The 204,422-nt window shown below is 36.6% G+C and overlaps 1 protein-coding gene and 1 pseudogene across 2 annotated transcripts; one reads left to right on the forward strand and one right to left on the reverse strand.

Annotated features, from left to right (window-relative positions):
• Positions 1-62,364: 62,364 nt before the first annotated feature.
• On the forward strand, positions 62,365-196,094 carry REV3L (REV3 like, DNA directed polymerase zeta catalytic subunit; the record flags this gene model as incomplete). Its single annotated transcript, XM_084228856.1, has 32 exons — positions 62,365-62,503; positions 104,379-104,568; positions 108,872-108,946; positions 116,592-116,752; positions 125,227-125,323; positions 129,987-130,081; positions 130,883-130,987; positions 131,955-132,039; positions 132,127-132,275; positions 135,254-135,373; positions 137,772-138,009; positions 140,634-140,773; positions 141,356-145,514; positions 148,831-149,741; positions 151,653-151,732; positions 153,046-153,171; positions 156,630-156,822; positions 158,054-158,165; positions 164,408-164,523; positions 165,623-165,741; positions 173,447-173,565; positions 175,915-176,056; positions 177,360-177,604; positions 178,786-178,894; positions 180,652-180,858; positions 183,556-183,665; positions 186,711-186,825; positions 188,793-188,930; positions 190,163-190,353; positions 190,967-191,213; positions 192,575-192,784; positions 195,954-196,094. The coding sequence occupies 32 exons, from the start codon at positions 62,365-62,367 to the stop codon at positions 196,092-196,094; spliced, it is 9,384 nt and encodes a 3,127-aa protein (XP_084084982.1).
• LOC311167338 (large ribosomal subunit protein uL22-like) lies at positions 159,109-159,629 on the reverse strand (annotated as a pseudogene). Its single transcript has one exon. The product of its transcript is annotated as a large ribosomal subunit protein uL22-like (transcript).
• Positions 196,095-204,422: the final 8,328 nt, after the last annotated feature.

Raw genomic sequence — 204,422 nt, forward strand, 5'->3', positions numbered from 1 at the left:
TTGTACTATCACCTAGATGTCTACTGGGTAAGGTGAAGATCTTTGTTTTTAAAAAATAGGAAAAGAAAAGCTGCTATACCCAAGCACTCATTTGTAAAACTCTGTGACAAGTACCTTCAGCTTGGTTGCATTTGAGCCTGGTAGAACTGACTTTTTTGTTAAATGCACCCTCAACACAAACTCTAAGTCTTCTTTCTTTTTATTATCTCTTTTTGGGGTGACACCATCCTTAAGGATTCTATACACAATTGTAAATAACAGGACACTGGCAAATATTTCTCTAAAATATTTCTGGTTTGCAAAGATTTAATAATGTGATATGTTATCCCTTTTCTCTCTTCAGAGACCTTTTCTGAATACTTAACTACTATTCCTAGGCCAGGTGAATGAGGAGGGAAGATCCCTGGTGATGCACAAAAAATATTATAGCAAGTAGCAGTGGTAGACACACACACACACACACACACACACAGAGACACACACACCACACACACACACACTCCACCCCCCCAACCCCCGGCCAAGAAATGAAAGTTTGACCCCTGAAGTTTCTATGAAATCTGATGACCAGGAACACCGCCCTGACACTGAGATTAGCACTAGGTTTATTTAGATATAATCCTGGTTCTCATGCATTCATCAGTAGCTATTTTGGGGGTAGAAGGCAGCTTAGGGCTGACTCAGTAAAAATAACCTCTTCGCCTCAAGACATTATTCAGACCTAAACTGACTTGTGGGTGGGCGTGAGGTATGCAGAATGCAAGATTAGGTTATTGTTTAATACTTAAGGAGTAACAAAATTTTACAGGTAATTTTTAACCTGTGACTGGTGTCTGCCTACTTAAACTTATATTTTGTTTCAAGACAACTCAGACATGCCCACAGAGTACCCGAACCATTTCTCAGTTCAGTACTCAGAAAAACTGTTGCTGTCGATACCCTTTTCTCTTTTTTCCCCTATTAAATGATCTATTTAAAGACTGAGTTTTGCTCAGAGTCAGCAAGGGCAGCAAAATCTCCATTTGGAACATCCTTGACCTTGTTTCACGAAGTTTTGTCAAAAGCGTTTTCTTAACCTCAGCCACATCAACAACCACCTCGTCTGCTTTACCAAACATCCCTTTGTCACCAGCACCTTTCCCAAGTAGATTGCAAAGCCCTACAATCATTGGGAAATGATCCAGAAAGGCTCTCTGAAAACATAGGATCTTTAGAAGAATCAGCAAGACCTACCTCCTCATGGCAAATGAATGAGAAGGAAGGTTAGTTTATGGACAAAATATCAAAAAGAAGAAATGCCTTTCATCCCAAAGAAATATTTTTCCAGATAAACAACTCTACGAGCCCAGGCACCTAATAATCAACAACAATCAAACTCAGAAAGGAAGCAAGCACCAAAAACAATTCTCAGACCATTTATTTCTGCCATGGAATTATCTGTTCTGGAAGGGATCCTAGAATCAAGGATCTCAGCAGTTTTTTTTCAGGCCTGAGGAAAGTAAACCCCAGAGAAAACACCCTAGGGCTAGAACCCAGCTATCCTGGTTTCCAGTCTGTGGACATTTTTTTGGTGAGCTGCAAAGCTTTCAGAGTTTTGATGGTAGATGTGCTTGACAAATGACCCAGGATCTCCCAGAGGTAAACTGAGCTTCATGAACAGAGAAGGCCTGAGGGAAGATGCACCTCTGTCCTCTGGTGGCTGAAGAATTAAATGATCATGTTGCAACTTGTTCTGTGGGAAGTTCTTTGGGGAATTAATTATTGCTGTGATTATATGGAGTGCGACTTTTCTTGAAGTGGTTTGGCATATTTATTCTATGCTGGAATTATAGGAAACCAAGACGCAATTTAAATGATCTTGACACCTTCCTGAAGTTTATAGACAATACCTGCTACTAGTCAGATCAATTTCTTTTAGTTTTATTGGGCCAGTATCCAAAATAACAATGATGGGAAAGTTTTTAATTTTAAATACTGTGCTATTCACCTTTCCCCCACACATCTGAATCTACAAGAGTGGCTCTTCTTGGAATAAAAATGGCACTTTGGGATATCTGCATAAAGAAGAAATGTATGGGTCACACCAACTCTCCATTAGGTAGGAGAAAGATACCTTTTAGCAGGAGTTCAGTTAATACCACTGGCATTCTGGGATACCTTGTGCCAGAGCAGGATAGCATATTCCTAACTTTGCACTGATTTGTTGCATTTTATATTGGGAAAAGCTTCCATATAGAATCCATAGGATACTTAGTGGGAGGTGGAAGGCTTTCTTAGACCCTAGGCAGGGAGTCACGTGCAGCCAGTTCAACTCAGGGGGCTGCTGCCCCTCCACCTGGTCGCACATTCACTCCCAAATCCTTAGCCTCAAGCCAAGCAGGTGAGAACTGTAAGAGGAACACCCAGCATAGCATAGTTCAGCTCTAACTTCTCAGGAGCATAGGGTCACACTTACCCTGATGTTTAGGAAGTGATTTCTGAGCTTTTGCTAAACAATGGAAGTCTTGGACCAAAGCGCACCTGGGCAGTGACCATGTTTTCGGTCGGCCTGCTCTTTTCCAAAAACGTTCACATGAACAGAGTAATTACAGCCCCAGATCTCCCAGGACTTGTAAACTAAAACCATGAGGGCACACATTTCTTGTCCCTTGCCTGACCTCCCTTTGCTCCCTTCACCAGGAAGGCGCTGATGGTAGACAGCAGCTGGGGAGAGAGGGAGGGAGAGAGCGAGAGGGAACTCATGCCTGATGGATCCCATTAGGCTTAGTGTGCAAAGCAAGTTGAGATGAAGTAGCTGCTCTGGTATGCGTCCAAAACTGCTGTTCTATTTTTAGTCTCTCCCGCGTGCTTCTTAGCCCCGCATTGTACGCCTGGGCACCTGGATCGGCAGCAAAACATGGAACTGAGCCACTCATTTGTAAAACTGGAAGGAAGGAGGCCATTGATGCAGGGCTTGTTTATTGCTGACAGAGAAAGGGGACCTGGAATGTTAATGAGGAAGGCTCTCTGAAGCATGCCTTCATGGTTAGGTAGGAGTTCAAAGGAGGAGGCAGGCTCAGTCCTGTGCTGAACAAATGTGAACCACTGAGCGAGGGAAGGAGAAATCAATTACGCTGTTGCAGGCTTCCATGTCATTGTGTTAGAGTTGTTAGGAAAGGTAAGACAAGGACCAGATCTCAAAAGGAAACAAAGCCACATGGCCTTGAAGTGTAACGAGTTTGCCATGGCAACTGATGGAAATGAGCCTCCCGGGCACCGAGCAGGTGTGTTATCTTACAGAATAAACATACTTCTCTCACTCCCTGGTTTTTATAATAAAACCTGTGTTTGGATTACTTTCCCCACCTCTTTGTTACTGGGAGAAGTTGGCTGTTGCTCAATCAGCCCAAGGCTCTACTGAGGGAAATGTAATCAGTGTTATCAAAAGGGCTGCTTTTGAAAGGACTGGCACTCAGCTTGGATGCCAGCCTCATCACTGAGCAACAGCTGGGCCACAGGTACCTGTCTGGCTTTGGCCACCTTCCAGGCAATGCCCTCCACAAAAAGGTGCTTATTCATATAGTCACCACAGCTTCCCTGTGAGGCCGGGCTCTGGTGCTGGAAGTGGTCAGGGGCTGCAATCTTCTGAGGGGAGAGAAATGCATTTAGGCAAGGCTGGGACCTGACCAATTTCTGGCATCCTGTGTTATCTGGGATACGGGCCAAGGGTTCCTTGAGTTCAGGGATTAACTGATTCTATCTTCCAGTCGGTTGGTATCTCCAAAGTTCAGTTACTTAAAAACTTGCAGAGAGCTGCTGTTTTCTTGAGCTTTAAATCCCTCTCAGATGGGTTCTGGGGTGGTAAATTATCAAGTCTGAAATGTACACAAAATGTGGAGATTTTATAAAATCCTCCTAAGTCAAAATGAAAAGTTTACTTTTTATTGTTACAGAGCCAAAAATGATGAGAAAGTCGGGGGTTGTGTATTCTTACTGTTCTCACTTTGTGACTTAAAGAAAACTTTTTCCACTCCAGCTTCAAGATGATTTTTAAACCAAGGTGCTCTTCACAATAGATTTCTAGAACACAGACAATGTTAAACTACTTTGTGGTAAAAACAACTGACCTGGGGAGAACTCGTGCAGCCAATCGTGCAGTGGCCCCGGCCAGCAGCGCCTCTTTTCCTCCAGCAAGATGCCCAGCACCATGGCTCCAGCCCCTCTTGTCCAGCACTATCTGCCCAGACAATGCCCTGGCTGTCTTTCACACATCGCTTTGCCTTTGACCCTATTATGAAAAAAATGTCTGCCTGGAGTACTAAGCACTCTGGAGTCAGTGGTGGAACAGGTTTCATGCATTAACCTCCCAGGCAAAAGAGTATCACAAAGTTCAGGCCCTAAACTACAGAAAGAGGTGAGCTTAAGGGGACATTCCAAAGTGGGCTTTCCACGTTCAGGTTTTTAAAATTCAAAATCCTAACGAGGTCTCTGGACGCCATGAAGCGAAAGTCCCTGACACCCCAGAGTGAGAGTTAGGTTCAGCAACCAATCCCCAGCTACTTAACAAATGCTTACTACATGCAATGTACTGTGCTTGACACAGATTTGTATTCTCACTCTCTGATTATTTAAAACCTAGTTGGATAGATAGAACATAATGTAAAAAAAAAAAAATCAAACACAAGGCAGAATACAGCAGGCCAGCTGGTCCCTTTTCCCTGACCCTCTCAATGACCCAGGACTAAGCTCGCATTTATGTAGTTTCAAAGTCATATCTTCAAAGAAATAGACAACTGGAAATTTGTCCTAGTAGAAGACTGGCTCCCTCCTCCCTCCCACATATCCCTTTCAGATTATTATCGTCAAAGTCCTTATAAGTCACCACACAAATGAGATCCAAGATTAGAAGACACAATGTAAGAGATGGGAACAGTATGGAAAAGCACCATGGAGTGTGCATATTAAACCAAAAAATGACGATATGGCCCATGGGGCATAGATCAGCCCTCTCTAAAGAGCAGCCTCCAAAGAGGCCAGACAATGTTGCAGGAAGTAGGAATGGTACAAGGATGGGGTTTTTACAATGCAACCTCCACATTTGGGAAGGCAGAAGCCCGGCTGGTGCTGGGATGAACTGGGAGAGAACAAATGGATTTCTGCACTCTGCTCAGGAGGGGTGGGGGAGATCTGAAGATGAACTTGTCAGCTAAATAGTAACAATACCTGAGAAGAAAGCAGGAAATGGTAATTGCTGGAATGGTGTAGTAGGGTAAATGGAAGTGATCAGGTTTTTTCTGCCCTCCTGCCATTAGCAGCTACAATCGACACCTGTGGTCTCATACGCATGCCTGATGGCGGACCTGGAGCATGGTGTGGGCATGCGCAAGTGGGTGCACCTGCGCCAAAAGCCTGAGCATATAAGGGCAGCGTCGCAGTGGATGGGAGGGGTATAGGGCCCTGTGGCGGAGTGCAGTGGAGAGCGGTAGAAAGCTTCAGAGATTGGCCAAGAGAAGACAGAGCATATAGAGAGTCACAGGGGGGCCCAAGTTGCTGTCTCCCTGCTGACTTGTTTCCCCTAACTTGTGGGGATGATGCCAAGGGCTCCAAGATTCTCTTACAAGCTTGCTGAACCTATGATGAAGCTACCCCTCCTGGGATGGTTGCAGAACAAATGGGCAAAGAAGCACTCCATCGATACTGGCATTATCCAATTTCCCCAAACAGACCTATGGCAGAAAACACTGACCAGGCTGCGTCTGTGATGGGTCTGAGCACGTTTCTCACCCACACATGCAGTGGAGCTCTGAAATCAGACTCACCTAAGCTTCAGTCCTTGACAAGTTGCGTGACTTTAGACAAGTCACTTTCCTCTAAGTCTCAGCCATAAAATGGGGACGCAGAAGCAACACCCAGGGAATTTGTCAGCATAAGGTAAGAATGATGATATAATATTTCTGGAACAGTGTCTGGCGTGTAATAATAAGAGTTCTTCCCTGTCTTGCCCTTCTCACTTTTCTACCTCATCATTAACAATTCCTTATGGGGAATTTTAGTATTACTTCTTTCCAAAAAGTCAAATAGCAAATTCCAACCAAAAAAATTTCATTTTAAAGGTAAGCCTTAACAGAGGTCAACAAAAGTGCTTTTAAGCATAAAACTTCCCTCTAGATTTTTCGAGGAGATAATCAACAGTTTGTTTTCTCAGTGAGGCCTGACAGAGGTCATAGCCACTCAGAACAATCACAGTATCTGGAGACAGGCTTCTTCCCTCTAATATCTCACTAAGGAGCAAAACTCCCAGCTGCAGTGGTTAAAGGTGTTACACATCTAACTTGGCAACGATGTTTGACTATAAAGGAAAACTAACTTTAGAGATTCACAACGGGGCCTCAAAAATAGGATAATGGATTTGAAAGTATTTTGAAAAGTAATTTGAAAGGCAGTATTGTGTTCATATTATAGCTTTTATTAAAAAGGAAAATTTGAATTCAAGGTGGGAAAACTGCCATGCTCTCCTCCAACTCTGCTTTTCAAAAAAAGGAGGTATCATTGTCATCTCCAACACAGCCAGCGCTAATCTACCTAGCAGAGGAGGAAAACGGGGGAGGGTTGGTTAAACAAACACTCAAATTGAGAGTTACTGCATGGATGAGTGATTCTCAAACCTCTTTTTTTCACAAAAGGAAAAAAGTTCTTAAGAAACTTCTCCCATGTTGACACATAATTTTCATTAAATTACTCCCTAAATATGTACCGATCTTTAATTCAATATAAATACTTTATGCTTATAGTTCATTAAAACTTTTAAGCACAGAAAATGAAAAAGTTCTAGAGATCTGTTGCATAACAATGTGAATGAATACTCAACACTATCTTAATAATGGTTCAGGTGGTAAATTTTAGGTTATATGTTTTTTAGCACAGTTCTTTTTTTTTTTTTTTTTTAATGAGGTATATTTTATTTTATTTTATTTTTTTTTTTTAATAAATTTTATTGTTATATTCCCCATACAATTGCAGCCCCCCATTCTGACCCCAATCCCTCCCCTCCCGCCCCCGCCCCCCTAAAAGTGTCTCTGGTTCATAGTTTTTTGTTGATTTTGATTTTCACTTTCTTATAGTTATTCATTTTCCTGGTCCATTATTTAAGTTTTCTAGATTCCTGCTATGAGTGAGACCATCCGGTATTTTTCTTTTTCTTTTTGGCTTATTTCGCTGAGCATGATCCCTTCCAGCGCCATCCATGTTGCAGCAAATTGCATGTGTTTATCTTTTTTGAATGCTGAGTAATATTCCATGGTATATATGTACCACATCTTCTTGATCCAGTCATCTATTTTTGGGCATTTGGGTTGTTTCCAAAGCTTAGCTATTGTAAACAGTGCTGCTATAAACATAGGGGTGCAGGTGTTCTTTGGAATTGATGTTTCTGTGTCCTTTGGGTACATACCTAGGAGTGGAATTGCTGGGTCATATGGAAGCTCTATGTTTAGTAGGTCCAGAAATCTCCACACAGCTTTCCACAGTGGTTGGACCAGTTTGCACTCCCACCAACAGTGCAGAAGAGTTCCTTTTTCTCCACACCCTCGCCAACATTTGTTGTTGCTAGTTTTTTTAATATGTGCCATTCTCACTGGTGTAAGATGGTATCTCATGGTAGTTTTGATTTGCATTTCCCTGATGACAAGTGATGTTGAACATTTTTTCATATGCCTGTTGGCCATTTGCATTTCCTCTTCAGAGAAGTTTCTTTTAAGCTCTTCTGCCCATTTTTTGACTGGATTATTTTCTTTGTTGTTGTTGAGTCTCATCAGCTCTTTGCAGATTTTTGTGATCAGTCCTTTATCATTAGTGTTGGGTGCAAAAATGTTCTCCCAGTTGGTGGGGTTTCTCTTTGTTTTTGTTATTGTCTCTTTTGCTGTGCAAAAGCTCTTTAATTTGATATAGTCCCAGCTGTTTATCTTTGCCTTCACTATCACTGCTTTGGGTGATGTGTCTGTAAAGATGTCTTTGATGTGCAAATCATGTAGTGTTTTGCCTATATTTCCTTCTATATATTTTATGGTTTCAGGTCTTATGTCTAGTTCTTTAATCCATTTTGAGTTGATTTTTGTGTATGGTGTGAGGTGATGGTCAAGCTTCATTCTTTTGCATGTAGCGACCCAGTTTTCCCAGCACCATTTATTGAACAAACTTTCTTTGCTCCAATGCATAGTCTTTGCTCCTTTGTCAAAGATTAGTTGACCATAAATCTGTGGGTTTATTTCTGGATTTTCTATTCGATTCCATTGGTCTGTATGTCTGTTCTTGTTCCAATACCATGCAGTTTTGATGATTATGGCTTTGTAGTATAGTTTAAAGTCTGGGAGTCTGATGCCTCCATTCCCTTCTTTTTTTTTCAGGAGAGCTTTGGCTATTCGGGGTTTTTTGTGATTCCATATGAATTTCATCAATAATTGTTCTATTTCTTTGAAGAATGACATTGAAATTTTGATTGGAATAGCATTGAATCTGTATATTGCTTTTGGAAGGATGGCCATTTTAATAATGTTTATTCTTCCAATCCATGAGCAGGGGATGTCTCTCCATTTCTTTGTGTCTTCTTCTATTTCTTTTAACAGTGTTTTATAGTTTTCTTTGTATAGGTCCTTTACCTCTTTTGTTAGATTTATTCCCAAATATTTGATTTTTTTTGTTTCAATAACAAAAGGGATGGTCTTTTTGATTTCTTCTTCTTCAGATTTATTGTTTGTGTATAGGAAGGCTACTGACTTTTGCGTGTTGATTTTGTATCCTGCCACTTTACTGAACTGATTGATGAGTTGAATTAGCTTTTCTGTGGAGTTTTTGGGGTTCTCTATGTATAATATCATATCGTCTGCAAATAGTGATAGTTTGACTTCTTCTTTTCCTATTTGGATTCCTTGGATGTCTTTCTCTTGTCTTATTGCCCTGGCTAGGACTTCCAGTATTATATTGAAAAGCAATGGTGAGAGTGGACATCCTTGTCTTGTTCCAGATCTTAATGGAATAGCTTTCAGCTTTTCACCATTGAGAATGATACTGGCTGTTGGCTTGTCATAGATGGCCTTTATGATGTTGAGGTATGTTCCTTGTATCCCAAGAACTTCAAGGGCTTTTATCATGAATGGGTGTTGCACTTTGTCGAAAGCTTTCTCAGCATCTATTGATATTATCATATGGTTTTTATATTTCTTTTTGTTGATGTGTTGGATAACGTTGATTGATTTTCGGATGTTAAACCATCCTTGTGCCCCTGGAATGAATCCAACTTGGTCGTGGTGAATTATCTTATGGATACATTGTTGGATTCTGATAGCTAAAATTTTATTGAGGATTTTTGCATCAGTGTTCATTAGGGAGATTGGCCTGTAGTTTTCCTTTTTTGTGTTGTCCTTGTTCGGTTTTGGTATTAGTGTAATGTTGGCTTCATAGAACGTGTTTGGTATTGTCCCTTCCTTCTCAATTTTTTGGAAGAGTTTGTGAAGGATAGGCACTAATTCGTCTCTGAATGTTTGGTAGAATTCATTTGTAAATCCATCAGGTCCTGGGCTTTTGTTTTTGGGGAGGTTTTTGATTACCATTTCAATTTCGCTAATTGTAATTGGTCTGTTTAGGTGTTCTATTTCTTCTTTATCTAGCTTTGGGTGATTGTAGAGTTGTAGGAATTTGTCCATCTCCTCTAGATTGTTAAACTTGTTTCCATATAACTGTTCATAGTAGTTACTGATTATTCTTTTGATTTCTGCTGTGTCCGTTGTGATTTCTCCTCTTTCATTGATGATCCTGTTTATTTGTGCTTTCTCCCTTTTTTCCTTTGTGAGCCTGGCTAGGGGTTTGTCTATTTTATTTATTTTTTCAAAGAACCAGCTCTTGGTTTCATTGATCTTTTGGATTGTTTTTTTAGTTTCAATTTCATTTATTTCTGCTTTGGTTTTTATTATTTCTTTTCTTCTACTGGTTTTGGGGTTTTCTTGTTGTTCTTTTTCTAGATCTTTGAGCTTCGAGATTAGGTTGTTTCTTTGCGTTCTTTCTTGTTTCTTGATGTGAGCTTCTATTGCTATATATTTTCCTCTTATTACTGCTTTTGCTGCATCCCATACATTTAGGATATTGGTGTCCTCCTTGTCGTTCAATTCAAAAAATTTTTTAATTTCTTCTTTGATCTCCTCATTAGTCCAATGGTCTTCCAGTAGTGTGGTTTTTAATCTCCATGAGGTAGGAAAGTTCCTTGCCTTCTTTTTATGGTTTATTTCTAGTTTGATGCCTTCATGGTCAGAAAAGATGGTTGATATGATTTCAATCTTGGTGTATCTGTTGATGTTTGTCTTGTGCCCCAGTATGTGATCGATCCTGGAGAATGATCCGTGTGCGTTTGAGAAAAATGTGTACTCCGTTTTTTTGGGGTTTAGTGTTCTATAGATGTCTGTTAAGCCCAATTGCTCTAGGTCTTTATTTAGAGCTTTGGTTTCTTTACTTATTTTTTGTCTTGTTGATCTATCCATTGTTGATAGTGGTGTGTTGAAGTCTCCCACTACGTATGTGTTTTCTCTGATGTCTGTTTTCAGAGAGGACAACAGTTGTCTGATATATTTTGGTGCTCCTTCGTTTGGTGAGTATATGTTAATGAGTGTTATTTCTTCTTGAAGTATTGTCCCCTTGATCATAATGTAGTGACCATTGGGGTCTCTTTTTATCTTTTTGAGTTTGAAATCTGTTTTATCTGATATAAGTATAGCTGTTCCTGCTTTCTTTTTTGGCCCATTTGCTTGTAGGATTGTTTTCCATCCTTTGACTTTGAGCCTATTTTTATCTTTTGTAGCTAAATGTGTTTCCTGGAGACAGCAAAAGGTTGGGTTTTGTTTCTTAATCCAGGCTGCAACTCTGTGTCTTTTTATTGAAGAGTTTAGTCCATTTACATTTAGAGTTAATATTGATATGTTAACATCTGTATTTGCCATTGTGTTTGTCTTTCCTTTGATTTTATTTATTTATTCTTTTAATAACTTTTTTTTTTTTTTTTGGCCTTCTTTCATTGTTATTCGTCGCTCTGAGGTTCTGGCTTTAGGACTCCTTGTAGTATTTTTTGGAGTGGGGGTTTAGTTGCAATGAAATTCCGGAGTTTCTGTTTGTCTGGGAAGGTCCATATTCTTTCTTCAAAGAGGAAGGAGAGCTTTGCGGGATAGAGTATTCTTGGTTGGCATCTGTTTTCTTGGAGTCTGTTGACTATGTCCCTCCACTCTCTCCTTGCCCGCAGTGTTTCTTCGGAGAAGTCTGATGTCAGCCTGATTGGTTTTCCTTTGAATGTTATCTGTTTCTTCCCTCTTGCCAGCTTCATTATTTTTTCCTTGTCCTGGATTCTTGGGAGCTTTACTATTATGTGTCTTGCTGTATTTTTCCTTTCGTCGTGGAAGTTTGGTGTTCTTCTTGCTTCTTGTATATCAATTTTCAGCTCCTTCTTCATATTTGGGAAGTTCTCTTCAATTATCTCTTTGAATATTTTCTCTGTTCCTACATCTCTCTCCTCTCCTTCTGGTATTCCTATAACTCTTATATTTCCTTTCCTCATGGAGTCAGATAGTTCCCGAAGTCTTTCTTCGTTCTTTTTCCTTCGTACTTCTCTTTCCTTCTCTGTTTTGGTTCTTTTTATTTCTGTGTCTTCAAGATTACTTATTCGTTCTTCCATTTCATCTATTCTGCTTTCATTGCTTTTCCCAGAATTCTTTAGTTCTTCCATTAATTCTTTGATCTCCTGCATTTCTTTTACTTCCCTCTTTAGGGACTCAATTTCTTTCTTCTGACCATTGTTTTCCCTCTCTAGGGACTCAATTGCATTCTTCTGATCGTTGATTATTTTTCCCTTATCATTGTTTTCCTTTATGACTTCTGTCAGTTTTTTAATCACGGCAATTTTAAATTCTCTTTCTGGAAGGCTCAGAAATTCTTCCAAGTTATTGTCGTTGCAATCTGGGGGCTGGCTTTCTTTTTGTGGTGTGCTTTTTCTCTGGAGAGTTGCTAGGTTGCGTGTGGTTCTTCTCCTCCCTACTGTCTGTTTTCTAATTTGCCGTATGCGTTGGGACACTGTGTTGTTGGGACTTGCCGGCATCTTGGGTGGGCTTCTCTGTTCCCCTCTGGTTCTTCCAGGAGTCATCTGTCAGTTTCAAGCAGCCTTTACTGGAGAAAGGTCCCTGTTCTAAAATGCCGATGTGGGGACACACTCCCCTGTGCGCCTGGTCTGCCCCGGCGGTGGGTTCCTGCTCCCCTCTGGGCTTGGACTGCAGGCCAGAGGGGGTCTGGCGTGGGCGAACTTCCCCCGCTCACCTCTGGCTCCTGGGGAAGCCTTCTGCAGGTAGTCTTTACTGAAGAAATGTCCCTGTTCTAAATTGGTGATGTGGGACACACTCCCTGCGCTTCTGGTCTCAGGCACACTATTCTGCGCGCCTGGTCTGCCCCGGCTGTGGGTGCTCGCTCTCCCTGTGGGCTTAGACTACTTGTTCAGAAGGGGCCCGGTGTGGGCTAACTCCCCAGCTGGCCACTAGCTCCTTCAGTAGCCTGTGCTGGGGTCAAGTCGCTAGGTGGCACCAGAGATCTCTCCTAGAGCCCTTGGGGAGCTGATTTTCCACCCCGTGGGACAGGGAGCAGAGCGGGGATGGTAGGGTACACCTCAACGGCTTTGGGGTGCTGTGTCTGCCTTGTGCCCCACCGTCTTGGGGAACCCACGCCCCTAATTTCGTGCCCCGGGTCTCAGTTCCAAAGCCCTCAGTTCCAGGACGCGGGCTGTAGCCCAGATCAGTGGCGCGGGAATGGCGCCTTTTGAATCCCGCTCCCCTGCCTGGGCGCCTTGTTCCTGCTCACTCAGGGAGGGCCTCCGCCCGGGTCTCAGTTCCAAAGCCCTCAGTTCCAGGACGCGGGCTGTAGCCCAGATCAGTGGCGCGGGAATGGCGCCTTTTGAATCCCGCTCCCCTGCCTGGGCGCCTTGTTCCTGCTCACTCAGGGAGGGCCTCCGCTGTCTCCCCGCAAGCCTAGGTCGCAGGCGCAGGGCCCTGGGCAGCTGCAATCCGAGCGCCGCTTTCGCGCAAGCTTACCGGGCGGCAGGGGCTGTGTGCTGGTGCTGGTCTCCTCCTGGGGGGCGGGGCTCTTTAATGGCGGCTGGAGCTCACCTCCGCGGCGGGTCCTGCAGGGTTCGCCTCAGCTCCCGTTCACGGGGTGTGGTGGCTGAAATAGTTCCTTTCCACTCACAGTCCCGCTTGCTGCATCCGTTTTTCTTGTTGGGCGTTTTGGTTTGTTGTTTCCCTTGTCTCTGCCGGTCGGAGAGTGCCGCCTCTGTGGGCGGGGGAGGGGAGCAGGGTTCTGCGCTTCCCTCCCTTCTCGTCCTCTTTTATGGCAACTTTCTTCTTCGGGCAGTTTGCTGGAGTCGTCCGTTTATCTTCCGTGTCCCAGTTCTCACTGGGACCTGCCGCTTTTCCTCCCTATTAACTTTTTTTAATGGGAGATCTTACTCGCAGCGTCTCCTCGCCGCCATGTTGCTCCGCCCCCTCCAGCACAGTTCTTAAGAACTATAAGAACAAATCAGGGCCTCCCCTGGTGGTGCAGCGGTTGAGCGCTGCCTCTGCAGCGCCGGTTCGTTCCCCGGCCGTTGGCGAGGGTCCCACAAAAAAAAAAGAACTATAAGAACAAATCAAATTTACATATTAAATAAAAATAAAATCACCAGATAAATTCAAATAAAGAACATTTAGTGTGAAGATGATAACATTTTGCTAAAACTAGCCAAAATTGAATTTAATTACAATTTATACATGTAACTATAAAACATAAGATACTTTTATCCATTTTGTTTCCATTGTTGACTTAAATACTTGATTTTGAGAATGATGGACAAGTCATTTGATGCACAGTCATCATTGTCATAATTTTTCTTCCTGTCTGGTTATTCATTTGAAACCATCAGTTGAATATTTTAACTGCTCCAATTGATTTTAAAATGGTACTCTCCAAAATATATTGGTAAGAAAGTTTCTCATAAAGAATATTTGCAAGTTGGAATGTGATATACACACAAAATCAATCAATATAGCTGCTTATAACCTGAATCCAGACAGCGCTTTGCCTAGTTCTTTTTGAGTTCAACCTATTCACCATGAACCTGCGATGACCTGACTTTCTCACTGTTTCCCTCTCTGAATTACCACAGGACTTCATTTATATTGATGCCATGATTCAGTTGGCCCTAACTGCGTATATGATTCATTTGTGTGTTACGTTTGCACAATTCTTTTCTCATTAGCCTGTGACAATTAAAATAACATGGCTATTTTTTTATGAAAATGAAAAATCAAAATTTATTAGATTACACTTAATTACATTTTATCACTGAAAAAGAGCAGCTTTAGCTTTATTTTTTTTTTTTAAATAGAGGCATGTTTTATTTATTTATTTGTTTGTTTTGTTTATACATGCACTGGGTACAGTCAGAAGCGCAGGAGGGTGAGAGAATTCACCAGAGCCAGAGCGGGGAGCAGAGCAGGCAGAAGGACCAAAGTACACTGCTGAGGGGAGCAGTGGGCGGCAGGAGAGGTCTGCGCGCCATGTGGGACCCTCCTCTGGTGGCCGGGGAGCAGCTGGGGATTGAACCGGCGCCGCAGAGGCCGTGGGTAGCTTCACAACCCAGCGCTCAACCGCTGCGCCTCTGGGGAGGCCCAGCAGCTTTAGCTTTATAGCTGGTAAGATATTTCACTGAATTTTATCAAACAAACTAGGGTGGTTTTTATTATTTTGATGCCAGGAATGCCAATCAAAGGCTCCCAATCCATTAAAAGTTAGATATTGCCATCTTAACAATCATGTGTTACCAACCCAATTTTTGACACAAAGCCCTGGTACTACAAGTGTGTGGTTATAAGCCAGATAACAAGATAACCTTCAGGTTTTATTATATATGTTTTTTTCAAATGTCATTGAAATGATAAAGGAAAAAAAAACAAATGTTGAAATGAAAATACATTATTACTGTTGGACCATCAATAATATAGACACAGATTTCTTTAGCTTGAGGAAAAACTGATATTATACACATAGAAAATACAAATCTTTAAATCTTAGAACACCAGAAAATTGGGGTGAAGAGGGAATCCACGTGAAAGGAAGTCCTGGTGCAGGATGTCGGGTCCAAGCAGTAAAGCGGGGCACCCCTGCTCAAGGACAGACCCAAAACAAGAGGATGGCTCCATGCAGTGTTGGATCCCAGCTGGGTTGAGGATGGGGGTGCAGACAGCATGGGGTTTCAGAGCCCACGTGAGTGAGAAGATGTTCTCAGCACATGACGTGTTAGAGTCCAGACAAGTTCAAGTCCTGTGGCTTAGTGTTGGATTTCGAAGCTCATTGAAGGTACGGGGGCAATCTGTGTACCAAGGTGGTCCAACATTCACATCTCCACTTTGATGTCCAACTCTTCATTCACTGATGAGAAGTTTATATGCTAAGTTCAGTGCCAAATTTAAAGATGCTCAACAATTACATGAGGTAGTCCATATATATGAAAAAAATATATATATAAATCCAGGGATTACTAGAAGAAACAAATCTTTGAAGTTATCCTTGGTTCTCTTTTCCTCTGAAAGCAATGCAGAGGCAAATTCTGTTGGTTCTAGCTTCATACTATACCCAGAATCTGACTACTACCCCCCTCTACTTTGATTGGACTGTATAGTCTCATTAACTACTCCTTGGTTCCATCCTTGCCCTCCCCAACCCAATACATTTTCTGCACAGAAATCTTAAGGATCCCTTTAACACCTAACTCAAATCACATCTTTGAGTAAAAACCCAGAATAATCATGGTACACCTTGAGTTCCACAGTTCTGTTATATCTCTGACCTAATTTTCTACAGCTTCCCCTTGCTCACTCCATTCTAGCTACCCTGACTTCCTTGCAGTTCCTCAAATGTGACTGGCCCACTTTGCCCTTGCTATCATCTCAGCAGGATGTTGTCCCCACTCACCCAAATGGCCCTCTCTCTCGCTCTTAGGATCTCTCCACAAATGTCTCCATCTATGTCAAAAAGAAGCTGCCTGCCCAGACAACAACACCTTTAGTGTCCTTTTTCCACTTCATAGCAAATTGTCATTACCCAGGGAAATTCGGCCTACTAGCTATGTCTCATCTTCCCAAACACAAGACATCAATGTACTTCCTCACCTTTTCAACTTAGAGACAGCCAAATGACTTGCTTTGTCCAGTGAAATGTGATAAGGGTCATGTGCCACTTTCAGGTGTAAGCTTTAAGAGCCCAAGTACAATTCACCATGCCATGATCTCCCCCGCCGGAGAATGGCTATACCGCAGAATGGTGCTCTACACAGCCTCCGTCCCAGAGTGCTGCTGTGCAGAGCAGAGTCCCAAGCTGACCTGCAGTGCTGTCTAAGTGAGAAATAAACTATGTTTTCATATCACTGACATACTGGGTTGTTTATTGCCATGAAATAACCTAGCCTATCCTGCCTGAGACATTAGCTGACATTTCATAATGACTATCTCCCCGTATCCTCCCCTAGAATGTAATTTCTGTGGGTAGGACTCTCTCATGTTATATATCTAGTGCCCAGAACAGCACCTGACACATGGTCAGCATTCAATAAATATTGGTGACTGATAGACAAATCAAATTAAAGATTAAATTAAAAATTTTTTAAATTAAATTAATTGATCACACCAACTAATAGGGGAAGTTTTAATAATGGCAGGTAAATCTAATCCTGGATTCATTTGCAAACACATTCATTCTGCCTGATCTGAATGTGAGCAGTATGGTTCCTGATTCAAGATCACAAGTGTGGCCGCTTATCTCACCAGCTACAGTTTGAGAACATAATTTGCCTATGGGTATATAGCAGAGCTAGTCAGGAAAGCACGTAAGTCACTCGAGTAACAACACAAATGGAAATCTGGCATACTGCTGAGGGGACTCAGTGACAACCATAAATAAAAGGCATTAGCAGTGTTTGTATTAATGCTGAATGCTGATGTGGTTTCCTTTCCCTTTGTGGATATTAGCATTTGTAATGAACTGAACTTCAGAGGCCTGGGATTGTATCTGGCGTGATCATAAATTGGTGTATGAGCCCCTCTCAGGACTTTTGCTAAAGCTGTGTGTGCTTTTTGAGCTGCTTTCTCTTCATGTGCTTCCTCCTGGTATGCCTGAATTTGGACGGGGATAATGCATTTCCTGTATCATGTGGCACAGTACAAGGAAACTCATTGTATCCCTTCAGAGGAAGAGTACATCTGTAAGTAGTTTTTAAGAGTATACTGAAGGATCTTGTTAGGGTGACTTATTCTCCCAGTTCCATTTGGTTGATGAAGTGGATCACGTGATAGATGTGCATAATGAACTGCTTCAGTTGCTGCCAGTGGGAAGCTCAGCCTATAAAATGTGAAATCTCATGGACTCATTGAGGGCATAGCAAGCTCATCACAGAAGAGAGGTCTGCCTCATTCTGGGCTGTCATTTCTTACTGCCGCATACAATGCACCAGTGTTACTAGGTTTTTGCTTTTACTTTTTCCCAAAATAACTGCCTTTCCAGTTTATTTGTAATTCAGACTGGAAAGGCAGTTGTTTCTGAATGCAGTTCCCTAAAGGGTGAATATTAGTAAGATGTACAAGTAATCATCTATTAAATGCACTTGCAACGAATCTTTGGTCTATTATTTAGAAAGGAAACATATTTATACCAGACAGCAGGATTACTGGCTGGTATGTTTTTGCCTTTCCCCCATCTCTTTTACCCTCACCCTTTCCTATATTTTTTTTCTCTCTCTATGCCATTGCCTTTTTTTTTTTTTTTTTTTTTTTGGTCTTCAAATTCACTGGTGATTCCCCAATGACTGCAATCACAAGGGGCATGATTCTCCCATTTTCCACCAGTCGTACAGAAAGAACAGCGATCTCCATGCCAAAAACACAAGTGATGAATCTATTTCAGGAATGCTCCAATTGGCAGCTGCTTCTGGGTCACTTAAAGAATAGATAGTAAATGGGAAAAAAAAAATGCAACCCCCAGCTCTAAATGTAATAGGGGAGTAGTGATGAAAACAGCTGAAAATCAATTCACTTTCACCGCAGAGTGTCCATATGCACTCAGCACTGTGCTAGGCACTACGCAGAAGCAGACGAGATAGATCATGGAGCCCTTGACTGGAAAAATATGGGTGAATAAATGATGGCAAGTGGTGACCCATCCAAATGCCATACAGCTCCACAGTTCCTAGAGGGAAGACCTCAGTGGGAACTTAAGTTGTCAGATGGGGTTTGGGAAGGAGGCAGGAACTGGGCTAGACCTTGAAGTATAGACAGGGATTAGATGCTGTCAAAAGAACAAAATACTCCATTAAAGAGGTCAAGAATGCACGACATCTTGATCCAATTCAACTGTTTAAGAGAAGCCACTTCATATCCTGTTTCCCAACTAATTACACAGGTCAGCTGCACATTCAAAAAATATTCATCAGATGTTAGTATAAAGCAATTAGTCATGACATAAAGTACCAAGATGTCACACTGAAAGCTTTAGATTGATTATGAAGACAGAATATAAGAATTATTTTTCTTACATAACAATGTATCATGGATCAAAGGTGCTGCTGAATTTAAGGAGAACCAAAAATATAACCTGGAAACGAGAGCTTAATCTTCTAGTAGCAAAACAGCTTACAAAACTTCTTTTTGGAGACTTTTAAATATGTCAGATTTATCACTACTGAGTTAGGTGGATTCTCCTTAGTAAACAGAAAGCTGGCATTGAGACACTGTGGAAAGCCCCCGGGCACCTTAGCTACCTCTTCTGACTCTAATGTTGGCCAACAGCCTCTGGTGAAAAGTCTCTGGCTCTTTTCTGCAGACAAATGGCAAAACTTGGCAGGAACTGTTGAGATCACACAGAGACAGAGTGGTTTGTTCTTAGGGTCATCAGGGGTGGAGGTGAGAGGCAGTTCAAGGCCAAGAGCTTGACTTCCTGACCTTTCTAGAAAAGTGTAGCACTCTTCTAATTTATTCCTAATTGGAATACTTGGCTGTGCTCTTCCTGGCCACAAAACATGCCCTTTTAACCATCTCCTCTCAAGACCTTTGTTAGATTTTATTTAGTTCTTTCAATATCAGACTATCTAGCACATAAAATTTACTATCAAAAATGGCATATTCTTGTTCACATCCTCCATAGTATGGTTTCCAAGATCTTAAACCCTGTGCAATTAGTCCTTGGTTGTGAGGGGTTGGAAGGAAAAATTATTAAATAGTTTGTGAAAAATAGAAACCCATTTGGACCATGTCCCTATTGTGAATGATATGAACACCTGACTGTGGGTGCACATGAATATGGTCAGCACAAGCACACACACATGCTCAAACATCACCTGTTTTACTGGAAACTATTATAATAGAAGCCATCATTTTTCTCTGAGAACAGCTTGTGGTCCTTCAACAGCGGGCACCTGAGAGGTATATGTTTTCAGGTAGCTGAAGGTATAGCTAGATAGTCTGCCTGAAACCTAAAATTAGATTGAGTTGATGACTCTACTGGGAGAGATTCTTCCTTCAGTATTTTCATTCTCAAACTCTGTTACCCCCACTTCTTGCAGGAACGGAAGTCAATGTAGATACTACTCAAAAATAATAACACTTGAGAGACTGGAGAAACTCAGCATGCAAAAGGCAGTTGGTCCCAGAAGCCAAGGACTCAATTATATTAGTACAATGTGAAAGCTATAGGATAGTAAAAGGAATCTGGGTTTCCTATGTTTTAAAATATCGTTTCAGTCTTAGTTTTGTGAAATACAGAGAAATCAGCTAAAGTTTTGCTGTCTTTATAAAAATAAAATATTTTTGTTGTTATTCCTTAAAAGATGAAAATTAGGTGCTGAAACATATGCCTGCTGAAAATGACTTGGAATAATTATGTTAAACTGGGCAACCCTGATATTGCATGCTATATAAATCAACTTTCATTATTCTTTAATGACTTTGCAATTCTTTTTCTGGAACTTTGCAAGTTTGACTGTGTTCACCTTGCTGTAGAAACCTCTAAAGGGCATTTCATCTAATAGTAGAGGAAAATGATAAATTATAGATGACAAATTATATAATAGTGATTTAGGCAGCACTAGAGTAAGGTTATAGGCAATAAAATAAAAATTTTCCCAATCAACCTCTACATTAGTTGCAAAAAAGAAATAGCTCTCTGCATAATTAAAAAGAGACAAGTCAACATGCTTGTTAGTATGCTAATCAAAGGGCTTTTTAAAATAAACTTAAAGTCATAAAGCAAACACCAGGAATATTTATCAGCGTAAGTGAAGAAGTTCTGTATTTATAAATGAGTATGAAGTAATTTCACTGTAAAGGTGCTCTGGAAATACAGATATCAAGAAAGAAAGAAAAAACTTGATCTGAATCTCTTAAGCATTTGTGGAGTCAAGACAATGAGGGGGTCAAGAGTTCATCTTGTTCTTAATTTTGGTCTAGTCTCCAGACTCTGCTAACTGTATGACCTCAGTGTTTTCACAAGCACCCAGATGCTTCTCTGACATATACTAAAGTTGGAGATCTACTAAGACAGACTGCTGAGATAAAGTATCTTTCTGGCAAGAAGTGTCCAGTCTGCATTCTCTGCTTTCAATATGTGTCTCCCTTTATTGTTTCTGCATTTACATATTGCCAGTTGTTGTTTTTTTTAAGGCTCTATGACAAGTAAATGCTAAAATCCCATTGGGGGCTCGAGTCAGTGAAATTTATCTTTCTTTGAAAATCTGATAAAAAGTTTGAATACAAATACCTATCCCTGTAAGATTTCACATTCATTAGTTAGATACTTCTGATTTTTTAGTTATCTTTGTAGGACTGTGAACAGGATCAAACTGGGCTTTAAACCGAACATCAATTAAAAGAATTATGGATAATAATAAAGTAGTATCTATAGTTGAATACTCACTAATGTTGTAGGCACTGTGCTATAATTTACATGTATGGCTACTTAGCTTAACTCTAACAACCCTACACTAAACTCTTATTAATCCATTTTACAGATGAGAACATTGAGGCATGAACAGTTTAAGTAAATTGTCCAAGGTCAAATACCGTGAAATGATATTTCTGTAGTTTGAGCTCAAGAAATTTGACTTCAGAGCCAAAGTTTTAATCACTGTACCATTGGTCTTTAACCTTAGAATCTCGAGGAAGTATTCAGAAACTATGCTGAGGTTCCTCAGAGTCTGAATTAATTTGTCTGATTTAGGGCATATATAGAGAAACTTTTTCAAAACTTTTAGGTGATTTGACTGCAGCCAGGTTGAAAACTCCAATATAGACCAGTTTCCATGCTTAAGTACACTATCCAAGGCCAGCAGCTAAGAAGTGGTGGAGCTGCTTCTGAATTCAACTCTGTAAGGCTCCAGAGTTTGGTTCAACCATCATCATCAACATGACCACCATTTCTACCATTTCCACTCCAATACCACCTGACATTTGAAGGAATTTTACAACTCATAGTATATTCAGTGAAATGGAAAATAAAGGGTCTCCAGTCAGCATATCTTGTAAAAATTGTTGCTTTCAAGAAATGTTTTCATGATTCTTAATAACCTAGTTCTTCTATTTTATTTTTTAAGGGTTTGGCTCCTAGAAAGTATTCTAAGTATAATGGCAAAACATCCAGTTTCCTATGAGCTTATAAATTAAAGTGGTTCTTAGGTGCAAACAAAAAATCTTTTCATCTAAAATTTTAATTGAGACCAATTCAGTGCCCTGGGAATTAGTTCCAATGTTTGGCTTAGGTTTCTGGGTCTGAGCACTAGATCATGGCCTCAAGCCTGCACTGGGTCACCTTACAGCTGCGCCTCAGAGCCACTCACCAAGGAGCTGGTCTCATGGCAGCACTACCCTGTGGCATAACATCAGAATCTGCACCTGGCCACCCAACCTGGCTGAATGCACTCCGCATGACTACAGCTCCATTTAGCAAACAACTCACAGGAGTGACCTCGTGTAGTACCCTTCCTCTGACATTTCTGGGGGGAAATACCACTAGTTATATAAGTTTGCCAAGGATCAGGGATGGGTGTTTCTCAAAGTTTAATTTACAGCCAGAAGGTTCCCATAAAAGGGAAAAAGTCTGTGATTTTCGTTTGTAACCAAGATTGATATTAACTTTTTCAAAAAGGGAGAAGACCCATAGACCAGCTTGCAGGTATCCTGGTTTAATGACAAGTGAGATGAGTGTTTGAAATTTGGTCTTCCCACTAAGCAGGTGGAATGGAGCAGATAAGGTAATCTCATTGTGCCCTAGTCCCTCATGTATACAATAGGGTTTGTGGCCATTAAATGAACTCTAACCTCAGTCCTACAGCTGTATTTTATGTATGAATGCATACTTATAGTTTCTCTACTTTGATGTAAACACTAGAAATTCATCCTCTTACTAGAGGAAACCTGAAATTCTAAAAATTAAAGAACAAGAAATTACAGAGTTTTACTTATAAGAGCTATTTAGACAATTTAGTCCAAATTCCCCATTTTATCTTTTCTCTCTTCCTCTTCTCTTTCCTTTCTTAATTCTCACAAATATTCCCTGAGTTCTGATATGCACCAGGCACTGAGCTAAGTGCTGGGGACCAAGACTGAGAACTTATCCTAAATAATTTCCAGTATAGTAGAGACAGGCAATTAAATAAGTGATTAAAACAAAGTGAAGAAAGTGCTGTAGTAGGGACCTCCCCGGTGGCACAGTGGGTTGAGTGCAGCACTGGGAAGCTCTCTGCAGCCTCTGCAGCATGGGTTCGATTCCCAGCCGGCCAGGGAGATTCCCACTTCTCCTGCCTCACCAGCTGCTCCCCTCAGCAGTGTTTCTGGTCATCTGCCTGTTCTGCTCCCTGTGCTATCTCTGGTGAATTCTCTCACCCTCCCACGCCTCTGGCCTGTACCCCAGTTCTTGTATAAATAAATAAATCTTAAAAAAAAATAAAAGAATAGTGCTGTCGTGGAGGTGAGCATAAAGTACAATGGAAGACAGAAGCCAGCTTCCAATTGAAGTGAGTCAGGGAAGTGTTCTTGGAGCAGTGACATCTAAGGTGCAGTTGGGAGAGGAGCCCCCACCTTTCTAGGCAGGATAGTAGTATGTGCCTTTGAATATCACAGAGGGAACTCTGGAATGATGGCAAGATTGCCAGGGGCATGCCACTAGGACTCCAGGGCCTAACCCCAAAATTATAGTCTTGGTTGAATATCAATGACATGAACTAAAAGTTTTTGTTTTTGAAATAAAATATTACTGTCCCTGCATTTGCTGCCACCGACTTAAAGGGCAGTTTGACTCAGGACTCTTTCCGGGGCTCTCTGGACTTAGGAACTTCCCTCTCTGGCTCCAGTGTCTTCAGCAGGAACTCATCAATACAACTGCATCACACACCTATCATCTGGGGGCTGTCTCCACCAGTCTACTTTAGAGACAAGGTTCTTTCAATTGCTGCGTGGTGTGAGTGAATAAAGTTCCTGGCTCTGACTGATTCAGGGGACAAGTCTTGGTTAGTGATGTCTCACTTAGAGGACAGTTATAAGACAAATATTTAAAGAGTTGTAAGAGGGATGGATTTATTTTGTGTGGCTTGAAGGGGAAGAATTAGGACCAAATGAACGTATGGGTTACAGATTGGTATGTTATCCCTAAATAAGACTGAAAAAAAGTGAGGAATATCCTTACACAAAAATGGAAAACAAGGGCGGAATGACCCCTTCACTGGGATAGTCCAAGGGGAGCCAGACCTCTCGTAAGATTAGATTTTATTTTTTTTTCATTTATTTATTTTTTTAGAAAACTTGCTTTATTTTATTTATTTTTAAAGATTTATTCATTTATACAAGCACTGGGTACAGTCAGAAGCGCAGGATGGTGAGAGAATTCACCAGAGCCAGTGCGGGGAACAGAACATGCAGTCTGACAGAGGACACTACTGAGGGCAGCAGCGGGCACAGCAGGAGAGGTCTGTGTGCCATGTGGGACCCTCACTGGAGGCCGGAAATCGAACTGGCGCTGCAGAGGCTGTGGGCAACTTCTCAGCCCAGCGCTCAACAGCTGCACCACCGGGGAGGCCCAAGATTAGACTTTAGTGGCCTAATTAAATCCATTCAGCTCGGAGTTTCTGTGATTCCATATTTTCACATTTGGCCCAGGTCAACTGAGGTCTAATTGTTCTCGTTTCTTGCTTATCCTTCATAAAATATTTACTCTCAGTTCTAGTTAGTGTATTCAACCATATTATTTTTATATTTCTTTTTTCAAAAAAAGATTTATTTATCCATACAAGAGCTGGAGTGCAGGCCAGAGGTGCAGGGGATAAGAGGATTCACCAGAGACAGAGTGGGAAGCAGAACAGGCAGATCTACTGAAATACACTGCTGAGGGGAGCAGCAGTGAGACAGGAGAGGTCTGCTGCGCATGAACTGGGGTCAGCTCCCTGGACTAGGATTGAACATGTGCTGCAGTGGCTGTGGATAGCTTTCAGTGCCAAGACTTAACCCCCTTGCACCACCAGGGAGGCTCTATTTTCACATTTCTAAGTAAAGTACACTTATATGTTTGATACCTAAGAAGGCAACTTTGTGTGTGTGTGTGTATGTGCATGTGTGCATGTTTTCCGCATAATGTATTAATATATAGTAAAGGGGCAGTTTGACATATGCTCCAAGCACTGACCACATCCACAGATCCAGTGTGCCTTACTTTAGATGTGCTTGGCCTGCGTCTTTACATTCAAATCATACTATACTCCATCTTCTGACACATCCAAATGAAATTTTATACATTCTTCCTTTCATTCATCTTTGCTTTTTTATGTGTACTATTATTCCCTTAGCCTAAAGAAATGGAGAGAAGGGAGAGCATAGTCAGTGAAAATTAGATCTATTAATGGCAGTTCTGACAGGTGCAATTTAGATTTTGTTAACCCCAAATTATGTCCAGAGAGCAGTGGTAAAAGATGATTTGTATTATTTTTCAAGGCAGACTATTGCCAACATAGTAGATGAAACATACATTGTATTTATCTGCTTTTTATATTTCATGAATGTAAGGTGTTATAAATCAAATATTAGAAAATATTTTGTTTTCAGTTGGTATTTGGATAATAATATATTACCTGAAATCTAAAATAGTGTATGTTTGTAAACAACACCACCGTGATTTTTTCAAAAAGAGAAAGAATACAAATCCATTTTCTAGGTGCTCAAAATCAAACATTAAAAGCTGCCTTTTCCCTAAAAGTATGGAATACAAATGCCTTAACATATTATGTAAAAGAACTTGTCCTGAATCCTGCAGTCACTCCCATAGTCTGCCTTCAAGAGAAGCTTATGCGCAACTACTCATTAAAAAAAAAAGTACTGCAGAGCTGCTGCTTGTCACAGTTGATTGTGCTCTGAGAGGAAAGATGCAGGACAACCAGTCCCGAACTAAACACTCTGTGGGAGGTTTCAGGGAACAGCCTCTGAGAGGGCCGTCTACTGTGCAGAGGATGAATAAATCATTTCTTTCAAAGTGATCCTGTGGAGGGCTTCCCCTCCACAGTCATAATCTCTGGCCTCTGTATGCAAATGTAAACTCAGAGCTCTCTCTGGCATGGAGACAGCAGCACACTGAAAAGAGCAGCACCAAAAAAACAATAAGCAGAGCTTGCAGGGGCAGCAACAAGGGGCTGGTATACACGCACCCCCCCATGCCCCACACCCACCCCTGTCACCCCCTTCCAGTTATTTTTCATAAGATAAACATTTTTCCACTAATGATCATCTAATGTGTTTTCACTAATGATGGTTTTACGATGAAAAATCATAAAAGCAAATTCCCCCCAAAGCAGTGCAGGACAGAACCAGAGCCCAGGTAGACTCAGGGTAGAGGACAGAAGGCAATGGGCCTTTTTGAAAGAATAACTGGGAGCAGAGGAAGGGACAAAGCCTGCAAAGCAAGGGAGCAGATAACATAGAAGATTCAACAGCTGCTCACTGCAGCTGCTCTAGACAGTCTCCCTTACTTCAGAGTAGGGGAAAATATGTTTAGAAATGAAAGGCAAGGCAGAGGGGAGGCGGATAGGAAAATGTACCTTCCATTTCTAACCAACTGAAATATAATCTTCACAAAGCTCATCCAGTTCTCATCAGGTTATTGTTAAGATTCAAATACAGTCAAAATACTTTCCAGCAAACTCTGTGTGCTTCTTAGCTGTAAGCACAATGGAGTACACCCAAATTGCTGAGCGCATGTTGCAAGGTCTAAGGATGAACTTTTAGTTGGAGCCCTGAACATTAGAAATGCCAGCAATTTAGTAACATGATAGTTTATGGCCTTGCCCAACTGTTTCTCAACTCCTAAAATGCTGTCACATGTAAACTTAATTTTTATATGCTTTAGGCCACATAATGACTTTAAGTCACTGTTTATTGTTTTAAATTCAGCACAAATAAGGGCAGCTGATCCCTTCACTCTGAGGTGATTGCCAAGAATTGTACTTAACTACTGAACTCTGTCCTATCCTAAAAACTGACTCTGGTTGACTTAAAATCCTATCTGAAGAAAGAAATACATGGTTGGGAAGAAAAGCAAGGTCAGACCACTCCTAGGTTTTCTTGAGGATCCACAGGCATCCTTAACAGTAGAGGTTTGCCTCCTTGATAGCAGAGAGAATTTTATGTTCAGAAAGAGTTGTTCTCCAAAAATGTTAAGGACTAAGAGAATAACAGAAGGAGAGAGTAGATGCCTACATTGTTACTGAACTGTTTTATTAAAAAAAAAATAAAATAGGTTCAGAAAGATTTAGTCACACCAGCAGATCAGATATCAAATAAAGTTCTCTTAAGACTGCAGGGTAGGGCCTCCCCGGTGGCGCAGCGGTTGAGTGCTGGGTTGCGAAGCTGCCCGCGGCCTCTGCGGCGCAGGTTCGATCCCGGCTGCTCCCCAGCCACCAGAGGAGGGTCCCACATGGCGCGCAGACCTCTCCTGCCACCCGCTGCTCCCCTCAGCAGTGTGCTTCGGTCCTTCTGCCTGCTCTGCTCCCCGCTCTGGCTCTGGTGAATTCTCTCACCCTCCCACGTTTCTGCCTGTACCCAGTGCATGTATAAACAAACAAACAAATAAATGAATGAATAAAATACGTGCCTCTTTAAAAAATAAATAAATAAAACAAAAAACTTATATTTGAAAAAAAAAAAAAAAAAAGACTGCAGGGTAGTGGCACTCCCTTCCCAACTCCAGTCAGGCACATAGAATCCCTAAGGCTTGCTCCAAGGCCTCCACCCAGACCTGAATCTATGGAAGCTAGGGTCAACAGTTGCATGATCTCCTGGCTCCATTCGATATGACATAACCCTGGAAGAGACAGCAGTCTGTGGAGTGTGTTGGTGTAGACTGAGGAGCCTTAAAGGTAACAAACACACTAGTAAATGCAAAGCACTTAGTTCTGTTGAGATGTGTTCTTACAAGCATGTTTAAAGAATGGAGATAATTTTGATGAGCAACTCACAGAATAATAATGCTGACCTCGAGCATGAAGCCATATTCATAATCTGACTCCATTTGGTCTAATCTTAAAGTAGATCCCACTAATTCCTCCAGGTCTATCTGTCCCAGAGCAGGTGGTGCTTCATTGTTCCCACATGCTTTTTTTATTCCTGCCTTCACTCCCCGGCTGCTATTGAATCCTCTGTATAAAAAGCCTTTACTCTCCCCACCCAACTAGTCCTACCCTATCTCAAAACTTGCCTCTTCTTTACTTTCATAATACCAGTAAACAATAGCTTCAAAATTCCTGACAGCCATAACAGTCTCCCCTCTGCCTTTTCATATTTGTGTTCAACTTGGAACTTGACTGTGAGGGCTCTGTAAACCCTCATTATCTCACCTTTGCAAATTTCCTCCTCTCCCCTCACTGCCCAACTCCAGTCTCCAAACTGTAAGCATCTTGAAAGCAGAGGCTGTTCACTTGTGAGAAAATCATTTTCTATTGTTTAAGCCACCTGGTCTGTGGTATTTTGTTATGAAAGCCGCAGCAGACTAATTGACACAGGCATCACAATTAAATTTGGTTACAAAAATTAAATATGGTAAGAAACAAATGGCTTGTCACTACATTTCTAACATTAAATTGGTGGGATATCTCAAAGAGGTCTTGATTTTTTTTTTTTTAAGATTTATTTATTTGTTTGTTTGTTTATACAAGCACTGGGTACAGTCAGAAGCACGGGAGGGTGAGAGAATTCACCAGAGCCAGAGCGGGGAGCAGAGCAGGCAGAAGGACCGAAGTACACTGCTGAGGGGAGCAGCGGGCGGCAGGAGAGGTCTGTGCGCCATGTGGGACCCTCACCTGGCTGCCGGGGATCGAACCGGTGCTGCAGAGGCTGCGGGTAGCTTCGCAACCCAGCGCTCAACCACTGCGCCACCGGGGAGGCCCAAGGTCTTGATTTTTGTGAGGCTGAAATCATTGTGGTTAAGAGCATGGCATTTCAATCTTGGTTCTGTCACTTTCTAGCCATACCTTTAGGCAATCAAAACCTAAAGATACGGGCCTCCCAGGTGGCGCAGCGGTTGAGCGCTGGGCTGCGAAGCTGCCCGCAGTCTCTGCAGCGCCAGTTGGGTCCCCAGCGAGGGTCCCACATGGCGCGCAGACCTCTCCTGCCGCCCGCTGCTCCCCTCAGCAGTGTACTTCGGTCCTTCTGCCTGCTCTGCTCCCCGCTCTGGCTCTGGTGAATTCTCTCACCCTCCCGTGCTTCTGACTGTGCCCAGTGCTTGTATAAATAAATAAATCTTAAAAAAAAAAAAAACCCTAAAGGTACATGGAAGAATTGTTAAAAATCTAGTACTTCATGTGTGTAAGACTAAAAAGTGATAATATATAACACAATGTATGGCACAAAGTAAATGTTAATAAAAGTCTGCATCTATCTATCCTATCTATCTAAATGTCTTCTCTTGATGATGATCATAGAGGGGAAACATTTTCTCAGCATCTGCCTTTTTTTCCCCAAACCGGATAAGAAAGTCAAACTAACATCATAAAAATTAAGTGGTTTTCTCAAATTAAGTGGTTTTGTTATAGAGTATGGTGGACCTGGGATTCACAGGAAGATCCAACTATCTCCAAGATCCATTCTCTTTGTACTTTACTACATTCCCATGAATTTTCTAAAAGTGATAGATTCTAGTATGCTATGCACAGTACTTGTCTAATACATGTTTCTCAATATATATGTATTTTATTCATGAGGGATCAGAGGGCCCAGAGCAATAGAAAATTAAATATAATTTTTGAAAGGTCTTCTCATATATAAAAGGAAAGGAAAAAGAAAAGAACAAATTCCAACCTTTAGATAGAAGTAATTCTAGCCATAACTCGACTGTCCTGTGGAGACATTCATGGTATAATGCCCTATAAGAACATGGCATAAGTGATTCATATTTTCATGTTGCTGTGTCCTGATTTGAACCAACAGACTATGATTTCTAAAGGATTATAACTTGGGCTACTATGGGATCAACCCCAATGCTAATTTTAGCACAAAATTTGCTCTGGCAGTATTTAGTCCTAGTTAAATAAGCAAAGTATGTTCTCAATTCTCAAATGATAGCTCTCCATTTCATTTTGTAACTTTTCCACACTCCAAGACAGGAATCACAGACCAGCTATCTATGGAGTTATTTTAAGCTACCCCAACAGGGCATTTTCCACAGTTTCTTTAACAAAACAACTGAATACAAACAAAACAATAAGTAATGATTTCTTGACCATTTGGTTCTTAATAAATTACCTCCCAGAAAATATTTCATTTTACCATGTAAGAAGTTAACTTACATATTTCTTTTATTTTTGTTAAAAACGGACTGGCTCTTATGGGAAAACCTGCAATACTAGTCTTTATGTACCTCAATGAAAATGAAAGAAAAAAACAATAAACAAACATCTCAGTGAGAATGGCCACATACACAATTCCAAATAAAAACAGAAGACCAAAAGCTGAATGATAGGGCTATTTTTCTAAGTATTGCTAAAATGGTTAATGTGAACTATTTTGCTCTAGCAAATGTTTTACTACTTTGCTAGGTTGTACTCTGAAAGAAGCTTGGTTTGCAAAGTATTTAGATACTTCAGTTTATGTGGTAGCTACTATATTCAAAAACTCTTTAATCGAGTAGGAATATTTAAAATACTATAAATTCCAACTCAAATCTACAAGACAGTTGGATTGTTATTGAGCACAGAATGAAAGAGCAAATGACTGGAAATTGCCTTTTTAAAAAAATCTTCACTTCTAAAACATTATAGAGTATTTTGAGGCAAAGAAAAATGAAGTAGAAAGGCTTTTCCTGCTTCTTTTGCCCAATGTCAGGGCTACAAATTCTGGGAGGGCTCCAAAGGGTCTGAAAATTCCTCATGTTCTCCAAAACCAGAATGAGGGTTGCAAAAAAAAAGGGCCCTCGTTTTTCAAAAAGATTGGAAACCATTGCCCAAATTTCCCTTTAGCTTTCTCCTTCTCTTCTTCAGAATGGAGGAATAAGGAGAGTAGCTGGAAGTAGAGCAGAGATGAAGGTAAAGCCCTGCTTCATATAATTTTCATCAACTGGAAGATGTAGGATAGAGCAAAGTGAGGATGCTGTTTCGCCTCTGCTCCATTCTAGCTTACATACTGATTTAGGATGCCCTGAACGACAATGACAAAAAAAGAATGAAAGTACTCCGTGGATAGTGACTATATTTCACCTGAATTGCTGTCCTTTGAGGTCCCTCAAAATGACTGACAGGACTAAAAGGGTTTCTAAATAAAGCAGGATGCTAAATGACATTATTTCCTACATCAAGACAAAATTAAATTGAAAAAATACAAGTAGAATTTTCAGTCAGGTGAATTGCTTGCTCCAACTTATTGCTTGCTCCAGTGAATCCTTGCTCCAACTTATCCTGTGTGCTCTAAACACAATGACAGATCTCTTACAAAAAGAGTAAACAAAAAGGTGATTGCTGTACTCAAAAAACAAGATACACATCTTTGCAAACCAGAAACACAACAAATGCAAATCAATGAGCTGGGCTAGCAGTAACTGGAAATTCAGCTCAGGCAGAACACAAAGGTTTAATGCTCTACGGCCAATGGAGACCAAAGCCAGCATCATTTCTGAAAGCCTGGAACTGGAGTAGACCAACCATCCTGGTTTTCTGGACTCTCGCTGTTTTGGCGAGTCTCAGGACCTCAGTCAGTAAGGACAAACAGCAATAGTTAGATGGCCACCCAGCGTTCTTCAGTCCCATGAAACAGGCTAAATAAAACGGATGCTGATATATTGCTTAGTGCCCTGGATTTATGGGAAGCATAGATCAAGGAAAGCAAAAAGGCAAAAGAAAAACATTACAGCGACTGAACTGAGATACCAGCTGGCTCAGTCACTACATTGGCTGTATTCCCAATGTCGATAAGGAGCATGAACCCTTTAAAATAATTTTTTAAGACCTTATTCTTGAGTGGGGTATAACATGGGGATAAGGCAGATGGAAATATTCATCAAATTGGAGATGTGGTAAGAAAGCACGACAACAAAAATATCTCCCACTCAAATCAAAATCTGAAAACATATGAAGAAGCTAATGTCAAAAAAGACAGTTGGGCAAGGATGAAGTAACTGGTATAGACTAGCTCCTGCTATAAGAAATTACAAAAATAGACAAAATGGATAAAACAGCCACATTCAGAAACTGAGTAACAGGCAGTTTGGATCTGTGATCCCTGGGAGAAAGAAAACAAATGAGATGGTTTTTACAAAGGTCTCAGTTTTCTGCCTGGAAGTTCTCTGAGGGTTGATGTATGAAGCACAGTGGCTTTGCTGAGCTGAGGACAGATTAGAATTCAGGAAGATGACCACAGTTTGAGAAATAGAGTGCCACAGAAGAGAAACATGTTCAGAGACAGTTCCAGGAATCGTCATGAGGTCACTTGGAGTGTTTGTTTGAACACTAATTTGCACATGCATAAAGTGGGGTTTGCACTTCACTACTGGTGAGAAGAACAACTTTCAGAAACAACTACTGGGCTTCTGATACCTGAGTAACATTTTCACTTCTGGGAAGCATTTGAGTTCCAACCAGTAGAGTGGCCTCTTGAACATGTAGGTGCTAAGCAACACTCTTCCATGACATTTCCACATGTTGCATGACAACTTTTGTGCTGCACTATCTTTCCAAGAATGTTTGCACAGCCAACAACACTTAGAAGGTATCACCCTCTAGGACAAAGGGCAGATTGGCCTCCTGACCAGGATAATAAAGAGAATGGCCCCCTATGATAGCTAGTAGTTATCATAAAATGGAAAGTTTCCTAGCTCAGAATTTCTCAGCTGTGATACAGATCCACTCTGTGTAATATCCATTTGGATCCACTCCCCACTGCTCCTATGGGACTTAGGAGACAGAGAATATCACTGAAAGCATGAGGATCATGTTGCCAGTAGTACTGTGAGTACATACAGTCTCTGTTGTGAGTAACAAAGTCCTTTATCTGTGATCTTTATCTCATGTCTTCTGCCAGCATGTAGGCAACTTGCTGGCTTGCAAGTAAGGTAATGTAGTGTAAAATCTCAAAATGCTGAATAATCCTTGAATTGACAGTGGGGCTGGAGGGAGATAGACTATAAACAATTCAGATGTAAAATTGTATAGTGTTTCATCACATGGAGAGAAGTGTAGTGGAGAAAAAATAAAGCAGGGGAGGTAGGAGGAGTTTAATGTTAAAGAGTGGACAGGAATGTCCTTAGAAAGTGATGTTTGAGGAAAGAGCAAAACATGTAAGGGAACAGCCATGTGGAAATCTGGGGACAAGTGGTAGGAATGTGCTCGGGTGTCCAAAGGAAAACAAAGAAGTCAGTCAGCCTTCCTGGTGCAGGAAGGCCAGGGAGAGGCGCAGGAGGTAAGTTAGAGTAGTAAGAGGGAAATGGAGGAGAAGGCTGGGAAGGCCATCCGGGGCCTTGAAAAACCTTCTTAGGGGCTTAAGTTTTTCCACTCAGTGACATGTGGAGCTTCTGCAGGATTTTGAGCAAAGGAGTGACAAAGTGTTCTTGGATTTTCACAGAATCATTCAGATTGTTGTGATGAATACAGACTGAGGGAACAGAGGCTGAAAGAAGACAAGTGAGGTGGCTACTGCAAGAATCCAGGGGAGAGCTGACAGTTGCTTCGCCACAGTGGTAGTAGTTTATGTGAATGATCTCCTGGATGATGCAGGAGAAAGGATTAAGTTGCTGAATCACTATGTTTGAGTAGGGGGGAGGATTGGGAAGTTGCAGGGCTGAGTGCTGAAACATTTCATTCATAAAAACAGGAAGGAAGGGGCCTTCCCTGGTGGCGCAGCAGCTGAGCACTGGGCTGCGAGGCAGCCTCGCAGCGCAGGTTCACTTCCCGGCCACTGGTAAGGGTCCCACCAAAAAAAAAAAAACAAACAAAAAAAAAACCAGGAAGGAAGGCAGAGTGTATGACCACAGATACCATTAGGTGATTGTGGTGTTGGCAGAGGGGTCTTGGAAGTTATTTTCTGATTATACCTAATCTCTGGAAAATAGGAAACCAGGGTTGGAAAGATGAGAAGGAGGTACTGGTGGCTTGAGGAGAAGGTGGTGTGAAACAATGGATTAGGAGAGTAAGAGAATGAATAGATTGGATTTACCATTATTGATCTTTTTGAACTAAGTTACATCTGAAATAATTTTCTAAACATTTGTCCCTGAATTTATGTATATGAAGAAAGCATCATTTTGAAGCCAAATAATTAACATATCTTATTACATGTATCTTATTCAGTAAGGGTTGCTGTGCCTCAAATATATAGGTAAATGTGAATAAAATGTTGGTAGATTTGTAGCTTTTTTATAGTTTCACAGAAACTAGATTGAGGTTTTCTGCTTTGAATTGCTTATTAGAAACCTACCTTCAAAAGAGAGTCAGCCATTATAAATTTAAATATACTTCTTATTATGTATATGGAAATTTACCCTAAAATTATAGCTGAAGTAAATTCTTCAAGGAAGAAATTAATGTTGTAGGGGGAAAATGCTTAGTTAAGAGGCTGGAATATTTGAAAAATTTTCTCCAAGACCATGAATCCTTCTGATGACCACCTGACATGGAAAGCTAAAGACAAGTGGTTGTTTTTTCATAGTCTGCAGATATCATCTAATAAAATCCTCTTAAATAAGTAATGGTATAAGTTATGTCATAATCATGCTACACATCACAATTATAAATCTAGAAAACCTCTGATGAGGTGACAAGGAATCAAAAGTTAGTAAATTTTTATCATTTTATGTTTTTTTACTATTGATGCAATGCAGGAAAATAGAAAAGCAGTTTTGATGTTTTACAAGATATGAGCAATGTGTTAAGGCTTCTGAAATATCGTATTCCCTAAAGCTCTGTATTTGAGAAAAAAATTCATATCCAATTATTGGACTACAATTACATGTAGGTATCTCTCCAGAATCTAAACTTTTTATAACTCATCATTCCAAATCACCCTATCATTGAATGTTTAGGACAATTTTTTTTAAAAAAATACTACAGGTATCTCCTATACCAACATGCTGATCTAAAAGATCAGGTATCTTTACAACTGATACATTTTTAAAAATGTTTTAATATTGTGGCTTTTCTTTGTATGTGGGTGGAGCAGAGGCGGAGTGAGGAGGGTGGTAGATTATTATTTAAAAAATGGACTGTCCGTATAAATAACTACTGCTTATGTTTAACAATGAGATGATGGAAAAATTAGTAGCCATATGCAAAGCCAAAGACTCAAGTACACTCTACTTTTGGGTATCCATAAAGCAAAATTAACTCACTAGTTCCTGGCAAACATGTAAGGCTCTAAAAGTGCTATTATGATTATGCTTAATGACAGAGGAAAAGTTAAAATTCTTAAGCTGTACAATTTAGTCTGCCTAGTTCACGTTTTAGTTTTGAAAGCTTTAAGCAGTTTTTACTCGTGGGCAATTTCCATCCAGTTATTTGTAGGTAGGTTAGACTTTTTCTGGAGGGGCAATTTTTTAAATATTGATTGAAAAATGAATACAAATGTCCATATTGGGCCCAACCCATGATCACCAGGGTTTTTGTATCTGTGTAAGTAAAGAGGAACACTTGTCCTCTGAGCTGTGGCTCTATAGGTTAAAAAAAGCACACCAAAGCAACCTGGACTCATTTAATGCTACATTACAAATGACTGCAATATTATGGGGAGGGAACTAAAATTTAGTTAAAAAATTTTAACAGGCTATTCCCACTTACAGAACAGAAATGTAACTCAACTAAGGACAAATTTCAATCATGCTTCTGCTATAAGATGTCCTTGATAATACATTTTTTAAAAATAATCACTAAAATGAGCTTTTTGTTTTATTCATAGCTTTTAATCATCTCAGCAATTTTGCCCCTCATTTGCACATATAATTGAAGGTTGACTGTGTTATTGCTACATCCAAATTTCATTCTGCTGCCATCAACCATGTTCAAACTTTTTTTTTTTTTAAAGATTTATTTATTTATTTATACAAGCACTGGGTACAGTCAGAAGCGCGGGAGGGCGAGAGAATTCACCAGAGCCAGAGCGGGGAGCAGAACAGGCAGAAGGACTGAAGTACACTGCTGAGGGAAGCAGTGGGAGCAGCAGGAGAGGTCTGCGTGCCATGTGGGACCCTCGCCGGCGGCCGGGGATTGATCCAGTGCTGCAGAGTCTGCGGGCAGCTTTGCAGCCCAGCGCTCAACCACTGCGCCACTAGGGAGGCCCCCCATGTTCAAACTTTTAAAGCTTCGAAATTGTTTTGCTTTCTGTTAATAGCATATCTATTTTGTGTGAGAAAGGTGAAGGGATAGCATGTTTTGTATTGATTATTAAAGTTATATAGAGGAAACAAACAGGTGAACCATAAATAAAACAAATTTTTGGTGGTTATCAGGAAAGGGAGAATGAATGGGAGGGGGGTAAGCTGGGCATCAAGGGGACAGGGGTATGGCAAAAAAATAGACTTGTACGTGTACTTTTAATGGTGGACTTAATATACATAGACACAAGGATTCTCAATAATGCACACCGGAGACTTATATGATGTTATAATGCAATGTTACTTAAATTAGAAAGATAGTTAATCCAAAAGCCTCATTTGCATGAGCCTGTGAAGGCTACAAGCATTATTCTTAGTTCCTCCAGAGTAGGCACCTCACCTTACACAGTTACCTATCATGTAAGTACCGATTCAGATCTTACAGATATGAAGTACAGGAGATTCTGAATACGGTCATTTTGTTCAGTGTTGTTTTGTTATAATGTTAATAAAAAATGGTATTATTTGAGGAGCCGGCTTTATGTAATTTTGCCTAAAGTCAGTTTCCAAAAATCTACTGACAGTGTGAAGTGAGGACTAAATAAATGTGAAATTGCTAAATGACTTCTAAAAGAAATGGGGTTTAACTTGAAGTCCTTAAACTTTTTTTTTTAAGATTTATTTTATTTATACAAGAGCTGGGGTATAGGCCAGAGGCATGGGAGGGTGAGAGAATTCACTAGAGACGGAGTGGGGAGCAGAACAGGCAGACAGACCAAAAGCACTGCTGAGGGGAGCAGCGGGCAAGACAGGAGAGGTCTGCTGCACTGTGTGGGTATCTCCCTGGCCAGCCAGGAATCAAACCCGCACCTCAGAAGCTGCGGGACAGCTTCACAGCGCTGCGCTCAACCCGCTGCACCACTGGTGAGGCCCAAAGCCCTTAAACTTTTTGATCTAAATTCCATAAATCTCTGTTTGTCTCAATCTTCATCTATAGGTTTTAAGAACCCCCAAGAATGTCTATGTAAATATAGAACAACTGCCAATTTGGTCATTAATAGGGTGTTTTTTTTGTTTGTTTTTGTTTTTTTAAATAGAGGCATGTTTTACTTATTTATTTGTTTGTTTGTTTTGTTTATACATGCACTGGGTACAGTCAGAGGCGCGGGAGGGCGAGAGAGCTCACCAGAGCCAGAGCGGGGAGCAGAGCAGGCAGAAGGACCGAAGTACACTGCCGAGGGGAGCAGCGGGCGGCAGGAGAGGTCTGCGCGCCATGTGGGACCCTCCTCCGGTGGCCGGGGAGCAGCCGGGGATCGAACCAGAGCCGCAGAGGCCGCAAGCAGCCTCGCAACCCAGCGCTCAACCGCTGCGCCACCGGGGAGGCCCCATTAATAGGGTGTTAATGCTTTTCCTACCTATGTTGATGACTTAAGAACTGGAGTGAAGTAAAGTCCATTAATAGTTATTCTAGATCAGTGTTTTACAAAAAAAAAATACAAGCCAAAAAACAGGAACTACAAATGTAATTTAAAATTTCCTGGTAGCCACATTAAAAAGGTAAAAAGAAACAGGAAATTAATTTTAATAATATACTCATTGAATACCTTTTGTCTAAAAAATATCAACTCAACAGGTAATTAATATATAATCGTTGAGAAAGTTTATTCCATCATATGTGTTAAATCTTCAAAAGCCAGTGTGTATTACACACGTGTTCATCTCACTTTGAACTAGCCACATTTTAAGTGCTGAGTTGCCATATGTGGTTACTCTTTTGACAGTGTAATTTTAGAGCCTTGATAGTTGGGCCAGGAACTGTAGACTCATGTGGGGGCTTGTTAGAATAAATCCTTGTAATCAGAAACTGAATTTCAACATTCCGGGTGATTTGTTTGAACATCATGTTTGAGAAAGCACTATTGTTGAGGGAGTGTGCACATTCTTTTTCCAATGAAACTTAGTTTTGAACATTTTCATGTTTCTAATTTCTGTAATTTTTTTATGAGTCAACATGCTTCCCACGCCCCCTTTTAAATAACTTATTTTTTCTAGTTAAAATACAACTTGTTTATATAGAAAAATTAGAAACTACAAATTAAAAAAAAATTAAACAAAAATCACTTATCCCACCACCCAGAGGTAACTATTGACATTTTTATTTTTAATTCTTTTAGTCTATAAAATATTGTTTATTAAAGCATAAACTTGTAATAATCCAAACCTTAACATATAAAAGTATTCTTCCCCAAATGTCACCCCTACCTTAAAAGTATTGCCATTATGAATTTGAAATATATTCTTTCAAATTTTGCTCTAGGAATTTAAACATATTTATATAGACATGCATATAAACAGACAGAAACGCACATAAACAGATTTACATGTTTGAGATGTTTTGTTTTAGAAAAACAGCATCATTAGATAGTGTTTTGTAACTTGCCTTTTCACTTAAGAATATAGGGAGTAAAATAAATAAATGAAAGCAAAAAATTAACAAAAAGAATATGCCAGGCATTTCCTACCATGTACTCAATACCAGTTTTTAAAATCTATATTATACTGTTTTAAAAAGTCAGGTTTATTGAGTAGATACAGTAAAAATAACTTTTATAGTATATGATCCTGTAAGTTTTGATGAATGGATATAGTTGTGTAACATTACCACAATCAAGATACAGAACAGTTACATCACCCTCAAAAACTTCGAAGTGTCTGTTTGTAGTTAAGGATCACTTACCCTTTCCGCAGGACTCGCTGATCTGTTTTCTATCCCTGCAGTTTTGCCTTTTTTGCACTGTCATATAAATGGAATCATATATTTACCTTTAGAGTCTGCTTTCTCTCATTTAACATAATACATTTGTGAAACCTCCATGTTGCAGATATTGGTGATTTCATTCTTTTTATTGTATTCTATTCTATGGATGTATGTTGCATGGATGTTGATCCATTTACCAGGCGAAGGATGTTTAGGTTATTTCCAGTTTTTGGCAATTATGAGTAAAGTTGCTATGAACATAAACTTTCAAGTTTTTAGGAGTGGGTTTGCTGTAAGAAAACATCTTTTCAATTGCTGCATTTTGCTGCATTTGAATGTATATGAATGTATGTCAATTTGTTCATTCAATCAATAAATACTGAATAACTTTCACTGTATAAGGCAATGAGAATACAGTGAACAGTGTTAGTGTTGACCCCGATCTTCCTATAATTTGTTTTGAACCAAATCCTTCTTAATGTAAATTTATTTTTAATTCCCCTATCATAAACAGTAAGTCTTAAAATCTCAATTCAATCGTTACTGATCCTCTGCAATCCTTCTAAAAATTTCATAGAAATTTGAAGGGGAAAAAAAAAGAACATCTAGATAATCCCGGGTTGGAAAAGTTGGCTTTTTGGTTTCTTTCCCTTAGTTTGGTAGCAGGTTCACAGCAAGGGTCTACAGGTTCATCCCCCTCCGAGGTTTGACTCTAGTTTTGCCACTCACTGGTTCCATCTGTGAGGAACATGGGGTACTCAGGCTCTTTATCGCCTCCACTGCCAGCCTCTATAGCCACCCTCTGCCGTCTTGCTTTCCTCCTAGGGTTCATTACCCACATGTGCTATCGTGTTATTATAAGAAAGTGCTAAGGAGCATGAACATAAGGCATGCATCTATATAAATATAGGCACTTCGGGCTGAGAAGCTCTAAGGATAAAAGGGGAGGTTTGCAGGGGCTAGGAGGCTCAGTTGCTGCCCACTTGGTAACACCCCTGACCCCCACAATTCCTCAGGGTTACTGTATTAGTACCGTAACATGAAGTACCTTGTTAGTTAAAACACACAGTGGGCCCCTCTTTATCTAATCAGGGGCATGGGTGGTGGTGAACATTGTGGTATATTATGCTGTTGGAACTTCAATGGACGCATTACAAAGGTTGCTTGATTCTCTTTGTACACAGAATACTGGCATCACTCCCTCTGGAAAATGAGTCTAGCTAGCTTTGGGGATCTGCTGTGAAGTTACTCACAAGCACACATAGTCTCTGGAGGGAATATAAGATTGGAGCCTATATCAGCTAACATGATAATAGCCACACCACAGTAGCATTTGAAGACCCCCCAGGATTTAGGGTTATTGTTCAAATTTTCACATCAAATAGGACTCCTAAAACAAGTGGGAGTAGGACTGACTTGTTTCAATCATTCATTCTAATTATTCTGGAAAGTTAAGTGACCATCTTTGGGTCATATAGAACATTGTATCATTTATAGATTTTTAGCTCTGAGTTGGCCTTGTCTTTAGTTACTCCATACTTTCTGAATCTTGCCCTTTTGTTTTATCTGCAGAGCTCTGTTCTTTCATACTTTATACATAATATATACATACTGAGAAAGAGTTGATAAGCACAGTTCTGTGGCTCCAAGTTGCTTAGAAAAGGATTTTGGAAGAGTAAGAATTCAAGGTCAATTTGGAGAGTGAAAGTATTGATTGGCAGGACAAAAGCCTTGGAGCCCATCTTTCTGCTTTCGTTAGTCCCAGATACCTTAAAAAATTAATATTACCTATAGACTCACTACAGACATTATTCTAACCACCTGATTTTAATTATTGGCAGCTTAGTACTTATGTTTGTATTTCAGTTTTATGTTTTAGTCAGGAACCGTTTCTTGTTGTCTTAGGAGTATCTCAGTTGGTCAAAGTGTTCTCCTTATGTCAAGAACTTACTTATAAAAGAAAATAGAAACCTACTTTTTAAAAAGCCTGTAAAATATATACTTTAGGTACCATAGAGTATTTGTTTTATAAATGAAGGCTTCTTTCTTTTATTAAAAAGACCTTTCTAAAAGAAATACACAAACTCCACCAACAGAGGAATGGTAAATAATTTCATAATTAAATGCTCTTCCAACCCCTGCACCCCCAACTGTCTTTTCTGAGCTCCTGTTACTTTTGTTAAGGATGCATCATGGTCATAAATTTACATTTGACTTCCCAGTCCCCTATCACCATACTTAGTAGAAGATGGGTAGTGGTGGTCCCTAGTATTCCAGTTGCAAAGAAGGCATTTCCTCTTAGAAACAATGTTAAAAAAAAAAAAAGGTGTGTGGGTATCCCCCTCACTACTGAGAGTAGGCCCAAAAGTGGGTCTCCCTTCTTACCAAGAGTAGGCCCAAAAGCGAATAGACATTTAAGATTGTTTCTATGAGAAACATATTTGTAGGTCCAAAAATTGGCTGACCACCAACAAACATTTGAAATACAATCTGTCACAGGTTGGGAAATGGTTGGATATTTTTAAAAATTCGATTTATACAAATGTTTTCAATTGTGCATTAAGCCACAAACATTTCTTAAGTTCTTGAACATCTGCTGCATTAACATGGTACCTGGACTAACATACAGCTGAAATATAATTTGGGGGTTCATCATACTTTTGCTCTATTTTGTATATTTTTGATATTTTTCCATAATAAAAATAAAATTTACTTGAAATTATAAAAAATATTACATTTCATAATAAAAAAACCTTTGAAACATAAATTTCAAAAATCCCTAAAGGATCAACCTTAAGTAAAACTGAGAGACAATTTAAGGACCCCTAATAAGAAGTAAAAACGTGAATTTTAAAATAGAATACATAACATAAACAGCAAACCAGATATCAAAATTTTGAAAATATTTGAAATGAACCTATTTTTTTAAGCCTCCAAACTCTAACATCACTATTATTCAAAATTAAGAATGTCTTTCAAATGCTTAAGTATGAAATATTTTTAAAAATCCATTGCAATAGGGCCTCCCCGGTGGCGCCGCGGTTGAGCGCTGAGTTGCTAAGCTGCCCGCAGCCTCTGCAGCGCTGGTTCGATCCCAGGCTGCTCCCCGGCCACCGGAGGAGGGTCCCACATGGCGCACAGACCTCTCCTGCCGCCCGCTGCTCCCCTCAGCAGTGTACTTTGGTCCTTCTGCCTGCTCTGCTCCCTGCTCTGGCTCTGGTGAATTCTCTCATCCTCCCGCGCTTCTGACTGTACCCAGTGCTTGTATAAATAAATAAATAAATAAACAAACAAACAAATAAATAAATAAATCTTAAAAAAAAAAAATCCATTGCAGTTAATGTAAGAGAGGAAAATGAAACTCATCTTCTGAAGCATCTCTTTTTAGTGTATTTATCTCTTTTAAGATGTAGCTTAGCAAAATATCTGTTGAACTTCCAGGTAAAATTTTATTAAATTCAAAGTAAAATTATTTTTTATTTTAGATATCTCAACTAATAAATTTTTTATAATACTCTTCATGTTTTATAAGCAAATATTTTTTTAAAAACCTACAATGGCATGATATGAGTAATAATTATAGTAGACAAAATAATAAATGAAATATGATATGCCTTCTGCTATGTACCTATGTGTTTTACAGAATAATCATTACAACACATGTCCTTAGAGAACAAAGGAGAATGAGAAAGTATAAAGGTGGAGGAAAACATGGAGGTATTTTCTGTTATCTTCTGTGTGGTCTTTCACTGCACTATTCATTAAACAAAAAGAGGTCTCTGCAAGGGCAAGCCTTGCTTCAAATGTCCCCTTGCCCTCCTGACCAGAGAATAATGTGTTTATGTAGTATATGATTACACCAGACAGGACTGTGAACATATGTGATTTACTCAATGATCCTATTCTGCTTCCTTTTAAAGATAAAGAATGCATTTAAGTTGATTGTGTATGAAACTGTGGTAATTCCTTAGAAGTCTCCGGTCAAACAGAATAATATTACCTTTACTTTAAAACATGAAGGGCACAGACATTTCCTTGGTCTTCATTTTCTTCCCAGACAACATCAATTAAATCTTATTTATTTTAAAAGAGAAAAATATGACATGAGCAATTACTTTAAAATAGTTTTAATGTTTCTTTGTATAAGCAAAATGTCCCCATAAAACATTCACTTTTCAAAAATCTTCATATAAAATAACCGTGTTGAGAGGTAAGAGCTAAAAACAACACAACCACCAACACAGCAGCTCCTAATGGTAGGCCAGGTCAGGGTGCAGATCTCAGGAAAACAAGTCGCTCACATTCCCAGAACCACAATCCCCTGGGAGGAATCTTGTCCTCTTTAACTTGCTGGGTGGCAGAGCCCAGAGGAATTACTCAAACTATGAAAATCCCAAAGCATGGTCACCTAGGGGGAAATGAGGAGAGAGATATGACTTTAGCATGGTAATTATTTCCTTATAACAACAGTAAACAACATTAAACGGTAAAAGCTGTTTGAGCTTCAACTTAAATGGGTAGCTAATTGTGTATGTATTTACCATGGTATTTGTTAATGAAAGTAGAAAATACATAATATAGACCTGTCATTTGTCTTTACAATAATATCCTCTGAAGCACATTTATTGGTTATAGATACGTGTAAGTGGTATTTAAAATAACAAAACATAACAAACATTTGAGGGCTTTCCGTGAACCAGACATACTACTCTAGGTACTTCACATGGTTTATTTACCTCAAGGAACAAGGCAGGATAACCCTGAGTCAATACTATCATTCCTGCTTCACAAATAAAAAGCCAAGACATAGGGAAGTTAAATTATTTGACTAAAATCATGCAACTATTATAGAATGCAACACTGATACTGTGTCTCCAGAGGCCTGGCTCTTAATTTAGCTACAGTTCTGACCATAAAATATATAGAAGGAAATACAGGCGAAACACTACATGACATACACCTCAGTAAAATCTTTACAGACACATCACCCAAAGCAGTGATAGTGAAGGCAAATATAAACAGCTGGGACTACATCAAATTAAAGAGCTTCTGCACAGCAAAAGAGACAGCAACCAAAACAGACACCCCCCACCAATTGGGAGAAAATGTTTGCACACAAAACTACGATAAAGGACTGATCACAAAAATCTACAAAGAGCTGATGAGAGGCAACAAGAACAAAGTAAATAATCCAGTCAAAAAATGGGCAGAAGAGCTAAAAAGAAACTTCTCCAAAGAGGAAATGGAAATGGCCAACAGGCATATGAAAAAATGTTCAACATCACTATAATCAGGGAAATGCAAATCAAAACTACCATGAGATACCATCTTACACCAGTGAGAATGGCACATATTTAAAAAACTAGCAATAACAATGTTGGTGAGGTTGTGGAGAAAAAGGAACTCCCCTGCACTGCTGGTGGGAGTGCAAACTGGTCCAACCACTATGGAAAGCTGTGTGGAAATTCCTCAACATGCTAAAGATGGAGCTTCCATATGATGCAAGCAATTCCACTCCTAGGTATTTACCCAAAGGACACAGAAATATTAATTCAAAAGGGCCCCTGCACTCCTATGTTTATAGCAGCACTATATACAATAGCTAAGCTTTGGAAACAACCCAAATGTCCAAAAACAAATGACTGGATCAAGAAGATGTGGTACATATACACAATGGAATATTACTCAGCAATCAAAAAAGATAAACTCATGCAATTTGCAGCAACATGGATGGAGCTGGAAGGGATCATGCTCAGTAAAATAAGCCAGAAAGAAAAAGAAAAATACCAGATGGTCTCACTCATAGCAGGAATTCAGAAAACCTAAATAAGGGACCACGAAAAAGACTAATTACAATAAAGTAAAAATCACAATCAACAAGCAACTACAAACCACAAACACACTACGGATGTGTGTGTGTGTGTGTGATCAAAACAAGGGGGAAGGGTGGGAACTGTATCGGGACTGTAACCAAGATGAAAATGCATACATCGTGCAAAAATGAAAAATGAGGTAAAAAATATATAAAATTAAAAAGAAAAAAAAATTTTGCTACAGTTCTGTAATGTTAAATTGGACTTTTAACCCTATCATCACACAGAACTATTCTTTCAAGATTGTAAATTGTTTCTTCTCTGTGAACTTCCACTTCTCTGATTCATTGTTCAGCTGTTCACTTTCTATTTCCCAATGCACCTTCTGGTTTCACCCTGACAATATGGATCCTAGTCATAGGACAGGCATCTCCTACTGAAGTCAAAACAAGGCAGCTGCCTGTGCTAGCAATCTCTACTACAATCACTGCTCCCCAGCAGTTAAACATCACTGCTGATTTAATCCAAGAAAAATCCATGCTGCCTGTTGTTAAGTGGGCCTTCACTACTGCTCCACAATTCTTTCATTGATACTTTCCAGCATCCATAGTGGCTGTTCCAAACTTCTTCAGAATTAAATCCCCAAATGCATTCATCCATCCTTTTGTAAATTATCTTACCATGGATTTATTTTTTAAATTCATCCAAAGTAGGTCACCAGATTAAATACAGGATAGCTAATTCAATTAGAATTTCAAAGTAAACAAGGAATCATATTTTAGTGCATGTACCAAATACTGCATTGTAGAAATTTTTAAAGTGTATTTGAAATAATAGAAAATAGGCTCTGAGACCCTACCAAATATTGTATAGGACATACTTAATAATAAAAAATTATTCATATATCCAAAATTCATACTTGACTGGGCATCCTGAACTTTAATTTGCTAAATCTAATTCAATCAAATTCCCTTCTTTCCATTCTCACAAGTGTCCTTCCTGTTTTTACAGGTTAATTCTCGGACCTATGTTACTGATCTTCCTCCTTTTTTCATTTTCTTCTTCATTCTACATAGTCCTTCCCTTCTACTCTCATGCATGTTCAGGTCATGCCTATTTTGAGTCTCAGCTCATTTTCTATGAATGCATGCCCTTTGCCATGACATTTTGCATTTTCTCTGATGTAAATCCTATCTCCCCAGTCCTTGAAAGTGGCCATGGCCACACAATCTGCTTTAGCCAACAGAAGGAGGCAGGAAGCACCAGTGTGTCAGTTGGGCATTTAGGCCTTAATAGGCCTGTTTTGTTTCTGCTTATCCTCTTAAAACTCTTCTTCCACCTCCATGAAAAAGATATGCCCAGACAAGTCCGATAGTCCTAGCACAGGAGGGCGACAGATAAGTGAAATAGAGGCCAAACTAGAGTGAGACCCCCCCCCCATTAGGCATGCAGAAGCACAGGCAAGCCCAGCTGCAATCAGCCAACCCGTGAGAAATATAAGCTATGATAATGTCTTAAGCCACTGTGTTTTAAGATGTGTGTTATAGAGCAAAAACTAAGTGAAACATCTACCCTAAAAAAAACTCTTGGCATTCCTGCCTCAACTTTCTTGCACTCCCAAACTGCTAAAATAATATCCTTTCTTTTTTGTCTCTGTTCTTTCCCACTTCTTGTTATCTGTATCACTTACGTCTTAACTGACACCCAAAACCTCCTAATGATTAGTCCCAAAGCTTTGGCTCTGTTCTTATCCACCTTGGCCTCTGCATAAGGACCTGACCTAGATCACTGAACACCTCTGTTAAATGTCTCCCTTCTTGATTTACGATGCCATTTTTTATTTTTGTCTCATCTATCCCAGGAGATCATCTTCTCTCTTGCACTCTTCTGTGAGTTTATTCACTCCCCAAACAGCAACTACTATACATTTCACTCATATTTATCTCCTCCCCCAATATCTTCTTTAAGTTCTAGTTCAGTAGGTTCTAAAACTACAGGGTGCGTTAGAATCACTTTGAGAGTTTTTTTAGATTGCTGGGACCCCACCGAATTTCATATTCAGTGAGTCTGAAGTGGGTCCTGAGAATTTGCATTTCTGATGCATCATTTTGAGAACCACTATTCTAGTATCATAGTTCCAACTTCCTAACTATTTTCTACCTGGTTACAGATGCCTGAAGGACCACATACAGTGTCTATTAGGGTTTTTTAAATTGTGAACCCTACAAATCAACTTGGGCTAACTAAAGCAAAAAGCAAAAATTTATCAGGGAGTTCACAGAATCAATGTAAAGGTTGGAGAACAATGCTATAAATTAAAAAGGAGCCAAAAAGACTACTTGACAATCGATATACTACCTTTAATTCTGGAGAAGTAAACAGAATTTCTGTGTTCTTGACTCTAAATCTTTTCAAGATTCAATGCCAAAGAAGGTTCCTATACCCATACCTTAGCTATATCAGTAGCCATTAAGAACTCTTCTTTCTTTCAAGCTGTCTGGAGGTTCCTCACTCTACTAAAAATGGTACTACCACATGACCCAGCAATTCCGCTCCCAGGCATCTACTTAAAGGACACAAAAACATTGATTCAAAAGAATCAATGTACCTGTATGTTTATTGAAGTACTATTTATAATAGGTAAAACCTGGAAACAACCCAAATGCCCAAAAATAGGTAACTAGATCAAGAAGATGTGGCATATATACACAATGGAATATTATTCAGCAATCAAAAAGATAAACTAATGCCATTTGCAGCAACATGGATGGAGCTAGAAGGAATTATGCTCAGTGAATTAAGTCAGAAGTAAAAAGAAAAATATTGGATGGTTTCACTTATAGCAGGATTATAGGGGAGCCAAATAAGACATCAGGGGAAATAAATAATAACAATACAAAACACAACAAAACAAAAACAGTTATAAACCAGAGACATCCTGCAGAGGAAGAGGAGGAAGATGGATCAAAGGAAGGAGGGAGGAGCACAGGGGACTGTGGTGATGATGCACATGTGATTGGTGAAGGAAATTATTATTATTTTTTTTAAGATTTATTCATTTATACAAGAACTGGGGTACAGGCCAGATTTGCGGGAGGGTGAGAGGATTCACCAGAGAGATAGCAGGGAACAGAACAGACAGACTGACAAAATACACTGCTGAGGGGAGCAGCGAGCGAGACAGGAGAGGTCTGTCATGCCACGTGGGACCCTCGCCAGCAGGCCGGGATCAAACCTGCGCTGCAGAGGCTGCGGACAGCTTCACAGCGCTGCACTCAACCACCTGCGCCACCGGGGGAGGCCTGGTGAGGGAAATTCTATGGGGACTACAAGTGAGGGGGGCGGGAAAAAAAGCAAATATTGTTTAAAAATGAACAATGATGTAAAAAATATATATATAAATAAAAAAAGAACTCTTCTTCCTTTCATACTTTCTTAGTGCAGGCCCTCATAATCAAGCAGTTGGATTATTACAACAACCTCTTACCTGGTTTTCTTGCCCCTAATCTAACCTCAAATTCATTCTCAACAGCATCTTCAGTTATCTCTTTAAAACACGTCATTTTTTTCTCTGACTTGACCAGTGTGGTGTTCCTATCTTATCTTGTCTTAAGTAATAAATTGTTTTTCTTTATGTACAAGTGATTGAGATACTTTTGACTTAGCAAAAAGATTCATAAAATGAAACAGTAGTTTTAGAGGGTAGGGAACATATTCCATCATAAAAGGATGGCCTGATGCCTTAGTAACCAGGCAAAGGTCAGAAGTAGTTCTTTCTAGGGGCCGATAAGAGATCAGTGTCTCACTAGATAGAAAACTCCCTCACAAGAACCTAGTCCTTTCTGTCACCAGTGCGTAGCATATAACAGGCACTTAATGAAATGAATAGTCTTCATCTCCAGTCCCTCCCTACTTTATACTGTAGTAGGCTCCTGATTGCCTAGTCTCCAGTTTCTGCCTGCCTTCCTCTTTACTACCAAATTCTTCCTGTATACCACTTCTAAGTCAAGTCAATTGCCATTTGCCTGCCTTCCTCTTTACTACCAAATTCTTCCTGTATACCACTTCTAAGTCAAGTCAATTGCCATTTCCTGCTCAAAACCTTCTGACTCCCCAATACATGCTTGTAACTGTAAGCTTCCCAGTATTCTAAGCTTCCATACCTGGTTCCAACCAACTTCTCTAGACTTTCCTCTGCTTCTCACCTTAATTTGTTTCACACATTTGTATAAGTCCACAGCTAAGTTCTAATATGTATTTTTTTTTTTAGTTCCTCATATTATGGACCAAGAAAAAGATTTTAAGACATAATAATAATATAAAGGTACTTAATACTAAGCCCAATAAAAAAAACAGTATATATTTTTACATTACTTTGCTGAACACTGTACCTCGTAAGCACTGGTTTTTCTACATAAACTGTTCATGGAGTGGAAAACTTCAAGAATATTTTACAAAGGCTAAAAAGACACTTAGAAAATGTAAAACAAAAAAAAAAATCCCAATTACAAGAAATGCATACTTTATTACTGAGAGCGTAAAGAGTTTAATTTTTATAGTTACCTTCCCTTATAAAGTGTTTTCTTGCTTGTCAATCTGTGAGGTTGAGTTGAAAAGCTCTCTGCCACACACAGTGTTTCTTTGTACTAATTAGTAGCAAGCACTGTGGCAAAGACTAATGTCTACATGAAAAGCATGGCAAAATTCACTTTAAATCCTATTGTAAATGTGCAATAGTTCTCTGATTGAATTGTAATTTTGAATTAAATGCTCAATAAAGTACACAGTTAAAGCCTCTATTATTTTTCCTGATATTACTAAGAGAAGGATAAACTCCCATATTAGTTCCTTTTTTAAGTTAATATACTTGGCAAGCAACACAGAAGAATAGCAAAATCACTTATCAGGGAGTTGGGTGACCTGGATTCAAGTTACTCTAAGAAATCTTAACTAAGTCATTTGTTCTCTCTCAAATCTCAATTTCCTTATCGTAAAATCTAAAGACCTGAATTATTTCAGTGGCTTTTATGAGGAAGATTGCATTGGAATTGTCTGTAGATATTTCAGCTTGGTAGATGTGAGACTTGAGGGCCTGGGTAACTGTAACTTCATAATACTACATACTTGATTCTGATGAATATTACCAGGTAAGAACTAATGGTCTAAATAATTTATTGGATAGTTTGCAATTCTAAGAGTCTACTTTTATATCTAATCGATGGAAAGCTCCTAGCTTTCAAAATTATTTTCTTCTTCTTAATGAATATTTATTTTAGAAAATAGGGAAGCTGTCACTAAATTATAAATAACTTACAGTTACTGAGCACTTATTAGTTCTAAGGAATTATCGAAGGTATTATCATTTAATATATGTAATTCAATCCTCACAACAACACTGTGTAGGTAATAGTATTATGATCTATTTATTACAGATTAGAAAACTGACACAGGGCCTCCCCAGTGGCGCAGCAGTTGAGCGCTGGGTTGCGAACCTGCCTGCAGCCTCTGCAGCGCTGGTTCGTTCCCAGCTGCTCCCCGGCCACTGGAGGAGGGTCCCGCATGGCGCGCAGACCTCTCCTGCTGCCCGCTGCTCCCCTCAGCAGTGTACTTCGGTCCTTCTGCCTGCTCTGCTCCCCCCTCTGGCTCTGGTGAATTCTCTCACCCTCCTGCACTTCTGACTGTACCCAGTGCATGTGTGAACAAAACAAACAAAAAACAAACAAATAAATAAAACATGCCTCTATAAAAATAAATAAATAAAACAAAAATCTTTAAAAAAAAAGAAAACTGACACAAAGAAAGAAATTTGCCCAAAGTCACAGAGAGGTAAATAGGGAAACTAGGCCATAACATCCAAACTCTTAATCAGTCAGCCATTAAATAAATGACTCATTCCCCACCCATGTAGCAGCACTGCTTTCCCTGACACTTTAGGAAAAAAAGTGTTTTTAGTAAACTAGTGGGATCAGAAATGATGGAAGGGGGAAGCTGGGTATGCAAAAATGAAATGACTCAAGGAACAGAGCTTTTGCCCTGAATTACAAGGAGAGACAGATTCACAAAAGACTCTGAAAAGGAGAACTGTCCTCACTAGTGATTTTCTTTGATTTATCATTTCATGCCATAATGCTTGAGACAATTTTTTTACTGATAAGACATTAATTTAAAAAACGTAAGAGGGGGCCTCCCTGATGGCGCAAGGGGTTAAGACACAACCTATGAAGGTATCCACAGCCACTGCAGCATGAGTTCGATCCCCAGCCAGGGAGAAACCCACATGGCGCAGCAGACCTCTCCTGACTTGCCCTTTGTTCCCCTCAGCAGTGTATTTCAATCAATCTGCCTGTTGTGTTCCCCACTGTCTCTGGTAAACCCTCTTACCCCCCACACTTCTGGCCTGTATCCCAGTTCTTGTATGCAGAATTTTTTTAAAAGATTTATTTATTTATACAAGAACCGGGGTATAGGCCAGATGCACAGGAGGGTGAGAGGATTCACCAAGAGACAGAGCAGAGAACAGAACAGGCAGACTGACGAAATACACTGCTGATGGGAGCAGCGGGCGAGACAGGAGAGGTCTGTTCGCCATGTGGGACCCTCGCCAGCTGGCCGGGATCAAACCCGCGCTGCCAAGGCTGCGGACAGCTTCACAGCGCAGCGCTCAACCGCCTGCGCCACCAGGGGAGGCCCGAAATAAATAAAGCTTCAAAAAATAAAATAAAGTAAGACTTGTACTTCATTTGATGAAGTAGACTCTAAACTAACGAAAACAGGAAAGTAAGCACAGAGCTGTTAGAGAACCAGAGAGAGGGTAATGATAATTGAAATGACTCAGCCTATTACTGCTTTTGGGTATACAAGAGAATTTGTAACACTATACCTTTGCATATGAAGTATGAGTTCAGTTGGTAGAGATGAATCCTTTATAAAGATAGCCTTCCCTTCTCACAGTATGAATACAAAGTAATCAAGCTGAATTTAAGTGTTAAATGCCAATCTGCATGGCAGTATTTTTTTTTTCTACCCAGGTGTACTTAGGAATCTGGGTATAGGCACCCCATTGGAGCTATTGTTTTACCAAGTGACAGATAACAGGGCAACAGGGCAAAGGAGCCACAGTTCCTGGCAATAATGGGAAAGCAATTTAAAATAGAATGCAGTAGAAGATGAAAGGAAATGAAGATAGAAGGTGGCTATAAAGGAGGAAAAAGAGAAGTTTATGCAGTGGGGATCTCAAGTCTGAGACACCCGAAAAGGGCGAGAGGCTAGAGTGAGGAAGAACACTAGAAATGAGATGCCAGGGAACTGAGAATGATCGTAATGGGAGTAACTACGAGAGAGAATGAAAGTTCTGGCCAGAGAGCATGAAGTCTACATTTATAAAGTTAGAGATGAAACAGACTGTGTATGAAAAGATCTAAGATGTCACAATAAATGCAGGTGGCTAAAGATTATAGGAGACAAGCATATCAAGGAACTTCGAGGCTGGTGTGAAGCGGGCATTTTGGGTGATGAATTCACTTAGGATGACGTTTGGGGTTAAGGTAAAAAGGAAGACTGTTAAGTTATGTGCCAGTCTTTAATAAATTAATTGCCATAAAAAAACTTTGGATATGCTTAGTACAGGCCTGTGTTATAAGAGCATTACAATCACCACTTATCCAAATAATGATTGTAGTGTTCTAGTTCAAGGAGGTAAATACAAATAAACAAGTGAATGGATTATCACAACCAGAGATAAGTGCTCTGGGAAAGGTACATAGTACAATTAGAGTATGTAACAAACAACCATAATCAAATACAGTTTGGGAAGGCTTCTTTGAGGAAGTGACCTTTGACCTGAAATCTAAAGAGTGAGTTATTGGCAAAATGAGGTAAGGAGAGAAGAGCAAACCAGGCAGAAGGAATATTACAATTTTCTCTTCTGTATAGAGAAGGAACATAGCATGTGCCAGGAAATGATATTCTTGTCAAATAATGAACTATAAATAGAAAAGTTAAGGGTAAGATCCAAAATGGAGCAAGTGTTCAGAGAATATTTCTAAGAATACAAAATTTGATACATTCTACTGTTGGCCAACAGTGAGAAATGGTAGTAAACTAGTAAACTATTGTATGTCCACAGAATATGCAAAGCATATTCTGCATCCATTAAAATAACATGAAGAATTTTTATTTGCACAGGAAATGCTTTTGCTATAATACAAAGTTAAAAATAAAACCAGGACATTATTTCCACTATGAAATGTATTTATAGAAAAATTTTCTAGAAAAAAGTGAACTAAAATGTTAGACTATTTCTGCGTGGGTTTGAGTCATATTTTCTTTTTTTTATTATTTTTATTTATTTATTTAATTTATTTATATAAGCACTGGGGTACAGTCAGAAGCGCGGGAGGGTGAGAGAATTCACCAGAGCCAGAGCGGGGAGCAGAACAGGCAGAAGGACTGAAGTACACTGTAGAGGGGAGCAGGGGTGGCAGGAGAGGTCTGCGCGCCATGTGGGACCCTCCTCCGGTGGCCGGGGAGCAGCCGGGGATCGAACCGGCGCTGCAGAGGCTGCGGGCAGCTTCACAACCCAGCGCTCAACTGCTGCGCCACCGGTGAGGCCCTTGAGTCACATTTTCTTTATGGTTTTCTATGCTATGCATTTATAGCCTTTTGGTTTTAAAATTGGAAAAATACATTTTATTGAGAAAATAAGGATTGATCGCTATGTACATATCTGAGAATAAGGTGTCTTTCCTGGTCTCTGGAATGATGATGTAAAATGAGGATCAAAACCCAAGAGAGTTCACTGTCAATAACAAAGATTAGTAGAGGAAGTTTTCCTGGAATGAGATTTTAACTGTGAATATAAAAGTACAGTGGGGACTTTGGAGCCAGGGAAAATTACCCTGAGATATGCTGGTCTATAAAGACAACTAGCTTCGGAGATTTTTGAATCTTGATTATTTAAGTTGGGAACTTAATTCAACTTTACTTTATGCATGTTTCGTCTCTTTCTACCTAGCCATAAAACACTGGAAACACTCCAGTATCAATTCTGAAACATAATTTAAGTGGGGGTCCTGAAGAGCTCAAGCATCAGTTCTAATAATACTCTTTTCTGAAAGTTCTTTTATTTTTTGTTCTTTAAACAGCATCAGTAATACATAGGTTCATTGGTCTCTCTGTCAAAACTACTACTACTAATTTATAGAAGTAGGAGCATTGAGAGTATTTTTTAAAAAGTTTGCTTCTCCCTGCAACTGAATATATTAGTTGGTTAAAGATAAGAACAGAGAGAAATTCAACTCTCAACACAATGATTAATTTGCTTCCCTTTGGGTTTAAAAAAGCTACAAAATCCCAATCTTTTAACAACAACAACAAAAATTTATTAATCACTCAGGTGACACACATTTACATGCCAGTCAGGTGCTATGAATAAATTGGGGAAACCTGCAAGTTTTTCAGGAATGGGTAGAACGGATAGCAACTACCTCTAGTGTTTGCCATACTTAACATGTGGCTTCCAAACCCCTTCTGGGAAGGAATGAGTTTCTCTTTCATCATGTTTTCATAGAAGGCAAGAGATTGGATGAAGGGCTGGGTAAAAATTTCCTTTAGACTAGATTAGAGTTTTTCAACCTCAGCATTATTAACACTTTAGAACAAATAAACCTTTCTGTTGTGGAGAGTGAACACACCATGAGAAGGTGTTCCTGGACTCTTACCACCACTACTAGTAAGCACTCCTTCAGATACGATAATCAAAAATATCTCTAAACATTTATTCCCTGGGGAGAAGAACTGCCCTGGTTGAAGACCACTGGACTAAATGGATCAGACATTCAAGTTCTATGAAGGTAAAGGAAAGGGATGACACAAAGAATAATTTGCCTTGAATTTAGTAAATTTACTAGAAAACAAAGACAATCAAATAATTGAATAAGGAAGAAAACCTTGTCAAATCATTATGGCCTTTTGCTTCTTCCCAAGACCAGAATGGAAACACAATGACAAGATAGGCTGTTTCATCCAATAGAAACGACTACTACTGGGCCTCCCCGGTGGCGCAGCGGTTGAGCGCTGGGTTGCGAAGCTGCCTGCAGCCTTTGCAGTGCCGGTTCGATCCCTGGCTGCTCCCCGGCCACCGGAGGAGGGTCCCACATGGCGCGCAGACCTCTCCTGCCGCCCGCTGCTCCCCTCAGCAGTGTACTTCAGTCCTTCTGCCTGCTCTGCTCCCCGCTCTGGCTCTGGTGAATTCTCTCCCCTTCCCGCGCTTCTGACTGTACCCAGTGCTTGTATAAATAAATAAATAAATGTTAAAAAAAAAAAAAAAAAGAAATGACTACTACTTAGATGCTACTCAGAAGATTCTCTACAGTATAAAAGTAATAGATCTGGAGTTAGAAGGTATAGATTCTCACTAAATAGCTTTATTTCTTTGGCCTCAGCTTCCTAACTATAAAATCGGGGTGTGGTAAGAAGAAAGTAGCGAGGATTGTAAATACATTTTTAAATTCAGTAAATGTATACTATACTTGGATCTAGTATATAGAATATGAAAAGACAAGGTTCCCCTCTTCAAAGAGATTACAGTCAATTAGAATAATACACACTCTAACAGCTACAATGATATAAGAGTTTTAACATAAGTATGTACAAAGAGCAGCAGGAGCCTAAGAAGAATACCTAAATCTGTCTAGAAAAATCTTTACAATGGAAGTGTCATTTTAGTTAAAACTTTAAAGGTAAGTTACAGATTTTTTTTTTACAAGTTCCCTGCTAAATTTTTTTTTAATTTTATATATATTTTACATCATTGTTCATTTTTATACAATGTATGCTTTCTCCTCTCAGGTATAGTCCCCATGAAATTCCCACCACCAATTCACCATCGTCCCATCACCATCGTCCCTTGTGCTCTTCCCACCCGTTTTGATCCTTCTCCCTCCTCCTCCCCTACAGAATGTCTCTGATTTATAGTTGTCTGTTAATTTTGATTTTTAAGTTATTATAATTATCCCTTCCAGCTCTATCCATATTGCTGTGAATGACATGATATCTTTTTTTGATTGTAGGTATCCTTTTGAATTAATGTTTTTGTGTCCTTTGGGTAGATTCCTAGGAGTGGAATTGCTGGATTGTATGGACGCTCCATTTTTAGTAGTTTGAGGAACCTCCACACAGCTTTCCATAGTGGTTGGATAAATTACAGATTTTGATAGAAGTGGAAAGATATTCCAGTTAGAAAGACAAATGCATACAGGTGTGATGCTTTTCTCAAGAGTGGTATATTTAAGGAACTACAAGTACTTTGGCGGCACTAGGGGATAAATGAAAAAGAAGGTAAAATGAGATCTAGATCAAATCAGGTTTGTATGCCATAAAAAAATGTTTTTACATTGTAGATGTTTATTTAAAACTTAGGTGTTTGACAGATCAACCTTGCAATGTGGCGGAAAAAGTAAGGAGGGTAATGAGGCAAGATTCCAATTAAGTGACTATTGCAATGGTCCACCAAAAGGTAGTGAAGAACTACAAAAAAATGATTATGGGGATGGGAATGAGAAATATTCAGGAGAGAGAATGACCAGGACTTGAAGTCAAAATGTTGAAGAGGTTATTGCTAAGATGTATGGAGTATTTTGCTAAGCCTTTTTTTTTTTTGGGGGGGGGGGAGATGTCATTTAATCTTTATACTGTCTAGTGGGGATAGAAAATGATCCAATATGCTAAAGATAATTTGTCAAAAAATCAGTTATATTTACCAAATACTTGTTTTAGGGACTATTTATCCTGAATGAATTGAGTAAATTTACTATTGGGTAAAATTATTTTTTATTAATCAACGGATTTTTGGTGAAATAGCTTAGAAGAATATCATTACCACCATTTTTTTTTTTTTTAAATAGAGGCATGTCTTATTTATTTATTTGTTTGTTTGTTTATACATGCACTGGGTACAGTCAAAAGCACGGGAGGGTGAGAGAACTCACCAGAGCCAGAGTGGGGACCAGAGCAGGCAGAAGGACCGAAGTACATTGCTGAGGGGAGCAGCGGGTGGCAGGAGAGGTCTGCACGCCATGTGGGACCCTCCTCCGGTGGCCGGGGAGCAGCCGGGGATCGAACCGGTGTCGCAGAGGCAGCGGGCAGCTTCGCAACCCAGCGCTCAACCGCTGCTCCACAAGGGAGGCCCCATTACCACCATTTTTTGAGGAGAATCTGAGGTGCTTTGAAATCGAGATTCAGAGTAGGCAAAGGCTAATAGTATAAACGGGGGGGAAAAGAATTTGGAATGTCTTGTACCTCTAATCTGCAATATTAATTTTCTTCAATCAAGAAAACTAAAAAAACAAAACAAAACAAAACAAAAAAAACCCATGCAACTTAGCTTAAAATCTATTAATATAAGAGTACCACACCTAATTATATCAATTTTTAAAGTTTTTTCTAGGACTTTTTATTTCCCCTTCAAAGAACTGATGAAGGTAATCAAGCTATAAAGTATGATGGTTCTCACTGCTTTTTTTTTTCATAATTACCAGAAATTGCCATGCATCTGGATGTCAGCTACTCTTCATATGCATGTGACACATAATACCCACTAATCACCTTTAAACTTTCATCCCAAATATTTGTTACATTGCCGATGTCTACAGAATGATTTTTCTGACAATGACAAAAATGTCACCATAATTCTGCTCTCCTGGGTATAACAATTTTGAAATCTTTTTAATGCAACCCTCTATTCTGCTCTGCTTGAGAACCATTTGCAGAAACTACACATAACCTCTCTTGTATCTGTAAATGATCATGACTTCTAGCTGCATACAGTGGAGTCCACTCTAGGAGTTCAGTGGAGAGAAGTAACTTCTCTTTGGGGCATTTAGAAATGAGTGGGACATTTGTGATTGTCATAGTGGCATGCAGTGCCCAGAGGCCAGGGATGGTAAATGTTCTGTACAATGAAGAACTGTTTCACTGAAAATTCTAGGAGAAACCCCTTTAAAAATACAAAGCTCAGGGTTAACTTCATGAGCAGTTACATTGGGCCCAGTGCTTGGTTTAATTTTCTGCATTTAGCATCTTGAAAATCTTAAATATTTTTATGTCTGTTTAATGAATATGGTGGCATAAAGGATCACAAATAAGCAAAGGAAGCAATGGGTTTGTCCTTCTTTGCCACCCCCTTTGTGTACAGTTTTCACAATGCCTTATGAGTACAGGATTCTTGTGGACCTATGAGGTATAGAAATTCAGGGACTCAAAAAGTGAGTATAAGACAAGCATGTTACATCTATGACTGATTAGTGGAGGGACTGACAGTTCTAGGAAGATGTGCATTGCTAGAACCAGATTTTGATTCAGGCACATAAAGAAGGCAATGGCATTTGAAGAAAAACAGAAGTAACTGAAGAACCCTTATATTCTCCTTTCTTATCGGTGTGTGATGATACCATTTACATTGAAAATGCTAACATGGGACAGAAAAGGTAGAGTAGCCCACAGTTTCCTTTCCTTTCAGTCCTTCCTTACTCAGGTTGGTAGGATATAGGCATAGGAAGAAGGGAAGTAAAAGTTGAGTAAGTTTTGTGCTCATTTATAATTGGTCGATAATCCAAAATACATATACGAGCCACAAAATACACATTGTGTAATTTTGGTGAGTCCATGTATGAGCTAAATGTTGTTATATTTGTATTTATAAATAGCACTATACAATAAAGATGAATTTAAAATTCACTCTAATAATTTAAATTTTTATTTTTTTCTTTACTTAAACACCATGACAAAGTTGAGGGAGAGATGACAGAAGAAAAATCTTTATATTTTAGTACAAATGATGTCACTTTCCCCCTGCTTTTTAAACAGGTTCTACATTTTTCATTTTGCTCTGGATCTCAAAATTATGTTGCTAGCCATGATTAAGCTAATTAAAGCAGAAAGGGATTAAGGATAGTATTCACCTGAAAAATGCCTTAGAAGGCCAGAGAACCAGGCTGGAAAATACATAGCAAAAAACATTATACAGGAAAAACACTCATCCTATATCACAGTGCTATGCTAACAGAAACCTATCCCAGCACCAACTGCTGGTCTGACACCTCTGACTCCAAAATTAATGCCAGAATTCATCCACATCTACTCAGAAGAATCAGATACTTCTACCATAATGTTTGCCAGAAAACCCATCTCCCTCAGTGGAGCTGAAGCATTGTCACTCACTGTCATATCCATATCTTGAATGGGTGCATCTGATTGCTGGAAACGAGATTATATGTAATGATATGTTGAAGCCAGCTTGTGGTTATTAGCATCTTTTCTAACTAACTCCACATTCAGAGAAGTCACTAGTAGCTTGGGAATATTTACAATATGAAATCTGGCCAATACTACAAATTAGGGCTTCTCCTTTTCCCTAGCCATTGTTAAAGTTACCAGCACACCACTCCTCTCTTGGAAATACTCTAGCTGCAAGGGAACCTGGAAACTAGTTTTTAATTTTCTAGCTTTTAAAGTACAGAAAAGCAAGTTAGAAGGTGCTTGGAAGCCATCTTATAATATCTGCCACAAAACTATAGTAGCCACTGCCTTCTGATCTAGATTATAAATTGCTAATAGGCAGATGCTAATAGACATTAAACAGTATTGGCATATAAGGCCGGCTTTTATTAAAGGCATGATATATCAATGAATTAGAGATGACAAAATGTTAATTGATATGACTGAAATACATTTCTATGATGCCAGACAATAAGCTCCATAAGGGTAAGGAATACATCTGTTATCTATAGTTTATACCTAGTTTCACTATAACCCAATTCTACCTGGCAAATACCTACCAAACAATAACAAAAAAGAGAGCCTTCAAGGATATTAAGTATAGAGTCCAATCTTGGCATTTCTCATATTGTATACAATTAAGACAATTCCAAATGATTTTATTGTTTGTAGAGGAGTTAAACTTCTGGGTGTGTTACTATGATAGTTTCATACATGATCTCACCTGAGCCATATCACGTCACTGAGAAGTTAAAAGAGGTATTACTAATCATATCATAGACGAGGAAATTTTTTAAAATAATGTGATTTATACAAACTCATTTAGCTAGTAAACAATGGCTTAAAATTTCATTTTCTGACTCAAAACTCCCAAGCTCTTTTTAAAGAAGAATATGTTTATAAACACATTTGATAGTGACAAATTAGGACACATATTGTCAAGTTTTCAATGTGAGCATCATTTTTAAATCACATGCAATGGGCACAGCATCCTAATTCAGGCTGCAAATGCTTTTCTTTAAGAGTGAACATTTTATTCTTGGAGTTCTAAAAGGATTTAGATAATGGTTGCAACTGTCTTCTAAAGTAATGATGTTGATTAAATAGCTAGGAAGAAAGAAATCCTCTTCTAGAAATAATATGAGAATTCAATGCTTTTACCTTTTTCTAGTGAGGGATAATATAATGTAGAAATTATGGATGTACTTGATTATAATATACTACATAGATTTTTAATTTTATTTAAGAATCATGGAAGAAGTGGGTAGGGTTGCAAACATAGATTTCCAGGTATCATCTCCAAAATGTGATTTATTAAGGGCCAAAATGCGATATTAAAAAAACTACTGCCACAGAACAGTATGAGAATTGTTGGTATTGTGCATCTTTCAGCTGTACAAAATATTTTTCTTAACCAGAAAATGCAGTTTGGTATGACAGTCCCATTTTAAAATCGTGTCCATGGCTTTTTAAAACAAATCAATTTAAGAGATAATGCCTCTTAAAAATACTAGCTAGTTTACAGCGTATGAGTAGAAATCTTGTCACCTGGTTTTATACTCATGCCCTAAGGCTGAAAATTCCAGATTACTGAGATAATCACACTCAAATCCCTGGGAGCATAAATTCTTATTAGTATTATGTTTAGGAATTTATGGACAGTTTCTTACCAGTGATCTGTTCCTTTGAGCCTTCTAATTCTATATGAACCACCACAATGGCTCCAAATGAGCATCTCGCACACAATTCAAATAGATGGCAACCTAAAATGTACTTTTATTATACATACGTGTGAAAAAACGATCTCATTTACTTCCGGGAGGCTGAACATGACTATCAAAGAGTACTAATTCAGTGGCCTATTTCGAACTTGAAACCATGGTCTCTTTTTTGTTGCAAAGAAACCCTTACAGGTTTTTAAGTGAAACTCGTTTCATCCAAGAGGAAACTGGGGCGCAAAGAAACCCAATTATTTACTCAAGGTCACGCCCAATATTTGTGACTAAGTCAGACAAAACCCCATCGGTTCCGACATAATGGCTAGCCCGGACGCCTGTCAGTACCACCCCCCTATTTTTTCTATTTAACGGCATCGTTTCTCCCTTTTGGGGAGAAAGTTGTTTTGTTGAACGCTTCTTCCCCACCCCCTTCTGCTTTGAAGACTTTGGGTAGTAAAACCTCACACAACCTATTCATAGCACTGGGATTCCACATCCAAGGAGGCGACTTTCCTAGGCCTTTTTCTATGGCCGAAAATTTCTCTGATATTTCGCTGGGGGGGGGGCGGGGGGGATGGGCGGAGATCGGTCGCCCGAAGCGGACAAGCCCTGACAAGTGGCGGCGCGCGCCCAGCACGTCGCCCGCGGGCTAAAAGAGGAAGCCAGGGGAGGTTACAGTGGGGCCTAAGGGAAAGAAATGGGCGGGAGAAAAACAGTGGCGGGAAATCCCTGTGCACTGGATCTGCCAACCCCTGGCAGGGCTGAGCAGAGTGGAGCGTGAATAAATCTCATTAAGCGGCCGGGCGCAGACACTGCAGCAGCTCGGAGGAGGGGGCGCGGCGGCTCGCGCCGCACGTTCGGGAGGGAGCGCCAGGGAGGCCCTTTTATAGGCCGCAGCCCGCGCTCGCGCGCCCCCGCCCCTCGCCCCGCCCCCGGGGCACGAGCGCGGGCTGCCGCGTTACCTGAGGAGGCCCGACTGCGTCCGCGCGCGGCCCCGCCCGTCCCGCCGGCTGCCCGCCCTCCCGCGAGGCCGCGGCGGCACGAGATCTGCGCCTCGCCCCCCTCCCGCCTCCCGCCTCCCGCGGGCGGGCTTTCTTACCTTGTAGAAGGCCGTCTCCCCGCCGCCCCCGCCTCCTCTGCAGGGTGTGAAATGGCGGTCGGCGAGGCGAGCGCGAGTGCCGCAGCTCCGGCCAATCTGGCCTGGCCGCCTAGACGGCCCTGAACGCGGGCGCCCCCCTCCCGCCAGCCCGCCCCGGCCCATCCATGACATCGGCGCTCCGCCGCCCCCTGCTCTGCCCCGCACTCAGGTGAACGTGCCCACCGGCCGAGTCATCGATCCCCCGCGCCCGGCGCAGACCCGGCTCTCGCCGGCCTCCTCCCTGGCTGCGTGCGGGGTGGGGAAGAAAATACCCTCCCGGCCCCAGTCTTCGGGTCCCGCTCGGGCGCCCGCCCCGCTCCCCTCCCTTTCCCGCCGCGTCCCCTCCCCCAACGCCTCCCGGCCCTCCCTCTTCCCCCTTCCACACTCCCCCCTCCCCTCCCCCGGTGGTTGCGTCCGTGACATCATCATCATGGCAACAAGAGCCGCAGCCGGGGACCGAGGAGCCCGTGTGAGTCCCGGCGGCGGCGGCGGCTGTGGCGGCAGCACCAGCACCAGCACCGACGAGAGCGCGAGGGCTTCTCTCCGGCGGCCCCTCGCCGGGCGCTCCTGAGCAGGCGGCGGCAGCAGCGCCCGCACCGCCCCGCCCGCCGCCGCTCGCGGCGTCTGGGGCGAGGGGAGGGACGAGCCGAGGAGGAGGGGGCGCCGCGGCGGCTGCTGTGGGGCCGCGCTGCGGAAGGAGCCGCCGCCGCCGCGCGCTGCTGCCGCTGCCGCTGCCCGGTCGCTGGAGAAGAGGCGGTGGCGGCGGCGGCGAACATGTTTTCAGTGCGGATAGTGACTGCCGACTACTACATGGCCAGCCCGCTGCAGGGCCTGGATACCTGCCAGTCCCCCCTCACCCAGGCCCCTGTCAAGAAGGTGCCGGTCGTGCGAGTCTTCGGAGCGACCCCCGCAGGTAAGCGGGCGCGGGGCGCGGGCGCGGGGCGCGGGCGGGAGCCGGCGGGGCGCCCTGGCCGCCCTCCCCGCCGCACACACACGCGCGCACGCCGCCGGCCCTCTCGGCGGACGGCCCCTCGCCTCCCTCCCCTCCGCCCTCCTCGCTTTCCCCGGTGCGTGACAGGAGGCGCAGAACTGGGGTCCGCGCGAGCGCTGCGCCCCCGGGGTGCGAGGGCGGCGGGCGCCCGGGTCTACACTGCGTGCGGCGGCCGAGAGGTGGGTCGGCAGTGCCGGGTCGCGGGCGGGGCGGCGCGGCGAGCGCGGCTCGGGCCCCGGAGGCTGGGCCAGGTGCCTCTGCGAGCGCTCCCTGGCCCGGGGCGCGGGGCTCGGCGCTGAGGCCGGGCGCTCGTGGACACCCCCGGCTTCTCCCGAGGGCCCCTTTCTGGAAATGGCTTGAAGGAGCCGGGGAAGCGCCGCTTCTGTTGTCAGGCGCGCCTCTACGCCCGCTCGCTCCTGCGCTCTCCTCTGCCCCTTCCGGAGACGCGCGGGCTGTGGAGACGCCTGGGGCCACATCCTCTTGCGCTTTGAAGTGACCGTGTGGCTCGGCTGTGAATGCGGGTCGTGACTCCTTAGAGTTTAATGCCCCAGAGTCTGGCGGCGGGGCAGCCTCGTCAGGTGCAGTGATTGCAAGGAAATGTGCGTCCCTGAAAGTAGGAAATGCGTGTTTGTTGTCCGACGTAGAACATCCTGCTTCCTAGGGTGAGCTGCTTAGGGACCGCCGCTTAGCTTAGCCACATAAATATTACAAAGTGCCCCTAATGCAGGGTTGTAGGACTGCGTTTTAAATACACGTGTGTTTAAAATTAGAAGGCTGTTTCGAAGAATGAGTGGGGTGGGGCGGCAGCTGGGACTGAAGCTCTGTTCTTAAAAGCTGTTGGGAATTTGTAAGATTGTGGCCAAATTTACAAGGTGTTTTTAATTGTTTTTTCTTTTTTTACATGCTTTGAACTGCCTACATGAAATAATGGAGCTACCTCTTAGAAAGGGGTTGTTCTTACCTCTAACTGTATCTTGCCCTATGGGATTTTAGACAGTATATCCCACTTGATGCTCCTTGCCCTGTTCACGTTCATCTTGTTACTACAGTCAGTTTCTGTGGACTAACAAGATAGTAGCACTTTCCCGAACACAAGCACTCATTCCCAGCAGGTATCTTTTAATGTGAATTCTCTTTGTTAAAATTTCAGAGTTGTTAGTGAGATTTGGTAGTTTAGCCCTTTTTAAATAGTGAAAGAGATTTTGATAAATGCGGACCTTGTAAAGTGGGAAATTAGAACCCTGTTAACAATTTGTTGCAAGTGTAACACTTGAAAGTTTGAAGCCTGGAAAATAGAAGCAATTAAGTGTGAAGGCTAGATTTTTTTTCTTGTCCTTTTAAATATGGTGCTGTCTTTGTTTCTAATTGGAATGTCAGTACAATATACTGTTTGTTCTCAAATCAGGTGCAGAGAAAGAATAACATAATACAGCGATATGCTAATAGTGATTTGAGAGAGATACTGTGGCATTTCTGTATTACAGTATGCATGATTTAGGCTTCTTGTCTACACATAGTTTTATTTTCTCTGCACAAAAGAAATTAAATATGTATATCTGAGTGATTTCAAGTTCTGTTTTATGGGATAGTTGTTTGTAGAAGTAAATGTATTTCACAGGGAGCTAACAGTAAATCTGCAAGAAAATATCATTAAAGTATAAAGAATATGACATACTTTTGTGTTTGTTAATGTAAAAAAAAAAAACTGCGAACTATTCTAAGAGAAATTTTTATTTCTTACCTCCTGGACATCTTAGACTAGATTACCAATCTCTTCCACCTTAAAAAAATATTTTTTAAAATGTACCTCAGAGTATGCTTGTATATTAATGAATTAAAAAAAGTAAGACTTTTTTGGTGAATACATTGAAAGACATAAGACTTGTTACAAAGAAGCCCACACTTCAAGTTGTTAAGGATTATCAAATTTTGTTTGCTATAAATATAGTTCACAGTTTCAAACAAAAATTTTGTTTACTCAACAAGTGAAAAAATTTGAAGTCCCTGGAATACATTTAGAGTTAGTTTACAGCTTTCAGAAATCAAGCCAGCATTTCTAGCATGTCAGAAACAGTAAAATTAGAGCTAATTAAACAAAAACAAAAACTGCTTCTGAATTCTACACCCAAAGAAAACTAGTCCAGTCCAACCAGTTGAATGAAGCTTTAAAATAGTTAACATAAAAGAGGTCAATCTGGCTTAGTCAAAGACTGAATGGTAGAATTTTTAATGAAGATATTTATTGTGTAAAGTAAAACTGTTTACATACTTACTAATAAGTAAAATAATAAATTAGTAAAGAAATTGTAGCACATGATAAACTTAGGTTATGTGAAGTATCTAAACTAGAGTCTTTCATATATATTAGTTTATTTTGAAAGTCCTTAATTCTTTACCTGATTTAGAGGAAAGATTTTTTAAGCTGAGTTTGCTTTCTCTCAAATAATGTGACCTTTCCAGATTTATATTATAAATTCTGAAGCAGTTGGTTTTGTACATTTTTACTACTTCAGTTATTTAAATGATTGCATAGAAAGTAGTTTTCTGATTTAGAAAACAGTCCAGTTGATTTCTGATTGACCTGTGATTTGAAGACATATCTTGAGTAATTTAAGAAATAAATTAAATGTCTTGGGTTTAAATATTCTTATATCTTAAATTGGTGAAACTTTAAAAGATAAAGTGGCATATTCACATTTGAATGGTAAATCCTGGTTGATTTAATCCCTTGCTGACCGAGGATATTAATTTCTGAAAGAATCCCTTAATTTTCTTAATGTAACTAATAGAATTATTTTTTTAAAAAGCAACCATAAACCTCTTTTGCTTTTCTTTCACTCATTTTTAGAATGTCTTAAATGTTGTTTTGACATAACAGTGTATTGAGCAATGTAACATTTTGGTAACCTGTTTTAATGGAGGAAAGAAAGGTTATAAATAACTAAAATGCAGGATATTTCAATTTGGGTGTGACTGCTCTGGGAATTCACTTCAAATAAAATCTTCAGCTTCACTGTGAGGACCTGACTCAGTTTCCATATCCCTCCTCATGCTTATTAGTTGCTTGATGTAACTTGCTTCATGGTGAGCTTAGACAGCTTTCTCAGTTTTCTCAGCCCAGGTTAAACAGAATTATCCTTTCAAAATGCTTCCCTGCTGAGATGCAGAGTAGGAGTAATAAGAGGAGTGTGAGTGAGATGTTCACAAAGCAAGTAATTAAACAAAGTGAGCCAAACAGACTATAGAGGGAGCTGCTTGTCTTCAGATTACTGGAAGATACGCTGCCAATCCCCTTCTAAGTTCCTCCAGCTAGTAGACTGTTCTAGATGCTTTTAAACATGAAATCAAGTTTTTCCAAAACAGGAACTCAGTAACTTTGAAATGCTATATAAATTTATGTAGTAGCTTAATAATCTCACTGCTTTTTTGTAAATTTGAAATGAGTACAATTTGAAAGCAATAGCATTTATCAGTAGCTCAGATTACAGTTAATTTCTTTAATAAAAATCTGACTCATCGGCTTTTGTTGCTAAACCATTTGAAAATATTTTCAGATCTCGTAATACCTATTTGATATAGTTATTAAAAAGTTTTAGTGGGGGCTTCCCTGGTGGAGCAAGGGGTTAAGATGCAACCTATGAGGCTGACCTCAGCCTCTACAGCATGAGTTCTATCCCCAGCCGGCCAGGGAGCAACCCACATGGTGCAGCAGACCTCTCCTGACTCACCCGCTGCTCCCCTCAGCAGTGTATTTCAGTAGATCTGCCTGTTCTGTTCCCTACTCTGTTTCTGGTGAATCCTCTCAACCCCCACACCTCTAGCCTGTACCCCAGTTCTTGTGTGCATAAATAAATCCTTAAAAAAAAGTTTTAGTGACTTACCACAGACAAAATTAGTCACTTTCACAGTCAGTAAATCAGAGGCTTAAGCAGGAGCCCTCTTAAATCTCTGGACACAGCAGAATCTGCTAATAATATGATTGAGTTCATTCTGGTAACAATGAGAGAGAACATCCCATGACTACTGAGTTGTTTTTTCAGTGCTATGGTTAAGAACTACTTTTACCCTCCAGAAGCTTATAGTGTGGTAGAGATGATTGACATATAAACCTAAATCAAAAGTAGTTTTATTGGAGTGTAGGAGAAATGTGCATAAGACAAAGGACTCAAAGGAGAACATGTTCACTGACCACCTAGCATGTAAAAAGGGGAGTCAGGGAAGGCTTCATGAAGGAATTAAGTTACTTATAGTGTGGTAGAGATGATTGACATATAAACCTAAATCAAAAGTAGTTTTATTGGAGTGTAGGAGAAATGTGCATAAGACAAAGGACTCAAAGGAGAACATGTTCACTGACCACCTAGCATGTAAAAAGGGGAGTCAGGGAAGGCTTCATGAAGGATTAAGTTACTTAAAAAGATTTGAAAAATTCTGAGAGAGGAACAGATACAAGGTAATTCGCAAAGAGAAAACTATTCTCTGTTCTCAGCAGGGCAGCTTGGCAATGCTGTTAGAATCCTTGAATTACTCCCCCCACCCCAGTAGTTGTAGTTTTAGGGATCTTAATTTATGAATGTAAACCTTTTGGCAAAATGTGATTATCTTTTGAATCATCTAATTCTTTTCATTATTCATTGCCACCCTAAACTATTAGCATTTTTGAATACCTTTACAACAGTAGCCTCCTAATCTTGATCTACCTCAATCCCCACTGTCCCGTTTAATATTTTCCATATTGTAATTAAAGAGATCTTTTCAAAGTGCAAACCTGATTTTATCACCCTACTACTTGATATTTCCATAGCTTTACATTGCATTTAGGATAAGGAAAAAGCTACATGTCTTATGTGGTGGTGTCTACTTGTCTTACAGAGTCTTGAATAATCTGACTCCACCTTTCTATTCAGTCCTGGCTTTAGCCATGTTATTCTTGCCTTGCTCTTTGTGTTCCAGCCATATTGACCTTATTTCAGTCCCTTATTCTTGCCATGCCCCCTCCCACAATGAGGCCTTTGTACCTGTTGGTTCCCTCTGCCTAAAATATTTTTTCTTTTCCTTTACCTAAACTCCATGTATCTTTCCTCAGGGAAGCCTTCCCTAGCATAAGACTTTCAAAGCTCATAAACTCTCCTTTATAGTACTTGCGATAGTTGTGATTTTCTTTATGTTGGAGATTGTCTTTTTTTACTCCAGTAACCTGTGTAAATTCTGGTAATTTGTTCATTTTTTGCTCACTATTATGCAATCAGTGCTTACCACACCTTGCTTGAAACTCAAACATTTGTTGCAGGAATTAATAGACAATAATCATCACAAAAAACCACTCCAAATGTCCAACAGTTGGGAAATGGTTACATAAATTGGACATATTCACATAGTAGAATTTGTGTCATTAATATCATGTTTTAGAAGGATATGTGATAATATAAGAAAGCGCTGTCAGTATATTATATGAAAAAACTCAGCTTACAAAAGAATCATTTTTGAAAATGCAAAGGAAAAAATTCACCAAAGTGTAAAATTGGTTGTCTCTGGGAGGTGTTATTTGTGTTTTTCAGATTTCCTATAGAGAACATGTATTGATTTTATAATGGGGGAGGGGATTGTGTACAAAATTAAAAACTGGCTTTATGGTACAAAAATAGAATTATATAGACTTGAAGTTCATCTTGGGCTCTGAAATAAGTATCAACCAAAATGCGTGGATGCTTGATAATATTTTGAGCCTGAATATATATATTCAATTTAGGAACTGCAAAATTATTCTTAAAGTAAAGCAAGTCAGTAATTCCTGGTTTTGCTATAGCCAATCATATGTAAGCTGATATAATTTTAAATTGTTTTAAAGAGTAGTTTAGCAGTGAAACAGCAGAGCCAGAAATTGACTCAACTCTATAGAAGAATTTAGTATATGATAATGGGTGTTACCTTTACCTAGTAGTGGGAAAAAGAAGAATTTTTTAAATAGACATGTGGAAAAATTAAAAAGTTGGCTCTCAAATGAGACAAAATATTTAAATATGAAAACAACAACAACAAAAAAACACAGGATAATTGTTTTTAAGGTGATCTAGGAGTGCCAGGGCCTTCCAAAGTGTGAAACAGAAATGAAGTCATAGTTGTAAATTTTACAACATGAAAATAAAATTCTCTACAGAGAAAAAAAAATCATAAGCTGAGTTTAAAAAGAAAGCTAATATAACTTGTACACTTTTCATAAAAGGCTAATTTCTTTTTAACATGTAAAGAGCTCCGAGAAAATACGTAGAAAACATAAGCAAAGAGAATTCATATGAAAAGATGTGTAATTATATTTAAAATGAAGTTTTAAATTAAATCTACAATTTACCATATCATCTATCAATTTAGGAAAAATTGATTATATAGTGTAACTTGGGGAGAATGAAAAAAGGGAATGGGCATTCTCATACATTGCTGGTGGGAATATCAAGTGTTCATCTTCTGTGTAAAGCAAGTTGGAAATTGTTTTCAAAATTAAAAATATACATATTTCGATCTAGCAGTTTTCATTCTAGAATTTTATCTTCTAAAATATTTTATATGTATATCAATTGAATATGTAAGAATATTTGTGGTGGCATTATTTGTCATTGCAAAAGATTGGAAAGAACCTAAACACAATCAGTTGGGGAGTGGTGAAGTAAATAATGGTATGTCTGTTCAGTGGAATTCTAGACAGCCCTTAAAAATAATGAGGCAACACTGTGTGTACTGCTATGTGGAGATGTCTAAGATATATTAAGACTCCATATATAGTATACTCCCATCTGTGTGGTTAAAAGTATATGTGTGTGTGCGCGCGCGCGTGCGCGCATAAAGATACATACACTTTTGGCAATAGCAGTTGTCTCCAGTAAGGGAAATGGATTGCCTAGAGAACAAAGGTGGGAGACTAACTCTTTTTTTGGTAATTTTTTTATTATTGTTTGGTAATTTTTTAATTTTTTATTATGTGCATGTCATACCTATTCACAGTAAATTTTTTTTGTTGTGTTGTGCCTGCAGAAATTGGTAAACAAAATAATAAAAGCCATAGTAGTGGTGACCAGTTGTTCAACAATTACTGAAATGCTGTGTTTAATTTTAGGTTTTGCTAGAGGTCTTCTAGCTCGGAGCTTCCACTTATTGTTACGAGGCTCGGTGGAAGGTGACCCTAGTGGAATAGGGTCTGAAGGGAGACTGGGGGATTCCCGTAAGCAGTTAGCATGATGAGCACTACCCACAATACTGCTCCTTTTTATGTTTTAAGTGCATTAAAGGAAGTACTTTACTACTTGAAATTTATTTCAACCAGCCAGAGTGGACAGCTGCCTCTTTGGGTGAAAGAATCATGGAGCTGCTATAGGAGAGTGTTTTCTGGGTGCTTGAAGAGCATGTTACCCAGTGTAGGATACAGCCCATTGGCAAGAGGACGATAGAATTATGGGGATAAGGGGGGGGGGCAACTTTATACCTGAATCTCTTTATTTGCCTGTATTGGAGATGCTACCAGCCATGTGTGTCTTATGTGCCATTTTATCTTGCTGCAAAGTCGTGGCCTAATTTATGTTCTACAAAACATCACTGCTACTTTGAAAAACTGTTTCTGATGTGAAAAAGTCTGGATTTGAAATGCATTGATATTTTTGCAAACTTCATTTAAATTTTAATTTTTCTTCTATAATTACATAAAGAAAATGTGATAATTTCTTTCACCAAGTACTTTGTGAGTGCCTGTAAATGCCCTCTTGTTGGTCAGTGTGCTGAAAATATTTACAATGTGACAAACATTGGGAAACATTAAAAAAAAAAAAAAACACCACACAATAATACCCCTGAAATCTAGATGAATAGGCTGAGGGATTTGTCCAGTATCCTATAGTTGATTGGTGTGGGACTGGGATATGAAAACTGGGGATCTTGACTCATTGCCTCACATTACTCACAGCCCAAATCTGTGGAAAAATGGGAGGAAGGCATTGATGATAACTGAAAGATGAAAATACAGATAGAAGAACAAAAGTAACTGAATGTACATAGTTTAGAAATCTTTGAGAACCTACTGTGTCCAATAATGCTTAGAATCTTTGTAGCATAGGTTATAGTAGGGTTTGTTTGTGATTATAGCTATTGTCCTTTAAAAAAGAATAACAAATGAAAGTTAGACTATAGCAAGAGGAATTTAGAACAGTATAGACACAAAAATGGGTACTAGAATTGTATATATACAGTTTTCCAAATAAAAGGGAACTATATCAGGATACCTTTCAAGTTCCTCTGGTTTTGTATGTTTTTGCTGGTTTTGCTTTTGATCGGATTAGAATTTCTTCATTTCAAAATAATGAATGAAAAATGATTTGGAATTAAGTAGGTTGGGTTGAGTGGACTTCAAAAGATGTTACCATCAGCCCTAGATATTTCAAAAATATACTTAGAAACTTGTACAGAAATAGGGTAAGAATGGGTTATATCATTTTGGTACCTGGCTGCTGTTTTAACACCACAATGATATTAAAATAAGAGAGGAAATAATTAGAATTTAATATTGTGAACTTTGGATAAAATTGTTAACTTATAGTTTGAAGATAAGATACAGAAGCAAGAATAGATGTCCTAGTTGATATTTAAAAATCCACTGTCCAACCATAAAATGGATACATTTTTGAGACCAAAACAAATTATAAGAAGAAACCCTCTTGATGACAGTCTATTTAACCTGTTAATGCGGGTTTTTTTTTTTTTGTGGGGGGGAAAGGTGGGGAGAGGATAGGGATTTTTTAACTCTTTTAAGTTTCCACATGATCTGTGTTTCTTCTAATTCTCTATAGATTTTTTAATATTTCACTCTTTTTAAAAGAAAAAATGTGTTGCCTAATTAGTATTGGCAAACTGGACTGTTTTCTGTGGCAGAAACTGAATATATTCCCAGTGAAATAGATTGAGACAGAAAGGGTGGTAATTGACAGTGGAAAATTTTTTTTTTTTTTTTTTTTTTTTTAGATGATAGTTGTGGAAAGTACTAAGGATTTGAGGTCAGTTTCCTTGGGGGAAGTTATTTAATTTTCTTTGGGTTGAGAGAACATTTACTATATAAACAATTTAAATAATAAAAGAGTGTTACCTCAAAAATGCTTGTGTAATATATAACAGTATAACAAGTTTTCTATTTCTTCCATTCTCATTACCAAGGAAATATAACAAGAATTAAAAAGAAATACCTTATTTTGCATATATATTTACACTTCAAAGTAATTTCTATATTAAATTAGGTTTTGTTTGAGATGGTGAAATGAAAGACTTTGTAAGAATACATGTTGATATGTGAAAAAAATGTGAAGTTAAAACATGTTGGCATACTCCTAGTTTCTCAGAATAAGAAAATGACTAATCTAAATTTCATTTCAGAATAAAAACCAAGACAAGCCACATAAAAGCAACCTAAAAATTAAACTGTCATCATATTATTTGTTTTAAAACTATGGAATAATATATCTGAGGAAGATTTCTCTCAAAATTGTTTTTCTCAATTTCAAGTAAGTAATTTATTTTGGTTAATATATTGGGGATGAGGGGGGGTGGGGGTGAGACTTGGTAATAAAGTTGGTAAATCCTACTCATCCTTAAAATAACAATGCAGATATCAGCCTCTTAAATGCCTTCTGTGACTCCTTTGCCCACTCCCTAAAAATTATCTTGGTTCCCCATAGTCCTTGCACATTGCTGTTAAAGGACTTAGTACACTGAGTTTAGGAATAGTTATGTGGCACTATCTTCCTGTGCCTTCACCTCTTTTGCCCCCATATCCTCTGCACTGCCTTCCACTGCTGAGAAACCCTTGGCAAATTATTTTACTTCTGTGAACCTTTATTTCCTCCTCTATAAAATGAGTTTGAATAATCTACCTCATTAGAATTTAGGATTAAATATCAGCAAATGTCTGGTATATATAGCATAAGCACTACTTTCTTTATCCTCTATCTCCAAAACCTGCCACTAATATGTACTTAGCATTCTTCAAAATATTTCAGTTGAACTGAAATGAAAAATGGAAATTTTGTAATTTTTTTCATTCTTCACAATAAAACAAACTAAAATACCTGCACATCATTGTGTAAGGCTATTTACAGTTGGCTGCTGACCCATGTGTCTACTGGTTAGATAATTACTGTTTAAAACACTTTTTAAAAATTGTCTATTTTTACAAGTATATACATAGGAAAGTGTCCAGACCCAATCTTGACTTTAAAAAGAGCAGTGGTAAGCTATTGATCAAATAGTAACTACTGTTTTCCAATGCTGCAGATTAGATTTTGTACATTTCTGTGAAGGAGCCTTATTTTCCAAAGCTATAAACAGTGCTGCCTTTTAAAAATAATGGTAGGATATGTTAAAAAGTGTGTGTGCCAGAGGTCACAGTAAAGGTAACAGTAGGATTTGTTGCTCTCTTCTTGTTTTTACCTCTTGTGGATTCATAACATGCACAAAAATTGAGGCAGTGGTTTTTAAACCTATTTGAATTAATGGAATATGGACCAAATGACTTCATTATTGCCCAGAGATTCAATTCTTTTCACCTACTTTTTCTATGTATATTTCTAGGTGTTGTTTTGCTTAGTAATACTATCTTTTAATTTTTTTATGAAGTCATTAGAAAGATTTTCAAATTAATTTTGATGAATCACACCTCAATGATGCTTAGTGATTTAAAAACAGAAGCCAGATTAATGAAAATACCTTAATTTTACATTATTTTATTAACCATGGTTGTAGATTATTGAATCCTATTTTATATTGTATCCTAAGTATTTAACCTTCATAACAACTATAAAACAGGCACTATTATTCCCATTTTACAGATGAGGAAATGAGGTGGGGAGATGTTAATTAACTTTTGCCTGAAGTTATTCAGTGGTTTACCTCATAGCTTGTGAGGATTAAAAAATCCAGAAGCAGAGAAGCAAAATATGATCATTTATACTTCTGGAATTTGATAATACTATTATTCCAGAATTTGATAATACCCATTATAGAGACTTGATAATAACAATGACTATTCCTATTCACTATTTTTTTTTGTGTGAAGGTATACCTCTACTTACCCTCTTTTTTCCTGACCAATATTAATGTCTCCTCTCAAATTCATGTTTCCATTTGGATGGAATTATTCATTTTGTGTATATGTGTTTATAAGGTGATATTAGGTAGGACTTTAATGTCAGTCTGATATAAAATACCGTTAAAGTTTAAACAAATAACATGAAACTATTCTCAATGTAAAAATTTAAAAGCAGGAACAGATAAAACAAAAAAATTTTCAGTCCTATTCCCCTTGCTACTTGTTTTAGTTTTTGTTTAGCACACCTCCCCAGAACTAAATGGTATAAATCAACCAACAATAGCCACTTATTGTTGGTGATCCTGGGATGGGCCCAGTTAAGCAGTTGAACTAATTGCTTCTGGCTAGGCTTGCTTACATGATGCCAGTGAGCTAACAGATCAACTGGAAGCTTTTTGGTTTAGGATGGCTTCCTTCATATGCCTGGATATTTCTGCTGATTGTTGGCTGTGGTGGTGGAGGGGCCCTGTGTCTAGAGCAGGCTAGCCTTCATTTGGAGACATTACTGGTAGGGTTTACAGGAGCAGCTAGTAAAGGCAGGCCCATATATTTTCTCTTATTCTACTGGCAAAACCCCACATCGCCAAACCCAGAGTTCAGTGTAGGAAGGGTTTCCTAAGAGTGTGACATTACTGTAACAATCTATTCTAACACTGTTGCTGGCTGACTCATTTTTGAGGAAATGTTAGCCTGTGTTAGTTTTCTGCTCTTGAAAAAATAAAGCATCTATATAAGCAATTTATTCAACAATTCAGATAAATATAATTAATTCCTTGTTTTTGTTTGTTTTATTCCATTTGTATCATTCCTGGTTTGATTTACCCAACAAATATTTATTGAGTACCTATTAATGCTCAATAAGGTATCATGAGGTGAGCAGCCGATGGAAAAAGACTATCACCCAGGTTTCTTAAACTTGTCTATCTGCATCATTATTTGAACAGAATTCTGTAAAAGCGGACAGTTATAATGTCTTTTTTTTTGCAAATGACCAACAGTCCACACCAGGCTGAATGTATTTGTAAGCTCATTTTAAAAATGTCTTTTAAGGATTTCTTCAAGTGAGAAAAACTGTAACATAGAAGTTGTTTTGATCTGTACTCCCACCAGCAATTTGAGACTTTTCCCACGTCTTCAGAAAAAATATGTATGTTCTCAAGTGTTTTTGATCTTTGCCAATAGAAGATTAAAAATATGGAACTCAGTGTAGTTTTAATTTGCATTTCTTTTGTTATGAGTGAGATTGAGATCTTTCTATGCTTGAGGACCATTTATATTATATTTCATTGTGCTCCTTGTTTATCTTTTACCCTTTTTTCTGTTGAGTCTTCCTTACTGATTATGAGGAACTCCACATGTTAGGAAAATCGGTGTCTGTCAACTGAGTTGCATATGTTTTCCGCATTTATTCTTATGGGAGGTATCTTTTATTTAAATTTTTTTTATTAGATAAAGAATTTTTACTTCTTAAAAGCTTTTAGATCACATTTACTTAAGTTTAAATGTAAGGCATGGGAACGAATGAAAAAAGATCCTGACTTTACCACATTTCAGTTAGGAACATACTTTTTAAAACCCCTTCACTTAAAATGAGCAGTTTCAAAGGTATTCTGTCTTTGATTACTCTCCTAGGTTTTGTTCTATGGTGAGAACCATGCCTTTTGAAAGAACACTCCAATAGTAGGATCTCCTTTGGAGAGCTATTTGGAGATGATTAGATTGTGTGGCATAGGTGGAAAATACTTTGTACTTCTTAAATTGTTAATGTTGTTTGAGTCTTGTGTCTCAGTTTATGTGTGTATATAATGTGTATGACACTTACATATACATGTAGTGGTGGTACTTCAAACAATGTTGTAAATTATATATATCCTTTTACCTATTCAGTCTTTACCTAATCAGCGATAACACTATATTAGGTTAACTAGATTAGATTGGCTAGACTAGGTTAGCTAAGTCAGATTAGCCTTTACCCAGTTGGCCACAAAGAAGAAAAAATGAAACAGACTGTGGGGAACTAGGAAGAAAGTGGCAGAGGCATTTGTGACCTCTTCTTCAGCGTCTGACATTATGAAGTACTTTGACTTCTTACCTTGATTTCTATGGATAGGGGTTTAGGAAACTGCAAGACTGCATAGATTAGTGTGTCTTGGATCATTTTATGTAATTTTTAAATGTTTTTAAAGTTGGTAAGCCCTTTTTTAATATATGTAATTTTTCCTCAGCATTAAAAAAAAAAGCAAAAGCAAATTAGAAATAGTAAGTAACACATAGTGGGGAATGGTAGAAAACCAGTTTTTGCCATGTTTTATATCATCTTTAATTTTTCAGTGATTGAGGTATTGTTTAGTGTCTGTTAAATCAACAATATCTGTATAAATATTTCGATGGCCCAAAAAAAGATGTTTTTCATTTATTTGATAACAAATTGCTAATTTATTATTTTGATATTAAATTGATGGGATATCTTATATAGATGATTATTTAAAAGAAATATTACATTTTCTCATTTTTTTTCTTCATTTGGTCTATTCACCTTATTCCTATTATGGAATAAGGTGGTTTCCCACTTGATTTTGTTCTTTCTTTTGCTTTGCATTTCTAATTGTTTTAACTTTTACATTTTGATGTGTTATTTGGCACATAAAAGCAATGTCTTTTATAGCAGCACTTTTCAAACTATTTGTGATGAAGAATCTATTTTTTGTGATACTTTAAAAATACATTAAAAGTGAATTACTAAAAAGAAGAAAGGAAAATCAGCAAGCAAAATACAGGCTTCCTTTTTTAAGTTATTGAACACATAAAGAATTCCCTTTTCATATTGTTATATAGGTTTCTAAATGCTTACTTTCATTTTTATACTTGTAGACCTATAACAAACAAGTAATTCATATAGTACATTTGGTAGCATTATAGATAATCTTTTTATCAATCCAAAGGGACCCTTTAACTTTTTCCCTTTTGAATACAACTTTCTGCTTCATGTAAAAATTACTGCTCCAGCTTCCTTTTAGTTTGATTATTTTCATAATCATTGCCTATCACTACTTTTATACCTTTTAATGTCACTTCATTTTTTCCACCCATCTGAGGATCTTTTCCAATAGGGAGGTTTTAAATAGTGAAAATTTGTTAAAATTGATGTATTTGACCTACTTCTATAATGTTATACTTTTTAATAATTTTACTTACCTTTTTAATTTTTGAAGCACAGACTTTTATTTTTTTAAAGCCATACATATAGAAATGTAGTTGTAATTATAAAATTCAAGGATAAAACATTTTCTTTAATTAATATGAAGGATTTAGCTTAGTTTAGCTTTTTAACATTCTCTACTTCCCACATTACTCTTTAAAAGTAATTTATAATTGTTATACATTATAAACTGTATTTTCTGAAAATTTTTAGCTTATGTGTTCAATTTCATTAAAACACTTTGGACTCAACTCTGTATTAATTTGGTATGGAACACCATCATTAATCAATTTGTAACACATGATATATACCAATTCTTGAGTTCCAAATATTTATTTATTTATTTATTTATTTATTTATTTTTGGTTGCCTAAGATACTACTTTTCAGGAGATACACATTTGGGTTACTTTTATGAACCTGTAAATACCTGAAAAAGAATTTTTGTTACATACATATGCTAATCATGCCATGACTGAATATGGTATCCTTGTATCTCAGGCTTTTCCTTAAAAATTTTTTTCCATTATTTCCCTGAACTCCCCATTCTGCCTGAAACAGGTCCCTAAACTTGCTACAGTGGAGAAAGTACTTGATCAAGCTTTAGGACCCTTGGGATCTGTTCCCAGGCTGGCTGCTTGATACAGTGAGAAAATTCTGGGGTGGGGGTGTGTGTGTGTTTTAAGTGTGTGGGTGTGTGTGTGTGTGTGTGTTTTAAGTGTCCAGCATGGTGATTTGATACATATATATGTTATGAAGTGATTATTCTTGTCTAAATCAAAATAATTAACATATCATCTCACATAGTTAACTTTATTATCTAGGGAGACTGCTTAAGATGTACTTTCAGCAACGTTCAAATAATAGAGTATTATTTTTTCTTACCACCATCCCTTGTATACTATTGTCCCTTTTCTTTCACCCCTTCCTTTTAATCTCAGAGCCCTCAGGATATTTATTGATGTCCACTGATTTTTGAAAGTGTGTTTAGGTTACCAAATTGTCTGCCATGTAAATATCCAGTGTTTGTTTTTATCATTCTGACTTTACTGCATACCATTCTCTCAAATTTCCTCCATTTAAAAAAAAAAAGAGTACATTTCATTCTTCCTCATGGCTATAAAATAGTCCATGGTGTGTATATATCACATCCAATTGTCTGTTAGCGGACATTTAGGCTGCTTATATATCCTAGCTATTGTAAACAATGCTACTGTGAATGATGTGGAACATACGGGATTTTTTGTTGATGCTTTCATAGTCTGTGCTTGTATGTCCAAGAATGGGATTGCTGGTTGTGGCATGGCATTTCCATGTGTTTTTTTTTTTTTTAAGGTAAATCCTGGATTGCTTTCCATAATGGTTACACCACTTCACCTTTCGTAATGGTTACACCACTTCATATTCTCACCGTATCCTTCCCAACACTTGTTGTTGGCGGTGTTTTTAATAATATGCTATTCTCACCGGTGTGTGATAGTATCTTGTTACACTTTTAATTTATGTCTCTTATTGGAAATGATAAATGAATTTGTCATATCTTTCATATGCCAGTATTCCTCATTCTGTGCCCCCACCTTTGAATGCCTTTACCCAGTGCAGTATGGGTCTCAGGTACCCTGATATTGTCATGAGCCAGAGCCCTTCTCCCACTTTTAAATTTTACTGCCCTATTATCTCTCTCTGAATATAGTTCACTTAAAGTTTTTTTTTACCCCTTTCTATTAGATTGGTCCTAGCTCCTAGCCTGTGCTGTGGTCCTGTTTTTCCCTCAGGGGTTACTTGGCTTTGTTTTACAGCAGTTCAGCTGTCAGTATCTGGAGTAAGCAAATCTAGCATAAATTTACTCTGCTGTCATCTTGTTGGACTGTCTTAAATTTCTTTGAACATTATTCTGGTGTGTTTTATTGACTAGACATATGAAAGTGCTTTTGATGTAGAGATGCTGGTACATTTATTTTGGGCTAGTTCTTCTGTTATACCTAGATTATTACTACCATTCCATTTTAATTTATTTTTTTAAGGAAATGCCCATTATTTGTGGTTTGGATCACATTTCTTTTTTATCACCTGTCTTACCTCTTATTTTTAATTCTGTCCTTTTATATTCTTGGTGTATATATTTGCTTTCTCCATCTACATTATTGTTATTTTTTTCTTCAATTTTGATTTTTTCATTTCCCGTGTTGATTTTAATTTTGTTTATAGCCCTTTTTTCTTATCTCTTAAGAGTTTTGTTTAGATCTTATTCTGCATATGTCTATTATTTTTATTCCTTTTTGATCTTTTAAACTGATTATGAAAGATTCTTCGGTGACATCTTCATCAATATTTGGAATTGCAGACTTCTTAAGTCTTAAATTCTTATAAGTAACATCTTGTTGTGATTTTGTATATTTTCTCTCACTAGAAAGGATGAATTTTTCCATGTTTGTCCTTTCCTTGTTCTGTTATAGGGCAGGAAGAGGGGCATCACAGAACCCCCAAACCTGCCAGCTCTAAATAGGTTCTGCCATCTGCTGCATCAAGACAAAATATATATAGACCTTTAATGGAAAGGAATGTCAATACAATTAATGTGCAATATAGAACAAAGAATATAATTTCCAAATCAAGCACCCAGAGTTATCCATCCCTTCATGAGTAAATGTCCTGCCAGACAGGATTGGCCCAAAGCAAGGCCGAAAGCCTGCCACAAGTCTAAAACACCTTCCAGTGGGGACCCATGGAAAAGGGTCAAAACAGACAAGTCTGGGAGGAAAAGAACAAAATCAAAATCAAGATAAAAGCTGCCATTGTTAACCTCCCCACAGGTCTCTCACCTACATCTGTTTCACCCATTCCAGGACCAAGAAGCAAGCACAGTTTCTTCACATGTCTCTGCTCCTAGTGCCTACTCCAGGTCTCCTTGTTGCTCTCCATCCTGCTTCCTTCCTACTCTAGTCTCCTCTCCAGCTTCTTCTCCTCCCTGCTCAGCTCCACCCTCCTTTGGGTGGCACAGGGAACCTGGAACCTCCCCTTTTCCTGGGGACCACCCTGTTAGAATTCTGTCAAATATTGAGGGAGAGGTGTTAAAGTCCCCCAACTTGTGGATTTTTCTGTTTTTCTTTGGTTCTAATCTTTGCCTCATGTATTTTGAAGCAGTGTTAGGTCCATATTTAGGATTGTTATGTCTTCTTGATGAAATGGCCTCTTTATCCCTTGTTAAATTCCTTGTTCTGAAGTCTTGTCATTAACATAACCTCTTCAGCTTTCCTTTGGCTAGTGTTAACATGGCATATCTTCTCAAGAATTAATAGAGGTCTAAGATGTTCCTTCTTGCAAGATAATTCCGCTTGTCACAAATTTTACAGATACTTAAGATATAGAATTTCTGGATCTCCATTTTATTGCATAATAATAAAAAGGAACTAGGGTGATGGTTGCAGGCCAGTTATTGAAAAGTTAGTTCAAAATTGGCTGCCCCAACTAAGACCCATTATATCTTTTTCTAGCCTTTTACTTTCTTTTTTTTTATACATTTTATTTTATTTTATTTCTTTAAGATTTATTTATTTATACAAGCACTAGTTACAGTCAGAAACGCGGGAGGGTGAGAGAATTCACCAGCGCCAGAGCGGGGAGCAGAGCAGGCAGAAGGACCTAAGTACACTGCTGAGGGGAGCAGCGGGCGGCAGGAGAGGTCTGCGCGCCATGTGGGATCCTCCTCCGGTGGCCGGGGAGCAGCCGGGGATCGACGCTGCAGAGGCCGCTGGCAGCTTCACAACCCAGCGCTCAACCGCTGCGCCACTGGGGAGGCCCCTAGCCTTTTACTTTCAACCCATTTACGTTTTTATATTTAAAATGGTTTCTTGTACAGTAATTAGTTGGGCTTGATTTTTTGTTTAGCTAGTCTGATAGTCTCTATATTTTAGTTGGTATTGTTAGATTGTTTATATTTAATGTAATAAGTAATAGAGTCGGTCTATGTTATGTTGTGTGCTAGTCATTTTCTATTCTATCTGTTCTTGCTTTTTTCCTCTATTGGATTGCTTGGAATTTTTTGAATTTCGGAATTTTAAGAATTATCCTTTTTGTCTCTATCAGTTGCTTATTACATCTGTGCTTGAAATTAATTTAGTGACAGTGCTGAGGTTTATAATATGCATTTGTAATTAATCACAGTCATACAGTAGACTATAGCTTTATATATAAAGACTTTACAACTATACTCTCATCCTTTGTGCTTTTGTTACACATTTTACTTTTATTTATGCTAACAACACACAATACATTGCTGCTATGTTTACTTTAGGTAGTTATCTTTTTTTTTTAAAAATATTTATTTGTCTATTTGTTTGTTTTGTTTATACAAGCACTGGGTACAGACAGAAGCGCGGGAGGGTGAGAGAATTCACCAGAGCCAGAGCGGGGAGCAGAGCAGGCAGAAGGACTGAAGTACACTGCTGAGGGGAGCAGCGGGCGGCAGGAGAGGTCTGCGCACCATGTAGGACCCTCCTCTGGTGGCTGGTGAGCAGCCGGGGATCGAACCGTTGCCGCAGAGGCTGCGGGCAGCTTCGCAACCCAGCGCTGAACCGCTGCGCCACCGGGGAGGCCCTAGGTAGTTATCTTTTAGATCAGTTGCTAGTAGAAAAAAATTTCTATTTTATTTCTAGTGTTGTTGATTTCTTTATGTGGATTCATATTTCATCTGCTTAAAGAACTTTCTTTAAAAACATTTATTGTAGGGTAAGTCAGCTTGTAATGGGTTATCTCAGTTTTTGTTTTTCTGACAGAGACCTTATTTTTATGACATACTTTTGCTTCGTGTAGAATTGTGGATTGCCTTCTTTTTCTTTCAGCACTTAAAAAATGTCACTTTGTTGTATGGCTTTCATAGTTTTGCTGTAATTCTTTGATTCTTTATAAGTAAAGTGACATTTTTGGCTATCCTTAAGATTTATCTGTGTTTAGAATTTATATGTTTTTACTTTTGAACATGATGTGTCTATTTGCTTTTGTTTGATATTCTTGCAACCTCTTGGTTCTCTCAGTTTGATATCTTTAATTTGGAAAATTCTTAGCCATTATCTCATTGTATGTTTCTTTTTAACTTGTTCTCTCTCCCTTTCTTACTGTGATTATACTTACATGTGTGTAAAGTCTTAAGGTACTGTCTCATGACTTTTGTATGATTTGTTTTGGGGTTCTCCCCCCCACTGTTTTTTGTTTTTGTTTTTTCCTGATAGGAGATTTATTCAGTGAGATTTCCTTGGTGATAATTGGTGTTGTTGCTATTCCTCAAGTATTGATATTTTAGAGGGTGAAACTGTAATATAGAGGCATATATTTATATTTTTGGCATGTCCTGAGATATTTCAAATTATAAGTAAAATGTAACTTTATAATTTTCGTCCTAACTAAGAAAGTCTGATTAGAGTTGGGGGCCATAAGATATGACCTAGGATTGTAGCTGTTGTAAAGATAGACTATAATAATTTGAATGAGTTAAGGACTTAGCAATTTTGGTTCTCCAATATCAAGAATATCTTATTTTTTTATGTTACAATTCATAGATTTTCATTCAATGCTTCTGTTACTATTTTAGATAATTAGAAAAATTAATATTGCATTTTATCAAGCAACTAGACCCATATGTTTACTTTCCTGGGACTATTAGAAGTAAAAAATAAATGAAGAATAACACAAGTAAGAAATAAAAAATGCTTTATTTTTATAGTCTTTTAATTGTGGAAGTGGTTTAAAAGTATATGGGATGCCTTTTAAGGAAGAGATTTAGTTTGTGCATAGAAGATTTAAGATCACTAAAAACTAATAAACCAATTAGTATAAATAGAACAAACAAAACTTTTGGAAATTCAGAGTGGAACAAATATTTGATGTTTTGAGTTCATCAGTAGTGATAAATGAGACTTAAATTTACTTTCTTTTTAAAATTATATGATAAATGAATAAAAGTAAATGTTATTTCAAAAAGAAGGTATGCTAATATTTATCATTTATATCAATTGAGGGGTGTCATATTACTAAAGAATCTGAGTATGTCTGATTCAGGTGTCTAAAAGTTTAATAATTAAAAAAATGCTTATATCAAAATCTGAAACTTCATGTTGTAGAACTAGTAGTAAACTTAAAGAAAAGTTGTTTGGGTGAACTGGTTCATTGTAAGAATGTTTACATGATCTAGTTTTTACTTAGTAAGATACCTTGTCATGAAACATTGTAATTTATCACAGAAAGTGTTTCCTTGACTCATGTTTCAGTAGTAGCTGGCAGATTTTGAGATGGGGAGAGCTCCAAGTTGATAATCAAGAATAGCCATATTAAAGGATAAGAAGCCAAATGCATGAAGCATTTGTTTTTGGGGCAGAAAACCCCAATATACACAGATTCTTTAAAAAAAATTATTGTTGGTGGTTTCTTGTTTAGTTTGTTAAATTCCCACAACAGTCCCAGGATATACTTAAGAGCAGAGGGTTCTCAACAGCTAGACTCTTTTTGGCTCTACATTTCCAATTGTAAAACTAAGTCAAGGATTTGCTTTTCTTCAGGAAAAAAGAGGACTCTTAAGGGGGTCAAAGGTACGTACAAACCAGTTACGAAGTATCTGGAATTATTACAATTCCATGATATACATGGGGTTGTAATGTATAAACACACAGAGAAAAAAAAGAAATGAAAGTGCATAGTGTTCCTTTATCCTAATATGGTTTTTTCAGTAATTATACTTTGACACATTGTAAGACTGGTGATTATTTATTGAAGAAAAGAGGAATTTTTTTTGTGTGTATGATCTTAAAAATTGATGACAATTCCTTACATCAAGATGTTGGACTTTCAAAACCATTCTCTGTCCATTTCCATTGTTACTGCTTTAGTGGAGGTCTCATTATTTTTGCTTGGACCATCATAATGGCCTCTGAGCTTGCCTTTAGCTTTACCTCTTTTCAAAATTCAGCCCTTAAAAATGTCACTAGAACAGTCTTTCTATAATCCAGCTTTCAATCCAAGCATTGACATGTAACAGTGGTACAGGACAACAGGTGAAAAATTGCCAATAACCTAAATGTTAAAAATATGAGGAGTATTTTCATCTATTTGGCATATATAGTCTGCTAGTCAGTCATCAAAAATCTTACAAAGAAAGAGGAAAATGTTCTATTGCTTAAGTGAAGACAATAGGTTTCAAATTAGTTTGTTACAGTATAATTTTTTTTAAACAAACTTTCTTTTAAAAGATTTATTTATTTATGCATACAAGAACTGGGGTACAGGCCAGACGTGTGGGGGATAAGAGGATTCACCAGAGACAGAGTGGGGAACAACAGAGGGATTGACTGAAATACACTGCTGAGGGGAGCAGCAGGCGAGACATGAGAGGTCTGCTGTGCCATGTGGGTAGCTCCCTGGCCAGCTTGTTATCAAACTCATGCTGTGCTGCAGTGGCTGTGGATAGCCTCATAGTGCTGCAACTTAACCTCTTGCACCACCAGAAAGGCCATACAGTATAATACTTCTGTTTGAAATATATATAATATAAACAGAAAAAATACATCAGAATGTGAAATACTTATCTCTAGGTACTAAATTTGAGTTATGTTGTCTTTAAACCATGTATTACTTTTTAATTAGGGAAAAATAAATAAACCAAACATACCATCTGTTTTCATTATTCTCCTGCTTGAAGCCATCTTTAGTTTCCCATATTCTACAGAGGCATTTCCCAAAATGTAGTCATGAATATACCTGCTTTAGAATCAACTAGAATACCCACTAAAAATGTTGATTCTTGGGGTCCAACTCAGACATACAGAATAAACTGTTGGGGTTGTCTTAGAAGTGTGCACTTCTAACAAGTGCCACCAATGATTTTTAAAGCTCTCAAAATGGCCTCCAGAAGAAAGGAAAACTCCACATAACATAAAACTTCTGTGATCTAATATTTGGATACTTTTCCAGCTTGATTTTCTTCCTCCCCAAGTACTTTTCAGTCTTTACTTGCTCTTTCCTGCATATATTATATGACTCTGCATTTGCATTTAGTTTAAAGAAAGCAGGAACTTTGGCTATTGTCGACATGGAGTGTCTGGCATAGTATTGTCCCTCATGGACTGAAGAATGAATGAATACCATTCCTCTGTATGGAATGATCATGCCCATTTGGTGATTTCTTCATTTTATTTTTAATTAAGCTAATATTAGGATACCCCCATCAGGTATCCACCACCAATTCACCCATATTCTGCCACCATAGACCATTGTACTTCTTCCCTCTTTGTTATTTCCCTCCCCACCCCCTCTGGATGCTTCAGTTGTGTAGTCAGTTTTCAAGGGTTAGTTTTTAAGCTTGTTTTTATCTGACTCTTATTTATTCTATAGATTTCATTTTAAAACTGCCCTGCCTGAGAGACTGCACTTCCATTGTGAGGCTTTTCTAACTTTTCTCAGTTAATTAGTCTTTTGTGCTACCCACTATACTTCGTACCTCTGATAGAGCAGTTACTACATTGATTTGCAAATTTTTGTTTTTTGGGGGGGCTGCTTATTGTTTTATTTGTCTAACTTCCCTGTTGAAGCATTAAGTTTCATGAGGGGGCAGATCAGTATGCTGCCAATCTTTGTGTCCTTTGTGCTTGGTGGCTGGACTCGCAATAAAAATTAGGGAAAAAACTCATGAAGGTAGCAGTTCACTTATATGAAGTACCTAGAATAGTCAAATTCATAAAGAAAAAAGTAGATTAAGGGCTGGGGAATAGAGAGATTGGAATTCACTGTTTAATTGGTACAGGGTTTCAATGTAGGATGAATGAAAAGTTCTGAAGATGGATAATGATAATGGTTGCTCAGTGGTCAATAATATATATGGATTTTTGGTGCCACTGAACTGTGTGCTCAAAAGGGGTTAAAATGTGAAATTTTATGTATATTTTAGCATACATAAAATAAAACCTCATGAAGGTAAAGACCTTGACCTATTCACTTCATTCTCAAGTTTCCAACATTGTTTTAATTGTTAAATTGTTTTCTTTTTGAAATTAAGTTGAATATACAGGAAAGCCCATATAAAATTCTGTAACAAACCAGCAGAACTTAAATCACAGATTTAAAAAAAATATTGTGATATTGCAAATAGTAATTAAAATTGACATGACTACCGACCGCTACTAATTAGCCTATGGTTACTATATACATTATATCATATATATATATTCACATGCAATAAAATTTTAATTATATAATAAGAAGAGTTTGGCAAATGGATGTAGTCATGTAACAGTTACAGGGCTGGGAGAGGGGCAGCCCAAACCCCACAAACCTGCCTATTCTATATAGGGTTCTGCCATCCGCCGCATCAACACAAAACATATGAGACTTTAATGGGAAGGAACTTTAATAAAACTAGGAAACAATACAGGAAAGGCAAAAGAATCTAGTTTTTAAATGAAGCACTCAAAGTTACCCATCCCCTTGTGGGTAAAAGTCCATCCATATGGGATTGGCCCAGAGCAAGGCAACAAAGCCTGCCACAAGTCTACAGCATCTTCCAGTGGGGACCCACAGAAAAGGGTCAGAAACAACCAGACAAGCCCGGAAGGAAAAGAGCAAAATCAAAATCAAGATAAAAGCTGCCATTGTCTCCTCACCACGGGTCTCACCCACATCTGTGTCACCCAGTCCACGACCAAAAGACAAGCACAGTTTCCTCATGTGTCTCTAGGCTCCATGCGCCTCCTCCAGGTCCCCTTCTGGCTCCATCCTGCTTCCTTCCTTCCTCAGTCTCCTCTGCAGCTTCCTCTCCCTGCTCAGCTCCACCCTCCCTCGGGTGGGGCAGGGAACCTGGAACCTCCCCCTTTCCTGGGGACCTCCCTGTTACATAACCACTATCACCACAGTTATGGTTTATATAATATTTTTATCACCCTAGGAAGTTCCCTTGTGCCCCTTTCAGTCAAATTTCCCTTCCTACCTCCAACCCCTATAATTACCGTGGTTTTACATTTTCTGGAATTTCATATAAATGGAATCATGCAGTTTTTAGTTATTTGTGTCTTCATTCACACTGTTGCATATCTCATTAATGTATTCCCTTATATTGGTATAAGTCATATTTCATTATACAGTTACAGCATTCACTAGAAGCTGGGAGTTTAGGTTGTTTCCACTTTGGTCTATTATGAGTAAAGCTGCTGTGAGCATTCACACACAAGATTTTGTGGGACTTTGTGTTTTCATTTCTCTTATAAATACTTAGGAGTGGAATTGCTGGGTTATAGGGTAAGTTTACTTCATTAAAAACCGCCAAACTTTTTAAAAGTAGCTGTACCATTTTGCATTACCTCCAGCAGCATGGGGAGGGAGCATAGTTTCTTCATCAACATTTGGTTCTAGTTCAGTCTTTTAAAAACTGTATTCTTTCCAGTGAGGACATAATGCATCTCATTTTAACTTTTTTGTTTTTTAAAGGATTTAGGATATTGAACATCTTTTCATGTGTTTATTACCCTTCATGTATCTTCTAAAAATTAAGTTTTCTTTCTTACTAAGTTAAAAGAAGTTATGTATACTTGACTCAAATCATTTGTCAGATTTTCTGCAGGTATTTTCTCTCAATCTGTGATTTCTTTCTTCATTTTCAATGGTATCTTTTAAGGAATAAAAGTTTTTAATTCTGATAAAGACTTTCTTTAATGATTTGTGTTTTTTGTGAACTCAAAAATGTTTGAGTTCAAAAATCTTTGAGTTCAAGTTCAATAAGGTCACAGATATTTTCATCAAGTGGAGGTTTTATGCCCACTGTTTTTAATAGAATGTAGTATGAACTATTCAAAATTCTAAGTTATTATTAGATAATCTGTTTTTGAAGTACTGATGAAGATTATTTTGGTCAGGATCTTTCTATCTTTGAGGTGCCCATAATAAAGTTTCCCTCATGAAACTTTAAAACTTGAATTTGGTTAAGGGAAAAAAAAAAAAGGCTTAAATACAGGTAGAGTACCAGACCTATTTTGTGCATTAAGATTTTAATTTTTGACTTCCTGATTATAGTTGATAGTTGCCCAGGAGTAGCTGCTCTTACGTTAACATTTATTACATTTAAGCCAATCTGTCAGATGTGTACCTGAAAGTGCTTTGTCATTTTCTCATTTACTAGGGTGAACAGAGGGCCTGTGTGAGTCAGACTTGAGAAGATAATGAAGTAGAATGCCCTTTTGCTAGGGAATTTATAGTCTAGAAGTTAGAAAGAGACAAATTCATACAAATATGAATGACAGAACCACTTAAAATATTCATTGACTCAACTTGCAATATATTGGACTGAATGAAAACTTGAGATGTTCAGAACTAGACGTAACTATGCTGATTTTTCCCCTGCCCTCTTTTGATTCTATTTCTTGATGCTGCTCCCTTTTTCTCTGTATTCTTTGGTGATCTAGCTTCTTATTCTTAAAATTTTCCAAATTCCCTGCTGAAACCCAGGACATTTCCTTACTTTATGAAGAATTGTGAATAAATAGCACATTATCTTATATGGGAACTTTCATGATTCCATTTCCTTTTGGGATAAATTGAACAAAAACTAACTTTTTCTCTTGTGCACTGACTGGGATAGTTTATAGATAATACCTCTGTCACCTCTTGAGCATGCTTAAGACTTATAGAATAAATACTATGCGGATTCATTTTCTGTAGTCATTCTACTCAGGTGTGTTAAGTTTCTTGGGGATACTAGCTTCTAACACAGACTGGTTGGTTGTCTTTCCCAGCCAGACAATGTAAGCAACAGATTGAGGAGAAACAGATATGAAATGTGCAGCTTTCTTTTATTAAGCATACATTAGAAAGATTTACAAAAATGTAAGACATTTTCTATCTTTGAACAAATTTTTAGAAAACAAAATGACATGTCATTTGTGTTAATAGCTTTAATATTTTTAATGAGTGAAAATGTGAATAACTCGAAATGGTCAGAAAATTAAATCTTGGGTAGGCAAAGTTTAGTAATGACATCAGCATAATTAAGAACTAGAAGTTTTTAATTAAAATTTTTTTATTAGTGTGTTGTGTAAGAAATACCAACCTATAAATTCTAACAAGCAAGTTAAAATTCCAAACAATACTCAAGCACAGTTTGTACCAGTGTAGTTCAGACATTTTGATTATATATTTTGATTATTGAATAATCTGATTCTTCTGTAAATATTTACAGATTCTCTTTTATGTACCAGAGACTGTCCAAGCCATTAAGAATAAGAGGAATTTATACCTTAGGAAAGAAGTCAGTAAGCTACAACCTTGAGTGTCAGATCCAGCCTCCATTATCTGTTTTTGCAGCCCCCATTACCTGTTTTTGAAGTAAAGTTTTGTTCTATCACAGCTCTTCCCATTTATTTACATATCATCTGTAGCTGCTTTTATGAGTCATTCAGTTGGATCTGAGTAGTTGCAACAGAGACTATTACCTACAAAGTCTAAAAACTTAGTATTTGTCCTTATAGGAAAAATTTGCCACTCCCTGCATAGGGTGATTATATCTATATTTCAGTGTGAAAAGTTTGATTTATTTTTGCAGTGTCAAGGCCTTCTTATTAATCAGGTCTTAGACTTCGACCAAATTTAATATTTAGAAAGAGGTTAAAGCACTGTCTTAAATCCTGACATAGGATTAGAATTCTTGGTTTCATTCATTAAGACCATAGGATTGTTTTGTCTCAATTAATTTCTGACTGGATTTGAAATAATCTCACATGAGGGCATTTGGATTTGCTTGTGATTCAGAACACATGTGGTCTGGTATTTGGCAACAGGCTAAAGGCCAACTGTTGTAACCACCCACATAACGTCTCTTACAAACCATCAAGTGTTTTCTGTAATTTTAGCAATAAAAACAGATTTTCCCCCCGCTATGGTATGTTAAAACAAAAAATAATAAGCTTTAAGATGGTAGGTATATGAAAATTAGCTTGTTTTCAAATATTAAAATTAAACACAGAAGTTCAAGAACTACCAGCTTGTCTAAACGTGCTTGTGTGATCAGTAATAATTATAAAGCTCTTCTGTGTTCATAATTGTCACTGCGTTGGTAAAACGGTCTTACACAGATTTGCATGAAGTTATTTGGCCTTCAAGTTTCTGCCACTGTAAAGAGAAAATTCTGTTACTCATAATAAATATGTGCTTATCTCTTTGAAAATGCCATAGTCACTAATCTCAATTTCAATCATTAAATTCTCCTAGTGCTCCTCAGTAGGACTCCTCAATTCCCTCTGAGAGAATCCAAGAAAGAAAAAGTAGAGTCCCTTTGATTTTGGGGGATTTTAATAACTAAATAACCATTCACCCTAGTTTACATAATAATTAATAGTACCATCCTAAAAACCCCAGTTTGGATAACAAATTATATGGTTGCCCTGTTTATCTGTAATCATATTGCCCTTTGAACAGCTGAATCTGCTCTAAAATTAGATTTAACCTCAGCATTTATTCTAGTGCTGACTCATATCTCACAGGTGAGTTGGATTGGTTACTGCAGGACCGCACAGTTGTTAAAGTGAAACTTGCTCTGTCCACTGGCTCATTTGATAATAAGAACCTAGATTATGTGTCTGTGGCTCAAAGTCATCTGAATTCCCAGTGCTAAAAAGGAACATTTTGTATACTACCACATCACCTGTGAACTGTCATCATTGTCCCTTGTGCTCTTTCCTCCTCTTTTTTTTTTTTTTAAGATATATTTATTTAAGCACTGGGTACAGTCAGAAGCACGGGAGGGTGAGAGAATTCACCAGAGCCAGAGCGGGGAGCAGAGCAGGCAGAAGGACCGAAGCACACTGCTGAGGGGAGCAGCGGGCGGCAGAGGTCTGTGCGCCATGTGGGACCCTCCTCTGGTGGCCGGGGAGCAGCCAGGGATCAAACCCAGCCTGGGATCAAACCGGTGCTGCAGCAGAGGCTGCGGGCAGCTTCGCAACCCAGCGCTCAACCGCTGCGCCACCGGGGAGGCCCTTTCCTCCTCTGTTTTAATCCCTCTCCCTCCTCTGCTGAATGTCTCTGCTTTATAGTTGCCTGCTATTTTGTCTTTTTTCCCCCTGACCTCTTACTTATTTTCCCTATATTCCTCTCATAAGTGAAACCATCCAATATTTTTCTTTTTCCTTCTGACTTATTTCACTGAGCACAATGCCTTCTAGTGCCATCCATGTTGCTGTGAATGGCAGTTTATCTTTTTTGATTGCTGAGTAGTATTTTGTTTTTATATATACCACATCTTCTTGAGACATTTATCTGCTTTTGGGCATTTAAGTTGTTTCCATATCTTAGCTATTGTAAATAGTGCTGCAGTAAACATAGGAATGCAAGTTTCCTTTTGAATTAATGTTTTTGTGTCTTTTGCGTAGATTCCTAGGAGTGGAATCACTGGGTCATGGTAGCTCCATTTTTAGTAGACTGAGCAACCTCCAGACAGCTTTCCATAGTGGTTGGACCTGTTTGCATTCCCACCAGCAGTGTAAGAGGGTTCCTTTATCTCCACATCCTCACTAGCATTTGTTGCCAATTTGTTTTAATATGGGCCATTTTCACTGGTGGTGTCTCGTTGTGATTTTGATTTATATTTCCCTGATTTCATATACTTTTTCTATCTCCCTTACCTTTTTTATATTTTTCCCTCCATTTTTTTCCCTTTCTGCCTTTTTCCAGTTTCCTTTTCCTATTTATGCCTGTTAAAAGCCTACCCACCCTTTGAAGTGCAGTGTAATTATCACTTCCATGAAGCCTTGCCACACGCCATTCAATCTCATTTTTTCTCTGGACTCCCTGAGCATTTTTATTTCCATTTCTATTATGTCGAATAATGTAACATGGTTGCCCCAACTCTACCCACAGCTCTTTAAAGGCAAGAACCTGTATTTAAAATCAATTTTAGAATCCACATTACCTATTAAAAGCCTTTTAGATACTGTATATTTAGTTTGTATTCAGTAATTGGTGTCTTCCCCTAAATTATTTAGAACAGCTAGGCCAGAAGATATTTTAGAAGGATATTTGCTTTGTGAACTTTGTGAACTTTGTAAGGGTAACTTTAATGTGCTGTTTTCTAAATTTATTGAATACTTTTAATTTTCTTTATTTTACCTGTATTCCTTTTAATACTTTGTTGTCCCTAGGTAGATGTATATTCTCATGACACTTTACTAGGACCTGAAGTTTCAATTCTTAGTTCTTCCCAAGAGAATTTTCCAAGAGTTTCTTGTGTTGTTCTCCCATTTCCATTGTATCTTCAGTTAGTTCTTAAAAACAATGAGATGATCAGTTGCATGACAACTTATTATTTGTCTTAGTCATTGTTTTCTGTAAATATCACTCACCCTGACCATTATATTTCCAGGGAAGAAGTAGAATGAAAAGTGTTGTTCTGTTTGTCAGATGAGGAAAGCATACCTTAAGCATTAACTTGCTTTGTAAAATTTTTCTAATGGCAAAAAAGAAAAATCAGCAGCTGGCTTTATATAATCCCGGGATTTTTTTCTTTCAAATAAGTTTAATTACATTAGATTGGAGCAGGGCAAGTGTGCAACTAGCTTCTTAAGCATATTATCTTAGCTACATCAAAATTTTATATTTTGTTTTTTAGGAAGTTCACAGGAATTTTCAGAACCTAAAACCAAAAGTTGAAGCAAAATACCAAACAGCTGAGTTTGCATGGGTGTTAATTATCAAATCATCATTTGTTCTTGATCTAGTGACTGGCAGTTGAGAAATTTTGTTAGAGAATTCTGTTCAGTAGTACTCTGCTCACGTCTTAATCTTAGTTTTCTTCTCTCACGGAATAGTTTACATTTTATTTCACATGAATTATGAGCTAAGGATTGTGACTTAACAGTTATGGAGAGATACTGATAGATTTTATAAATCAGGGATTAGAAATGGATGATTGATAGACTTGAGAAGAGACTTGAGAAGAGACTAAAAGTTGCCTAGAAATGATAGAAGAGTACTCCTCTTGACAGTTTTTAAGAATAAACAGAAAAAAATTGGTGGGCATGTAAATTATTTTTATTAGGATAGATCATAGGTTTAATTTGGGGGGCACGTTATTTGAGAAATGTTAGGTAATTTGGAATCATTATGGGCAGTAGTAAAGATTAGGAGGTTTTTATTATGGAAGAAATGTCAATGTTGTAAACTGTACAGCTATTCTTAAAAACTTAATGTATATATTTGATACATAACCTTTAAAAGTTTCACAGTGATTTTTAAATATTCTAGTATTTCTGTGATGTGATTGTAAATCGGCACCTCCCTATATATTTAAATTAATTGTATTTGATAAAATATATATGTCTACATACATGTGTGTAAATATCCCTTGTCCTCCCCCCACATCTTACCACATCAACAGGGCACCTATTCCAATAACAGATTATAGAGAATGAATTGGAAAGGTCATACTTTAAGGAGTTTCTAGAGAACCCCAAGACAACAGAAGAGACAAAAGTAAGGACACCAGAGAAACTTTTGGCATCTGAAACTCCTGGCTAGTTATGACAGAGATTTTGGAATTGTCAAACTGTGAATTTAAAATATTTAATACACTAAGGGTTCTAATGGAAAAAGCAAGAACATAGCTAATATAAACAGAATGAAACTTTTTTTTTTAAGAATTTATTTATTTATTTATACAAGCACTGGGTACAGTCAGAGCGCGGGGTGGGTGAGAGAATTCACCAGAGCCAGAGTAGGGAACAGAACAGGCAGTCCGACGAAATACACTGCTGAGGGGAGCAGCGGGGAGCAGGAGAGGTCTGTGCGCCGTGTGGGACCCTTGCCCTGCGGCCAGGGATCGAACCCGCACTGGGCTGCGGGCAGCTTCGCAACCCAGCGCTCAACTGCTGTGCCACTGGGGAGGCCCAAGAATGAAACTCTTGAGAATGAAACTCTTAAGAATGAAAAGGAAATTCTAGATATCAAAAGCACTATAACAGAAATTGAAGAATGCCACTGATGGGCTTATCAGAAGCTGAAGAGAGGAAGGAGGAAAAGAAACATTGGAAATAATAATAGCTCATAATTTTCCAAAATTAATAGCAGACACCAAACCATCAGTCCTGGATACTCAGAGAATACCAAATAAAATAGAAACCAAATTTACACCTAGGCAAATCATATTCAAACTGTAGGAAAACAGAGAGAAAATCTGAAAGAAGCCAAAGGGGAAAAAAACAACCACAGAAAAAAAGGAAAAAAATTATATTTGACATTTCTACAAACAATGCAAGTGACAAGAGAGTGGGATGAAATGTTTAGTATTGAAAAGAAAAATTACCAATCTAGAATTCTGTATACATCGAAACTGTTCCTTCAAAAGTGAAGGAGAAATAAGAGCTTTCTCAGGCAAACAGAAGTTGAAGGAATATGTCTCCAGTAAGAAGTTAATACTTGCCTTATTAGAAATGTTAAAAGAAGGTCTTCCGGGGAAAAAAAGACAAAAAAAAAAAAAAAAACAAAAACCAACACCATTCAGGGAAAAGGAAAATGATGCAGGTCAGAAACTCAGATCTACATAAAGGAAGAGCCTTTAAGAAGGAGTAAGTGAAAGTAAAATAAAACCTTTTGTTTTCTTACTCTTATTTGATGTAACAAATAACTGTTCAAATAATAGAAGCAATGTATTGTGATAATAGCATTATGGGTAAGTGAAGTGAAGGATGGTAAAATTACAAGGGACAGGAGGGAAGATTTTATTTACAGTTATATAAGGTACCAGTACTACTAGTGTAGCACATGGTACACTTGTCCCTTATCCTCAGGGACTGTTCTAAGACCTCCCCATGAATGTCTGAAACTGTTAGTACTGAATCCTATATACTATGTTTTTTCCTATGCATATGTATGATAAAGTTTGATTTACAAGTTGGGCACTATCAGATTAATAAGTAATAAAAAGAACCATTACAATAATATACCATAATAAAAGTTACGTGAATGTGCCCCTGCATGCACTCTCTCTTGCTTTTGAAAAATTTTATGAAGTGTTTGGATATTGTGGTTTCAGGTAACTGAAACCACAGAAAACAAAACTCAAATAAGAGGGCCACTATATAGTAGTATATAGTGTATATGTATACACACACACGTAGTATATATTTGGACTTTGATTAGATAAAAATGTAAACTCTAAAGCAACCACTCCAAAAATTTAGTTTTTTCTTTTAAAACTTTAAAGATGTCCTTTCACTAACTTCTGATTTGCATTGTTTTTGGTAAGTTTGGCACTCTGTGTGTGCCCCAAACTCTGGATGTCTAATTTTCATGATTTATTACACTAACTTAATCAGGTCCCTTTGTGTCCAATTGTATGCTTAGTAGAACTAAGAGTACTGGCCCTGTCATTGCCCACTGTAAGTAAAACATAGTCCTAAAACTTTTGTCATGTACAAAATATAGGATATTTGGAGGGCTGGGTTGAGGGGTGGGAACAACCTATGGCACGCCTTTTGACAGAGTAAATGTTAAATAGAGTGTAGTAGTTTTGTTTTGTTACCATTGTTTTTATTGTCTGAAAAACCTCTCATATTTATTGTTCTTTCTTAATCTTTAATTTCTTTATCTGTTTTTGGTAGTGATCATTTCATTGTAAATGGAACATCTCTAATTTGACAATCTAGTCTTACTCAAGGCTTAAAAATACATCATTAAATGAAAATAAATATGGAGAAGTGGCTTTAGTGACTAATATTTCTATTTCTCTCAATTTATTCATAATTCTATGATACAAATGCAGTAATTCATTTTAATGAATTGATTAATGGTATATTAAAAATTAAGTCTTCTCATTATAAGTCTCCCAAGAAAATAACAAATACAAATAGGTTAAATTATGTAACAGCTTTATTCAGATATAGTTCACATTCTACATAATTTACCTATTCGAAGTGTATAACTCAATGATTTTCAGTATTTTCACAAAGTTGTACAACCAATACCACAATTGTAGAACATTTTTATCACTCTAAAAAAATGCTGTGTTCAGTAGCAGTCCTACCCATTCCATCCAACACTTACAAACACTGATAACCCCTCTGTTCCTACACATTCACTTATTCTGGACATTAAGTATAAACTGAATTGTAAATAGGTGATTTTTCATGTCTGGTTTCTTTAACTTAACATCTTTTGAAGTTCATCCATGTTGTTGCATATATCAGTACTTTATTCCTTTTTATGGCTATTGTATGAATATTCCATATAATATTTATCCATTATCAGTTGATGGACATTTGGGTTGTTACGACCTTTTGGCTATTATGCATAATACTGCTCTGAGCATTCATTTACAAGTCTTTGTGAGGATGTATATTTTCATTTATCTTGGCTATATATCCAGGAGTAGGATTGCTGGTCATATAATAAACTATATTTAAACTTTTGAGGCACTAAACAGTCTATTTTCCAAAGCAGCTATACCATTTAACATTCTTACCAGCAGTGTATGAGGTTTCCAGTTTCTCTACATTTGTTACCTGATTTTTTGATTATAGCCATCCCAGTGGGTGTGAAGTAGTATTTCATGTGGTTTTGACTTGCATTTCACCGATGGCTACTGATGTTGAACATCTTTTCATGTTTTTACTGGCATCTGTATATCTTCTTGGAAAAGATATTTCTATCCTTTGCACATTTTAAATTTGGGTTGTCTTATTATTGAGTTCTAAGAGTTGTTTATTTTAGATTCAAGTTCCTTATCAGTTATGATTTCCATGAATATCTTATTTTATGCATTTTCTTTTTACTTCCTTATAGATAGGTAAAATTTAAAGGTCTTTTAATGTTCAGCTACCATAAATTATGGTTGAATAATTTACTAGATTTACATGATTTAATTACCTATCATTTTATTTATGTGTCTTTAAAGGAAAATTTAGACATGTATATACAAGTTTGATCAGTAAGTTTATCTTGATTAGTTTGTAATAATAATTTAAATCGTGAGGTGAATTTTCAAACTGTAATCAGATTGTTAATTTTGCTTTGAGACTTTGACTTACTTTTAAATTGAAATGTCACAAAGATTCTGGCTAAAGTGTCTGAAACTAAAACTATGTATTTTACAAGCCAGAATTTTATTTTGAGCTAAGACTAATAAGCAGTCATTATTGTTATGGCATTTAGTCTATTCACTACATGTGGACATTTAGCAGTTTTTTTCTAATGTTCAGAAGGGCAGGTTTATTAGAGAAAGAGAGAAGAAGGCACCTGCATAGACACAGGCAGGCACTCTTGAGTGGAGGCTAGGCTTTCTTGAAAACTATGAATACCACATTGTGTGAATCTTTAAAAAGCAATATCCATATGAGATTCACAGTCACTATGAAAATGTAGGTTTTCTTTCTATAATAATTTCAGACTAAATTACATATGAACTGGGCATATCACTTTATTTGCTTCTTGACAGATTGATCATAAAAGAATTTATATCTTATATTTTGCTATTTGCTATCTCACTGTTATTAAGAAAATTGATCCCCAATTCAGTCCCTTCTGGTCCCCTTCCAAATAGGTGAAGATGGAAGAACATTATAAAATTATTCATTAACTGTTGAAAACAAACCATCAGGAGAAGGTGAAATGATAGCAGCTGAATTTTCTACTAAGCTCAGTTCAACGTTCTCTTAGTTAACCAGTTTGAAAAAGACATTCTGTTGTGTTGGTTTTCTAACAACAAATTCTCACTTCTTTGACATCAACTGTGGTTCTACAATTCAGTTCAATTGTTATAGTATCTGAAGTTAGTTCAAATTCCCAAAGGGAAAGCAATCAGTACCAAAAGATTGCCTCACTTCATATGCCAGCCACAAATGGAATTCCCAAGCTACCAATACTTTTGCGCAATTGACTAGATATTTGGGCATTCCCATACTCTTCCCCTGAGGTTCAATAAATTGCTAGCAGAACTCAGGAAAACACCATATTATACAGTTTTACAATAAAGGATACCAATGAATGGCTAGATGAAGAGACATACGGGACATGGGTCAGAAGGGTCCTGAGCTCAGATGCCTCTGTCCCTGTGGAGACAGGATGTATATAGATACATTCACCAATGAGAAAGCTCCCTCAAACCTCATTGTTCAAGAGTTTTTATCAAAGTTGCATTACAGGGGCACAATTGATTAAATCATTGACCATTGGTGGTTGAGTTAAATCTTAAGTCCCTTTCACCTCCTTGAGGTGAGGCAGGGAGTAGGGGACATGGGATTAAAAGCCCCAACCCAGTAATCATATAGTTCATTCCTCTGGCATCCAGCTCACAGTTGTGTCTCACAGTAGGATGTGCTTCCATTATGAGAGGCACAAATGAACTGAGATCAGTTAAGGGACAGCAGATTTATATAACTTACCTTATTGAACTAGTACTATTGTGTTTTCATATTCATGCAGTTCATTTCTTCCTCTGTCTCTCTCTGCATCCCTTTCAACCCCTTTCTATCCAGTAAATAAAATTACATTTGGTGTGACTTTACTGTATATAAACTTATATATAGCAATTGTGATAATTGCCACAATAGACTGATACAAGTGCCAGTGTGATCAATAAACATATTTTAAAGTTAATTTTGTAGATTAAGGAAGGTGTATATAGTTGAATTAGCAAAGCAGTTGGTCTTTTGAGAATGAGATATGGTTATTCCTTCAGTAATGAGATACAGCTAGTGTTTTCTACCTTTTACTAATCATATTCTTTTTCTTCAGAAAATACTCTGTAAGGCTTTTTCCTTTTTCTTCATTGGTGAGTCTTCTGCTTAGAGTATATTAACAAATTCAAGGGAGTGTATTGAGCATGTCTAAGACTTACATGAGATAAAAGGATTCTAATCCCCAGAGTTTCTTTGAAAGTAATGCTTCTGTAAATCCTCATTTTTGCATAGTATTTTAAATTGTACTGGTGAATGTAAAAATGGGAAAAATTGATCTTCCCCACTGAGTAGTAAGCTACTGGCCAGGACATAATGTGACATTTGGCCACTTGTGCAATTCTCTATAGTTTTACATTTGCCCTTTTGCTATTTTTTTTGTCTCATCTTTTTTGTTGTTCTATTATAAACTTATTTTATGCTAAGTAGGTATTTTCTGGTATATTATTGTAATTGTTACTTATATACATTTTATTAAGTTATTTTCTTGCTTGTCTAGGCCATTATACTTAATATATTAATGCTAAAACAATCTAGTTTGGATGAATTTTAATAGTATATAAAAACCTTTGCTCCAGTATAAATTGCATCTTTGCACTTTATAAACCCGTCAACACTACTTCTAATTTTTATTCTATGCACCTATTCTAGAAATGAGATAGAAGAGTCACAAAAATACACATGCTTATTAGCCTATGTAGTTACCTTGCCTGGTCCTCTTTATTGCTTATAGTGGGTAAGTTGCTGTTTGTTGTCCTTTTACTTCAGCCTGAAGTAGTCTTTTAGTATCTTTTGTAGGGCAGGTCTGCTAGTGACACATTTTCTTCATTTTAGTTTGTGTAGCAATGTTTCAATTTCTTCTGTTTTTCTCACTTCACTGAATTCTTCATTTTTGAAGATTATTTTTGCTAGATATAGAATGTTTGGTTGTCAGCCTTTTTCTTACCTTATCTGTCATCCCACTGCCTTCTGGCCTCCATGGTTTTTAGTGAGAAACCAGCTGTTAACCTTATAAGAATATTTGAACATTATGAATTGCTTCCCGCCCCCCCTCGCCCCGCCATGTTTACAATTTTCTCTTTGTCTTTTGATGGTTTATGTGTCTGTGAATCTTTATAAATTTGTCATGCTTGGAATTTAGAGATTATTTAGAAAAGCAAATTAATGTTTTCCATCAAAACTGAAAATTTTGGCCCATTATTTTTCAGATATTCTCTATATCTTTTTTCCCCTCACCTCTTCTTCTGAGACCATATAAGTATACATTAGTGTGCCTAATGGAGTTGTGGAAATCTCTGCAGCTCTGTTAGTTTTTCTTCATTCTTTTTTTCTCTTTGTTAATCACCTGACTTGTCTCAAGTTCATTCATTCTTCTGCCAGTTTCCTTTGATTTTTTTTTTAACTAGACATGAGTTATTTTCTTTAATGAGACATGATTTCCCTTAGTTCACTGAAATATTTACAATAGCTGGTTTAAAGTCTTTGTCTAGTAAGACCAGCATCTTGGCTTCCTCAGGAAGTTTCTAGTCTCTGTTTTTTTTCTTTATGTATGGGCCAGACTACACTGTTCTTTGTATGTCTTACCATAGTTTTCTGTGTACATACTAGGGTTGCTTTTTGGCTGTTTGTTTGATAGCACTGTAGTTTCATTTAAAATCATGATCCTGTATAGATTAAAGTTTGAGAGTTGGGAAATGGGCTTTGTAAATTTTTTAAGTATTTATAAGTATTAAGGTTTGTAAATTACAAAATAAACTTTTTAAATTCAGTCTCCAAACATACTCGTCAGCCAGCGTGATTTTGACTGTGCTTGGCAATTAGCTTGTTTGTAAGGGAAAAAAAGACATTAAACTTTTCTATTATGGATGATGTAGAAATTTAATGAATCAGAACAGGGATTGGTAAACTACTATCCATGGGGAAAAAAATCTCTCCTGTTGCTTGTTTTTGTAAATGAAATTTTATTGAAACACAGCCATGCCCATTCATTTAAGTGTTTATGTGACTGCTTTCAAGCTACAACAGCAGAGTTAAGTAGTAGTATCAGAGACAATATGGCCCACAAAGCCTTAAATATTTACTGTTTGCCACTATTCAGGAAGAAATTACAGGCCCCAGAATTAGAGGAATGGTACATATTAGTTTTTCTAGTTGTAAAAAATGGATCTATAAAAATACCGCCAATTTTGATACAGACAGACTGACAGGACTTTAGATGCACAATTTATTTAAGAGACTAAATCTAGGCATTAAAATATAGAAGAAAAAATGTGGGGAAATATGTGAAATGTTGGGATACAGAGGACTTAATGTTTAGTGTAATTCTAAGTTCTGTGAAAAATTAAAAAGCATCAAATTATTGGCCATTACAGAGGCACCTGCCTTAGTATAGAAGACCTGCTTAAATGCAGTTCGAAAGTAACCAACCCCACAAAGTTTTGCCATGATATCTTTAAAAATTACAGTTATGCTTGAAAAATTTATATAATGCTTTCCTAAAACAACTTTGCTGCTGTTTCTGAATTAGGCAATTCAAACTCGTTAAAAAATTTTTCTGAAACTTGTATACATATGCTTAAACTCCCGAAGACCATCTTTATTCCTACTATAATTTGTTGCCTAATTCAGTTTGACATTAACCCTAAGAAGACATCCAGAAAGTAGGGATTTTTCTTTTTTGGAGCCACATTACATAGAAATAGCTAATGTCCTAAAGTCTTTAAGAATCCCAGTTTATTTAATAAGGTTCCAAAATAGCATAACTTTGACTAATTACATAAAAATTCTTAAAAGAATCCTGTGTGGAATTCCTTGGATAGTGGAAAAGCCACTGAGGTCACAAGTTAACTAGGTCCTCTTAGTAGTTAGCTAGTGACCTCTTAACTAGGTTACTCAATAGTTGTTGAAAAAACCTGAGTTCCTAGTATGAGAAAGAAGGCACTGATTTTAAGACATTTTCTCATAGCTGAACCTAATCCTAACTGATAGGGGTTCACGTAAATTAGTTTATCTGTAAGGGGCCTTACAGCTCTTTGGCTTCACACACTTGTAGGGTAAAACTACAGGGAAATTAATAGAAGTGGCCTGTGTCTTCTTAATATAAAGCAATGCTATTATAGAACTATTAAATTTTACAAATGATAAAAGAATTTTACAAATTCTTAGAAGATATGCTGTTGCTAAAAAGAAATTGACTCACATATTCCTTTGAACACATTTTTTTCCCTTATTTAACATTGAGGGCTTTTTAAAAAAATTTTGTCATGTTTCCCATTATTTTCTTTTCTTTTCTATGATACGTATTCTACAATACAGTAACGTATTTTATAGTAAAGCGACATGCTGTGCCAGGAATTGTTTGTGCTTTAGTTGCTTTTAGGAGGTTCATTTTAGGGAACATGAGAGTAAGACCACCATAGGTACTGGAGAATCAGAGGGAGGTATGTCCATACTGATAAAATAACTGCAGCTTTGCATGGGATGTCAGGACATTCAAAGTAGCAAAGTGCATTAAGTTGTGAATCTTCCAACATCCATGTCCTCTTGTAGCCCTGACGGTAGTTCATTAGTTGTATAAAGTCCTGTTTTCATAGATTTTGTTTTTTCAGATACACAAAGACTTTCATACTATTCCTTTCTCCTTTAAGCAATTTATTTTACTGAGTTTGTTCTTTTAATAAATATTTATTAAACACATACTATGTGTTTTGTCCTGGGTCTTGGGGATATTGTGTTCATTTTGACAAACCACAATCTCTTAAAGAATCTGTTTTTAAATGGGAGAGTCAGATAAGAAAATAGACATTTATAATATAAAATAAGAACAAAGGAGTTAGGATTGAGCCAACATTAACTTTTTTTTAATTGAACCAACATGTTTAAATAGAAAGAGCATCAGTTTTAGATTTTGTTGATCAGATCCTGATGCCATTAATAGCAGTGTGACTTTGTGAAAGTTAACCTTTGAGATACTTGCAAGGTTGTAAATTATAGAAGTAAGTGTATTAGTCTAGTATCTGCTGAATAAATTGTTTCTGTTTTTTCCCTAAATCATACACCACAAATTATTCTAATTCCGGAGGCTATAGATAGGTTATTTCTCTGGCTCCTAATTTACAGAACATGTGAAAGGCGAATATTAAAATATATATATGAAGTATGTGAACACCCTGCCTTATTTAAAAAAAAAGACTTGGTAGAAATCAAATTTTGAAATGTTTCTTTTCCATTATTAAGATACACATACTGTAAAATGAGTATCTCAAGAGTTTATGGTATTGCTATAAATATGTTATTGAACTACTAACTCCATGGGCACTAGTCTTAGATTTATCTGTCAACTTGAAAGTGAACACTTCTTTGTCTCTTCACCTTCCACACCTCATGGTTTAGAATGCTGTTATTCTTAACCATATTGTGGTTTATGTCCAGAAGGGTAAAAACTAGAACCTTTTTATCAGAGATGTTTAAAAAATGTTCAAGTAGATCATCATCAAAATGATTAAATGTATTAAGATTCACTGGTCATTACAATTTGAATTTTTCTATTTGAAAAATTCAGAAACTGTGATATTTAGGAAATAGTATTGTAAACAAGACAGGCTGGTGCTATTCGTTATTAAATGTATAAACAAGATACCAACAAAACATAGAACATTTTCTATGAGTCTTCTAAATTATAAATAGGAAATAGTAATAAAACTGATTTTTTTGGTATGTTCCTATCAAAAGAAGCCATCCATGTGAAGCAGAGTGAAATAAGTCTTGGAGAAGAGCCCAAAGATTGTATTGGCAGGACTGTACAGTGATAGAGTGACAGTGTGAAAGTGTAGTCCATGAGAAATAGAGATGTATTCTTCCATCACCGTTGATCTCTCTGACCTAGACAAATAGTATGTACCAAAAGAGAACTTGAAGACAGGCTTCCATACAGCCTGCCAGATTCATGAGAGTAATGGTGCGTCTGTTTATTGTTGCTTTTGTTGTTATTTAACCTTGTCATGGATATGTTACTGTTTCTGTAGCAGTACTTTTGTGGCTTCTTACACATACTACTTTCCTTATCATGATGGTACCTGGTTGTTGACAAATCAGCACCATTTACCCCTTCTGTTCTTTTCCTGGGAAGTGTGTGTGGTTATGTTTTTCCTCTCTCACTTTGATTCCTGTTTCCCATTCTGCCAAAGATGCAATTTAGATATCCAGAAATCCATTGTAGATAATCCATAGGGTTTGTTTTTGTCATGGTTTTTTTTTTTTGTTTGTTTGTTTGTTTTTTTTACCCCTAATAGCAAATTTCCTTTTTACCTTCTCTTTGCCCAGCTTCCCCGGAACAAAATTCAACTGTTTTTACTCTCCTTTCTCTCAGAACTGTCTCTGTCTTAGGGAAGTCTCTTGTTTGAAAATATTTACACCAAGACACACATTCACTGATTTATTTAGTAAACTTGAAGAATTTTTGTAGGCTTCTTAATGATGTGCTGCTAAGTGTTATTACAGGGCTTTCAGTGACATTACAAACACTAGTTAGATTGTGAAGGCGAAGTAGTCACACATTTTCACCAAAGCTACTATTTAAACCATATTATAATACTTATGTTTATACAAAGCTTCTAAATGTTCTATTGTAAAATAAAATATAATCTAGGTGGCTTTAACAGTGGATTTATTCAACCTTTACCTTAGCTAAGCTGTGTTTTCTTTAGAAATGTAAATGACTTGCATTCTGAACTTTGTAATATCAAAATATTTAAATGCATCTCAAGACTAAACTTTCCGATGTGTTACGTTTTAGGTCAGAAGACATGTCTTCATCTACATGGCATCTTTCCTTACCTCTATGTGCCATACGATGGTTATGGACAGCAGCCAGAAAGCTATCTTTCTCAGATGGCATTCAGTATCGACAGAGCTCTTAATGTGGCTTTAGGCAATCCATCTTCTACTGCTCAACATGTGTTCAAAGTGTCATTAGTATCAGGAATGTAAGTATATGATAACATCTTTTAAATTTCCATTTGCATTTCAATTGCTGTTGTTAAAAGAAAATTCAAATACATTTTTTTGAATTTTACCTCTAATTTTTCTTTTAACTCTAATCTAACTAATAGAACTGGGGTCAATTTCTTGCTGTAATTTTTTTAAGGCAAAATTCCATCGCAATGAGAGATAGATGGTTAACAACAATGATTTTAGTTTCAACTTTTTCCTATTTCTTTCCTCCCCATAACTTTAGATGTTTATGCAGTTCATTAACAGATATTTTCTGAACACTTTGTATGTCCTAGGCACTGTTCAAGGTAGTTTTTGATGAACAAAACAAAGAATTCTTCCCTTGTTGAGGTTACATTCTGGTAGTGGGAAACAAAGTAGTTTACAGTTATGGTATGACATGCATTTATTTTGTTTATTACATGATATTAGTGCTATAAAAGAAACAGATGTAGAGAAAGATAAGAAGGATCAGTAGTGTATGGTGGGGAAGTGGACTAGTGACAGTTTTATTATAGGAGAGTAAGGAAGGTCTCATTGACACTGTGAATGACATTTGAGCAGACTTAAAAGTGAAGGAGTAAGAAGAATGGACGTAGTAAAGGAGAACAGGACAAAATGAAATTAGAGGACTTTAAAAGGATGGAGATATGTAGTCCTTAGTTCTCATGCCATGTTCTTGAGAGGCACCTGAGAACTTACCATTGTTTCTGAACACTATAACAGAAGACAATTCCATTGTTCTTTCCTCCATCCCTCTCACCTTCACTTGGGATCAGACCTATGTTATCTGAGTCTCGTGGTTGTCCCAGCCTCTCCTGGGTCCCTTCTTTTCTCTCTCTGTTTCCTTTAATAAATTTCTTGCCCATTTTGGCATCTACTTTTCAGAGGACTTGTAATAACACACCTAGGAAATTGGTCGAAATACATTTTTATGCCCTACTTCAAACTAATGAGTCAGAAACTCTGCTGGTAGGATCCAGCAATTTGTTTTTAATAAGCCCTTCTGATGATTCTGATGCATGCTAAAGTTTGAGATTACTGCAATGAGTTATTCAAAGGACTTTGCTTTTACTCTGAGTTCTTGCATGATTTTGAGCAGCCATATGATCTAACTTAAACTTGAAAGGATTACATTAGCAACTCTCTAAAGAATTGATTGTAGGAGAATAAGGGTACAAATTTTATTAATTTAGATTAAAAAAATAATAATAATGGTGACTTGAACTAAGATAGTCCCAAGGGAATAATGCAAAGTGGTCAGCTTCTGGATCTGTTCTGGGGGGTGGGTCAATAATAGTTGATCTCTGATTAGATGAGGGTTGTGAGAGAGGAGTCAAAGGTTACTATAGATTTTTGAGTATACTGCTAAGGATATAAGGCACAGTTAGAGTAGGTTGCCAGGAAAGATTTGATGCTCAGATTGTAACATTCTGAGTTAGAGATTTCTTTGTGAAATTTTAAATGGAATCTTACATCTCTCCACTCCTCCCACCTGAATCTAGACCACCACAGTATCCTTTTTATTGAATTCCTTTTCTCTAGTCTTGTTCCAGAGCCGGGAAAGTACTCTTCTTATCATGTACACTGAATCCTTTTAAAATTCTTGAGTGGTTCATATTGTTCATAGTATAAAATGTAAACATCTATCACAACCTGTGTGATTTGACCCCTTCCAACCTCTGTAACTTTGTTCACTGTGCTCCATCCACAAACACTGGTTTTCTTACAGTTTCTTTGATGTGCCAAGTTCTTTCCCACCATGTACTTTTCTTTTCATGAGTATTCTACATTTTTCTAGTCTTTCAAGTCCTTCACTCCAGAGATATTTTCTCTGACTGTCTACTTAAAATTATACTGTATCTCACCCATTCTTTGTTTCTTTAAGCACTTAATATAATTTGCAATTATTTTAAATGTTCTATTTTCTTAATATCTGTGTGTTTCTCCCATGAGCATGTAAGCTCCATGAGAAAAGAATCATCTTTGTCATATTATAAATGGTAGTCCGTTTGTCAGAGGTACTGCTATAGTTTCAGATTCTCCTGTAATGAAATAACATGATAGCCCAACTTACTTCATCTTGCATTGCAGTTTGTCGTTTTTTTTTTTTTTTTTTGCATTCACTTGTTTTTTCTGCTATTTGATTTTTTGCCTCTCCTTTTCTCCATTCCAGCTGATCCCTTGAGAAAAACACAGCTTTAGTATAATTTGGGTCCTTTAGTATGTTCATATTCTTTTTAAATCTCTCAAATTCGTATCTCTATGGTTTTTATAGACTTCATTTGGTTTTGGATATATGTTAAAAGACATCCGTATCAACTGCTGAAATGTGTAATGTACACAAGGTCCTCCAGGAATATCATTTCATTTCAGTCAATGAGAAAAAATCCTAGCAGACACTGTATAAAACAACATTATTCGAAGACCTAGTTGTTATAGGTCTCGCTTAAGGTCACAGTTCCCAAGAAACTATTGGATGACATTGAAGCTTTCTTCTTTAGTAGTTCCCCCTTGTACATGGATTTGCTTTCTATGACTTTAGTTACTTATGGTCAACTGTGGTCTGAAAAGTATTTTGGACAATAAGATAGTTTGTGAGAAAAAGAGACCATAGTCACATGCTTTTTATTATAGCATATTGTCATATTCTGTTGTTAATTTCTTACTGTGCCTAATTTATAAATTAAACTTTAATCACAGGTTTGTAAATATATAGAAAAAAAATTGAAAAGATACAGTGTATTTAGGGCTCTTGCTATCCACAATTTCAGGCATTACCTAAGAGGCAGTGACTAAGGGAGGACTACTATATATACATATACATAACGTGTAAATTGTTTCTACCTCATGAACTTACAAAATTAGTAAAAATAAGGAAAGTGATATAAATATTGTTTATTAAAGGGCTTTGTTGATGTGAAGAACTTCAGTTTTTGACCGAAAAAGTGGGAAGTGGGAGTAGGTACCTCAAGGGTCTCTGCTTTTCTTATACATGATCAGAACAAAGAGCTACTTTTTTTTTTCTTAAGATTTATTTATTTATTTTTTAATTTTTTTTTTTAATAGAGGCATGTCTTTCTTTCTTTCTTTCTTTCGTCCTTTCGTCCTTTCGTTCTTTCGTTCGTTCTTTCGTTCGTTCTTTCGTTCTTTCTTTCGTTCTTTCTTTCTTTCGTTCGTTTATACATGCACTGGGTACAGTCAGAAGCGCAGGAGGGTGAGAGAATTCACCAGAGCCAGAGCGGGAGGCAGAGCAGGCAGAAGGACCGAAGTACACTGCTGAGGGGAGCAGCGGGCGGCAGGAGAGGTCTGCGCGCCATGTGGGACCCTCCTCCGGTGGCCGGGGAGCAGCTGGGGATCGAACTGGTGCCGCAGAGGCCGTGGGCAGCTTCGCAACCCAGAGCTCAACCGCTGCGCCACCTGGGAGGCCCAGATTTATTTATTTTTATACAAGAACCAGGGTATAGGCCAGATGCGCGGGAGGGTGAGAGAATTCACCGGGGACAGAGCGGGGAATAGAATAGGCAGACTGACTGAAATACACTGCTAAGGGGAGCAGCAGGCGACAGGAGAGGTCTGCTTCACCATTTGGGATTCTTGCTGGCCGGCTGAGATCGAACCCGTGCTGCAGAGGCTGCGGACAGCTCCACAGTGCGGTGCTCAACCGCCTGCACCACCAGGGAGACCCCGAAAAGAGCTGCTTTTTATCAACAGAATCATCATGATGATTAAAATTAATGTGTAAAGGGCCTCCCCAGTGGCGCAGTGGTTGAGCTCTGGGTTGTGAAGCTGCCCGCAGCCTCTGCAGCGCTGGTTCAATCCCCGGCTGCTCCCTGGCCACCGGAGGAGGGTCCCACATGGCGCGCAGACCTCTCCTGCCGCCTGCTGCTCCCCTCAGCAGTGTGCTTGCTTCAGTCCTTCTGCCTGTATTGCTCCCCGCTCTGGCTCTGGTGAATTCTCTCACCCTCTCGCGCTTCTGACTGTACCCAGTGTTTGTATAAATAAATAAATAAATCTTTAAAAAAAATTAATGTGTAAATACTTTGCTTTTTTTGTCCCTGGTTTTTTGAAAGTGTATTTTTCAGCTTTTTAAAACAAGTAACCAGATGTTGGTACTTCCTGTTAATGTGTGGTAGGTTTAATTGAAAGGCCTTGAGTTTTTGGTGGTGGTATTTTCTAATATTAAATATAATTAAGGTTGAATTAGGTCAACTAAGTTTCATTAGGGCAGTAAGTTGCACCTTTTCATCTCTGAATGATAAAAATAATTGGAAATATCTTTTTCTTCTATTTCAGGCCGTTTTATGGTTATCATGAGAAGGAAAGACACTTTATGAAGATCTATCTTTACAATCCTGCAATGGTGAAAAGGTACAACAATAAGTGAAACCAAAATATGAATGTCCTTTAGGGTATTTTAATAATAAAAAGAAAAGTATAGAAGAAAGGCCTGTATAGTCTGCACATTAAAAAAAGAAATCATAATTTGCACATACATGTGAGAGAGAGCCATGGCCTAGACTCTAGGAAGGATATTTATTTTAAGGGTAAAAGGACCTTGGTTTAACCCCTAACTACTTGTTTTCTGTCTTAGATTTAGAAAGTTTTCAAAAATAAATAGGAGAGATGATGACTGCCTTCTCTCTATGATCTTAGTGCCTGCTGGCCAGACCAGATCTTTAATATTAAATGAAATTTGCTCCTCAGTTTCAAAGCAAAGAAAAATGTGTGAGAGTGAAGCCAAAGTTGGAGGGCTTTTTCGTACTCAGAATCTTACTAATTCCTTGTTAGATGTTAGTAACATGTTATATCCTAGATTTGTTGTTTGACTTTCATTGTTTTTTCACCCCTTCTCAGAAGGTAAGTCTGTCTGTAGCTTATTCTCAATCATCTTGGAGCCCAAGTTATTGAAAATGGGAGGGACACATTTAAAGAAGACTTCCCTCATTCTCTAAGGTTCAAAAAAGGGCTTTCTTTCTGTGTGATGACAAGGATAAATGTGACCTTGGAGAATAGCTAAGTCTTAATCTTTTCAAAATATCCACTCTGCCAGTGGGTGCAGAGTATTACCAAAAGAAATCTTTGGTAATACATAAATTAGATGTTTCGCCATCTGAATTTAGGGACTAAGAAGTGTAGCTGAGTACTTAACTGACTAGCTCTAATCCCAATGGCCAGTCCTACTCTCCTACTCACTAAAAATTAGTTTCTTTATATCCTATCCCTGACTCTACCCTGAAATCACTTTTTTTAAGATAGGGTACCACAAACAGTTTTCTACAATAAGCACTAACAATGACATTTCCTGCATTAGATTTCCTCAAGTTATGCTTTCTTCAGGATTCAGTTCTTAGCCTCTCATGCACATAGAGTAGTAAGAGAGTAAACCTCAACAGTTTTATCTTTCTCATCCTCAGTTGTGCAGAGGGGGAGCCATGAATAAAATTTGCATAAATCATTTATAAACTATATATTATAATTCCACTTGAGGTATAGATACCTATTTTTCTTCCTTGTGACTACAGAAGTCAAGTACTTTTAAACTATATCTAATAGCTTTGTTTTAAATTATATCATTAGTTTTTAACAGTGCCTGTCTGAAATTATCTGATTTATTGATAGAGCCCTCATTCATTTTAAATAAATATTTATAAAATGCCTACATTATTTGATGCACTATTGAATTTGCTCAGTAAACACATTTGTGTGGTTCCTGCTGTCAGGGAGCTAACAGTCCAGTAGGGAAAGCATATAGTAAACAACCTGAATATATAATCAGAAATTGATGCATGCAGTGAAGGAAAAGAACAGGGTTCTATGAAAGATTTTTTTTTTAAGTATACCTTTAGGCATGAATCATTTGTGTTACAGTATTTAACTAATACCCCATGTATTCATTAAGACTCCACCCTCTTAAACCGATTGCCTGTATTCAGAATCTGACTCTTGCTTTTTACTAGCTGTGTGACTTCAGGCAAGTTATTTAATCTGTGTCTTAACTTCCACATTTACAAATACAGTTGATATTAGTATACATTATTCTGATGATCAAATGTGTTAATATCTGTAAATTACTAAAAATAGTATTTGGCACATTAAAAGTACTGTGTAAAATGTTGGCATTAGTATATGTGTAAAATCTTAAATTGCAACTTCTCAAGCTCAAACCTCTTTCCTAGGAGCAGCCAATCACTTTTAAGAGTTTGCCTTCTCTTTCTCATATATACATACACAAAGGCACGTATATTGTTTTTAAAAATTTCACGTAAATATATCAGACTAAAATGTAAGTGTGCAAAGGCAAAGAGTTTTTTATCTGCTCTGTTCACTGTAAAAGAGCCTGGCATATAGTACTTGATAACTTTGTGGAATTAATGAGCGAACAAAAGCATATCATTCCTCTACGTGCTCATCTCTGGTGATCTTTACTTCTATTCTTTTTTTTTAAAGATTTATTTATTTATTTATATATACAAGCACTGGGTACAGTCAGAAGCACGGGAGGGTGAGAGAATTCACCAGAGCCAGAGTGGGGAACAAAACAGGCAGACTGATGAAACACACTACTGAGGGGGACAGTGGCGCGATAGGAGAGGTCTGCGTGCCATGTGGGACCCTTGCCCGGTGGCCGGTGCCTGGCAGTTGGGGATCGAACCAGCACTAGAGAGGCTGCAGGCAGCTTCGCAGCCCAGCGCTCAACCGCTGCACCACCAGGGGAAGCCCAATTTCTATTCTTTTTAAACTACTCCTTTGATCACACTTTGGAACCTTACGTCCCTCTAAATACAAACTTCTTTATTTCTCACTACAAACTTCTGTTCTTTTTAAACAAATACTTGAGGTATAATTTACATGTCACAGAAGTCACATTTTAAATATAAGCAGTTAGTGATGTTTAGTAACTTACTGAATTGTGTATCTATCACTATAATTCAATTTTAGTACTTTTTCATGGCTCTAATAGGAAGCTTTTTGTCTGCTTTTTATCTTTTTAATTCTGTCTCTGTGTTATTCCCACTGTACCTGTTTTTAGGTTCAGATTCTTTGGTAGACTCCTGAAATTAATTTCTTTCCTTTCCATCTTCTAAATTCCTTGTCTGCTAAATGAGTCATGAGTTTTGAATTCATTCATTTACTTTTTCTCTACTAAATTTTGACTTCTGGTTACTCCATTTATTTTTAAGTATACCTTTATATATATATATATATATATCTGATAGATGCCACTGTAAATTCGTGGTCTTCAGTTTCATCTGTGCCCTTCCCTGCTTGCTTTATTCATTAATTCTGTTTACCATTCTCCACTCTTACACACATATTCAGCCTCTCCTGAGACTTTGCCTCCTAATCATAGAAAACATAGAAATCTTCAGTCTTGTATAGTGGTTATCAAAGTGTGTACTGAGGATTCCTGAGCCCCTTTCAGGGGCTCTACATAATCAAAATTATTTTCATATTAATACTAAGATGTGATTTGCTTTCTTGACTGCAGACTGTTAGGTAAAACTGTTCGTACCTAGGTAAACTGTACTGGTAGGTAAAACTGTTCATACCTTGATCTGAATCAGGGTGATAGCCTCAAACTGCTGGTGATCATATTTCCCACCAATAAGTACTCAGTTAATAAATAAAATCCAGGCCTCCCCTGGTGGCGCAGTGGTTGAGCGCTGGGCTGCAAAGCTGCCCGCAGCCTCTGCAGCACCGGTTCGATCCTCGGCCACCAGTGAGGGTCCACATGGCGCGCAGACCTCTCCTGTCGTACCCACTACTCCCCTCAGCAGTGTATTTCGTCAGTCTGCCTGTTCTGTTCCCTGCTCTGGCTCTGGTGAATTCTCTCACCCTCCCATGCTTCTGACCATACCCAGTGCTTGTATCAATAAATCTTTAAAAAAAAAAAATAAATAAATAAAAGCCAATTTCATTTAAATTTATTCATGGTAAAAATTGTTGATTTTGCTAAATCTTGACTATTATATATCTTCCTAATACTTTGTGTTATAAAATAGAGTAAGCATGAAGCACATCTTCTGTGTGCTGAAATGCTGATTGTCTCAAGGAAATAAGTACTTTTATGATTTTTTTTTAGTTTCAAGCTGAACTAACCTCTTTTCAAAAGGTAGAACACCATTTTTAATTAAAAAAAGACAACCAGTAGATTAAAAAAAAGTGATTTGCCTGTTTGATAAACATCTTCTCATAAATGAACAGTGAGCCTGTCATTTCAAAGAAAATAACTCATAGTATTTGTTGCAAAGAAGCTTGAGCTTTCAAGCAAATAGACTTTAGAATACTTTATTTGCTACTGTGAAAAATAAAGGTTTACCAGTCTTGAAAGATTTTTCTAATGAGAGAAATGATTATATTAGCAAAGGTGAATTTTTTTTTAAAGATTTATTTATATGCATAAAAGAACTGGAATGCAGGCCAGAAGTATAGGAGGTAAGAGGATTCACCAAAGACAGAGTGGGGAGCAGAACAGGCAGACTAACTGAAATACACTGCTGAAGGGAGCAGCTGGCAAGACAGGAGAGATCTGCTGCACCATGTGGGTAGCTCCCTGGCTGGCCGGGGATCTAAGTGGTGCTGCAGAGGCTGCAGATAGCTTCACAGTGCTGTGCTTAACCCCTTGCGCCACCAGGAAGGCCCACAAAAGGTGAATTTTTATAACTTAGTGGATCTGTATTTTTCAGATAGCTAGTGTATGGTGTTAGAAAGAAATTATGCATGGATAAAAATATTCAAATGTAAGATAAATCAATGGATATTAATATAACAGGGAAAAGGAGGTTCATTGATATGGTTTCAAATTCCATACTGTAGCTAACCTTTCAGAAACTCCAACTCCATTGAATCTCTTAAGTAGTACCAAAGAATCCAGGAAGGTTATTTAGTTTTAGTTATTTTCTTTTTGTCCAACTACATAGCTGTATAAGGATCGATTTCTCTCATTGTTTCAACCAAAACAATATATCACAACAGATTGAGCAGAAGCAGATGTGAAAACCCAGGTGTCTTGTATTAAAACAGATTTGTAGACATATAAAGCACATCTTTTTTTCTCACTAAATTATTTTTGTTTTGGAAAATACACTTTTCTTATAAATTTTTTTTCATTAATATATAAAGGGTTTATTATTGTATGTTAAAATGTAATAAATTAATTTTCTTAAAATTTTCTGTGCTTTACAATTCCTAATATAAATATCAGTGGATAGAACCATATAAATACTTCCAATAATTTTAATAATTATTTCAATAATTGTAAGAATGAAAAGGGGTTCTGGGACTAAAAATGTTTGAGAATCATTAGAATAAAGCTCTCTTAAATTTCCTTTCAAAAATCCTTAAACTATTCATATGTTTTCTCGTCTCATGGAAAAAGACTTCTCCCCTTGCCTCCAAAATTAAAGATCTGTCCCCTTTGACCTTTTCTTCCATCTATCAATTGTCCCCATCTGTCTTTCCATGTTATTTAAATATTAGCAAGACTTAATTTTACGGAGGCATACAGGTTTACATTCATATCCATAAACATAGGAATACTTTGTGTCCAATTTCTTAACCTCTCTCTCTTTTTTTTTTTTTTTTTTTTGTGGGACCCTCGCCAGCGGCCAGTGAACGAACTGGCGCTGCAGAGGCTGTGCCACCAGGGGAGGCCCCTCTCATTCATTTTAACTAATACTCCACAGTGACTTCTATACCCCTAACATTCTATAGAAATTGCCTTTGCTAATAATATCCATGTTGTTAAATCCAATTAACATCTTTTTGTCCTTACTCATATCAGTGGTTACAATTGCTTAAAATTAACCCACATGTTGACTTCTTTGATATAAACTTCCTCTCATTTTCCTCATACCTCTTACTCATATTTATGCCATTTTGTTTATTCCGCTTTTAACATCTGTGGTTGTTTCTCTACTAGGTTTTTGCTTTCATCCTTTCTCTTTTTCCTCACTCTGCAGCCTTTTCTGCTCCCATACTTTTGTTTTCACTAATCTTTATGCATTTGAATTCCATATTTACATCAGTAGCCTAAATTTCCAGCAAAAGCTCCTGATGAATATGTCGAACAATTTACTCGATAAATAGAATAGCCCTGTAGTTACGATGGCTCATAGGCAGAGAGAATATTATTTGAATTTTAGCTCTTACACTTTTTGTGTAATTTTGGACAACTTTTTTAATCTAAGACTCAATGTTTTCATTTATAAATGGGGATAATAGTACCATAGGTTAATAATGAGGATTATTTGAGATGGAGACTTAAAACACCTATCACAGTGGCTAGTACATAGTACTCAAAATTATGTAAAATTGGCTTTATAACAAAAATTATTCCCGTCTTCATTATTATTCATTTCCAATATTTTCATAGAAGTGTATCTGAATACCTCATTGTACCTAAACCTCATGATGTCTAAAACAGTCTATTCATATTCTCCCATACTGCAAAAAACCAGGCAAACCTACTTTCTTCTCATGTTATTTCAATAAATGCAATAGCGCCAGCCAGCTGCTAAGTCAAGAAATCTAGGCATACTCCTTTTATGTCTCCTGAATCAACACATTTGCATGATCCTTGTTAAAATAGCCATCTTCTTAGTTTTTCCACAATAGCCTTCTCAGTGTGTCTCTGGTCTTGTGCATTCTTCAGGAAACCTGATCATTTTACTTTCCTGCTGTTCACCTTTCAGGCATTCTACTACCTCTTAAATGTCTTAATGGTCTCTGTCTGGTCTGAGTTCTCCTTACCTCTCTAGTCTCACCTTTCTCCACAGTCTCTGTCACAAGGCCTTACTCAGTGGTTTTAGTTCCCAAATAAGCCACATTTTCTCATGTGTACAGTTTTATTTGTATGCAAATAGATTTTCAGTGAAAAAATATCTCCAATTCATTATTTAAGATTCCTTCTTAGAGGCTTTTTTTCAAGAAGGCTTAGCAGAAACTGCACTTCTGTGTGATTACTTTCCTTTCTATATGTACATCTTCTGAATAGCCCTAATCCTATTTAGAAGTGCAAGTTGTTTGTCTATTCATCATGAAGAAAAAACAACTCTGAAGAGAAAAGTATTGACATGGTAATACCTCTCTGTAGTGGGTATTGAATCATACTACCTTTTCCTTTTTTAAGAATTTTAAAAACCTTTTTTTACATTTTGACTTTTTCAGTATTGTTAGTATTAAATTGGTTTTAAACGTCAAAATATGGGCCTCCCCTGGTGGCACAGGCTGTTGAGCATCACACTATGTATGATGCTGTCTGCAGCCTCTGCAGCGCTGGTGCATCCCGGCCGGCCAGCGAGGGTCCCACATGGTGCGGCAGACCTCTCCTGTCGTGGCCGCTGCTCCCCTCAGCAGTGTATTTCGTCAGTCTGCCTGTTCTGCTCTCCACTCAGTCTCTGGTGAATCAATCCTCACCCTCCCACACATCTGGCCTATACTCCAGTTCTTGTGTAAAATGAATAAATAAATATTTAAAAAAAAAAGTCAAAATATGTTTCTTTTTTTTATTTTTTTTTTTTATAGAGGCATGTTTTATTTATTTGTTTGTTTGTTTTGTTTATACATGCACTGGGTACAGTCAGAAGTGCGGGAGGGTGAGAGAATTCACCAGAGCCAGAGCGGGGAGCAGAGCAGGCAGAAGGACCGAAGTACACTGCTGAGGGGAGCAGCGGGTGGCAGGAGAGGTCTGCACGCCATGTGGGACCCTCCTCTGGTGGCCGGGGAGCAGCCGGGGATCGAACTGGCGCCGCGGAGGTCGCAGGCAGCTTCCCAACCCAGCGCTCAACCGCTTCGCCACCGGGGAGGCCCTCAAAATATGTTTCATCCATGTTTTTCTTATAGAGCATAGAACTTTTTTTAAAACTTAAACTTTTAATTTCCAATATAATGTTTCAGTAAAATTGAAATAAAACTTTATTATATGTGTTTTGTTCTATGTATTAGTGTAATAATTGTTTTAGTTAATTTTAAGAAACATAATTTTATGACATAACTTTTTTTTCTAACTTAGAATATGTGAACTTTTGCAAAGTGGAGCCATAATGAATAAATTCTACCAGCCTCATGAAGCACATATTCCCTACCTCCTACAGCTCTTCATTGACTACAATCTATATGGAATGAATTTAATAAATCTGGCTGCTGTCAAGTTCCGAAAAGCAAGAAGAAAAAGTAAGGTTTATTTCATAAGCTCAAATTAAAGCTTTGAAGTAAATGTTATGTAATTTATGATCTATAAAATAATACACATATGAAAATAAGTGCTGAATATTAAGATAAAAGTAAGTATGCATAATGGTATTAGAGTTTATCAGGAAAACAATCTCAAAAGAAAATTTTTTGATCACAGATTTGTTGACATAAAATTCACATACCATATGATTCACTCATTTAAGGGGAGCAAGTCAGAAGTTTAGTATATTCAGAGGAGTTGTACAACTATCACGGCAGTCAAATTTAGCACATTTTCAGCACTTATAAAAGAAACTCATAGTCTTTTTTTTTTTTTTTAAAGATTTATTTATGCATACAAGAACTGGGTTACAGGCCATAGGTGCAGTGGGGTGGGGTAGGATGAGAGGATTTCACCAGATACTCTTCACCAGAATGAGGAGCAGAGCAGGCAGATCCACTGAAATACCTTGCTGAGGGGAGCAGCAGGCAAGACAGGAGAGGTCTGCTGCTCCATGTAGTTAGCTCCCTGGCCTGCGGGGATCGAACTTGTGTTGCAGAGGCTACAGATAACTTCATAGTGCTGTGCTTAGCCCCTTGCACCACCAGCGAGGCTGTAAACCTTATAGTGTTTAGTTATACTCCCAAGTGTCTCCCATGTCCTTCAACCCTAAACAACCACCAGTCTACTTTCTATCTTTATATGTTTGCCCATTCTGCACATTTCATGTAAATGGAATCATGTTGTCATTTTTTTTTCACTTAGCATAATGTTTTCAAGGTTCCTCAAAGTTGTAGCATGTTATCAGTATTGCATTCCTTTTTATGGCAAAATAATGTTTTGTTTTATGGATATACTATTTTGTTTATCCACTAATCAATTGATAAGGCATTTTGAATTGTTAAACCTTTTAGCCATTACAAATAATGTTCTTATGTGAACATTCCTTATACAAACATTTCTGTAGCCATGTGTTCTTATTTCTCTTGGCATCTAACTAGAATTAGAATTTCTGTTTTAAGTTGAGTCTAGCATCTTTTGTCTTTATTCTCATTGGATTCTTTCTCTTTTACTTAAAGCAAAATGAAACCAACATTTTCCCGTCAAACCTACTCTTCTTTCTGTCATATTTTTTTTCCTCACTTCATTTTCCTTTCAAATGTCTTAAAACAGAATTTAGGTTTTTTTGTCTCTTAGTTTACCAACTACTCACTCTTGGTTTAAAGCCTTCCATTTCGTCTACAGTATTCAAACTGCACCCTGCAATGTAGATTTTTATTTTTCTTAATTGTGGGCTATGTTATTGAGATCAGTCTCCTACTAGAAACAATTTAAGTGATAGGTAATATAGTTTAAAGAACTTAAATGTATCAAAAAGGTTACAGAACAATAAGAAAGTAGTGTCCAGAAGATAAACATGCTGGTAATAAAGATGTTCTAACAGCTATTTGCAAGCTGCATTAAGCATAGTGTTTTTTCATTGAGGGGAAGTATAACTCCCATTCTTAATGTATATAGTGAAGTTTTTAAGAACATTTGTAAATGCTTCAAATAAATACCTGGGGGTGGGGAATGAGTGACTAAAAAAAATGCTGAAAGCATCCTTTACCCTCAGCAGTGTGTTAATTTTTGAATTTTAGAACCTCCATTGAGACAGCCTTACTAGATGAGGGAGACAGAAATAAAAACCCAAACCTTACTTGGCTGGTGGGAACCCTCTACAGAGTAGTAAGATAGGATCTCAAATAGATATGCCCTTAAGTTGAATACAAACAGAACATTTTGAGAACAGTTCAGCCCCGTTTGAATCCCGTAGAACTAAAAGAGATTCCCAAATCTAGAACTTGATCTGAAGTAGTTCTGGACTGACTAGTACACTCAGATCTAGCAGAGGCAAAAACAAATCCTCTGTAGAGGGTATTATCTTTATACAGTTCTCAAATTATCCCTAAAAGTAAAATTTCAAGTGTAATATTTTACACAATTTAGAATACACACGGAAACTGTCTCATGAGCAAAACCTAGCAAATATATACAGTTATACTGTGCACACATACATACCCCTGACCTAAAAAGAATGTAGATTTCGGAATTGTTAAATGAAGTTTGAAAACTATAATTCAGAATCTTTATCAAATGTATTGCCATTTGCAGTGCTCTAATATATGTTGTTTTCATTAAAAATTGTATGTCTTACCTCTCCAACTTGCTAAATAATATTCATATGTGAACTGACTTAGATGCAAATATTTTAAAAAGAAATGTTTATAGGGACAAATACTAAATGTTACATTTTTATTTTAAATACACACAGATTGAAGCATTAAGACCAGGATACAACTACCTTTTTTAGCAGACCAAGTAATTCACTTGTTCATATTAAGTAATTCACTTGTTCTACTAGGTAATAACTTCCCTTTTAGATGATAGCATATAATTACTAAATGCTAGTTTTTCTAATGTTCTCAACTTCTTAGAATACTATAAAATTCCTACAATAAATGAAATGTGAATAGTTGTTCCTTGGTCCTTAAGATCCTCAGGAGAGAAATCATCTAGTGAATGTTGAGGTAGGCTGTCTGCCCAATATTTTCCTTTTTCTCCATAGAAAAAGAAACTGAAAAATAAAGAGTAAAGGTATAGAGGGAGAGAAGATACCAGAGAAGCAGAGGAGACATGTCTATGATTCACTGCCTAACTTTCTCCTCTCTAAGGATCCCCTACCTTTCTTAGGTCTGTGTCATGGACTTTTTTTTTTTTTGTTGGGGGGGGGCAATCTAGAGATTTTAAAGAATAAAATATAAAGATTCACCTTACCTAGTTTCAGGTCTTACTGTAAAGCTGTAGTAATTGAAATGCTTGATATTGGCAAAAAGGAAAGACACATGGAGCCAGTATAACAATAGAACTAAGATACAGACCCATACAAAGATAATAATTTTATCTTTGATAAAGTTACAGTGTTAGTAGAGAAAAGATAGTTTTTCAACTAGTAATGCTGAAATCATTAGCTACCCATATGCCATAAAATAAAAATAAAAGAACCTAGACCTATACTTTATATGAAATTGACTCAAAGTGGATCATATAGATGTGCAGCTGTCAGACTTATAGAAGAAAGAAAAGGAAAAATCTACCTGACCTCGGGTTTGACAGTGATTAGCAACAACACAAAAAACATGATCCATGAGTAGAAAAATTTATAAAGTTGGATTTTATCAAAAATCTGGAAGGGATTATGTTAAGCAAAATAAATCAAGAAAAAAGATAAATATCAGGTGGTTTCACATATATGTGGAATATAGAGAAATTAAAAGGGTCAGAAAGAAGACAACACTTGCAAACTGACTATAAATCTGAGGCATACAGCAGGGGAGGTAGGGAGAGGAGTCAAAATGGGAGGAAGAGCACAAGGGACTATGGTGAGGGATCACAAGTGCTGTGGTGGTGGAAGAACTATAGGGACTACACGTGAGGGAAGAAATCAAACACTGTCCAAAAATTAGTGATGTAAGAAAACAAATGTTTAAATTTTAAAAAATAATAAAAACTTTTACTCTGTGAAAAATAGTATTAAAAATGAATACATAACTCAGTTTGGAAGAAAAATATTTTCCAATTATGTATCTTGTAACTAAAACATATAAAGAACTCTTAAAACTCAACAATAAAAAATAAACTACCCAATTAAAAATGACCAGACCTGATCAGAGTTAACTGAAGAAGATAAAAGAAACACATGAAAAGATGATTTTTGGCATTATATACTGTTTGGGCAATGCAAATTAAAACCACAAAGAACCATCACTATGTGTCTATTTGAATGGTTTAAAGTTTTTAAGGGTCTCCCTGTTGGCACAGCAGGTTGAAGTTGCCCACAGTCTCTGCAGCAAGGGTTCAATTCCTGGCCGGCCAGGGAGATATCCACATGGCATGGCAGACCTACTGCCTTGCCCACTGCTCCTCTCAGCAGTGTCTTCAGTCCATCTACCTGTTCTGCTCCCCAACCTGTCACTAGTGAATCCTCTCACCCTCCCACGCCTCTGGCCTGTACCCTAGTTCTTGTATAAATAAAAATAAATTGTCTAAAAAAAGTGTTTAAAAAATTATCAATATTTGCTGCTAAGGATGTGGAACACCAGCAACTCTTATTCATTACTGGTGGGAATGCAAAATAGTACAGCCATGTGGCAGTTTCTCATAATGTTAAACATAGGCTTACCATATGACCCAGTGACTGTATGTACCCTTAGATGTTTACCCAAGTGATTTAAAACTATGTCCACCCAAAAACCTGTATGCAAAGGTATATAGCAGTTGTATTCATGATTCCTAAAAATCTAAACTAAGATATCCACTAAACAGGTTAATGGATAAACTATATCTCTATACAGTGGACCATTGCTTATCAATAAAAAGCATAGAACTGTTTAGTCACATAGCACTGATAACACTACATCATTTGTTTTGGTGGATTGTTGGACCTTTATTTTACATCATTGTTCATTTTTCTTTCTTTCTTTCTTTCTTTTTTTTTTTTTTAACATTGTTTGCTTTCTTTTCTCAGGTGTAGTCCCCATAGAATTTCCACCACCAATTCACCCCTGCACCATCACCAGTCTCTTCTGCTCCTCCCGCCCCTGTCTTGATCCCTCTCCCTCCTCCTCTCCTGCAGAATGTCTCTGATTTATAGTTGTCTATTTATTTTGGTTTTGTTTTGTTTTTTAATTGTTATTTTTCTCCCCTGATCCTTTATTTGGTTCCCCTATGCCCTGTGTTCCTCCTAAAAGTGAAACCATCCAATATTTTTCTTTTTCCTTCTGACTTATTTCACTGAGCATGATCCCTTCTAGCTCCATCCATGTTGCTGCAAATAGCATTAGTTTATCTTTTTTTTGATTGCTGAATAGTATTCCATTGTGTATATGTACCATATCTTTTTTGGTCCAGTAATCTATTTTTGGGTATTTGGGTTGTTTCCAAGTCTTACCTATTATAAATAGTGCTGCAATAAACAGAGGTGCATGTATTCTCTTGAATTAAAGTTTTTGCGTCCTTTAGGTAGATCCCTAGGAGTGTGATTGCTGGGTCGTGTGGTAGCTCCATTTTTAGTAGACTGAGGAACCTCCAGATAGCCCTCCATAGTGGTTGGACCAGGTTGCACTCCCACCAGCAATGTAGGAGAGTTCCTTTTTCACCACATCCTCACCAAAATTTGTTGTTGCTAGTTTTTTTAATATGTGCCATTCTTACTGGTGTAAGGTCGTATCTCATTGTGATTTTGATGTGCGATTTCCTGATTGTGAGGGATGTTGAACTTTTTTTCATATACCTGTTGGCCATTTGCATTTCCTCTTTGGAGAAGTGTCTTAAGTTATTCTGCCTCCCCCTCCACCTTTTTTTTTTTTTTTTTTTTTTGTGGGACCCTCACCTGCGGCCGGGAACAAACCAGCGCTACAGAGGCTGCGGGCAGCCTCGCAGCCCAGTGCTCAACCACTGCACCACCAGAGGAGGCCCTCTTCTGCCCATTTTTTGACTGGATTGTTTATTTTTGTTGAGTTAAACTTTAGATCATTTTAATGAGTAAAAGAAAACAGAGCTAAGAGTCTACAAATCTTATGATTTCATTCATATAACATTCTGAAAAAGGCAAAACTGTAGAAATGGAAGCATAATAGTAATTGACAGGGATTAGCAGAGAGTGTTGACTACAAATCAGATTTACAGGGGAATGTTTAAGGTTTAGAAATTGTTCTGTATGGTACTGGCACGATGTTACGTGACTGTGATTCATCAAACTTGTAAAAGTGTATTGTCGTACCTTAACTTTAAGTATTGAAGGTTAAATGTCTCCAGGAATGTCATGTGAATTTTGTGTAACCCCCTCATCTGGTGTAATTAGAAGGACATTTTATCTCTGTGATATCTTCCTTAAAAACCTATTGCCACACTCTAATCATGAGAAAAACATTAGCCAAATCCAGATTGTGTGATGTTCTACAGGTTACTGATTAGTACTTATGACTATCAAGGTCATGATAAACAAGGAAAAACTGAGAAGTATACCAGAGGAGCCTGGTGAAATATCGTAATTAAATGCAATATGGGTACCCTGATTAGATCCTGTAATAGAAAGTGCACAATAGTGGAAAACTGATAAAATTAAATAGTAATATAGTGTGGGCAATAGTAATATACATACAGTATCAGTTTCCTTGTTTTGATAAATATACTGTAGTAATGTGAAATATTGACAATGAGGAACACCTGGTAAGTAGTACACAAAAACTCTGAACAATCCTTATGACATTTTTGTAAATATAAAATTACTCTAAAATATAAAGGTTGTTGGGTGGGGTGGCGTATGGGGGAGTGTGAGAACAACAGGTTGGTTATGAGTGTCAAGTATGAGCTGAAAGTTCAAGGACTGACAAATGGAAAAAGTTCTAGAGTATATCTAGGAGGTATTTGTAGGAAAAGGAGATAATTTTTGGTTTGTTTTGAATAGGTGAAAAAGAATGAGAAAAGTTTAAATTAGCATATATAGGTAAAGCACTTATTTTAGTGATAAAAGTTAGATTCATATTAGAAGTTTTTTTTTTTTTTTTCGATATTTGGAAACTACAATTTGAAGGCAGAAATACATGAAATTTAATTTGGCGAAATTAAAAGCAGGGACATTGTAAGTATGATGAAATGAATTTCATATCTTAATTTATCATACAAAATAGGCTTCGAGTTTTGGTTTTTGTTTTGTGTAAAATAAGACCTTATACAGAAGTCATAGAAAGATGAGTCATTTTTCTATTTAATTTTATTATTATTTCAAATATACAGTTAACTGACTATAAATTTCTTTTTTTAAGATGTCTAGATTTTTTTTTATTTTTTAATTAATTTTTTTTATTTTTTACATCATTGTTCACTTTTAAACAATATTTGCTTCCCCCCACCCCCTCAGGTGTAGTCCCCTTGGAGTTTCTTTCACCAATGCATCCGTGCACCATCACCTCAGTCCCCTGTGTTCCTCCCGCCCTCTGATCCCTCTCCCTCCTCTGATCCCTCTCCCTCCTCCTCCCCTGCAGGATGTCTCTGATTTATAATATATGCTACATCTTCTTGATCCAAACTGATTGTAAATTTCTATGGTAAAGTAATAACTGTTATATATATATGTATAACATTTTCTTATAAGTTAATGTAGTATAAGATGTAGTCTTACCTTACCATCAAAAGTAAAAAAGATTGAAAAATTTGAATTTTGCATATGCAATTTTGTCTCAGTGTTCAGATGAAATAGAAATGGTGCTCATTACTATAGTTTTAAGATAAAGTATATACATACTTATCACAGGGATATTTTATTAATAAATATTTTAATATTCACAGTTGAAAAGAAATTTTATTTATGTAAAAATCTTATTTACATGTAATCTTATATCTAGTTTAATTATATACATAAAATAGGGAATTCCCATGTTCTGCAGGAAAATATCCTAAAACAGTATGTAAACTGTAGGTAAAATGTGAAATTTTATAGTGTGGTAGGTAACTTTGAATCAGTAAACTTGTGTAGATTCTTTATATAAATCTGTTAGAAAATATTTATGTTGTAATTTACAACTTGCAAAGTCATTTCATATAAATGGTCTAACCACATAAAGCCAAAATCTTTAAACTTCTGAAGGTGTATCAAATCGGTAATGTGTTTTGGCCCTGTGTTTTGTTAAAAAGCAAAATTTAGCTGGAGAAGATAACAGATTTAATATCTGAAATATTAGGATTTATATTGTGCCACTCAGATAAAAATCAGGCTTTTTTTAATCTAAATACCCACAAAAGATCATAGAAAAGGTGCTAACATTTAGAAACTGCTTCTAAAGTCTGACCCCTCCACCCCCACCCCAACTCAGTTTCTGAAACTGGGGTGACCAAGCCAGAAGATTATAGTTTCCTATCATATTGTCTTTGCCTCAGGTTCCCACTCACTATTACTGTCATTACTTCTGAGATGCAGGAATATATATCCTATGTATTTCTTTTTGCTCAGGCATTAGTATTAAAACATGTTTTGAGTTTTATTTTATCTACTAGAATTTTAGTTGAGGTTCATAATGAATAGCCTAGCCATTTCCATTAAAGTTTTCAAGAATTCTTAATTCTTTTTTTAAGCAATTTTTAAGCATACTGACCACAGTAGCACATTTAAATATATCATACTTTTATTCCAGTATGAATGTATTGGAACCATTACTCTAAACTATATAGATATAGATATAGATAGGTAGATATAGATATAGATAAGTAGATATATAGATATATATAGATATATTCAGTTCTATGAGTGTGTGGATTTTTAGGACACAATTTGAGCAACTGTTGATGTAAATTGTGCATTATTTTACTTTAAAGGGTAGTGATATGCAAGTCAAAAATAGAACTTCTTTTACCTTCTTTGCCTTTCTGTTCCTAGGTGATCCATTGTGTGCAACTAGTTCTTGCAAGGACCAGCTACCAGGAAATTCTGTTACTGGTACTTTATTTCGGTGGGAAGAAGATGAAATACCAAGGTTAGTTAATGTGGTAAATAAAAAGAAAACTTACCTACATATGTCTTACTTTAGGCAGAAACCAGTGGTTACTCTAACCTTATATTTATTTCTTTAATCCTTTAAATTTATCAAAAATGCAAATCTTAACACTATTGTGTTACATGGAATCATAGACCATGAGAATATTACCTAGTTACTACCTAATTAACAAAAGGAATCTGAATGTAAACTTTATACTTCTCTCCAACATCCATCTTCATTTGCACTCTAAGTTGATATCCTATAACTTGTCTAGTAAAAATCACATAATAAAATAGAAACCTGAAACTTAAATAGCAAATATTTTTAATATTTCTTAATATTTACAAGAAAAATGAGTGATTTGAGAGTGGTGACATTCCAGTTTTTAAATTTTCCCAACATAAGGCAAACATGTAATTAGCACCTATCTAAATTATCAACAGTAGCTTTATCTACATAGAACTCAGAGGGATTTCTGTTTTCTGCCACAAAGTGTTGCCCAAGCTTTCTTGATCCCACTGTTGATCAGCTGGGTATTGGCAGGGTGTTATATTTTTCATCTCTAAACTACATATATCATCTGATGTTTTTTAAGCAGATTTTTTTTTTTTTTTTACGAAGAATGCAAGGTAGTATTTATTTAGTTAAATGACTTTTTTTTGTGTGTGTGTGTGGGACCCTTGCCGGTGGCTGGGGATCAAACTGGCGTTGCAGAAGCTGCGGGCAGCCTTGCAACCCAGCGCTGAACCCTTGTACCACCAGGGGAGGCCCCTAGTTAAATGACTTATTTTGATGATAAAAATTTGATTTATTACTCATTTGAAGATAAACATCATAAAATATTTGTTTTGAACTTAGTTTCTATTCTTCAAAGTCCAATGTGTACTTGACAGAATTTCCATCTTATAGATTACTTGGACTTCTTAATACTTAAAATTAAGAAAAAGTCCTATTAACTAATGATAGAAATACATTGTTTTATGACTGTAGTATAATATCACAGAGACTTTGAAAACAGAAGTGATATGGACAGTCAGTTACTTGCCTTATCTCTTGATAAACACACGCACATATTTTGGTTCCTTCTTTAGATACAGCAGAATTGTCTTTATAATCATGTTGAGATGGTGCTAAGTTTAGGGAGAATATATTTTATCACATCAGTTTTTTATGATACAGTCTCTCTGTTTTCCTAAAGTTGCAGCAAATCAACTTGATCCCAGGATTTTACCTTCTTACTAGATCCCTTGATTTTCAGAGTTCTGCAGAGTAATTTGGTTTTTTTGTGTGATCAATTAAAATCAAAGTTTTTTGTATTTGATGTCTTTCCATAACAACATTCTTCTAGTTAGGCCATAAGACAGAAATAAAACTTCACTGATTAGGAGATTGGAGAAACCCTAGGTGTAATAATTAAAAGTTTGAAATTTAGAAAGCTTTTAATAGTTGATAAATTATAAACAATGAGGTGTGTAGGTGTCTAGTGAAATTACACAAAGTATTCAGAATTAGAATTTATAATAAATATAGGATAGCTATATATTTGCCTCAGATTTCATAATTTTTATTTTGGGGATGCTTATATTAAACATGAAAATTCATAATTATATCAAGTACAAATAATGTTAAAATTTTTTGCAGTGCTCTTAGATTTTTTATTAGTCTTGTTTCTATCCCCAGTGCTAGTTAGCACCTTCTTCTGAGTATTTCTTTTTACAAAGAAACATATTATATTCCTTCACAAACATTACTACAGGGACCATAACAAATAGAGAACAATTAAATCATAATGAGATGACAGTGCTAAGTTAGCTCTACTAACTTTACTTGCTAATTCATTGTAGATTACCACATATCATGGATCTTCAGGGTCTTTTGCCAGAATATTAGGTCCATAAAAGTCAAGTCTGATTCAATAATGTTGGGTTTGTTTGTTTTTTTTTTTAAGAAGCTTTTTTTTTTTTTAAAGATTTATTTATTCATACATACAGGAACTGGGGTACAGGTCAGATGTGCGGGAGGGTGAGAGGATTCACCAGAGACGGAGCGGGGAACATAACAGGCAGACTGACTGAAATACACTACTGAGGGGAGCAGCAGGTGAGACAGGAGAGGTCTGCTGTGCCATGTGGGTTTCTGGCCAGCCGGCCAGGATCGAACCCACGCTGCAGAGGCTGCAGACAGCTTCACAGCGCTGAGCTCAACTGCCTGTGCCACCAGGGGAGGCCCTGCTTCAGTAATTTAACCCTGGCTGCCCATAAGAATGATTTGAAGAAATTTTTATATTATGGATATCTGACCTCCATCCTTAATCATTCTAATTAGTAGGTCTGTTGTGTTTAAACTATGAACAGAAATGTGCAGAGAGGTCAAGTGTCTCATTATCATCATACTGCTTATCTACCTTATGTAACTAAAATGAATGGTCTACGTGAATTTGCTGACTCAAATTCTTTACTCACTCTTTTTCTATCTACTGGAAACATCTTGGAACAACTCCTGTTTTAAATATCTGGAGTAATTTTGTCAAGAAATAGTTATATATTTCTACTGTGAGGTTGCAATTTTCGATGTTATTTTTTTCCCCTTTCTTTGTCACAAATGTGCTGCTACTAGAAAATTCACCCTTGAGACATTTGCAACATAATATTTTTCAAAAACATGAATTTTTTTTAATGGGTTTACCACTATTTATTTTTTATTTTTTTAAATAATAACTTTTATTTTTATATTCCCCATACAATTGCAACCCCCTTATTTTGACCCCAGTCCCTCCCCTCCCGCCCTCTACCCCCCATAGAGTGTCTCTGGTTCATAGTTTTTTGTTGATTTTGATTTTCACTTTCTTATAGTTATTCATTTTCCTGGACCCTTATTTCAGTTTTCTAGATTCCTGCTATGAGTGAGACCATCCGGTATTTTTCTTTTTCTTTCTGGCTTATTTCGCTGAGCATGATCCCTTCCAGCGCCATCCATGTTGCTGCAAATTGCATGTGTTTATCTTTTTTGAATGCTGAGTAATATTCCATGGTATATATGTACCACATCTTCTTGATCCAGTCATCTATTTTTGGGCATTTGGGTTGTTTCCAAAGCTTAGCTATTGTAAACAGTGCTGCTATAAACATAGGGGTGCAGGTGCTCTTTGGAATTGATGTTTCTGTGTCCTTTGGGTAAATACCTAGGAGTGGAATTGCTGGATCATATGGAAGCTCTATGTTTAGTAGGTCCAGAAATCTCCACACAGCTCCCCATAGTGGTCGGACCAGTTTGCACTCCCACCAACAGTGCAGAAGAGTTCCTTTTTCTCCACACCCTCGCCAACATTTGTTGTTGCTAGTTTTTTTAATATGTGCCGTTCTCACTGGTGTAAGGTATCTCATGGTAGAAAAACATGAATTTTTTAACATAAGGAGAAAAGTATTGACCATAAACTATTTTGTCGTGTACTCCATTTCATGGCTAAACAGACTTTGTTAAATTACATAAGGAAAACAGTCTGCATTGAGAATTAATTTTTCTGAAATTAAAATGGATATATTGTGATAGGTTGACTGCCTTTTCTCTCAATGGTAAAAAGATGTGTGTGTGTGTGTTTTCTGTCTACATGTGTACATCATGATGTACCACGTGAATGTATACATGTATTTATTTGAATCGTAATTCTAGGGCATAAACAAATTCCAGTGTTCAATCATAATTTCCTTAAGGGTAGGGAAAGGAAAATGAAGTTTTACTAATTTTCCATTAAAATAGTTTTTAAACATTTCAAATAGGAATTTTAATGAAACTGCCATCATCCACTTTTTAGTAAAATCATGCTTTTCTGTCTTTTACTTGGTGTCCGTATTGATAGGAACTCTAAATTTTGAAATGAGTAAGTTGGGATCCACATTGGATGTATTTGTTCTATCAGTCAGGGACAGTTTCATAGTTTGTTTCTAATCTTTTTTGTGACGCTAATGAAAAGACTCTTTTGAGTCACAGCATATTATTGGGGAACAACCCTCTGCAGTTTTCATAAAAATTAGTGACCTCGTTGAACTCAAGTGGTTTCTCAATTCTGTAGTTAAGGAGAATTTCAAAGCACTTGTCAGCTCAGCAGTAGTTGAGCTCAGGAGGAACAGCATCATTTATCCATTTTCAGTCTGCCTGCTTCCCCTCTTCTCTTGCTGCATTTTCTTTCCTTATTTTTAAAACCCATTTATGACTGCAGAGAAAGACACTTCTGGGCAAGTGATTGCATTTGTATGTAGTATTTATTTACTTATTTATTTTTGATGCATCCCTCTGTTATCCCATTCTGCCCTGATTATGACCCACATGCTAAAACATTTTACAGTCCTTATATTGGATTGTCGGAAAAGTCATGACGTATTTTTTTCTGTGTTTTTCTATGCAAAAATGCATCATGACTTTTCTTACAACCCAATATATAAAATACAGTGAACCAAGTAGAATATATGGTGAAAGTATCTCAATAGAGTTGTCAATATAACAGGCTTTTTTCTTGCTTTTTATTTCTTTATACATATACAATATTATTTATGTCATGTATAGTTATTATATCACTGGCTTTTCTGGTTGCCATCTAAACAAAAAAAATATTCAGAAAATTTGCTCTTACATAATTACTGTATTTTTGATATTTTAAATGCAGCTCTTTAATACTGGAAGGTGTTGAACCACAGAGTACCTGTGAATTAGAAGTGGATGCTGTAGCTGCTGATATCTTAAATAGGCTAGATATTGAAGGTATGTATATTCCTAGTAAATGTTTTATTAAAAAAATTAATGATTTTAATTTTTCAAGTACAAAAAATAGGGCAGAAAACATTACTAAGGGAAAGTAAGATGCTATAGGAGGATGCAAAATGTTATAAAATATTGCTTCCCTACCTCTGATGAGATAGCCATTATTATTTCATTTATGTGAATATTTGCATAGGCATAAACTTAGGGTATGATACACATAAATTAGTGTAAAAGAATTAATAGACTGCTTTTTAATATTTCAATGTCTAGGCTATATGTCAGGGAGGGGACTCTTAGATCTGCTCACTATTATCAAATACTTGAATATTATTCACTTGCTGGATTTTGGGGAGCTGATAGAAGGAAACCTAAAAAAAGGAGTGACATCATAAATGTAGGTAGGGATAAGTTGTTTTTATTATACAAAGTAGATAATTATTTTTCTTAAAAGGTCAACTTTTTTTTTTTGGTTTGGATTTTTTTTTTTTTTAATTTGTAATTTATTTTTGCCTAGAAGAACTGGGGTATAAGCCAGAGGTGTGGAGGAGGGGGCGTTGAAAAGATTCACCAGAGTGAGGAGCAGAATAGTCAGATTTACTGAAATACACTACTAAGGAGTGCAGCAGGGAGACAGGAGAGGTCAGCTAAGGGTTAGCTTCCTGGCTGGGGATCAAACTCAGGTCTTAGTGGATAGTGCTGAGACTTAATCCCTACGCCACAAGGGATGCTCTGGATTTCTTTTTTTAAACAAGTGTTTTTCACTTTGGCTCTTGTAGTATTGACATGTGGTTGCAATTACAGCTCAAATTGGTGGAAATCCTGGTCTACAGGCAATATGGGAAGATGAAAAGCAAAGGAGAAGAATCAGAAACGAAACTTCTCAAATTAGTCAACCTGAATCACAAGGTATAAACTCTTAATGGTACTCTGATTTTTTTTTAACTAGATATTTTAATAGAAAAGTTTTAAGTCATTGACCTTTACTTTTAACATTATATTTTACTTTTCAAATTATCTTTAAATTTTTAATGTATTTTTTGTATATTACTGCTCTGAATCTAGTAACTTTTATCTTTATAACTATTTCCAATATGTCACTCATTGTCTCACTCACCATAAGAAATTGATCTCTTTTATCCTGAATTTTGTACTGTACATTACCTTTTTGCTCTTTTTTTATTCTCTAGTATCTTCCAGCCCTCTGTATTTTAAAATGAGCCATAGAAAATCCACAGATTATCAGCTTCAATTTAGAGATACTGTGTTTATTAAGTTTTGAAACATAATCTGTGAAATACTGCCCTAAATTCTCTCATCTTGTATAACTCGGAAGAAAATATTCTATTTATTATCAAAACCTGCTATATTCAAAAATAATTTGATGGGTCTTAAATAAATGCCATGAAAATAACAAAAAATTTTAAAATAAAGGCAAAAGAATAAAAGGCATAATTCAAAGACAGTTTGAAATGTAGTAGTAGCTTACTATAGTTACTTTAGTGGTAGCTTACTATAGTTATAGTAGCTTAGTATAGTTTATATAATTTAAATGTTAAATTTTCATTTAAATAGAACTCTAATGGAAAACTTTCTAGGTTCAAGGTGTTTTATACATTTGTAGGTAGAGAATGATGTTTTTATGTTTTAGATATGGGTACAATTACAGAGCTTAATCTTAGACTGACTGTAAGTGCTTAATTTTACAGCTTCAATAACAGTCATTAGTCTTTTGTGTGATTTTATAACTACTTTTATAGTTATATGTATCAAGAAAATAGTAAATTTCTACCATTTAAAAAACTATTTCAGGAAAATAGAAAATATTTCATTCATTTGCTATCTACATTTTTTAATGCACTTTTAAAATTCAAAGATCACAGGTTTGTGCCAGCAACAGAAAGTGAAAAAAAATTTCAGAAGAGACTTCAGGAAATTCTCAAACAGAATGATTTCTCTGTGTAAGTGGTTATTTATTATAGATCTCAGAACTAATTTTATTACTTTGTTATCTAGTTTGTTATAAAGGATATGTTTTAATTAAGCAGAACATTATCAGGATCTGTGGACTACAGTGATGGATCCCAGGAGTTCTCTGCTGAGTTAACATTGCACTCTGAAGTTTTGTCTCCTGAAATTCTTCAGTGCACACCTGCTAATATGGTAGAAGTCCACAAAGATACAGAGTTAAGCAAAGGTGAGATTTTTCTATGGATACAAAAAAACACCATAAATAGACATCTTGGTATTTAGCACTGAGCTATTAGTATTTGATTGAGTTGGCTAAGGTTTTTTTCCTAAGACATAAATACCTTTGCAAAACATAAATCCTATTTCCCATTCCTTTACCTTTTCCTCATCTCTAGAGGTAAGCTTTATTCTGAAGTTGTGCAAACTATTACCATATAGAACTATATTTTCTTATATATGTTGTCCACATAAAATGTAGGTCCAAAATATTGCATAACATGAAATTTACTAATTCAGTGACTTATAGTAGATTTACAGTTTTGCAGACATCTCCACAATTCAGTTTTAGAACATTTCCTTAACCTAAAAGATTCCTTGTATTAATTTTTAGTCACACCTATTTCCATCTTCAACCCCAAATAACTTCTAATCTTCCTAGCTATATCATATAAATGAAACCATACAATAGGAATTCACTAAGATATATGCTAAAATATGTGAAGATAAAATATAAAACATGTATTGGATGAATTATTTATACTTTTGCAAATATAGTCCTTGTTCTGCTTAAGGTGAGATATAGCCCTTTCGGTTCATAGTTGTGACCTACCTAATGTGTGCATACCTTAATTTTTCTACTATAAGTGTCCCAATGCACTGCCCAAGAACTCTAGGATAATGTTGAGCAGAAATAATTAATAGTTTTTTCCCTAACTTTAAAGGGAGTGCTTCATATTTCACCAAGTATTAAATTTACTATACGATATTTATAGATAAACTTTAATCTGATTAAACTCTCTTCAGTTTCTTGTTTGCTAAGAAGTTTGGCTTTTTAAAATCATGAATGGATATGCAATTAAATTTTGCCAAATGTTTTTCCTAAATTTTTTGAAATAATCCCAGGTTTTCTTTTACTCTGTTTTCATTTTCTTTTTTTTTTTTTTTTTGAAATTCAAATAAGGAGTTTGGACTTTATTCTGAGAAAAATGGAGAACCTTAGGAAGATATTTACACCAAATAATACACACTGATTTCACCAAGACATTTGATAGTCCTTGATAATCTAGATACAATGGAGAACTGGAGACTGAGTAGTAATAAAGTAGGGTGATTGTAACTATTTGGAAGTGTCCGATAAAAATTCAATGCATAAAATTGTTAGCGAATAAAAAGAGCATTGTTAGCATTCTTCCAGGCCTTCCCCTTGATTCTGTTTTATTCAATGTATTTATCAAGAACCAAGATACAATATTTTTACAGGTTACAAAAAGCTGGAAAGAAGATATATGTATTGTTCAACATTATCAAGATCCAGAAAGTACTCAAAAGGATAGAATGATGGACCTAAGACAGCATGATAAAATTTTAAACTGCATTTATGTTTAAAATGATCTAATATTAAAGGATAACATGGGTAATCCCCGCTTTGTAGTCTAAAAGTGGATCTCTACATACCTCTGACCTCTCACATGAAGGGCATGTTGAAGTTCAGCCATTGGTATCCTCCATATTTTGATAGAGCCAAACCCTTCCACCACTATTTCAAACTACCCCTGTACCACCTCTATAGTCTGTTACCTCCAGAGTCCTCTTTCTGTTTTCATTTTCTAATGTTAAACTCTCCTTGAACTACTGAAACAAACCCTTTGCCACAATGTGGTATGTTTTCTTCAATATTGCTATATCTACTTTGCCAATGCTTTGTTTAGAATTTTAACTTTTTTAATAATTGAGAAAAATACATAATTTGCCCCAGTAAATTAATTGTTGAGCTTTCCTCTTAATACTCTTTTCAAGATATTTTATTAGACTGATATAATCTGTTTCTCAGAGACTTGACAAATCTCACCTGTAAAATAATCCAAATTTATATTTTTATGGATGAACTTTGTGTTAGGGATGGAAGATAAAGAGACTGAATTATAAACTAATAATACATTTCCATAGTTGTTACAGATCTTCTCAAGCTTTCTATCAGTTTGAACCAAGTTTTATATCGTGTTTTTCCTAAGAAGTTACCCATTTTGCTGACTTTCCAGAGTTTTTGGTATACAGTTGTTAATAGTATTATTTTTAACATCTCTGTTATCTTTGGCACTTTCCACTTTATTTTTAACCTAATTGATTCATTTTTTCCTCTGTTTTGATCATTCCTACCAACCTTTTCTATTTTATTTTCAGAGCCAGATTTTATTTTTACTGATCCTCTCAATTGTCTTTTGCCTTCAGATGAGTTATATTTCAGTTTTTTGTTTGTTCATTTGTGTATGTCATAGAATATGTTATAAATATTTCTTGTTGAAACTCTTTACTCTTTTTTAAACTGCTGAAAGCACTTAGTTTTATGTCTGATTGAATACCAGAACCAGAAAAATAAAATTGCTTTCAAATTAACTCTAACTGCCTGCTACTTATTTCCTGTATAGTCTCTTTTCCCCATACTATGTGTTTTTTATTCTCTGCCGCTCCCTTAATTAGACTATGAAATTTATTTTATCTCTGCTCTTGAAATTATTTAATCTCTTTTTACATTATACCCTGTAGCTAAATCATATGTTGAAATACTTACACTTTTAGACCATGAATTGAAAGATTTCTGAGAAATATAAAGTTAATGTGAGATGAATTTATTTGTAGTTTTAAAATTAGAGAATAATTTTATTATTCAAATAAAAGTTTGTCTCTTTCCTTTGTATATTTTAATGTACAATGATTTTTGTCAGAGTATTATAGCTATAAACTAGGTAGAATTGAAGAAGCTAAAAATATTTGGTGATCACAGATTCAGGGTTTCTTTTTTTTAATCCGTGTGATCGATTGATTATATATTTTTGTGACTTGTTTTATTGCATTTTTATTTGTCATATCACTTCAGTTTTTAAATAGGTTTACATTGTAATACTTCCTGATGTACACACATTCTAAATAGTATATTTTAGTTTTAGACCTTTGCTTTTATGTTTTTATATTCTTTGTCATCTTAAGGTCACGTTGGACTCAAGGTCGGAGAAGCTCTTATTAATGAAGAAGCAATTTTGAACCTCATGGAGAACAGTCAGACTTTTCAGCCTTTGACCCAAAGACTGAGTGAGTCACCAGCTTTCTGTAAGTAACAATGTTAGCATAAATTTTCAGTATTTTACAAAAGTGTGTATGTGCTGGTATTTTTTTTTCTTTAACTCGAAGAGGTTAATGTTGAATGTCTGTAAATATTTGAAAGAATGACTTCATTGCATTAAATGAAATAGCTTTGTTTTTTCATTTTCTACATAGCTTTTTAAAAAAACAATTGTGAAAGAAAATAATTACCTTTTTTTAAAACTTCACTTTGGAAGAAAATTGTATTGCCTTAGAGAGAAAATGCCTGTAGTTTGAATTAAAATTTTCCGTAGTTCATTAATAAAATACCATAATTGATTGATTGTTGGAGAGTTTCAGAAATTTCCCTGGACAGTTCCCTTTTTTAGCCATTAATTTTGGGTTAGTGGGGAACATGACAGTTATTTCTGAGTGTTTTTGCATTTCCCTAAATGCATTCTCATTAGTATCATAGGTCATTGATTTCATGTAATGTAGTCTAACTTACATCTTTTTAAGAAATGTACTTAAAATTTCATTGTGAAAAGTGAGATACCATTGAATCTTATAACCTTTTATATCTGGCTGTTTCATGCAGATGTTTGCAAGGTCATTTCATGTTGTAGCATGTTTCAATACTTAGTTCCTTTTTAGAAATGCAAATGGCCAACATGCATATGAAAAAATGTTCAACATCACTTGTAATCAGGGAAATGCAAATCAAAACTACCATGAGATACCATCTTACACCAGTGAGAACGGCACATATTAAAAAAACTAGCAACAACAAATGTTGGCGAGGGTGTGGAGAAAAAGGAACTCTTCTGCACTGTTGGTGGGAGTGCAAACTGGTCCGACCACTATGGGGAGCTGTGTGGAGATTTCTGGACCTACTAAACATAGAGCTTCCATATGATCCAGCAATTCCACTCCTAGGTATTTACCCAAAGGACACAGAAACATCAATTCCAAAGAGCACCTGCACCCCTATGTTTATAGCAGCACTGTTTACAATAGCTAAGCTTTGGAAACAACCCAAATGCCCAAAAATAGATGACTGGATCAAGAAGATGTGGTACATATATACCATGGAATATTACTCAGCATTCAAAAAAGATAAACACATGCAATTTGCAGCAACATGGATGGCGCTGGAAGGGATCATGCTCAGCGAAATAAGCCAGAAAGAAAAAGAAAAATACCGGATGGTCTCACTCATAGCAGGAATCTAGAAAACTGAAATAAGGGTCCAGGAAAATGAATAACTATAAGAAAGTGAAAATCAAAATCAACAAAAAACTATGAACCAGAGACACTCTATGGGGGGTAGAGGGCGGGAGGGGAGGGACTGGGGTCAAAATAAGGGGGTTGCAATTGTATGGGGAATATAAAAATAAAATTTATCATAAAAAAATACTTAATTCCTTTTTACTGCTAAATAATATTTCATCATATAGATAAACCTATTTCATCCAGTTTATCCATTTTTCAGATGATGGATATTTTGATTCTACTTTTTTGGCTATTATAATAATGCTATATGATTATTTGTGTAGAGTTTTTTTGTGTAGACTTATGTTTTCAGTTCTCCTGGATATAAACCAGGAGTAGAATTGCTGGATCATGTGCTTAGTTTTTGTTTAGCATTTTGAGGAATAGCCAAAAATTTTCCAAAATGACTGCACCATTTTATAATCTGACAGTGTATAAAGGTCCCAATTTCTTAAAACCCTTGCCAATGCTTGTTATTATCTTTGATTTTAACTACCTAGTGCATGTGAAGTGGTACTTGTGATCTTCGAGGCTTTTTAAATAATGTTATTAACCACCAATTTTTAAAGCTTTCTTGCGTTTCTCAGCTATGGGTTTTGTTTGCCTATCCTATGAGCTAAATAAAATTTCCATGAATGATAAGGTGTTCATGTGTATACTTTTTAAGGCACTTCCTTAGCATGAATTTATATATTTAGTATTGTGTAAATGTACTCAATATATTTATAACTATTTTGTGTATATTTATTGTATAAACATAAGTGTAATAAAATATAAAAATAAAAATAGTATAAGATAATATATATTTATTATATACTTTATTTTGAGTACTTGTGACCATATTTGGTTTAGTAGTTCTCAAACTTAATTCTTCAGTAAGACCATGAGCAGCTTGTTAAAATGCGAATTTTTGGATCCAACCCCAGAAGTTCTGATTCCATAGACATGGGCTGGGGTCTGAAAATTTTCTTTTTAATAAGGTCATAACAATTTTCTAATGTAGGTCATACTTTGACCATGTTTTTTGGACCAGCTGCATTCTTTCGGGGTGTGCTAGATTCAATGATGTCATTGCTATTTTGTAGTTGCTCTTAGTTGTTGACTATTTAGAAAACTTAAGTTATTTGTTGGTGATGCTTCACTTGTTTTATAGTGGACAGTAGCCCCGATGAGGCATTGGTACATCTCCTTGCTGGTTTGGAAAATGATGGATATCAGGGGGAAAGAAATAAAATTCCACTGCCATGTCATTCCTTTGGAAACACTAAAAATCCCCAAAACAGTGATGATGAAGAAAATGAACCACAGATTGAAAAAGAAGAAATGGAACTTAGTTTGGTGATGTCTCAGAGATGGGACAGCAATATTGAAGAACATTGTGCCAAAACGAGGTAACCTTATAGCTATTTCAGTTATTTTAATAACTTCCTTTTGTCATTACCACTGTTATTTAATCAGAAGGAAATTATTTCTTACCATTATTCATAATATAAAATACTTTATAATATAAGATGACTTCCTTTTAATCCCTAGTAAGTAGTGGTTTGTTTTACATGTGGCAAAACTTCATATTCCAAATGAAATAAAATTTTGGTAAATTCATAAAAATAAACCTTATTCTTAAAAACCATGTATTTACATATGCAGTATTAAGATGAGTGGGTGATAAATGGGTAAAAGTGGAATGCCTCCTTATCCCTAAACTTGGGAATACAGAATGGCCTCTGAGAATTAGACTGTTATGGGTCAGAGCAGCAATTATAGAGTCAGTTTGAAAGTAAGGAATAGTTTCTAAATCTGATTAGACTAAAGGAATTAAATATTTTAAAAAATAAGTGAATTTCTGAAGCAGACACTGAGATGCTGGTTCATTTCTCAAGGTAAATGAGTAAGTTGGCACTGTAGTTTTCTAAATCAGCCTCTTATGAGCTTGATTGGGTTGAGTCTGTCCTAAGCTGTATGCTGTTTGTAAAAACAGGAAAAAATATTAGTCCTGAGTTGAGATACTAGTATGCTCCCCTTTAAAATTCTGTAAGTAAAACTAAAACTTCTGAAGTCTGTTTTGAAATTTTTATCCCCACGCCATTATTGAAAGGTGAAAGTGATTAACCCATAAATTCAGTATTCATTTGTATATAAATAAAATTTTTTTTTAAAGATTTAATTATTTATTTATACAAGCCCTGGATATAGTCAGAAGCGGGGGAGGATGAGAGAATTCACCAGAGCCAGAGCGGGGAGCAGAGCAGGCAGAAGGACCGAAGTACACTGCTGAGGGGAGCAGCAGCAGGAAAGGTCTGCGCACCATGCGGGACCCTCCTCCAGTGGCCGGGGAGCAGCCAGGGATTGAACCGGCGCTGCAGAGGCTTTGGGCAGCTTCGCAACCCAGTGCTCAACCGCTGCGCCACCAGGGAGGCCCTATAAATAAAATTTTATTTACTTATAAAATCAGGATGTGGACATCTCCAGAAATGATATTTTTTAACATAGTGTCTGTTTATCTACTTGTTTTCTAGTCTGTGTGCTTTTCTCACCCCCTCAACACACCTTTTTCCCTTGTATATAGTTTCCTTTTTTATCACTTAGGGTTTTTCATAAGTTTCATTACCCTTCAAATCTAACTGGCTTGGTAATATTCAAGCATTCTCAGAGTTGGAGGAGGAATGGAATACCAATAGATAGATAATCGCATACTTGTACAAGGATACCCAAATTTGATTGGGATAGGAACTAACAGAAGGAATGTACTGAAATAGTCTATTCATTCTAGATGTTCCTAGCCAAATCTAGTACATTATAAAGATTCAGGAAATGAGAACTATTCCCATTACTATAGTATTGAGAAACTAGAGAGATGTTTACATACATACTCATGTAACGTGTGTGATTACATGTCTACTATATATATGTAATACTTTCAGATATTTTAAAGGTTGCTAATTACATGAAAACTGGTATAGACCTGCATGTGGCTACAGAGGACAAAAGCAGGATTTATAGGTAGAAGATGAAATATTTTATGGAATGCAGGAAGAAAATTACTAACAACTAAAGCCATTTACAATGGGAAAGGTTACTCTGTAAGACAGCAAGCCCCTTACATTGAGAATATAAAAGCAGAGATTGCATTGGGTCTGTTAAATTTAACACTTTTGTACTGGGTAGAAAGTTGACTAGATGACCTCTAGTGATGCCACATTTAATATTGATTTTTATGACAGATTGTAATTTAGGAAATTCTTAATGGAGATTTTTTTAAATATTGAGGCAAAAAGGAAAATTAGGTTTGAGCAGAAAGGAAGTTTGCTCATCTAGAGAGAAGGGAAAGTATTAAGCAAGGATCTAGTGAAAAAATATAAATTATTGTGATGAAACCTAACTAGAATATCCATCTGGTCTCACAGTTCATCTGAATTCCTTAGTAAACATACTTTATGGCTACGTCTGAATTGAAAAAATAACTATTACTACTTCCTAGTCATTTTCTGATTCCTGTTATTTTCTCTTTCAGTTTTGATCTGAGCACCCCTTTGCCCACCTTTTTCTTTGTTTTTTTTCCCCAATTTATAAAATCGTGATTGTGAACTTATGGCAACTTGTTAAAATATGCCACTCTGCACCTTTTTCGAAATTACTGTATTTTCACCCAAGCTCTGTTACATGTATATATCTTAAGGATAGGATAAAGGGGAGATTACAGAGAAAACATGATTAACATGATTGATTGGATATTGTAATTTAGAAAATTGCGAAGCTGTATTATGGAGTAGTAATACAATAGTAAGTAAAGGAATGATGGTGTCTCCCAGCTCACATACAGGGATTGTAAAGTCTACAGTAACTTTTTTTGTAGGACATAATACTAAGGCAAAGTAAACCTGCTTTCTTTTTAAACTTACAATTTTCAGATTAATTATTCAACTTTACTATTACTGTCATGTCAAGCAAATTATTTGAATATGAAATGCTTTCTTTCTAATGATCATATTCACCAGTGAATCTTAATATTTTCTAGATCACTGTGTAGAAATACGCATAGAAGCTCAACTGAAGATGACTCATCTTCAGAAGAAGAAATGGAATGGAGTAATAACAGTTTGTTTCTAGCCAATCTTTCTATACCTCAGTTAGATGGAACTGCAGATGAAAATAGTGGTAAGTAAATAAGTCTACCATGAACTTTTCATTATTTAGGGGCTAAAACTATACTTGATTTTGACACTGTAATCACATTTCCCATGTATTTGACTGTGAAATGTACAATAGTGTTCCTTTGTCCTCTGGGATTTTCTCTTCCGAAAGAATGTAATAGATATGTGATTCTTCTATTTCTAAAAGGATAACATTTGATTTAAAGCTTTATTTACCTTTAGTTTGTCATGTTAACATTTAAGTAGCATAATATGAAAGTATGCTCATACAAAAAAGCATATTATTTTATTAAAAACTTCACAACGGCTTTTCCCTTATTCCCACAAAAGACATGAAATATTAATATAATCAGTTTATGATCTAAATACTATGTGTTCAAAATAATAACTAATAATTAGTTGTAACTAACTGTTAGGGTTATTTAGCTTGAATTATCCTGATAGGAGTAAACTATTGAGATAACCATTTTAAACATACAAACTTAATTTCATAAAATTTCTTTCATGGTGATAGTATCATAATATGGGAAAATATATTAAAAATTAAGAGAGTTGAAGTAAAATTAATTGTTTTCCTCCATTTCAGACAATCCATTGAACAATGAAAATTCTAGAACCCACTCTTCTGTGATTGCAACAAGCAAGCTTTCAGTAAAACCTTCCATCTTTCACAAGGATGCTGCTACATTAGAACCTCCATCTTCTGCTAAGATTACCTTTCAGTGTAAACACACAAGTGCCCTTTCTTCCCATGTTTTGAACAAGGAAGATATAATTGAAGATGTTTCACAGCCAAACAATGTAGAAAAAGGTCTAGATCATTCAGCTGCTGCTTTTACAAATGAAAGCACTTACTCTGTGAATTACCCTGGATCTATAAGCAGTACCATCCATTCAGAAAACTCTCATAAAGAAAGTAGCAAGAAAGATATCCTCCCAGTATCTTCCTGTGAAAGTAGTATTTTTGATTATGAAGAAGATATTCCATCTGTGACAAGACAAGCACCCAGTAGAAAGTATACAAACATTAGAAAAATCGATAAGGATGTTCCTTTTATACATATGAACCGTCACACTAATGAAAGTACATTGGGCAAAAATCCTTTCAACTTTTCTGACTTAAATCATTCAAAGAGTAAGTTAACCTCTGAAGGAAACGAAAAAGGAAACAGCACAGCTCTAACTAGTTTATTCCCTTCATCATTAACTGAAAATTGTGAATTACTATCATGCTCAGGGGAGAATAGAACTATGATGCAGTCTCTTGATAGCATTGCTGATGAAAGTGGACTGAATAAACTTAAAATTAGATATGAAGAATTTCAAGAACATAAGACAGAAAAACCAAGTCTTAGCCAGCAAGCAGCACATTACATGTTTTTTCCCAGTGTTGTTCTTTCTAATTGTCTCAGTAGACCACAGAAACTCTCTCCTGTCACATATAAACTACAGCCCAGCAATAAACAGCCCCGGTTAAAACTGAATAAAAAGAAACTTGTAGGTCATCAAGAGATGTCTTCCAAAACTAGTGAGACTGGATCACCAAAAGATACACAAAATAATCCCTGTAATAATCCTGAAAAGGATAATGTATTGACCAATGATTTAATTAAAGTTAATCGTGGAGCTTTTGAAAATAAAACATCTACAGATAGTTTTATAGACTGTCACTTTGGAGATGGAACCTTAGAAACTGAGCAGTCCTTTGGATTGTATGGAAATAAATACACACTTCGAGCCAAACGCAAAGTAAATTATGAGACCGAAGATAGTGAGTCAAGTTTTGTAACACACAACTCAAAAAGTAGCCTACCTCATCCCATGGAAATTGGTGAAAGTTTAGATGGATCACTCAAATCTCGAAAACGAAGAAAAATGTCTAAAAAGTTACCCCCTGTCATCATAAAATATATTATTATTAATAGATTTAGAGGGAGAAAAAATATGCTTGTGAAACTAGGAAAAATAGACTCTAAAGAAAAACAAGTGATATTAACAGAGGAAAAAATGGAACTATATAAAAAGCTTGCACCTTTGAAAGATTTTTGGCCAAAAGTTCCTGACTCTCCTGCAACCAAATATCCCATTTATCCACTAACACCAAAGAAAAGTCACAGAAGAAAATCAAAACACAAGTCTGCTAAGAAAAAGACTGGTAAGCAACAAAAGACAAATAGTGAAAATATTAGAAGAACTTTGTCTTTCCGGAAAAAACGGTCACATGCTATTCTTTCTCCTCCCTTGCCATCTTATAATGCTGAAACCGAAGACTGTGACTTGAATTATAGTGATGTTATGTCTAAACTAGGTTTTCTTTCTGAGAGAAGCACAAGTCCCATAAATTCGTCTCCACCTCGCTGCTGGTCTCCTACTGATCCAAGAGCTGAAGAAATTTTGGCTGCTGCAGATAAAGAGGCAGTGCTTTTCAAGGGTCCTAACACACATAATAGCAGGACTGTTAATACCCATATAGAAAAAAATAGTCGAGCAAGAACACAGGTTAAGAAAGCAAAAACAAAACTTGTTAATCCCTCTGTAGTTACTAAGAAAAGGAACAAACGAAACCAGACAAACAAACTAGTAGATGAGGGGAAAAAGAAAACAAGAGCAAAACAGAAGCAAAAAACAAATGAAAAAGCTACATCAAGAAAGCACATAACTCTTCAAGATGAAAAAATTAAATCTCAGTCTGGTGCTGAAGTTAAGTTTGTACTGAAACAGCAGAGTGTGCCTGAGTCCTCAAATAGTTATGGAGGCTCTCAGCTGCTTCTGAAACAGAAAGATGTGTCACTTGAGGGCTCTACTACAGACCATATACTTTCTGCCCCGCTACCCACCGGAATTCATGCACAACAAAATTTATCTGGCTGTTTTTCTTCTTTCCTAGAAAGCAAGAAGCCTGTAGATCTGCAAACATTCCCCAATTCACGAGATGATTTGCATTCATCAGTTGTTTGTAGTTCTTTGGGACCTGGACTCTCAAAAATTAATGTTCAGAGGTCTCATGGTCAAAGTGCTATATTTACTCTAAAGGAATCAACCTTGATTCAAAAAAATATATTTGACCTTTCTAACCATTTGTCTCAGGTAGCACAAAATACACAGATGTCACCGGGCATAATGTCTCCCAAAACAGAAGAAAATGCAAATATGCAAAAAAACTATTTGTCATCTATTGGAAAGTTAAATGAATATCGCAGTCCTCTAGAATCAAAACCAGATCAAGCATATGGCCCTAATTTTTTGCATTGTAAAGACAGTCAGCAGCAGATTGTGTGTATGGCAGAACAGTCAAAGCACAGTGAAACTTGTTCTCCAGGAAATGCAGCTTCAGAGGAAAGCCAAATGCCTAATAATTGCTTTGTAACTTCCTTGAGAAGTCCAATCAAACAAATAGCATGGGAACAGAAACAAAGGGGCTTTATTTTAGATATGTCAAATTTTAAACCTGAAAGAGTAAAACAAAGGTCTCTGTCAGAAGCAATTTCACAAACCAAAGCACTTTCTCAGTGTAAAAATCGAAATGTGTCAGCACCTTCAGCATTTGGTGAAGGACAGTCTGGACTGGCAGTTCTAAAAGAACTGTTACAAAAGAGACAGCAGAAAGCACAAAATTCAAATATTATGCAAGACCCATTACCTAATAAACACCAACCAAACAAAAACATTTCTGGCTCCCTTGAACAAAACAAAACCATTAAGCGAACCCGATCAGTAACATCTCCAAGAAAACCTCGAACTCCAAGAAGTACAAAACCTAAAGAAAAAATTCCTAAACTTCTTAAAGTGGAATCTCTAAATTTACAGAAATCCAGCCAGTTGGATAATTCCCTATCAGATGATAGTCCTATTTTTTTTTCAGATCCAGGTTTTGAAAGTTGTTACTCACTTGAAGATAGCTTGTCACCTGAACATAATTACAATTTTGATATTAATGCAATAGGTCAAACTGGGTTTTGTAGTTTTTATTCTGGAAGTCAGTTTGTCCCCGCTGATCAAAATTTGCCTCAAAAGTTCCTAAGTGATGCAGTTCAGGATCTTTTCCCAGGACAGACTATGGAAAAAACTGAGTTTTTAAGTCATGATAACCAGAAATGTGATGAAGATAAACATCATGCCTCTGATTCAGCCTCGTGGATTAGATCTGGTACTCTAAGCCCTGAACTATTTGAGAAATCATCCATAGATAGCACTGAAAATCATCGACACAATCAATGGAAAAATAGCTTTCATCCTCTAACAACTCGGTCTAATTCCATAATGGATTCTTTTTGTGTCCAACAGGCAGAGGACTGTCTAAATGAAAAATCCAGATTGACTAGGAGTTCAGTAAGCAAAGAAGTATTTCTTAATCTTTCACAACCAAGCAGTTCAGACTGGATTCAAGGTCATAACAGAAAAGGAATGGGACAGTCGCTTGACTCAGTCAGTACCTCCTTTACTACAGTACTATCTTCCCCTGATGGTGAACTTGTAGACGCAGCCTCTGAAGATTTAGAATTGTATGTTTCAAGAAACAATGATATATTGACACCTACTCCTGATAGTTCACCAAGGTCTTCTAGTTCTCCCTCACAATCTAAAAATGGCAGTTTCATCCCTCGAACTGCTCACATTCTAAAACCACTTATGTCCCCACCAAGTAGGGAAGAAATTATGGCAACTTTGTTGGATCATGATCTTTCAGAAACTGTTTACCAGGAACCATTTTGCAGTAATCCTTCTGATGTACCAGAAAAGCCCAGGTAATCAGAATTATTTTTTTCCCTTGGGTCACTCTAAATAATTACAATGTGTATAACATTTGGTACCTGGTTGCTAGTTTTCTGGCTTAGTGCTATCTTTGCAAGTGTATTTTTTGAAAATCACTCATGGTTATGGACTTAAGAAAACACAAACTAACTTGATGGTTGTACCTAGAGAAATTTATTTGAGTTGATGAGTGTTGGTTGATCTTGGACTTACTAATGATTTGCCACTTTGTCTCAAGGATTAGAGTTCTACAGGTGCTGCAACATGATGGCAAATTAAGAATGATGTCATAATACTTTAGAAGTATTATAATTATTTTTAAATTATATTTCCAAAATGGAAAACTTACAGTTTTTTTAAGACTTCATTTTTAAGTGTTTAAAAATAAATATACACTTGTTTAAGTACTCTGATGATATATCTCTAAATAAGGATTACTTTTAAGTTGTTTCAATTGTATACCATTTTTTTCTTATTGCCAACAATCTTTAATCAAATCATTATTATTGTACAAGTATACAATTATTAGGAGTGCAGGATCGACTTCAGTTCTGTATGTCTTCTCTTTCTTTTAGGAATCTTTTCAGAAAAGTGATAGAGACACAGATGTACACATACATAGGTAGTAAACCAATAGCAAGATGGAAAAGAATCAAAAAACATGTTTTATTTATTATTACTTAAATAGGTCTCTTGTACACCTCCATCACCAAGGTAGAACTTTAGCTGAGAAGAGCTAAGTTGGGGAATGTGACTTAATATAGGATGGTTTTTGGTCCTGCTCCCATGTCTTTGATCACATTTACCTAACCAGTTGCAGAAAGAAGTAGTTCATTTCAGCCATCCAGTCAGAAGCACAGGAAGATCTAGGACTGCTGAGACCTACCTCTGCTTAGTCTGAATGATAGAAAAAAATATGAAGAGCCAACCAAGGCAAGAGGCCGGCCATACTACATGTATGCATTGACCTTAGCGCCTCTATTTTTCCGACCCTAGTAAAAAGACACAATGAATACCAAGCATGTTAATAACTTTTGCAGGAGTCCATTTAAGAAAGGGGTGATTAAAAAAAGTGATTAAAAATATAGGATAGATGTGTCTCCTCTGAGCACTTGAAGTAAAAGACAAAAAAACTGTCCTCCCCAATAGTTTTCCTTTTTTAAGTTTTGCTTTGGTTTGTACTTAATGTGGTCTTATACAGTGTATCAGTCTCCTTTTTATTTCACTGCCAGAATATATGAATATCTGTTCCTTACATGTTAGTTTCCATTATTTTAAGGACTTTGATTTTATCAGTAGTAGTATGGTCTATTTTTTAATATAAGGTTTTTTTCTGCTTCAGTCCCACACATCTTTTTCATTCCTCTTATGTGCTAGTTATTAACTCTGTATTGCTATTAGTTGTTACTGTCCAACTTCGATACTTATAGCTAAAATTAAAAAATGATAGAGATTACTTGTGGAAAAGTTTTGTTTTTTTAACTTAGAAATTATAGAAGATGGTGTCTTAAGGGTTTTTTTTGGTTTATAGTTTTTATTTTATGAAATATGATCTTACTATAGCTACAGTATTGTATCCAGACTTTTCATTTAACATTTTAAATATTTTCTAATTTTGAGTTTCTTGAAACATTTTAATGCCTGCAAAATATTTATTTAACATGGATATATTATCAGATGGAAGTATTGTTCCCTATTTTGTCACTACAGATAATTCTGTGATCGGTATCTTTCTTCATAAGTATTTCATAACATTTTGGAGTTTTTCTATATAATACTAGAAGTAGAATTACTGAAAAATTTGTGGCTCTTAATTTAATATGAGTTGTGGCAATTAATCATTCTGCTGACAATATTCGAGAAAGCTGTATTTACCACACCTCACCAATTCTTGTTACTGTTGATTTCATTATGATCTCTACATATCATCTATATTAGAATTGGGGATCATCACATGGCATGTGACCTCGTTTCACTTCAATAGCTATAATTCTTAATTTTCATATAGCTGGAAGGTGAGTACAGAAAAGGTACTAGATCCTGTTTTTGGAATTAGCAAGTGGGGACCAAGATCTTTCCATGTAAAGAGAAGGAACTTTGTTAGCCCTGATATCCCTCCTTCAGCTCTAAATCAGAAAAAATGACTTAATTGAGTTTTATCTAGAGAATGAAGGGGGCATTTGGGAAATTGTGCTTAAGAAAAATAATTGAAAACAACTAAGAACTGTTTTCATAACCAAGAAAGAGCTATCATAAGAAGAAAAGGGTAGACTATGCTGCTGCAGAAGGAAAAAAATAGTACCAATGGATATATGTTAGAAAAAGAGAGAGGGATAAACACATGCAATTTGCAGCAACATGGATGGCGCTGGAAGGGATCATGCTCAATGAAATAAGCCAGAAAGAAAAAGAAAAATACCGGATGGTCTCACTCACAGCATGAATCTAGAAAACTTAAATAAGGTACCAGGAAAATGAATAACTATAAGAAAATGAAAATCAAAATCAACAAAATACTATGAACCAGAGACAATTTTTGGGGAGTGGGGAGTGGGAGGGGAGGGATTGGGGTCAAAATGGGGTTGCAATTGTATGGGGAATATAAAAATAAAAATTTATTATTTAGAAAAAGAGAGAGGAAAAGCTTAATATTTGTAATTATTGGAAATTAAACCATACACATAACTTAGCAGCATTTACAGGCTTTGCTAACTAACTCCAAAATTCTTGTGGTAGTGTTAAACTTTGTCATATAAAGGGGAGGAAGAATTATGGTAATTACCTCAGAGGTGCATAATTTTTTTAATATTCTGAGGGAATTTGAGGGAATAGAAAGATCTGTTTGAACTGATTGGCTTTGCTAAACTAGTATAGATAGTGAGAATGTAGGCAGTCTATAGAAAAAAATACAGGGCTATAGTCTCCGATAGCAAATTTATTTTTATTCAGGTGTGGTGACAGTGGAAAATTATTTAAGAAGAGCAGAGGGAAGGCTATTTGATGAGTTTGTGAAGAAAAAGTCTTATCTCTGAAGAAAAAGTCTTTACGGGATACATAAAACAAATACTTTTTCTCCCTGGTATTGATTATACCTTCTAAGGAAATAAATTTAGTAGTCATACCTTTGAGGAAAAGCACATTGAGATTAAGCATTAAGTATACCTCCATAAAATTGTGTGTGTGTGTTGGGGATGGAATGAGAAGAAAGAGATGGACATTTTTTAAGAGTCCCTATTAGAATAAGGAGCTAGGTATTTTGGTAATTGCTCTTTGAGATGAAATAGTTGTTCCAAAATATGTTGTTTATAGGGAGATCGGTGGACGACTTCTCATGGTAGAAACTCGACTTCCAAATGATCTGGCTGAGTTTGAAGGAGACTTTTCCTTGGAAGGACTTCGTCTATGGAAAACAGCATTCTCAGCAATGACTCAAAATCCAAGACCAGGGTCACCCCTTCGCAATGGTCAAGGAGTTGTCAATAAAGTATCAAGTAATGGCCATAAAATGGTTGAAGACAAAAAAATTGTAATTATGCCTTGCAAATGTGCCCCAAGTCGACAACTGGTTCAAGCATGGCTTCTAGCCAAAGAAGAATATGAACGTTCCAAGAAACTGTCTAAAATTGAGCCAACTGGTGTTGTAAAATCTGCTCAGAACTTCAGCTCTTCACTTAACCCAGATGACAAACCTGTAGTGCCTCCAAAACTGGGCACAATTCCACTTAAACTCCCCACTACAGCACTTACCAAGGAAGATGTTCATAATTCTCAGATTGCTTTACAAGTATCAACCACAGAATGCAGTCAAACTGCAAGTGAAAGTCATATGATACCACCAGTTATTTCTGCACATGATCCTGAAAAAGATGAAGATGATGATGACTATTATGTTAGTTATAGCTCCCCAGATTCTCCAGTAATTCCCCCTTGGCAACAGGCAACATCCCCAGATTCTACAGCATTAAATGGAAATGACAGTCCTTCATCACCAATAGAGGAACTATGTTCCCTGACTATTGAGAACTTCTTAAAACCAATAAAAGATGGTATACAGCAAAGCCCCTGTGATGAGCCTAGAGAGCCTTTAATAATATCTCCAATTAATGTTAGGGCAAGAACTGGAAAGTGTGACTCACTTTGCCTTCATAGTACACCAATTATACAGAGAAAACTTGTGGAAAGGCTTCCTGAAGCAGCTGGCCTTAGTCCTTTATCAACAGGTAAGTTTACAAATAACAAAGACTCCCTAATTGTCCTTTGGAGATTAGCAATGAAAACATTAGATGATATAATGAAAGGTAAAGTTTTTTAAATGAAATTTTAGCTCAGCTATTGAGAGATTGTTATATTATCTTTATTACATGGAAATTTCTTTATCTTTCCTCTGTGAAATCTACATCTGCTTCCTTTCCTTCTTCTTGCCTTCTGAGTGACATATTGGAGCCCTCTCAGGAATCTTACCATTTTCTGAACTTGATTTTTTCTGTTGGTTTTTTTCACATACCCAGGTCTCTCACACCCTTTAAAATAGAATCAAAACTAAAAGCCTGTCTTGGCCTTGTATATGCCAGTCTCTACTCTTTTTCTTTCCCATTCAAAGTCAACTTTCTTAAAGAATTTCTCTAATTTGACAACTTCACTTCTTCCTACTGATTTTCTCAAGTCCCTCTACATTCTGCCCCCATCTTTACACGTGTGATTGTTTTAAAGATTGTCAGTAGCCTTCATGTAATAAAAGTTAATAGATGTTTTTCAGTCTTTTTATCACATGCCCTCTCAGCAGTCCTTATCCTATTGACCACACCTCCCTTTTTACAGCTACTTTTACCTTTTACTGTTCCTCCATGATTTCCTTTGACTCATAACTCACTATTGTCAGTTATTATCTAAATGTTGCAATTTATTAAGGTTTGACTTTAAGCCTTCTTTACAGAAACCTGTTTTTACTGCCTCAATCTAATTCCTGCTCATAGGACTACTACAGATAACTCACAAATAACTATTTTCCAGTTCGGAACTCTTTAAGCTCTAGAACATTGTATCCAGTTGTCTACTTAGCATTTCTATTTGAATACTCAAAGGCTCCACAAGGTTAGAATTTAAATTCAATTCATACATACATTCACCACCCAAAAATACCTTATACCTCAGAGACATACATGCCCACACATAGAAACTCTTAAGTCATTTTTTAGTTTTCTTTTTTTCAATGAATGATGCCATATCTCTGTCACTGAATTATACAAGTCAGAAACATGGTATTTGTTTCTAATACCCACTGATTCTTTCACTTCCCATCCTGTCTGTGGTTTCTAATCCTACCAAGTCCTGTTAACTTTTTTGTTTCCTAAATTGCCCAAATCTCTGAGCCTCTACCTTTACCTCTACCACCACACTCTTAGGCAAAGCTGATATCATCTCCTTCCTTGGTATCTGCATTGTCCTTCTCCACCCATAGCAATTTCCAGTTGTGTTGCTCAGTAATCAGGGAAAGTTCCCACTCTGTTCCTAGTTAATTACTACTCTTTAGATTTCAATTCGAAAAACCTCCTTGATTAGATCAAAATTCCTAATTCCCCCTTGTTTTACTTACCCATTATAATTTTACATTTCTATATGTATTTGAGGAATATCTGATTCCCATGAGGGAAGAGACTGTCTTTTTTACTTTTTAAAGTTCTGTATTTTTTACATCATTATCCATTTTTGTATAGTTTGCTTACTCCTCTCAGGTGTAGTTCTCAATAAAATTCCCGCCACCAAATCACCCATGAACCATCACCATGAGACTCTGTCTTTTCCTCATCATCACAAATACTTGATAAATAAGTGTATAAAAGGATTAAATGATTCCTGAGATGACTGACAGAGAAAGCTCAGTGATTAAAGTGTAAATATTTTTATTTAAAAATATGAAATTTTATAATTATTTTGGTGGAAATCAGGCTTGCGTTAATTTTATTTTTTTAAGTATTAGGCCGGGGCAGGGTGTGGGGAGTGATAGAATAATAAACATAAATGGGACTTAAGAGTTTGGAACAACAAAATTTAAAAAAGAACTAGCAGGTAATATTTTTTTCAAAAGCAGGTAATTATAATATACATGTTAAATATGAAATTTCTTTCTACAGAACCAAAAACCCAGAAAGTGAGTCATAAGAAAGGAAGTAATACTGACACTCTTAGAAGAGTACTCTTAACACAAGCAAAGGTAACTACACTAAACATATTTAAAGATCAGTGGAAATCCAATCTTATTCTTAGATATCAGTTAGATAATTGATAACTTTGTCAGTTTAAATTTTTTTATTATATTTTTGATCACTTTGTTTACATATCTTTGAGACAACAAGAAGTAGCCTAATTTTTTTAAGTTTTTTTTTGTTGTTGGGATCTAAAAGATTCTTATATGTAAATACAAATATTACAGAGAAAGTGAATATGATAGCCAAAATGTGGATTATGAGGATACAAATACATTAACTGATTACTGGCAAAATCAGAACAATCCAATGACAGCAGAGCGCAAGTAAGTGATTTTTGATCCCACCAAAAATATATCCTTTTTCTTGGTTATATTACTTTTTCCTCAAATATAACAATATTGATTTTTTTTCAGTTTATTTTACCAAGTAGCAAAGGAAAGTGATGTTATTAATACTCAAACTTATTATGAAAGATCGTAATTTAAGTCTTTATTAAAAAATAATCCTTAGAAATAAATGATTATGTGTGGAAAGTATGTTATTCAAGTATCCTTGGAAATAATAATGATAGAAATCACTTCCGTATTGGCCACTTCTCATAAATCTCATTAATTCCATAAAATATATTTTAGTGTTTTCTATTTTGAATTATAAAGATTTTATATCTCTTATAAGACTTTGACTTACAAACTAATGTTGAGTTACAAGCTATACAAAAGCAAGTATTGTGTTGTGAACATAAATCAACACTGAAGAAAATGGTTAATCAATTTAAAAAATCAGGAAAAAATATTTTTTAAAAATTATTATTTTTTCTAAACCTTGAAGGATATTTGCTTTAATTTATCTTTTAGACACATGTCCATTAAGATAAAAATATATATCCAGAATTTCAAATCTTTTATGAACTTCAGCCAAAGTAGTTGCAAATACATTTCTTGCTTGCTTGTCATACTTCCAAAAAAAGGTCAGGATATTGTCCATGTGGTGTAAAGATTAACTCTCTACAAGATTATTATTTTCAATATTTGTGGCTTGTAAACTCAAAGATCAACATATGATCAGTGTATGATTTTACAGATTATGTCAGATAGTCTACATATATCCACTCCGGTAGCTTAAATTACCAGCAGGAATGTTAATAAAGTACTTTCTTCTTGAACTTAAAAGATATACTATTAAGTTCATTATATATATATTACTACATACACAAAGCTTATTATCTAACTAGGAATAAATGATCTAAAGAAAGAAAAGAAAATGATTGTTCATTTATCTTTTTTGGCTATGTGTGTGTGTGTGTTTTTTTTTTTAATAGAATCAATTTGCAGCAGTAAATATCCCAAAGAAAGAAACTTCTCAAATTGATGGACCATCTTTAAACAATACCTATGGCTTCAAAGTCAGCATTCAAAACTTACAGGAGGCAAAGGCTTTACATGAGGTAAAGGGAATGCAAAATACAATTACACTGTTTAACTCTGATATTTTATTAGATGGAAAAAGTATGGAAATTCTTTTACAGAGGGAGGACTACATGGAATTCTTAGGTCTGTTAACATTTTGTTATTTATACTATTTTATATGTATGTAAGGTAGAGAAACTTTTAAAGTAGCCATTAGTTATTGAGGCTGCTTTATAGTTTCACAATTTTTACAAATTCCTTTTTTAATTTTAGCAGTCTTTAATGAAAGTTGTGTATAACACTACTTTATTCCTGCTTCTTCTAAATTTTTATAAATCTTAAAATTGAAAATTGAATTTATAGAAGCTAAAATTAGAAAGATTTTTTAACTATTAGAAAATCTATATGTTATCCTGGGATTGCTATCAATGGAATGCTTTCCCACATCCCAAATGTGGTAGTTATCTGTATTTTCTGTTTGTTTGACTCAGTGTGCTAGTGTTTGTCATAATCCATTTGTTCACATAATCTTTATATAACCCAGTTACTTCTGTCTTTCCCCGTAGTCCGAGATTATGAATCTATCTTGTGAAAATGTACATACGTCCCTCACAGGATGAAACGGCAAATGTGTCTGTATAGGTTTTACAAATTTACCTAAATTAAAGAAAGACAACTCAGAGCATATATCTGTCTGTCAATAACGTAGAAATTTTATGAAATCTAAATACATACCGAGTATTTTCATAAAAAATTTAAAAATGCATGCTCATTTTCAAGACTTAATAGGAAAAAAAAGTAAAATATCTAGTAATTTTTAATATTGGTTACATGTTGAGAGGGTGATATTTTAGATACGTTAGATTAAATGAAAAAATATTTTAAAGATTAATTTATTTATGCATACAAGAGCTGGGGTATAGACCAGAGGTGGGGGGTGAGAGGATTCACCAGAGATAGTGGGGAGCAGAACAGGCGGATCTACTGAAATACACTGCTGAGGGGAGCAGTGGGCAAGACAGGAGAGGTTTGCTGCGCCATGTGGGTTGCTCCCTGGCAGGCCTGGAATCAAACTCATGTTGCAGTGGCTGGTGATAACTTGATAGCACTGTGTCTTTAACCCTTGTGCCACCAGGGAGGCCCGAAATGAAAATATTTTTAAGTTAATTCAATCTTATCTTTTTTTAAAAAAATGTGCCTATAATAAATTTAAAATTATGTGTGACTCTCCTGCTGTTCCCATAAGAAAATGCTGTTTATACAGTTTTGGGGTTTTTTTTTTGTTTTTGTGGGACCCTCGCCTGTGGCCGGGGATGGCAGCCTCGCAACCCAGCGCTCAACCGCTGCACCACCAGGGGAGGCCCTGTTTATCCAGTTGTTTTATGTATTGCCTTTGAGGCAGAAAATTCAACTCTTATTTTTTTGGATTTTTATTCTTAATTCAATTTTATCTTAAACTGCTCTGTGGGATCAGGTGATTTTAATTTTTTTTTTTTCATTTTTACCCTAAATTTGAAGTGAGAGATGTACTCTTTTAGAGTTAGATTGAACATAGTTTATTTACTCCCTTATTTTTTTATTCATACTTTTTTCCCCATTCATTCAACAGCATTCATTTAGTTCCTGTTTTATATGTAGCCCTGTGGTATCATACCCCTGAAGCCCAGATAAATAATAAATTAAGGAATACATACAAATTACACACCCAAACTTAGAAAATTAAAAAAAATACTGTTTAAAAATACTTATTAAAGCAAATTTGATAGTCCATAGAAAAAAGACTTGTTACATTTGGTTATTCTTTTATTATTTGAAAAATACAATTTTCTTCTTATAAGGTTACTTTATCCTACCTAACTCCACTTTAAGAGTCATGAGCCCACTTGAAGTAAAATCCCTAGATCTGGCGGATTTCTCTTAGCTTCTTCCCAGCACCGGCTTTCTTTATCTCAAGGCATATTCTACATAGCCACCTGGTGGTCAAATAGGGAATGGATTCCAGAAACCTCCACAACGTGTTCTAGTCTTTCTATAGGAAATTATACCCATAGCATTTTTTCCTGTTTCCCATTACAGGGAACTCTCTCTTCTGTATAAAAATACTCACTGCAAAAGAAGGGGTTATAGCCGCATTCTTCCTTTTGGCCTTCTACTTTTGTAGTCATGGTAGATGCTTTTCTATGCCTTCATTCAATGTTTGCTAAAAAAGAAATGCCTGTAAGATCAGTAACTATTTTATATCAAGGACTAGAAAGGCAAAATTTGAGCTTTGACCTAGTAAATAAGTAAGTCAACTTCCGAGACTTTTTTTGACCTGAAATGATCTTCAGTCTTCTTCATACTCTTTCTGCATGTGCATTTTTTTTAATGATTTTTTAAATTTATGTATTTATGCATACAAGAGCTGCGGTACAGGCCAGAGATGCAGGGGATGAAAGGATCTACAAGACAGAGTGGGGAACAGAACAGGCAGAATGACTGAAATACACTGCTGAGGGGAGCAACAGGCAAGATAGGAGAGGTCTGCCTCACCATGTAGGTTTCTCCCTGGCTGGCCGGTGATTGAACTCCCGCTGCAGAGGCTGTGGATTGCTTCATAGTGCGGTGCTTAACCCCTTGCACCACCAGGAAGGCCCTAATATTTTTTTTTTTTTTACGTCATTGTTCAGTTTTCAACAGTATTTGCTTCTCCCCACCCCCTCAGGTGTAGTCCCCAAAGAGTTTCCTTGACAATGCACCCATGCACCATCACCACGGTCCCCCGTGCTCCTCTCTCTCTCCCTGTGATCCTTCTCCCTCCTCCTCCCCTGCAGTATGTCTCTGATTTATAATTATCTGGTTTTGCACTGTTACTATTTTTTTACACTGATGTGTAATTCCTTCATCCTTTTCTAATTAAACTGGATTATTTGTTTGTATTTAGAAAGAGGTAGTCACTAAATTAATACATGCTTATTATTGGGAAAAACTCAGCCCCAAAGAATATACATCTAAAAGTAAGGTACCTTCCCATAGCTTCCCATTTTACTTGGTTTGATTTTTTTTTTTTTTTTTTTTTTGGTAATAGAAACAGCAGTGTAGGGCCTCCCAAGTGACTAGGGATTAAGTCTCAGCACTATCACCACTGCTGCCTGAGTTAATCCCCAGCCAGGGAGCTAACCCACATATGGCACAGACCTCTCCTATCTCACCTGCTGCACCCCTTAGCAGTATATTTCCGTAAATCTGGCTGTTCTGCTCCTCACTCTGGCTCTAGTGAATCCCCTCACCTCCTGCACTTCTAGTCTAGACCCCCGTTCTCTTATGCAATAATAAAAAATAAAAATAGTCTTTAAACAAGTAAAAATCTTTAATCCGTGGAGTGTTAAATTGTGACTGTTTTCATGGTCATTTTTTCCTGTAATTTTGCATATATTTCCTTAGAGTCTAAGTAAAACATACTTCTTTCAAATTACATGAAACAAATTTTTATCATAATTTTTGTTTCCTTTTATAGATTCAAAATCTTACCCTAATCAGTGTGGAGTTACATGCTCGAACTAGACGAGACCTAGAACCTGATCCTGAATTTGACCCAATCTGTGCTCTCTTCTACTGTATCTCATCTGACACTCCATTGCCAGATACAGACAAAACAGAACTCACAGGTGTAATAGTAATTGATAAAGACAAGACAATCTCCAGTCAAGGTATTATATTTACTATTTCTGTATCTACCAACCCCAAAATAAAACTTTTAATTTTTATTAAAAGTTTCTGCACAGGAGACCTAAGCCAAACAAGCATAAGGAACTCCCTTCTAAAATGTTTGCTGAGATGGCAGTAAAAGGATTGTGTATAACTTTGTTTTAGACTGATTTTTCTTAAGTGAATTATTGTCAAAAGTCAGAAGAGATATAAAGATCTCAATAAAATTTCTAACTAGCATAACTAATTTGTTCTCAGTACGATTTCAGAAAATGCTCATTGATAATATAAATATTAATTGTTCAATGATTATCTCTAGATTGGGTGAACAGTCTTTTTTATGTATGCATGTGCTAGTATTTTGTGGCTAATACGACGTTTCTCTTTGCTTTAAGAAGTTACTACTATAAACTAACAGTTTATAACAAACTTTTAAGATGTATTCTGACTTTGTTTATATCTCTTCTTTTATGTATTTATATCTAAATACATACTTTTGGCTCAGAAGTTTTTCATTTAGTAGACCGTGTAAGACGTTTTATAAAACACAAAGTGCAGTTTTAAATGGTAATAAGTGAATTCAGTCAACTGAGGAGAGAATCTTAGCACAGAGCACAACCATAGAGTAATTTGTAGTTTAATCAGTGGTATGCTTGAGTTGGTTCATAACTGGTTATAAGCCAATTGTATGGTTTCCATAACTTTTTTTCAAATGGTTGATGCCATATTGGTAATTTCAAATCAGCCATGATGGGGGAAGACTTTACATAATAGAAATTAGAAAGCACTATAAATTAGGCCTTCTTTTTTCCCCCTGGAGAGGTAGTTGTAAACATTTGCTAGCATAATAATGATTAGAATATTCTTTCTAAGCTCTTCCTAGAGGAAGAGTAAAGACAGAAGCAAAATAATTAAATTTCTTCATGGTTGATACATTATTTGGGGAATTTTATAAATGTAGATTTTTAGGAAAATAACAAATTTGAATTTTCAGTTGCATATTAAACTAGAAAACCTTTAAGAAAATTTTTAAGAAATCATGTTAATTATGTCTTTGGGGAATGTTTGCTTAATTTGAAGTATTTCAGTAACAGTTCCACTGCAAAAGTAAGGGATAATATTTACATAATTATAATAAACATTTTTATTTTTAATATATTTTGTATATTATATACTTTTTATATATATTTATAATAACATGGTGTTTTTTTTTGTTTGTTTTTTTTTTTTAAGATATCAGGTATCAGGCTCCATTACTTATTAGATCTGGAATTACAGGACTAGAAGTTACCTATGCTGCTGATGAGAAGGCACTTTTTCAAGAAATTACAGATATAATAAAGAGGTATTGTATTGTATCTTCTGATTTATCCAGTTTTTAGAATCTGAAAGACTTTCCATATGGTCCTTTTTTGCTGTTGTTGACTTCTATAGAGGTAGGAAAGAGGAAGATAATTCCTTCCTGTAGCATGTAGCCCTTGAAAGTAGAGTTGTCCCTGTAAAGATTTTTCCCTCACTTCCTACCACCATCACCACTTCCATCACATTAGGGATAGGAAAAAGAATATTCTATCCTCCAAATTGAGGGGCCAGTGAAAAACAAATGCTAACTTACCATCTTAACTTTCCCTATTGGATTTTAGCATGATTTTTTTATGATGATGAAATAATGGGGAATTGTTCTAAAGTTAAATTGTATTACTCATTAAATAGGCTTCTACCTTGGGGACCAACCACCACTTCAGTACTGAGTTGTTTTGTTTTTCCTTTAAAGAAAATGCTTTCAGAGTTCTAAACCTAAATTTTCAAATAATTTTGAAATGCAATCTTTTCATAAATTTAGGACTATCCAGTACATACTATTTTTTGTGCATAATTCCTTAAACTTTGTTTTGATTATTTTTGATAGTTGACCAATGATGGTTGATAGTAGAATCTTGTCAAAATTGTTGGAAAGGATTTTTTTAACAAATATTTTAATTTAAAAATGAAACAATTGGACCTTTCCCATTTTCTTGAGAAAGTTAGCCATAATTCTTTTATTAATTATGTCAGTTTTCTAGAAATGTGAGATTTGTTTGCCCATTGCTAGGTTTAGGTTTTTAAATGCCTAAAACAGGCTAGAAAAACAGCTTTTGGATCCTGACGTATGTGAAAAAAGCCTTCCTTGAGCATGTTGTCACACTCAGCCCTTTCTGTTTTGCCTTTTTTTTTTTTTTCCCCTGCTTTCACTTTTATTTCCTGTCATTTTAAGTTGAACTTATTCCTGGTCATAAGTTTTCATTTCTTCATTTTTTTCTGGATATCTTTTTCTTCTGTGCAACATCCTCTTCTGGTTTGGGAACAGACTGCTCTTTTTCAATAAAGGTCATCCCAATGTAGCAGGGGGAGCTCAAGTATTGGTTAGTCCAAACATGAGGTCTATAATTTCTGCAATGCCTCTTAGGGGCTTTGTTCACCTGGATGTGCTCAATGACAGAGAATTGGCATCTAAACCCTTGAGTTTGACATTTTTCTGCATTTTTAAGCATTTGCAGTAAAAATCCAGCCATTTTTGGGACACCAACCCTGCATCCAACCCCACTGTTTGGCCTGGTCACACCTACCAACTACACCATGGTAACTGATGGAATGACATGCACTATTTCTGTAGAGTGACATCCTTCAGATACTTAGTGAATTTTCACAATCACATATCCCTGATGGCTTGTACAGTTTCACAAATGTTCTAAAAATGAACAAAAAGACTTGAACCTCTTGATTTGCTTGACTTTGTAGGATTTTCTGGGTCAAGTGAGTAGCAAACCATTTTCAGAGATTAATAAGGCCACTTACAGGAAGAGCTGTTCTGCTTTTTATAGTTGAACTGTAAAAAACTGGGGCAATATTCTGCATTAAAAGTCAAGATGATAGTCTATACATTTAATATCTGATTGAATCCCAGGTGGGTCGATATAAATCACTGTGAAAATAAAGAAACAAAGTATTTTCTGTAAAACAAACGAAAGTCAGAGCATCAAAAAATTATATGTTGCTATCTACCACTTTGGGGAGGAAAAAAGAGGAATACATTTTTATTATTTATAGCATTGATTACTAGAAGGATTGCTATTCATTTGATTACATTGCCATTGTCAGTCCTACCTTGTATCTTCTCACAGAGTTTGTCATCAATATATCAATGCCCTAAGTGCCCACACTTATTTCTGCATACAATATGGCGAAAGAAACATGCCAGGGCCTCCCCTGGTGGCACAGCGGTTGAGCGCTGGGCTGAGAAGCTGCCTGCAGCCTCTTCAGCGCCGGTTCGATCCCCAGCCACTGGAGAGGGTCCCACATGGTGCGCAGACCTCTCCTGCCATGCCCACTGCTCCCCTGTTCCGTTCTGTCTCCCTGTTCCATTCCCCGCTCTGTCTCTGGTGAATTCTCTCACTCTCCTGCGATTCTGACTGTACCCAGTGCTTGTATAAATAAATAAATAAATCTTTAAAAAGAAAGAAAGAAAGAAACATGCCAGAGTGTCACTCAATACCATTTTATGTGTTAGTACATGGCTAATAATGTCTCTCACCTTTGTATGCTTGTCTTCTCCTTGGTCAGTATATTCTCAAGAATAGGATCATCTGCCATCATTAAGAAATGTGTCAATCATTTGCAATTAAAGTAACTTTCTGAAGTGTCCATAATATGAATTATACTAGTTATAAAAAAAATACAGTACACGAAATAAAGTGCTTAAATAGCAACATTTTATTTCTGAAATGCCCGTTATAAGTCCAAACAACCCCTCAAAAGATTATTTTATTCTTAGACTCCATTTTGTTGAATATATACTCACACAGGCTTTGTTAAAAGTATAGGCTTTGTAGTCAGCCAGCTCTGTATTTTTGTCTTGAACAAGTTACTTACCTGTCTATGCTTTCATTTTCTCATGTGTAAAATGGGTAATAAATATGAGAATTAAAATGAGATGTTGCACATAAAACCCATATTCTTGTCAATACTTAAATGTTAACTCTGTGTGTAAAGGTCAGTGCCAGATGCTAACTTAAAATAGGTGCATACTCTCCAACAGTTTTATTGTCTTTATTTTTCCATTCTAATATTTACTCTCTTAAGTGGCAAACTAAAAAAGTAGTATAAAGTGATGTTAAACAAAAAATTAAAATCCATTACTTTATTGTCACAATTATTTTCCTATATTTCCTTGGACTATTACAGTCTCTCTAACTTAAATATAAACTTTGATTCTTTCTTTTTTCTCTTCCTATATCTATACGTTATATCCTTTTCAAATTACATTTTTCAAAGTACTTCTTTCTCTTTCATACCAACTCAATTAGTAACTGACAACAACAGAGCAAGAAGCTGCCTAGAAGATGATGTTCATAAATCAGAGACATTCAGAAGAAGAAATTAGAACTGAGAGTTAAAACTTTTATAACTCTTGGGTCTCCCTGGTGGTGCAGGGGTTAAGACGCAACCTTTGAAGCTATCCGCAGACACTATGGCATGAGTTCAATCCCCAGCCAGGGAGCAACCCACATGGCGCAGCAGACCTCTCCTGACTCACCCACTGCTCCCCTCAGCAGTGTATTTCAAGTCAGTCTGCCTGTTCTGTTCCCCACTCTGTCTCTGGTGAATCCTCTCACTTCCCCATACCTCTGGCCTGTACCCCAGTTCTTGTATGCATAAATAAATAAATCTTTTTTTAAAAAAAACTTTTATAACTCTTAAAAAGGTTGTAACAGAAGGACTCCAGAGTCACCTGACATCCTCTTCATATTGTAAACTTTGCTTAGAAATGTGTGTGATAATATCTTCCAAATTCTCTTAAAGATCAAAATCAACTGCAACTTTGTGTTTCAGTTACTCTTAGTACTGAAGCAGTCAGCTACATAGTTTCTTTTGTATATGTGTGGGAAGCCTTCAAATTTCCTATTCCTGAAATTCCTTCTGATACTTCTGCCTTAGTTTCTCAAATTTCAGCATTATGTACTTTTAAGGGAGGTACACTTGACATACAGATAGTTCATTTTTAACTGCTCTGACAAGAGTCTAACAGATTTATTAAGATACTGAAATTTATATTAGAAAGCAAATAAGCAAGAAGAGTAGTGGGAGACTTCTCTTTTCTTGAGTACCCTGAGATTTTTCTGGACTTCCTTTTATTTTTTTGTAAAGATTTATTTATGCTTACAAGAACTGGGGTACAGGCCAGAGATACGGGGGGTGAGAGGATTCATCAGAGACAGAGTGAGGAACAGAACAGGCAAACTGACTAAAATACACGGCTGAGGGGAGCAGCGGACGAGACAGGAGAGGTCCGCGGTGCCAGGTGGGTTGCTTCCTGGCTGCAGTGGCTGCGGACAGCTTCATAGTGCTGTGCTTAACCCCTTGGGCTGCCACCAGGGAGGCCTTGGACTTCCTTTTAAAGAAATATATCTCCTTACCTTTCTGAGACTAATCATTGTGCTTTTTGCCTTGCTTTCTTTTTCTTCCATATTCATGTCATAATCCTGCTCTTTATTCCAGAATTACTAGCTGTGTGGCATTTTCTGCTGAGAAGATACTTTTTAAAAATAGTTCTTATTGAAATAACATTGTATTATAACATTACAGTTAATTAAGATCTGTATTACTACATTAAGGTTACCCTCGGGCCTCCCCGGTGGCGCAGTGGTTGAGCGCTGGGTTGCGAAGCTGCTGGCGACCTCTGTGGCGCCGGTTCGATCCCCGGCTGCTCCCCGGCCACCTGAGGAGGGTCCCACATGGCGCGCAGACCTCTCCTGCCGCCCGCTGCTCCCCTCGGCAGTGTACTTCGGTCCTTCTGCCTGCTCTGCTCCCCGCTCTGGCTCTGGTGAATTCTCTCACCCTCCCGCGCTTCTGACTGTACCCAGTGCTTGTATAAACAAAACAAACAAACAAATAAATAAATAAATAAAACATGCCTCTATTAAAAAAAAAAAAAAAGGTTACCCTCAAAACCCAATTCTCTCCTCCATTATACAGTTCACCCATCTGATGGATTGCTGAAACAGTCCATTTGGTTGGTCTATTAAATTAATAAGTGTTTAATAAATTAGGAGTTTGCTCAGAAATTTCAATTCTGTATAGAGAAAAGGACATGGATAATGTTATCATTTTCTCCTGGCAAAACTTAAGAACTACTCTTCATAAGTCTGTGTATAACATTGGATCACAAGTATATCATCAGATGTTGAAATTTCCTTTATAGAATGTATTTTGATAGGGCCTCTAAGGAAAAAAAAATACAATACTATTGCAGAAGTGTGAATGAACCTAGCTCATTTTGACATTTGCCACTTAAATCCTATAGATTAAGAGTAAGGAGACATTTTTGTGACATTCTTGTTTTTGTTAACTCAGCAGAAACTAAAACTATTCAACACCCATTTTAAGAAAATAGCAATGGAAGTGTGATAAAATATTAGCAAACCAGAACTAAAAATAGACCTAGTATAAAAATAGACCCAGTGTTCTGTTGATGGTTCATTGGTATATCCCAGACTTGTAGAGTAGCCATACATATTACATCCATAAATTAGTGTAATCCTGTGCTGCAGACATTGGCTAATACTTTAGGTGTTAAATAGCAGGATTTGAACAGGCTTGTACATTCCACTGTTTAGATTGGCTTTACAAGCAGTATGCTGCTTTTTGACTTCTGTACATAATACAATAATGAGTAATTTGGAACTTCTAATTTGATAGTTATGGTAGTTTTTGCCCTCAACATATGGCTATAATCAATTCCTCCCTCATGCAGTTTTTCCATTGAAGTAAATCTTTATGTTAATTTTCTCTTTTACTATAACCATTTTCCTCTGATACTCACTTTAAAAGGCTTAAAAGGCACCACAAGAGGCTTCTTATTTGGATGTAGATTGGTGTCAGTTCAGTTTTACCAGTGCAACTTTTGACTACAAAGATTACATTTTTCACCTAGTTTCTAATGTTCAGTTTCCCCATAATAATTTCACCCCATTACTATTCTGTTCTTCCATTAAACTGAATCACCTTCCTCTTAAGTTTAGAGGACGCACTTGTTATTACTGAGGTCTTATTTCATGTGAAAACTAAGTTATTACTATTATTAAATGAGAAATTAAAGACATTTTGATATTCTTTCTTTTGAAGACAGTGTAAGTTAGACCAGTAGAGAAGTAGAGAAGACAACAGAATGACTTGGGGAATCTTTTTCAAAATACAAAACCCACACATGCCCTCAATCCTTCACCCTCATACCTGTATTACATTCTCATTCATATACTTCAGTGCCTGCCTCTCACTCCATTTTCTATCAGCCTCTTTTCCAAATCATATCAAATAAATACACTGTCTTAGTAAACAGTGCTTGCTTTACCAAAGTAACTTCAAATCAAGAACTCTAGCCTCCCCCTTCCTTCCTGTATAGAAATTCTGTAGGTACCACTCTATTGTACCCCCATTTGAAAAACATTATATAATATGGATTTTAATTTTTGTACTTTTTATCATAAACAATTCTTCTCATTAAAGATTCAAATGTATGGTCCTTGTTTAATATCTTCATTCCTTCTTTAGATATGATCCTGATATTCTGCTTGGATATGAGATTCAGATGCATTCCTGGGGTTACCTCTTACAAAGAGCTGCTGCTTTAAGTGTTGACTTATGTCAGATGATCTCTCGGGTGCCAGGTATGTAGCATTGTGAATATTTTAAGGTTTAACTATAGAGGGAACTACAAATTAAAGACAGTATGTTTGAAATACTATAGTTATAGCTAATTTTTAATACTCAATTGTGTGAGTTCTAGATCTCTCATAATTTCATTATAGAAAAAATTTTAAATCAAGAAAAGTAAGAGAAAGTACCCCAGTTTCACTGCTATATACACATTTGGTGTACATGTTGTTATTTTTCCCTTTCAGTCATTTTTCATATATATGTCCTCATTTTTATATAATTTTGTTCATCTATACCATACATATATGGTGGGTAAATAAATTTATTAGTCATCCAGTCAACATTTTTATATACCCAGTGTTACGTAAAAGAAACACATTTTAATTTCTATTCTAGTTAAATCACACCTAAAAAACTAGACTCAGAACTATTTACTATAAGAAGAACTCTTCATCTAGTTCTCCATACAAAGTTACATACAGTTCATCCTGCATACATCAGGGTCGAGGAGGAGGGAGAGAGGCCAAATCTAGGGAAGGAAGAGCACAGGGGACTATGGTGATGGTTCATGGATGATGTAGTGGTGGAAAATTATGATGACTACACCTGAGGGGAGAATTAAATATTGTACAAAAATGAACATGCTGTAAGAAATTAAAAACCTTTAAAGATAAATAAAAAGAGTATTTCATCCTGAATATGAATATTACTAATTGATATCAACAATTTTTCAGGGAATTGTTTAGGTTAGAAATGCTACCATTTTTTTCAAAAAATGATCAGATTAATAATAGACATTTTTCAACACCAAAGAAATGCTCTATCATTTAAAGTTAATATAGCATCAGATGTTACCAAATTTAAAGAGAAAGCATTTGTTGTTTTAAAAATATATATTTTTAAATATTATGTATACATGCATTTTTATAATTAAAATTTATATACAGTTTTTAGATACATTTGTTTCCTGAGGTTCTTTCATAATTTAAAGAGGGAAGACAAATTGTTACAAAATACTCTTCTTTTCAGTTATTCTCATTTTCTTTGGCATAATGTACTTGGAGATTTGTTTTCCATGAGTCCTAATGCAGTCTATATTCATTTCTATAGATGATAAAATTGAGAACAGATTTGCAGCTGAAAGAGATGAATATGGATCAGATACAATGAGTGAGATAAATATTGTTGGTCGAATTACACTAAATCTTTGGAGAATTATGAGAAATGAGGTAAGCCTATTTTATGATTTTGTTCGAAAATATATTAGATCAACATGACAATTTTAATCAGAGTACTAGTATAGTTTACTTTGTAACTTAAGCTTCTATATGAATAGTTTTTATTATGTTTAAGTAGAGTTATAAGTGCTACTCTCTAAAACGGAAAGTTATGGAATTTTTTAATTTTAATATCTGAATTTTAGCTTTATTTTGTGTCTAAAGTAGTAGTAAAGTCTATATCATAAAATACTATGTGTGGTGAATATTGTATAATTTCATCTTTTTTGTACTTGTTTTCATTTTTTTTAAATTGTTTTTCTTTTTTAATTTTTTTTTAAAGATTTATTTATTTTTATACAAGAGCTGGGGTACAGGCCAGAGGCACGGGAGGGTGAGAGGATTCACCAGAGACAGAGCAGGAGCAGAACAGGCGGACAACCGAAATACTATGCTGAGGGGAACAGTGGGTGAAATAGGAGAGGTCTGCCATGCCATGTGGGAATCTCCTTGGCCGGCTGGGAATCGAACCCACGCTGCAGAGGCTGTGGATAGCTTCATAGCACGGCGCTCAACCACTGTGCCACCAGGGAGGCCCTGTACTTGTTTTCATTTTGAAAATGATATGTATTGTCAGTATATAATAACTCTGGTATATAGGAGCAGAAAAAGAGGTGTGTTTGTGTGAGTGAGAGCAGTCCCACTTCAGTGAGGGTAGGAACCTTGATAATCTCTGGTCACTTTTTGTTATATCACTTGCTTTTAATGATAAGAGCTGACATCTGTTAAATGTTTAATGTATCTACTACAGTTTTAGGCATTTTACTTGAATTAACATTTTTATGGATTGATCCATGTAATTCTCACAACAGCTTCTCAGGTAGTTAAATGACTCTCCAAGGTCACAAAGCTAGCTAGTAGTAGGCCCCACTCAAATTCAAATCTAGGCAGTCTGGTCCAGAGTCTTTTTAACCACTATGACTTTTTTTTTTTTTTTTTTTAAGATTTATTTATTTATTTATTTTTAGATTTATTTATTTATTTATACAAGCACTGGGTACAGTCAGAGGCGCGGGAGGGTGAGAGAATTCACCAGAGCCAGAGCGGGGAGCAGAGCAGGCAGAAGGACCGAAGCACACTGCCGAGGGGAGCAGCGGGCGGCAGGAGAGGTCTGCGCGCCATGTGGGACCCTCCTCAGGTGGCCGGGGAGCAGCCGGGGATCGAACTGGCGCTGCAGAGGCTGCGGGCAGCTTCGCAACCCAGTGCTCAACCGCTGCGCCACCGGGGAGGCCCCCACTATGACTTTTTAACCATGAAAAAAAAATTTTTTTTTAATTTGGAATGCAGATAAGTGGGTGATTTATGTAAAAATGTATTATAAACCAATTGATTAGGCAATCAATCAGTTAATTAACCAAATAACTACTGATGGACCACCATCTTAGACACTCCAATATATAGCCCATGGTATTTAGTAACTACTTAAAAATATTTTTTGTTAATGTCAGGTTTATATGTTTATAATTTCATAAATGCTGAAGGTAGTATTCCCTTCAGGGAAAGCTTCAGCAAATGTTGTATGAGATGTTACGACAACACCCTTGCTTTTTTTTTTTTTTTTTTTTTTTTCCTTTTCCCAACAAACCTTTTGGCCCCATTTGCACATGAATCATTTTGTATTCAAGGCTAGAAGAATTTTTGGCCTTTTAGATTTATTACAAAAAGACAATTTCAGTGTAGACCTATAGGAAGGAATTTTTCAAATTAAGGATATTAAATACTAGATCAGACTAATGTGTGTTGGAAACTGCTAAGAGCAACATCCAATTCCAACTTTGAGAGCCCAGATAAGGGTTTCTGGTAGCAGCAGCAGAATGTAGAGCATGAGATTTCAGTCAGACATCCAGGTGAGGATACCCAATAGGCATTTAAATAGGAAAGCCCCAAATATGGGGCAGATGTCTGGAGTAGAAATGCAGCCTTGGAAGTCAATTAAGAGTGGCGCAGCGGTTGAGTGCTGGGTTGCGAAGGTGCCTGCAGCCTCTGCGGTACTGGTTCGATCCCCGACTGCTCCCTGGCCACCGGAGGAGGGTCCCACATGGCGCGCAGACCTCTCCTGCTGCCCGCTGCTCCCCTCAGCACTGTACTTTGGTCCTTCTGCCTGCTCTGCTCCCCACTCTGGCTCTGGTGAATTCCCTCACCCTCCCGCACTTCTGACTGTACCCATTGCTTAGATAGATAGATAGATAGATAGATAGATAGATAGATAGATAGATAGATAGATAGATAGATAGATAGATAGATAATCCTCTCACACCCCCCTGCACCTCTAGCTTACACCCCAGTTTTTGTATGCACCCCAGTTTTTGTATGCATATATAAATAAATCTCAAAAAGAAAAAGAGTGAATGAGCTCAGGGCCTCCCTGGTGGTCTAGGAGTTAAGTCTCAGCACTACCAAGGCAATGGCCCTCCTGTGGGAATTTTAACAAAGTGGCCTGAGTTCTATCCCCAGCCATGGCCGCAGCAGACCTCTCCTCCTTCACCTGCTGCTCCCCTCAGCAGTGTGTTTCAGTAGATCGGCTGCCTGTTTTGCTCCCCATTCTTTCTCTCCTGAATCCTCTCCCCCCTGCTGCACCCCCCCCCCTGCAGTGACCCTCAGGGCTAATGGCTGTTGCCATGGTCCCTGAGGTCCGGCGTGGGCAAGGAACCATGCGCGCAGGGGGAGAACAGCAAACTCCCTAAGATGCAGAGAAACTGAATGCCTGCCAAGAAATAATGACCATCAAAAGCGGCCACAAAGATGATTAAAAGAAATGCTGACCACCTGGAACCTTATCTCGCTTTCTCAAGGCCCACAAACTTTATTCTGCTACAACTGTCTTTCTAAAATCTTTCCTTTTTCTGGTCATTGATTGCTAATTAAAAAACATACATAATTTAATAATTAGGCTAATGCAAATGAAACATTACTAAACACTGTTATAATAGAATTGTTAGTTTAATAATCTTTCTATTATGTGCTTAACTTTAGTACCTTTGATATTAACTGCATTATAAAATAAATTCACCCATGATAATTAATTATGAGTAAAAATGATAGTTAGTGCAACTAGAAAATAATTATATAAAACAGTAGAAAGAATTTATAGCCTGTCCAATTAGGAATGAGGCTAGGTCCAGATGTAACTTCGAACATAAATCACTGCCCTGTCAATTAAGCTAAGTCTATGAGCAAACTGATCTCTTTGATGTTCACTGTTCCTATGCTTTTGGAAAAACATATATATACTGACCACTAGCTTAATAAAAGCGCACTCAGATTTACACTCTCTCTTGAAGTGTGTCTGTTTGTCATTTCTTTAGCCGAATCCCTGACCACCCTGCGCAGTCTCTCAACCCTGAGACGGCCTCATCGTCTACTGCTGTGCTGGTCTGCGGCACCCCCACACACACACCTCTGGCCTACACCCCAGTTCTTCTATGCAAAAATAAATAAAAGTCTTACAATTAAGGAATAATTCTTTTTTAAAAAAAAAAGAGTGAATGAGCTCACTAAGAAGCCATTGGAGATAGCAGTTAAAATTGAGCCAAGCATATTTTTGTGAACAAAAACACTTTGAAGAGCAGACGGGAATCAGATCTGAGGAATAGTCAGATAAATAACCAGCAGAGAACACTCCAAACAGAATCACTAGGAAGGTCATATGCTTCCACACAACAGTCAGTCAATAAGCATGTGTCAGATACTTTTAAAAATTAAGACAACGTGATATGCGATGAAGACTGTATAAAAGGGTAAGATAATGTATTCTGTTGTATTCATATATTGTTTATCTTTCATAACAGTTTTTTAAATTTGACATTTAAAATTTTGATACTCCAACTTACAACATAAGTAAGACCACAAAGTATTTTATGAATAAGGAAACTGAAGTTCACAGAGGTTTAAGTAACTTGCTAAAGCCTCATAACTAGTAGTAGTCAAGACTCAGGTCTTTCAGCAGAGAGTTTATTATAAATATTATATGTACTTAGAAATTTATAATGCCCACAATGAGTGTGTGTACCTGTGAATACAGGTGTACAGTCCAGCCTTGCATAACACTTTCTATCAATGAGGGACCACATATATGACAGTGGCCCCAGTAGGATAGACTAAATAGTCTACCTACTACCCATGCGTAGTAGGCTATACCACGTAAATTTCTTTTTATTTCACCCTGTAGTGTTCCCACAATAAAATGTGTCACTTAGCAACATGATTTTCAGAATGTATTCCTGTGGTTAATCAATGCATGAGTATACTGCTACATTGAACAGCTTGATGAATCTTAGATAAAATATTGAACAAAAGCAATCAGATAAAAAATAGTGCTTATTAGATTGGGTTATGAACAGAGGGAAGTCCATAGGGAAGAGACAGCCATCTACAAACTGAGGAGAGAGGCCTCAGAAGAAATCAGCCCTGCTGACCTTGATCTAGGAATTTTAGCCTCCAGAATTGGGGAGGGGTGGATTCTGTTATTTCAGCTATCACCCCCCCAAAAAAAAATTATAGTACATATTAAATGATTCCATTTATATGAATTTTAAAAATAGCCAAGATTAATCCATGGTGATTAACGTTGGAGAGTATTAGGTGGGAAGGAGCACAACGGAGCCTTCAGTTCCTCAGAAATCTGTACTTTCATATAGATGTGGATACATGGATTGTATACATACATAAAAATTCTTGAGTAATTCATTTTTAAATTTGTGTACATTTCTTTATATATATAAAGTACATGCCGATCATAAAAGCTTTATGGAGAAATGAACAATTGAGGGAATAAAGTGATGGCTGAGACAGCAAATAGGTGCTTACTTACTGTCTCCTTCCATTTTTCTTTTCTTTTTTATATATTTTATTTTAATTTTTTTGCATCATCTTTCATTTTTGCATAATGTGTGCTTTTTCATCTTGGTTATAATCCCTATACAATTCCCACCCACCCTTATTTTGACCATAATCCCTCCTACCCCCCCCCCAACCCTCCCGTAGTGTCTCTCTGGCTTATAGTTGCTTATTGATTTTGATTTTTAATTTATTATAATTAGTCTTTCTCCTCCATTTTTCTTTTCATCTTTATTTTTTCTGTTCCCCTATACTAACACTCTAACCATGTCCCTCAGTTCTGGGTTTGTTTCTTAAGTGATTAGCCACTGTGATTTGCATATTAACTTGATAAATGTAAAAGTATTACCATAATAGCTCCATTAGCCCAGTCCTTTATATAATAAATGGACAAGTACTGTAACATTTTTCATTTATATGCTTTCTGATTGTGATCTATGTAGTACTAAATAAGCAATTTTCAACTTACTCAGATTTTTCCCTTAAAACAAGTAACAAGCTCCTGATTCATATTTCTAGATTCATACTTCAGTTTCTAAACCACTCTAAAGATTACGACTTTCTGAAGATGAATCATCTTAATTTAGAATTCATTTTTCCTTCTTTTAATTTTACTCATAGCTGATGTTACAGCTATGCATGTTTATGCTTTTGTGATAGCAAGAAATCCAAAGTAGAATACTTGTTTTTAAGGTTATATTTGTCTAATCTAAATTCAATATATGAATTGTTTTCTTTGGAATAAAATCAACCGAGAACATAGATCTGCCATATTCCTCAGATATTGGAACCAATTATTTTATTACTTTATTTCAGTTTAAATTCACCCAATTGAAATCTCAGAATCCCCTAGTGAAAACTTACAAGTAAACTTGTATGCAAACTCAAAATTTGCCTCTATGAGAGAACTATAGGACAAGGTGATCTTTTCTGTAGAAGTTTTATTGAGGGTTTGTTTTAATGAAGATATATACTCTGACAGAAGTTTAGATTTGGTCTTAAGTGCTATACTCTGTATTTAGGTAATCATGTAACTACCTGAGATCAGATGTTTGACTCTGTTTTCTATAAAACTTAGTGGAAATTAAAAAAAAAAAATATTCGGGCATCCCTGGTGGCGCAAAGGGTTAAGCACAGCACTATGAAGCTATCCGCAGCCTCTGCAGTGCAAGTTCGATCCCTGGCTGGCCAGGGAGCTACCCACAGGATGCCACAGACCTCTCCTGCTGCTCCCCTCAGCAATGTGTTTCTGTCAGTCTGCCTGTTCTGTTCCCTGCTCTGTCTCTGATGAATCCTCTCACCCCCCACACCTCTGGCCTGTACCCCAGTTCTTGCATGCAAAAATAAATCTTTAAAAAAATATATTCATTAACAAAATAGAAAAGTCATTCAGATTTGGGGATCGGTAATAAAATGAGTCATTTTTGAGAGAACAGGCCAGCGCTGATTTTTTAAAAAGAAATGGTAATTTACTTCAGAATTAATGGATTAATGCCTACTTCATACTGACTCTAGAATTGAATTCCAAGGTTTAAAACTATACATACATCTCTGTATGTGTAAGAACATACATACACACACTTTGAGTGAAGTATGCTATATTCCGTTCTTTTGTTTTAGGTTGGCTGATAGAAACTGTAGATAACTATCAGTTTGGGTCTCTGTACTAAGATAAACACAAAAATTCCTGTTTTGTCTTATATTTATAGAAATGGAAAACAAAATATTTAAAAATATATAAATGTGAAATGCTATTTGAACTATTTCTCAGAATCCCAATTGATCTAAGAGTGGGAACTGCTCGTTACTTAATTTCCATATTGAAATACCTGCCATTGTCTAGATTGCTTATGTCCTGGAGGTATTTCTGAGAGATTATCTAGCTGGAACTATGTTTTGTGAATTTGATAATTTTTCAGCATTCTTTTCTGACTAACACAGCTTTTGCCTATGTAGTCTGAAGCTAGGAAGACGTTTCTACCATTTCCTTTTAATCTTTCTTTTTTGTTTTTTTGGTGGCTTTTTGGAATGAAATTAAATAACTTCACGTTATTATTGTATTGGGTCTTAGTACTGATGTAATTGTTGAGCAGGATGAATGCCTGCCTTTAACTAGATAACTCATCCTTGAATCTGTGGGATCCTGTTAATCATAATCAACATGTCATCACGAACCAAAAAGTAAGTGTAAAAAGAATAAAAATGTAAAGTGTTTAACAATACTTGTATCAGTCAGTATTTGTAATGTCAGAGTATAAAAAAGTGGTAAGAATTGGGATCTCTCAAATAAGTATGACATGACCAAGTTGACTCTGATCAGGTCTAGTTTTTTCCCATTGAACATTAAATTTATTATGAACATTTCTGTCCAGTAGACTATGTACAGTTTTCAGTTAAGATTCAGTTGTAACACAGATCACTTTTACAAATAGCTTTCATATATATTATGAAAAATTTTAATATTTGGGTACTTTTAAAACCAACCTCCCCAGTGGCGCAGCGGTTGAGCGCTGGGTGGCGAAGCTGCCCGCGGCCTGTGCGGCACCGGTTCAATCCACAGCTGCTCCCCGGCCACCGGAGGAGGGTCCCACATGGCACGCAGACCTCTCCTGCCGCCCGCTGCTCCCCTCAGCAGTGTACTTCAGTCCCTTTGCCTGCTCTGCTCCCGGCTCTGGCTCTGGTGAATTCTCTCACCCTCCAGAGCTTCTAACTGTACCCAGTGCTTGTATAAATAAATAAATAAATCTTTTTAAAAAAAGAAACAAATTAGCACATAAATGCAAGCATTATTATAATGGTGTTTGCTTTTTTTTTTTTTTAGGTGGCTCTAACTAACTATACCTTTGAAAATGTGAGCTTCCATGTTCTTCATCAGCGTTTTCCCCTCTTTACCTTTCGCGTCTTGTCAGATTGGTTTGATAACAAGACAGATCTATACAGGTAACATTTTTTGGCTCTGAGGCAGATGTCTCTTTCAAAATTGATATTATTGGAGTATAATTTATATTCATTAAAATGCATGCATTCAAAGTGTATATTATGTAATGACTTTGAAAAATATATGTGCCATATAACCACTACCCTAACCAAGACAACATTTCAAACACTCAGAAAATTTCCTCATACTGACTTTGTAATCACCCTATCTATCCTTTAACTACCTGGGTACTTAAGAATTGGATTTCTATTAATACAGCTTAGTGTCGCCAGTTGCAGAACTTCATATAAATAGAATTGTTTACAATCTGCTTGTGTCTGACTTCTTTCCAGAAACTCAGCATGTTAGTTTTTGAGATTCACCCTAATTGTTGCATAAACTAGTAGTTTAATTTTTGTTACTAGTTAGTATTTAAATGTATGGCTGTACCACAATTTATTTATCTAGTTACCTGTTGATGTATAATTTGGTTGTTTCTAGTCAAGGCTTTTATGAATAAAACTATGCAAGTATTTATGTGAACATTTATTTTTCTAAGAGTGAAATTACCTAATCATAGGGTTAATGTGTTTGCATTTTAAGGAACTGCTACACTATTTTCTTTGACTACGCTTCTAGTCCAAGTCAGCTGATAACAATTTTTCTGTCTTTATCTGAAAATGCCTTTATTTCACCCTTAGGTTGTGGGGTGTGTTTTTAAGTTTTTGTTAATTTTTTTTTCTTACATCTTTGTAGTCCCCATAGTTCTCCTGCCACCATATTCCCATGTGTTCTTCCCTCCCCTGTTTTGTCCCTCCCTCTCCCCCTCCCTTGCTGTTTGCCTCGGATCTGTGGTCAGCTTGCTAGTTTTGACTTTTTCTTGACCTTTTGTTTGGTTTCTCTCTATATTCCACATATAAGTGAGACCATCTAATATTTATCTTTTTCTTTCTGACTTATTTCAGCTAGCATAATCCCTTCCAGCTCCGTCCATGTTACCCCAAATGGCATGGTTTTTCTTTTTTTGATTGTTGAGTAATATTTCATTGTGAAAATATACCGCAATTTCTTGAATTGCCATTCATATATTTTGGGGCATTTGTCACCCTTAGTATGATATTTTTACTAATTTGGGGGCTGAAGGGGTTGTTTTCCCTGTCACCTATTCCCCTCTGCATTCCCCCATTCTACTTAACAGCTTTCAAGGGGTTAGTTTATCTGACCCTTTAATTTGTTTCTCTACTTTCCTCCTTTATAAGTGACACCACCTGGTATTAGACAATTTTAAGTTTAAATTTGTCAGTTCTTAACCAAGAAAGTAAGTCATAGTTTTTGATTTACATTTCCTTTTTGAAATGTTTTAAGGAAACGTACAGTATGCAGATATATAGTAAATTAACTCAAAAAAATGGGAACTTGTTAGTTAAGGATTTCTTGCATTAAATATGACTATTATTTGGTTTTATAATCCCAGATTGGGTCTCTGGAAGTTCTTAATGAGTCACATTCCCAAGGTTTTGGTGTTTGGGATTCATTTAGAACAGTTTTTCCATAAAACATTATGTCTCATGATTAGATTCTCAAATCAAAGCTCTTTGTAACCAATAGAGAACGCATAATACCATACTGATTTCATCTAATTCAAGGAATAGTTATTGACTATTCCGATTTCTGAACTAGGAACTATCTTGAAAATAGAGGGTTAAGGAAGTAGTTCAAGAAGATGATACGGGACATTTTCTTCTCCATTTCCTGGGTGTAGAGCCAATCTATGTAAAAAGTTCAGAATAAGTGAGTTTGTACTTGGAATTTCTTATATATGTATATTTTTTGTACCATCTTCCAAGATACCCTACCTGTAAAATACTCTGTCTTTCAAGATGCTGCTCTAAGTTCAGCCTTTCATACCTACCTAGGCCTATTCTGAGTACCTCATGCTTTATATTTCCCTTCCTCTTTGCCAAATGAAAACTTTTATTTACTTGAGTTTTACAAAGAATTAGGAGTGTGGCATAAATCCTTTAACAAGAACAAAATTACCCAAGAAAAAATTTAACTTGTCATGCTAGGTTTATTTTTTTAAGACCACAGTTACCCATTGTAATAAAATTTTAAAAATCAAACAAAATATTGAATTATCCTTAGTCTTACTATAATATTACAAGTACTATTTTAAAACTTTGCATAATTCACTATGGTTTAGGTACTCAAAATACCTGAAATTTTCTTAACTACTTTGTTAAAGACTCACATTATACCTCCTTCTTGTAACCTCACTTTTATTATGTATTTTTTAACAGAATGTAAACAGAACTAGTTTCAAGTGTTCAAAATTTTCCCTAATGTTCATAACATGGATTCTTATTTAACAGATGGAAAATGGTTGATCATTATGTTAGCCGTGTTCGTGGAAATCTCCAAATGTTAGAACAGCTGGACCTGATTGGGAAAACCAGTGAAATGGCTAGGCTGTTTGGTATTCAGTTTTTACATGTACTGACAAGGGGTTCACAGGTAGGAAATCTATATTCTTGCGCACTTGAAAGTTCTGTGTGAATGATATTCTTACCTTTGAGATGCTTGATTCTTTGAACTTTATCTGGTACCAAGTAATCATTAATTTAGCATTTTATTTTCTCAGTACCAGCTTTCTGGGCACTGCTAAGTTGTTTATGGTATTTAAGAAAGTAAATGTCTGTGCTCTTAGGATGATATTTAAAGTTATTGAATATTGTCAGCGTGAGTAGGGATGCCTTGAAAACCCCATAGAAAAATGAAGAAACAAAAACTAAGAATTTGGGAATCAATAAAAAAGTAGACTATAAATCACTTTTTAAAAATATTAAAGAAAAATGAGTATTTAGAAACTGATTCATACCTTTCTAACTTTCCAAGGATAGAATGAGAAGTTTTACAAATGACTTACTGAAAATAATTTCATGCACTCATTCAACAAATATTTGTATACCTATAGTATGTTAAATAATGCCTTCAGTGTGCTAGGCATCTGAGGTACTACATTAAATCACTCAGGTTCCTTAACCTCATAAAAAAAAATTTTATTACTCTATATGTGTAATTTTTTTCCAATCTATAAATTCAACAAATATCTAAATACTTTGGTAGTACCTGTTTATTTAATTCTATTGCACATAAGCTATGTATTTGTTTATTTCTCAACAAGTTTTAAAAACTATTTGAGCTGGCTTATAAAAGGCAAAGATACTTTAAAAAACTATGAAAACATTTCAGTGAACCCATACTGGTTCTTGTGAGTGCTTTCTTTTTCTAATACCCCAAACCATCTGTTTAATAGTGATAATTATAAACAGTAATTGCTATATTCAGTTTTGCAAGGCACCAGTATTGATTACCTTTAAATTCTGGGATCCTAATATTTTAGAATAACATTTATTCTCTAATTTTCACAAATAAATTTGTCAAAGATTATTGCCCAACTTTTTAAATGAAATTGTCAAATGATATAGCTGTCTCTTCTGTATCTGCTTATGATGTTATCTCACTGTATTCAGAGATAAAAAGAAATTCAGTTGGTCTACTCAAAATTGACTATATTGTATAAGTTATTTGACACATTTTGTGGTATTTATAAACATTATAGGACTAGGAAAAGTCTTACAAATGTCCCCTTCAAGCACATGAAAATTTACTAAACCATTTCGGTATTAGTCATGAGAAAGTCATGCAGCCTATTTTGAAGAGCAGACATTTCCCAAATGATTATCTCATATTCAAAAGACGAGTATATTTATATTTCAACTGTTTCTTCTTCCTACCTTCACCTCTCTACTTGCAGTACCGTGTGGAGTCAATGATGCTGCGTATAGCCAAACCAATGAACTATATTCCTGTGACACCTAGTGTACAGCAGAGATCCCAGATGAGAGCCCTACAATGTGTTCCCCTAATTATGGAGCCTGAATCTCGCTTTTATAGCAACTCTGTTCTTGTTTTGGATTTTCAGTCACTATATCCTTCTATTGTGATTGCATATAACTACTGTTTTTCCACTTGTCTTGGCCATGTGGAGAACTTGGGAAAGTAAGTTTTTTTCATATTTACCATTATGTTTTGTGCTTTGTACTTCCTACTAAAAGTTAACTTTGTTGAGTATCTCTTTGCACTTGAGACTGTTCTCACAAGCAAGATGAATGAATGAATGAATGAATGAATAATAGATGAATAGCCTGTACCACAGCTAATCTGTTCATTGTGGTTAACTTACTAATTGACAAGGATCACCATATGATTAATTCAGCATCATGGATGGATGACTCTAGAAGACTGAACAGATCAGCTTCACAACATCTGCTTCACTTGCCATATGTATCCTAGTTTTTTCTTAAATGAGTCATCTTTAATTTGTTCATATAAGTCACTTTACAATGGAATAGTTTCAGAATTAAACTTTCAAAAAATTTTTTATTTTTTACATCATTGTTCATTTTTAAACAATATTTGCTTCCCCCTCCTCAGGTGTAGTCCCCATAGAATTTCCTTCACCAGTGCACCCGTACACCCTCACCACAACCCCCTGTGCTCCTCCCTCCTTCCCTCTGATCCCTCTCTCTCCTCCTCCCCTGCAGGATGTCTCTGGTTTATAATTGTTTTTTTTTTTGTTTTGTTGTGTTTTGTATTGTTACTATTTTTTTAACTCTAGTTATTGCCTCCTCTTGACTTTTCTTAGAAATAAGACTTTTTAAAGATAAATTATTAAATGTCAGGTTTCACTTACCTATATGTCAATCAAATTTTATAAACTGAATGAGAATAACATTTTTGCTACTCAAAGGAGTTGATAATTCTCTCATTAGAAGAAATGTTGTACATTTAAGACCAAGTTTTATAGTTTTTATCTAGAGTACACTTATTCCTTTATAAAAAGTATTCATGGAAATAGTATTGATAATTCTTTTTATTAAAAACAGAAATTTGAAAACTTTATTTGCAGTCCTTTAAGAACTAAATGGCTGTTTGGCATTTCAGTATAGTTTTTACCAAAAATTTTAGAATGCTGCCATTTTTTAAATGTTTCTTTGAATAAGTTATGAATATTATTTGAACTGCTTTTTTGAAATTAGACAAACATTAATAGGTACATAAATTCATGTTTATATGTCTGAAAATGAGTTTCTTATGGAATTAGAAAGATTCTTAAAATTGCCAGAAGCCTCTATTCTATGATTTGGGAAACATTTGCTTGATGTTTTCTTTCTTAACAGGTATGATGAGTTCAAATTTGGCTGTACCTCTCTAAGAGTACCTCCAGATTTACTTTACCAAATTAGGCATGACATCACAGTGTCCCCCAATGGAGTAGCTTTTGTCAAGGTAATACTCTCTTGTAAATAAAAGGTATCAACTATGACTTGACTTTTGGAAAGCTGCTGGTTTTGATGTTATTGGCATGTAATACAAACAAAACAAGCTTGCTTGAATATATTAACTCAGAAAGTCAAGAAATATCTTAAATCATTTTCTTAAAGTTATCTTGTTTTGTGTGAATTAAGATTTAAAATCTTTTAAATTTTAGCTTTTAATGAAATATTGAATGAAACAAATGTATATGTATCCCTTCCACCCTCTATTAGAATGTGGCAGACTTAAATAGCTATTTAATGATAATAGATTATCAACTAAGAAATATTTAAATTTAATGAGTAAACTATACTAATTAATCTTCTACACAATCAACTTATTAGTTGATTATCTTAGAAATAATACTTTGATATATTTATTGAGTGCATTTTAAAGAAGGTATCCAAACTAACAATAGGGTTCCTTTTTCTCAATCTCCCTTCAGAGAGACTGAGGAAAGTCTCATAAATGAATTAAAAATAAGCAGGACCTATTTAAGAGATTGTATTACCTTTCATATGCCAACTTCATTCCTTTTCTATTTCCTTAGCAGTAGGTCTGTACTAGAATCATGGGGTAGTGGTTGATGGTAGGGTAGACCCCAGTAGCCCTCAAATTCATTCTGGTGTACTATAAGTAAATGCTGGGTTAAAAAGAGTACTCTAAATTAATGAGGAAAAATTTTACCAGAGTTCACAATAGATTCCTTTTTGGAAAATATTAATGATATGTGTTACAGAAACTTTATGACTGCTTCAAAAAGTAGACAGAATGAATTAAGAGGCTAGAATACATTTTCATTGTCACATACCTCTCATCTTATTATATTATCTCCCTTTAACATCATTTTTAAAACTTTCATCTACATTTTGACCCAATATTTAAAGCTTAATGAAAATGAGATTTTTTTTTAATACTCAGGACTGTAATTATCCTATATATGTATATAGGTTTTAATTGTTCGATCCAACATGCATTACCTTGCACGTGTCTGTGAATCATCAAAGTTAATACTGTTTTGTGGTTTTCATTCCTATTGGAGTTCTTATAAATTCTCCCTAGTCTTGATTAATACAAATGATATATATATATATATTTTTTTTTTGGCATCAACAAATTTTATCACCTCACTATTCATCCCCTCTTCCAGATTGCTAATAAATATAGGCCGGAGGGGATGGCTTAGTGGTCTAAGCATCAGATTTGAAATACCTAGAGTCCTTGGAACTACAGGTTTGAATGTCAGCAGAGTCAACCCAGCTCATCATTCTTCCAAGGTAGATAAATGGAGTTCCATGCAGATTACTGTGTGGGGTCATTAGGATGACATCTTTTAAAACTGAGGTTTGTTATGAGTTAATACAACTCCTGTGTGTCTTTCTGAAAGAGTGGGGCTTTGGATCAAAATTTTGAACAAAATTTCCCTCTGAACTTGTTGTATGGTCCCTTATGCACTAGTTGACATTCTCCTCCCTGGAGGTCTCTGAACTCACATAGTACTGCTGCGTTAGATGTCTAATCATTGCAGGAATCGTTTAGGAAAAAAAACCCTTCAAAAGAAAGAAAATGTGATGATTTTGGATTGAAGGCCACTGATCCTGTGGCTAATCTATTATTAGTATGTTTCAGTTCATGACAGTTGGCCATTGTTATACTTTGTACTTCCTTCTTAATTTTCTAAATCTATAAAGTTTGAGGATTTTAAACATTCTATTTTTCCTTTTTGATAGCCTTCAGTAAGAAAAGGTGTGCTACCAAGAATGCTCGAAGAAATTTTGAAGACTAGACTCATGGTGAAGCAGTCAATGAAAGCTTACAAGCAAGACAGAGCCCTTTCACGAATGCTCGATGCACGTCAGCTGGGACTTAAGCTTATAGCAAATGTCACTTTTGGTTATACAGCTGCTAATTTTTCTGGAAGAATGCCATGCATTGAGGTAAGTGATAAAAATCTGTAGTATTTTCAAGAGAAACTAAAGCAATGTTAAATGGATACCTGCTCATTAAAACATTTTGCTTTGTGTTGAAACTTTGAGAAAAACTTCACCAGTTTTTCTGGTGAAGTTTTTCTCAAACTGGGACTGATAGATATACACACCCTTAAGGATCTGTGGGTTTTCTCAGTGAGAATGCTTTGTGTCTTTATTTCAATGTTTATTTTAAAAATTAGCATACACAATTCTACATAATCTGGGTAACCATATTGTAACCAACTATTAGTATGAGATTGCAGCGCCATCTTTATCGCAGTGTTTACAACAACCTTTGTACTAAATCATTTCTTTTAATATATTGATAGAAGTCTGATTATAGTTAGTCTGACTTCTCCAAATGTCCAAATGATACAAATCATTCTATATTTACTAGTGTACCAGTAAATATAAAGAAAAATCTTTTGCATTAGTAGTTGCAATTGAAAGATACTTTTTGTAGAAATTAACTTTTTATTATTTAAATTAGGACATTGACATCAATACAATATAATGTGACAAAATAATATAATTTACTAGTGATGAAAAGAGAGTCGACTTGTTTGGTTGATGATCTTTGCATTTGATAAATACCTAGAAGTGGAATTGCTTTATCATATGGTAGTTCTAGTTTTAATTTTTTGGGAACTTCCATATTTTCCATACTCTATATATATTATATATACATACATACTATATATACACACACACATACAAAAAAATTTACATACCCTCCTACAGTGCACAAATGTGCCCCTTTTTCAACATACTTGCCAATATATCTTTATTTTTTTTTTCAGAAAACTTTTACCATAAATATTTTTCTTAGAACTTTTCAGGATGCCCAACTATGCTTAAAGTGTAAGACCAGTTATTTTTCTTTTTGAATCCAATTTCTTAGTCTTATAATGGAACAGTTTTTCAAATTAGGAACCATGACACAAAATAGCCGAATCATTTTTAATTATCACTCCTTCCATTATTACCCTCATCCTCCACCTCATGTCACTGAATCCTTCACATTGTGTAGTCTTTGAGAACAGTTGCAAGAGTTTTGACTCTTCCAAATGTAATTTAAACGAGTCACAAATTTAGGATCAGTATGTGTTGTATTTATTTGTATGTATATCAAAAACATATTTAACTGATACTAGGTGGCTTTCTAGCTATTTGCCTTCATATACTTTAAAGTGTATCATGTTTGCAAGTAGCAAGACAACAAATTGAACGTTTTATTCAATGTGGTTCACATTCTCAAGGTTTTCTAATGTACTTTTATCTCAACAGAATTCATGATCTTAATTTAAAACTCAAATTGAGTTCCTGTTACCATTTTTTTTATTCCTCTGTTCATATACTTAATATTTCCTTTCTAAAGCACCTTTAGATACTATTCAATCCTGTATTTAGTTCAGGTAGTTCAAATCATACAGTAAAAGGATCATAATAATTTGTCTAATAAAGAAAAAATCTTTCTTAATTTTAAATAAATGTTCCATTTATGCTAAAGGGCAATTTTCTCCACTCTTAGCTTTAATATGTTTAGTAAATGAAGTGCTTTACTAGTCTTTATAATTAGCTTGTTTCTGATGTGTCAAGAGCTACCTTCCTTTTATCAGTCAATTTATGTGATGATCATTATTAAAACCCATTAATCCCTAGTGGCGCGGGGGCTAAGTCTCAGCACTATCAAGCGATCACCAGCCACTGTAGCATGAGTTCAATCCCTGGCCAGGGAGCTAATAACCCACATGGCACAGCAGACCTCTCCTGTCTCCCCTGCTGCTCCCCTCAGCAGTGTATTTCAGTGGATCCGCCTGTTCTACTCCCCACTTTCTCTGATGAATCCTTTCATCCCCCTGCACCTCTGGCCTAGACCCTAGTATGCATAAATAAATAAAATATATCTCTTTTTTTAAAAATCAACAATGAAAAAACCTTTGCTAGATATTTATCTTCTTTCCTAATTTAAATACTGATTTTCATTATATAGTTATAACATTTTTTATATTTAGTATTAATGTAAAAGTTATATATAACCACTCACTGAGATTTAAATTTAGCATTAACTTTAATGCTATTGAAAGTATTATACTGTTTCGGGCCTCCCCGGTGGCGCAGCGGTTGAGCGCTGGTTCGATCCCCGGCTGCTCCCCGGCCACCGGAGGAGGATCCCACATGGTGCGCAGACCTCTCCTGCCGCCCGCTGCTCCCCTCAGCAGTGTGCTTCAGTCCTTCTGCCTGCTCTGCTCCCCACCCTGGCTCTGGTGAATTCTCTCACCCTCCCGCGCCTCTGACTGTACCCAGTGCATGTATAAACAAAACAAACAAACAAACATAATAAATAAAAACATGCCTCTATTTAAAAAAAAAAAAAAGAAAAGAAAAGAAAGTATTATACTGTTTCAACAGAAAAATTTTGAAAGAGATACATATATACACAGAATAATTTCCTGCCTAATTGGTTATAAAGGTATATAAGAAACAAGTTTTAAAGAAATGACTTATTCTTGAGTACTTGTAGAAGGAATGACAGTGATAGCTATTTTGGTTATGTTCTTCATGTTTCATTTTAGAAATATTTAGTCATTAAATACTGTATATTAAAGTATTGATTTTACTAAGCTATGTTAAGAAATTATTTCAATGTGTTTGCACCAACAGGTTGGCGATAGTATTATTCACAAAGCCAGAGAGACTTTGGAACGAGCTATTAAACTGGTGAATGATACCAAGAAATGGGGTGCTAGGGTTGTATATGGTGATACTGACAGGTAATGAACTTTGTTTTGTTTCAACATTTGAAATGGCTTAAAGGCAATCCTCCTAAAAGTAGGCTTCCTTTCCAGTCCTTAAGATCTCATGATCATAGTTACCCAGGTCCTGATTTACCAGGTACATGATCTTAGGAAACAGAAAATGTGTCCTGAGACAGACTAAAGATTTCCCGTGATATCTTTCTAGATAGTGGAGTAGATAGTCATCTGTAATCTAATTGTATATGCGGGTATTTATAGATACAGCTTTTAAATGTGAATAATTCCGCATACAGCTGCAGCTCTCTGAATTTAAATGGACATCTTAAAATAATCATAATGTTTTTGAAAAGTTACCAAAGCTATGAGTGGTTAGCTTTTTTACTTGGCCCCAAAATTTACTGACCTTTCACAAAAAGTACATATAGGCAAATACTGTTTTCCATTTGATTCCAGAGGGCTGGAATCTATCTGAAGCCTACCATCCATGAATTGACAAAGGACAGGACTGCCTTTGAATCCTAAATTAATAACCTCAGCCTACTTGCTTGTGTTACTACTCAGGGCCCAGTTATTTATGTAGCAACTAATTTGAATTACATAAAAATTCTCCTACACTATAGGTATTATCCAAATTTCTTAGTCTGTTTTTTTTTTTTAAATAATAAAGGCTGGAATCATGTTGTCATCATGCTATAAGCACTTGCCTTGGGAACTCTGATCACTTAATAGTCCAGTGGAGCAGTAATAGATAATGCTTCTAATCATTAAAAATAACTTCGAAGTAATCTTTAAACAGCATTTAATCTTCTCTTCTTAAGTGCACATAGAATCAGCATAATCATGTTAATCCTGACGTACCTTTACCTCAGTATAGTAGCTGTTTCATTGCCAACAGGTGGGGATAGTTTCAAGCTATCCAATTATCCAGTTTCTGCTTCATCAAAGCCACAACTCAGTTTGGGTCTGTAACAACACTTTCTGAGTAGTCTAGCAAATTTACTAGAACATAGTTTTGTACCTTGCCAGCAAAGCTCACAAAATAGGGAAGAGGAGGATGTTAAATGTTTAAATTGTTAAGTTTAATTCAGAGTGTATTAACAACCGACACAGAGTCAGAAGTTTTGGGCATGATTCTGATTGTAGTTTTGTTACTTAACCTCTAAGATCCCTACGAATTCAAACCAAATAACACACTCTCAGAAAGTCAGAGCTGGGAAAGGACTTGAAGTCAGTAGTAAAAGCAAATTCCCCTAGGATAAGAAACTTGCCAATCACCCATTTATATAAAATTGAGAAAACAAAACTAATCTATAATAACTGAAAGCAGGTCATGTGTCCCTCAAACTGGAAGTAGAATGGAGAATTATGACAAAGAAGTACAAGAAAACTTTGAAAAGGCAGGTGATGATTTATAACTTGATTCTAGTGATAGCTACTAGGGCTATCACAGACTTAGTGGCTTACACAACAGAAATTTTCTCATGCTTTAGGAGGATGTAAGTCTAAAATCAAGGTGCTGGTTTAGTTTCTCCTAAAACCTCTTTCATTTGCAAATAGCTGCCCTTGATGTGTCACATGGCCTTTCCTCTATGCATTCGCATCCCTGGTATTTTATACATCCAAATTTCCTCCATTTAAAAGGACATTGGTCAGATTAGATTCACCCTAACCCTAAAAATAAATTGTGATGTAATTTTAATTTGATTATCTCTTTAAAGGCCCTGACTCCAAATACAATCACATTCTGAGGTACTGAGGGTTACTACTTAATTTTAAGCAGACACAGTTCAGTCCATAGCAATGAACTTATTACACATTTGTCAAAATTCATGCAACTATACAATTAAAATATATGTTATATATGCAAATTACATATCAGTAAAGTTTATTCCAACTGAGTCTTATTTTTAAAATAAAGTCTGAGTCTAAAAATACTATAAAAAGCTTCAAGTAGTATAAAGTATAACCTAGCTAAAAGGTATAATTAGACCTGTTTGTTCTGCCTTAGTGAATGTTAAAATTAATTCAGATTAAAACTAAGTAAAATTGAATAAATATGCCTTTTATTGAGCTTTTTTTTAATCAGGCTCTAAGACAAGTACTGTCTCCAGTACTGCCAGAGAAAGCTGTTCCAAGTAATCCATCCAAAAGAGATTTAAAGTTCAATATTAAAGTATTTAAGTAGGGTAGAAACAAGAATCTTAAAGTCATGTGTCAAGATAATGCTTCAAGATAATGTCTAGTTCTATTAATGCCTTTCCACCATTAAAGTGTATCTCCAATTATAATCTCTAAAATTTTTATTAGGAAAAAAAAGTCCACTACTTTTTGTTTTATCAGTTATTTTTGAGTACTTTCTGTAAATAATTTTTATCTATATGAAAAATTCCTCCCTCTGAATCTGTATAATTGTTGGTAGAACTGTACATCAGAAATATCTTTCTGGACTTCAGTTTGACAGTATCTTAAAAAAATATTTTTTGTAAATGTATTCACTGTAATTCTACTTCTAAGAATTTATTGTAAGGCTGTATAATTGGAGTTGTGCCAAAGGTTTATAGTATAATCCTATCATTTAGAAAAAGATAATAGATGGGTCTTTTCTTTGTACCTTTTTGAGCTTTCTCATTTATATTAGGATAACTTACACTGCAAAATCTGTGTTTTCTTCAGTTGAATGGTTCTGGAAGGAAATTTCCTCACCTCCACTTTTTTTATAATCACATCTTTTATTTCATATTTGATGTAATTGTGTGTCATAAAATGCCCTGTAGTCTAGGGATGACCGAGGACCTTGTTGCCAGCTGTGCTAGCTAAGCTGGTCTGTAGCTAAATTAGAAATACTGGGTTTCTTAAAGATCTGTAATAAGATATGCCATAAGTATACAAGGAAAGGTGATAGAACAAGAAAGCTTAGATACAAAGTAACTTAATAAAGAAGAATAAGAGGAGCGAGAAGTTTCTTTGGTATTAGATAGAATGTTAGCCAGAGAACTTATGCTGGAATTTTTTTTGTTACAATCACTTCCTCATTACCCTGTCCATTTTTAATCCTTTTAGTATGTTTGTTCTACTGAAAGGCGCCACTAAGGAGCAGTCTTTTAAGATTGGTCAGGAAATTGCTGAAGCTGTAACTGCTACCAATCCTAAACCAGTGAAATTGAAGTTTGAAAAGGTAAGAAATGTAATACTAATAATCACTTATCACATTCACATACCTTGTAGAAGTTTCTGACTTGTTCAATACATTTTCAGAATCAGTAATAATATTCCGCTTTTTAAAAAGTGTTTAAAATACTTTCCCCCGGGCCTCCCCGGTGGCGCAGCAGGTTGAGCGCAGCCTCTGCAGCGCCGGTTCGATTCCCGGCTGGCCAAGGAGAATCCCACATGGCGAGGTAGACCTCTCCTGCTGCTCCCCTCAGCAGTGCTTTTGATCCATCTGCCTGTTCTGCTCCCCGCTCTGTCTCTGGTGAATCCTCTCACCCTCCCACGACTCTGGCCTGTACCCCAGCTCTTGTATAAATAAAAATAAATCTTAAAAAAAAAATTTCCCCCCAAATCACGCTCATTGAAAAATATATGCATATGGGATTATACAATTATTATACTATTTATAAGAAAATTATGACTCCTTTTAATACCTTTATGCTAACACCTTTTGTATATTTTGAAAATCAAAATATTTTTCTAATGAAATAAAATAACAGCAATAATGATTTTGGGCTGCTGAAAAAGTAAATATTTCCCCTTAAGTTTTAAATCATTGACTTTAAACAAATCTTTTTAATATTTAAAGCCTTAATTTTTTCTCAAAATTCTATATTAGCAACAAATTTTGCTGCCTTGTTTTTTCATTATTCTTCATTGACTTCAAGTAATGACCATATTTAGAAATAATGTTGTTTAACTTCCAAACATTTAGAGATTTTCCAGAAATGTTTTGTTACTATTTTTTAATTAAATTCCACTGTGGTCAGAGAACATGGTCTGTATGATTTTGTTGCCTTTATATTTTTTTAATTTGTGTTTGGTTCAGCATATGGTCTGTTTTAGTAAATGCACCATAAAATCTTGAAAAGCCTTGCATATTCTGGTTATTGAGCATTGTCCATAAATGTTACTTAAGTGAATGGATAGTGTTATTGAAGTCTCTGTTCTTAATGATTTGCTCCCTGTTACTGAGAGGTGCTAACATCTCCAAGTATAATTATAGCTTTACCTCTTTCTGTCTTAAAGTTCTACACATTTAGAAGTATCTGTTTTCTTGACAAATTGATACTTACCTCTTTGTTTAGACTACTGTTTATAACATATAGTTTTTCCCATTTTTTATTTTTAACTCTTGTATGTCCTTATAATTTAAAAGGATTTCTAGTAGATAGCTTTGTTACCTTCTGCCCTTTAATTGGATTTAGACACTTTATATTTAGTGTGATTAGGGCAGAGGGGGAAGAAACACACCCATTGATCCTCTTCAGAGAATATATCCTATAGATTAGTGCATGCAGGATTGTTCCGCTGCACTATTTATAATAACAAAAGATTGGAAACAACCTAAATGACCCATAGTAGTTTACATAAATTATGATGCATGGACTGTCATGTTGTATAAAACTACATGTGCTTTTTCTAGGATGGAATGCTCTCCAAGATATATTAACTTGAAAAGCAAAATGCAAAATGGCATATACAGTAAATTACCATTGTGTGTATAAGAAAATGTGTTTACATAGATTATCTCTGGAAACGAACAACAAGGATGCCTCTGGGGAGGGGAAAGTAGATGCTGGGGAAACAGGACTTTTCATTGTATATTCTCTTACAATTTTAATTTTGTACCATTTGTAGATTCTACTTTTTTTCATTGTCTAAGATGATATGATTGATGACTTTTGAGAGAGTAGTGTCAATGGAGGTAAGAGCAAATGAGAGTGCCAGAAAGGAACTAAATGACAGGAAGTAAAGACAACTCATTTTGTGTGCTTTCACCTCCAGGTGTTATAGCATATGTTTGGACCGTAAACCATATTTAGAATTTTTTTTATAACTGACACATGGTTAAAGAGAAAAAGACATAAAAATAAAGTGTTCACAGTATGGGAAAAACGGTTATTTAGTGGTATTTTGTTAATTCCATCACAGGTATACTTGCCTTGTGTCTTACAAACAAAAAAGAGGTATGTGGGTTACATGTATGAAACACTGGATCAAAAGGACCCAGTATTTGATGCGAAAGGAATAGAAACAGTTAGAAGAGATTCCTGCCCTGCTGTTTCTAAAGTAAGTTTTATGTTTGTTTTCATATTTAAGAAATAAGTGACTAAAGTATTTGATGAAAATCCTTAAGTATATATCTGGGTGGAGGAACTATAGCCTATTTAAAAGAAACTAAATGGTTTTTGAGAATTTCATTTCTAGTGAAAATAATTTATTTGATTTTAGTCTTTAGCGTGTGACTTCTTCCCAAACCTTACCTTTTATCACAATTACATTAAAAAAAAAAAAAGTATGAAGAATTTCCTGTCACCTGGAAATTACAACATATATAACCCCAACAACTAGGGAGCAGAATAAAGAAACCAGCAACAGAGAAGTTTAATGAGTAATATAATTTATCCTAGATTAACTAAATGCCAGAAGAGGTGTCAAATACAAATTAGGAAGATTCCTGAATGATGGTACTATAAAAATGCCCAAATTTCGCAACTACAGTAATTTTAACCATAGTATTTGAGATTTTTTGTCTTTACTCAGAGCCAGACTTCTTCTATAACAAACAAAAATCATATGCTACATACTGAGTTTTATGAGAACATTAAAAACATAACAGATGGACTATTATCAGTATGTTGATATGCTGTCATGCAGTTATATGGAATAGCTAAATTAGCAAACTAGTTGTGTAAGTTTAGGTTCCAGTGCTTAAAATAAAATACAGAACTTTCACCTGAAACTAATTTAAATTTAATCCACTGTATGTCAGTCATTTCTAGTACAAATACATCCAACACATAATTTTCTCTATGTGTGTATGTATGTTTACATATACACATATATAGTATTTATTGACACTAAACAAAGGGCAAAAGGACTGATTTTGATTTCACTGCTTGGTGAAATATTTAACTTTCCTATGTCCACAAGACCCTTTTTATTTACAGTGTAAATAAAAAACAATACATGAAATTATGTCTGGTTTCTTGTGTCTAGAGCACTTTTGGCTATTTAAGGAAAACTTAAATGTTTCATGTTGCTTATAACATAGCAAATGTTTCATTTATATCATTGAATATGATTTTCCCCAAACTACATGATATTCTGTTGTTAAAATACCAAGCTATATAGTCTCCAAAGTATTTTCCAGTTTCTAATAATATTATCCAGCCATTATAAATAGCAGATTATTAAGGTATATCAGCAAATTACCCAGTAGAGACATAAAAGTATAACAATAGTGATCATAAATACGGGGGGAATATTTTATCTTTATATGTACATCTTTTTCTTTTAAGATACTTGAGCGTTCTCTAAAGCTTCTATTTGAAACAAGAGATATAAGTTTAATTAAACAGTATGTTCAGCGACAATGCATGAAGCTTCTGGAGGGAAAGGCCAGCATACAAGATTTTATCTTTGCCAAGGAATACAGAGGAAGTTCCTCTTACAAACCTGGAGCTTGTGTGCCAGCCCTTGAACTTACAAGGTAATGATGTCCATTACAACACACACCTGAATAACTAGCAAGTGCAGTCCTGGGTTTCTGTACACTTTGGAGTACATGTAAAGATACCAAGTCCACAGCACACAGTTGTTTCTTCACCTGCCCTCCTGAAACCTCACTAAAAGTAAATGGAGGCTACCTCATACTTTGTGAGCTCTGAACAGGAGAAAGGAAACCCACTCTGATCTTTCCTTCACAAACCAAACTCAGTAAAATTATAATCTGGTAGAAAGGTTGATTGACTTATTTTACATCAAAATCAATGTTGATCTTCTAGAGCACTTAGATGGTATCATTCAGGAAAGTTTTGTGTTATCTCTCATTGTTAGATTTATGATAGTAACTACTTTGAAATGTCTAAGAATAAGAACTCTGCCAATTCATCATTTTCCAAGTAGATAGCAATAATCAGTTTTACAGAATCAGTTTTAAACTTTTACAGAATATCTACCTGGTACCAACTATATTAAAAAAAAAGTTTTATCTCTAATTTGAAGGTACCGCTTGTAAATTGCTCATGGCTTCATTAATTCTTTTTCAACTTGTTGGGAAGATGTGTTTCATGAGTATATATATTGTATTTGGACTTAAATAGGAAAATGCTTACTTATGACCGGCGTTCTGAGCCTCGAGTTGGGGAGCGAGTGCCATATGTCATCATTTATGGGACCCCCGGAGTACCACTTATCCAGTTAGTAAGACGCCCAGTAGAAGTCCTGCAGGACCCGACTCTGAGACTTAATGCCACGTACTACATCACCAAACAAATCCTTCCACCTCTGGCAAGAATCTTCTCACTTATTGGTATAGATGTCTTCAACTGGTATCATGAGTTACCAAGGGTAAGCTAACTAAACTTGTGCTATTATTTGAAAGAGAATTCACTTAAAATGTCTAGTAGAACTAAAAATTTTATTTATGTACTATGAGAAACAGATGCTCTGTTATCCTGAACTGGCAAAGGCAATACACTTTTCTGGTTTCCTAAAACAAGCAATTTTATACAAAAACCTTACCTCTGACAGAAGCTATTTATTTAAAATAAGTCCAACAACTATTTCAGTGATAAGCACTTTACAGAATAACTCAAATAAACCAAATAAAAGCTAAATGAAAGGGAACAAAAAGTTCTTTCAAATAGTTTTAAGAAATATATAGAATATAGCATCTAGACATAGTCCTGAAGAAACTAGACTGAAGAAATAATGTCATACTAAAGTAAAACATGCAATGTAGAATGTTAGCAAAAGGAGCTTTGCTTGAACTCTTCTTTCTTAATTTACTCATTAGAAACCTGAAGGTATGTTATGTGATTCTGTAATAATCTGGGATACATTTTTCTAGGAGAGTAATATTTATCTTCTGGTGAGAGTTAGATTTGTTCAGTCATTTGCTGATATGCCATGAAAGGCGTGAGGACATTCAGGCAAACTGATAAAAGCTGATAGTTAAATTTTCTTTCTGAGTAAGTACTCATGGCCTCAAGGAAAAGAGTAAGATAGGAAATAGATTGAAGCTTTGTTTCAGAGAGTCTGCTATCATCAGTTATGCTGTATCCTGTCTCTGCATCAAAAAGCTTAGACCTTTATTATTGTCTTTCATTTCATCACCATAAGAATGGCTAAATCAATGCGATTTGTAAGAGGCTGACTTAATTAACTTTTATACAAAGTGATTTATAAGCCACTAGAAAAATAGGCCAAGGATATAATAATATGATGTTATTTCAGTATAACAAGAGCAACAAAAGACAGATCACTGAAACCAGTATTAACTTCAGTGAAGAATTCTTAGGTATAGATGTCTTGGTGACATGTATCTTACTATATTTTGAAATGTTCATTTTATTTTTGTTTAAATTTAGCACCCTGCAAGTTTTTTTTAACCTTCCACTTGCTTTGTTTCTGTGGCCCAAATTATATATCCAAACAATATCCATTTTCTACATGGAATTAATGTTTTATGATCTCATATACCTATGTATCAACCAAAACCCCAAGATTTTCCAAAAGGAAAAAAAAAATCTTTTAAGACTTTGTTCATTTTATAGCAGTATTATCTAGAACAGTGCCTAACCCATAGTAGCTATTCAGTATTTCTTGTTTGAATGAAATAATGCCATAGTAAACCTGTAATTAGCATGAAAATATCAACTCTGTTGTGACGTTGGCTCAAACTTATTTCTGAGTTGATGTTTTTATAGATCCAGAAAGCCACCAGCTCCTCTCGGAGTGAACCTGAAGGTCGGAAAGGCACCATTTCACAATATTTCACTACCTTACACTGTCCGGTGTGTGATGACTTGACTCAGCATGGCATCTGTAGTAAATGTCGGAGCCAACCTCAGCATGTTGCAGTCATACTCAACCAAGAAATTCGAGAGTTGGAACGTAAACAGGAGCACCTTGTAAAGGTATGGTCTTGTTCCATAGATTCAGAACCCCAAGCAGTCTGCTTCTTGAAAGAAATGTAGTGAACTTTTGAGGCATAGTAGAAAATATGAAACTGGTGTGAAGATTCTAAGTTAATAAACTTAAAACATTTTTTCATGAAATATGTATTGAGAATTAAAACCTAGAACTAGAATGTCCATCTGCCCAACTTCCTTTATAATAGTTTTTTTTTAAAGGAAGAAAGAAAAGTGCCTTTTGTTCTACCTACCATTTCTACTTACCATTCTCATAAAACTCTGGTTTTCACAGAAAATTGCTAATAAACTAGTAGTTAACATGATTGGGTCTTATATGCCAGAGTTGTTCTAGGCCCTTTTTATGGATAAACTGATACAAAGGAGTTAAATCCTTTATCCTATAATACACTGTCAATAAGTAGCCATGCTGACTTAGAGATACAAAATGCAGAGATGATTTTTTTTTTTAATGTGGGCATTTTAGCAGAAATAAGCAACAAAACAGAATTATCTTGAAATTGAAAAGTGAATTCTAAAGAAAATAATAGCTGTGGGCCTCCCCGGTGGCACAGCGGCTGAGCGCTGGGTTGCGAAGCTGCCCGCGGCCTCAGCGGCGCCGGTTTGCTCCCCGGCTGCTCCCCGGCCACCGGAGGAGGGTCCCACATGGCGCGCAGACCTCTCCTGCCGCCCGCTGCTCCCCTCAGCAGTGTACTTCGGTCCTTCTGCCTGCTCTGCTCCCCGCTCTGGCTCTGGTGAGTTCTCGCACCCTCCCACGCTTCTGACTGTACCCAGTGCATGTATAAACAAAACAAATAAATAACATGCCTCTATTAAAAAAAGATAAAGAAAATAATAGCTTAAAAACCAAAGTAGCAGATTTCTTAAAGGGAGAGAAACTATCTCAGACTAGGCTCTTACATTAAACTGATAATAGAAAGGCAATTAAAGATTGGTAAAATTGTAGACTATTTATCCTCTTTGTTGTTCTAGCTGCTACAGTTTGTATTGGTACAAAATTAAATTTTAGAGAATAGCCAGTCATACCAAATGCATTAGGCTCTCATTAAGGATGATGGAATGTACACAATATGATTATTTTGTGCAACCCCAGAAACTTGAAATGATAAATTGGCTTTCCCTTCTCCCTTCCAGTCTCCTATATAGTTATTAAATATCTCACTTTTCTCCCCACTCTGTTACCATCCTACTCCAGTACCCTCTACCGCAGTCCATTGGATCACTTTCCCATACTGAGCTTTTAGGTCCATTAATGCACCTTAATCTCTCCCACATAAGGCATCTCCTCCCATGACATTCTCTGCTTCACTGTGATTGCAGGTGAGTCCAGTGAGGGCAGAATGCTCTTCTCTCACTGCTGAGTCAGCTGTATGTAGCAAGGTTGGGCCCGTCATGGTGGTCAGTAAATATGTACTGAATGAACAAAGCAGCACTATGTACTGGATTGATTACCAGCCAATTTATAGCCACTTTGCACTCATCTGTAGTTTCAGCCTATGAATATGTTCCACCTTCTGTTTATTTAATACTCAGTGCCCCACTGGCAGCAAGCAGCCCTCACAGAAAATTCCCTTGTGTTCTAGTACAAAGCACAAGCATAAGCAGGATCTCTGGGTTCCACTAAAGTTAAAGGCTGCAAGTGGTCTTTCCTAGGGCTTTCCTGTCTTCTGCCCTCAGTGGCAAACACTGTACTGGTTGTTGCCATCAATGTAACTAGAACCTCTTGCAATAATGTCTTATTTCTTAAACTGCAAATTAAAAGATGTCATACTGCTTTTATAAATAAGAATGGGTCATCTGTCATGAATATTTTTTAATTTAGGGACTTTTTTAATAAGAGAATTAAAATGTGTCTCCTATGCACTAAATAATCTATGGAAATTTTCAAGCAGAAGCTACAAGAGATGTAATGAGAAATAGAAATCATTCATAATAGGACAATTTTATCAACCCTGTAACCCAGCATTAGAGAAGACACCTGCTTTTCAGTTGTTTATGTAATGAAAAATAAATGGCTATACCTTAGTCTTTAAAGAAAATCTTTAAAAACTTCAAATAGTAGAAATAGTACATGCATTTGTCAACACAACACTATAAAACTAGCAGTTAATTATAAACATGGAAAACAATTACCCTTCCACTTGGAATTTTTAACACTCACTATTAAACACTACATATAAGATTGTAGGCAGCCATATTAGATCTCAGAAGAACTCATCAACTTAAACACCTTCAGTAATAAACATGAAAGAATCCAAATTAGGCATCTGAAATTTTTTTAAAAAAGAAAAATACAGCAAAAAGAATACAGATCAAAAAAATTTTTTTATATGTCTGCCTCCTTATGGACACCTAAAAAGTAGGTATCCAGGTTGTGGTGTGCTTTAATGCATGCAGTTTAAATCACCAATAAAGGATCTTGAAACTAAACATTGAGTTAAATTTGGTGAGGCAAGTAATTCCATCCTGGCTTATTTGCCAGAGAAGCACAGAGTGCATAAATATTTATCAGTTTGTCCTAGCACCTAAGTGTAGCTGCAATACATAGAGCTGTAATGCACCAATTCTATAGTAGGAAATAGATTTGAGTCTTTGGCAGAGAAAGTCTTCACAAGAGAACAGTACCTTGGTCTATAAAGAATACACTAACTACTGTGCTCAGAAAAACTGTGCCCTCAGTTGACTGGAGATATACTGTCCTGTGGGGACATTTCTAAAACATAAATGCAGAGCTTTTTTTATGGTTGGCATATTAAAAAAATCAAAATAATTTGAAAAACAAAACAAGCAAAAAAAGAAGTGCTTTTATAGCTCAATTAAGAGACAGTGTTTGAAAGGGTAATGGTAAATGGTGTTTGAATGGTAATCACATGGACCTTATTACAGTAGGATTCCCTTGTAAATGAAAGTTGACCACAGGAATGGAATGAACTCCTAAGGAATTTTAGTAATTAAGTTCTGTGAAATAATATCCTTTAGACGGTATGGCTAGGCTTGACTTCGAAGAGCAAAAATTAATGAAATGTTCTGTAATGCATTATGTGTCCTGTGCCTGCCAATAATCTGTGGTAGGTCTAAAAGGAGGGATTATATTTGTTGTTTATATGTATACATAGAACCTTTCCTATTTTATATATTACTTTTGTACTTTCAGATATGCAAGAACTGTACAGGTTGCTTTGATCGACATATCCCGTGTGCTTCTCTGAACTGCCCGGTACTTTTCAAACTCTCCCGAGTAAATAGAGAATTATCCAAGGCACCATATCTCCGGCAATTACTAGACCAGTTTTAAATTTTCAATATCACAGAATTCCGGGTGCTATTTTTTTTTTTCCAGTATTTACCACTAAACTGTTGTGCATGGTGCTTTTTTACCTTCCATCAAGTCAAGTATGTTCACTGTCCCGTCTATTATCTGAAGACTGTGGAAACTTTTATGCTAATTGAATTAAACATTGTACTTGTTGATCTGGAATAATTCACTTCTTATAATGTACAGATTTCTCATCCTTTCACCTTTTTAACATTGTTTTATAATGCAGGTGTTGAATTTGCTCCAGTCTGTGTAACATCTTGTAAATCCATTTGAGTAGATCATGTTTACTTCCCTGTGGAAGGAGCACTGAAAACCTCTTTAAAAAACATTGGTGTGTTTTCCTTGAACTGTCTGTATCAAGACGTGTTATCTAGAGATATCCATTCACTTTATAATTTTGACTGCGAAATATTTTGTAAATACACTTTTTTACTTTTCAAACAACTGAGTAAAATAATGTGCAATGAATTTTATACAAATGATTTTCCAAGTTGTTTGGTATATTTCCTCTAGGTTTTGCTTGACTCAGAGTAGAGTTGTTATTTTGATCAAACTGTGCAAACAATAGTACCTTGTGTAGCATTTTGAAACATTATTTTCTACAAACCGCTGTCTTGCTTTAGCTATTAATGGGGCATTGTGAGGAACTGTGCAAAGACATTTTTGTTACAAACCTGTGGGCCTGTTGCAATACTTTAAAAATAAATTTTATTCCATTTTGCTTGTTTTGTATAGACATTTCTATTGCTTCTAAATATACTTAAAATATTTTCTTTCTTTATGTACTGTACAGTTAATCTTATTTGCCATCATCTTGAACACAAAATGTGTATTTAGGATATTTGTAAAACTGTATAAAATGAAAAAGGAATTATGTGGTCAGTGCATTGTTTTTTAAACTGGAAATCATTTTGTTTTAAGAGTTAATAATGGAAACCATATTAAAATTGAATAAAATATGGAACATGGCAGTGTGATTTTATCTTGCCAATGTTAAATCTTACCCTGCTGTCCTGAATTTTAATGATGTAACTATAAGTCATTGTTCAAGCCTAATATGATTCCCTTATCAAAATGTTAGCATAAAAAAAGTCATCAGAGTAGTCTAGGAAAAACTTAGCTCTCATCCTTTTAGACAATTCTGTGCATCTACTTGTTACCCATGTATATTTAATTTAGATACAATTAATCTTGATGCAAGGACTTTTCAGAGGGAAAGGAAAAATTATTTCTTAAAAACTTTAAATTCAATTTTTTTTCTATTTTAATTTAGTAATCATCTCGTTACATAGCAGAAATAGGTCTCCCATTGCCAGAATAAGTACTTAAACCTGACTCTCACAAGGAGGCAGGGGTCAAGGGGAATAACATGACCATTAACCCAGCTGTAGAGGTCGGGACCCTCAAGTGCCAGGGCCTTATCACAAGGCAGAAGAGCCAAGCAGGATCAGATGCTCTAGGGAGTGGAGCACAGGCCTGAGGGGAAAGATAGGAGATTGGGCCCACCCTGGAATCTCTGGGTGCATTGTTTTTTGCCTGTTACCCAACATCAGCAACAAGCAGGCCACACCACGGAGAAGTGAGCCCTCCCGAAGAGAAAAGACTGTATCGATGCAGTCTCTGCACAGGCTGGGGCAGCACTCCCACTGCCCACCTGTGACTATGCAGGTGCCTCTTCACCAACCCTCTCCCTCCGCAGGGCAGCAGCCTCCTGCCTGCCCGTGACCTGTACCTGCCGGGGCTTCTCTTCACTGACCTCTCTCAGCGCAGGCCGCTCTCCTCAAGGCTGCCTGCCTGCACCCATGCCCGCCTCTCTCAGCAAACCTGTCCCTTTCCCTTTCCCTAATAAACCTGTTCTTTAAATATAACTAACGTCCCTGTCTCGTGGAGGAACTCGCCGCGTGCCGCTGACATGGGAGCTCTGGTGACACCTTTTCCAGAGTGACCCCAAGGACCCCGCACGCACTCTACAAACTCCCTCAAGTATATGTAAGTATGAAATCAAAAGATACAAATAGCATCTCTGCACGTATTTCTCTTAAATCCTGCTGAGACATAATAAATCACTTCTGGGAATCTGTTGTTGTTCAGGAGGTTGGGGCTAGTCCTCTGGACGAAGGCCTCCTGACCCTTGCATGGAACACAGTTGCCCTTTTGAAGCTCTGTTGTGAGTGCTGCTACTCACATCTTATCTAGTAACAAGACAGTATTTTCAGCAGAATATGTACCATTCTTAACCTATTTACAATTCAACACAGCCAAACTGAAAGAGTTTTTCAATTTGAGTGCCCCAATATAGCAGTTTAAGGTGCTTTGCATATGCATTTCCTTTTCTTCAGGAAAGTGCTTCCCTTATAAATCTGTCATCACAGTCTGTAGCTTAACTGCCTTCTAATGAGATTCATTCCCTGTTTCTGTAACTGTCACCTGCAAGAATGATGAAAATTGGACCTAATTTACAAAAAAAAAGAAAATTTTAAGAGCTTCCAGTATACTTTTATGATTATTTCTCTCCCTTTAGATGAGCTATTAATAGCTTGCTTTCACCCACAAAAAAAAAGAATCTCCATTTTCTGAGTAGTGATTAAAGAAATAATGACACAAAATATTCCTTAAGTTTTTAAAGACCTTTTCTCTCATTCTGCCCATTTCCTTTCTTTAGATGTAAAGATTTAATAAAAGCTACTCACAACTCCATCTCCCTCCTCCCACAACAGAAATCTCAACCTAGTTCAATTCTATTGCATATGAATAACTGTTTTCTAAGAGTGTCTGCACAGAAGGCCAATATATGAGGGGGAAATGGATAAAAATGTGCATAGCAGATACAAAGAATTCACACAGCAGGAAGTGCTACGTAGCCGCTTTACTGAGGATGATTACGACCAGGGCACAGTGTGTGGCTCCATTCAGCCCTGCTGACTGTCATGGAGCATTTCCTCATCAATCTCAGAAGATGCCTGTTCCCTGCGTCAGACATGCTGCCTAATAACCTAAACACCTCCAAGAGCTGTACTTTATACTAGTGAAGTCTTAACAACTGCATCATCTTGATTTTTCCATCTACTCTTGGTTTTCATGGTAGCAGCACGGGGATAGTCCTTTAAGGTCTATCAAGCTTTCATGCTGAAACTTCTTAATTTCAGAATAGTGTTTCTCATAATAGTCATATCCTATAAGGTAAAAATAAACCTGGCTACAAGCAGCATTTTAGAACTGCCATGAAGGGGGGAAGAAGGTAGCAGTGCACAGGCAGCCAAGTTGGGTATGTTCCCCACTTTTGGCAGGACCTGCTCCTCTTGAGGACAGTCTCATTGCAACCCCATAACACCTTGTCTTTCTCCTGATACAGTGAGACTTGTTACCTTTAACCATTTTTGGTTTTATAAATACAGGAAATCATACGTTTAATGCTCCAGTTCTACATAGTAACTTTATATAGGAAAATAGGCATGGGTTGTTTCTAGCACTTGGGACTGAGAAGAAAGTCATAAGCCACCACCAAACCCACTGCTGCTCACGTCCACACCTTCATTCTTAGTTCTGCTTGTCACTTTGGCAAAGCTCTGAGAGTGACTCCCAAAGCAAAGTGTCTTGGAGAGGAACACTCAGAATAAAATCAGATTTCTGTGTATATCTGGGGAGAAAAAATGTGATCAGGAAATTAGATGCAGGCATTTTTAGATGAAAATGCCATTTTATTGTCCGTGAGTCTACCTGATTCACTACTGGTGCTGTCACGGCTATCTTTTTTGGAGGGAGGGCCAGGGTGGCTTCAAGGGAATAATGATGGGCCATGGATACGAGTTAGGCCCTATGCCCTGGGAATGCACTCCTTTGGAAAAGCACTAATTTTGGTCATAATATTAAAGTTAAAAACAGTCTATTCTGGGGCCTCCCCAGTGGTGCAGCAGGTTGAGCTCCGGGCTGGGAAGCTGTCCGCAGCCTCTGCAGCGCAGGTTCGATCCCTGGCCAGCCAGGGAGATACCCATATGGTGCGGCAGATCTCCTCTCTGGCCCGCTGCTCCCCTCAGCAGTGTATTTCAGTCAGTCTGCCTGTTCTGTTCCCTGCTCTGTCTCTGGTGAATTCTCTCATCCTCCCACGCATCTGCCTGTACCCCAGTTCTTGTATAAATAAATAAATCTTTGGGAAAAAAAAATAGTCTATTCTGGGACTCTGATAAGATGCAGCAGAGTGAAGATGCTGGGCTCTCCACATGCTAAAACAAATCACAACAGAATGAAGTCAACAACTGCTGAGAGAGAAAAGGAAGACTACCACATACATCTGCCAGTGAGGTGGAAGGGGTAAGCAATATTGGGACCGTACAAGCAGAGGGGCGGCTCCTGTACATACCATGTTACTAACTCAAGGGCACATACTTGCACCAGGCACTCTTAAAATCAGGGACTGGAGAAGGTGGTGCACAGAGTTGCTGTGCAGGGCAGATGGTGTACTGGGAAACTTGTAAGGGTACACTGTAATGACTACTGGCTGAGGCTGAGGCTTCTAAACTACAACACTTTGTGGCCAAAATCAGGATAGTCTGATCCGGATCACCTGTGTCTCCCAGAGGAGCTACTAGTCGCCGCCTGAGGCTGTGATAATGCAAGACACCTGCTTTCCACCCCGGCAGCAGCCAAGACAACTGAACACTCACTAACCATAGTTTACTGGATCAATAATACCAGGAGCAAGTGCCTCAGGGTGGGCCCCTATACTCAAAGAGAAAAATTCCTGCATTACAGCCCTGTCTCAACTATAGTCCTAAGGGCTCTCTCTATTCAGTGCTTAAACCACAGCCTCGAGTATAAGGTTGGTGTGAGACTGCACAAGACATTTTGACTGAGGTGTTGTCCGAGGAGAAGGGATCATGTCTCCCTACCACACCACTGAGGTAACTGCCCTGGTTCCTTCCGCCTGTGACCCACTGCTAGCACCAGTGCCCAACCATTGGAACAGGAGCAGTGGCACCTCTAAAATAATAGACACATGAAGATCATGGGTTTTAAACTAGGATTACACCCAGTTTCTTATTGGAAGGGTATAAAGCCAATTTCAGGTAAGAAAAGGAAACTCCCTATTCTAAATAATAGAAACTAAAAATGAACAGAGGAACATACCACAAATGCTGGAGCCAAAAAAAAAAAAAAAAACAAACACCCAGAGCTGCTTCAATCTAGCCTAACTAGGATAGGCCCCATGAGTATAGGGAAGCAGTTACAAGCATCAAGAATCAACTTGCCCCGGGCCTCCCCGGTGGCGCAGCGGTTGAGCGCTGGGTTGCGAAGCTGCCCGCAGCCTCTGCAGCGCCAGTTCGATCCCCGGCTGCTCCCCGGCCACGGGAGGAGGGTCCCGCATGGCGCACAGACCTCTCCTGCTGCCCGCTGCTCCCCTCAGCAGTGTGCTTCGGTCCTTCTGCCTGCTCTGCTTCTGGCTCTGGTGGATTCTCTCACCCTCCCGCGCTTCTGACTGTACCCAGTGCTTGTATAAATAAATAAAAATAAATCTTTAAAAAAAAAAAGAAAGAAAAATAATGGATGATGAAAAACAGGAACATGACAAAGACTGAGAAAATAAGAGACTGTTAAAACTACAACTTACAGATTTGAAAAATAATCAAATTTAAAAATAAAGGGCCTCAGCAGCAAACAAAAACAAGTAATGGAGAGAATTAGCGAGCCTGAAAGCGGTGTTGGAGAGAACAACAAAGAAAAAAAGAATTTAAAAAATGAACAGCGTCAGAACTGTATAGGAAAAGCCTAGAGAGAAATAACATCCATACATCTTCCCGGGATGAAGGTTCCGGGAAGAGAAGAGAAAGAGAAAGGCACAGAAAATTTATTTAAAGAAATAATTGCCAAGAGCCATCTCGACCATGAAAACAAACCAGATTGACTGACCCAAGAGGTCTAAAGAGTTCCCAGCAAAATAATGCCAGACCCACACACTCCAAGACACATAATTAAAATGTTAAAAGTCATGACAGTCAGAATATTAAAAGCACCAAGAGAAAGACCCGGTAAGAACAGCCTTAGACTGACGTTTTCCGTGGAAACCTTACAGGCAAGAAGGAAATGACAAGTGATATTTAAAGTAGTCAAAGAAAAAGATTTCCAGTCCAGAATACTTAATCCTACAAGATTATCATCCAATACAGAAACAAGGGTAAAAAGCTTTAGTGAAAAGCAAAAATTAAAGGGATATATTAACACCAAATTGGACATGAAAAAAGCACTAAAAGGACTATTACACAACAAGGAAAAGAGAGACAAGGAACCCAAATACAGAGGTAATAGACACCTAAATTATATAATGTGGAGAAGAGGAAAAATGTGGCCCATAAGAACAAGTCTTGGATCAGACCCTTAAAGGGCCGTAAAAACAGTCCATCAGAGATGAACCTCAGTAGAATCTTTAAACAAAATGTTATTTTGTTTGGTTACATCAATAGAAATAACACAAAAGACAATGGAAATGGAACCTAAACAAAACATAAAAGCAAGATGTCAAAAAGTACAAAAAAAAAACCAATAAATGATACTAAGCACTTAAATCTCAATCATCACTTTAAATGGCCTGTATTCACCATTAAAAGCTATAAAGTGATGGTGGATTTCAAAACAAAATCCAACCTTTGCTGTTTACAGGAAACTCATTTTACCAACAAAACAAGCATAGAATCAGAGGTAAGGGCTGGAAGACAATCTTTCAAGCAAATGGCAAGCAAAAAACAAAAATTCAGGAGCTACTATATTTATATCAGATAAAATAGATTTCCAATTAAAACAAGTAGGAGAGATAGAGATGAACTATACATCATGATTAAGGGCCTAATACAACAAGAAGAAATAACACACATATGCATCAAATGATAAAGCAAACTAAAGAGAAATAATGACACCACAATAATACTCCACTCACAAGTACGGACAGGTGAACAAGATGGAGTATAAATAAGGAAACAATAACCTTAAATGAGAAGGTAGACAAACAGGCTTAAATAGGCATCTACAAAGCACTGTACCCAAACACCAATGCATACACCTTGTTTTCAAATGCACATAGAACATATTTAAGGATAGACTACATGTTGGGACACAAGTCAATTATCAATAAAATTACAAAGATTGAAATCATACCAAGTACTCTTTCTGATCATACCGTCATATTATTAGAAAACTATTTTAAAAAATTGGAAAATCATAAATATTGGAGACTAAACAATATGCTGCTGAATAGTTTTTGGATTAAAGAGAAAACAAAAGAAATGCCTCAAGACTAATGAAAATAGGGCCTCACTGGTGGCACAAGGGGTTAAGCGTCAGCACTGGGAAGCTATCCGTAACTACTGCAGCAAGTTTGATCTCTGGCCAGGATGCTAACCCACGTGGCACAGCAGACCTCTCCTGTCTCATCTGCTGCTCCCCTCAGCAGTGTATTTCAGAGGATCTGCCCGTTCTGCTCCCCACTCTGTCTCTGGGAATCCTCTCACCCCCTGTACCTCTGGCCTGCACCCCAGTTCTTGTATGCATAAATAAATAAATCTTTTTAAAAAGACTAATAAAAATAGACAATAGATATGCAGAGAACTCACCAAAGAGTATATTCAAAAGGCCAATGGATACATGGAACAATGTTCTCCATCACTCTCTGGTTCTCATTATTTTTAATTCACTTATTTCTGCTATTAGTTTTATTATTTCCTTCCCTCTGCTCACTTTGGATCTGTTTGTTCCTCTTTTTCAAGTTGCATTAGGTGTGTAATCAAGTTGTTTATTTGGGATTTTTCTGGCTTCTTAATATGGGTCTGAATTACAATTGTCTTCCCTCCAGACTTTTGTGAACTCCATAAATTCTGATAGCTTATATCCTTGTTTTCATTCATCCTGAGGTTTTTTTTTGTTTTGTTTTAATTTTCTCTTGAATCCAGAGAGGCACTGAACTTGGGGGCACTGGGCACTGAGGAAGCAGACTGAAGTAAGCCACAAAGAACAGTGAGATTAAATGGCAATCTTCCTCCTCAACACTGAAGTGACCCTCTGCCTCACACCTTGCCAAGGTACAAAATGCCAAAAGCCAGGTCTATGTTCCCATCTCACTTGGTGCTTTGATTCATTAACAGTTACAGCTGATTATCTGTACCAACATTTGATAGTAATATCTCAAATCTATATATCACAAGGTCAGAGATCATATCCAATTTGTTCCTCATCATATCTCAGCACTAACAGTGCCTGGCATGTGGCAGTCACTCAGATTACTGGTAAATCAGTAAGAGAATTAAAGGGTTTACAATGCCT

The sequence above is a fragment of the Talpa europaea genome, assembly GCF_964194135.1.
Source record: "Talpa europaea genome assembly, chromosome: 2".
Taxonomy (NCBI): Eukaryota; Metazoa; Chordata; class Mammalia; order Eulipotyphla; family Talpidae; genus Talpa; species Talpa europaea.